This window comes from Tenrec ecaudatus, chromosome 13 (genome assembly GCF_050624435.1).
Source record: "Tenrec ecaudatus isolate mTenEca1 chromosome 13, mTenEca1.hap1, whole genome shotgun sequence".
NCBI lineage: Eukaryota > Metazoa > Chordata > Mammalia > Afrosoricida > Tenrecidae > Tenrec > Tenrec ecaudatus.
In genome coordinates, this window is record NC_134542.1 from 104,141,036 (window position 1) to 104,355,468 (window position 214,433).

Consider the following 214,433-nt stretch of genomic DNA (forward strand, 5'->3'; position numbering starts at 1 on the left):
CTAACTACAAACAGTAAATCTAGCCAACATATTGCCAATAAACTATGGTCCCTAACTTTCAAACTCCCCATTTTTTTCTTTAGGAGAGAAAGCTGGTTTCACATCACCCACATTTTCGTCGGCAGTCCAGCACTTACTAAGTTTATGGACGTTTTTTTTTAATCTTTTTATTGGGGCTCATAAGGTTCTTATCACAGTCTGTACATACATCAATTGAGCAAAGCACCCTTATACATTCGTTGCACTCGTCATTCTCATAATTCACCTTCCACTTGGGTTCCTGGAATCAGCTCGGTTTCCCTTTTTTCCCCCGTCCCCCTCCCTCCCTCCCCGATCCCACCCCTGGTCCCTTGATAGTTTATAAATAATTATTATATCATATCTTACACTCCCCGGCGTCTCCCCTCACCCGCCTCCCCATTGCCCATCTCCCAGAGAGGATGTTACACATAGATCTCCGAGATCGGTTCTCCCTTTCTACACCCCCTTCCCTCCTGGTGTCGCCACTCCCACCGCTGGTGTTGAGGGGTTCGTCTGTCCTAGATTCCCTGTGCCTCCAGATCCCCACTGCACCGCTGTTCATACTCTGGTATAACTAGGTCCGCAAGGCAAGGTAAAATTGGGGTCATGATGATTGGGAGGGGAGGAAGCGTTCAGGAACTAGAGGAAGGTTTTGAGTTTCATTGTTGCTACACTGAACCCTGAGTGGCCCATCTCCTCCACACTACCCCTCTGGAAGGGGTGTCCAGCTGTCTACAGATGGGCATTGGGTCCCCATCATGCACTCCCCCTCTTTCACGGTGATGTGATTCTCACCACCACCCCACCTCTGTTGTTGGAGACCTGGTCTCCTCTGCCCTTCACGATCACCTATGTTGGTGTGCTGCTTCCGTGTGGGCTTGGTTGCTTCTGTATGGATGTTTCTTATAAACATCACGTTGGAAACGTGTCAAATAAACACGTGAACAAAAAGGCACATTTTCTTTTTTTTAACAACGTATTTTATTTAAAAACAACATAGTTATATATTATTAACTTATAAATAAAACTATGTGAAGGAAACTAGTACTACATTTTTAGATGAAATGTATAATATTAACATTATACAACATTTTAGATATTGGGTTCAATGTATTGTCAGGGTCGCTTGGGTCAGTATGACAATTTACACTGCATTGTTTGTCTTTACATTTGATGTTTTTAATATATTTTTTACAAGTTTGTACTTATTACTGACATAATGCTTTCATGAATGAAACCAATTTTCTGTGATTAATAATTTGCATTCCTTTAAAAGTGACATGTATCCATAGAGATAGGTATACTGCACAGAGAATTTCAAGATTAGACGGTTTGGAAGAAAACGAATTTGGATATATATCTGTCTCATTAAATGGATAAAAGAATAAATGGTAGGAAATAAATGGAAACAGTTTCTGTAATTGTCACTGAGGAAATGGAAATGTGTCAGAATGACATGGTCCCACTAGAAGGACTTGATGCAGAAGCCTGACTGAATGAACTGGGCCCTTCCTGAAAAAGACCTGTACCCCTGGACATAAGACTGAAATACCCTGATGGGAGAGGAAGCAAAAGATGACCACCCCAAGATTGTGGAAATGGAGTCATTGGACTCTGGGTGAGACCCCTGGCTTAGTTGGTGTCCAATGAAAGGAGAACCACCAAATATTTAATACCTCAATGCTCTCCTTGCATTACTATGACAGGTTTTAATCAGAGGCAAGGGTCTGCCCTTGTATGAATTGAGACAGGAAATTTTCCCCTAGCACCAACCAACATGCTCAATGTAAACAGAGCTCAATCAATTAAGAAATCAGTCTGTACAAAGCAATAACTAATTGATTACAGCTCGAAGTTGGAGGATACTCAAACTCATATCAACAGTACCTTAAATTCTGTCATTGGATACATTATTGATGTTATAAATGAAATCACCTTATACCCTAGGGGAATGAGTGACAATGTTTTTCCTCTTTGTTTTACTGTTGTTGATATTCTTTGTTTTTGTCATAATATGATCACCAAAGTAAACCAGAGTTGTTCATAACCTGTGGACAAACAGATGAATTCTGGGCTTCCACTTAATTCTAGCCCCAATAGAAGAACAGTTGGTTTTTATAACATGGCCGTATTTGCTCGAAACTCACCTTCATGAAGCAATCACTGAAGATAAGGATGCTTCAGCAAAGTGAAGATAGCAGATGGTGCCTGGCTATCAATTGGAATAGTGTCTGGGGTCTTAAAGAATTATATTCAAACAAGCAGCCATCTAACTGAGGTGACAACTAAGTCCACATGGAAGAAGCACACCAACTTGTGGGATCCAAAGATGACAATAACAAATTCCAAATATGATGAAGGGAAAGTATCGGAGATTAAATTTTGTATGCCCAACTTGTAGAAAGCTATGGAGGGTGGTGGGAACCCAAAATCCATCTGCAGAGGATCTAGTCAGATTAAGGCTGTGGCAGATCCCCTCTAACTGCAGGTAGGGGACTCAAAACCTTTACAATTAACTAGGGATTATTGTACACTTGAGTATGGTGGGTGGAACAATGGTATAATATTGGCACTTGGTCAGTTGGCCTCTCTCTTGACCCAACCTGAATTTACTCTAGTCTCAAATATTTCTTTCTTGTTCCATGACAGAAATTTCTTCTCTGGCTTTTTAAATATTGCTGGTGGTCTCTTTCTTACTCTTTATTTTTATCTGTATATTATTATTACAGTTTTCTTCTTTCCATTTCATTTTATTTTTGTTTTTTATTGTTTCTGTTAGGTTTCCCAGCTTATGAAACACAGGAGTGGACACAGAGACAATAACTAAAGCATCGGTGTATTGGGAACTGGGAGAGGGAGTGGGGGGAAGGAGGGGAGAATTGAGAAGCAATCAGTGAATGTGGGAGGGGGAGGGAGCATTAGGACTGATGTGATGTACAAGGGGGTACTACCCCCCCTCCAAAAAATGGGGAAAATCTCTGGGTGGAGCTTTCATAGTACCCATTTTTCCCACTAGGCAAGCATCAAGCAACTCACTCTGAGTTAGTGCACCCATTGCAGTCGCCTGGGGTGATGCTCTCTGGTCACAGTGAATTTTTTCATAAAAACAGTTTCACTTGAACCTTGTTTTTTGTGATTGCTGATTGAAAAGAATAGCGTGTGGCTGTGAAATTTTGTTTCCTGCTCAGAGAAAACGCTGTAGGAACTGTTGTGGTATTGAACACAGCCTACAAGGACAGTGCTATGGGAAAATCTCAAGTGTACCAGTGGTTTTCTTGTATCAAGAAAAGTGAAATGACATTGATGACAAACCTCATTCTGATGTCTGTCAGCTTTCCAAATGGACGAGAATGTCAAATTGTGCTTTGGAGTTCGTTCCACCAGTCAGACTGTTCATCAAGCTTTCTATTTAGAGCAGCAGTTCTCAACCTGGGGGTCGAACAACCCTTTCACAGGGGTCGCGCAATTCATAACAGTAGCAAATTACAGTGATGAAGTAGCAATGAAAATAATTTTATGGTTGGGGGGTCACCATAACATTAAGAACTGTATTAAAGGGTCACGGCATTAGGAAGGTTGAGAACCACTGATTTAGAGGATCTGAAAAGATTGCATAACATAGTTGGCCAAAAAGGCCTGATTTGTGGCAGATGGGACTGGTTTGGCCACCACAACAATGGACCCGCTCACACAGTCATTTCGGTGTGCCAGGTATTGCCTCTCTTTCCCCACTTACCTTACTCAGCTGACCTCACTCCGTGTGACTTCTTTTTGTTTCCAAGAATGAAGAGGGACATGAAAGGACAGTGATTTGATGACATAAATGAGGTGAAGGAAAATACAAGGGAGGTGCTGTCAGCATCCAAACAGATGAGTTTGGAAAATGTTTTCAGATTTTGAGAATGATGATGGCAACATATGTACAAATGTTCTTGACACAATGGATGGATGTATGGATTGTGATAAGAATTGTATGAGCCCCCAATAAAATTATTTTAAAATGTTTTCAGAAATGGAATCACAGATTTGACAAATGTATTAGGTGTGATGGAGAGTACTTTGAAGATAATAAGGTTGTTTTGTGAAAAAGTTTAAATATATAGCTTTAAAAAAATTCTGGGAAATGTTGATGACAATATATGTACAAGTGTGCTTAATACAATTGAATGATGGATTGTTCTAAGATTTGTAAATCCATTGGAAGGGTTCCCTTATATATACAACTCTTTTAAAATTGATTTTACTATGGAGATATATGATATGTGGATATTATATCAAGAAAACTACTGGAGGGAAAAACACAAAGCACATTTGACCTATGGTTACCATAGGTGAAGTAGGAAGAGTTTTTGTTTAGGGGGCAGTGAGTTTATTTTAATGGTGATGGAACAATTTGGAGAGGGCTATAAATAATAATTGTACAACACAAAGAGTATAATTAATGGCACTGAACTATGCATGTAGAAATTGTTGAATTAGAGAATGTGTTGTATATTTCTGCTAAAATTGAAAAAGAATTACCTAAATAACAGTGAGTATAAGGAAGAAGAAAATGCTCTAAAATTGATTGTGGTGAAGATTGTACAACTCTTCTTGATAGAACTGAACTATTTAATTGTACGATATGTGGATAAAGTGCCAATAAAACTGTTTTAAAATGACGTGGGCCTTAAACCTAGTGTTAACCACTGTACCACGTGTATGCTTTCCTATTATGCAACAAAGTTCTCAGTACCATGGTAAGTGGTACATTGCTCCCTGCTACCTGTAGTTCAAAACCTAAGGTGAGATTGAAAGGTAGGAAGATTGGGATGGAGGGCGTTGTTTCCACCCAATGCTTACATTAAACAGAATTTAGATAGCCATGCCACAGCAAAGGGATTTGAAAGGAATCGGGCACACATCAGACACCTGTGGGACAATCCAAAGCTGGGCGTGTGCAGACTAAGGTCACCTAGGTGCAGGTGAAGGTCAAATGTGGGCCTGCACACTAGACACCAGCATTATGTCACACATGCGGCCATTTTTAGTCACTAACTCTCCCACGACCCAAATTCAGCCTTGCACACTTTGAGAGATAGTGTGTACTATCTGAGACTGTATTACCTGAAACTTCCCTCATAAAAGTTACTGGGATTAAAAACATGCTTCTGCCGCATGAATTCTCTCAGCTTTGAGAAGCAAGAACCAGGGAAACCCATTCCCAAAAGTGACAAGATGACACTAATTAACTGTGGTATTGGAAAGACAGTTTCTGCTAGTGTTTCCTGTTGACTCTGGTGGGTAAATGTGTAACTACTCTACAATGTAGGTAGTGCAGACCCACCAGTTGCTCTTGAGAAGACACAGGAGGCTCCCCTGCTCTCCCATAAAAAGCTACAGCCTTGAAAATAACCACTGTTCTTTTAACAGTTTTATTGGTATATGATTCACATGAATTACAATTCAATTGTTCAATTAGATCAAGAAGAGTTGTAAAATTATCACAACAATCAATTTTAGGAAATGTTCTTTTACTCATTGTTATGAGTTCCCCATTTCCCCCCAACTTCCTCTGCCATGTCTCCAAGGAACCATAAATCCAGTTCCTGTCTCTAGATTTGCCGATCCTGGATTTCATTTACAGGAAAACATGAGAAAACTAAAATAATAATAATAACCTAAAACTAAGAACAATAACAAAGTAAAGCAGCTAGAAACCTCACTCAGAAAACGAAAGCAGAAAATGTTAAAAACTAGAACAAATTGAAGATGAATAAAAGGACGATGAATGACACGGTGTTAAATGTTATCCTGACTACGTCTGGAATAATTCACTTTCCAGGGCACGCCACATGATAACAAAGTTATTCACATCCTACCCACCCCCGTCGAGGTCAGAGAAGATTCCCTAGGCTTGATCCACACGAATCCCTTCCCTCCCTTTTTAACAAAACGGAAGCAGCTCTTCAATAGCTCAAAAGGAAGATCAAATGAGAAGATGTTACACTCTAAGTGATCTATGTCTGCCATATTCAACTTTACAATGCTCTCTAAAGCAAACTACTCACATCCCTAGCCCATGATCAGAGGGGATTCATCCTAAGGTTTAATCCATGTGTGGACTCTGCAAATAGATTTTCGGTTCCCACTATCATGCATACCTTCTGAAAATCAGGTGTTCACAATTTAAGCTCTGACACCATTCCCTCCTATGGATTTGGATTTCATTATTTACAACTCTTGGACCACGAAGGCGGATGTGCTTCTTCCATGTAGACATAGTGGCTGCTTCGCTTAGATGACTGTTTGAAGACAAGCCATTAGGTCCTCAAATTCTATTCCTCTCCCCACAATAAAATGATTCTTTATAAATCCATTCCTCTGACAGTCTGGCACCATCTAGTTGCTTCACTACACTCTACTATAGCATCTATATCTTCATGATATTTTCATAGTCTTTTCATGAGGGCGAGCATCAGGCAGGACCATGTCATAAGAACTAGTTATGCCACCACACCGAGGCAAAGCACTGGGGGAGTGCAGTGGAACAGCAAGGGAATGGAGTGGCAAGGTCCCCAGGGAATGCTGAAAGTGGACTTTGGGGCCAGGGCGTGGTGCCCCAACAGACTGGACTGGAAAACGCTCCTAAGGGCCAGCAAACGATCCTTGAATGAACTACAAAAAAAAAAAAAAAGAACTAGTTATGCCTCTATGATGCTCACTCTCCCGACACAACTGCTGGAGCCTAAGTGGGTGAACAAGTAAATGTGGTGAAGAAAGCTGATGGTGCCCGGCTATCAAAAGAGATAGTGACTGGGTCTTAAAGGCTTGAAGATAAACAAGCGGCCATCTAGTTCAGAAGCAACAAAGTTCACATGGAAGAACACACCAGCCTGTGTGATCGAGTGGTCCCGAAGGGATCAGTTATCAGGCATCAAAGAACAAAAAATCATATCATTGACTGCACACCTCCATGATAGGATCGCTGAAGACAAATGGGTGCATAAGCAAATGTGGTGAAGAAAGCTGATGGTGCCAGCTATCAAAAGAGATAGTGTCTGGGGTCTTAAAGGCTTGAAGGTGAACAAGCGGCCATCTAGCTCAGAAGCAAAAAAGCCCACATGGAAGAAGCACACCAGCCAGTGCGATCACGAGGTACCAAAGGGACCAGGTATGAGGCATCATGCAACAAAAAAAAAGATATATGTGTGTATATATATGTGTGTGTGTGTGTGTGTGTGTGTGTATATATATATATGTGTGTATATATATATATATACCATATTGAATGAAGGGGGAAGTGCAGAGTGGAGACCCAAAGCCCAAGTGTCGGCCAATGAAGATCCCCTCATAGAGGGGTTTAGGAGAGGAAATGGGTTAATTAGGGTGCGAGGTAGTACCGATGAAGAACACAGCTTTCCCCCAGATCCTGGATGCTTCCTCCCCCCAACTACCATGATCCGAATTCTACCTTGCAGGGCTGGATAGGACAGAGGCTTTACACTGGTACATATGAGGGCTGGAGGTACAGGGAATCCAGGGTGGATGATACCTTCAGGACCAAGGGTGTGAGGGGCGATGCTGGGAGAGGGGAGGGTGAGTGGGTTGGAAAGGGGGAACTGATTACAAGGGTCCACATGTGACCTCCTCCCTGGGAGAGGGGCGGCAGAGAAGGGGGGGGGGAAGGGAGACTCCGGATAGGGCAAGATATGACAAAATAACGATGTATAAATTACCAAGGGAACATGAGGGAGGGGGGAGCGGGGAGGGAGGGGAAAAAAAAGTGGACCTGATGCAAAGGGCTTAAGTGGAGAGCAAATGCTTTGAGAATGATTGGATGTGCTTTATACAATTGATGTATGTATATGTATGGACTGTGATAAGAGTTGTATGAGCCCCTAATAAATTGTTTTTTAAAAAAGAACTAGTTATGCTTAGATTTCAGTCATGCATCTATGGTTTATGTGTCAATTGTTTATACGTCTGTGGTTTACCTTAGAGACATCATTATCACTTTCATGCTAGAAAATATTATCCATCACCCGTGGAGGCATCACTGCTACAGTTGTCAGTGCTGACTCTAGTGACCCTATAGAACAGGGTAGAACTCCCCCTGCGAGTTTCACAGACTGATCCTTTACAGGAGCAGAAAGCCTCATCCTTTTCCTTTGGAGCTAGCTGGTGGCTTTGAACTGCTGACCTTGTGGTTAGCAGTCCAATGCTAACTGCACTACTCTTTGATAGTGTTGTTCATTTAGCCACTGGTATAGAATTTAAAACACTGTTGATAAAAGGAAATTATATGAGTATAGGCCAATTTTGAGCCGCAGTGCAAGATTAAACTCTTGATGATAGGGCAATACTGTCAATAATATTCACTCACAATGGCTGAGCCATGCCTACCCAAATAATACATGTCATCATGAAGCAAGGCGGGTAAGTATGTGATCATTTCAGGCTACCATTCATTGGGCCCCTTCATGATAAGAGATTTGAATGAAAGGTCCCCCCCTCCACCACCCCCCAACACACACACACACACACACACACACACACACATCCCACATTTTATGAAGCCATTTAGTACCAAATAGAAAGTACAGAGACTTTCTTCCAGAAAGACCCCCCGATGAAACCCTGAGCAGGATAAACTTCTCCTGAGCCCGTGGTTCTGGTAAAAGATGTTTAGAAATATACTCTTACCTGGAAGCCTCTCCCTTAGCCTGGTTGTTGTTGTTGTTGTTGTGTGCTTTGGTGTCCCTCCGTACTCATAGACACCAGTCTACGATGGAATAAGCACTACCTGGTGCCGTGCCAGCCTCACCATCAGAGCCCACTGATGCAGCCACTGTGTCGATCCATCTTGTTGAAGGTCTGTCCTTTTCCCTGCCTTGCTATTGTATCAAGCATGATAGCCTTCTCCAGGCACTGATGGCCCCTGTGGACATGAGACAAAGTCTCACCACCTTACCTCTAAAGTGCCTTCTGGCTGTACTTCTTCCAATAAAGATTGTTTTTTTTTTTTCTTTTGGCAGTCCATGATACATTCAATATTCCTCTCCAGCACCACAATTCAAATGCATCGATTTTTCTTCGGGCTTCCTTATTCAGTGTCCAGTTTTCACATGCATATGAGGCAAGATAAAATACCATGGCTTGGGTCAGGCACACTTTAGTCCTCAAAGTAACATCCTTGCTTTTTAACACTTGAAAGAGGCCTTGTACAGCAGCTTTACCCAATGCGATGCATCTTTTGATCTCTTGACTGCTGCTTCCATGAGCATTGATTGTGGATCCAAGCAAGACAAAGTTCTTGACAACTTCAACCTTTTCTCTGTTTTTTGTGATGCTACCTATTGGTCCAGTTGTGAGGGGTTTTGTTTTCTTTATATTGAGTTGCCATCCATACTGAAGGCTGCAGTCCTTGATCTTCATCAGCAAGGGCTTCAAGTCCTCACTCGCAGCAAGCAAGGTTGTGTCATCTGCATATTGCAGGTTGTTCATAAATAAACCTTCCAATGCTGATGTCACATTCTTCTTCATATAATCCAGCTTCTCTGATTTGCTCACCATGTAGATTGGTGAGAATATACAACCCTGACTTCAGCGCTCGGCTCCTGAAAAGGGCATGGAAAAGGAAAGAAGAATGTGAATTAACTTCTCTCTGGATATTTGCATTTCTTCTAAAAGCGATAACATGTATGAGTGCTCCTTCCCCACTGAAGTGGAAACAGCTTTTTCTTTAAATCATGTTATTGGGGACTTGTACAACTCGTCACAATCCATACCTACAATGGAAACATTTTAAGGGGGCCACACATGCAAGACATTAAAACAAGACAGTATGAAAAGAGAGTGAGCAGAGCAGACATTTAACAAGCAACGTACACTTCATTCACAAAGCTGGAAGTAAAGGGCCATGGCACTGGGTTTTCTAGTGGTCAGATAGCAGTATCCTATTAGTTCCCCTCATCACCTATCCTGCTTTCCCATTGGCCCTTATTCTTGCATCCTGATTGGTCCTTATTCCAGAATAATGATTGGTCTGGAATCGATGGCTTGTGCACCTCATTATCATGTGGGGTGATGTTAGTCAGTAGGTTATCTGGACATGACTTCTGGAATGGATAATGTGGGCAATTTGGGATGAGTCATCCAGACTTCTTGTTGATATGATCCTGATTGGTGGAATGGGAGGGGGGGGGGAGTGTAGAGATGAGTCATCTGCATATGACCAGTGGAATGGGTCAGGTGAGATATTCAGAATAGCTTATTCAGATCTCATAGGTCTTACAGACATTTAGCTGATCCTGACAATTTTGAAATGTAAGTTCTGCCCTTTCACCTATAAGACTAGTATCTTCTCAGGCTGTCATGAGAATTCTAAGAATGAGGAACTGACACTGTATAGAATGGAAGATATAAAATTAAAATATGCACTTCCTTCCATTTGATAGACTCTAAAGATCTCTGCTAATGAGAGTGAATGGGATTGTAGGGCAGGTGCTCAGGAAGTTCAGTAGCGGGGAACCCATTGAAAATCGTCACAGACCTCATAGTTTCAACAGAGATAACAAGCCCAATAGCATACAAATTATTCAGAAGATAATAATTGAATTTTAGTATGAAGACTTTGACTGTTTGGAGGCAAGAAGAATGGAGAGACTGAAGCGGATTGAACAGTCAACAATGTGCTGAGCCCCAGAAATCCAAACCACACTTACTGCCATCACGTCCAAGACCAAAAGAAGCCTCAGACCTCTCTGTGTGTTTAACCTGGGGATCCAGCCACTTAATCACTGACCCAGAGACAAGCCTATTAAAGTAAGCATAGGGCTTTAGTGAAAACCGTGCTTCTCAGGTAACTATTTGCATATAACATGAGCCTGTATATAGAAAATCCCATTAAAAAAATAAAACCCTCACAGCGGCCAAGTCAACGCTGATTCCTAGTGACTCTAAAAGACAAAGTAAAACTGCCTCATTGGATCCTGCAGTGGTTCTCCACCTTCCTCAGGCTGCCACTCTTTCATACAGTTCCTCATGCGGTGGTGACCTCTCCAACCATGCTGCTTCATAACTGTAATTTTGCTACTGTTGTGAATCAGGCGATCCCTGTGAAAGGGGCATTTCACCCCCAAAGAGCTCACAACGTACAGGTTGACGACCGCTACTTTACAGGAACCGAAAGCCTCATCTTTCTCTCACAGTGGTTGGTAGTTTCTTTCCTTTCCTTTATTTTTAAGTCTATGATGTCTTTCTGACGCATGCTTTCTCTCCTCTTTAACTTTTTTTTAAAGTGTATTTGTTTTTATTTATTTGCATATTAACCTGTTCACGTGTCCCGTTTGCTTAAAGAACAGACACAAAGCAACCATAGTCTCTGTCACTGCACAGCCCATCTCCTCAAGCGCGTGACGGGGTCCCAGTCAACCCCCACATGTGGATGTTTCTCTTCTCTTCCCACCCTCCTCCCCTCCTCGCTGGCCCTTCCTCCCCCCTACACTTGGCCTCAGTGTCGTCTTCAAAACCATCTTTTGTTATGAAAACCATTTTTCTTTTTCCTTATTAAGAATGGTGTCGTAAAATACTTATCTTGATGAGACTGACTAACTTTGCTGAGTGTTCTCCAGTTGTGTCCTTGTCTTTAGGGTGCAGAGTATTCCAATGGTGCATTGTACGAATGTACCAGAGTTTAACTAGTCCTCTATAGTTGGGCTTTTGATTGTTTCCATCTTTCTGCTGTTATAGAAATTGCTGCAGTAAACATAGGTGTGCATGTGTATTTGCATTTGCTTAAAGAAACGACATAGTGATTTTCCATAGTACTTGTACAATATGTACAGCATACATTCCACTTCCTGGCTATCAAAAGATATAGTATCTGGGGTCTTAACGGCTTGAAGTTAAACAAGCAGCCATCTAACAGAGAAACAAAAAGCCCACATGGAAGAAGCACACCAGCCTCAGCGAGTATGAGGGTTTGACGGAATCAGATAACAGACACTAGAAAACCCAAAACAAACAAGCAAAAACATACTGTTGAGAATGAGTGGGGGGCAGCCAGAGCAGAGCCCCAACCCCATCTGTAGACAATAGAAGGGTCCCAAGGAAGGGATGAGTCAACCAGGGCAGAGTATAACACAGATGAAACACAAATTTCTTCTGGTATTTTGAGACTTCCTGATCCCTCCCCACAACTATCATGACCCTAGTCCAGCCTTTCAGTTCTGGCTAGACCAGAGCGTGTACACTGGTACAGATGAGAGCTCACAACACATGGAATCCAGGTCAGATAGACTCCTCAGTAACAGAAATGGGAGTAGGAGAGAAGGGGGGAGGGAGTGTGGGGGAAAAGTAGGGGAGTAAGAAGAAACCGATTGCAATGATCAACTCATAATCCACTCACCCCCCTCCCTTAGGGGGATGAACAACAGAAATGTGGGTGAAGGGAGAGAGTGCTCAGTGTAAGACATGAAAACAATAATAATTTATAAGTTATCAAGGGGTCACAAGGGTAGGAAGCGGGGAGGGAGAGAAAAAAGAGGACCCGATACCAAGGGCTCAAATAGAAAGTAAAAGTTTTGAAAATGATGATGGCATAGATACAAATATGTTTGAAACAATTGATATATAGAATGTTATCAGAGACATAAGAGCCCCCAATAAAATTATTTTTAAATGTACATATGTAAATATATTTATATATGAGGATGGGGAAATAGATCTCTGTGTATATATTTAGAGGTTTAGTATTAAGGTAGCAGATGGACATTGGGACCTCCACTCAAGTATTCCCTCAATGCATGAACACTTTGTTCTATTAAACTGGCATTCCATGATGCTCACCTTCCCGACACCACCTCTGAAGACAAATAGGTGCATAGGCAAAGGTGGTGAAGAAAGCTTATCGTGCCCGGCTATCAAAAGATATACCATCTTGGGTCTTAAAGGCTTGAAGTTAAACAAGCAGTCATCTAGCTCAGAAGCAACAAAGCCTACATGGAAGAAGCACACCAGCCTATGTGATCACAAGGTGTTAAAGTGATCAGTTATCAGGCATCAAAGAACAAAAAATCAAATCATTGTGAATGAGGGGGAGTGCAGAGTGGGGACCCAAAGCCCATTTGTAGGCCACTGAACATCCCTTACATAAGGGTCTCAGGGAGGAGATGAGCCAGTCAGGGTGCGATATAGCAATGATGAAACATACAACTTTCTTCTAGTTCCTAAATGCTTCCTCCCCACCCACAATCATTATTCCAATTCTACCTTACAAATCCAGCTAGACCTGAGGATATACACTGGTACAGATAGGAACTAGAAACACAGGGAATCCAGGACAGGTGAGCCCTTCAGGACCAGTGGTGAAAGTGGTGATACCAGGAGTGTGGTGGGAAGGTGGGATAGAAAGGGGGAACCAATTACAAGGATCTACATATAACCCCCTCACTAGGGGACAGACAACAGAAAAGTGTGTGAAGGGAGACATTGGAAAGTGTAAGACATGACATAATAATAACAATTTACAAATTATCAAGAATTCACGAGGGAGGGTGTTGGGGAGGAGGGGAACAATGCGGAGCTGATACCAAGGCTCAGGTAAAAGCAAAGGTTTTGAGAATGATGAGGGCAATAAAAGTACAAATGTGCTTGACACAATGGATGTGTGTTTGGATTGTGATAAGAGTTGTACGAGCCCCCAATAAAATGATTTAAAAAATAATAATTTAGTTGCTGGTATTTATATCACCTAAAAAACATTAAATCTGGACAATTTAAAGGTATACCTGTCACATTGTTCTACCATGAAAATTGATAATAAAAATTACTGAGAATTCTGTATGATCTAATACGTAAGAGGTCCACAGTGGGTTAGGTGAGTTGCAGGTGACATCATGAGTTATTGCATTGGATGATACCAATCCTAGTGATATACTAGAAGTATGATTATCTTCATAACTTACCTATTTTATTGAGTGTCAGTTCATCAATTTGCTTTCTGATCCCACTACCTCAACCTAAGACAATCAGATTAGTCACCAGGATATCATTGACCTTGACCACGGGACAGAGACCTTATGTTTTATAACAAAGTTCTGAGTCTAAATTCCAGGGCCCAAGACAAATTTATTCACTAGATTTCCTATTGCTCTTTAGAGTTGAGAGGGTAATGGTTTTATGATGATAAATCTCCATCAGAAATGAGTCTTTCCTTCAGACGGAGATTAAGGAGTACACCCTGACTCACCAGGACTTTGGATCCATATTCCGCCCAGCTTAAGAATGTGAACCAGAATGAACAAAGGACTCCTGCTTCCCTGATGACAAAGTCATTTATTTCCTTGGTATGTGGGAACAGAGATCATCTAGGAAGCATCATGTTCCTTCCTTGCACCCTCCCTCTGAACCGTTCAAAGAGACCAAGTATTAGGGTCACCGCTTTCAGTAGGATACTCCATTCTGACCCTTCCTGGCGTCTTTCCCCAACTTCAATTGTACCTAGGCCCATGAACTACATAAATGTTTCTCATCTGGGGTTGATTTCATCCCTCACATGATCACTTGACAATATTTGGAGATATATTTTTATTGTGACTCTTGAAGTAGTATCTCTGTAACTAGTAGGTAGAGGACAAGGATTGTGTTGGGTATCCTACTGTGCTCAAGACAGCTTCCTCTCAACACCAACAAAGACTGCCCTGCTCAAAATGCCCGTGATGCCAATGTATTGAAACCCTGAAGAACCCAGATAGTCTGCCCTCGTTGACATACAGTCTTTTACTGTGCATAACTGTGCTTATAGGGATGATGGAAGACTTGCTTCTTCCCTGATATTCTTCTGCCCTAGCACCTCTCAGAGGCCAAGGGAATCAAATAATAAAAGCCCTTCAGATCCTGAACTAGAGCAAATTACTTAGGGAAATAGTCCTTTGGAAACTTCTGAAAAAAGAAAATGTCTTAAAGATATTCAACTTCATGGATCATAAACTATGGATGCCATTATGAAGAATGGGGAATTCAGAACACTTAGATCAAGACACAGTTGTTCAAGTAGATTAAGGGGACACTGCATGGTTTAAAAATAGAAAATATGTGTGACAATGTTGTATTCTTTCACTGTGGTGTTAAGCAGGGTTCTCTAGAGAAGCTAAACTAGGATATATCTATATATGCATATAAAATTTATATAGCAAAAAAGAATGTAACAGCAAATTAGTAGTCTACACAGCAGCACAGAGAGGTCAGTCCAACTCACTGCCATGGGACAGTTAATATACTAAAGGTCCTTCCAACTCATATGACCAAGGAAGCAGACAGTAGGAAGATGAAGCGACAAAGCGAAGCAGGTTGAGATACAGTCTCACAGTGTAGCAATGTGAAGTGGGTGGTGGGAGGTGCAGCATCTGGAGTGGTGCCAAGATGAGCAGTAAAGGCACACAGGCAGCAAATACAGCAAGTTGGGGTGGCGCCACAGAGTGGAACAGTGCATCACAGTGATGGTCCACCATCTCCATGGGTTGGCTCAGCCCATGGGTAGCACAGCACGCGTGGTGAGACAGGGAAGCTAGCTCAGGCAGCGCACTGGTCTGACCACCAGGACCACCAGGAAGAGAGAGAGAGGCGGACTCCAGCGAGCCATTTATCTTGGACACACCTCCAAAGGAGGTCATCAAGCTGCCACCTGATTGCCAGGCTAAACTCCACCCATATCTTCTTACATGTGCCTTGTTGACACAAAAACCTTACTATCACAATTGTATTAAATTAATCTGTATGATGAACAAATGATCTGATCTGAGAAGCTGGTCTATATGAAGAGTAATTGGCATCAGGATTTGTAGAGGGAGGTCAGATGTTTACAGACATCCTCCCTGAAAGGCAGTTAGTCGCCAGACTACATGGTAGGCCCCGCTCCCTGCTGTTCAAGGATAATGGACAGGCCTGCAGTCATCACTTGGTTCCTGTAGGTGGTGTTCACACCCTACCGATAATGGTCTCTATCAGTTGAGCCAGGGAACAGGTCAAACTGACTCTGTGACATCCAAAGTTAGGCTGCTGTCCTGTATCTAGGATCCACCCATCTTGCCACATGTATACCCCAATCCCTCCTCTTCCTATTGCATGCATGTCTCTAGACCACCCCCTCTCATTGCTGTATAACCTATAGTGCAATCCCTTCCTGTGATGTATGTCTTTACCTGTAATCAGTGGCTTGCATGCCCCAAAAGGTATATAAGTCTGGGCTAGCAATAGAGGCCTGCCCTATCTCTCTTGGCTCCTCCTCTCTTCTCCCATCCTCACTCCCCTTTCCCCTTACGCCCTCCTTCCCTTCCCCCTCTCCATGTGGACCATCAAGTGGAACTGAGGTGAGCATGCTACCATGAAGTGTGTCTGACTCTATTATTGCAAGATATCTTTTATCTCTCATGCTTTCGATGACTTTAATATAATATTTATATGTCTCAATCGTACAATTGTGTTTACTGAGCCATGATTAGTGGTGGGGGGCTGGCATACCCCCAACTCATACCACAAGGATTGGATGAAGACTCACTAGCAATCTGTGATATGAAGATGCCATAGTCTTGCTTACTGAATGTGAAGAGGATCTGAAATACTTTCTGATGCAGATCAAAGATTATAGTCACCAGAATGGATTGCATCTGTACACAAAGAAAATGGAAAATGGTAATTTTCATAACTGGGTTCATAAACAACATTATGAAGACTACTGAGAAATTGAAATTATCAAGGCTTTCATTCTACTTGTGTCAATGATCAATACTCATGGAAGCAGCAGTCAAGAAAGCAGACAGTGCCACATACCAGAGGGACTGCAAAATCAGCGCAGGAGAATTACTAAGAGGGAAATTCCACACTGTTGGGTCACAGGAGGAGCATCATAAAGGTAAGCAGACACAGAACCACTAGGTTTTGAGGATCTGGGGTCTTTGGGCTTACCACAGTGGAAGCTGGCTAGGGTCCCACCACTGTCTCTGCCAGAGCCGGAAGCATTTGGAGCCAGGACAGGGGCTTTATCTCAATACAACCACAGCTTGCCACCACCTTGGGGGAGGGATTAAACTCCCCAAGCCCCATGGGCAGGGATCAGGGCTCAGTTGTATTGTTACTTATGTTTGCCTCTCTTCTCTTTGTCCCCCCACAGTCTCAGTGGGCTTAGATTTTCTTTTCGTTTTCTCTTCCCTTTTCACTCACACACCACTGCTAACATCCAGACCACTCCCCTTAGCCTAGGACTTTTACGCCTGCCCATCACCCAGCTGGGAGCGCTCTAGTCTAGATAAAGCTCATTCACCCTCCACCAGGGACTATCCTGCCCAACTTCTTCCAGGGGAAATCCTGCCCACCTTCTTCCTGGGAGATTCCACCCACCTGTCCTTAACATATGGTTGGGGAAATCCTGCTCACCTTCTTCTGGGGAAATCCTGCCTGTGTGGCTGGGGGTCCACATGACTGTGGTCCATGTGACTGAGTGAACTTCCTCCTACCTGCCATAGTGCCTCACAAGACCTAAGGGAGCTTGAAAAACAGTCATCAATGTTCCACGCTGCTGCAGGAACCTCTGCCCAGTCTCTGCAGCAATCTACCTGACCAGGGAAATTCCACTCACCATTCGCTGTGCTCTACACCAAAGATGGCAACTCACTGCCTTCTGTGGCACTCCTGTTGCAGTAATCCCCCTGCACGCCCTCTGCAGCTCCCTAAGCTGTCATGGACCACACCATCATGGCTTCTTGTGAGATCACCCAGGGCAGCACCATCCTCATGGGTCCACACAACCCAACCAGCATCCTCTGAGAGTACCATCCAACTTTCCCTCCAAATAACAGAATACTGGTTGAGTAGGAAATGAGTGAAGCCACAGAGGCCAAAGAGATAGGCCAATTAAATAGAGAAAATAGCTGCAGGCAGTTCGATGAAGCATTACTACGTGATTCCAGAGAGATCCAGTGTTGTTCAACTCCCTGGAAAATGGCACCTGACTCCTCTAAATCACACAACACAAACAGCAATCAACCCCAACAACCTCAAAGAAGAAAAAACCAGGAGAAACAAAAGTCAATGGCAGAAGACGTCCTGAACCTAATGACGTGCATAAAAAAAAGTAGACTTTGATCTGCCACAGAAAAATTTTCAGAATGCTGCTTGGAGTCATACAGGATATGAGGGAAACAATACAGAAAAAGGATGAAATGATAGAGGAGATAAAGACAATATACCAAAGGGAAATACAAGAGTGTAGGGACAAGATAACAAAAACCAGTAGCAGACTCACGTACTTTGCCAATCGACTGGAGGACGCAGAGAACCGCACCAATGACCTAGAGGACAACCAAGCAGACGTTAACAAATGTGAACAAAGACCTAGTAAGATCATCAGAGAAACTGAAGAAAACATCATAATAATTGGGTTACCGGAGGAAGACACAACAAAGAAGTCATCTGCAACAATAGTGAGAGAATTCTTGGAGGGAAACTTCCCTAGCTTAATGAATGAAAACCAGGCAATCATTCAGGCGGCTAAAAGAAAATCATCTATACTGAATCCCAAGAAGTCACCAAGGTACATAATAGTTAAACTATCCAATTTTGATGAAAAGGAAAAAAATCATGAGATCAGCTAGGGAAAAACATGCAATCACATATAAAATTCCTCGATTAAGAATATGCTCAGACCTATCAGCAGACATTATGACGAAAAGGAGAGAGTAGAATAACATATTCCAAAAATTGAAGGAAAATAATGAAAACCCAAGAATGCCCTTTCCAGCCAAATTATCTATTAAGATAGATGGAGAAGTAAGAGTCTTCCCAGACAAGGAAAAACTCAAAGAGTATGCTAGAAGAAACCCAGTACGACAAAAGAATCTTGCCAATCCAGTATGGGCAGAAGACCAGCACACCCCAAGCATAAATAAAAGACCGCCACATAGAACAACCCCACGCAGAGGGAAACAAAGAGAAAAAAGTCCCCAAGATAGCATTGGCTTAAGGATGGCAAGAAGTCAAGAATGAAGCACACACACACACACATGTGCACACACACACACACAATACACTGATAAGAAAGGGAAGTAGAAAAACACCCAACACAAAAGGTATACAATGGGGAGGGAGGGGAAAAAAAAAGAGGACCTGATGCAAGGGGCTTAAGTGGAGAGCAAATGCTTTGAGAATGATTGGGGCAGGGAATGTATGGATGTGCTTTATACAATTGATGTATGTATATGTATGGATTGGGATAAGAGTTGTATGAGTCCCTAATAAAATGTAAAAAAAAGAAAAGAGGAGAAAAAAATGATTAGGGCAAAGACTGTACAGATGTGCTTTATACAATTGATGTATGTATATGTAAGAACTGTGATAAGAATTGTATGAGCCCCAATAAATTGTTAAAAAAAAAAAGGTATACAATGACATCACAGAGTCCACAGATGGAGATAATAACCCTGAATGTCAATGGGTTGAACTCAGGCATTAAAGACTGATAGCTATCACACTGGCTTAGAAAACACATCCATCTGCTGCCCACAGAAGACATATCTTGACTACAGACAAACATAAGCTGAGAATTAAAGGCTGGAGAAAGGCATACCAAGCAAACAACAATTTTAAAAAAGCAGGAGTTTTGATCCTAATCTGGGATAAAATTGACCTCAAAGTGCAAACCATAAAAAGAGATAAGGAGGGACCCTATACAATGCTCAATTGAACAGTAGACAAAGAACGAACAAGCATTTTAAACATATATTCCATAAGGCGAGACCCACTGAATACATCAACCAAATGCTCCCGAAGATGAAAAAGAAATCATAGCCTCAACAATTATAGTGGTGACTTCAGCACACCACTCTCTGAGAAAGATAGATCACAGGGAAAGAAAACCAGCAAGGAGGCTAGAGATTTAAACACTACAATTAGACAATTTGACCTGATAGATATTAACAGAGCTCTTCATCCAAATACAAAATAATCCACATTCTTTTCAAGCTCACATGACATATATTCAAAGATAGACTACATGCTGGGGCATAAGGCAAATATGCATAAATTTAAGCACATTGATACGATACAGACATCTCTCTCTAATCATTGTGCCATAAGTCAGGAAATCAACAAAAGGAAGATGAAGAAAACAAGAGCAAACAATTTGGAGGATGAATAACTCTCTACTGCAAATGGAGTGCATACTGGCCCAGATCAGAGATGAAATTAGGAAATTTATAGAAACCAATGAGAATGAGAACATGACATACCAACATTATGGGACCCAGTAAAGGCAGTTATCAGAGGAAGTTTCATAGCAATACATGCACACATCAAAAAGGAAGAGAGACTTATGATTGATCTGCTGGCACAAAATTTACTGCAACTAAAGCAGAGTCAACAGGACAATCCTACTAATAGCAAAAGAAAAATCATAAAAATCAGGGCTGAGATTCCGGAGAGGGAAAATAAGAAAACTATGGAAAAAATTAATGCTGCTAAAAGTTGGTTCTTTGAAAGGATAAACAAAATCGACAGCCTGCTGACAAATGTAACGAAAGTGGGGGCGGCGGCAAATTTCAATAGCAAGGATGAGGGATGAAAGAGGGGACATCAAAACATACCCTAATGAAATCAAAAGGATAATTACACAGTACTATGAAGGGCTGTACTCCACTGAATTCAACAACTTTGAAGACATGGACAAATTCTTGGAAAACCAATCCCTCCCTAGACTATCCCCGATGGACATAAAGAATCTCAAAAGACCCATAGCAATAGAATAAAAATACAAAGTTATCAAGAGATTACCAACAAAAAAATCCTCCAGACCAGATGGCTTCATAGGAGAATTCTACCAAGCATTCAGTGAAGAACTGACACCAATCCTACACAAACTCTTCCAGAACATAGAAAAAGATGACAAACCCCTAAACTCCTTCTATGAAGTTAGTGTAACTCTGATACTGAAATCAGGCAAGGATTGTACAAGAATCGAGAACTACAGACCAAAATCCCTAATGAATATCAATGCAAAAATCCTTACCAAAATGCTTGCCAATAGAATATAAACGTATATAAAACAAATAATTCAACATGACCAAGTGAGATTCATATCAGGGATGCAAGGATGGTTCAACAAATGAAAGACCATTAGTATCATTTCGACATTGACATGAAATCTATAAGAACCACATGATGATATCAGTACATGCAGAAAAAGCATTCGACAACATCCAACACCAATTCCTGTATAAGACATTCAAGAAGGTAGGAATGAAAGGAAAATTCCTCAACATAATGCAAGCTATAAATGAAAAAGCAACAGCTGACATGGTAGTCAATGGAAAAAAAACAAACACAATCCCACTGAAAAAGGGGACCAGACAAAGATGTCCCTTGTTCCCACTATTATTTAACATTGTACTGGAGGTTTTAGCTAGCAACATAAGCCAAAGAAAAGACATCAAAGGTATTCGACTAGGGAAGGAAGAGGTGAAACTATCGTTATTCGTAGATGATATGATTTTATATATGGAAAATCCCAAAATCTCCACAAGGGGAGTACTGGAAGTAATAGAGGAATATGGCAGAGCAGCAGGATACAAGATCAACAAACAGATGTCTACCAGACTGCTACATACATCAGATGAGACCACAGAAGAGAAGATCATAAAGGTGGTACCCTTCACAATTGCCAAGCACAAATTGAAATATCTAGGGATATACCTGACTGAAAGAATAAAAGATTTATATGAAAAAAACTATAGAACACTATTATAAGAAATCAAGAGAGACCTCAACAAATGGAAAAATATCCCATGCTCGTGGATTGGAAGACTCAATATAGTAAAGATGTCAGTTCTGCCGAAGGCACTATGTATGTTCAATGCTGTCCTGATCCAAATACCATAATATTTCTTTTAAGAATTGGAAAAAGTGATTACCAACTTCATATGGAGAGGGGAGAAGGCTAGAATTAGCAGAGAACTCCTCAAGAAGAAGGACACAGTGGGAGGGCTTGCTTTATCTTACTTTAGCACCTATTATACAGCCAGCCACCATGGTTAAAACAGTGTGGTATTGGTACAATGACATATACTCAGACCAATGGAAAAGAGCTGAAACCCCAGAAATAAAATCATCAGCATACAGACAAGTGATCTTTGATAAGGGCCCCCAAAATATCACATGGGAAGCAGAAACCCTCTTCAACAAATAGTGCTGGGAAATATGGATATCTACCTGCAGAAAAATGAAGCAATACCCTTATTTCACTGCATGCACAAGAACAACTCAAGGTGGATCACAGAACTCAAGGTAAAACACCAAATTATTAGGGCCATCAATGAGGGAATTGGGATGAACCTGAGAACTTTGATGCAAGGAATACATAGGCTATCAAAAATAGGGAAGGACACAAATACAGATGAGTCACAAATTGACAAGTGGGATATACTGAAGATAAAACACCTGTGCACACCAAAAGAATTCACCAAGAGAGTAATAAGAGAGCCCATGAACTGGAAAAACATCTTTAGCAATGGCACATCAGACAAAGGCTTTATTACTAAAATCTACAATACTCTACTAGCTTCTAAAAAGAAAAAAACCCTAAGTGGGCAAAGAACCTGAACAGAAGTTTCACATGGGCAGAAATCTGAATGGCCAATAAAAATATGAGAAAATGTTCGTGATCATTAGCCATAAAAGAAATGCAAATTAAAACAACAATGAGATACACCCTAACACCCTCAAAGATAGCCCAATTAAAAAAAATCAGAAAGCAACAAGTGTTGGAGGGACGGTGGTGAGATAGGAGTTCTCATGCACTGCTGGTGGGACTGTAGGTATGTACAGCCATGACGGAAATAGATTGGGCAATATCTAAAATAGATGGAAATTGAGCTAACATATGAACCAGCAATCCCCCTCCTGGGCATATACCCAGAAGAGGCAAGAAACAAACCATGGCCAGACATCTGTGCTCCAATGTTCATTGCAGCACTGTTCACAATTGCAAGGAGTTGGAAACAACCCAAATTTCCATCAACAGACAAATGGATTAAAAAACTGTGGTACATACATATAATGGAGTGCTACGCATCCCAAATAAGCTGTGATGAATGTATGAAGCACATTGCAGCATGGGAAGAACTGGAGGAAATTATGCTAAGTGAAGTAAGCCAAGCACAAAAGGACAACATGAGTCCACTGAGATAAGCTTTAAAAAATGCAAAAGGGGCACAGGGAAAAAGCTACTGTGTACAAACATTCCTGGGGTGAGGCCAGGCAATATGGCAGAGGTCAGACCAAATCCAGGAATACATATAGTAGCCAACTAAAAAGGAGGGGAGAAAAAGAGAAACGAGTAGCAGGGGCACAGGGCACTAACCCACCCAAGGGAGGGTATTGTTTATATCTCCACAGGGAAAGAGGGACCAGACTTCAACCTGGTGCTCCAAAATGTGAAGGCAATATACCGGCATGAAGCAGGGAACCAGTAGAGAGGTCTGAGGGGCTGGGCCCAATCCCAACTATGTTGACAGGTACCCCTTGCCCCAGAAAAATTGACTTCAGAGGATAGCACTGAATTACACATCAGGGAGAGGGACATGTCTAATCAGACCACATGGGAACAAATGAGGAGGGAGGAAGAGAGAGTGGAGTACATCCTGGCCCACCAAGCCTTGAGGACGATATCCCTGCTCAGAGCAGTCAATGCCAGAGAGGACCATATGGCCGGCCCCACTATGAGACACAACATCCCTCATTAACCCATAGCCCTACGGTGGACAACACTGGAGACATACTGTGGGAATTGCACCCTATCTGACCCCACCACACCGAGGCAAAACACTAAGGGCATGCAACAAAATAGCAAGGGGAATAAAGCAAGGAAGTCCCGAGGGAATACCAAAAATAGACTTTGGGACCAGGGAGTGGCACCCCATCAGACTTGACTGGAAAACATTCTTAAAGATCAACAACAGACCTTGAACTATTTACAGGCTTTTTTTTGATCATTGGTTTTGTTGTTGTCATGTTTTTTGTTGTTTTGTTTTGCTCTGTCTTGGTTTTGTGCATATTATTATCTTTGTAGGTCTATCTAGATAAGATAGGCAGGATAAATAATCTGCAGGAGAAAACAAAAGGACGGACAATTCCAGGGGGACACGTGGAGGGTGGAGGAAAGGAAGTGGTGTTAACAAACCCAGGGACAAGACAACAACAAGAGATCCAAAATCAGTGGGGAGCAGGGTGTAAGAGGCCTGGTAGGGCTTGATCAAGGGCAATGTAACTGAGAGGAATTACTGAAACCAAATGAAGGCTGAGCATGATAGTTGGACAAGAGGAAAGTCAAAGGAAATAGAGGAAAGAACTAGGAGGCAAAGGGCATTTATAGAGGTCTAAATACAGACATGTACATATATAAATATAGTTATGTATGATAATTGGGAAATAGTAACAGGCAGCTCACCCCTCTGCCTGGTCAGGAACGAGTGCCCTGTAACAGTAACAGGCAGGTCACCCCCCCCCCACCCCCACCCCCCCACCCCCCTGTCAGAAATGGAAACATTTTAAAATTGCAGCCTGAAACAGGTGTAGCCCAGCCCAGGATGTTTACGCTCCAAGAAGCAGCCTAGCCTACCTACAGTATCGTTTGGCAGACCACTGGGGATAAACTGATCTTAAATGTAGAACTTACTTTGTTAGACTTAAAAACTGTTTTGTTTCACTTTTCTGAGAATGCTTTGCCAGTTTCACACAAGAACTTGCCTTCCCCCTCCCCTTGCTTGGCAAGATGCCCCACAAGGATGTATAATAACTTCCCCTTGAAGCTGTTCGGGGCTTTCACCTTATAGACTGAGCCTGCCTCAGTTGCTGGTGAGGGCCCAGATTCGAATGTCTGAATAAAGCTTTACTGTTTCCATCTCTGTTTCAGTGAGTGGTCTGGGTGAGGGTCTCGATTGCTAACAAATAGATCTATGTGCATATATTTATACGTTTAGTATTAAGGTAGCAGATAGACATTGGGCCTCCACTCAAGTGCTCTCTCAATGCAAGAACATTTTGTTCCATTAAACTGGCATTCCACGATGCTCACCTTCCAGACATGATCACTGAAGACAAAGCAGGTACATAAACAAAGGTGGTGAAGAAAGCTGATGGTGCCCGGCTAACAAAAGATATAGTGTCTGGGGTCTTAAAGGCTTGAAGGTAAATAAGCGGCCATCTAGCTCAGAAACAACAAAGCCCACATGGAAGAAGCACACCAGCCTATGTCATCATGAGCTATTAGGCATCAAAGAACAAAAATCATATCATTGTGAATGAGTGGGAGTATGGAGTGTGGACTCAAAGTTGATCTGTAGACAACTGAAAATCCCCTGACAGAAAGGTCATGGGGGAAAGACAAGCCAGTCAGTGTGCAGTGTAGTTCAGATGAAACATACAACTTTCCTCTAGTTCTTTAATGCTCCCTCCTGCCTATTATCATCGTACCAATTGTACTTCACAAATCTGACAAGACCAGATCATGTACACAGGTACAGATAAGAGCTGGAACCACAGGGAATCCAGGACAGATAAACCCCTCAGGACCAATAATGAGAATAGCCATACTGGGAAGGTGGGATCGAAAGGGGGAACTGATTACAGGACCTTCATACAACCCCCTTCCTGGGGACAGACATCAGAAAAGTGGGTGAAGGGAGACATTGGACGTGTACGACATGAAACAATAATTTATAAATTATCAAAGAGGCGGCGGGGAGGGAGGGGAAAAATGAGGAGCTGATACCAAGGGCTCAAGTAGAAATAAAATGTTTTGAGAATGATGATGGCAACAAATGTACAAATGTGTTTGACGTGGTTGTATGTATGGATTGTGATAAGAGTTGTATGATCCTCTAATAAAATAATTTTAAAAATAAAGAAAAGAAACCAAATGATATGCTGTGCTGCCCCAATATTAAACATTAAAAAGCAAATATGTCACTTTGATGCCAGGCCCAAGCCCTGGTATGATGCCAGGCCCAAGCCCTGGTATTTTCTATAGCTTTTTATGAATGAGGCAGCTAGACCATGGTAAAGGAAGACCAGAGAAGAATTGACACTTTTGAATGGTGGTGTTGGCAAAGAATACGGAATATCCCAAGGACGTCCATAAGAATGAATGAGTAAGGGTTAGGGTTAGGGAATTAAAAAAAAAAAGAATAAAAAAAAGAAAAAGAATGAATGAGTATGTCTTCGAGGAACTACGGCCAGAATGCTTCTTAGAAGCAAGGATAATGCGACACTGTCTAGGTGATTTTGGACACAGTAAGAAAGAAATCATGCTTGGAGCTTGGTAACAGTTAATGGAGAAGAAGGGAGACCCTCAATGAGATGGATCGCAACAATGGACTCAAACATAGCCATAATTGTGGGAATGGTGCAGGACTGGAAATGCCTCATTCTAAACATGACATCACTGTGAGTTGGAGCCAATATGACGGCATCTGACAACAGCAGCTATCTGAAGTCTGAAGGTCGCTGTGGGCCAGTGCAGTGGAATGAGTAATGTTGGAGTTAGGCAGACCTTGGATCAAAGGTCCATCATTAACAGCTGTGAATGAAACACGTTCCTTAAATTCTTGGGCTGGAGCTTTCTTACTGTCAGTGGGGACAAGCACCCGAAATGTATAGGGTCTTTATTAGGATACAAGGAAATGACACATGCAGCGTTCAGTACAAAGAAAACATTCATTTATTAACAGCTTGTTCCTTCTGAAAGCAAGAACTCTAAAATGCTCTCAGATCGGTTCAGCCTCGGGGATGGAAGCTAACAACTGTGCTAGTTAAAAGTGTTCATAGATAACTTAGCAGCTCTTGGCTAAATGGAAAGATTAGGTCCACCAGCTTCAGGTTCTTTTATGATATGCTTGAGAGCTGAAATAAAATACTCACTATGCTGTGTGATAGTTTCTGTGATGATGCTCCATCGGGCTCCCTCACTGGACAGGAGTGGTCCGATGATTGCATCATGGCTCAGTGCAATGCCTTATCTGGCATTTTGAGGGGTCCTGGAGACTGGCATCAGAGGTGGGGAGAGCCCGTGTGGCCTAAGAGCCTGCACTGCCTGCCAGTGCTCTTGCTGATTTCCAGGGTGGTAGCGTCACAACTCCCTGCGGTTCCAGGGTAACTGCCCCTGAGTGTGCTCCTTTTATTCCTTTGTACACTTCTAAAAAGCTTTATTGGCCCTTCTTCCACATAGCATACAATTCAATTGTTCAGTCATATCAAGAAGAGTTGTACAATCACCACAATGAATTCCAGGACGTTTTCTTCTTCCTTGTACTCATTGTCATTGGTGTGATTATTATTATTTATTTATATGGCAAGAATACAACAAAAAATTCTCCAATGCAACAACTTGTACCTGTCTATAGTTCAGTGCCGTGGATTACACGCTCATGTTGTGCAACCGGTACTGAGAGCCTTTCTAAGTCATTCCACCACCATTAACATAAAATCAATGCCTCCTAAGCAAAAACTCTTCCTCCTCCACCCAGGATAACCTCTGGTCCACTTTGGTTCCCTTTTCTTTCTTTCAGTAGCTTCCTTGACCTTCGTACACTTTTTGTTGGGAGGGAGAATTTGGTATGCCACAGGAAATGCTACTAACTAGCACAGACCAAGACCATATAAAATGTCTATAGTCATTGTATTCCTTTCTGGAACAATGTAGAAAAAACCCATAACACAGAATTTCCCACTTCAGTGTTGTGCATAACAGCAAAAGGTAGGGCACCTCTTGATCACCATCCACAGAGGGGGAGGTGGGGGGAGGCGCAGGTATACACATGATGGACATTTGTAGTCTAACACCTGGTGGTAAAAAAAAAACTGATTTGAAAAATGCTTATCATATAATGTTGGAGATTGTGGTAGTTACATAATTTCATGTCAACTTGATATAAAAGTGAAGGGGTGGGCTGTGTGATAGTTAGTGGGGGGTTATGTGACAGCGCGGTACCCTGTAGGAACACGTGGGAGGAGTTTAGCCTATCAAGTCACAGCTTGATGACATTTTTTAGAGGCATGACTGAGCTAAATGGCTCTCTGAGGCTGACCCCTTCCTCTTTCTTCCTGGAGGCAGGCCACACACTCTCGCTCTGCCTTCACCCTCCTGTGATGGGCCATGCGGAGACCTGTGCCAGACCTGAAGATGTTTCCATCGCTATTGGATCCACACCGCTTTGCACCCAGCAGCCTGTGATCTTCCTGCACTCTGCATCATTGCTTGTGGCTGCGTGAGTCTGAAGAGGGGTATATGGACCAGTACCAGACTTATGGACTAGTATTTGACTTATGGACCTGATCTGGACTGGCCTGGGATGTTTTCCTGATATATAACTATTTCTTGATATAAAACTCTCTCCTCCCCCTCCCACTGTCATGATTCTAACCCTACCTTGCAAGTCTGACTAGACCAGAGGATGTACACTGGTACAGATGGGAACTGGAAACACAGGGAAGCCAGGGCAGATGATCCCATCAGGACCAGCGGTGTGAGTGGCGATAATGGGAGGGCAAAGGGAGGGTGGGTTGGAAAGGGGGAACCTATTTCAAGGATCTACATGTGACCTCCTCCCTGGGGAAATACAACATAAAGTGGGGTTAGGGAGACGTGGGACAGAGCAAGATATGACAAAATAGTAATATATAAATTATCAAGGGTTCATGAGGGAGGGGGGAGTGGGGAGGGAGAGGAAAAAATGAGGACCTGATGCCAGGGGTTTGGGTGGAGAGCAAATGTTTTGAGAATGATGAGGGCAATAAATGTACAAATCTGCTTTACACAATTGATGTTTGAATGGATTGTAATAGGAGTTGTTTGAGTCCCTAATAAAATGATTATAAATAAATAAACAAAACTCTCTCTAACACATATATGAGTGTCACTGGATTTGCCTCTCTAGTCAACCCGGCCTAACATAGATATTAAAAAAATTAAAACCACAGAAGGAAGTTTTTAGATGTTGAAAATGCATTTTAATCACACAATGTTTAATAGTGACTCTGGATAAGGACCACATCTACATCGTCCTGTTGTACACATATGTTCTATCTGGCTGTTTTCTTGTATGCAGGGAAATGGAGGTGGTGCTGGAAGAGGGTCCCGGAAGGCCCCTCTGGTGTCGGATGGAGTTCTACAGGAAGGAACTTTCACTTCTAGGAACCGCTGCTAGCAGGCAAAATAGTATGTTTCTAAACTAGAGATGTGAAGGCCAAAAGGCCTTGTCGGCCTCGAAACTAGGTGATATTTTCAAGAGCAGAGACTGGTAAGAGCAGCGGGGAGAACTGGGGACATTGGGTTAAGGGAGCAAAGGGGATGAAAGCCAAGAGTGAAAGCGCAGAGGCCACAGCTTCCTCAAAATGATCCTTCCTTAAGTCAGCTTCCAACTCACTTCCCTATCCTTACATGGGCTGTTTGGTTGTGAGAAATGAACCCCACTCCAAGCCAGTTCATCAAAAGGAGTATTTAGCATAAGGAACCTGGCAAATCCATTGAGTTTAACCACTGGACATACAGGACGCTTCTATCTGAGGCCTCCTGGGCTCACCTCTTCTTTCTCCTACCAGTGCTTGACCCCTGCACCCCACAGCACACCCATGCACAGGGTTGCCAGCCCTTCAGAAGCCTATGTGTATCTCACAATTGAAATCCTTCCAAGTGACTAGTCATATGTCGAGGAACCCTGGGGATGCTGTGGTTTAGGCCTTGGGCTGCTAGTCACCAGGTCTGCAGTTCAAATCTCTCCACAGGAGAGAGAAGGCAATCTGCTCCCACATAGATTCCCAGCCTCAGGAATTCTACAAAGGGTTGCTATGAGCTAGAATCAATTCAATAGCAGTGGGTTTGGGGGGGTTCCAGCCTTAGGCCTCACAATCTCCTCTCAGGAGCACCCCTGGGAATGCCCTGGAGCTCTTTGTTATACTATCTCCTGAATTGCTCTATGCATCTCCTGCGTTTATAGCCCCAATTAGAGTGTGGGGTGCTCAGTGGGAAATCCCCTTGTCAGTCCCTATATAGGTCCCTATATACCTCGGGAAGATACTGATCTCTTTGAGAGATCAGCTCATTGCCATCCCAAGATCTGGCAAGTGTGGATTTTATGGCCTCCAGGAAAAGAGCATGCATTTCCTGCTGAAAAGGCCAGGGTTAAAGCTCAGTGGGACTTTGCATTGAGCCTTCAGAAGCATGTGGGAGTGGACAGACTGAGAGCCTGAGGACAAAGTCCTGCAATAAATTACGTGGGCAAAGCACTTGGCCATTTCCTTTTGAGGCCCTTCTCTTCCCTCATTCCCAGCAGCCATTGCACCACCTGCTTCCCCAGCTCTTTCAAGTGCCCGGGAATCAGCAAGGCCTTGCTTCTGATAAGGTAAGGAAGCCCACCGCGGCCTGTATATGAGCAGATGGCTTTGTCCAGGTAGGGTGTGACTGGACAGGGGCCGGGTAGGAAGCTGTCAATCTGGGAAGGTTTGCAGAAGTTTACCTGGAAACAAACGGGAATGTTGGGGTATAAATAGTTTGAGATTTCCTTCAAGAATCTGAAAACCAGGAGCCCCAGCTCTTAGGCCTGGGCCATCCAATTTGCAAGGCCCAATTCTAGGAACAAAGGAGGAAGGAGGAGAGGATAAACTGTCTTGAGTAGGTTGCAGGTGGACAGATGCATCCTCCCTTGTCAGAGGGAAAGGGCAGGTACCTAGGCTGGCCGCTCTTTCCCATAACCAGAGGAACTGTCTGGGGCCAGGGGGATTCAGGGTACCTAGCTCCTAGGGGCAAGGCACCTATCCGAGGCTAGTCATGTACAGCAGCTGTGCCTCTCACTATCCTCTGTGTGCTGTTATTGGACGAGGAAATTGACGGCTCTGGAAGGTGTTGTGCCCACAGGAACAAAGGCGGCCAGGGCTGCCTCCACAGCTCGTACTTGATTTGTGCACATGCTCTCTTGGACGATTGCTTGCGGTCAACTTGGAAAGTGGGACAAGGGTGAAGGCAGCGGACTGCCTGGCCTGGTCTCAAAGGTTCCCCGGGCTGGTGCTTGGTTCTTGAGGGGACGTGATGAATGAGGAGGGTTAAACCGCTAAGCGATGCACTCCAGGAATGACCTAGACAGGCTGTACAACCTTGGACCGGTGCTAAATCAGGCCAGGTGGTTCCCCTGAGCTCGCCTAACCTCAGGCATCTCTTTGTATCTTTGGTCTTGAATGGTTTCTAGTTTATAAACCTCTGAACTCCGTTCAGGATTTTACCTCTAAGAAAACAAAAGCTCTTTTCTTTGACCTGGAGGCTCTCTCATCCGGGAGCACCTTCCCTAGTGAATGTTTGTTTAGTGGCACTCAGTTCAAGGGCACTTCCTCTGGGGACCTGGCAGGCCTTCAGGTGCGCCCCTTCAAGGTGGTCCTCCACCCTCCAGGGCAGGCTCAGCGGTCTGGCTGTGCGCGTGCGCGGTTACACTGTGATATCATTAGCTCTAGCACAGGTCTGGTTACTTGCAGGTGACATAATAGGAACATGAAGCTTTCCAGCTCCATGTATGCTTCATCCAGCGTCTTGTTTGACCTGCTTCCCAACAGCTCTTGCTTTCACATTCTCAGTCCAGGCAGCAAGCTATTTAGGAAGGAGCGGGAAGTGCTGCGCCTTAAACAAAAGAAGACATTGAGCTTAAGGAGCGTAAAATGACTTGCCCACAGCCACACAGTCAGCCACAGCTCCGAGTCCCTTCAGAGTATGAGCTGGAGCTTCGCAGTCTTATTCCTCTGTCCCCTGAACCCACCCAGGGACTAGCAGAGCACAGGCATTCAGCAAATACAGGTTGAGTGGACAAATGGTAGTTAGCAGAGAAGTAAAGTCAGGCTTTCTAATTTAGCAGTCCCTGCGCGCGGGCTGTGATGGTGGAGGAGCCATCACATCTGGGTTATGGTAACAAAGGCGCAGAGGAAAGAAAGTGCACATTCAGCTTAAGCACTGCTGACCTTGCGCAGGGACTGAGGATGGGCGTGGAGGAGCAGGAGATGCTGTAGAACGTTCTGTGATGATTGAAATGTTCTCTTTTGTGCCATTCAATAAAATAGGCCTAGCCTTGGGTGGCTATTGAGCACATGAAGTGCAGCTAGTACAACTAGGGAAGCGAAGTTTTTGTTTTAATTAAAATAGCTACATGCTTTGGCTAGTGAATTTGTTACCACTTAATAAGGGTTTGTACCCTGGAGCAGCAGAGTCAATTCATTAACTCCAAGTTAGAGAGGAAAAACCAAATTTGTTTCTAGTAGGTTTAACTAGCCAGGAGACTGACAGCAACACAGGGCTGTCTTGATGATCTCCTGTTTGAAATCAGAATACATAGAGAATATGTACTTTTTATTTCACCTTCTGGGGAGTCACATACAGATGCTTTACATTAATCCAGGCTTCAGAACAACCCTGGGAAATAATTGCTGACTGAGCAAGCAACCAGAACAATGAAGTTCTCTAAGCCTTAGGCAATCTCAGCATGTCTGTTAACATCCAGATAGCAGGGACTAGCCTTTGGTCCCTAACCAGCAAATAAGAGAAGATGCTTAGAGTTATCTGGAAGGGGAGCTGATACCAAGGAGCTGAAGAAGGAAGAGAGTGTTTGAAGCTGATTGTGGAAGCAATTGTACAACACTGCTTGATGGGATTGAACTCTGGAATGTTACGATAGCTGTAAGAGTGCCCTCAAAAAGTGATTAAATAAATAAATATGAATTAAAAAAAAAAGAAAGCTTTATCTAGCCCTTCCATGTGACATCGATATACAACCTGATTGCCTCTGAGCAATGTAGCAAGTTATAAAAATTCCACAGTGACTGCATAAGTAATTTAGGTTAATTGAATTAAGTAAGTTGGACTACATATTTCCTCCTTTGAAGCTAGAAAATTGAATCAATTAATTTTCATAACCTTCAAAAATTAAGGGTTATTTGGATGATATAAACCATGAAAAGGTTTTAACATTCCTTTGTCTCTAGGCTCGACTGAATTCTTGACTACTAAAACCTGAGAGTCTTAGCTGTGAGACAGTCTAAAGTGCTGGTGTTTTGTGGGCCTGGACAGCCAGTCCAGGAATATTCACTAGAAAGAGAACAAAGGACACACAACCGATGCAGCTAAGGAGATGCAGGTCTTTATTACAATCTTCCGTAAAACCTTGTTTTCCGACAAGTCTAGCCAAAATCAAAGGGCTTCCAAGTAAAATTTATAATTAATTACTTAATAGAACGAGACCCCCCCCTCCTTTTAGAGTTAACAGGGATATAGGAGTATGGCACAAAGTAAAAACTTACCTAGGAGAAGCTTAATATGAGTACTGCTATAAGTGAACTCTGCAATAAAAACTTGAGTGCATTTGACTCTTTAAAAAAATCATTTTATTGAGGGCTCATACAATTCCTATCACACTCCGTACATAAATCCATTGAGTCAAGCACATTTGTACATTTGTTGCCATCATCATTTTCAAAACATTTTCTTTCTACTTGAGCCCTTGGTATCAGCTCCTCATTTCCCCCCTCCCTCCTTCACAAACCCTTGATCATTTGTAAATTATTATTTTTTTCATGTCTTACACTGACCAAGGTCTCCCTTCACCCACTTTTCTGCTGTCTGTCTTCCAGGGAAGGGGTTATATGTAGGTCCTTGTGATCTGTTCCCCCTTCCTCCCCCCATCTTTCCCTTACCCTCTTGGTATCACTACTCTCATTATTGGTCCTGAGGGGTTTATCTGTCCTGGCTTCCCTGTGTTTCCAGCTCTTATCTGTACCCATGTGCATGCTCTGGTCTAGCCAGATTTGTGAAGTAGGATTGGGACCATGATAGTGTGTGTGTGTGGTGGTGGGGGGTGGGGGGAGAACCATTAAAGAACTAGAGCAAAGTTGTATGTTTCATCGGTGCTTTCTATACTGCACCCTGACTGGCTCATCTCCTCCCCATGACCCTTCTGTAAGGAGATGTCCAATTGCCTGCACCCTGATTGGCTCATCTCCTCCCCATGACCCTTCTGTAAGGGGATGTCCAAATGCCTACAGATGGGCTTTGGGTCCCCCCTCTGCACTCCCCCTCATTCACAATATGACTTATTGTTCTTTGATGCTTGATACCTGATCCTATCAACACCTTGTGATCACACAGGCTGGTGTGCTTCTTCCATGTGGGCTTTGTTGCTTCTCAGCTAGATGGCCGCTTGTTTATCTTCAAGTCTTTAAGACCCCAGACACTGTATCTTTTGATAGCTGGGCACCATCAGCTTTCTTCACCACATTTGCTTATGCACCCACTTTGTCTTCAGCAATGGTGTCAGGAAGGTGAGCGTCATGGAGTGCCAGTTTAATAGAACAAAGTGCTCTTGATTGAGGGAGTACTTGAGTAGAGGCCCAATGTCCATCTGCTACCTTAATACTAAACCTATAAATGTATGCAAATAGATCTATTCCCCCATCATCATATATATAAATATATTTACATATATACATACCTGTATTTAGACCTCTATAAATGCCCTTTACCTCCTAGTTCTTTCCTCTATTTCCTTTTACTTTCCTCTTGTCCCACTGTCGTGTTCAGCCTTCATTTGGGTTTCAGTAATTCCTCTCGGTTACACTGCCTTTAATCAAGCCCTACCAGCCCTTCTACACCCTCCTCGCCATCAATTTTAGATCACTTGTTGTTCCTTTATCCCTGGGACATTTGACTCTTAACACTCATTTAAAGAATAATATTTACATTTGAGATTCTTGGGTAGTGAGAAAGTGAGAGACAACAACAAAAAAAGAATCATCTGGTATTCATTCTCATAAGCATATAATTAAGGTCCTGAAGGGTCTCTTTTGGTCTTGGGGTCTCAGCCGATATGTGTTGGCTTCATTTTGGTGTGATAAATCTAATGTTTTGTTCCTCTCAGAGTGAATCTGTTCTGGAGTCTTGGTCTCATGAGCTGATGAACAAACTCATGGACCATGAAACGGCAAACAGTAGCCAAAGTTTATTAGGAAAGAAGTGAAGGCATCCTATGTGCAGTGGATGGGAACTTTACTGAGTTTCCATTAAATAGACTCGATTTAAGGTTTTTGGGTACTGTTATGAATACCAATCTGAGTTCTGATAATGCTCTGCCCACCACTGGGTCTTGCACAGGCTTGAACAAGGAAGTAAGCAAGCAAAATTACATGCTTATTTTAAAATGGTGTTAAGTGTGGGGACCCCCTGATTCACCCTAGGCTTCCCGTCGGACTGCTTTTCCATCTCTGTCTCCTATCTCTCAATCTCCTCTCTGGAGTTGAAGTTGTTAGTTTCCATAAGTGCTGTTTGGTAAAGGGACAATGACTGGCCTGGCTTCTGTCTGGGGTGGGGATTGTGTAAGGGAATAGGAGTCAGGGCCCCTCCATAGAGGGGTTGTCTAGTGGGCCACAGTTAAAGAAACAAAAACAGTTGAAGTTTTTGTCTCAAGCAAGGACAGGGTCTCTGAATTCATTGAGATTCTCCCGAATCCCTATGCCACCAAAATTCGCCTCTAAATCTGTTGGAGTCTAGAGGACACGGTGTCTTAAGCAAATGTAAAAGATGTAGCCCAAGAGAGAAACTGCAACACAGCTGTGTAGTTGGAGTGGCTCTTACTCCCCTGTTCAAGGAAACCCAAGGGTCCATCTAACTGAGAAACAACAAAGCCCACATGGAAGAAGCACACCAGCCTGTGAGATCACAAGGCATCGAAGGGATCAGGTATAGGCAGCAAAGACACACACACACACACACACACAAATCATAGCATTGTGAATGAGGGTGAGTGCAGAGTGGGGACTGAGGGCCCGTCTGTGGGAAATTGGACCTCCCCTTGAAGAAGGGATGCGGGGAGGAGACGAGCTAGTCAGGGTGCAGTGTAGCCATGATGAAATATACAATTTCCCTCTAGTTCTTTAATGCTTCCTCCTCCCCCACTATCATGATCCCAATTCTGCCTTACATATCCGGCTGCACCAGAGGATGTACACTGGCACAGATAGGAACTGGAAATACAGGGAATCCAGGACAGATGAACCCCTCAGGACTAGTGGTGAGATTGGTGATACCGGGAGGGTGGAGGGAAGGTTGGATGGAAAGGGGGAACAGATTACAAGGATCTACATATAACCTCCTTTCTGGGGAACGAACAGCGGAGAAGTGGGTGAGGAAGATGTCGAATGGTGTAAGATATGACAAAATAATAACAATTTATAAATTATCAAGGATACAGAGGGGAGTGGGAAATGGGGAGGGAGGGGAAAAATGAGGAGCTAATACCAAGGGCTCAAGTAGAAAGCAGGTGTTTTGAGAATGATGATGGCAAAATATGTACAAATGTGCTTGACACAATTGATGTATGTATGGATTGTGGTAAGAGTTGTATGAGACCCTAATAAAATGATTTTTAAAAAGAGTTGTACAAGCCCCCAATAAAATGATTTAAAAAAACCCAAAAAACTTTCAACAGCCTGAGTTCCCAACCCCTCTGAGAAAAGCAAACCCCGGTGAACTACATCTCAGCACCTCAGAGGGAGGAATTGACACACAAAATCCTGTAAACAATCAAACAAACAAAAACCATGGATACTGGGCTGCATGGCAGGATGCTTGCAATCTGGACGGGAGTCTCTCCGGACCTTTGTGATAAGAGCAACCCCCCCACCCCCCGTCACTGCGAATTAGCACTGTTCTCCCAATACAATTGGGGAAAGGTTGAATCAAAACTTGGGAGGAAGGATTCACAGGCTTCTGAGCCTTGGGCCTGCGAGGGTCCTTACCTGCTCAGTGCAGGCTAGCTGGATAGAAGAGCTTAGGTCAACTGAGAACTGGCTCCCAGCGTCTGGCTGGAACTCTTGAGGAATGGACTGTGGCGGAACTTTCCCAGAGCACTGGGAAGGTTGACTGGCCCTGGACGGTTCAGAATTGAGCGGGAATATAATAGGGAAGACAATCAACTCAGTAACGATTCCGTGTTTATCTGCAGGCCCAGCACTCAAGGTGCTAACACCTGCCTGCCCACAGGCCCACCCCCAGCTAGTGATTGGGCACAACGCTAACAGTCCGGGTCTGCAGGAGCGGTGTTACAAATAGTTGCTTCTCTCTCCTGTCCTGCTGGTCTGGTTGATTATTTCCTGACACTCCCTGGTGATTTGGGAACCAGACTCAAAACCAGGACTTTGACAGAGGCAAATATTTAATTGTTTGCTGCCTTTGGCTCTGGTTGGGGATAGGCTGGTGCCAAACGGCCTGGCCCTCCTTGACTACCCAGGTTCCACAGCAGGTGTGTAGGGACTGAACAAACAGTAACACTATGTCTCAGAGACAGTGGTGGCTCTTTTCACACTTGTGGGAATAAGAGAAGACAACTCACTTAGCTACAACACAAACATACATGGACCCGGAGCAGCTCCTGGAGAAGGAGACGACCAGCAATTCTCCCATGAGGGGAATTATAATAGAAAGAGAGAAAGAAAAAATAGAAGCAACTATACAGGAATCCAGGAATGCTGATAAAATTTAACATCCATTCCTGATAAAAAATACTCAATAAAATAGGAACAGAAGGGAAATTCCTCAACATAATAAAGACCCTAGATGCAAAACCAAGGCCAACATCTCACTTACTGGACAGAAATGGAAACTATTCCTGCCTTTGAGAATCACACAGGGTTGCCCTTTATCACCACTTGTATCTGCTGTGTTGTTAAGTGCCATGGAGTCTTTCCAATCCATGGAGATACTGTACTTAACAAAGCAAACCATCTGCTAGTCCTGTGTGCTCCTCACAATTGTTCCTCTGTTTGAGTCAGATGTTGCAGCCGCTGCATCAATCCGTCTCCTTGAGGGCCTCCCCCTTTTCACTACCCTCTACCTTACCGAGCGTGTTATCCTTCGCCAGGGACCAGGCTCTCCTGACAACATGACAAAGTCTTGCCATCCTTGCCTTTAAGGAGCCCTCAGACCATACTTCTCCCCAGACAGACTGCTCTTTGGGCAGTGCATGGTAACCGCCCCAGCACCACCATTCAAACGCATTCATTTTCCTTCAGTCTTCCTTTTCAATGCCCAACTTTGACATGCAAGTGAGGTGATTGCAAATGCCGTGGCTTAGGTCATGTGCACCGCAGTCCTCAAAGTAACATCCTTGCTTTCAAAATTTTTTACAGTTTTATTGGCACATAATTCACATATCATGCAATTCAATCGTTCAATCATATCAAGAGGCATTGTAAATCAATTTTAGAATATTTCTTCCTCCCCACCCCATGATTAAATCACCTTTAAAATGAGCTGTGTAATCACATTCAGTTCTAGTGCTCCCTCCCGCTCCCGCTTCATTGCTTACTCCTGAAATCTCCCCTCACCCCTCCACACACATCCCCTACAAACCCTTGCACCAGTTCTTATCTCTGGCCATCTACTTCTTCTGTGCTTCACAACCTGGCAAACCCAACAGAAAAGAACAAATGAAGTGACATGGTGAGGATAAAACAATAGTAATATCAAGATAAAAGTACAAACAATTAGTAAAAAAGAAAAGACAACCATCAATATTTAAAAAACCAGAGAAGAGATTTTTGTCATGGAGCAAGCAAGAGGTACTTGTGCCCAGAACAAATTCAGGTTGGGTCTAGAGCAATGGTGTCAGGGGAAGCCAGCCCCTAACACATCATTATGGGTCCGGTAGGCACAATTGTACAGCGATAATAAGTAGAGATCATAGTAAAGTTACAGAGAGCATGAGAGATAGAAGAGAAATATTGAAATAAATGGAGTCAGACACAATTCATGGTAGCATGTTCACCTCAGCCCCGCCCGATGGTTCACGTGGAGGGAGAGATCTTTAATGCTAGCCCAGGCTTTTTATATTCTCTGGGAACATGCAAACCCCCTAATTGCAGGTGAGGACATACGTCCCAGGAAGGTGCTGTGCTATACAGTAATGAGAGGGGGTGGTCTGGGGACATACACACAATAGGAAGAGGGATTGGGGGTATACATGTGACAAGATGGGCGGACCCTAGATTCAAGATGGCGGCCTAACCTTGGATGGGTTTGACATGTCTCAGGTCTCCTGCAAGGAAACAGACAACTACTATCCTTATCAGAAGGGAGTGGACCTACTTGTTGTGGGATAAACAGTGGTGACTACTTGTTCTAGATGGTTGATAGCTCTCAGGGGGAATAACCCCTGACTTACTTCTGATGACCTCCAAGTGTAGTCATTCCCAAGCGGCTGTCTGGCATATATTTGGGGGAGACAGCCTGGGAGAAATCCTTCTGTATCCCACACAGTGGTTCTGAACCTTCCTCATGCTGCAACCCTTTCATACAGTTCCTTATGTTGGGGTGATCCCCCAACCATAAAATTATTTTTGTTGCTACTTCATAATTGTAAATTTTGCTACTGTTATGAATCATAATGTAAATATCTGCTATGCAGGATGTATTTTCATTGTTACAAATTGAACATCATTAAAGCATAGTGATTAACCACCAAAACAATATGTAATTATATATTTTGAAATATTTATTTATAATGACAAATAAAATTGTCTTAAAGCATGGTGTAGCACAGGTAACAGTCTTCACGCCTAGTACTTGTATGTGGGCATATGTGCATGTGGGCAGACCTGCCTGGAGACAGATAGAGGAGCAATGTCTTGGTTCCTAAGACCATCTGAAATACATGTGTTTTCTGATGGTCTTAGGCGACCCCTGTGAAAGGGTTTTTCAAACCCCCAAAGGGGTCGCTACCCACAGGTTGAGAACTGCTGGTCTAGAGGGAAGTCAACTGACCCAATATCAAGCTTGATCCAGCATAATCAGGATTACAATGATCTATATTTGATAGTAAAGCTGTTCCAGACCTTTGCATGTGGCTACAGGGGATCTGCTGGTGGCTTAATCTGACCAGATACTCTGACGCAGATGGGTTTTGGACTCCCACTGTCCTCCACAGCCTTCCACAAATCGGGTGCTCACAATTTATGCTCTAATACTTTCCCTTCATCATATTTGAATTTTGTTATTGTCATCTTTATATCATACAAGTTGGTGTGCTTATGTTGCTGACTCCTTGCTTAGATAGCTGCTTCTTTGAATACAAGTCTTTAAAACCCCAGACATTATTCTGATTGATAGCCAGGCACCATCTGCTCTCTTCATCACACTTTGCTGTAGCCCCCTTATCTTCAGGGATCATTTCATGAAGGCAAGTGTTGAGCAGGGCCATATTTTTAGAATGAACTGTTCTGGGATGGGGGCTAGAGTGAAGTAGGAGCCCAGAATCCATCTGCTTGTCTATGGACTATGCATGACTGGAGTTGACTTTGGTGGTCATCTTAAGACAAAATCGACCCCCCCCCCCATAGGACCAACCACACCAGCATCAGCAACAAACCAGCCAGCAAACAAACAAAGAGGAAAATAAAAAGCAGGAAACAAAAACTCAGAGAAACAAAAAAACGTACATTTTCAATCATCCCCTTGGGGTAGAAGGTGACTGCACTAGTGACATCAGTTTCCCCATGGCACTCCAGACACTGTTGACACGAGGATCCACCTTGAGCTGTGGTCCATGAGTTGTTGCACTACACAGCTCAATCTTCGGTTCTGTTGAGCTCTGATTACTATAAGTATGCGGCATGGGGCCAGGGGTAAACTTCCTGGACCATTTCTTCCAAGTGCAGATCAAAACCTGGCATGTCACAGTGAGGGAGACATCAAGGTACTAAATATATGGTGATTCTAAGCAGTCTAATGCAGCAGATTTACTGAATGTAACATGTCTTGGGATCTCTTGACTGCAGTTTCTATCAGCATTGACTGTGGATCTAAGGAAGACAAAATCCTTTCCCCATTTAGCATGATGTTACCTTTATTTCATACATTCCTGGATATTTTAGTAAGAGCTATAAGATATCAAAAAAATATCAAAGATGATTGAATTGTTGAATTGAATGATATGCTAATAAAACTGTTAAAATAAATAAAGGTATATTAGAGCACAGGGGAAATATACAAGACATCTATATAGGCAGAGAAGAAACGAAATTCTCTTTATTCTCAGATGATAATCCTATATGTAGAAAACTCTGAGATTGAATTTTAAAATTGCTCTAATGAAAATATTTGCCAGCAAAGCAGACTATAAGGTCAACATACAGAAATCAGTAGGATTGTTGCTTATTAGAGATGACACTGAAAAAGATAATAAAAGAACAATGCCATTGATCACAACTGCACACAAAAAATATCTAGGAATAAATTTTACTAGAGAAACAAAAGTTTACACAAGGAAAACTACAAAACATTCCTACAAGAAACCAAAGGAAACGTACACAAATGGAACAAGCTGCCATGTTCCTATCTAGGTAGACTAAGCATGTTAAAAATGTCAATACTACCAAAAACACCTTACATATTCAATGCAATTCCAATTCAAAACCCAGCACATTTCTTCAAAGAAGAGGAAAAACTAATCACAACTTTGTATGGAAAGAAAAGAAACTCAGGATAAATATACCACTATTAAAAATAAAAGCAAACTAGGAGGTGTTTTACTCTCAGACTTAAAAACCTACTGTATGGTCACTGGACAGTGCCCTGATTGTGTACTGGCTACTCAACCAGTGTGGTTATGGTTACTTGTTTGACTGTAATCCCAAAGGTTTGCAGTTTAAAACCCCTAGCCACCCTTCAGGAGAAAAATGAGGTTTTCTATTTTCATAAAGAATTGGGCAGTTATACCCTGTCCTATAGGGTTGCCCTGAGTCAAATTTGACTGTATGGTAGTGAGTTTATTTTTTTATTTATGTAGCCACGGTAACCCAAAATCCTTGGTACTGGTACAGCAACAGATATGAAGAACAATGGATTAAATTTAAGATCCCAGAAATATAACCAAGTACCTAGACACTGAATTTTTGATAAAGGACTAACACAAATTAAATAGGCAAGAGACAGCCTTTTCAATAAATGGTGCTTGAAAAACAGTATCCCTCCTGCAAAACTATGAAACAAGACCCATACCTCACACCAGGTACAAAAACAAATGCAAGATGGATCAGAGACCTAAATACAGACCCTAGAATCATAAAGACCATCATCAATAACAAAAATAGAGACAAACTTAAGGTCCCTAATACAAGGTATTGACACACTACTGAACATAGTGAAAAATATCCACACTGCGGAAAACAAAGACCTTCTAATTGTATTTGCATTTGTTTAAGGAAGTGCCATACTGATTTCCATAGTGGTTGAAAAAGGACCTTCCAAATAGCCCCTTCTAAAATTGTTACATCTATGAACACCAAAAGACTGCATCAAAAGCATTAAAAGAGAACCCAATGATTGGGGGGGAAATATCTAGTAATGATACATCAGATAAAGGGTTAATTTCCAAAATCTTAAAAAATACACTTAAAAAATCTTTTTATTGGGGGTGCACAACTCTTTTCACAATCCATACATCCATTCATGTGTCAAGCACATTTGTAATTTGTTGCCATCATCATTTTCAGAAGATTTCTTTCTACTTGAGCCCTTGGTATCAGCTCCTCATTTTCCCACTTCCCTCCCTCCCTCCCTTCCTCATGAAACCTTGATAATTTATAAATTATTATTATTTTTTCATGCCTTACACTGATCAATGTCTCCTTTCACCCACTTTTCTGTTGTCCATCCCCCCGGGAGGGGGTTATATGTAGATCATTGTGATCCGTTCTCCTTTCTCCCCCCACTTTCCCCTTCCCCTCCTGGTATGGCTACTCTCAATATTGGTCCTGAGGGTTCTTTCTGTCCTAGATTCCCTGTGTTTCCAACTCTTATCTGTACCCGTGTACATGCTCTTGTCTAGCCAGATTTGTAAGGTAGAATTTGAATCATGATAGTGGGTGGTGGGGGGAAGCATTAAAGAATTAGAGGAAAGTTATATGTTTCATTGGTACTATACTGCACCCTGATTGGCTCATTTCCTCCCCACAACCCTTCTGTAAGGGGATGTCCAGTTGCCTACAGACGGGCTTTGGGTCGCCACTCCAAACTCCCCCTCATTCACAATGACATGATTTTTTGTTCTCTGTCTTTGATGGCTGATACCTGAGTCTAGCGACACCTCGTGATCACACAGGCTGGTGTGCTTCTTCCAAGTGGGTTTTGTTGTTTCTCAGCTAGATTGCCGCTTGTTTATTTTCAAGCCTTTAAGACCCCAAAGGCTATATCTTTTGATAGGCAGGTACTATCAGCTTTCTTCACTACATTCACTTAAGCATCTACTTTGTCTTCAGCAATGGTGGGAAGGTGAGCATCATGGAATGTCAGTTTAATAGAACAAAGTGTTCTTGCATTGAAGGAGTACTTGGGTTGAGGCACAATGTCCATCTGCTATCCTAATACTAAACCTATAAATATATGTACATAGACCTATTCCCCCATCTTCATATATAAATATATTTACATATGTACATGTCTATATTTAGACCTCTATGAACATCAATTTTTTATAAATCATTTTATTGGGTGCTCATACAACTCTTATCACAATCCATACATTTGTTACCATCATCATTCTCAAAATATTTGCTTTCTGCTTAAGCAATTGGTATCAGCCCCTCATTTCCCCCCTCCCTCCCTGCAACCCCCTCCCTCACGAAGCCTTGATAATTTATTATTTTTTTCATGTCTTACACTGTCCAACGTCTCCCTTCACTCACTTTTCTGTTGCCCATCCCCCATGGAGGAGGTTTTACTCAGAGCCTTGTAATCTGTTCTCCCTCTCCACCTCCTCTTCCCTCCACTATAAATACCCTTTGCCTCCTAGTTTCTTTCTTTCTTTCCTTTTACTTTCCTCTTGTCCCACTATCATGCTCAGTCTTCATTTGGGTCTCAGTAATTCCTCTCAGTTACAATGCCCTTGATCAAGCCCTACCAGACCTCCTACACCCTTCTTGCCATCGATTTTTGGTCATTTGTTGTTCCCTTGTCCCTTGGTTTGTTAACACCCACTTCCTTTCCCGTGCCTCCGCCTCCCGTGTCGCCCTGGAAATATTGGTCTGATTTTTCCTCCAGATTGTTTATCCCACCTATCTTATCTAGATAGACATGCAGAGATAATAATAAACACAAAAACAAGACACAGCAAAACAAAGCAACAAAAGAAAACAAACCAATAACAACAAAAAGAAAAGCCTGTACATAGTTCCAGGTCTGTTTGTTGACCTTTAACAGTGTTTTCCAGTCAAATCTGATAAGGTGCCATGCCCTGGCCTCACAGTCTGTTTTTGGTATCCCCCGGGGACTTCATTGCTCTGTTCCCCTTGCTGTTCTGTTGCACGCCCTTAGTGTTTTGCCTCAGTGTGATGGGGTCAGATCAGGCACAATTCCCTCACTGTCTCCAGTGTTGTCACCCATAGCATTATGGGTCAGTAAGGGATGCTGTGTCTTGTAGTGGCCTTATGGTCCTCTCTGTGCATTGGTTGCTCTGAGCAGGAATATCATCCTCAAGGCCTGGTGGGTCAGGATGTGCTCCACTCTCTCTTCCTCCCCCTTCCTTTGCTCCCGTGTGCTCTGATCAGACATGTCCCTCTGCCTGAGCTGTAGCTTCAGTGCTGTCCTCTGAAGTGAATTCTTATGGGAGAGGGCCAGTTGTCCATGTAGCTGGGATTGGGGCCGGCTCCTCACTACAACATTTTAACAAGAAAAATACAAATATCCCAATCAAAGACATGAATAGACAAGATACCAGAGACACCATCTAGGCTGTCCATAATCATATGAAGAGATATTCTTATTCATTAGCAATAAAAGAAATATAAATGAAAACAACAATGAGCTACCACCTCACACCAACACTTATAGCAAGTTTAAGAAGAAGAAAAAATAACAAAAAGTAAAAATGCTGGAAAGGATGTTGAGAAATTAGAAAGAAAGCTCATAAATTGCTGGTAGGCTTGTAGGTTTGTTCAATCACTATGGAAATAAGTATGACACTTCCTTAAACAAAAGCAGCATAATCAGCTTATAAGCCTGCAATCTCTCTACTGGATATATACCCGATAAAAGCAAGAAGAAGAAGAAGAAGAAAAAGAAAGCAAGAATACTACAGGAATGGACATATGCATCACTATGTTTATTGTAGCGATTTTCAAAATGGCAACAATATGGAAACAATTAAAAACTCTGATTCTAGTGGAATGGATAAACAAACTCTGGTATGTTCATACAATGGAATATTAAGCATAAATTAAATAAAAACAGTGATGACTCTTTTGAACACCAGAAGATATGGACCAAACTAGAGAACACTGTGATTAGCAAAGTTAGCTAGTCTTATAAAGATGAATATTCAATGACACTATTATTATAAGGAAACAAATAAAAAGTAAAGTGGCCTTTGCACTGAAAGATAAAACTCCTAGGAGGTCGGGGATGCGGGTGGGGGCAATGAAAGGAAGGGACAGGAAATTAAAGAGGGCAGGAGGATGGTAGGAAAAGAAAAGAACCACATTAAGGGGGTTTCATGGGACATGATTGCTGATTTGATTTGCTGAGATGGCTGTGCAATTATATAGAATATGCTCCTTTGAAAACCAAAATAACTAAAAACACAGAAAATGAGAGTAAAGGCTCACAGTCTTAAAAGCTCTCCAGATTCCTTCCCTCTCAGATCTAAATATTAGCCAAGTGTCTGAAAAAGGAGGCAAGATCAAACCAGAGTGGATTTTTAATGACATACAAGTTCATTTCAAGCACAAGAAAAAAATTGGAAAACAACATGGCACAAATAGGCAAACAGCTAATATAGTTACCAGAGGTTCAAGAAAATGTCTGATTCTTGAGAGCCAAGACTTCAGACATTCCCACCGGGATTCCCCCTGATTTCTGACCCAGCACTTGGGATGGGTCCAGTCAGCCACTTTATCGATTGCTCTTAGACTATCCTGGACTTGGTGAGGAGCGCTCACCCGGCAACCTGTGGGAGGTGCTGGTGGCGGCACACACACCTCCGTCGCTAGCCGGGATGTAGTCTAGAGTGAGCCTGTGCCCCATGACCTGCCTGGGTCAACAGAAAGGCCGTTTGTTTGGCTCTGAATGCTTCTGGTGACATTGAACATAAGGGAACGATCTCTGCCAATTGTGATGGAATCAAAGGCAGCTGCAAACCTAGTCTATAAAAACGCAATTCTTGCCACATTGCAGCCCAACAGCTCTAGTACACTGGATTAAATCCCATATGGATTTGTTACTTCGAGGCCCAAATCAGAAATGCCTGGTTGTGTGAGTTCAATGAGAGAACTGTAAATATCGAGAAAGAATTAGTAAAGGGAAGATGAGATCCTCAAGGGCAACACTACCAGTCATTGCAAGAGGATCTAAACATTTATAGGCAAAAGTACATTGGGGTAGGAGTGGGGGAGCAAACCACACAAAAATATATCCTCAGGCGTGTGTGTATGGGTGTGCATATGACCCATAGAAGTGGAATAAAATAATTGCGGGCATTGAGCCAGTCAGTGGGCATCAGGAGGGAGAGATTGCCATAGGCTAGTCTCCAAACTTGATGGTGACAGTGGGGAGATAAGCAGTATTGCTTCATTAAGAATGGGCTTCAGTTCTTGACAGGAGCACTAGTACAGTGCTTCTCAACCTTCCTAATGCCGCAACCCTTTCATACAGTTCCTCATGTTGTGGTGACCCCCAACCATAACATTATTTTCGTTGCTACTTCCTAACTGTCATTTTGCTACTGTTATGAATTGTAATGTAATTATCTGATATCCAGGATCTATTTTCATTGTTACAAATTGAACATAATTAAAGCACAGTGATTAACCACAAAACAATATGTCATTATATATTGTGAAGTATTTATTTCTAATTACAAATAAATGAAATTTTGTGGGTACTCATATGTGGGCATATCTGCATGTGGGCGGACCCGCCTGGAGATGGATAGAAGAGCGGTGTCTCCATTCCTAAGACTATCGGAAATCTGTGTTTTCCGATGATCTCAGGTGACCCCTGTGAAAGGGTCGTTTGACCCCCCCAAAGGGGTCGCGACCCAGCGGTTGAGAACTGCTGCCCTAGTGGCTCACATTGTGATTGCAAAATCAGCAGTTTGAAACCACCTGCCCGAGAAAGATGGAGGGGCACTCCTACCCTGTCCTATGGGGCCATTATGATTGGGCATCGACTGATTTGGTCTGGGGTTAGTTCTTTCAGTTCTTTTGACAGAGGTCAAAACTGGAGCTCTTGCTTATTCCTCCCAGACTACCACTACCTGTCACACTTATGCAGTGTCTCTTCATTTCCCCCAACTATGACTCAGAAAAAAGAATTAGGAGGTAAACACAGAGAATTTCTGGGGCAGATTTTTACTTTTTAGATTTGCAATTGCCTCATCTTTTCTTTCTGGGACCACTAGGGCTTTCCCTTCTTAAGGGGGCTTGGCTGCACAAAGGGGGTTTCTAAATCAGGGGTGACAAATTCAAGGCTCGAGGCGGCCCTCGCCACCTGAAAAGCTCATGAGGTCCCCGAGAAATATCATCTGCACCTTTCTGGTGATCCTGACAGTGAACTAGTGTCAATTCCTTCAGCTTCCTCATGCCTTCCCAAGCCGATCCATCTCGTTATCCTTAATGGGCGATCCATTGGATGTACGATATTATCTTTCCTTCTAAATGGTTGCATGTACATGCAGATTGAGATATTAGTAGCTGGGATCTGTGTCTATGGTCTCTTGCCTTCATCTTTCTCTAAGGAGTCCTGGTGTCATAGTGTTTACGCACTGGACTGCTAACTGCAAGGTCGGCAACTTGAAACCGCCAGCCACTCCACTGGAGAAAGATGAGGCTTTCTACTCCCATAGAGTTAGAGTTCTGAAACCTCACAGGGGCAATTTAACCTTGTCCTATAGGGTCACTATGAGTCAGCAGTGAGCTCACTTGTCTCTATGAGTTGGAATTTACTCCATGGCAGTGAGTTGCTCCATGTACCGTCCCATGCCCCCACACCCCCCTCCCCCGCCCCGCCCCACACTGCCCTACCACCTATCTCTAAAGTTTAAGTTAAAGCTGTGACTAACTTGGCTAATTGGATGCTAATTCCAGGGAACAGAGAGGCACTCTCAGAGGTTTTTTTATTTTATTTTTAAGTTACAAGTGCATATCCAGCATTAAAAAATCATTTTATTAGGTGCTTGTACAATTCTAATCACAATCCATACATACATACATTGTGTCAAACACATATGTACATTTATTGCCATCACCATTCTCAAAACACTTGCCTTCTACTTGAGCCCTTAATATCAGCTACTCATTTCCCCCATCCCTCCCCACTCCCCCCTACTTCATGAACCCTTCATCATTCATAAATTATTATTATTTTGTCATATGTTACTCTGTCTGATGTCTCCCCCCGCCTTCTTCTCTGCTGTCCCTCCCCCAGTGAGGAGGCTATACATGGATTCTTGTAATCAGTTCCCCCTTTCTACCCCACATTCTCTCCACCCTCCAGGAATCACCACTCTCACCAGTAGTCCTGAAGGAGCCATCAGTCCTGGATTCCCTGTGTGTCCAGTTGCTATCTGTACCAATGTACATCCTCTGGTCTAGCCAGCTTTGTAAGGTAGAATTGGGATCATGATAGTGGAGGGGAGGAAGCATTTAAGAACTCGAGGAAAGTTATGTTTCATCGTTGCTACCTTGCATCCTGACTGGCTCATCTCCTCCCCACAACCCTTCAGTAAAGGAGCATCTGATTGGCTACTGATTGGCTTTGAGTCTCCACTCTGCACTCACCCACATTTACAATGATATGATTTTTTTACTCCTTGATGCTTGATACCTGATCCCTTTGACAGCTCATGGTCACACAGGCTGGTGTGTTTTTTCCATGTGGGCTTTGTTGCTTCTGAACTAGATGGCCACTTGTTTATATTTGAGTCTTTAAGACTCCAGATGCTATATCTTTTGATAGCCAGACACCATCAGTTTCTTCACCACATTTGCTTATGCACACGTTTGTCTTCATTGATTGTATCAGGGAGGTGGGCATCCATTGATAAGATTTTTAGTTCTTTGATGTCTGATAACTCGTCCCTTCTGCACCTTGTGGTCAAACAGGCTGGTGTACTTCTTCCATGTGGGCTTAGATGCTTCTCAGCTAGATGGCCTCTGTTTATCTTCAAGCCTTTAAGACCCCAGATGCTATATCTTCTGATAGCCAGGCACCGTCAGCTTTCTTCACCACATTTGCTTATGCACACATTTTTCTTCAGCAATTGTATCGGGAAGGTGTGCATCCTGGAATGCCAATTTAATAGAACAACGTGTTCTTGCATTGAGTAAGTGTTTAATGGAGGCCCAGTGTCCATCTGCTGCCTTAATACTAAACCTATAAATATATCCACATAGATCTGTTTCCCCACACTCTTATATAAATATATTTACATATGTACATTCCAGTCTTTAGACCTCTATAAATACCCTTTGTCACCTAGCTCTTTCCTCTATTTCCTTTTACTTTCCTCTTGTCCCACTATCATGCTCAGCCTTCATTTGGGTTTAGGTAATTTCTCTCGGTTACCTTGCCCTTGCTGAATCCATACCAGGCCTCTCACACCCTCCTTGTCACGGATTTTGGATCACTTGTTGTTCCCCTGGCCCTAGGTTGGTTAGCACCACCTCCTTACCCCCTCCTCCTCCTCTCCCACGTCCCTCCGGAACCATTGGTCCCGTTGTTTTCTCCTCCAGACTATTCATCCAGTCTATCTTATCTAGATAGATCTGTAGAGATAATAATATGCACCAATAATCAAGTCATAGCAAGCTAGGCGATGAGTGAGAACACAGCGATGACAACAAAAAAGGAAACCAATTACCCATAGAAGAATAAATTAATTAAAAGAAAAAAATTTTAAAAGAAAGAAAAACCTGTAAATAGATCAAGGTCTGAGTTTTGATGTCTAGGCGTGTCCTTCGGTCAGGTCCAATGGGGTACCATGCTCTGGCCCCAGAGTCTGTCCTTTGTACTCCCTCGGGGGTTCCCTGCTCTGCTCCCACGGTTGCTTTGCCGCACACTTTTAGTGGTTTGCCTCGGTTTGCCAGTCCTGACCCTGAGTCTCCAGTGTTGTCGCACTTAGGGCCCTGGGACATCAAGGGATGGCGTATCTCATAGTGGGATCAGCCATATTGTCCTCTCTGTCCATTGGCTGTTCAGAACGGGGATATCGTCCTCTGGGCCTGATGGGCCAGGATGTGCTCCACTCTCTCCTCCTCCCCCTTCATTTACTCCCATTTGCTTTGATCAGACATGCCCCTCTCCCCTAGCTGCAGCTTCAGTGCCATCCTCTCAAGTAAATTCTTCTGGGGTGAGGGGCAGTTGTCCACGTAGCTGGTTTGGGGGCTGAGCCCTCAGGCCCCTCCTCTCGCTCCTCAATCCTTGCCGGCACACTGCATTCGTCTGGCACTGGCTTTATATCTGGTCCCTCTTTCCCTGTGGAGACACAAACAATACCCTCCCCTTGGGTGGGTCAGTGCCCTATTCCCCCATCACACATCTTTTTTTTTCTTTCCCCTTTCTTCCCTCCACCCCATTTTAGTTGGCTACCACATGCATGCCTAGATTTGGTCTGGCCCCTGCCATACTACCTGGACCTCACCCCTGGAGTGTTTGTATACAGTAGCTCTTTCCCTGTGTCCCTTTTGCACTTACCTTTCTGTTCTCTCATATACATAGATATATAAACTTACCTCAGCGGACTCATGTTATACTTGTCCTTTTGTGCTTGGCTTACTTCACTTAGCATAATTTCCTCCAGTTCTTCCCATGTGGCGATATGCTTCATGTGTTCATCACTGCTGTTTAACAATATCCCCACTCTGAACAGCCAATGGACAGAGAGGACAATATACAATGTATGCATGTACCACAGTATTTTAATCCATTCGTCTGTTGATGGAAATTTGGGTTGCTTCAAACTCCTTGCAATTGTGAACTGTGCTGCAACGAACATTGGAGCACAGATGTCTGGCCATGGTTTGTTTCTTGCCTCTTCTTCTGGGTATTTGCCCAGTAGGAAGATTGCTGGGTCGTATGGTAACTCAATTTCCATCTGTTTTAGAAATTGCCTAATCGATTTCCATAGTGGCTGTACATACCTACAGGTCCACCAGCAGTGGACAAGAGTTCCTATCTTACCACAACCCCCCAACACTTGTTGCTTTCTGATTTTTTGAATTGGGTTCTCTTCGATGGTGTTAGGTGGTATCTCATAGTTGTTTTAATTTGCATTTCTCTTATGGCTAATGATTGGTAACATTTTCTCATGTGTTTATTGGCCATTCGGATTTCAGATTCTGTGAAACTTCTGTTCAGGTCCTTTACCCACCTCCTCAGTGGGCAATTAGTTTTTCTCTTATTGTAAGCTTGCAAAGTATTGTAGATTTTAGTAATAAGGCCTTTGCCTGGCATATTGAGCATTTTAAACATCATTCTCAAAGAGGAGCTGCCATCATTGAAAAGGGTTAGATCTGAATTGTTTAAGGCAGTATCTGTTAAGTCCTCCCTGGGGGCAAATGTCTGCAAATTGATACGCAGGGAGACATGTCGATGTCTGCAGACAACCATGCAGAGTCTTCTCCTTCCTCCAGGAGGAAGGAAGCAGAGTTCAAGGTTGCACAGGTCTGAATCGGCACCACTGGCCCTTCCAGTAGGGCTTGATATTTTAAAAGACGGTTATCAGAGAGTTATAGACTCCCTTTGGTATTCAAAACCCCAGTTAGGTACAGATAAACCCCTCAGTATCAATAATGAGAGTAGTGATACCAGGAGGGTAAGGGAAAGGTGGAGGTAGAAAGGGGAAACCACTCACAAGGGTTTAGCTATAACCCCCTCCCTGGGGAATGGACAACAGAAAAGTGGGTGAAGGTGAGATGTCGGTCAGTGTAAGATATGAGGAAAAAATTTATAAATTATCAAGGGTTCATGAGGGAAGAATGGTGGGGGAGGGAGGGGAAAATGAGGAGCTGATACCAAGGGCTCAAGCAGAAAGCAAATGTTTTGAAAAGGACGATGGCAACAAACGTACAAATGTGCTTGACACATGGGTGGATGTATGGATTGTGATAAGAGTTGTATGAGCCCCAATAAAATGATTTCAAAAAACCCCAAAAAAACCTTGTCAAAAAATAGAGGGGAAAGAAAGAAAGAAACATGACCTGCTTTGCAACTCTTCACCTAGATCACACACCAAAACAGCAACAACAAAACAACCCAGTTATGTCATGGGAAGTATACACAATTTAGTCTCTTGCTAAGATTCACTTGGGTACCTTAGGAACCAACAAGCTACTGTTGTAACCACCCAAGGGCAGTGAGCCATCCCTTTGCAACCACATCAGTATCTTGGCTCAAATACAAAAACGGTTGCCGTGCAGGGTTCTTAGTTTGGGTTAACACTCCCAAAGCAATCCCAGTCCTCTCAGTCACATACACAGATAAACTTTGTCCAGTAGGGAAGCTTAGGGCAGTAGAAGGATTTACTTGGACTGGCTGGTGTGGTAGTTACATAATCTGTTGTCAATTTGAGATTTAAGAATAAAAGGGTGGAGTTTAGCCTGTCAATCATAGCCGTCAAATGTTCCTATGGACAAGACACATGAAACTATGCTAGAGCCCCGAAGCTGAAGGAGCCATGTGGAGACCCTTGCCAGCACTGAAATGGTTCCTCTGCCACTGGATCCACAAGACTTTCCACTCACTGACTTGCCTGTGATCTTCCTGCATTCGGTGTCATTGCATATGTTGCATGAGTCTGAAGAGGAATTTATAGATTAATATTGGACATATGGGCTAATATTGGACTTATGGACTTAATCTGGACTGGGCTGGGATTTCTCGATAGTCAATTAGTGTTGTATATAAATCTCTTTCTTATAAACATATGAGTGTCTATGAAATTTGTTTCTCTAGTCTACCCAGACTAACACAACTGGAAAGCCTGCTCTACCTTAGGATCCCAGTTGATGTTGAGGTAGTGTTGCCTTTGACCTTCCTTAAGGAGATCATACAAAGGGTGGGCAATCTCTCTATATCCAGGAATCCATAGCCCACACCATCAAAACCCTGCTTTAATGTATGGAGCACAGGATAAGCAACTGTCGGCTCAACTATCGGCTCAGGCCCCATCAGATAGCACGAGTTCTAGGTACCTGTACTGCACTTGCTGCTGCCATAGCTGGGTCTTATTTTGTGAGATTTTGTACCTGTCAGTGGCTAATTTAGCAAAGCCTTGGTAGCGGCTATGGGATCCTTTAACTTTATCAGGACAGGCTGAGCATGTGAGGCCTTGCTATCTGTCCCTAGATGGCTCATACTATGGGACTCATTTCTACTTCTACCAGTGGTGAACAAAGGATGGGGTCTGATCTTGTGTTCATGTAAATAGTTGTCTGAAATTTGGATAAATGATCCCTTCCTAAGAAGGGAATAGTGTGTTTTTTTTTGTTTGTTTTTTTACATAATCAGGAAGGCATCAGAGAACAATGTAGCTCCCCAGTCACATCTCAAAGGCTGAGAGAGAAAAAAAAATCAAATTAAAGGCATATCAGGCTTACCAGACACTCCCCAAGCCAAGGTGCTATTTTTAGAGAAGGGACTGGGATAGAAGGTTTGGGACACACAGGGCTCCTTGAGGGTGATCGACATGCAGATGCCAAGGACGACTGTCCTGAGCCCCTTCACTCTTCAACAATACTTGACCCCCAAGGGAGTCTGTGGATACTGGGGTGTACTTTTTCATACCCTCCTTTAATTGCTCCAGAAATGCTGTGGGGGTTTCTTCCTTTCCTGGATTAATAGTGGAAAGCACAGAATAATTTAGGGGACGCTTTCCTAGATCCCTGGAGGCCTTCTAGGACACAGACTTGAAAGTCCTTTCTCTTCCAATGTCCAGGCTTGTCAGCATCCCCTTCTGGGTCAACTAAGGGGACTTCCTGGTTTCCTAGCCGTTTCCTCAGAGGTCACACCGTCACTAGCACTCAGCATGTACCATTGTTTTCCATTGGTCTGGGCTGCTCCCAGCACTGAGGACTTTCGTGAAATGGCCAGAGTCTGGTCTAGCAAAAGCATTATCTCTCTCCAGGTAAGGTCAAAAGTTTGAGTTAGCCCCTGGAAAGTAGCCAATATTTCACAAGGTCATTTAAAAACCTGCCAAGGTCTGTCTTCATGTGTTTTTAAATCAAAGAGTGGCATAAGTATTCATGACAAAGTCTCCTATTCCTATTTCCTGGAGGGAACTTTGGAGAGCTCTCAGGGACAGTAGGAATCTCTGCGGCCTTCTCAAGCTTGACAAACCAATGGAGGAGGACTTGGATAAAGTGGGCAGGATGGACTTGGGCTAGGGGGACCTGATGCTTCAGTAGTTAAGGCTGCTAGAAGGGCAGGATCTAGCCAACAGGTATTAAATAGTGTCTGCTTGTCCTGGAGGGTGAAGAAGACTTGAACATAGTGAACTTCAGGCTACTAGTGTGGGAGTTATATGATCTATTGTCAATTTGAGAGGATTAAGAGTGACTAGGTGACATTTAGCCTGTTAATCAGGTGACAGCTTGATAACCTCACTTGGAGGCGCTAAGGAGATAAATAGCTCACTTGAGGTGAGACACACACCCACTCCCTATGAGACATTTCTGACAAGAAGCCAAATGAAGCTACCCTGATGAAGCCAGAGCCCTGGGAGCTGGAGGAGCCACGTGGAGGCCCCTGCCATTGCTGAGATGCTTACAACTCCACTGGATCCACAAGGCTTCCCACCCACTGGCCTGTGATCTTCCTGCATTCAGCATTCTTGCATGTATTTCATAAGTCTGAAGAGGGCTTTATAGATTGGTATGGGACATATGGGCTAATATTGGACTTATGGACTTGATCTGGACTGAGCTGGGATGTCTTCTCAATATTCAACTACTCTTATATATGAGTGTCTATGAATTTGTTTCTCTAGTCTACCCGGATTAACACAACTTGCCTTCCGTTTTACAAAACTGGTCTAACTGCACAATAGTATTGTAGTTAATGCTTCCCTTGGGGGACCATTTTCTCTGTCTTGAAGATGGTTATATGACCAGACTTGAGTGAAGATAAAGTTCCTTTTCTTCAGTTTCTGGGGGTCAAACTCGGGCCACTTTTCAGTCTGCTGCCCAGTGGGGTGTTGCTAGATGGATGTGAAGAAGAAGCACCCATCCAAAAAATAAAGAAACAAAATACAGGGCTCCCAGTATGACTGGCATCATGGGGGCATCCCCCATTTGGTCATACTTAAGCGTCCTGTGGCGCATGACTACCGTGGCCCATCCCTACTGGATTTGTCATGCCATATTGGCGTGGAATATTTCCCACCAGGGAAAATCCATGACAGGTAGGGAGAGGACATTGCTAAGGTAGTGAGGATGCTAGCCGGCTCAGGAAGCATTTGTCCAGGTGAAATATTCCTAGAGGTGCCACTGGGCATTAAATGAAAAGGTTAGAAACAGGATCTGGAAGGAAAGACCCTGCCATGAGAGTACTAGGGAACCGAAGGGCTGTTAAGAGCAAAGGTCCCTTAGTCTTGTTCCTCACGTCCTATCAAAGGCACAATAGGGTTCTCTGAAGTCTCCTCCTAAATGTCTGTCATAGACTTGATCTGGGCCACTACATCAGGGGTACCATCCCTCATGGAGGAGATAAACTGCTTGTGTCCGCAAGGATATATTAAGAAGCCAATAAAGAAGGAGAAAAGAGGGAGTTAAAGACTACTACCAAATGCTTCATTTCTTTGTCATTATGGCAAAGACATTGAAACTTGGGGATCGGCCCAGCTCACCAGGTTTGGGGGAGACTTTCAGGACCCCAAAACTTTAGGGAACGAGGGGAAAACATTCAATAGGAGCTTGCTCAACACCTGTAAAGTAAAACTATGTGGGGTTCGACAAGGAAAGCACTCCAGGTATGGTGAAAAAAGAAAAGGGTTAAGGGATTTGGCTTAGAAAGTAGAAACTGGGACTGAGATGGAGTTTTCTCTCAGAGCCAGGAGATCCATCTAGTAAGATCAGGGATCCCTGGACTACTGGCTTCTACCACCTCCCACCCTTTGGAGTCAAATCAAGAGGAAAGATAGTTGAAACATAACGGGTTGTGGGAACTCTACCATTCTCCTGACTGCCAGGGGCAGTGGGGATTGAAGTGCCTTTTCCCTGAAAGCCTGTCACCCGTGTCCTCAGACCAGTGGCTGCGTTACTTGCTTTTAACTGTGGTTTCCTCTACTTCCATCAATACTTGGACAAATCATCACGTGTCTCCCACCTTTCCTTCAGCAAGAGAGTCATCTAAAGAAGGAAAGTTCAATAGAATTTCTCCACTGTCACCAAACGGTATGTGGCAACACCACTTAGATAAGTCTCTCTCCATTACATTAACAGGGCGTCATTGCTAAGGAGAAAAGGATGTAAAATCCCTGATAGGTCCTAAAGATACTGGCACTGACTTTGAACGAGGCAGAATTTGTTCCTTATTAGAAACACCTACGATTTTCGAAGTTGTTGCTCTGAAGAAGAGTTTTTTGTAAGCAAATGGAATGTAAAGCTGATATGGTGGCCCCTGTGTCAATCAGGAAGGTGCAAGGGTTACCATTTACCCTCACAGTGGGCTTGCTGAGAGAATACAGGTGTTGGTGAAAACCATCACAAAAAATCTAAGCCAAAATGCAAACAAAAAGGACCCACATCAACATTGTTGTTGTTGGACATCCCGATTCTGGCAAGTCAACCACTACTGGCCACCTGATTTACAAATTCTTTACAAAAGAACCATTGAGTAATTCTAGAAAGAAGTTTCTGAGATGGGGAAGGACCTTTCAAGTACGCGTGTGTCTCGGATCAGCTGAAAGCTGAGGGTGAGCATGGCATAACAACTGATATCTCCCTGTGGAAATGTGAGACCAGCAAGTACTAACTAACCACCACCGAGTCCCCCAGACATAGAGACTTCATCAGGAGCCAGAGGATATGAGCATCCCAGGCGATTGTGCCATCCTGCCTGCTGCTTCTGGTGTTGGTGAATTTGAAAGCAGCATATGCGTTCTGTTTGCTAACATTTGTTTCGACTCTTTAGCAATATCTTCTTGACCTAAGCAAGAATGCTCATTTGGTGGGGTTTTTTTTTTTTTTTTTGAGAATTTAAAATACCAATTGAACAACACTCCTCATTGATTGACTGTTTCTATGTCCTCTCTCTTCTGATTTGTGCTTCAAAAAGAATCAGCTAACTAATTCACAACTTCCCTATCTAGGCCACTGGGGAGATTTACTCTTTGATGACATTTCTCCAAATATAGTACCAAATTAGGCACCCGTTTTTTCCCAGATGAACAGCAGGTGTTCCAAGTGGCAGGTGGTTAATTTTACTTTTGTTTTGCCTATTTCCCATTTCGGAGTAGAAAAGAGTGTTTGTCTTCAGTGGTTGTGTCAGGAAGGTGGGCACCCACTGATATGGTTTTTAGCTCTTTGATGTCTGAACTGCCGACCTTGCAGGTAGCAGCTCAACACCTAACCACTAGGCCACCAGAGCTCCTGTGGAATGATGGGGTGAGGGTGAGGGGAGATGCAAAAGTAGGTTCCTATATTTTATTCTGGATTGGGCTATAGTACAATGGTTTTTAATTGCCAAGGGGGCTAGGGCTGAGTAATTTTTTGTTTTCTGCAAAGGGGGTCCATAGGCCAAATAAGTTTGGGAACCTATTGTTCATACCATCATCCTATCAACTTATACATTGATACCATCATGGAGGAGGTACATTTGAAGTAAGCCTGTAACTCATGGCTCTTTCACTCATTTACTCTAGAAGTTCTTTTCCTGAGTCAGACCCTATGCTGGACACTTGAGGGCTTGTGTATTTTGTTCTGAGGCAAGGGAACAAAATGATTCTGATGTTTTGTCTTCTTTCTGATCCAGGCTGTGTGGCGCTGCGGACTAAGGATGGCCGTTTTCAGGCTGGTAAGAGTTGCATTGATTTCATCCTGAGTTTTACTGGGAAAAATCAAACTCCCACCTCTCTGATTCCAAATGTGTTCAATCCAAATCAATTTATTACTAATTCTACACCCACCCACCCTTCTGTTCTAATTATACGTGGACACCAGCTACGCATACAGGTTAGACCTCACAGGTTATAGGGCACAACCCTCTAGACTGCCAAGTCTTCCAAACACTTCCAATGCCAATTTCAAGCATGGAGTCCCTAAGACTTCACTACATCTGAACTTACGCTGGCTGCAAGTTTGGTGTTTTCTCAGTAACCCCTGAACTGATAGCTCAGGGGTCACAGGGCTCCCTCTCCTGTCTAATCTGCTGACTCCTACTTCTCCCTTGGGTTTGATCATGCACTAGAATGACTCACAGGACTCATGGAGCATGCGGCGCTCATTACAGTAGTTATGGCAAATGGTCCCGGCTACTGATGTCTATCACCAACCAGAAAGCCAGTGGCGCATCAGTGTCCAGAGCTTTCATAGGAGGTCTCATGGTTTAATTCAAACTCCAGCCCCTGTCCCCGAGGTTAGTCAATACCAGAAGCCTGATATATTACTCACATAGTGGGCCCCCATCCAACCTGCTCCTGAACCCTGAGGTGACACTCAGCTCATCGGTGAAAGTCCAGGGTTTTACTACATTTTATGTTTGTTTATTTTTGCCATCTTTTTATTGGACACCCATAATTGTGCCCGCCCAGAAAGCAGTCCCTGTACATTTGCTTACAGTGCATTTGTTCTTAGCAAGCTGTGCAAAGCTGACTCCCGCCTCTTCCCAACAGTAGACATATGATTTGACTAGAATCTACGTCACGCCCCCAGCTTCAGTGACCATCGTAGGAATGAGCTGATGACCCAAGTGTGCATCAATCCTAGGATTTTTTTCCCCTGGAAAATAAACTCTACTTGTGATTTCCCTTGGGACCATTAAGTAGGACATAGGCCTGATACTGCCAGTGGGGAACCCTATGGGCCAATGGAGCCAAAACAAAGAATCAGAACCGCCTGTCCCTCAAATCCCTTTGGACGTTTCTGTTTGAATGGGGTTTCTGCTATTAGACTGGCAGCTATTGACCCTGAGTCGTGACGGCGACCCTTGCTTGAGAACTGGGCTCCACAGGGTTTTCAGTGGTTGATGTTTCAGGAGTAGATTGCCAGACCTTTCTTCTGAGGAAAATCCAAGGTATTATGGGTAATTCCTTAGGAACCAAGGACAAAGGCCTAGTTATTGGAATAAGGTTCATTCCACAGGGTTATTTATGCAAGTTGCCTCACTTGCCTCAAAGGAGCATCTTGACTCTACTTCTTCCAGCACAGATTTGTTTGTCCTTTTAGCAGTCCATGGTACTTTCAATATTGTCGCCTTACATGCTTTGGCTATATTGTCAGGGGAGCCCGGTCCCTGGGGAAAGGCATCATGTTTGGCAACGTGGAGGGGCAGTGAGAAAGAGGAAGGCCCTTAAGGAGATGGATGGACGCAGCGGCTGCCAACAGTGGGCTCAGGCACGGAACAATTGTGATTGTGAGGATGGCATGGGACCGGGCAGTGCTTCGTTCTGTTGTGCGTAGGGTCGCTGTGGGTTGTAACCATCTATCTGGATGGCACCTAACAACAGCCAAGAGGTCTGGGAAACCGCCCACTTCAGCAGGGGAAACTGAGACTCAAAGCAATGTACCCTCTGCGGGCCCCTTCTGTTCTTTCAACCTTTGGATAATTTGTCAAATGAATGTGCGCAGCAGTGCCCTCTCTGACCTGTCACCGTTCACGGACTCGGTCTGACCTGGGCTGCGAGAAACCAGTCACCGTTTCTGAGGAACAAAGATCCGGGGCGAGTCAGTGCCTGATGTCCCAGTCAGCTGCTGCCTGTTCTTCAAGTCTTCCTTCAACCTCCCACAGTCTACCACTCTTGCAGCCAGGCTGAACCTGAGTTCAAACCCCAGCATTACCGTTTATATCTTTGTAGTAAAAAACAAGAATAATGATAATACTTGTGAGAATTACATGGGGTCCTATAATTGAGCCAAACCAAATCCATGTCAAGTTGATTCTGACTCAGAGCGACCCTGTAGGACAGGATAGAATTGCTCCATAGAAATGCCAAGATTGTAGGGAAGCAGACTGTGCCATCTTCCTTTCATGAAATAGTTGGCGTCTACCTTTCAGTTAACAGCCAGGTGCTTAACTGCTGCACCACTATGGCTCCTTATATGTAGCAAGTATTTGCCAATTCAATATTTTTACATGTATAACTCAGTGACATTGACTGTTTTCATCAGACTGTATAATCACCTCATTATCCATTTCCAATTTTTTTCATCACCCTTAACAGAAGCTCAACACCCCTTCAGCATTTCCTCCTTTCCAACTCTGATAAATACTAATAAACTATACAGTTGCATATTTCCTATAAATAGGATCATAACGTATTTTGTGGCTAGAATTCTTTTTCAAGACTCATCCATGTTGTAGCATGTATGTGGACTTAATTTTTCTTATGACGAGCAATATTCCATTATATGGATTCTCACAATTTATTTATCCATTCATATTTAATGGACTTTTAGGCTGTTTCCACCTTTTGGCTATGATAAATAGTGCTACAATGGACATTGTGTACAAGTATCTGTTTGTGTTCCTGCTTTCAGTTATTTTGGGGGGAATTAATGGGTTGTATGTGAATATTAAGTTTAAATTTTTTAGTATATGTGCTGCCGAAGTGAGCACTTATGTTTAAATTTTTGAGGAGCTGCCAAACAGTTTTCCACAGTGGCAAAACCATTTAATTTCCCACCAGCAATGGATGAGGGTCCCAATTTCCCTACATCTTTTCCAGCATGATGTTTTCTGATTTTTGTTGGGGTTTTTGGGGGTTTATTTAATCATGGCCATTCTATTGTGAGTGAAGTGGCATTGAGTTGTGGTTTTGATTTGCATCTTTCTGATGACCCACCACTCTACCAGTTTGTCACGCAATGGTGGATCATCATCAAAGAGGACATTTCAAGATCTGTCTTGAAGTACAATGCTGCTGTGATGTGATAACTGCATGCCAGAAGGAAATCCAAGGCTATCACTCACCTGTCAGCTTGTCAGAATGTGGTGGCTTTTACAGTGCTGTCATGCTGGAAGCTATGCAATCAATAGTTCAAATACCAACAGGGCCACCCATGGTGGACAGGTTTCAATAGAGCAACAAAAATCCTACAAAGTAAAAGTAGGCTATGTCTATTCTCTAAGTCTCTATGTCTAAGAGATTAGCAGAGAAATACTGTCTCTAAATAGGCTATGTCTATACTCTCGATCTCTATGTCTAGGAGATTAGCAGTGAAACACTGTCAGATACAGCACAGAAGATGAGCCCCTCCACTTAGCAGGCACTCAAATTAAGCATTGCCTCCTTGAAGTCGGGTTGTCATAATGACATCTATGGAGGAAAGCTTTGGGGATCTTCATTTGCCGACAAAGCATGACTCAACATGATAAGAAACAGCTTCAAAGGTCTATTACTAATCAGAATGTGAAATCTATGAAGTATGAATTTGGTAAAATTGGAAATGGTAAAATATGACATGGACCACATAAAGATTTCTTTCCTAGGCATTAGTGAGCTGAAATGGCCTGCCACTGACCATTTTGAATCTGGCTATGTATGGACTACCATTCCAGAAATAACAAATTGAAGAGGAAGGGCATCACACTCATCATCAAAAGAACATTTCAAGATGTATCCTGAAGAACAAAGCTATCTGTGATAGGATAATATCTATATGCCCACAAAGAAGTTCAGTTACTTCAACTGATACTCAAATCAATGTACTGAGCACTAAAGCTAGTGATGAAGAAATTGAAAAAATTACCAACTTCTTTAGTCTGAAATTGATCAAACATGACATCAGAGGCATTGATAATTATTGGCAATTGGAATGAAAAAGTTGGAAATAAAAAAGGAGTGGTAGTTGGAAAATATGATCTTGGTGATAGAAATGATACTGGAGATGGCATGATAGAATTCTGCAAATACCATATTTTGACAACAGAAATGGTAACTACATGCATGAATTTAGCCAGATGGAATACACAGAATCAAAGCGACTATGTCTTTAAAAACAATGATGGGACTGATTGTAGAACAGACCATCAATTGTTCATATGCAAATTCAGGTTGAAGCTGAAAAAACTGACAAGTCCACGAGAGAAAAAAATACAGTGCCGATTATATCTTATCAGAATTTAAAGATTATCTGAAGAACAGATTTGACTCATTGGATACTAGAGACCAAAGTCCAGTTGAGTTGTGGGATGACATCCAGAACATGATACATGAGGAGAGCAAGTGGTCATGGAAAAGAGAGTAAAGAAGGGGAGTAGAAAGAAAATATTTTAAAAAGGATGATGGCAACAAATGTACAAATGTGCTTGACACAATGGATGTATGTATGGATTGTGATAGAGTTGTATGAGCCCTAAATAAAATTTTTTTTAAAGAAAAGAAAAAATGATGATGGCAACATATGTACACATGTGCTTGATACAAAGGATGTATGGATTGTTATGAGTTGTAAGAGCTCCCAATAAAATGATTTTTTTTAAAGAAAGAAAAGGCCAAAGTAGATATCAGAAGGAACTCTGCAACTTGCTCTTGAATGTAGAGTATGGCAAAAGCAAATGGAAGAAATAATGAAGTAAAAGAGTTGATGAGAAAATTTCAAACTGCAGCTTGAGAAGACAAAGTAGAGTGTTATGAAATGTGCAAAGACCTGGCGTTCGAAAACCAAAAATGGAAGAACAGCATAGCTCAAGATGAAAGAATTGAAGGAAAAATTCAAACCCAGATTTATAATACTGAAAGATCCCGTGGTCCAAATATTGAATGATTCAGGAAGCATCAAAGAAAATGGAAGGAATACAGAGTCACGGTCCCAGAATGAACTGGCTGACTTTCAACCGTTTCAGGAGGTAGCTGATGATCAAGAATCAAAGTATTAGAGGAGCAAGTCTAAGCTGCAGTGAAATCACTAGTGAAAAAAAGCTCCCGGAACCGATGGCGTACAGTCGACATCTTTCAGCAAATGGATACACTCCCTAGACGATGCCGAGAAATCTGTAAGATAGCTCCCTGCCCAACCATCTGGAAGAGCTACATATTTGTTCCCATTCCATAAAAAGGTGACCCAACCGAATGTGGATGCCATTGAGCAATATCATTAATATCACTTGCAAGTAAAATGTTGTGGATGATAATGAAAAATCGTAGCCATGGCACAGGGACAGAAAACTGCCAGACATTCAAACCAGATTCAGAGAGGATTCAGCTCAAGGGCACCTATCATTGTTGATGTCAGATATGTCTTGACTGAAAGCAGAGAAAGCCCAGACGCTCACTTGTGTTTAGTTGACTATAAAAAGGCCTTTGACTGTGTGGCTCATCACAAACTACGGATAACACAATGGCAGTCGGGAATTCAGCACACTTCATAATGCGCATGCGGAAACTGTATACAGACCCAGAGGCGATTGTTGGAACAGAATAACGGGATACTGCATGGTTCAAACTCAGGAAAGGTGTGTGGTAGAGGCATTGTATCCTCTCACCACACCTCTTCAAACTAAATGTAAATAATCCAGGAATCTGCGCTTTTTGGAGAATAGGTTATATTCAACTATAGGACTTTACTGGGCATAAGAATAGGATGATATACAGATGACACAACTTTGATTATTTACAGCAAGGAACACTTGAAGTGCTTGTAATGAAAATCAGACTGTATCCTTCAGTATGGATTGCCACCTAATGTAAAGAAAACACAACAACAACAAAATCCTCACAACTGGACCAATAGACAACATCACAGAGGAAAGATTGAAGTTATCGATTATTTATTTTGCATGGATTTCCAAATCAAGGCTCAGGGAAACAGCAGTCAAGTAATCAAACAGCCTATTGCAACGAGGAGGACATCTCCTGCACAAGACCTCTTTAAAGAGTTGAAGAACAAGGATGTTCTTTTGAGGGCTAGGGCGCACCTGATCCAAGCCGCAGTGTTTCCAATTACCTCGCACGCACGCATAAAGAAGACTGTAGAAGAAGTGACGCATCTGAATTGTGTCTTGGTGACGACTATTGAAAGTGCCGTGGACTGCCATAACAACAAACAAATATGTCTTGGAAGAAATACACCTGGAATGCTCCTTAGAAACGAAGCTGGCGAGGCTTCATTTCACATACTTGGAGCATGTCATCAGGAGAGGCCAGTCCCCCGCAAAGGGAACTAAGCTTGGTGACATGGAGGGTCAGTCAAGCAGTAACCGTGGACCCACACATAACCACGAGACTGCTGCTGGACCGGGCAGTGTTTGCTCCTGTTGTACGTGGGGCTGCTATGAGTCAGAACGGACTGAGCCGCACCTACCAAGGACAATGACTAAGGATGACGAGCACCTTTTCATCAGCTTGTTGGACATTTGTAATTCCGCTTTGGTGAAATATCTACTTATGGTCCCCAGTTTTGATAATAGCTTTAGGACTGGTAGATGTCCTGAATGTGTTCAAGGTGGTAAAGTGGCCCAGGCAAAGGAGACAGCATAATACAGAGGCCTAAAGGTGCTGGAGCAAAGAGATCAGATGAAACGGTGATGTGTTAAATCTGTAATAGAAATTGTAACAAAATAACATCGTATTCTTTTCAGCGAAAGTTTTCACATAAAGTTCGGGTCCCATTGACATTTTTTTTTATACAGAATCTAATTTTCTACCCAGGTTGTCCATTTTCCACAATTTGTCGGCCATCTCTTTAGCTGTGTACGGCTGTTCTGTTTCTGGTCTTCTGGTCACTCTGCAGGAGTCCTGGTGTTAAGCTCCGTGTTAAGCACTAACTGACGGGTCTGCAATCAAGCCCACAGGAGTCAGTCTGGTCCCATAAACATTTCCATTTTTGGAAACTGCTGCTCTTTCCTTTGGGTCACTATGAATCAAAAAGATCTCAATAGCAGTGGGACTTTTGTTTTAAATCTCCAAACCAAGACACTGAATCCCACGAGGTGTTTGGCTGTAATAAGCAGCAGTGATCTTGTTATGTTTTTTATGCCAACCACCACTCCCAAGGAATTCTTTATTCCCCTGCTGGCTTCCATAATTCACGGCAATGGCCACACAGAACTCCCAGACCACACCTACAACTTTGGGATATTTTAGTGAAGCAATAGTTTACAATTCAGGATCAGAAATGCTTAGGTTACAGTTTTTCTGTCAGGGCAACCCCTTCTCAGCCCTGCCCTCTCTCCAGCACTGACTCTCAGCCCTGTGGTCCCTTGACCTCTGCCCTGCTCAGACTGTGGTACGACGCTCCACCCCACAAGTAAGCCTTTGGGCCAGAAAGCTCTCTCTCTGTTAGGTTGCTGCTACTTCTCTGTCACTTCTCTGGTATCATAGCCTTTGTCTGCTGGAGTGAGGAACTTCAGCACCCACGGATCTGGGGGTCCAAAGAACATGCTCTACATCTGGGTTCTGGCTTCTCTTTCTTAATTATAGTGAAATCCACCCTTTCTGATTCCGAGATTTCTCACTTTAAATCTAGTGGGATAGCACAACTGACCAGACTCCATGTTGGGCCTCATTTGCAAGATATCACTTCACAAAGGTGTCGTGCACTTGATTTATATTATTAGCAAACTAATGCCTCACGTTTGAATATTCTTCACCGGTCTCTCCACCACTTGTTGGTTAGTTTGTGGTATTGTGGTGGCTTGTGTGTTGCTGTGATGCGGAAGCTCTGTCATTGGTATTGCAAATGCCACCCAAAGTGATTGGGGTTCGGCAGAGCTTCCAGACTGAGAACAAATTACAGAGAAGGAATCGGTGGCCCACGTTGGAGGAAGTAGACCTGTGCATAGGATGGAAACATTGTCAGACACTGAAGGCCTAATGAATGGAAGCAGGTCATTGTCAGAGACTGCTGGATGATAGGCCCCTGGGGCCGAGTGAAACCACAATGTGACCGAGGAAGAGCAAAGTAGAGTCTGTCCTGGTGACGTGAGTCGGGTAAAGCCTTGGGGAGCAGAGCCTTCGGGATCTTCATTTGCTGATGGGGCACAACTCAAGGTGAGAGGAAACGATTGCAAAAGCCTACTAATAATAGGAACTTGGAATGTACAAAGTGTGAATCTAGGAAAATTGGAAGTCCTCAAACATAAAATGGAATGCATAGAGATCAAAATCCTAGACATTGGTGAACTGAAATAGACTGTTATTGGCCATTTGGAAACAGAAGATTCGCATGGTTTACTATGCTGGGCATGACACAATCAGGAGGAATGGGATTATATTCACTGTCAAAAATAACATTTCAAGATCTATCTTGAAATGCAATGCTATCTGTGATAGGATTATCTCTATCCACCTTCCAGGAAATCCAGACAGTACAACTATTATTCAAATTTCTGCACCAGCCATGGAAGCTGCTGATGAAGACTTCTACCACCATCTTTAGCTTGAAAGTGATTCAACATACAAGCAGGATTCATTGATAATTCTTGGTGATTGGAATGTGAAACTTAGAAAGAAAGAATGGGACAGCCGTTGAAAAATCGGGTCTTGGTGATAGACAGTAAACTGGAGATCTCATGATAGACTTCTGCAAGGCCAACTAGTTGTTCATAGAAAATACCCCTCTCAGCAGTACAAATGGCAGCTATTCACAAGGAAGGCTCCTCCAGATGGAACGCACGGAGACCAAATGGACTATATCTGTGGGAAGAGACCATGGAAAATAAGTCTCAACATCAGCAGCTAAAATCAGAGCAGGGGCTGACTGTGGAGCAGACCATCAGTTTCTCAAATGTAAGTTCAGGTGAAGCTGAAGAAAATTCAAACAAGTCCATGAGAGCCAAAATACGACCATGAATATATCCCACCTGAATTCTGAGAACATCACAAGAATATATCTAATGCAGAAGACCTGATGAACTGTGGGAGGATATCAAGAACATCATACATGAAGAAAGCAAAAGGTCACTAAAAAGACAGTGTGGCAGTTACATAAGCTGTTGTCAATTTGAGACTTAAGAGTGAAAGGGTAGCGTTTAGCCTGTCGACCATGTAGCTTGATGACCTCATTTGGACGTGCTAAGGAGATAAATAGCTTGCTGGAGGCGGGACACAGAGACACTCCCTGTGAGACATTACTGACAACAAGCCTGATGGAGCTACACTGATGCAGCCTGAGCCTGGAGTGAGGAGCCACGTGGAGACCCACCCCACCACTGAGATGTTTCTACTGCCACTGGACTCACAAGATTTTCCACCCACTGGCCTGTGATCTTCCTGCATTCAGCGTCATTGCATGAGTCTAAAGAGGAATTTATAGACTGGTGTCAGATTGATGGGCTAATATCAGATTTATAGACTTAATCTAGACTGGACTACGACGTTTTCTCAATATTCAATTGCTCTTGTATAGAAAGCTCTTTCTTATACACATATGAGTTTCCCTGGATTTGTTTCTCTGGCCTACCTGGACCAACATAGACAAGAAAGAGAGAAAAAAATCAAAATGGGTGACAGAAAAGACTCTGAAACTGGCTCTTAACTATTAACTTAATCTTAGTCGTAACCATGTGCTAAGGCACATGAAAGAAATGATGAAGTCAAAGGGCTAAACAGAAAATTTCGAGGGACAGCTCAAGATGATGAAATAGAATATTACAAAGAAATGCACAAAAATCTATAGTTACAAAACCATAAAAGAGCACACTCAGCATATCTTAAACTGAAAAGAAAAAAAACTCTAGAAAAAAATTTAAGCCTCCAGTTACAATCGAATGATTGAATGATGCAGGAAGCATTCCAAGGAGATGGAAGAAATACAGAGTCATTGTACCAAAAAGAACTAGTCAACCATTTCAGGAGGTAGCATATGAGCAAGAATCGATGGTACTGAAGGGAAAAGTTCAAGCTGCATTGAAAGCATTATCCAATTACAAGGCTCCAGGAACTGATGGAATATCAATTGAAATACTTCACCAACCTGGTAAGTTCTGGAAGCACTATACTAGGAAATCTGGAGAATACGGTAGCTACTTAGCCAACTACCTGGAAGAGAATCATATATATAAACCCATTCCACAGAAAGGTGTCTCAACAGAATGCACAAATTCCAGAACAATATCGATATCACATGCAAGTAAAATTTTGACGAAGTTCATCTAACAACGATTGTAACAATATATTGACAGGAGCTCCCAGAAGTTCAGGCTGGATTCAGAAGAGGACGTGGAACAAAGAATTGCTGAGTCAGTTGGATCTTGGCTGAAAATAAAGAGTATTAGAAATATATTTATCTCTTTATTATTTATTTCTGTTTTATTGACTATGCCAAGGTATTTGACTGTGCTCATGTGGAGCCTGTACATGGATCAAGAGGCAGTTGTGAGAACCGAACAAGGCATACCGCATAGTGTAAAATTAGGAAAAGATGTGTGTCAGGGTTGTATCACCTCACCATACTTATTTAATCTGTATACTGAGCAAATAATTAGAGATGCTGTATTATATGGAGAAGAATTTGGTATCAGGATTGATTATTAACAAGCTGCAATATACAGATGGTACAACCTTGCTTGCTAAAAGTGTGAAGGATTTGAAGTATTTGCTATTGAAGATCAAGGATTTCAGCCTGCATTATGGATTGCAACTCAATGTAAAGAAAACCAAAATCATCACAACTCAAGGTGTCAAGGGTCTTGTCTTGCTTAGATCCACAGCCTTCATTCAGGAAAGCAGCAGTCAAGAGATTAACAATGCATCACACTGGGCAAATCTGCTGCACAAAGCTCACCAGAACATTGAAAAGCAGGGGGTTACTTTGAAGGCTCAAGTGTGCTTGACCCAAGCCATGATCTTTTCAGTTGCCTCATATGCATGTGAGAGTTGGACATTGAATAACGAAGACCGATGGAGAATTGATGCATTTGAATTGTGGTGCTGGTGACGAATATTGAAAATACCACGAACTGCTAAAAAGACAAACAAGTCTGTCTTGGAAGCAATATGGCCAGAGTGCTCCTAAGGGACCAGGATGGCGAGACTTCATCTTACAGACCTTGGACATGTTGTCAGGAGAGACTAGTCCCTGGAAAAGGGCGTCATGCTTGGTAAAGTGGAGGGACAGCAGAAAAAGAGGAAGGCCCTCGACGAGGTGGATGGACACAGGGCTGCCACCATGGGCTCAAGCACAGGAGCCACTGTGAGGGTGGTGCAGGCCCGAGCTGTGTTTCCGTCTGTTGTGCATCAGGTTGTCCACATGGAACCTCATAACCACACAACACCCAGTGTGGGGGAAATGCCAGCCCCCCACAACTAATCATGGGTTTGAGAGGCACAATTGTACGGTTGTGATATATAAATATTACAATAAAGTCCTAGAGAGCATGAGCGATAAAAGAGAGATTGAAATAACGGAGTCAGACACATTTCATGGTAGCATGCTCACCTCAGCCAGGCTTGGTGGTCCACGTGGAGCGAGGGGGAAGGGAAGGAGGACAAGGGGAAAGGGAACAGGGGAGAGGACGGGAGAGGTGAGGGGGAACCGATGAGAGGCCAACAGGGGAGCCCGAGAGAGCTCTTTATTGCTAACCCAGGCCTGTATACCTTGGGGGTATACATCACAGGAAGGGGTTTCCCTATTGGTTACACAGTAATGAGAGGGGAATAATCTAAGGATACACACAGAATAGGAAGAGGAAGGATTGGGGCACACATGTGCCAAGAAGGGCGGATCCTAGATTCAGGAGGGCAGCCTAACTTTGATGTTACTGAGCAGGTTCGACCTAGTCTCTGGATCTCCATAGAAAGCATTATCAGTAGGGTGTAAACTCCACCTACAGGAACCAAATGGATGACCACAAGCCTTTAGAGAGAAGTAGCCCATTGTCCTTAGAAGCAGGGAGCAGGCCCTACCTTGGTGGGACCAGACAGTTGTCTGGCAACTGACTGTCTTCAGGGAGGATGTCTCTAAGCATCTGACCTCCCACCATATGCTGGCAAAAAGCCCCTAATATGTGACATGTCTTTGGAGGAGACAAAGCTGGGGAAAAGTCTCTTTACAATCCCAGAACCCAGTCACTAAGGAGACATGTTGGCATAGTAGATTAAGCAATGGGTGTAATGTTCTATTAGAAAAATCTCACCCAGACCTCTAAGATGTAGACTGGTGGCTTCTATGTTGATAGAAACCCAGGGCCCCTTTGCAGTCCTCAGGCATTTCATCACCTCTCCCTTGCTATGAATTCCATTTTCTAACACCATGTCTTTCTTTACCTGTGTTTAAGTTCCTGCTTTTGTCTGGCACATACTACTGTAGTTTCTTACGAAAAGACGCATGGGGTCTGTTTCATTCTTTGTGTTGCTTAAAGTTGTGTTTGTCCACCAGCTGTTTCCCCCCCAAAGGCTTCTGAGCATAACACAGCATCATCTGAGCCTGGGTAGCAGCAATGGTTAGCAAGGAGCTGCTAATTGAAAGGTTGGCAGCTTTCAAACTCATCCAGCAGCTCCACGGAAGAAAAGCCCTGGCTTCTGTAAGTGTACAGCCAAGAACTATATAGAAAAGTTCTACTCTGTAGTACATGGACTCCCTAGGAATCCAGGGCCAAACTTGACAATGACAACAGCAACAAAACCATTGAGTTTATATTTGAACGACAGTTTGACCATGTAAAAAAATGATCGGGCTACTCTTTCCTTGAGATCTTTGTAGGAGTGAGTCCACTCTCATATAGTTTTGAATTTGCCCTAGAAAGTCTTGGGTCAGTCTGAGTTTTATCTTTTTTTAGTGAACTAATCTTTTTATCTACCTATGCCACCCCCCGCCCCCGGCTCCATTTTTTTCCTTTCACTTTGAAGTCCAGTAAACTTTACTAGTGTGTATCCTGGAGCTGATTTTTTGGTCACTATTTATAATGTGCCCTGATGGCGATCTCTTGGGGTAGGGGTATACCTTGGTCCATGGCTCCACATGAGAAAGAATTCACCCCAAAACCTGGTTTGTGATCCAAGTGAGTTTTATGAGAGTCAGAAGAAGTTTCAGGTTTATACAGGTACCCGCAGGGCTCCTCACCCCAAGCAGCTTTCCTAGAAGCTGCTCAGAAAGTCACGCAGTGGACTCTGGGCTCCTGCCTTTTCAATTATTCCAAGGGGAGGCATGGTGGACAACCTGATCGACCCCATTGGATGAATTTAATTCAACTGGCCTAGGTGGGCCAATCCAGGTGCAGCACCCACCCAGGTGTACCTTCCATTCCTGGCCGCAAAGCTGAGCCTCTGAGCATGCGCAGTGTACCACTCCTTCATGAGCCAGTAACTCGAACCTCTGAGCATGTGTAATGGAGGCCCCAGCCCCTGAGCTAGACTACCTAACAGTGGGTTATGCATTTGTCCGAAATACCAGTGGCCCTATGGGAGAAAGATGACTCTTTCTAGGCCTGTGGAGAGGCACCATCTTGGAAATCCACAGACAGTCCTACCCTGTCTTATAGGGTCACTCAGAATTGACTTGATGGCAGAGAATGGTTGGTGTTGTTTGGTGGTGCAGGGGGCTAAGTGTTGGGCTGTGGTTGATCCATGGGAGAAAGATGAAGCTTTCTGCTCTAGTAAAGCTTTACAACCTTAGAAGCCCACAGGGGGTAATTCTAGCTTGTCTTATCGAGTCACTGTGAGTTGGAACTGACCCGAAGGCAGTGAGCTTTTGTTTGGCGGTGTAGTGGGCTACATGTTGCGCTGTAGTTTGAAACCATGCTTTCTGCTCTAGTAAAGGTCGACAGCCTTCGAAACAAACCCACAGGAGCAGTTCTACTCTGCCCTACAGGGTCACCGTGGGTCAGAATACACTTGATTGATGTGAGTCTTTCTTGGTCCTACTATATATTTATAATCTGTGGATTCGAGCCTTTTAAAAATTTTCTAGACAGTTGTCTTAAATTATACCTTTAAATAATTTCTTTGTTCATCTTCCCCACCCCCACCACCCTAATTTCCTTCTTTGGCCACTCCAATTACTTATACTTTGTGCACCTTCCATACCCACCTGCTCTCTCAATCGTCTCCGCTTTTCTATTTTCACATCATTTTGCTCATTGTCCTCCTCCTCTCCACGATCCTTCCCATGTTTTCAGCAGTGCTTATTTCATGTGTTATTTCTAACTTTGCTTTTATTTCTGGACCACATTTGTGTTTGTTTTCTCTGGCCATCCTCCTCCTTAGAAAGCCCTGCCAATTTATGATTCATCCTTTCTGTTGTCTCACTGTCTAATTCTCGAGTTGGCGCCCTATGATCTGTAATTCCGGGTTTGTAAACCACAATAAGCCATTTGCCCAGTTTGCCATTGTGTGTTGTAGTGTTTCTCCGGTAAGTGTTACTCTCCGGCTCCTTTCCTCCTTTCCTTCCTACTGCTCCACGAAGCAGTAGGAACTTCCTGCGGGGTCAGCACCCTGTCGTAGGCTAACAAAAACCTAGCATTCGAGTTGTTAGGCTTTCTCCTCTCCAACTAATTCATCAATATGGTACCATTCCAGGACAAAGCCTCTTCTTCCACCTCATAGAGACAGTTCCCTGAAACTGTGGCTTGTGTGTTTCTCAGACCCAAAGTATGCCAGGCCAGCACACACTGCCATCCAGCCTTCCCTGTTCCTGCCGCTGCAGCAAGAGATGCTGTTCTTGCACAACAGAGTGTGCCCCACCTAGGAGAAATGTGCTTTTCTGTGTCTTCCTGGATCTGTGGCTGGGGCCACCTTCTTCTCTCCCTCCAGACACCCATCACCTTTTTCCTTCACCTTCAGGGGCTCAGCCACCTCTTAATTTCAGTGAAAATAGTGGCTTTGTTTCTATTTATCATCCCTCTGTTTGCTTGTGAAGGTTTCTAAGAGGATGCAAGAGAAAAGCTCTCCTCCAACTGTCATCCTCTTACTTTATTGAAAGCGACTTTCAATCATTTGTGAAGGCAGATGGGCTAAAGGGGAGTTCACTGCAGTGGGCCCTTGGAAGAAAGTACAACATCGTGATGAGGAAAACATGCTTTGTAGCAGTCAGACCGGGCTCTATCTCTTGGTGCTTATTAGCGGTGTGGTCCTGCATGAGTTCCCCAAATTCTCTGAGGCATTCCACCATCTGAAAAATTAAGATGATAGTGAGGTCTACTTCATAGGTTGTGCTAAGTATTGATAAAGATAATAATAAGCAATTACTCTGTAGCAGACCATCTGTTAAAGATGTACTTGGATCACTGCTTTTCCCCTTTAGGTGGTAGATGCTGATGATAGACCCATTATAGATGAGGAAGCTGACACTTACAGAGGTTAAGCAGTCTGCTCGAGTTTGGGAGTCAGTAAAGGCAAAAAGTACGATCTGAATCTGGCCTGACTGGTGTCAAGAAAATCTGGAAACATAAGTGAATAAACATCACATCACCAAGGTCAACCTTAATCTATGAACACATAAACCATCATCTATGTTTCCATGCTACCTGAGCTCCCTGTATCATTTGTGCTCTAAACCCTTGCAAATCACAGGGTAATTATTAGACTAACATTAGCATCACCTGGGAGCTTGTTGGAAATGCAGGATCTCAGGCCCCACCTCTGACTTGTTGAATCTGAATCTGCGATTTAAGGGTTTTTTTCCCTAAAATATACTACTATAATCTGCTGCTATAATGTAGGAGTAATGTATTTTCATCACCCCAAGAGGAAACCCTTCTCTACAAATCTGTAATTAAGATGGGACAGATGGTTTGCACTTGGTTACTACCCTAAATCATGGTGCTTTGAGCCCTGTTAGTGGTGTGGTAGAAAAAAGACCTGGTGCTATTTTCCTATTGAAATTCCAGCCAAGAAAACCTTACAGGGTAGTTCTACTCTGTCTTAGGCTGGGCTGTCTACAGAAGTAAAATCAAGAAGTTTGTGTGTGTGTGTGTGTGTGTGTGTGTGTGTGTGTGCATTCATGGAGTGAGAAAAAGATTTATCTCAAGGAAATGGCTTGCATGGTTGTAGAGACTGTCGAGTCCCACCTCCATGGGCCAGATGTCAGGACGGAGGCTTCTCCTGACTCACAAAGCTTCAGTGCCTGACAAGTACGAGATAGGCAGCTAAGACAGCAGGCTGCTGGCTTATAGGCTGTGGAGGGTAACCAGTTCCAAGATCTGCAGGCAACATAGCAGGCCTCTGCCTCAAGTCAAAAGAATCAGAGGTTCAATATGTGTGTGCTAGATGCAGCATCCAGACTGAGCAAAAAGACAGCGAGCTTTGCCAGAATATCTATATATGATAAATATAGGCCACACCCTGAGGAAATTCCCTTCCAACTGATTGGTCACACATAGATGATCTCATCTTGAAGGTGAATACATTATATCAGACCTCATCATGGGATGTGTGTGACTAGATCATTACAAAACTGCGAAAATGTTGTAAGAGTCCCTAATAAAATGTTTAAAAAAACAAACAAATGCCAAACTACATCATAATTGTCAACCTATTGAGAACCATAGTTCAACCAAGTTGATACACATACTTAACCATTGGATACTCTATAGGTCTCCATGAGTTTGAATCCACTCAACAGTGATTGGTTTTATAAAGTAACTACTCCCCTTTCTCTCTTCCCCTAGCCTCTGGCAGCCATTGATATTTTTCTGTCTATAAAGATGTGCCTATTCTGGATATTTCATATAAATGAAATCATAGAACATGTGCTCTTTTATAATTAACTTCTTTTCTAAAAACTTTATTTTTCACATACAATTTAGCCACATTTTTGTTTGTTTATAAATCATTTTACTGGGAGCTCTTACAGCTCTTATAACAGTCTATATATCAATTGTATCAAGCATATTTGTTCATATGTTGCCATCATCATTTTCTTTTATTTTTAAAATCATTTTATTGGGGGCTCATACACCTCTTATCACAATTCATACATACATATATTGGGTCAAGCACATTTGTGCATTTGCTGCCATCATCATTCTCAAAACATTTTCTTTCTACTTGAGCCCTTGATATCAACTCCTCAATTTACCCCTGCCTCCCACCCTCCGGGCCTCTTGACACCTTGATAAATTATAAATTATTATTATTTTCGTATCTTCCACTGCCCGCTGTCTCCCTTCACCCACATCAATCATCTCATTTGGTTCTCCCTTTCTCCCCCTTCTCCCCCCACCTTCCTCCTAGTCTTATGGTGTTGCTACTTCCGTTACTGTTCCTGAGGGGTTTATCTGTCCTGGATTCTGTGTGTTGAGAGCTCTCATCTGTGCTCAGTGTGCATGCTCCAGTCTAGCTGGATTTGTGAGGTAGAACTGGGGTCATGGTAGTGGTGGGGAGGAAGTATTAAAGGATTAGAGAGGCATCCGCCATCTTTCCATCCCTCAGTTAGACATGACCCAGAGACAGTTCTGGAAGATCCATCACGATGGCCATCCAAGGAGAACCCCAAGTCCAGTTCAAACTTGTACTGGTGGGTGATGGTGGTACTCGAAAAATGACATTTGTGAAACGTCACCTGACTGGTGAATTTGAGAAGTATGTAGCTACCTCAGGCTTGGAGGTCCATCCCCATGTGGTTCACACTAACAGCGGACCTATTCAACTCAACGTGTGGGATACGGCTGGTCAAGCAAAATTTGGAGGACTGAGAGATGGCCATTATATTCGAGGTCAGCATGTCGTTATAATGTTTGACATACCTCAAGGGTTACTTACAAGACTGTGCCTAACTGGCACAGGGATCTGGTTCGAGTATGTGAAGACATCCTCATCGTGCTGTGTGGCAACAAAGTGGGTGTTAAGGACAGGAAAGTTAAGGCAAAATCCTAGTCTTCCACCGAAAGAAGAGCCTTCAGTATCAAAATACTTCTGCCAAAAGGAACTGCCACTTGGAAAAGTCCTTCCTTTGAAAACTCCTTGGAGGCCTGAACTTGGCGTTTGTTGCCGTGCCTGCTCCTGCCCCACCAGAGGCCGTTATGCGCCCAGCTGTGGCAGCACAGTGTGAGAATGACTTAGAGGTTGCGCAGACAACCGCTCTCCCGATGAGGTTCACTGCCTGTGAGAGAACGAAGCTGGAGCCAGCCCAGCCTCAGAGTCTAGTTTTACAGGCAACTGGCCTGTGACGTCAGTCGTGCAGCGTGTTTGCCTCTCTGTTATCATAGAGCTAAGCAGATGTGCTCATCTTTGGGATGCTGAAGGCGATGAACAGGCTTCAGAGTGAGTATAGCAGTTAAAACCTCTATCTCTTTTTTGGGGACCTGCATATCTAGCTGTTTGGGAACACATTTTTCTTTCTTGAAATTAAAATACAAGACTGCTGCAGTCACATCACGATATTCAGTGGTGATGTTTTGTTTGTCAATTGTCGTTCCCATTCCTTTTCATTAGAATAAAGTTGTATTTCAAATATCTTTTAAAAAAAAGAAAATAACACACCGATGTGTGTTTCATCGGTGCTATGCTGCACCCTGGCTGACTCGTCTCTCCCTTGTGACCCTTCTGTGAGGGGATGTCCAATTACCTATAGATGGGCCTTGGGTTTCTACTCCAACCCTCCTCTTTCACATCAATATGATTGTTTTGTATCTCCTGATGCCTAATACCTGATCCCATCAACACCTCATGATCACACAGGCTGGTGTGCTTCCTACATGTGTGCTTTGTTGCTTTCCTGCTAGATGGCTACTTATTTAACTCCAAGCCTTTAAGTGTCCCGTCCCGCGGGACATCAAGAACGTGGACACCTGAAAGAGGGACTGGAAATGAAGATGGGCAAGGGCGCGAGAAATGGAGGCAAGACAGGAATCTGATCAAGCCTCATTTATTGAGTTGAGAGCAGAGGTTTAAATAGCCAGCGAGGGGCTGGCACCATTACGTCTCATGTAAAATAAAGTACAGCTGAGGTAGCCAATAGTCGTGCATCTCTAAACAAGGAAGGGATGGCGGGCAATTGATCAAACAGGTAAGTATGCTAATGAAGCATTCCTGGTGAGCCTGGGGGGAGATGCCATCAGTCATGTATTGACCAATCATAGCAGCTGCTAGTGAAAGATCACCAATCCTAGCAAGGGTCAGGGCAGCCACCTTCTGGAGGGAAAGGAACAAAGGGCAGAAAAACCTCAGGGCAGTTTGTATGGCGAGAGTAGATTCATGGCTAAAATCCAGGGTGGGGAGACACGCAGCTCCCTACATTTAAGACCCCAGATGTTATATCTTGTAATGGCTGGGCACCATCAGCTTTCTTCCCCACATTTGCTTATGCACCCATTTTGTCTTCAGCGATTGTGTACGGAAGGAGCATCACAGAATGCCAGGTTATTAGAACAAAGTGTTCTTTTATTGAGGGAGGGCTTGAGTAGAGGTCCAATGTCTGTCTGCTACTTTAATACATAAGCTATAAATATATGTACATAGGCCTATATCCCTATTGTTATATATTAGTATATTTACATGCCTATGTATTTATACCTCTATCAATGTTTTTGCCTCCTGTTCTTTCCACTGGTTCCTTTAACTTTCTTCCTGTCCCACTATCCGGTTCATTCAGCTCTCAGTAATTCCTCTTGGCTACTGAGGTAGTTAGTTTATTATGCTAACCTGGCTGATAAACCCATGTGGGGTTAATTGAAGGGCAGAGGGATAAATGGCTCCGGTGAGCCTCACCTTTCTAGTTCTCGGGTTTCTTGCTTTGTGATGGTCGGACCAGGTTGCAGCTACCTTAGCCAGTTCCCTGCTTCAACTGACAAGGCTCACTTCCTGCAAGACATCCCCAAGGAGAAGCCACAGGTACCCTGATGCAGCCCTGGGTGCTGGAGCACCTGTATAGAGACCCCTGCCAGCACTGAGATGCTTACACATTCACTTTCCTCCTGCAGTTGGCACCACTGTGTGTTTTGTGAGATGGAGGAGGACTTTGTGGATTGGTGTCAGACATATGGGTTCATGGTGGACTTGTGGGCTTGGGAAACACTGGATTGGGATGTTTTCTTTTCTTTCTTTTTTTTTTTGTGAGGAGGGAGAGGGAGAGGGAGAGGCGGGATGTTTTCTTAATGTGCACTTACCCTTTATATAAAACTCTCTCTTATGCATGAGTTTCTGTGGATTTGTTTCGCTAAAGTACCCAGACTAACACAGCTACATTGCACTTGATCAACCCCACCAGGCGTTCTACACTCTCATCACCATTGATTTTAGAAGTCTTGTTGTTCCCTTGTCCCTGGGTTTGTTTGCTCCTCCCTCCTTTTGCCCTACCGTCTCCTCTCCCTTGTCACCCCGGAATTGTCAATCCAATTGTTTTCTCCTCAGTATTGTTTATCTTGCCTATCTTATAGATATAAATAGAGAAAGGGGGGGAAGGAGCGGGGGAAAGCCTACAAATAGTTCAAAGCTTGTCTGCTGGCCGTTATGAATATTTTCTGATCAGGTCTGATGAGGTGCCAAGTCCTGCCCACCCCCACCCCACCCCCGAGTCAGAAATCTATTTTGGGGATTCTTCTGGAACTTTGTTGCTCTGCTCCCCTGGCTGCTCTATTAATCTTTTTTTTAAGGAAATAGTTTTATTAGCACTCATCCACATGTTCAAGCATTCAGTCATATCAAGAAGAGGTGTGCTGTCATCACATTGAATTCTAGAATACTCTCCTCTTCCTTGTACTCATTGTTATTCATGCACCCATTCAACGTGTGCTGGACCTTTGCGTTGCTTCCACATTTGGCTATCATGAATAGTGCTTTGATGAACATTCATACACAGGGTTCCTTTGAACTTCTGCTTTCAATTTTGGAGTATACACTTGGGAAGGAAATCACAGAACCTGGATTTTAACAAGATTCTGCAGGTGATTCATGTGCACCCTAAAACTAGAGACGCATGCGCTTTGCCAGCCCATTCTGCTTTCCTGCTTTAATCAACAGGGGGTGAGTTTTTCCTTTGTGATAGATGCTGTAGGAAATCCTGGGAGTTGTAAGGCAAGGCCTTACTCCCTGAGCTGAGGTACAGCTACGGAGACAGACCTGTGCATGGTGACACCAGGGAGCAATGCAGGTGACTTACACACAGGAGACTAGGATCACAAGAGCAAGGTGGAGCACCAGCTACCCTGGGAGCTCTTGGGAAGGCAGGCAGTCTCCAGGAGAAAGGAAACTTGGGACAAAATGGATGGGTGGACCAGGCATCAGACCCCTCTCTTGTCTCTGTTTCCCAGGGGGACCATGTGTGGCTGGACCCTGCGGCTGACAAGACCACTGTCGCTATTGGGGCAATCGTCAAAGAAACAAAGCCGGGCAAAATCTTGGTGGAGGACGATGAAGGGAAGGTCAGTGTCCCCAGGCTCTCCGGCAAGGCTCTCGGTGTCGACACCCCTTCTCGGGGCTGCTCCCAACAAGGATTCGACGCCCGGGAGTCTTCATGGGGAAATCACGCCTGTGTGGGGACTTGTTTCTACATGAAGAGGCAAATTAGCCATCAAGTGGAAACAAGTGTGAAGACGCAGCAAAGGCGAGGTCATCTAGAAGAGGGAACGGTAGAGAGAAAGGAGGGCGGAAACTGGTATCCAAAATACAAGGGAGTGAGCTGGGGGTCACGAAAGGAGGCGAGGCCCACAGAGGAGGCCGGAAGGAGTGTGCAGAGAAAGGGGCCTAAATCTTCTCAACCTGAGAAAAGCTGCACAGGTGAAATTCCAGAACCTCCGGGCTTGACAGGAGGTGCCAAGCATGCGGTTCATCCTTGAGGAGTTGTGCTCCAGAGGGCGGGGCAGTGTCAGCAGTGGGGGGGTGGTGGTGGTCAGGGATTTGGGAGCAGGCATGCAGTTGCTCTGACTGGTGACTAGTCTCCGCCTCAGCAGCCCTCCCTTGCCAAGCTCAGCACTTCAGGGTGAGGCACACAGACACCTGGTCCCCAAAGAGATGATCCAGAACTATGACCTGTGCACTCCATAGCATGGAAGCCAGTTACCCGCTGAGAAATATTTAATAGCACGATCTGTTGGAATGGTGCTGTCCAGTTATAAAACACTTTAGTTTGCACACGCTGTGTCCAACAGCCTGCAGGGCTCTAGCTACAAATTACCTCTGATCCCATCGCAGCCCAAACCCTTGAGTTCCCCTACGGGCCTCTGACCTTAGTCTGAAGGTGCTCTAACTTTGGTCTGAAGTTCAGCCCTAGCCAGGTTACTCACTGGAGACATGCCGACCTCAGACATCCAGTGACAGATTTACCTTAGGCCCAGGCCAGATGGTCTGTGACCTCACAGGTCCTCTTGCTGTCCAGAACCTTGATGGAGGTCACCTCTCGAATCTATGCACTGGCACGCTTCGTTCCAGGAACACTGGATCTCTACTGAGGACCTTGGCAACCTGAGTCCCATGCACCCCAACTCAGCCCAGGGTGTGGATGACATGATCCGTCTGGGGGACCTGAATGAGGCAGGCATGGTGCACAATCTCCTCATCCGCTACCAGCAACACAAGATCTATGTGAGTCCAGAGCTCTGCTCTACATCATACCCACCCCTGCTGCTGAAAGTACCAGTCCTCGGGTCACCACCAGGGAAAGCAGGCCCCGGAGGACCAGCCCCTGCCCTCTGCCTTCCTATGGCCACAGGAGCCCCGCCTGAAGGGGGCTGGGTCCACACATGCTGATATCCTGGCTGGACAAGAATGGTTCAGTCATGCTCTCCATCCCCCACTGTCTATCTCTGCTTCCATCTGAGTATAAAGGATGATCTGCCCCTCTGGGAGGATGAAGAAAGCTGGTATGCAGGGCCGAGCACAATGCCTGCATGTAGTAGATGCTCACTTAGCGATAATCCCATCCCCGTTCCGCTGAGTGGGAAGGTCGGCACAGACCCAGAGGCCAGCAGGGGGAGTATAATCTTCAGCCTGCCCCCTTCCTAAGTATATTGCAGAGACAAGATCACTAGACAGAAGACCCCTCCCTTCCTGTGGAATAAGTTCTGAGAGACCAGAACCTTATTGGTGGCATGGTCAACTGGACACAACTCTCCGATGGGGAGGGGATCTGAATTGTCTCTCTCCCAAAGCCCAGGTGTAGATGGGTGGTTTCCCCACCCTGAGTTCCTCAGCCCTGTTCAGTGCAGATTTCCCCGGGAACCAGCCCACCCTCAGTGTGCTGAGGTGCTTCAGGAAGTACAGCCCCAGGGTTCCCCAGGGCTGTGGCTCCCAGCCGCTCCAGGGCTCAGTGTTGAATGTGGGTGCTGTGGGGGCCTGTGCGAAAGAGAGGCAGCCTGGGAATCCCCAGAGCTTCTCTGGATCTCCCTGGCTGTTCTGGGCTGCCCGTCCTTTGGGGGCCCCTGGATAGAGGAGAATATGGGTGGGGAGAAGGGGCCCTGTAGGAGCAATAGGGCCCCAAACAATAGGTTTGCTCTGATTGGATGTGGCTGGAGTTCCTGGGACTGCAGGAAGATGAATGGATCATGGGACTTTTTAGATTTTCTCAAGTACCTGTCATGTATTCTTTCATTTGGTCCTCTTGAAACCAGGGGAATTATCTTGTCCATCTGAAATGAAAAAAACAAGACATGGAACTCATGTGATTTACTGAGATGGCTGTCCTACCCACCTCCAGAAGGGTGGGGTGCCAGGGGATTGTTGGTGGAGAGGTAGGCTGAAACAGTACTGGGGCTCTAGCAGGGCTGATTTAAACAAAGACAACCACTGGTAACTGGCCCTCGTGGAACCGTGTGATTGTCTGAGTATCAGGGATTGTGCTAAATATCGGACAAGGATGGTCTCAGCCAGTCCTCTTATGAACGTGCTCACTGGGACTCCTCTTGCAGGTGGGACCCTCCGCCTCTCTGAGGGACTGCTCGGAGATTCCAGAGTAAACATGGTGCTATCCTGCCCAGAATCACACGCCACTTCCCTGCCACAGTCCACAGCCCAAGCGAGTAGGTCACGTAAAAGCATGTGCCTAGGGCAGGGTACTGACCATTGTTCCCTCCGCAGACATACACAGGCTCCATCCTGGTGGCTGTGAACCCATTCCAGGAGCTGCCCCTCTACACCAGGGAGCAGGTTCAGCTGTATTACAACCACCACGTAGGCGAGCTGCCACCCCACGTCTTTGCCATCGCCAACAGCTGCTACTTCAACATGAAGAGAAACAAGAAGGACCAGTGCTGCATCATCAGGTGTGTGTGTGTACGTGTGTGTGTGTTCGTGTGTGTGTACGTGTGTGTGTGTGGTGGGAGGGAGGTCAGATGTCCTCAGGTGTCACCTCCATACGTCTTGTAAAGGCTTATAAAATCCTCCCTTTCCCTGATCTTACTCGCAGCATGTGTGCAACAGCAGTGTGATTTAGGACTTAGAGTTCCCACGTGGTGCAGAGGCTCGAGTCCCAGAAGAAAGTCTGGGAGACCTGAAAACTCAGCTATTGAAGACCCCATGGAACTCAGTTCTACTCTGACACACATAAGGTTACCATGGATTGGAGCTTACCAGTTGGCAACTGGTTTTATGGAATGCAAACCATTGGCTATGGGTCTGGTTAAAAGAAATACTTGGCAGTCTCGGCCATTCACAGGGACAATTCTACCATGTCCTATAAAGTCTCTGTGAGTCAGCATCAACTCCATGGCAGTGAGTTTGGATTTTTAAGTTTGATGAGTCCTGTTGATCTCCTCACTAGAAGGCCCCTCCTTCCCCTCCCCTAGGCTTCCTTCTTTCCCCACCTGTACCCTACTAAGACCTGTACTCCCCAGTGTTCAGCAAGTATTTACTGAGACCAGAAAGGAAGGGTATGGAGAAGGTGAGGGAGCTTTTTTAGAAACGGGGCCCAGGATACCTTCCAGGGATGCAGGATAAAACAGGTGAGGCCTGCTCCCACACACACACAGAAGTCCCGGGGGCTAGGTGAGGATAGGGGTAGTGGCAGTTCTAGATGGCTAGGATGCATCCTCTCCTGTCCAATTCACGACTGTTCTCCACAGACTGTTCCTGGGACCGGTGTCGGCCTGCTCCCTCCCCTGGCCAGGACTTAGAGCTAGGCTGTTGGAATGTAGGCATTCAGGATGCACATGTTAGAGGGAGAGAGATCCTTGAGACCTTGTCGAAGTGCAGGTTCTGACCCAGCAGGTCTATGTTTCCGTTCTGGAAGTGCTGCTACGCAGTAGGCCACATTTTAGGGTCTACATTGTAATGACGAAGTTTTCCATCATAAAAAATGTATTAAAAACTAATGTTTTAAGGCCTAATCATAGTAATAACTATCTATGTTGTGTGCTAAATACAGTGCATTTTAAAATTTTAATTTTTTCTGTATTTTTTTTTAAAAACTTAAACTCCCTAAGTAATTTTTAAAAGCCTTGTTTTCATTTCTCACCATTTTGGAATTAGTGCATATTCACTATAAATATGTATTTTAGAGATTTTCAGGGGAAAAATGCTGTATCTGTTTCTGAGAAAAGGCTTCTCTCCGTTTTCTTGGTGACTTGTCTATACTGGCTTCAGGAGTCTTCCTGACTGTTTGTACTGTAATTGGTTTCTCTTATTAAGGTTGCTTCCAGTTTTCTGTAATTATAATTATAAATAATGCTTTAAGGTGGAGCAAAAAGCTTGGTAAGAAAGATTTCTCTAAATTTAGATTATTTCCTTAGGTTAAAGGTCAGGAATAATTTGTAAGGTGTCACACCTATGTGAAATTGCTCCCTAGAGGACTGTTGTCATGTCCCTTGACTCGTGTAGGCAAGTTATTTGTTTAGATAAGGCGCAGTGGTCATGAGCCCTCTCTGTTCAATCTGTGCCCACTGCACTCTGTGTTGGTCCTATGCGGACAGCCATGGCATGACCAGACCGTGAGGAGCTGGAGCTTGCAGGAAAAGGGGAGGCATTAATCAATAACTAAACTACTAATCAATACATAATCAATTAAATCACTAATCAATCAGAGTACACAACTGGAACCCGTGAGCACCTTTGGGGAGCCTGCAGGGGATTCCCACACATGGAGAGGACTTCAACTGGCCAGGAGGCCCGTGGGACGGGCTGATTGGTGCTGAAGAAAGCCTGTTGATTGACTCTCCTCCCTCCATCTTTGCAGCGGCGAGTCTGGGGCTGGGAAGACGGAGACCACCAAGCTCGTCCTGCAATTTCTGGCCACTGTCAGTGGCCAGCATTCCTGGATTGAGCAGCAGGTCCTTGAGGCCAACCCCATCCTGGAAGGTAAGGCGCCTTCAAGAAACGGCTGCCCTGCGACTTTCCAATGGGAAGTGTATGTGGAGGAAGATGAGATGTGGCCCAGGGTCAAACAGAAGCCTCCAATGAACCATTAGGATCTCCAAGGATCCAAAAGATGAGGAGAGGGTGGCTAGGTGCCAGTGGGAGCTCCCAGACAGCGAAGAAGGAAAGATTGGTGGCTTTGTAAGCTTCCCTGCAGAGAGTTTCTCCCAGAGGGAGGCAAGTATGCCTTTTAAAAAGGGCTCTGAGGGCAACGGATCTGGGGAAAGGAAGGTGTGTCAATATGGTCAACAGAAGGCAGATCTGTGATGGAGTTTTAATGGCAAGAGATTTGTTGAGGGGAATCCCTGCAGGAGATGAACAGGGAAGGCGGCAGAGTTAGAAATTCAGTCTTGGCCAACCCAGCGGGAAGCCGTTAGAGGACACCTGCCTTAGGCCAAGATGACCAGATCGGCAGCCCACCCCCACCTCCCACCCCTGTGCTCGGGGAATTCGCTGGGGGACCCAGAATATTATGCCAACACAGCATTCCAGTTTGTTTCTTTTCTTTAAATCAAAACAAAAAATGCAAACTTTATTCAATGTCAGCCCTATAGATCCATCTCATTCATTTTCTTCTTAAAAATGTTATTAAGATATAATTCACATACCACACACTTCATGGTTTAAAGTATAAAATAGCTTTCAGCATATTCCCAGAGTAGGACAACAACCACCACACTATTCCTTTAGTTACTGCTTCTACTGATCCCCAGAAACGACGCATCTACTTTCTGTTTCTCTAGGTTTCCCTCTTCTGAACCTTTCATAGGAATGCAGTCATATAATACGCGGCCTTTTGTGACTGGATTCTTTCCATGAACGTAAGGTTTTCAAGGTTGCTCCATACTTTGGCATGTTTAGTAGTTTCATTCTTTTTCGTGACTCAGTAATATTTCAGTGCCCACTTGCCTGTCAGTTTGTCCTAGTGTGGTAGCTTGTGCGTTGCTGTGATGCTGGAAGTTACGCCACCAGTATCTCCAGTTCCGGAAGGGTCACTCATGGAGAACAGGTTTCAGTGGAGCGTCCAGACTCAGAGTAGATGAAGGAGGAGGGAGAGGCAGTCTTCTAATACTCTTCTGTGTAGCAGCACAACATTGATACAGGGATGGAAACTGAGCCCCCCGTTGGGAAGCACTCAAATAAAATGGGGGGGAAGCTCCCTCCTCAAAGTCCGGTTGACCTAATGACAGATTGAGCACAGCATTGAGATATTCATTTACTGAGGTGGCATGACTCGAAATAGGGATAGCTGCAACTATACATTAATCATCAGAATGTGGAATGTATAAAACGTAAATCTAATCACATGGAAAGTCATCAAGAGAAAATGGAATGCATAAAAATCAATACCCTAAGCATCCGTGAACTGAAATGGATTGGTCTTGGTCCTTTTGAGTTGGACAAGCATGTGGTTTGCTATGCTAGGAATAATAAGCTCAAGAGAAATGATGTTTTCTTCATCATCAGAAAGCTCTATCTTGAAGCACAAGGCTATTTGTGGTAAGATATCAGTACACCTACAAGAAAGATCCGTTAATACAACTATTATTCAACTTTATATACCAACTACTCAAGTCAGTGATGAAGAAATTAAAGAATTCTACCAACTTCTTCAGTCTGAAATTTTCAAACATGCTATCAAGATGCATTGATAATTGCTGGTGATTAGAATGTAAAAGTTGCGGACAAAAAGGAAGATTCAGGAATTGGAAAGTGTATGGTCTTGACAGAAACAGTGCTGGGGACTGCGTGAGAGAATTTTGCAAGAGCAACGTCTTCTTCATTGCAAATCCCTTTTGCAACTCAAACTAACAACTCAAATGGTGACTCATAGGGATCTCACCAGATGGAATCCATTGGAATTAGATTGACTACATCTATGGGAAGCAATAACCGAGATGCTCAAGTTTAGCAATGAACAGGAGGTCAGGAGCTGACTGTGGAAAAGAACCTCAGTGCTTATATGTAAGTTCAGGCTGAAATTGAAGAAAAGTAAAACAAGTCCACTAGAGTCCGAATAAAATCCTCAGTATTTTCCACCTGAATTTAGAGAACGTCTCAAACACATTTGGTGAATGCTGGGTGGCGTCAAGAATATTATGCAGAAGAAAGCAAAAGTCAATGTGCTCACTTTGGTTTTAATCATTTTATTGGGGCTCATACCACTCTTATCACAATCCACACATACATCCATTGTGTAAAGCACATTTGTACATTCGTTGCCCTCATCATTCTCAAAATATTTGCTTTCCACTTAAGCCCCTGGCATCAAGTACTCATTTCCCGCCCCCTCCCCCCTCCCCCTCCCTTATGAACCCTTGATAATTTATAAATTATTATTTTGTCATATCTCGACCTGTCCGACGTCTCCCCTCACCCACTCTTCTGTCTGTCCCCCAGGGAGGAGGTTAAGAGGAGACACCTTTCTATGTTGAGAATTAATCTGGTATTATAAATAATCTACTTGTATGATAAGACTCTGGGTTTAAGTTGCAGTAATATCAGTTCTGTTACTAGACAAGATTTGGCTTTCTTTCATGGCACAACTAGAAGCTTTGAGGTCATTTATTCATTACTTGAGCAAGGCTTCTGAAACTCTGAGTCAGTCTCTCTCTCTCTCTCTCTCTCTCTCACACACACACACACACACACACACACACACACACACACACACTCGTTCGCCAGTTTGTCTATTATAAGTAGTATCAACTAATGAGCTTCTGAATACATCTCATCCTGACAAAACTGTAGAAAGATAACAAGCACACAAGCATGCAGTTCTCACCAACACTTCATTTTTGGCGGTGCTATTTTGGGTATTGGCTTTGCCACTTCACATCGTGGGTCAACAGCGCCCTCTGTACTAGCAAGTAGTGCCTTTCTGTGATTTTGATTTGCGTGAAGTCAGTATCTTTGGCCATTGGCGTGTCTTCCGTGGAGAAGTGTTTATACAAATTCATGTGCCAGTATCCCACTTCTTCATGACACTGGCCAACACACATGTTGCTGCCTCACGCGTTAGACTTAGTTCTGGGTATATTTAGTCTGCTGACTCCAAAAATAGTACCAGTTTCCCCCTATAAGCTCTCGCTTTTGAGATACAGAGCATATGCCATATGCCGCTCTTCACTCTGCTCGCCCATAAAAATCAGGATAGTTTAATGTAGGGCTAGCCAGCCTAAGACCGAGGACGTGCACCTTGACTTTAAGTAGTTTCTGTTGCACTAAATGGTTAGGTCAAGTTATACTTCACACGGTGTCCTTTGATCCGGAGAATGTGTGAACAGTGCAAATTGCACGAACTTGGAATTTTCCCAAGTATCACTTCACCTTGATTAAGAACTGAATAAACAAACAGTTGCAATTTGTTAATTTAAAAAGAAACCATAAGGAAGAGTTACTGTACAATAAATAAGGAACCCTGACTGCAAATGTTCGACTGCTAAGCAAGCACAAGTTCAGCTGTTCAAGCCCAGCGGCAGCTCTGCAAGAGAAAGATGAGACTCTCTGCTCCACAAAGATTGACAGCCTCAAAACCCACAGAAGTTCCGCTCTGCCCTCTAGGGTCACTGTGAGTCCTGATTGATTGACTGATAGCGAATTTGGTACAATAAATAGAGACTCAAGTGTCCTTAAACCCAAAATAGGTCTATCAGAGTCCAAACCCCTTTATTAAAATGTTCCGGTCTTGTCATAAGATGCACCACTCCTCTATCGGCACACAGAAACTCTTCAGCGCTAGGGTTTCCCTTATAAAGAAGCTTGACGTCAACCCAACGTCACCTCTGAAACATTTAACATGAATTATGAGTTCTGGAATATTTACTGCACAATTTAAAGAAAAAAATTTAGATCTTAAAAATTATCTGTGAAAATTGCTATGAAGTATTACATCTTGGACTCTCCAAACTGCTCTCACACCTTCCTTGTACGCACCTTTTCGATGTTCTTGTATTTTCTGCTATCCTCAAGCAGTGCTCTGGCTTTGCAGTATCCAACTTGTAGTCTGTGTGTCTATTGCACAGGTTCCCGTTCCCCAAAGACAGACCCCCTGCTATCTAATCTATTCCAAATCATATTGGCCCTACAGAGCACAGAGCTGCCCCTTCGCGTTTCCAAACCTTTAATCTTTTAAACGCTACGAAGTAACTGGTGGTTTTGAACTACTGACCTTATGACTGGTGGCTCAATGTGTAATCAACTAGCCACCGTGGGCCACAGACAGCTTCCCTTGGAAGTCCCTTAATACTGACTTCTTCCTCAAATATTTCTGACCATTTAGGGCTTACTGTGTAATTTGTGAATTTGAATTCTCATATTTAAGATGAGGATGATAAATTAGCATAACTTAAAATCTGAAAATACATCTAAGAAACTGGAGCAGATGTGGTCTCTCTAAATGCAGTTTTCTGAGCCAGGGCCTCAGCCCTAGGAACAGGCCTAAAGACAAAGCCTCCAAGAATGTATTTTTCCTTGTTGGGCTGTGTTATTGTTGAAATAGCAACATGTGAATCCTACTTTGTTATTTCCAAATTTTTTCTTTGTTCTTCAGCATTCCTTGTAATTCCATGTAAATTTTAGAGTCAGCTTGTTGATGTTTACCTATAATTTGGATGGGAATCTGATGGCAGTCACATCAAATCTGTAGGTCAGTTTGGTGACTATTGCCATCTTAACAATATTAAAATTTCTGATTTATAAATATGGAATGTTTCCCCCTTACCTAGATCATCTTTAATTTTCCAACTACTGGTATGTTTTGTAGTGTTCAGTGTACAAATATTGCATATTTTGTTAAATTTATTCCTGTTTTATTTTTTTATGGTGGAATTAGTTTTTTAGCCTCATTTTTGAATGGTTCAATGAAAGTGTATAAAATACAAATGAATTTTGTGATTATTGATCTTCTTTAGCGCAATCTTGCTGAACACATTAATTTTAGTAATTTTAGAGGATTCTTTAGGATTTCTATATAAACTGACAAACAAAATAGTTTTACTTCTTTCTTTCCAATCTGGATGCCATTTGCTTATTTATCTCTCTAATCATTGCTTATGTGATCTAACTAGAAGGATGAATTGAAGTAATGAAAGTGGGTATCTGTGATAGATTTATTGTGCCAACTAGGCTTCCATAGAAGCATGTGGATGGGGTTTAATCAAGTCATTGCTTGATAGGAGGGCGATGAGATAAATGACTTTCCAAGACCTGTCTCCTTCCCTCTTTCTCCCTGGTGATCAGACCAGCACGACTGCTGCCTGAACTAGTCCTTTACTTCAATCACGTGCTGTGCTAGTGTGGGCGGAGCCAACCCGAGGATCCTGCAGGCTTGCCTTGCGTCGCTAGAACTTGAGAATCTACCAGGACCTCCTTTGCTACATTCCCACGTTGCTAGCCTCCTCTGCACCTCAACTTCTCATCTTCTTGCTGTTGCTGCCCCACCCTGCTTTCCCTGACTGAGGGCAGACTCTGCTGTCTGCTCCCTTGACTTTGGACCTCCAGCCTGTTTGTTGAAGGACTTCAGTATATTAACTGTTCCGCAAAAGTGAGTTGAACTGAGCCCTCTGTACTGCTGTGCAGACTGATTAGCTGTCATATTCCTTCTCGCAATATGAACCTATCCTTTTATATATTTATAATCAAAAGTATCCTGATTTTGTTTCTCTAGACAACCCTGCCTAACACAGCATCCTTGTTTTCGACCTGATTTTAGGGGGAAAGTATCGAGTCGTTCACGTTGAGTATGACATTAGATCTGGGGCTGTCATAAATTTGGCTATTTATGATTGAAGAAGTTTCCGTCTATTCCTAGTTTGTAGGGTGTTTTTATTATGAAATGATGTTGGATTTTGTTAAGTGCTTTTTCTGTATACATTGAAATGATTATGTGGGTTATAGGTTTTATTCTATTGATAACATGCTATATTAATTAACTTTCAGATATTAACTAACCGTGCATTTCTGAAATTAATTCCAGTTAATAATTCTGTAAAATTCTTTTTAGGTGTTGCTTTCCTCCCGTATCATATGCTCCAGCTAGATTTCTACATCTGCAAGCGTAGCCCACGCTTTCTCACTTCTCAACATTCATCTACCCTTTGCCTCCTCATCGCATGCCCTTAGCTGCCTGCTGAAACCCTACCCATACTTAAGTTCTACGCTCAGCTGTCTCTTCTTGTTAAAGTTGTTCACGTGGCTCTACTAAAGATAAAGGTTGTCTCTTTTGTTCATTATGAGCATCACCACTCCCTCTGCTCCCCCAGCCTTTGGAAATGCCAAGACAGTCCGAAATGACAACTCAAGTCGCTTTGGGAAGTACATTGACATCTACTTCAACTCAAGTGGGGTGATCGAGGGTGCGCAGATCGAGCAGTTTCTCCTGGAGAAGTCCCGGGTCTGTCGGCAGGTGAGGTCTCTGCCTGGGAAAAGGGCACTCCAGGTGGGCACAGGCTGCTGCCACTGGGCTGCAGCTACATGGTCTGGGAAAACCACCTGCCTCAAGGGAGATGACTATGGAACCAGAATTGAGAAAGTACCTCCTATCCCTCTCCCCACTCCTTATCTTCTTCCCAGGGACCTCCTCAAACTCCCACAGGACCTATTATGTTCCCAAAGAAGACCTACAGCCTTACTTTGATATAGGTTGGTACCTCATATTTGGATAGTAATTATCTTTCCCCAGGAGTCCAAGAAAACAAACAATAGAATTTTTTCCATTTTAAAGTTTTTATTTATATAATTTTTGTTGTTATTGTTGTTGTCATCTTTGATGCCTACTGTTCTTCATCTATACTAAAACTGTGTCTAAAGTTAGACAAATCCCCAGTCCTGGGATGGGTGTCTCCTGGGTTATGCTTGGGCCATGGCAGGAAAACGTTTATTATGTGAATAGAACATGTTAATAAGAGGCCATGGTGGTGTAGTGGTATTTTGTTGGGCTACTACCTACAAGGTCAGCAGTTTGAAACCACCAGCTGCACCTCTTGAGAAGGAGGGGCTTTCTAGTCCATAAAGAGTTACAGTCTCCAGAAATCACAGGGGCAGTTCTAGGGTCACTAGGGATCAGCATAGAATCAATGTCAGTGAGTTTGGTTTGGGGATTTATTATGTTAATAGCAGGAACCTTGGTGACATAATTGGTTCATGTTGGGCTGCTAAATACAAGGTCAGCGGTTTGAACCCACCAGCCACTTCCTGAGAGAAAGACGAGGCTCTCCGCTCCTGTAAAGATGTACAGCCTCAGAAACCTCAGGAAGCAGTTCTACTCTGTCCTATAGAGTCGCTGGGTGCCCCAATCGGCTTTATGGCAGTGGGTTTAGTTTACCATATTATTGATTTTGAGATGTTAGAACAACCTTGCATTTCTGGTGTAATACAATTTAGTCATTCTGTGGAATGGAAACTGAATGACTGTTAAGAGCCCCATGTGGCCAGGAATAAGGTACAGGGGGGAAAGACTGGCTTCCTGTGCATGTACCCTGAGCTATCATTCAGGGTTTATACTCACTTGGTTTAATCTTCTTCTGTAGCTGTCTTGAAAGTTTTAATAATTTTGAACAAGGGACTTGCATTTTCACTTTACAGTTGCCTCCAAAATCATGTAACCGGTCAAGAATGGCAGGGACCTCAAGGCGTGGCATCTACAGTATCAGAATGAACACAGCTTTGTCAGGGGAGGGTACTCTACTAGGATGACATCACCTCTAACGGATTATGTCATATGTTCACATGTACATCATACACCAAGGAAGGTCCATAATGAGGAAAGGATAACAAATAGGGGCTGAGGATGTGTGAGGATGGACAGATACTTTGGCACTATGGAAACCTGGAAAAGGATGCTCTTATTTAGTCACCTTTGCCTGATGTCATGAATTTTCCCTGTATTATCTCATTTGACTTCAATCATGAGAACGCAAAACCAAATTCACTGCCATCAAGTCAATTACAACTCACAGTAACCCCATGTTGCATAGGGTCCCTAGGGTCCCCAGTGTATTTGGCTAACCACAGCCTTTTCGGAAGACTACTCAGTCCCGCCCCCAGTGGCAATTTAAAATGTTTGTACTACAACCCATAATGCAGGAGAAAATGTGTCTGTTTTTGCAGCGCCCTGGATCTTTCCCATGTTCTCCAGGGGCGGAATTGTCCACTTTGGGAAATACTGTTATAGAGGGTTGAAATGGTCCAGAGGACATGTCCCACCCTTAGCTCTTGCTGGTATTGAGATACCTCCCCCTGCATCTCAGAGGGCTCCTTTTATACGCTGCAGGACGGCACTGCAGGGAATTGTGTTCACAATTACTCATTGGCAAATGCCATCAGTATTTGCCTCCCTCCTCCTTACCACACTCATGGAAGAGATGGTCCTTTGGTGGGCGTTAGAGACTTTGGCTAGAAGTGCTACATTAATAATTCATTGCTGCTGCAGGCTCCACCACCAAGAGAGGGAGACATTCCCCTCATAGGTAAATAAACGTGTCCAGATACATCAAGTAACTGAGGTCGCGGAAATAGTGACAAGTAAAGTCCCTCTGACTCTGAAGTCTGCCTTTTCCAGAAGCTTGTTCTTCTTCGCACAATCGTCGGTTGTGGAAAGAGAGAACACAACACAAACCAAAACGCCCATTGCCTTTGAGTCAACTGTGTCTTACGGTAACCCCACACGTTAGAGCGGAACTGAGCTCTCACGGGATTCCTTGGCTGTGATTTCTATGGAAGCAGATCACTAAACCTTTCTTCTACATCACTGCCGGGTGCATTCGAGCCCTTAACTGTGTCAGCAGCTGTGTTAGTCTGGGTATATTAGAGAAACAAAACCACGGAGACTCATGTATAAGAGAGAGTTTATATAAAGGGTAAGTGCACATCAAGAAAACATCCCAACCCAGTGCTGCCCAAGCCCACAAGTCCAACATTAACCCGTATGTCTGACACCAATCCACAAAGTCTTCCTCCATCTCACAAAACACACACTATAACACCAGTTGCAAGAGGAAAGCCAAATCAGTGAACCAGTATGCATCTCAGTGCTGGCAGGGGTCTCCACATGGCTGCTCCAGCACCCAGGGCTACCGCGGAGTAGGTCCATATGGCTTCTCCTTGGGGATGTCTAGCAGGAAGTGAGCCTTGCCAGCTGAAGCAGGGAACTGGCAAAGGCAGCTGCACCCTGGTCCAACCATCACAAAGCAAGAGACCCGAGAATTAGAAAGACGAGGCTTACCGAGCCATTTATCTTGCCGTCCTTCAACTAACTCCACATGTGTTTATTGGCCAGGTTGGCACAATAAAATTTAACTACCTCAGCAGTCAATCACAAACAATTTGTGCCACCCAGGAATCCCCTGAATGGATAGGAAATTTACAAACAGGTTAGACACAAATTCCATCCTTGATAAAAGGGAGGCAAAAAAAAAACAAACCCATTATGACACGTCTATACTATAGGAGGGACATTGGTGTTCAGTGGTAGAAGTCTTGCCTTTCATGTGTGACACCTGGGTTTGATTCCCAGCCAATGCATCCATTTGTCAGTGGAACTTTTTGTGGACCGCTCTGCTGGTGACCAGTCTCACTGGGGCCTCCAGACTAATACCATCTAGTACAAAGGGGCTATTAATCTACTTCCTCCAAAATAAGCCAATGAAAAATGGACCATAAAGGTCTGCTCCTATTGTTCGTGGGATTGCCATGACTTAGGGCCTGACTCCATGGCAGCTGAAGCCAACAGCAGCGTCCTATGGGATGCTGGGCAAAGCTACAAAGGACAAGGAGATCTCTGTGCGCTAATGTGGAGAGTGCCCACACACGTATTTAGAAAAAAGAGGGATTGCAGAGCAATGTGGCAGGGTGAACACACACACACACACACACACACACACACACACACTGGTTTGAAGACTACCACCACTCACTCTGGTGTGTATGAGCTAGGTTGCAGGACTTTCCAGGCTATCAGGAGCAGATGAGATGCAAATGAATGCATGGCAGGGGGAGGTGGTCTTTGGCTCCGAACTGTCAGGATGAGCCAGCCTTTGAGTTCCAGGATGAGGACAGCAGCCACCCTCTCCCTGGGTCAGTACTAGAGCCAGGACACTTCTGGGAAGGTCTTGTCCTGAGGCCAGGGGTTGAGGAGACGGTGCTAAATCTCCACAGCCAAAGGGAACTGCTTGCAATCATTTCTCTTAACCGCCTCCCTGTAGGCCCAGGAAGAACGGAACTTCCACATCTTCTACTGCATGCTCATGGGGATGAATGTTGAGGAGAAGAAACTGCTATGCCTGGGGATGCCCTCCGAATACCACTATCTGACCATGGTAAGGCCTGCCCTTCCTATGTGCCCTGCTTGCCTCTCTTCTCTAGAGAAAATGCAGAAAGGGGGGGGGGCAGGTGAGGAAGAAAGGCCAGGGTCTATTCAAATCTGGGCTTACTGTGGCAGAAGAGCTCAACTTCCATCTTGGTCCCTCAGTTCTCACTCAATCCCTCTGTTTTGGCATCAAATTACACAGAAATTCAGACTCCTCTATGTGCTTCCCATTCCCTGCTATTGAATTGGACCTCCACGCCCCAAACTGAAATCCACTGTTCTTCCCCACAGTCCCCCTGATCTTTTGGTCGCCCAGGGCCAAAGAAGTCATCACCCCAGTGGGTCATCAAGAAGTCATCTGCACTGCTCACATCTCCTTAGTTTCACATCCAATTGCCTACCCCCGTAGGTGCCCCTAAAGCAGATGCCTTTGAAAGGAGGGGCCTTGTTCTTAAGTGCCCATTGCCCCAGGACAATGCCACACAAATAGCCAGCGGTTCAAGCGTGTTGATGAATGATTGAATGAATGAAGTCTGCCTCTTGAGGGACTATACCATCCCTGCCCGCCTCAAAGCTCTTCATCATCTCTTGCCTGGGCATTTCAATAGTTCCCTCACCTTCTAATCGCCTTTCCATTAGGCATTGCAACCACTAGGTCCAAACATAGTCTGCCTGAAACGCCAGTCTGGCTGTATCTTGTCTCTGGTTCAAATTCTTCGGTGGCCTCACGGTGTGGTGCATACCTGGTTTCTAAGCCTCTCCATGATCTGACCCACTGTCTTCTCTTGTCACAGCTCTGATCACAGCTCCCATACAATAGCTCCCCAGAGCCTCTTCCCCAGGGCCTTTGCTCACACCGTCCTCCGCCTAGAGGTCCCATCCCCACATCAGTCCTTTCCTCCAGGATGCGTTCCTGCTTCTCAGAGGGCTGGCCTTCTGTTCTTGCAATACACGCAGCTCGCATGGATGCGGCGAGGTGTTCCCTGCCTGCCCCACTGAGTGCACACACTTGGGAACTTCCACTTCCAGCTTTCTAGCGAGGAGTACAGGGCGTGGCACACAAGGAGCCTTGGAAATGACTTGTTAATGGCTGGAATTGCTGCATTCAGCCTCAAGATCCAGGTACAGGAGGTCTCACTGATCCTGTGAGGGGGGGTGGCCAATGCAGACTCAAGGAAGTGAAGGTTGGATCCAGGACCACACAACACTGCGACACAGCTGAAAATGCCCTTCAGACCTCATGGCTTCTCACTTGGTGCTTCCAGGCCTGAATCTGACCTTGGTCTTCCTTCTCTTTGTTCAGTTTTTGGGCACGGGCGGGGGGAGGGGAGGGAAGGCGGGATGCAGTAGGGGACCCCAGGATCATGCAGGCTCTTCATCCTGAAAGAGGATGCTCTCGGACCTTCCTTTTCTGCAGCCTCTCTAGCTCCCTGGCATAACTCTGGTCATCTTTGAGTTGGGGTTACATTCAGAGGCTAGCCTGATCCCCATTCAAAGTCCTAGGGCCGAGGCCTTAGAGTGGATCTGAGAACTAAGTTCTGGGCCAGTCATTCCTTGTTAATCTCCTCTCTTGGACCCGCAGGGGTCTCTATTTTGCGTGTGTCGTGGGTTAAGTCAAAGGTGTATGATGTAAGTGGATACCTATCTGTACCGGCTTTGTGCTTTGCTCAGCGGGTTATTTACCAAGCCTATCTTTAATCTTCATAGCCGCTGTGTACAATACATATGAAGCTCTCAGCCTTTTTGTAAGGGGTTCAGAAAAGCAAAATGTCAGAGTCCCAGAGACAGCTCTGTCTCACTAACAGAAGGAGGGGGCGGGGCAGGGAAGGTCTACAGTGACACTCTCTTCGTTCTTGGCACAAGCTAAAACGAGTGTCAGACAGCAGGTGAAGGGGGTTGCTGGCTTGGCACCTGCCCCATGAAGCCTTGTGCCAACTGCTATGTGTGCTGTGTCCTGTAGGGGAACTGCAGCTCCTGTGAGGGTCTCAGCGATGCCAAGAACTACGCCCACATCCGCTCGGCCATGAAGATCCTCATGTTCTCCGACTCCGAGAACTGGGACCTCAGCAAGCTGCTGGCAGCCATTCTCCACCTGGGAAATGTGGGGTTTATGGGTAACGTTGCTTCCCCTCAGACCGAACTTGGGAGAAGGGAGAGTGGGAGGAGAAGGCCTCTGGGTATTCACACTGGAGTTCCTAGAAGAGTTCGTTAATCTAGCCTGCCCTTGAACAGATGAAGAAACTGAGGCCCAGGGAGAGGGGGGCTGGCTTGCTCAGGAGAGAAAGAGCCAATGAATGGTTTAGAGCAGTGGTTCTCAACCTTCCTAATGCCGTGACCCTTTCATACAGTCCCTCATAAAATTATTTTCATTGCTACTTCATCACTGTAATTTTGCTACTGCTATGACTCGGGCAATCCCTGTGAAAGGGTTGTTCGACCCCCAAAGAGGTCGAGACCCACAGGTTGAGAACGGCTGGTTTAGTGCCCGTGTCCCCAGCCTGAGTAACTGAGGTGGTGTGGTTAATGTGCTGAGCTGATGACAAAGTTGGAGATTTGAGTCCACTCAAATCAAAGAAAGAGCTAGTGATCTGCTTCCCAAGAGTCAGCCTCCTAACACCCTATGGAGTACAATTTTACTCTGAGATAAATAAATGGGCCACAATGACCTGGAATTCATATGATGCCAACCGGTTTGGGTCTCACACGCAGGGTCTTTTGGTGGGCTTGCTTTTCTGTACCTCTCCATCTCTGTCATTCACTCACACCCAGAGGTGGGGGAGAACTTCTGGAAGGGGAGACTTGGAAGGAGGAGGGAACAAGTTAAGTGTAGTGGAAACTGTAAAAGAAGGGTGAGAGGGAGGGGAAGTGGGAAGGGAGGGGTAAAAATGAGGAGCTGATGCCAAAGGCTTAAGTGGAGAGCAAATGTTTTGAGAATGATGAGGGCAAAGAATATACAAATGTGCTTTACACAATTGATGTGTGTATAGATTATGGTAAGAGTTGTATGAGCCCCTAATAAAATGATTTAAAGAAAAGAAGAAGGGCGAGCCCGGGCTTACAGTTCAGTTGGTAGAAAGCGGCAGGGCGCGGGAAAGGTGGGCTTTGCTGACTCGGGGTCTTTCCTTGGTCACGGGCTGCAGATTAGACTCTCAGTCCATGTTGCGGAAGCTAACGCACAGGAAACAATTCTGCGTGTCGGAGTGGGTGCAGAAAGGAGCAGGACTCACCTGCATCACATCTAAGGGACTCCAAGCGTTTATGGAAATCTTTCATTATCCTTCATTTTCCCATAAATGTTTGGCGCTCCCTCATTCATATTCGTAGTGCTTGAGGGCCTCTCCTTCCAGGCTCTCTCAGCAAACACTGACTGAACACCTGCTCCTATCCCTTGCTATGCCGGGAGCTTAGAGATGAGTAAGGCACAATGTAAAAATATAAGTATATCGAGAGTGTCGAGTGCAGGAAACAAGGAGAGATCTAGCAGGGAGGGCCACTTGGACTTGTCAGTTTATCAGCGACATAAGAATGACATGAAAGGGGTCGGGCAACAGGAGAGGGCAGGAGCCTGCAAGTACAGGGAATTGCATGTATAAAGCCCCAAAAGCAAAAGGGAATAGCATTTAGGGAAATCTAAGAGATTTCATGTAGCTGAAGTATAAATTGTCAGGGGAACTGTCAAACCGCGAGACTGGAGAAGTAGACAGAGACACCTCTAGAAGGTCTTCTATTAAGGAGTCTGACCTTCATCAATGACTTCTAAATGCCATACCATAGACTACTAAGGACAAGAAAAATGTCATTGGATCACAAAGAAATGGAAACCTCAGAGCAATGCCATAGGTTTTTTAAAAAATCATTTTATCGGGGTCTCATACAATTCTTATCACAATCCATATATACATCCATTGTGTCAAGCACATATGTACATTTGTTGCCATCATCATTCTCAAAACATTTACCTTCTACTTGAGCCCTTAATATCAGCTGCTCATTTTCCCCCTCCCTCCCCACTCCGCCCTCCCTCATGAACCCTTCATAATTCATAAATTATTATTATTTTGTCATATGTTACACTGTTCAATGTCTCCCCCGCCTTCTTCTCTGCTGTTCCTCCCCCAGGGAGGAGGCTATGCGTAGATTCTTGTAATCAGTTCCCCCTTTCTACCCCACATTCCCTCCACCCTCCAGGCATCGCCATTCTCACCACTGGTCCTGAAGAGGTCATCTGTCCTGGATTCCCTGTGTTTCCAGTTGCTATCAATGTACATCCTCTGGTCTAGCCAGATTTGTAAGGTAGAATTGGGGTCATGATAGTGGGGGGGGGAAGGGAGCATTTAAAAACTAGAGGAAAGTTATATGTTTCATCGTTGCTACCCGGAACCCTGACTGGCTCATATCCTCCCCACAACCCTTCAGTAAAGGAGTACCTGGTTGGCTACAGATGGGCTTTGAGTCTCCACTCTGCACTCACCCACACTTACAATGATATGATTTTTTGTTCCTTGATGCTTGATACCTGATCCCTTTAACAGCTCGTGGTCACACAGGCTGGTGTGTTTCTTCCATGTGGGCTTTGTTGCTTCTGAAATGGATGACCTGTCGCGTGCTCAGTCTCGCCAGCAAGAAGGACGCGCCACAACAGGATTCTTCCACAGGCGTTTAATGCGGGTTCGATTTGCAGATGCGGAAAAAGACCCCGAAGCCCCAAACTACTGCTGTTTATATGCGCTCTATGGGGACGTGCTGTGCATTGATTGGTGCGTTCGCCAGAACCCTTATTAGCATACTCCAGGGTGGAGTTATGACTACGTCATCTAAGCAGTGCGCATGCTCTAAGTGGTTGTTTACCACTTAACTGGGCCACCGCCCTGACTGCCCGGCGCCATCTTGTAATGGCGGCGAGAGCTGCGGCTTCCCACAATGGCCTCTTGTTTATCTTTGAGCCTCCAAGACCCCAGACCTATATCTTTTGATAGCCAGGCACCATCAGCTTTCTTCACCACATTTGCTTATGCACATGTTTGTCTTCATTGATTGTATCAGGAAAGTGGGCGCCCACTGATATGATTTTTAGTTCTTTGATGTCTGATAACTGGTCCCGTCTATACCTCGTGGTCAGACAGGCTGGTGTGCTTCATCCATGTGGGCTTTGATACTTCTCAGCTAGAGGGCTGCTTGTTTACCTTCAAGCCTTTAAGACCCCAGATGCTATATCTTTTGATAGCTGGGCACCATCAGCTTTCTTCACCACATTTACTTATGCACACATTTTTCTTCAGCAATAGTGTCAGGAAGGTGTGCATCCTGGAATTGCCATAGATTTTTCAAAGAACTTAATTGATTTAATTTTTGAAAGTGTGACCTTTATTTTATATCCCTTTTAATGTTTTATTTAATAACTTATTAAATTATTTAATGATAATAAATGAAAGAAATTGTTTCAATGAGCTTTCTTTACAAAATAAAGATTTGATAAGCTTATGCTGAGCCCCAAATTTTACCCTTGACATCTCCTGCTTTGTGAAAGCCAAGTTTCGTCATCCTCTACAAAGTATAGGTCCAATGCAGGGCCAAGAAAAACATGACAGAATCATCCTCTAGAAAGGTCACTCTCAACCCAAACTCTGGCAGAACAGCCCTTGCTACCTCAAAGAGTGAGCAGGTGCATTGTTGTGAAAGGAAGAAATTCCTTCACACAAATGTCCTAGTACTTTTCCCTCCCACTTTATTACAGTGGTATGAAACTGAATCTGCACTATCACTGAAGTATCCCTGCAGTGTACTGACGCCATGTCTCTGCCATTGCTTTTAAGAAGCATTTTATTAGCATATAATTCATGTACCATACAAATCAATGGTTTGAATATGTTTTAAAAGACTGTGAAATCATCACCATAATCAATTTTGGCTCAAAATCCGTTGTATATCTAAAGCTCATATATATTCAGGGTCCCCTCCTTCGGAGGCAGCATTACCAGCTTATTGAGAAATAACTAAGTAAAGTCTATGAAATATTTGGTCATTCAAATAATAGTACAAACAATCTAGTAAATGGTATAGATTTTAAAGTACTATTGAGAAAAATATATATACATATATAGAAAAGTTGTCTACCCTTACATAGGTTAAAAACTTAAGGAACGGAACCATTGTTTAAGAAAGCAATGAGGATGACTTACAAGACAAAAATCCCAATAATGCTCGTTCACTAAGGCAAAACTATGTTGCAGGATTCAGAGATGTCTCAAGGGCCAAGAAAGCATGAAAATAGCGAGTCGATGGTAGTCTTCAGTTGCCCATTATTGAGAAACCTCAAAAGCAAGAGTCTTGAAACAAGATCCACTAACTTCCAAATCCGCCGCCTTAGGATAGCAACTGTGCTGCTGCTCACAATGGGACCTTTCAACTTTAAGTCCAAGGAATGTTTCAATTCCTTTAAGTTCCCTTTTACTGAGGTTTCTAAAACATATCGTTCTGATGTAGTCTATGAAGCATATTGTACCTCAAAAAGAAAAAATCTAAAATCCACATAGCATAGAATACACAACCGAGGTCACCAAGGGTTGAAAAAACTTGGTCAAAATGCATGATTAGCAAGAGAATCCTGGACGGACTGGAGACTATACGTAGTACAAAGCGTGTTCCCCAGGGCAGGCTGTCCCTCCTTCGTTTACTCGCCAAGAGAAGGGAAACCACTTTCTCTTGTCATGAATTTCCAGGCATTCACTCACCACCATTATAGGAGTGTGTGTTCTTTGGGGTGACTGTGGGGCAGTGCTGTATGGCAGGAGCGATCTGGTCCTGTCCCTCTCCCCGCTATGTAAAAACTGACCCAGCTGAGGTGAAGCCGCCGCCTCTGTAGAAGAGGCTTTTAAGATACACAAATGATGGAGTGATAAATGGATTGTAAGTAGAGGCTTTTAAGATGCACAGACGAAGGACTGATAAATGGATTGTAAGTATTAAATAGACACACCACCGCATTGTGTGGGAGACCTGAGTAAATGATGACAGCTCCTTAGAACAGATTTTTGTCTATTTTGGTGTTTGTCCTTATAGTGATGGCCTCATACAATATGTATCCTTCTGGGATTGACTAACTTCACTCAGCATAGCAAAGTGCCCAGATTTTAACATTGGTAAAGCGGGACACCATTGATAAAACTCATATCCTGGCGAAATAGCCACATGGCAGCCAAAAACCGTACACCCGCGCTTGTTGTGCATTCTTTCCAAAAATCGGGACTTTTAAAAAATGCCGTGGGATGCTGGACATAATTGTTCAAAAGCGGGATGTCTGGTCACAAGTCCTCAGTTGCTTCGCAGTTTCTTCAATGTTGTTGTTTTTTAACAAGGCATGGCGTGTACGTACCAAAATTTCTTTAGCTGTTCTGATGGGCTTTGGGGATGTTTCCAACTTCTTGCTATTGTGAATGAACAGGCTGCATGGACATGGGAGAGCTTATGCCTGTTTGTGTTAAGTAGCTTAATTCTTTAGGATATATGCCCAGGGGTATTGCTGGGTCACATGGGATTTCTATTCCCAGTTGTTCAAGCTTACAGGTTCACCAGCAGTGTGTGCAAATTCCAATCTCTCCACATCTTCTCCAGAACTTGTTGTTTTCTGGTCTTATTTGTTTGTTTGTGTATTTTTAATGGGCTGTCCTTGTCGGTTGATACCCCATCTTTGTTTGATTTGCATCACCTAGATGACAGGGACCATGTGGATTTTTTCATGTCTGTTGAATGTCAGTTTTGGTGAACAGTCTGTTAATGTCTTTTGCCTACTTTTCAAAAAATTTTAATGAATCGTTTTATTTGGGGCTCTTACAGCTCTTCTAACACCATCCATCATGTCAAGCATGTTTGTACATCTGTTGCCATCATCCTTTTCAAAACATTTTCTTTCTACTTGAACCCTTGGTATCGGCTCCTCATTTTTACCTCCCTTTCCCACCCTCCCACCCTTATGACCCCTTGATAACTTATAAATTATTATTATTTTCATATCTTACACTGTCTGCTGTCTCCCTTCATCCGTGTTTCTGTTGTTCATCACCCTGGAGGCAGGGGGAGAGTTATAAGTAGATCATTGCTATCGGTTCCCCCTTTCTCTCCCCATCTTCCCTCTACCTTCCTGGTATCGCTACTCTCATTATTGGTCCTGAGGGGTTTATCTGTCGTGAATTCCTTGTGTTGCAAGCTCTTATCTGTACCAGTGTATGTACTCTGGTCTAGCCGGATTTGTAAGGTAGAACTGGAGTCATGATAGTTGCGGGGGTGGGGGGTAGTGGGGAAAGCATTAAAGAACTAGAGGAAAGTTGTATGTTTCGTTGGTGCTATACTGCACCCTGGCTGGCTTGTCCTTTCCTTGTGACGCTTCTGTGGGGATTTCCAATTGACTACACATGGGCTTTGGGTCTCCACTCCGCCCCCCTCCCATTCACATCAATATGATTGCTTCAGGTCTTCTGATGTCTGATAACTGATCCTGTCAATACTTCATGTAGGCTTTGTTGCTTCCCATCTAGATGGCCACTGATTTATCTTCAAGTCTTTAAGACCCCAGATGCTGTATCTTTTTTTTGGTGGGGTGGATATATTTTTTAATAAATCATTTTATTGGGGGCTCTTACAGGTCTCTTTTTAAAACAATTTTTATTTATTATTTTTTTCTTACAGCTCTTATAACAATCCATACATAAATTGTGTCAAGCACATTTGTACATAAGTTGCCATCATCATTTCCAAAACATTTTATTTTTCTTTGAGTCCTTGGTATCAGCTCCTCTTTATCCCCCTCCCTCCCCACCTTCCCACCCTCATGAATCCTTGATAATTTATAAATTATTTTTGTTTTCATATTTTACACCATCCGTTTTCTCCGTTCACCCATGTTTCTATTGTCCATCCCCTGGGATGCTATATCTTTTAATAGCCGGGCACCATCAGCTTTCTTCACCACATTTGCTCATGCAGAGACATTTATGTCTTTGATCCATTTTTAGTTTGTTTTTGTACATGTGGTGAGGTGTAAGTCCTGTTTCATTCCTCTGCCGGTGGAGAACGAATTTTGCCAGCAGCATTTATGGAAGAGACTGTGTCTTGCCCACTAAACAGGTTTTAGGCCTTTGTTGAAGATGAGTTGTCTGTAGGTAGATGCATTTACTTCTGTGTTTTCGATTCTGCTCTGTTGTTCCAGTACTAGATTGTTCTGACTACTGTGGCTGTGTAAGTTGGATAGTGTGCAACCTCCTACTTTGTTCTTCTTTTGAAGGCATTCTTTGCTTACTCTGGGTCTCTTCCCTCTCCATTTAATACTGATTTTTCCAGTTTTAAAAAGAATCAGGTAGGGATTTGGATCAGAATTGAATTATATTACATTATATTTATAGATTGTGTTGTGTTGTACTGACATTTTCACAATGTTAAGTCTTTCCGTCCATGAACATGGGATTTTCTTCCATTTGCGTAGGCCTCTTTTGATTTCTTGCCTTAGTGATCTGTAGTTTTCTTTGTGCAGGTCTTTTGTTTCCCTGGTTACATTTATTCCTAAGTACTTCATCTTTTGTGTGGCTTTCATTTCCTTGATGTCTTTTGCAGAGCTCTCTGTCTTAGTGTACAGAAATGTGATTGATTTCTGCCAGTTAATCTTTCATCCTGCCACATTGCCAAATCTTTCCATTGTCTCAACAATCTTTTTTGTTGATCTTTGGGGTTTTCTACATACGAAAATCATATCATCTTCAAATAATGAGAAATCACTTCTTCCTTGCCCATTTGGATCCTTAGATTTCTTTTTGTTGTCGAATGGTTCTGGTTAAGACTTCCAGTGAAATGCCGAATGCAAGTGGTGGTGGGGTTTTCCTTGTCTTGTAGGGAAAATGCTTTCAGTTTTTCCATTTTGAATGAGATGTTGGCCATTGTTTTTGTTTTATTTTTATTTTTGTATATGACTTTTATTATATAGACAGACGCCCCGTCTATCTGTATTTTGTTGAGTGTTTTTTATCAGGACAGAATGTTGTTGGATATTGTCAAATGCCATTTATGCATCTATATGGTCATGTCATCCTTATTTCTTGTTTTGTTAATGTGGTAGATTACACTGATGCTTTTCCTAAAGTTGAACCATCCTTGTGTGATTGGTATGAATTCCACTTGAGCACAGTGCACTAATTAATTTTTTATGTTTATTGTTGTATTTTATTGACCAGGACTTAGTTGGGAATTTTTGAGTCTATCTTCATAGGGATATTGGCAGTAGTTTTCTATGCTTGTGCTGTCTTTATCTGGTTTTTGGTATCGGGCTTATGCTCGATGAGTTTGGAAATTTGCTGTCCTTTTCTGTATTCTGGAAGAGTCTGTGTAGCACTGGTGACGGGTCTTATCTGAATACTCGGTAGAGTTCTGCTGTGAAGGCCTCTGTCTTGGACTTTGCTTGGCTGGAAGTATTTTAATGGTCTTTCCTATTTTTTCTTTCTTATGAAATTGTTGCATTTTCCTACATCAGTCTGGGTTAATCTGGGTAGATGGTGTGATTCCAGAAGTTTTTCCAGTGCATCTAGGTTTTGAAATTTGTTGAGTAGTTTTTCATAGCAGCATGTTATCATTCTTTTGTTCTCATGTGATGTCACCCTTCAAAATCTATCATTCTAGATGTTTCTATCTTTCTTTCTTTCCCCTTGTTAAGTTTGCCAGTGGTTTGTATATTTTGTTAATCCTTTCTAAGAACCAACTTCCTGCCTTGGTTTCCCCCCCCCCATTGTTTTCCAGTTCATTTATTTCTGCTTTAATTTTTATGATGTCTTCTGTTGGTTGTGAGCTTATTTTGTTGCTTACGTTCTAGTTGTTGGCAATGCTGTGTTAAGGTACTGACTTTGGTTTTCTCCTCTTTTTCACATGGGCGTAAATTGCTATAAACTGCTCTCTGGAACCTGCTTTTGCTGTGTTCCAAAGGCTTTGGTGTGTCGTGTTCTCATTCTCATTTGTCCCAAGGATGGTTTTTTTTAAGTGTCGTACCTTATTTGATGTCCTGCCCAATTATTTTTAAGTGGATGCTGTTCAGTTCCCATGCCATGGAATTTGGGGGTGGGGTGGGGGTGTGGGGTGTGGAGTGGCTTTCTCTTTCTATTGTTCATTTCTAGTTGTATAGTGCTGTTGTCTGAAAAAAATGTGTTGTAGAATCTCAAGTGCTTTTCAATTTAGTAACATGTAGTCTATTCTGTATTGTGTTCTATATACACTGGGGAAGAATGTATATTGTGCTGTTGTTGGGTGGAGCGCTATGTATGACAAGTTGGTTGACTGTGTTATTTAGTTCTTCGATGTCTTTATTGAGTTTATTTCTCGATAATCTGTTTTTCCTTAAGAGTAGTGTGTTAGCAAGATATGACAAAATAATAATTATAAATTATCAAGGGTTCATGAGGGAGGGGAGAGCGGGGAGGGGAGGGGAAAAAAAGAGGACCTGATGTCAAGGGTTTAAGTGGAGAGCAAATGCTTTGAAAATGATGAGGGCAATGAATGTACAGATGTGCTTTACACAATTGATGTATGTATGGGTTGTGATAAGAGTTGTATGAGCCCCTAATAAAACATTAAAAAAATTAAAATGCCAAACAAACAAACAAACAAAAACAGAGTAGTGTATTAAATGGAAACAGGAAATCCAGGGCAGATGATCCCTTCAGGACCAGTGTGAGAGTGGCGATACCAGGAGGTGGAGGGAAGGTGGGTGGAAAGTGGGAACTGATCACAAGGATCTACATATAACCTCCGCCCTGGGGGAAGAACAACCGAAAAGTGGGTGAAGGGAGACGATGGGCAGTATAAGATATGACAAAATAATAATAATTTATAAGTTATCAAGGGTTCATGAGGGAAGGGAAGTGGGGAGCGAGGGGAAGCAATGAGGAGCTGATACCAAGGGCTCAAGGAGAAAGAAAATGTTTTGAGAATGGTGAGGGCAACAAACGTACAAATGTGCTTGACACAATGGATGTATGTATGGATTGTGATAAGAGTCGTATGAGCCCTCAATGAAATGATTTTTTTTTAAAGAGAGTAGTGTATTGCAGTATCCTACTATTATTGCTGAGCTATCTATCTATCTATCTCTTCATCTTTGTGAGAGTTTGGTTAATGTATTTCATGGACCTTTCATTGGGGGCAACTATATTTAATATGTTTATTTCTTCTTGTTCCATTGTTGCTTTAATCATTGTATAGTGTGCATTTTCCCTTTCATAATGTTTTTTGCCTTGAAGTTTATTTTATCAGAGATTAATATTGCTGCTCCTGTGTGTGTGAGGTGGGGGGTGGGGTCCTGCAATTAGCTCGGTAGACTTTTTTCTCCTCCTTTTATTTTTAATCTATTTTTGCTTTTGTGTTTAAGGTGTGTCTCTTGTAGGTAGCATACTGATGAGTCTCATGCATGGACTTTTAAACCACTTTGTACCATCAGGGTAGTCTAGAAAGTAAGGTGTTAATACCCTCAAGCATTTAACAGAAATTACTAATAATCCCCTTTTGAAGGAACTACCATCAATCTAGATTACAAATTATTCCTTCTAATGTTTTTTCAAGTATAATATCCAGAATGCAGCCAAAAGTAAATAGAGACAAGGAAATAGAGTAAGAATCAACAGACTTTAGGTATTTGAATTATTGGACAGGCTTTAATAATCTACATTTGCTATGTGCAACCCCCCCCCCCAAAAAAAATCCAAGCTTGAAAACAGGAAACAGGAAGCTAGAATAAGTGAATATTTCATTAAAGATTCAATAGTGAATTTTCACCAAAAGAAGAATGGACTGTGGAACATAATTTTAAATTTTCACGGTCTATATTATAAGTTTTCTGGAGTCGTTGAGACTACATGCCTCCCCAAAACTACTGCCCTGAGGGAATCTTTAAATATTGAATCAAACTCTCTCTCAAGTCATCAATCAAACAGTAAAACCAACCAAGAAGCCACTGTGATGAGTCAGTTTTGATTGATATCAAATTATGGGATGGTTTAAATCGTTGAATGTTTCCCTTGAGTATTGTGCTTTAAAAAAACGCTATTGATATGCGATCAAATTGACAACAGTAACTTAAAGGGTTAGGTGAGAAATAATTTGGAAAATGATATTGAGAAACGTGATACAATTTGAAAAATCTAACCAACTTCATTGAGTTGTACATATAGAAACTGCTGAACTTGTGTTGTTTTGTTGTGTATGTTTCCACACACACATACAAAGAACAAAGAAAACTTTCCTCCAGGTGAGTTGTAGCGAAGGTGGGTGGTAATGCCACTGCTAACAGGAAGGGGGCATCCGGGCATGGGTGAGCAATATAAGCACGATGCAGTGACTATGAAGCCCGCCACAAAATAATACAGAGTTGTATCGCCTTTGCACAGCAGTGGGCAAACTAAAACAATGCTCTTCAGAGATTCCTATTCAGACCATCAAAAAGAACAACAGACCACTCCCTGCCACTGAGTCAGTGCTGGTTCAGGGTGACCGATAGCACAGTGCCACTATGGGTTTCTTTTTCTTTCTTTTTATTTTTAACATTTTATTGAGGGCTCTTACAACTTTAGTAACAATCCATACATCAAGTGTATCAAGCACAAGTATACATGTGTTGCCATCATTATTTTCTAGACATGTATTTTCTATTAAGCCCTTGGTGTAAGTTCTCCCCTCCCCCCTTCTCTCTCCCCAACCCTCGTAGCCCCTTGATAAATTATAAATTATCAGCTTTTCATATTTATACCGACCGCTGTCTCCATTTCCCTATGGTTTCTGTTGTTTGTCCCCCTTGGGGTGGTGGTTATGTGTTCTGTGTTGATCATCGCTATCAGTTCCCCCTTCTTCCCCTCCTCTCCCCACCTTCTCCCTGCCCTCCTGGTACTGCGACTCCCATTCCTGTTCCTGGATTCAGTGTGTCGTGAACACTTATGCCTTATCAGTACCTGTGCACATGCTCCTGCCAAGCCCACAGGGAAAGGCAGTAACAGAGTCATGGCCCCTGTGGGTTTCGGAGACTGCACCTCTTTCTGGGAGTAGAATGCCCCATCTTGCTCCTGAGGAGCAGCTGGTGTTTTCCAACTGTTGGCCTTGCAGATCTCAGCCCAGTGCATGGGACACAACACAAAGAAACGTTTCCCACAAACGCCTTCTAGTGACTGCTTCTATTGGAGAGAGACAAGGTCTCAGCAGATAAAGTACACGGAGGACTTCTGGCCCTGGTTTGTGTTTGGCTTTAAGTAGCAGTTACGCAAGTTCTGGCCTTACCGTTCGTTATTATGTCATACCTGTGTTTTTCATGCATTTTCTATATGTATCACTTCTTTAAACATTATTTTAAAACATTTCGTAAGGAAAACAAAGATAAAAGCCCTCACACCGTCTGGTCAGGCTGGAGGTAGAGTTGGATCCAAAGTGAGAAACTTCACAGGGGCAGTTCTACCCTGCATTGTAGGGTCGCTGAGTCAGTGTTGACTTGATGGCAATGGAAGTGGTGCCCAGTGCGATGGCGGATAATGTTTCCTAACACACATAGATGCCTGAATGGTTTGAGGGCTTGCACATAATTCTAGCCCCGACCGAAGAACACATATTCTCATGATATGACCCTGCTTGATGCTCACCCTCCTGAAGAGATCACTGAAGACATGGGTGCTATAGCAAAGTGTGGTGAAGAAACTAGATGGAGCCCAGCTACGAGAAAGAATAGCATCTGGATCCTTAAAGGTTGTTTTCAAAGAAGCAGCCATTTATGTGAGATGTCAACTAAGCCACATGGAAGAAGCACCTTTGTCTATGTGATCCAAGGCTTGGAAATAACATCGGTAATACAGATTTAAAGAGGAGTGATATCAGAGCTGAAATTGTGAACACCTGGCTTGCAGAAGGCTATGGATGATAGTGTTTGCAGGGTCCCCACATGGATTAAGGCTCCAATGAGTCCCCTTTGATCATAGTGCAACCTTGTGAAGAGCCCTGTTATCAGACAGAGAAGATTGCACAGTCAGTGTGGCAGACATAGTGACGTTAAAATGTAATAGCTTGTCCTTGATCTTCATTTTGACCTGTTTTAAAGCTGTTTAAGTTTATAATAATTTTTTTAAGGAAAGGGAAATGCACATGACTTAAGCACCTGGTGAATCCTGTGTAATCATGAACCAGGGATGCAAACTGCCTTGGCATCATGCAGAATGCCCTGGAAAATGGAATGTTGCATATGCATTTAGGTTAAAATTTAGCACCCTATTATTGGCCTCCCTTATATTCCATTTAAACGTGTCCTAGTTTTTAATGTTGTTTTTTAATTTTTAAAAGCATTTTATTGGGGCTCACACAACTCTGATCACAGTCCATACATACATCAATTGTGTAAAGCACACTTACACATTCGTTGCCCTCATCATTCTCAAAACACTCGTTTCTGCTTGGGCTCCTGGAATCAGCTCCTCATTTTCCTTTCCTTTTTTTCCCCCTCCCTCCCCGCTCCCCCCTCCCTCATGAACCCTTGACAATTTATAAATTCTTATTTTATCATATCTTACATGTTTTCTGCTTTCTTTTCAATTTAGGTTTCCATCTGTTTTACTTTGCTCTTATTCTTAGTTGTTTATGGTTTTCTGTATATGAAATCCAGGAGAGGCTAAATCTGTAGAGACAGTAACTGGACTAGTGGTTCCTTGTGGTTATGGCAGGGGAGGTTGGGGTAAAACCTCCCTCATTGTATGATATGTGCATTGTGTGTCAATAAAACTGTTGGCGGGGGCAAGAAATTTGAAGTGGGGAGATCAGACAAGGGACTATTTGCAAGATTCCAGGTAAGAGACAAAGGTCGCCTACAGTAAGGTGCCAGTGATAGGATGGGGCAAAGGGGCTGACTGGAGACGGAGCTTAGCACTGGAAACAGAACTCTTTTGTGGGGCTCAAGAAGAGGGAGAAATCTAGGGAGAGACTTTTATGCACCACGTCACTCCCAGTGTCTAGAAATGGGCTCGCCCTTCAGTGGGTCCTCCATGTATGCTTATTGAGTTTGAATGCATGAATGGCCAGGTTTCTGACAGCTGAGTGGGTTCCAGAGAGCCAATGACTCGTCTTCTGGGTGTGCCCCTCCCCACTAACCATCCCAGCACCCATGTCTGACAGGACTCCTCATTCAGGTTTCTCTCTTCCAAACCAGCTCCCATTTTCCCCACTTCCCTTTTGCCTGAGCCCTGCACTCATGGAGCAGAGAGTAGAGCTGTCCGTGGCATGATTCACAGTTAAAGTGTTAATGACTGACAGTCACTAGGGACATTCGTTCCCCCGAGGGGAGGAGCATAGGGACACTTATCCCCACAGGGTTGTGGTGAGCGCCCCCCATTGCAGTGTGCTGTGACACTCAGATGACTGTTCTCTCGGTAGCCGCAGTCTTCGAGAACCTGGATTCCTCAGATGTCATGGACACGCCCAGTTTTCCCATCGTGATGAAGTTGCTGGAGGTAACTGGGCCTGTTACATCTGCCACCTGCCTTCCTTTTGAGGGCCCTGGGGACTGGGACCAACACACTATCCTTCTCCTTAGTGGGCCCCCACTCCTGTCTTGAGTCCCTTTCCCATGTCACAAGCCCCACCTTTGCCTTCTGTTCATTGCAGGTGGGTGGATTGGGATCAGGGTAGGGGCGGTGTGAGTTAATCATAACATAGTCATGAAATGGTCGGGCTGGCCTTTGCCAGCTCTCCCTCCCTGTCGGTGTTACCTCCTGCTTCCCAGTGGCCTCACACTCTCTCTCCTAACTCTCTATCCAACTGGTCTCTCTAAGATTTCCCCATCCTGGCACCTAACACAAGGACCCGAGCTCTGGACCTTGCATGCCCATCAAAATGCCCCTGTCCTCCATCCCAACCCAGGGCTTCTCCCCAAGTTACGTTCCTTCCTCTGCAGAGCTGTGTGTCAAGGCGCCTGTGGCCTCCCCATTATTACAGAGACCAGTGGCAGGTCTGAGAGGAACATTGCGATCTCCGTACACCCCACCACAAATCACTGTTCTGGCAAGGCATTAATGGGAGAATCAAAAGATTATCACAGTAGGCATGTTTTTCTGTTAACTTTCCTCATTTGATTCAAAGATTCTTAGAATCTTTAGATTTGACTGACTTGTTCTTCCCTGTGTGGTGGGAAAAAGATGGCCCACCCAAACTCTCCTTGCCCCTGAAGGCCCTCAGCCACCAGGGGGAATGGCTCGGGGCATACGCAGATTCCAATGCTATGGCTCCAGAGTCTTTCCTGACCATTCACGGTCAGGGGTCTCTCTTCAAAGCCAGCTGTCCCAAGGACACATGTCCTGAGACCTACCCATTGGTGCTATCAGCTCCTGCGGCCCCAGGAGCCTATGCTCAGGGCCCCCACCCCTCTCCTACCAGGACCTGGATGCTGAGTTCATCTGAGTCCTGGGCCTGGCCACATGTCAATTCTCCCCCTCACCCCCCTGGTCTTGGCGCCAGAGAGGGAGCATGACAAGACAGAAGAAGATGGGGATTCTGGGTCAGGGCCTGGTCCTGCCAAATGTGATATCAGCCTGTTGCCCGTGTCACCAGGTGCAGCACCAGGCGCTTCAAGACTGCCTGACCAAACACTCCATTGTTATCCGTGGGGAGTTTGTCATTAGACCTCTGAACGTCTCCCAGGCCACAGATCGGAGGGACGCCTTTGTCAAGGTACAGCATCCTTTAATTCCTCATCAGCACCTGGGATCAGGTGTCTGTCTATGGCCTGCCCTTGTCCCCACCCCCACCCCATCCTCCTTGGTAGAATAGTGGGAAGAACGCAGACTTTGGAAGCGGCTATCCTGGGAAAGTCTCGACTCTGTACCTGACCACCCTTGAGACTGTGGCCCTCCTAGCTTGGACCCTCAAGTTCTTGCCCTTGGGATAATGTCTCTCAGTCAGCCCTACGGGGTTGGGTCTACATGCAGGCTTCTCGGGTGAGCTTAAAGGTATGGAGAGTTCCTGTCTCAAGCCCACATGGTTCTACCCACTGTCTCCAAGGGCATCTACGGGCACCTCTTCTTGTGGGTCGTTAAGAAGATCAATGCTGCCATCTTCACTGCACCTTCCCAGGACCCCAAGCTGGTGCGAAGAGCCATTGGTCTCCTAGATATATTTGGCTTTGAAAATTTTCAAAACAACAGGTAGGAATGGTTCTATTCATCAGCTTTGGGGAAATGGGAGGCCAATCCAACCCCCCTCTCACTGAGAACACTGGAGGGTAGCTGTTCTCTCCTTCCCACTCACAGATGCTAGGGGCAGACTCTGTTCCATGGCCAGAGCCTTCCTGCCAGAGGCAACCTGTGTTCATCACTTCTAGATAAGCCATGTGGTTAAAAGTCCTCCCTAAGAGTCAGGCAGAGACCCTAACATTTGCCTCAACTTCTCGAGCCATCTCCCCTTCTAATGAGAAAATAATCACATGGGGGTTAGGGTGCAAATGGAAATAATCACAATATTGTTCACCTACACCCATGGATAGGATAGGATAATGGGTAATAAAAGACATTAGAGACATTTGTGGGCCAGGACGTGTGAGTTTGAAGGTGGCACATTGATTTAACAGCAATAGGTTGTCTTCTGTCTCTTTCAGTGAAAGGGAAGCCAGCCCCTTCTGACCCAGTGCCTCAATGTCCCCTCAGACGGAAAACGAAAACTATAGCTGGGAGGCAGTTCGTAGAATTGGTGCCTGGCTGTAACTGTGATGAAGAGAGCAGAGAGAGAGGGTAGACCAGAGGGTAGAGTCAAACAAGGTCAGGCGATGCTGTGGGCCTTTATCACAGAACACGAGGTAGTTAGAGAGTGAGAAAAATAAAAGAGGACATCCTCCCAGATTCGACTGGTCAGCTTGGTCCATGCAAAGGGCTTCCTCATCGGAGCTGGGATGCTGCTTCTGAGAAATGGAGGTCTCTGGACACCGACAGAGCATGCTCGATCCAAGGCTCTGTCTCCTGGGGAAGCCTGCCCTGGGAGTGATTTCTAAGGAAGCTTCCTTCAAGGGACAGGATGGCCAATCCACAGCTGACCTAAATGCTGTCACCTAGGATAAGCTGGCCAGGCAGGCCTCCTCTCTGTCAGTCACGGAGACGGGGGCAGGGCGATCAGGGCTATGCCTGATGTGGTGGCCCTAAGGCAAAGCAACCCCAGCATAATTTAGATCCTTCACTCCTAGCTCGGGGAGAGCTTGGGAGCTGACAGGCACAGCTCTGAACATTTCGTGGTTGGTGAGTGGTGCGCTCTGGAACCCACAGATCTGTCCACAGGCGGTCACAGCTGTGACAGGGCTAGAAGCTAGCGGGCCTGATAGAAGTCGGGGTGCTTTGAGAGCCCCTGACCTCTCATTCAGTCATGACTTCTCCGGGCGCAGGTGGGTGCGGAAGGGCACGGACATCTCTCGGATGAGATGATGAGTCTTGATGAGATGACTAGTCTTCTTGTTCCTCCTGATCTACCTGCGGTGTTCCGTTCTGTTGCCCGTAGCGTGGCCGTAAGGTGGAACTGACTCCACGGTGCCTAACCACATTTGCAGGCGTGGTGACGAGGCAGAGGAAAGGGGAAGAGAAGGGACTAAGGTTGCATTGGTGCGTGCATGGAGTCCACGTGTGCACAAGGGTGGGCTTGCATGGACATCTGCGAATGGGCTGTGTGCAGCTGGCTGGGGACCCCAGGTCTCCCATCAGCTGCTGCAGGAATGCAGCTAACCCCGCCCCCGGGTGGGTGGCATCACCTCCCCAGCTTCGAGCAGTTCTGCATCAACTTGGCCAACGAGCACCTCCAGCAGTTCTTTGTGCAGCACGTGTTCACCATGGAGCAGGATGAGTACCAGACGGAGAACATTACCTGGGACTACATCCACTACACGGACAACCGCTCCACCCTGGACCTGCTCGTGCGCAAGCCCATGAGCATCATCTCCCTCTTGGATGAAGAGAGCCGCTTCCCAAAGGTGTGCCCTGGGCTGCCAGTCCTCTGGTGGAGACCCCTTCTCTTCTGTGCTGGAAAATTCTACTAGGGTGGCGCACTTGTGTCACGGGTGCTGAAACCTTTGCCAGGAATTAGCAGACTAGCCTCAACCCACCCTCCCATACCGGCTGGGGCTAGAGAGAGGGGAGATGACGTTACTGCACCGGGTGACCAGCAACACCACCCAATGCCACTGCTTGACCTCCCCTCCCCCAGCAGCATCTGTCCCACTGCCTTGACCTCCCCTCCCCCAGTGACATCTGCCCCACTGCCACCACCTCCATGGACTTCCCACCTCCCCACCCCAGGGATGCCACTGCTCCCAACTGCAGTCAGTGAGAACTACCTTGAAGAAAGATGGGGGGTGGAGGGGTGAGGGGGGTGAGCAGGATTGCTGGACCATTGCAGGGAAAGGTGGGGAAGAAAGAGTCAGTAGTGGAAGTCAGCATATCTTTTGGTCTCTACCCAAAGCTCTGGCCTACCTCCCCACAAGTCGTCTACCCTTGGGTGTAGTTTTCTGTCTATAGAGATAGCCCAGGTCATTAAAAGTCCAGGTGGTTTGGGCCCCCAAAGGGAGCTCCTGAACCCTTTGGCTACATCCCCTAACCTCCCCATGCCACACTCTGGGAGCTTCAGATCCTAGGTTTTCTGGGTTTCTCCAGGGCACAGACACCACCATGCTGCAAAAGTTGAAGAATGTCCATGCCAACAACCAGGCCTTCCTTCAACCCAAGACCATCCACGATGTCCAGTTTGGCATTGCCCATTTTGCCGGCAAGGTGTATTACAAGGCGGAGGGTGAGTAGACCTTTTGCCACACCCTCTTCGAAATCTGGACCTGTTCAGAGAAGCCAGGACAAGGGAGCTAGAGGACTAAGCTTTCTTTCAGATCTAACAATTGAAGCGAAGGGTGGTTTGAATGGCAAATACTGGAGGAAGTGAGCGGAATGGCCCCGGCAGGCCTGCTGGCTTGGTTGCTTTAGTCTGTTTAACTGGAGACCCAGCACTGGGGTCCACGTGCACTTTTCAGTTGGAGAAAAAAAGCATCAAGAAGGTCTAGCATTTTCCTACAACAGAAGTGAAGCAACCATGATGGCAGGTCAGGGCATCGTGTCTGTTGGGTAAATGATGGGGGGGTGCAGCTTCCTCATAGCCCCTATCTCTGTCAGATCACAGCTCCTGAGGGTATGGAGAGACCAGAGCCCCTGTCTACCTCTGGAATCCCCATACATAGGAAGATACAGCTCATTCCCTAACCATTCCCAATGATTAGCGGTGGTTTTTGTTGTTGTTGTTGTTTTTCTGTGAAGTGACACAAACTTAAATGTATGCTGGCTGGAATGAAGGTAGCGTCTTTCTAAATTTTTCTGATTGTAAACTTGTGGAAACGATCCTTAAGATCATTGGTACCCGGATGTATTTATTTCCTGGAACTGCTGTAACAGCATACTATACAGTAGATGGCTTATGAGGGACACGAATGCATTGTCTCGCCGTTCAGGAGGCTGGAAGTCTGAATTCCAGGTGCCAGCAGAGTTCCTCTTTCACTGAAGACTCTAGGGGAAGATCTTTTCTTACGTGGTTCCGCTTTGTAAGCCCAGGCATGTCTCGGTTTGTAGATGCATCCTTCTGTCCATCTCTCTGTGTCTCTTGTGCAAGGGTACCAGTCAGATTGGTCTTGACCCATCCTGCTCTAGAGTGAGCTCATGCTAAGTTAGCGGAGGATACAGTCAAAGACCCAATTTCTAAACAGCCTCACAAGTACCTCGGGCTGGGATTTGAATGTAGTTGAGGCAGCTTTAATTGAACCCACGACAACTGTTTTGCCGATAATCTAAGCTCCACTTGTTCTGTGAGCTCAGTGGTTCTCAGCCTTCCTAATGCCGCGACCCTTTAACGCAGGTCCTCATGTTGTGGTGACCCCCCCAACCATAAAATTATTTTCATGGCTACTTGATAACTATAATTTTGCTACTGTTATGAATCATAATGTAAATAGCTGATATGCAGGATGTGTTTTCATTGTTACAAATTGAACATAATTAAAGTATAATGATAGATCACAAAACAATATGTAATTATATATTGTGAAATCTTTATGCATTTTCTGATGGTCTTAGGCGACCCCTGTGAAAGAGTCGTTTGACCCCCAAAGGGGTCTCGACCCATAGGTTGAGAACCACGGTGGTGGGTGATTGCGCCTAGGGCTGCCTCCACCCTCCTTTCTCTCGCTGACGCATTTGAGGGGCTCCCACCATGGCTCGACAGAAGGTGGCTGCGCACAGCACACTGTGGCGCACTCTCCTCTGAATATTGCCATAGGGTCAACTCTCAGTGACGCCCATTCCCTGTCGCTCCCAGCTCCGTGACAGCTATGTGCCCCACCCTTGGGGGCCTAGATGCAGTTCCCTCACCTCGACCCTGCTCTGTCTCCTCCAGAAAGAGGAGAACCAGACACCCCTTCCCTATTCCCATCCTTGATTTGATCTCCCCAAATCTCACGCTGGGCTGTCTGTGTTGCGGTGTGTAGAACACGGCACTGAAGCACCAGTTGCCATGGAGTCTACCTTCAGGCAGGAAGGCCTGGTGTGTGTGCACAACATGTTCAACGGTTAATCGGGGGCAATCGATGTCCAGGTCTTTCATCCGAGGCAGTTCTGGCTTGACTCAACCGGTTAGTGACTGCGTATGGTCATTACATGTACTGCTCAGGGTCTCTTCAGAGAGCCAAACAGCAACAACACGAAACCCACTGCCATCCGGTTGATTTCCACTCATCTCGCTGCCACTGAGTCCATTCTGACTCACAGAGACCCTGGAGGACAGAGTAGAACTGGCCCGGTGGGTTTCGGAAACTAAGTCTCTACAGGAGTGGAAAGCCGCATCTTTCTCCCTCAGAGTGGCTGGTTGGTTCAAACGGTTGACCCTGTGCTTAGCCACCCAATCGGTAACCCACTCTGCCCCCCTGGGCTCTCCAAGGCGGTAGATCTTTATGGGAGCAGAGACCGACCCTCATTTTGGTGTTTAATTCCTACACCCTTCCATTCAGCCCTAGGGAGAGGAAAGCAGGCACCACACCTTCTTAGGTGCAGAGTGGGACTTCAACGTGTCCCTTTGTGTATGGACCCACAGTCCCCCAGAGGCCCGTCTGGACATGGGGTGATGGCAGGAGGCTCATGCCTCCCTATTCAGTCGGCTGCCCGGGGTCAGGAGTACGCCAAGTAGGGCAGGACAGCAATGTGACAGGACAGTGATGTGATAGGACAGTGATGGGGTTCTTCATTTTCTCACCTTTCTTCTTTTCGCACCAATCACACTGCCGTGAGACCTAGATTGTCCCATGAATATGCACACCACCTACTGTCTCAATAATCAACTGCTAAGTATTTGGCAATAATGAGGATGACGGAGATCATGCCAATGGTGAACTCGCTCCCTTCCCTACATCCTCTGGGCCCCAAAGACCAGAGTCCTGGCATCCAAAGAGTGTCTTATCTGATGGAGAAAGGGGACATGCAATGAGACTCTGACTGAAGCAAAGACAAGACACTACTCTTGGAAAGTCTGTGTAGTTTCCTGGGATGTGGACGCCTACATCTCATCTGGGGGAACAGGAGTTGGCCTGGTAGATGAGCAAGCAAAGGCAAGGTTGAGACCTGGAGATGTGGGGAAACAGACCTTCTGGGTGTGGTTGGAGTGCAGGTAGGTGAGAGGATGAACTTGGCTCCCTTTTTCCCCAGAAGCACAGTGGCAGGGTGATGGCTGATTCGGCTGGGGATGGGACTCTGCTTTCCTCACAGGTTTCCTGGAGAAGAATCGAGACCTTCTGAGTACAGATATCCTTTCCCTGGTTCACTCTTCCAAAAACAAGTTCCTGAAGGAGATCTTCAAGCTGGAAGCTGTAGAGACCAAGCTGGGTGGTGGGACTATCAACAAGGCCAAGGGCAGGGACCAATTCTTCAAGGTGAGCACTCTTCCAGCTGCCTTCTAGACATTGCCTCTGGACCATGAGGTCAGACAGGTATGACCAATGAAGACCTACTCCCCAGGGTCTTAACTTCTGAGTCAGGGCAAAAAGAGATTGGGCAGCTGCAAGGGAACTGGAACATGGGTGTGCTAGTTTGTGAGTGGTATGTCATATGATGGCATCTCTTCCTTTATTAATTTTTTTTAATTCCGTTTGGGGTGTGAGACTGTGTGAGTGAATGTGTGGTATGTGTGTCTGAGAGTGCTGTTTACACCTGTGTGTAAGTACATAAGCGTGTGCATGTGTGTGGGTGTGAATTTGTGTATAAGGGTAGGTGAGTGTGCCTTAGCAGTGGACTAGAAGGCTACTGTCCAGGAAGGTGGGAAGCGCCCATGGTGCTCCTTGGGATAGTGTAGGACGTCCCATCAATACCCCATCTCTCACCCTTGACTGTACCTGCAAAGCCAATGAGCCATCTAGAAACCCCGGACCCCTCGGTAAGGAGAGGCACAGGCGAATCAGCTCATGGGTTGTGATTCCAGCGAGCATGACTTTAGCACCTGATACAACTTTATTCCACCTCGGGTGGAGTATCAGGGCCAGGTGGCACCGTGTCACAGGGAGCAGGATTCTGGAAGACATGGAGGGACTGGGCGCTGGACAAGTGTAATGCAGATTTGAACCCCAGAAGAATAGGCGAGATGCTGGCTACTGGCTGAGGGTGGGAAGGTAGGAGCACAGATGGGCTCACACATGTGTGGCTTGCTGCCGTGTCCTGGGCCTTTGGGACCTCAGAGCAGGTCCCTGCAGAAATCTGTGCTCACAGCAGGACATGGAGGAGAAATCCTGGGTCAAATGAGTTGTTGAAAGGACAAAAAAAAAGTTTCATAAGTCTCCTTACCTCAGCTATCTCAGACCTTGAACGTGTGAGTTCTTTATAAATTTCCATCATTGACTATGATGCCAGTCAGTACCCAGCTTGACTCCACACAGTAGGTGCTTGGGAAGCAGGGAGATGAATGGATATCTGGATGAAGCATGGGAGATGGGTGGATATCTGGATGAAGCATGGGAGATGGGTGGATATCTGGATGAAGCATGGGACATGGGTGGATATCTGGATGAAGCATGGGAGATGGATGGATATCTGGATGAAGCATGGGAGATGGATGGATATCTGGGTAAATGAATACCCCTCCTCACCCACAGGTCTGCAAGACCTTGACATTTGCCCTCTTTGAGCTGCATGTCACCTGTGTCCCTAGGCTAAAGTCCTGCAGCTCCTCCACTGTGTTCCTCCTTCTGCCCACAGTCTGCAGAATCCACCAAGCGGCCCTCCACACTGGCAGGCCAGTTCAAGAAATCCTTGGATCAGCTCATGAGAATCCTGGCCACCTGCCAACCCTACTTCATCCGCTGCATCAAACCCAATGAGTACAAGAAACCACTGGTAATGAGAAGCGTGGAGGAGACTGGGCAGGTGGAGGGCAGTAAAGGACATCCTTTGAGTGATTCTGACCTCACTGAGGATTGAGGTGTCGTCCTTTACTTGTTGTTGTTGTTGTTGTTGTTGGTAGTGTCGTGAGTCAATTCCAACTCATAGCAACCCTGTGTTCCTCACACTTGTGCTTGTGTTTGAGTCCATGGCTGTAGCCCTTGTCTGCCCATGTCATCAATGGACGCATTGTGTAGATGAGGACACTGAGGACGAGTCTAGGTCACTCACATGCTAGCGACCTCTGGGGTGTTGGATGCACTCAGACTGCCCTGCCTCTCACTGCTGTGTGTCTTTGATAGGTGCTTTGCTTCTTGAGCCACACTCATCTCCTCTGCGAAGCATCAATAAGGCCTATAGGGGGTGGGTGTAATGTGTGTGTGTGTGGGGGGGGGGTGTTATAGGGACTCAGTAAGTGGAAACCATCAGTATTACTAATTCAGAAGCTGGATCAGTCTCTAGGCCACTCTCTCACCCAACTTGCCAGGTGGGCAGGGTGAAGATGGGCCCTTGCTATGTGCCCAGATGCTTTGACCCCTGCATCCAGAGCCTGTAAGCACGGAATATGCCAAAGCTGACAGACATCATTTGCAAGAATAGAGATTGACTCAGGAGCATTCTAAATAGCAACATTATACTAAATAAAGTGGTTATAATTATAATGTCTTATTTAATAATAGAATAATATTATTACTGCAATTATATCCAATGGAGAGTGTCTCTTAAACCCAAAATGTGTCTTCCTCTGAGGCATGCCATCTGAAGGTTAGCTATCACTCCTCGTTCCTTACGTGCCAGGAGGACTGTGCTCTAGAGTTGCTGAGAGTAGCCTTGGTGGCAGCTGGTTAACGTGCTTGACTGTGAACCCAAACCAGCTTCTCACTGCCACTGCTGTCGGGGAAGGATGTGGCAGGCAGCTTCCATACAAATTTACAATCTTAGAAATCCTGTTGGGCAATTAACAAGTTAATTGTTTATTGAAGGAATACCTGGTTCTTACATGTCATTTACAATCCATAAGATTGTAGAATTTCACAGTAACGCACAGCAGGGATTTTTGGAAGGTTATTCACTAGTTCAGTAGAATAAGCTCATGAAAGATATGAAAAATGTTAAACCAGATTGGCACTTTTATTTATTTGTAAAGATCATTTTATTGGGGATTCTTGCAGTTCTTATAACAATCCATACATCAATTATATCAAGCACTTTTGTACATATGTTGTCATCATCATTTTCAAAACATTTTCTTTCTACTTGTGCCCTTGGTATCAGCTCATTTCCCCCTCTCCCACCCTCTCTCCTACACGAACCCTTGATCATTTATAAATTATTAATTTTTCATGTCTTACACTGTCTAATGTTTACCTCCACCCACTTTTCTGTTGTCCACCCCCCTGGGAGGGGGTTATGTGTAGATCGGTACCCCTTTTCTCCACACCTTCCTCTTACCCTCCTGGTATGGCTACTCTCATTATTGGTCCTTAGGGGTTTATCTGTTCTGGATTCCCTGTGCTTCCAGTTCTTATCTGTACCCATGTGTATGCACTGGTCTAATCTGATTTGCAAGGTAGAATTGGGATCATGATAGTGGGGGGAGGGAAGCATTAAAGAACTAGAGGAAAGTTGTATGTTTCATCAGTGCTATACTGCACCCTGTCTGACTTGTCTCTTCATGTGACCTCTTCCAATGTCCAACTGTCTACAGAGCCATCATGATTTTCTTCTTTTTAAATTAATTTAAAAATTCATTTTATTGGGGGTTCATACAGCTTTTCTCATAATACATGCATGCACCCATTGTATCAAGCACATTTGTACATTTATTGCCATCACTATTTTCTAAACATTTACTTTCTATTTGAGCCCTTGGTATCAACTCCTCGTTTTTTATCCAGTCCTCCCCCACCCTCCTGACTCGTTAATAAATTATTATTTCCATATCTTACACCGACTGCTGCCTCCCTTCCCCCCACGGAATCGGGAAAGGATGCATCAAACACTAATAACAGAAGACCTGAGGAGCTGACATTAAGAATATCATATTCAGGAAGAAAGTACAAGGTCATTACAACACAAAGAGAAGATCAAAGTGGATGTAAGAAGAGACTCTGACACATGTGTGGGGTTTTTTGTTTTAAGAGATGTAAACCTTTATTTCCTTGTTTTGCAAATAGAGCTGGCTGCTTTGGTTGTTTCTTGGTGACCAGTCAAAGAAATCAAATCCTATTTCTCCCTCAACTCTTCCAACTCCTGCTTTGCTTCCTGTTTATAAGGCAGAAGCAGCTGGAGCAGCAGCCACGGAGGTGACAGCCACAGGGGCAGCGGCCACAAATGCAGACAGACTGGCAAGGAGGAAGGTGTACTCAGACTCCACAGACAAAGTCAAGCCCTGCGTGTTCTTGGTGATCATTGAATGAGGCATGGAGGACACAGCTGGCTAGCCAATCTGCAGGCATGCATGAGCAACACTGGGGACCCCCTCCAGGAAGCGGGGGTGTACAGCCTCCTCTGTGAAGCCAAGCACTTCCAGCTTACAGAGTGCTGCTGTCGAACACCTGCTGGAAGATCAGCCTGAAGGAGAAGGGGAGACCTTCGACAGGGTAGCTTCCCTGGCTCCCACTTTGTTTCCGGTCTTAAACAGCTGCACATCACTCAGGATTTTAGTGGCTCCTCTGGAGATTCTCATGGTAATGCTTAAAGCCCGAGGAAGGAACTCTTCTGACGACCCAGGCCCATGTTCACGTGGGGGGAAGCTAGCCCCTGGTTGGCCGACATGGTGTCCCTGATCTCAGTGAAGTCCTCCTTGGTGAGCAGAGCCTCACATTCCTCTGGCTATGAGGCAACAGCTCTCCAGAGCGGGTTGTTCTCCAGTGCCCTTGGATGGCTTGGCATGTCATGTTCTTGCCCGTCAGCATCATGGCCTTCCCAAGGATGGACATGCAGATGTGCTGCACCCGCTGGGAGCCCACACTGCCTGCTCCCACAATGACGCATTGTGGATCATCATACAAAGTTGAAGCATTTTAAGGAAGTGGGTGGACTTCCAAGTTTCCCTGTCTTCCCTGGGCTTCGTGTCAGTGTATCAGGGATCGCCAGGTGGAGTTTAAAGATGTTGTCACTCTCACAAGGACCACGGACAAGAGGCTGAAACTTGCTACTGATCATCGAGTAGCTGAGACACGTGGAAGAAATGATGAACTCAAAGCTAAGTAGAGAATTCCAAAGTGCAGCTCGAGAAGACAAAGTAAGATGTTATAATGAAATATGAAAAGACCTAGAACAAGAAAACCAAAAAGGAAGAACACATTCAGCATTTTAAACAGAAAGAACTGAAGAAAAAACTTAAGCCTCAAGGTGCAACGTTGAAAGAGTCTATGGGGAAAATATTAAATTATCCAGGAAGCATTCAAAGAACATGGAATGAATACACGGAGTCGCTGTACCAAAAAGAACTAGTCCGTGGAGAGCAGATGTTTTGAGAATGATGAGGTAACGAATGTACAAATGTGCTTTCTACAATTGATGTATGTAAGGATTGTGATAGAGTTGTATGAGCCCCCCCAAAATAATTAAAATAAATAAAAGCCTAACACCCCCCCCAAAAAAGAACTAGTCAACTTTCAACCTTATCAGGAAGCAGCATATGAGCAAGAACCAATGGTGCTGAAGGGAGAAGGTCAAGCCTCACTGAAAGCATTAGCCAAAAAACCAAAAAGGCTCTAGGAATTGATGAAAGACCACTTGAAATGTTTCAGCAAGCTGATGAAGCACCTACTTGTCTGTGCCAGGAAATTTGGAAAACAGCTACTTGGCCAACTGATGAAAAGAGATCCATATTTGTACCTATTCCAAAGAAAGGTGACCCAACAGAATGATAAAATTATAGAACACTGACATCATATGCAAGTGAAATGTTGCTGAAGATCCTCCAGCAGCAGATACAGCAGTGCATTGACAGGGAGGTGCCAGGGGTCCAGCCAGATTCAGAAGACAACAAGGAAGAAAGGATATAATGTTGAATGTCAGATGAATCTTGACTGAAACGATTTTGGTAGAGAATACCAGAAAGATGTTTGCTTGTATTTTATTGACTATGCTAAGGAATTCATTTGTATGGATCATGACAAACTATGAGAAGCCTTGAAAAGAACTGGAATTCCAGAACACTTCATTGTACTCATGTTGAACTTGTACATGGATTAAAAAGCAGTTGTGCAAAAAGGACAAGGACATACTACATAGTTTAAAATCAGGAAAGGTGTGCATCAAGTGTGTTAGTCTAGGTAACCCAGAGAAACAAATTTACAGACACTCATATGTGTGTGAGAGAGAACTTTATATCAAAGAGTAATTATATATTAAGAAAACATCCCAGCGCATTCCAGATCAAGTCCATAAATCCGATATTAGCCTATATGTCTGATATCATGTCTGTAAATTCTTCTTCAGACTCTCACAACACATGCAGTGATGCTGAGTACAGGAAGATCACAGGCCAGTGGGTGGGAAGTCTTGTGGATCCAGTGGCGATCGATGCATCTTAGCACTGGTGTGGGTCTCCATGTGGCTCCTCCAGCTCCACGGCTCTGGATGCCGTCAGCATAGCTCCAGGTGGCTTGTCAACAGTAATGTCAAGCAGAGAGAGTATGTCTCATCTCCAGGGAACAAGACAGGAGTTCCCGGAATCCTCAGGAGAAGGTCATGCCCACACAGAGGCCTCATTGACTGTGACCTGATTGACAGTCTACACTCCATGCCTTTGCAAGTTGACAGATTATGTAACTGCCATGTCAGATTGAGTCCTCTCACCATACTTATTCAGTCTACATACTGAACAAATCATCAGAGAATCTGGATGATAAGAAGCAGCAGCAGTATCAGGAGGAAGACTTGTTAACAAACTACAATGTGCAGATGACCCTATCTTGCTTGCTGAAAATGAGGAGGACTTGAAGCACTTGTTAATAAAAAAATGTAAGATTGCAGCCTTCGGTATGGATGACAGCTCAATGTAAAGAAGACCAAAATCCTCACAACTGGACCAATAGGTAACATCATGATAAATGGGAAAGAAATTGAAGTTATGAATTATTTCATCTTGCTTGGATCCACAATCAGTGCTCAGAGAAGCAGCAATCGAGAGATCAAATAACTCATTGCATTGGGTAAATCTGTTGCACAGGGTCTCTCTAAGGTTGAAAACCACAGATTACTTTGAGGACTAAAGTGTGCCTGGCCCAAGCCATTCTATTTTCAATTGCCTCATATTTATATGAAAGTTGAACGTTGACTAAGGAAACCGGAGAAGACTTGATGCATTTGAATGGTGGAGCTGGAGAAGACTGTTGACAGTACCGTGGACTGCTAAAAGGACAACCAACCTGCCTTGGAAGAAGTCAGGCCAGAAAGTCCCTCAGAGACAAGGATGCTGAGACTTGTCTCACATACTTGGGACATGTCAGGAGAGACCAGTCTCTGGGGAAGGACATGCTTGGTAGAGGGGCAGTGAAAGAGAGGGAAGCTCACGTGACTAGTAATTGACAGAGTGGCTGACACAATGGGCTCCAGCATAGACCAATTGGGAGGTAGGCTCGGGACTGGGCAGTGTTTCCTTCTGTTGTGCACAGGGTTGGTATGGGTCATGGCCAACTCAGTAGCACGTAACCACAGCAACAAGTGGCTCCTTGGGCAAGTCACCCTCTTTGGCTGGAAGAGGAAGTCGGGAAGTGCGGGCTTCCGGCCTCCTCAATGACCCCCTCCCCTTTCCCTCACACAGCTTTTTGACCGGAAGCTGTGCATCCAGCAGCTACGCTACTCGGGCATGATGGAGACGGTGCAGATCCGCAAATCGGGCTTTCCCATCAGATACACATTTGAAGAGTTCTCACAGAGGTTCAAAGTCCTGCTGCCCAGCCTCGTGCGGAGGCAGGTGAGTGCTCAAACCCCACCAATGCCCTCCCCTGACGCAGGGGCCCAGCAAGCCACCCACCTGGGCCCAGGCTAATCTTTCTCTTCCCTGCCCCTCCCAGCAACCGCCAAGCCCAATGGAAAGGTGTCTCTGCTACCCTGCTGATGCCCAGGGCTCCGTTTACATCCACCTTCCCAGGACCCCAGGCTTTCCAGTTACCCCAGTTCTTCCTTCCTCTTTCAACTCATCCAGCCTCGCCTCTTCACCCCTCCGGGCTAACACAGTGGGGAAGAGCTAGCCATGAGGTCTAACTACGGATTATGAGTGAAAATGTGCTTTCTAGGCTTTGGGGTTTTTTATTTTATTAATAAATCATTTTATTGTGGGCTCTTACATATCTTATAACAATCCATACATCCATTTTATCAACCGGACATCTTCAGGTGTTTGTGTCAACAATTTCTAAACATTATCTTTTTTCTTGAGCCCTTTGATATCAGCCCTTTTTCCCCCTCCTTCCCCACAGCCTGCCACCCCCTTGAACCCTTAATAGATTATGTATTATTATTATTTGTACATATCTTACACTGCCCGGTATACCCCTTCACCTACTAGGGTTTGGGGTTTTCAGAGCCAATGCACTCTTCAATGACAGGCCGTCCAGGGAGATGTGAGACAAGGAAGCTGTCGGGGGCAGGAAGTCTCATTTTCTTCCTCACTGGGCCATCTGTAAATGTGGTCGAGCCAAGTGCCACTGTCCCTCATTGAGGACCCAGGCTCTAAGATCTGCGTGCCCATCTTATCCCTTAGGCCGGACACCCATTCTAGCCCTACCCCTGATCAGATGCCCACTTGTGCTTGCACCCTGCTAAACAGTCTCTGACTGGGAAGTTCGTGGAAGGAGGAAAATGTTGGTCCATCTGAGACCCTTGAGAAAGACCCACCCTCCACTTCCCAGCCTGCCACGGGAGTCTCTACGCACATTGCGCTGACACATTGTCTCCTTGGCAGCTTCAAGACAAGTTCCGCCAGGTGGCCCAGCGTATTGCTGACATGTGGCTGGGCACAGACAAAGACTGGAAAATGGGAAAGACCAAAATTTTCCTGAAGGTGAGACCCAAGAAACATGCCTCCCCCAGCTCCTGGTGAATCCTGCCCTTGGCCCAGGCTCTAGCGGGCTGTCCTTACTCAGTGGGTCTGAACCAGAGTCCTGAGGCACAGAAAACCATGCCTGGAACAGCGCGGTTCACGGAAGAGAACCCCTGGAGGCGCAGGAGGGCCCAATCTAGCTAGAGGAAGCCTGGGAGTCCTTCTCAGAGAAGCCCAAGGCTGAGAAAGAGGAAAACGAACCCATGAGTGTCAGGGCAGGAACAAGAGCGAGCTTAGCAAGGCTTCCCAACCACCTGGAGCCCCCTCCATCCTTTAAGGGGCCCGGAGAAGCTCGGCCTCCCTGGAGTGTAGGCCAGGGGATGCGGCAGTGGAGCTCTGGATTGAATCCCAGGGGAAGTGTCTTCCAAGGCTCCCCCTTGCTTTCCCCGCCCTCGCAAACCAGGCCCGTGGGAGCAAGTCCTCTAACAGTATCATGTGCACATTACTTATCATGTGCACATAGCAACAATATAAAGTAAGGGCCACGGCTGCCACACTGTGACAGCCAAGATCCTCGGACTGGTCCCCAGTTGTCCTAGGAACACGGGATGGTCCAAGAGCCATCTCGCCTGGGACAGAGAGGCCATGGCCCCTGAGCCTCAGGGGGAGCAAGCAGAGGATAAAGAAGAGGGAGAGGAAGTCAAGGCCAGTGTGACCTCAGAACAGTCTGCCAGCTCCAACCCCGCCCCCACCACCTCAGCCCCTTTCTCCTTCCTGCAGTGTGGTCAGGCGACAGGGCCGAGAGGGCTTGCACAGTGTATCGAGAGGTGACCGTCTTTGGGAGAAGATCATCTGGGTCCCTTGGCTCCCCAGCATGGGAGTGCCCAGCCGAGGTGCTCTTTGGGACTAGCACCACTACCTGGTCCCTGCCTGCATCCCCAGGGCCATCCAGCCCTGCCCTCACACAAGGACACTCAGCATCTGCTTGGTGCAGGACCGATAGCGACAGAAGGGCCATGCTTCTCTGTGGGGAAACAAAGTCCACACCCGCCCTTCAACGCTTCCTTCTGAAGAGGAGGGCACTCGGACACCACTCATCCCAGGGCCAGGCCCCCGGAAGCACAAGGTGGGATGAGTAAGGCTCATACTCACACACCATGGAACCGACTAGTGGGTTGTTCATAGTGAAACGTGCAAGAGTCTGTTCTAGACAATGCAAAGTTCATATCAATTTGGGGGGGGGGGGTTGAGGGAAAACAACAAAAAGCTAGGAAATGTTGTACCCAACACTACTTCATGCTCCCACTTCCCCAATTCTCCAAAGCAGAAAGAGAATTTGCCAGACAGAATTCATAAGAATCAAGAGTTGAAATGGGGAGATCTTCGAAGGAGGTGAGGGTGGAGCTGGGAGACCCCTTCAGTGAGTCACCACAGAGTCAACTGGAGGGCCCTTTCCACCCACCTGCCCTCCTGGAGCCACGTGCCAGAGTGTTTCAGTGGTACCAGCTTCAGAGAAGAGCTACCTCTAGGCAGGGATGGACATGGGGGCGGGGGTTGAGGCTGGGCAATGTCTGATGGCTCTCCTTCCCATAGGACCATCAAGACACTCTTCTGGAAGTTCAGAGAAACAAGACTCTGGATACTGCAGCCATCACCATCCAGAGGGTCCTGCGCGGATACAAACACAGGTGCCCTCACCCCTTTGACACAGGATCACGATCCAGCAAACCAGGCTACGTGCTTACATGCTTTCTCGCTGGGCCCTGTCTCCCCAAGGGGACTGAGCACAGGGCCTCCCAGGATCCCTGGCCTGCAGCCTGTGGTGGTCAGAGAATTCTACTTCATTATTTGATTGAGGCAAAGGTGGGGGGCACAGGGGGAGAGGTACACAAAGCTTTACCATGTAGGAAGTGTTGGCTCTAGTCTCAACTACATTGGGATGTTTTACTTCATTAGACTTAGACAGTGTGCAGGCTTGGATTTAGAAGATGATTTGGTTTTTGAAGGAGCCCTGGTATGAGGGTGGTTAAGCACGTGTCTCCTAACTTGAAGAAAGGTGGTTCAAACTCATCAACTGCTGAGAGAGAGAAAAATAAGACCATCTGCTTCTGCAAAGATTTACAACCTTGGAAACCATATGAGTACTTCTACTCTGTCCTATAGGGTCCCTAGTACGTAGGAAAGTGATACTTGATTCCTTTTGCTGACATTGCCCTTGATCAAGCCCTATCAGGTCTCTTACACCCTACTTGCCACCGATTTTGGATTACTTGTTGTTCCCTTGTCCCTGAGTTTGTTAACACCACTTCCTTTCCTCCGCCTTTCCCTCTCCCATGTCCCCCTCCCGGAACTGTTGGTGCCCTCTAGATTCTTTATCCTGCCTATCTTATCTAGATAGACCTGCAGAGATATAAATATGCACAAAACAAAGCGACAAAAGAAAGCAACAACAACAAAACCAATGAACAACAAAAGAAAAACCTGTGAATAGTTCAAGGTCTGTTTGTTGACCTTTAGGAGCGTTTCCGGTGGAGTCTGATGGGGTGCTATCAAATACCAAAGTCTGTTTTTGCTATTCCCTCAGGACTTCCTTACTCTGCTTCTAATACATACGTTTTACGATGCATAAGACAGTGCTCACAAAATGTATCTAGTTCCAATTGTCAATAAGCTGAGGTTAAGAAAGCTTGATTTATCCCCGTCCTGTCATTTTTTTGTCTAACTAATTTTACGCGCCAGGAGAGTAAGCACATCATTAAATATTAAGGGTGCGTATTTATGGAAAATGCCGTTGATGTCATTTCCTCTATTTCTCCTTTGAAGTGCAACGACAAGCCCTGGGAAGTCTGCCCTGTCCTGTAGGGTCGCTCTGACGATGGCAGTGAGTTTGTGCTGTTGATGCTCTGAGTTGCCCATCCGGTTCTGACGCAGAGAACTGGAGAAGGCAGACAGAACGGCCCCAGCCCTGCCCCAGCCCTGCCCCACGCTCTGCTGTTGTTCTGTGAGCGGCAGCCCCTGTCTCGTCCGTCTCCTGAAGGCTCTCTCTCTCTCGTGTTCACTCCCCTCCACTTGAGCAAGCATGATGCCCTTGGTTCAGGGGCTGGCCCCTCCCGGTCGCATGTCTAAAGCATGTGAGAGGGTCCCACCATCCTCCCATCCTTCTGTGCTTTTCCAAGATAGACCTGTGCTTCCTTCTGGAAGGCCACAGCATCTTTCTTACCCTTTGTCTGCACTGTAAGTCAGATGCATGGATAGTCCTCATTTATTTTCCAGCTCTTGTAAGCTTGAGACACTGTCGAATTATTTTTGTTTTTAAATTATTGAATTTTTTTTATTTTGGAAACCAGTGGTCCTCATCTATCACTGTATACTAGAATCACCTAGGAAATTAAATTTTAAAAATTATGTGCACCCCAAACTTACACACACATATTTTCCAGACCCTCATAGGAAATATTCTGACTTAATTAGACCAGGGCCTTGGAAGCCCTAAAGGGGCATTCATCAAGACATATTAAAGTTTGCCAGATAATTTTAATATGGTTGGAACTCATTGTTCCAAACCTAAGTCGATTATTAAAAAGTTATTAAAGGTGATGTGCAGACTCAGGATTGTGTAGCCGGCTGGAAGTGCCCCTCCGCAGTGGCGGCTGTTCTTGGCCCTCTCCGACACTGTTCCCGGCTTGGACAGTGAACCAGCCGAGGCCGAGGGGGCCGAGCTGGACGCCCTCGCTGGTGTGAACAGACTGCGTCCAGACTGGTGGCGGGTGGAGCAGGTGGGGCTGGGAAAATGCTTTGTAGACGAGTGTGGTCCCACCGTCGAGGACTCACAGCGAAAGCAGGTGACAGATGGTGAGGCCTGCCTGTAGGACACACTGGACGCAGCTGGACAAGAGGGGCACTGTGCCGAGAGACCGGTCCTTGAGCCGGTGTGTCTGCCATCCACCTAGCGCATCATTGGCACACAGTAACCTCGACGGGGAGCAGATGAGACGAGCGAACGGCTCCGCCGATGGCCACACATGTGGTTTCCCGACAGAGACAGTGGACCCCAAGCGAGCGCACGCACTGGCCGAAGGCCATGGGATTCGTCCTCTGATGCCTCAGTGGGAAGAGGGGCTCATCAGGAACGAAGGAAAAAGCGCGATAGCCGTGGTGCTGGGGCTCCCGGTGGCACGAGGGTGCCCCATGGGGTGATGCAACCAGAGACTTAATAAGTTCTATCAGAAATGAGCCGCTTGCAAGCCACCCGGACACCTCGGCCAGATTTCCGTGGGGCAGCGTCCCTATTGCCATCTTCGGAGTGACCAAGAAGCGCCTGGACTTCCCACCTCTCGGTCCATCAATGAGAGGTTCTCTGTCGGAGAAGTTCTCAGAATAACCACCTCCGCACGTGGCTGTCTGACCAGAGAAATGCCTGGTGTCGGTCCTCCCTGGGTTTTTACCCTGGCACACATACAGCTCTGCCCCCCTCTTCCCCCCCGCCAGGTTTTTCATGCGAAAATCAATTCATGCTCTGAAACAGAGAACCAACCATAGAGTAGACATGCGATCCTGTGAAAACTGTCTTGAGCGCTAACGCAGTTCGTTGGTAGTGTTGTGTCTTTCCTTTTACTTTTGGAACTATGTTGGTTTGGGGAGGAGGTCATGAAGGGCTGCTTGCAGAGAATACAGTTAATGTGGCTGTTTGGTCTGCAGAGTCAAAGAAGAAAACTCAGTTAAGTCTCAAAAGAAAAGACAGTTATATGTGTCGCATTGGCCTGGCTGTCTCTGCTGCCTGGGAGCCTGGTTCTTCTGGATCCATCCTGTATTTGTCCCCGCAGGAGAAAACTACGTTTCATGGAGATTCCCAGACCCTCCTGCCTTTTCCTATTCCTCAAAAGGGCTCCCATTCCTTGGGTTTCTGACCTGAAATGACGGCTAGTTTATGCTGCCAAGAGGAGCTAGTGTCCATCAAGGGGGAACATTGGAAATGGCTTTATTCCATCATAGATCTTTGGAGACAGTGAAGAAGTACTGATCATCTTGGTAACTGGACTCTCCTCATTCACAGTTGCAATGTTAGGAGCAACTTGAGATGCTGATGGATTTCTACATCTAACTTGGCCATAAGGAGCCCTGGAAGTGCTGTGGGCCAGGCGTTGGACTGCTAACCACAAGAATGGTGGTTCAAACGCACTGGCTGGTCTGTGGGAGAAAGATGAGACCGTCTTCTCCTGTAAGACTGAGAGTCTTGGAAACCCTAAGAAGGTCACTATGCATTGCAATTGGCTCGATGGGCGTGACTTTGTATAGCTTGGCCTGACATAGGAGTCTTGGTGTGTCGCAGCCCAGCTGCAGCAAGGCCCAGGGGTCCCTCAAGGTGGGTCACCGCATCGGCAAGTGGGAGACAGAAACCACACGACTCAAAGGTTGCGGGTGACTGTTCCAATTTTATTCATGCAAAACTTCAACTTATGTATTCTTTTTCTTGGCTTAAAGCTTATGGCCTGAGATCACACATCAGGAAATTCTCAGGCCACAAGACCGTAACAAGTTACATCAATCACATCATGATTCTTGGTTAAAAATTAGTACATCTTGAAACTAAAACTTTCTCAACTACAAGGGTGATAGACTTAAACCTTCTAACAATAACTGAGCACACTTCATCCAACTAGGGCGCATTGTTCTAACTATGAAATCAATAAAGCATTAATACATTTCATCATCAATAACAAAAATTACTTGATAGGCTTTGGCTGTTCTTTCTTAGGCTGTTCCTCTAGGGCTTTCGTTTCTTGTTCTTACTTTTCCACTAAGTTCCCATAAATTAAACTCCCCAAAGACTTTCTGTACCAAGGTAGGAGTTGCCTAACAACAGGTAGCTTTGCTTCAGTGGACTTCAAACATCACGGAGGCCCTCCTCTTGCTAACCCTTCCATAAAACTTAAACTACTAAAAGGAACTTGTACACCTTCTTTGTTAACTATTCTTATGCCATTCTTATTATAAGCCCCTGTATAAGGTAAATCAGGGATAGGAACTCTATTTCTCTTTGGGTTATTTCCTGGAGGGGGATGCCATATTCTACCCCCTGTGCGGTAACCAATATAAGGAGGGGGAAAAACCGTGGGAAGAGGATGATAAACTTTTTTAGAGTCTTGCACAAAAGCTTCCAAGCGAGCCTCTGAGATTTCCGGGGGTTTCGGTTACACTAGCTCAGCCTGCTCAAGATCTAACATAAATTCCTTAAGGGGGGTTTCTAGCTTCCAGTTTCTAGTTTTATTATACAATACACTTTGCACATAATCAGGACATGGATATTTCAAAGCCATAGGAAGGGGAGTAACCTCAACTTCTGGGGAATATTCCTCAGTTGACATCAGTTGTTTCCTAAAGGGGAAGTGATCAAGATTATCAGGAACCAGAGAGCAGCTACACTTATCAATAATGGTATCAGGCCAATAATTCCAAAGGGTTCACGGAAGAGACCTTCCTTGGTGGAGCCTTCTTTGAATGGTCCTCTCCCATGTGCTGACTCTGTCAAGGCCCATGGCTGGAAGTGGTCTCGGCACTGGTGGTGCAGTGGTTACATGTTCAGCCACTAACAGGTGAGGGGTTCGAACCTTCCAGCAGCTCCATGGTAGGAAGATGTGGCAGGCTGCTTCTCTGAAGATGTGCAGCCTTGGAAGGCCTCTGGGAGCAGATGGACGCTACCTTATAGTATTGCCGTGCATTGGAACCGACTGGATGGCAAGGGGGCTGATTTCAGAACCTGGCTAAATGTCTTTTGAATTATAAAAGAGTTCTGGATAAGGAAATATTGTGTCTATCGATGTCTCTATGTCCCTAGCATTTCATTGTCTCTCTCGCCCCCTTTCCACAAAACCAAACTGAGACCAAATGCTCCCCCATCGAGTCAGTGCTGACTCACCGTGACTCTATAGCAGGGTGGACTGGCCTCTGTGAGTTTCCCCGGCTGTGCATATCTTACAGTAGCAGACAGCCTCATCTTGTCCCCACAGGGTGGCTGCTGGCTTTGAACTGCTGGATTGTGGTTAGGAGCCCAGTTTGTAACCCAGTTCACCATCAGTGCTAGCTGAAATGTCTGCATTGACTCCGTGCCTTGCATTCCGTTCCAGGAAGGAGTTCTTGAGGCAGAAGCGGGCCGCTGTGACAGTCCAGGCCAACTGGAGAGGCTTCTTAACTCGGCGAAATTTCAAGCTGGTGAGAAAACAATTTAGAAAGGCTGAGACCTGGAACAGGGGATCACACTGCCTGCCTAATAACAAGTTAATTTAAAATGTCTATTTACATGTGAGGTCATAGGTAGGTGGGATTAATCACTAACAGAGTTCAAAATAATTAGACCTCAGTGTCCCACACACTCACAAATATGCATGCTCTCTCTTGCTTCTTTCTTTGAGAAATTGCCTTTAATGCCAAAATCAGTCTAGATCGCCAATTCTCAAAGCAAGTGTGGTGTGGGGAGAGGATCAGACTCATGCATAAGGGGCTTTCCAAACATGGAAATTGAGAAATTCTAGCTTTAGGGGGCGACTCCCTTGACAAAGAATCACTGTTCTACTGGATTTTCTCACTCAGTGGTTCTCACACCTGAGCATGCAACATATTAATATAGTTTTTATTGTGGTCAAATATATTTAATAAAACATTTGTCATTTCAACTACTTTAACACGTCCAGTTGCTCAGTGATACGATGTTCACGCTGTGCACCAGCTCTGCCATCTTTCCGCGTGTTTTCATTGTCTTCGATGGGAACTCAGTGACAGTCAAGCATCGTCCCCACCACACCTTCTTGTTAACACAGTCTCAGGTTGTAAGTTCGTGGGCAGTAGACCGCTCTCCTGAAAAAATCTGGGCATCTCCAGAATGGAGTTGAGGTGCTTGACTCTGAAATTGATTCCTGGCTCTTCACAATTTGAAGCCAACAAGTACATTAGTGAATGGATCATTTTCTGCTTCAGTCCCCTCTCCCCCCCCTCCTCTCTCATTCGTTGGCTTTCTTAACCATAGGCTAATTGGTGTCTGCTACACAAATGAACCAAGGTGCCTTATATGTACACATGACAAGTTTGCCTTGTCATGAGCCAGGCTGTGGTTGTAACATGACAGAAATGCCAGCGAAACTGCTCCCGGCTGCGTGTCCAGAGGCAGCCTGTCCGTGTCTCTGTTTCCGAAGGCATTGTGGTAGCAGACATGTGTTGACAGGAATCTCAGAGCCTGTTCCTGTTCATGCACATTTTATTAAAGGAAGGCATTAAAGTTAAGGAAAACTGAGACATGGAGAGGCTGAGTAATTTCCCAAATGTGTAGTTAGTAAGCAATCCAGCTAGGACTTGAATTCCGGTCTGATGACTTCAGAGCCTGTCTGGTAAGGCATGGCACTGACTTCCAATGGATTTTGTTTAGTGGTCAGTCACCTAACCCTTATTGGGCTGGCCCTTGAGAGGTCAACGAGAGCTCAGCACAGGGTTTCAATGATGGGCCACTGGGGCCCAGGGAATGTTTGCAGCACAGAAGTGGATATTCCTCCATGTATTATTTCTTTTATTTGTAATGCGTCCCCCAAAACATCAGCTCAGTATGGCCAGCCCTAGACTTCCACACAGATGTGCTAGCTCCCAACCGGTTTCCTGAGACTGGCTTCCAGGTAGGAGAAGTGAAGCCTCTGGAATTCAGTCACCTATGCAAACATCTAAGCACCGCGAGAGAGACATCGTTCTTTCTGCTATAAACACATGCTGGCTTGGCACTTAGTTGAGGGCCAGGCGCTATTCTAAGTACTGTGTAGGTCACAACGGAGTTAGTGTACCATGCCCACATTGTGTGAAATGTTTGCATCAGTCTTCTGCAGGCACCTCTGAAGCTAGTCTATCTCCTCAGGATGACTACTTGCTCCATTTCTTCTAAGAAAGCCCAGTGCTCTGCATTCAGCTAGGACCCAGTGGTTCTCAACCTTCCTTATGCCGCGACCCTTTAATACCATTCCTCATGTGATGGTGATGCCCCCAACCATCAGAAATATGTGTTTTCCAATGGTCTTAGGCAACCCCTGTGAAAGGGTCATTCGAGCCCCAAAGGGGTCGCGACCCACAGGTTGAGAGCTGCTGAGCTAGGCCCAAGCCTCTCCTGAGTGTACCTTCTCTCTTCTTGCAGATCCTGCTAGGCTTTGAGCGCCTGCAGGCAATTGTCCGGAGCTGCCAGCTGGCAAAGCAGTACCAAGTAATGCAGGAGAGGATGGTCCGCCTGCAGGCCTTGTGCCGGGGCTACCTGGTCCGCCGTGCAGTCCAGGACAAGAAGAAGGCAGTGGTGGTCATCCAGGCGCATGCCCGGGGCATGGCTGCTCGACGGAACTTCCAGAGGAAGAAAGCAAGTGTAGGTTGTCCCTGCGTCTTGGGTGGGTTTGGGATGGTGAAACTGGAGGGGGCTGAGGAGGGGCCAGCTGGGGAGACGTAGGCTCGGACTAACATGGGGAAGGTGGAGAGAGTGAGGGGCAAGATAGAAAAGCCCCTTTGGAAGTCACCATTCTCAAGCCAACTGAAAATTCTGTTCTACACAAACCCAGCAATGATAATGGATGCAAACTACAGCACCGCCCCGGGACTAACATTTAGATGTTGCAAGGAGGGTCCCCTGTGAATGCGGCAGCCCATGCTGTCCTCCGGGGACCCTTGGTCAACCTCCCCAGCTGGTGAGACACAGCACGGGGGAGGTATCACTCCCTCAGGGACTTTTTAAAAAAAAAAACATTTTATTAAGGGCTCATACAACTCTTACACAATCCATACATACATCAATTGTGTAAAGCACATCTGTACATTCATTGCCCTCATCATTTTCAAAACACTTGCTCTCCACTTAAGCCCTTGGCATCGCGTCCTCTTTTTTTCCCCCTCCCTCCCCGCTCCCCTTCCCTCATGAGCCCTTGATAATTTATAAATTACTATCTTGTCATATCTTGCCCTTTCCGATGTCTCTCTTCACCCCCTTTTCTGTTGTCCGTCCTCGGGGACTTTTTTAAGGCAAGAGAAGTGGGGCAGGCTTTTGGGAAGTTGTGCTCCTCAGTTCTTTAGCCAATGTTTAGGGGTGGTCTCCCTGAAGGTCTGGTCCACCCTCAAGGCGACACAGGAAACCGGAGCCCGGTGAGCGTGGGGAGAGCACCGTTTGGGGGCCTGGTTACTGGTGTTTGGAACGAAGGCTTGCAGACAGAGACACCAGGAGTGGCTGTGGGGCTCCGGCAAAGAGCAGAGTAAGGGAGGCCACCTGGACATGCTCCCACATGTTTCATTTCCTGCAGGAGACCTTCCTCAACTCAAGGTCCTTCCCTCCAAGCTCGTCCACTGGGGGCGGGGTGAGGTTAGGATGAAGGTATGGAGCAGGGAAATGGAGAAGGAAGAGCATCGACTCTCCAATTCTCCGCGTGCTTTTGCACACTAGCCTCACGAGTTACTAAAGGCCCAGGGCCTTCCCCTGCTGGGGCTGCGATGGCCCGTGAATGGCCTCCAAGGGCCAGAGCAGTGATGGGACAGCTGGATACGGGGGGTCCCTGGTCTGATGGCAGGGGGCCTGCAGACCTCTGCCTGTTCTAGGCCTCCAATTCTCCGGTGGGAGTGTAAAGCCCAATCACTTCGAACTATTAAAATCCATCCTTTTAGAGCAACATCTATCTGTACCAGTGGTGGCAGGACAATATGGGCCTGGCTTCCGTGCTTAGCCTGCACCGCCCGCATGACGTCATGCTCGTTTCCCTGAGCACAGCTGGGCCTACGGTAACCGTCCTCCGTCCATCCATACAGGAGCATCTCTTCGTCCCCATTGTCCAGCAGCGGGACTCAAGTGTTCTTCCTGCCAAGAAGCGTGAGTCCATCTACGACCCCCTCACCGATACGGAGATGGTGGAGAAAGTTTTCGGCTTCCTCCCTTTGATGATTGGGGGCCAAGAAGGCCAGACCTCCCCAAGCTTTGAGGTAAGACGCTCCCTTGTCATTTTAGACTTCAGCCCCAGGGGAGGGGGGCGGCGGGAGATCTCTCCTAAAGCCCTGACCTCTCTCAGAGGCAGTTAAATCAGGTGGTTAAACTGCTGCACATCCCACGGGTTGTGCAGAGACAGGTAAGGGGCCAGAAGGGAGCTTCTATGGTCACGCCCACACACAAAAAGCAGGTCCTTTAATGGCAGCATTCCCTAGAGGTTTGACAAAGTGCACACTCTTCGGCTTCGGAGTGTTGCAGCACCCCCAAGTCTCTGACCCCTCCTCTTTCAGAACATGGGGAGGCTGGCTCTGCAGGGAAGCTGTGCAAAGGAGGATGGAGCGGGAACCCAACTGAATCCCCAGGGCCACCCTCACCACACCCTGCTCGGGGCCAGCCTTCTGGGGCTGGGCGCCCAAGGGGCTCAGGGCTCTGCATGACACAGTAGCTAGATGTAGACACAAGCTTGCCTCGGGTGTGCTCCTGCCGGGCCCTGACTGTGCAGAAAGACGGGAAGGACGATGAAGACAGCGGGCTGGCAGGAGAGAAGTCTAACCAGAGACCGACTGCAGGGCAATGTGCACTAGGGGCCACCTGCTGGCCGAGACATTCAGGAGGAGGCCCATCCCACAGAAGCCCTTGGGATCCCACTGAATGGGTGTCAGACAGAGGGGAGGGGGCAGAAGTCTGTATATCCATGTATAACCAGATGGACCCATCGCCACCTTTCTGCCACCCCAAGTGTACACCCCGGCAGTAGCTAGCTCACTGTTATCTGAAGGTCATGCTGGTCCATAACTCTGTCTCCCCCTTGGCCCCCAGGATCTGGAAACAGAGGCCGAGCAGCTACCTGGGGTGGACCTGGACACAGTCCTGATGGCTGAAGAGCTCGATACAGAGGTGGACAGTGTCGATGGACAGTACACCTTCCCCAAATTCGCTGCCATCTACTTTCAGAAATCGGCCAGCCACACCTACATCCGGCAGCTCCTGAAACACCCTCTGCTCTACCATGAGGATGACACGGAGTGCTTGGTATCTGAGCTGGTCTTGGGCTGGCCTTGGGAGGAAAGAGGGAAGGGGCCAGAGTGTACTGGGTAAGGGGGTAGTCTGCACCAGGGTTCCAGTGGGGTTCCTCTGCACATTTTCTCAGATTTCACTGACCATCTGGACCATCATCCTGAGATTCATGGGGGACCTACCGGAGCCGGTGATCCTTGCTGGGACCAACCCACCCGACAGCACAGTGGTACAGTCGATCCACAACACCCTGGACAGCAAGGGCAGCACCCGGTCTCCCCAGCCTGGCAAATCTGCACAGGCCCAGCGGTGCCAAGCAGGCAGGCAGAGGAGGGCAGTTCTCGGGCTGTTCAGGCTTGAACCACACTTGGAATTCCTGAGTCGAGGGCTGCGCCCAGGACCTTTGTCCATACAGGGAATGGAGGGCATCCCGTGGCTCTCAGATTAGGCTTGATTTGAACCAGATCAGGAGACATAGCATAACAACATAGTAGGTGCTGTTGCGAATGGAACATCTGTAGGACCGCGGCTTCTCTGTGAATTTAATTCCTAAGCAAACCACTCTAGAAGTTAGAAATGATGCTGCTTATTTGATAGCTGAATAGACAGAGGCTCAGTCAGGTGAAGTGTTTGCTCCGAAATCAGTGACAGCTCGGATTTTGATTCATCCTGCTCAATTCAAAGGCCCATCTCTTGACCTGTGTATACCCTATCCTGCTCCCAACCGTAAGGTAAATTCATACCCATTTTCAGGTTAGTCCAAAGCCCTTCCAAAGGCCCCAGTTTTCTGATGTAATCTCGGTTGGGCAAGTTGAAAGGACTTACGTGGCTGTGACTGCCCTCAGAGGCTACCTGCAGCTCATGACCATTTCATACAGCAGGTGACTTAAGAGGGCTCTTTCGGGGATGCTTTATGGGGATTTGTGGACAGACTAGCGGCATAGAAATTCACACCAGTCTGCAGACTGGTATTAGATGTTGGCCACGCGTGGCTTAGGAATTACGTGGAAGTTTCCCAGGCCCAAGCCCTGACTCTCTGTCAGCTGACAGGGTGGACACCACCAGAATATATTCATCATCTATGGCTTTGAAAGAAATCACCCCAAACTTAGATGTTTAGAACTGCAAGCACTCGTGACCTCACATACTTCCTGAGAGTCAGAGATTGAGAATGACTTGCTGTGTGGCTCTGGCTCACGGTCCCCCATGAGGTTGCCTTCCGGCTACAGTTTATCTGGGACGTGACAGACTGAAGCCTCCACCTCCACAATGGTGCTCTCACAGGACCTTTGGCAGGAGATCATGGTTCCTTGCCTGTGGAGCTCCCCACAAGACGGCCCAACTCCCTTGAAAGCAAATGACCCGAGAGACCCAAGCAAGGAGGGAGATGCAAGCCCCTCCTGGGAGTCACCGCCCATCATCCTCTCTTGTGGGCATAGACCAAACTTGATACAGAGTGGGCGGAGACTACACAGAGGTATGGGTCATGGGTTCCCCTTGAAGATTGGCTGCTACCTTGCCCCTTCTGCAGGCTGAGGCTGGGGGAACAGCCTTCGAGGTGTGCTTCCTGGAGGCGTATATGAGTACCCACTGTTGCCCCTCACTGCCACCTAGGGAGCTGACCAACTGAGCTCAGTCCCTGTGCCACCACGAGTTTGCTGAGTGCCATCGAACCAATTCTGACTTACAGTGACCCTGTCGGCCAGAGTAAAGCTGCCCCGTAGAGTTTCCTAGGCTGTAATTTCTTATAAATGGTTGTGTTGGCATATGCTTCACACATCACACAATTTGACTGTGCAGTTAAAGGATGGAGATCCGTGCGATCATCACCACAGTCAGTTTCAGAGCATTTCCTTCCTGTGCTCATTGCTGTTAGCTCCCCATTTCCCCCTCTCCTCCCCGCCCATGCCCCTAGGTCAGTGGTTCTCAACCTTCCTCATGCTGCGACCATTTCATACAGTTCTTCATGTGGTGGTGACCCCCCAACCATACAATTATTTTCGCTGCTTCTTCATAACTGTAATATTGATACTGTTATGAATCCGGCAACCCCTGTGAAAGGGTCGTTCGACCCCAAAAAGGTTTGCAACCCACAGGTGGAGAACCGCCGCCCTAGGTAATTATCAATCCAGTTACCGTCTCTGTAGACCGACCTCTCCTGGAACTCATACAGAAAACCATATACATCACAGACAGGAAGCAAACAAAACCAACAACAGGAAAGAGTCTCGATCTGAAGAAAGCAGAAAATATTACAACTTTAAAACGAGTCCAAAGCGAGGTCCAATGATAAAAGTATTATATTTTAACCAAGCGACACCTGCCATCATAGACTGTACAGTGTCTCTGGCCCTGCTGGTGGATTTGAGGCGTCCCTTGTCATTCAGAGCCTTCTGCAAACCAAGTGTTCACAATTTAAGCTCTGACATCATGTCTTCCTTTGAATTGGGATTGGACTGCTGGTGATCCTTGGATCACACAAGCTAGTGATGCCTTGCTTAGGCGGTTGCTTGTTTGAAGACAAACCTATTAAGATCCCAGACGCTATTCTTTGTGGCTAGCTGGGCACCCTCTAGCTTCCTGTGCACACTCTCCTAGAGCACCCATATCTTCAGTGATGCCTTCATGGGGGTGAGCATTGAGCTGGTGGGTGATAATCTTCACAGAAGCAGAGACCCAGGTCTTTTCTCCTGCAGAACCCAGGTGGGTTCAAACCTCAATCTTACAATTAAGTCAAACGCTTAACCACTGCTCCACCAGGGGTCTTTGCCACTTGCTTACTCATAGGAACAACACAAGCACTCACCCCCAACCACAAGTTGATGCACCCTGGACCCAAGGACTTCAACTCAAGATCCTTTGGGCCCTGGCAGCTGACTGACTCCTTGCCTCAACCAGCTTTTGTTTTGACCGCAAATCCTTTCAGGCTCTCTGGAAGAGAGTGTGATTTCTGCTTACCGAGAGCAACTGACCACAAGGGCCCGAGCCAACCCTCCCTCGCCTCCACTCCCTGCTCTGCCTGCCCATCAAGGCAACAGCCTTGCCCCGAGGGTCTTCTGAGTCCTGCTGAAAGTGGGCAGAGGGCATCCAAGTGGACTCGGCAGATCTTCACAGACATACCTTGGGGGTTCTGGTGCTGACCATGGCCATAAAGCAAGTACCGTTTGAAATGTTGTTTCCCACACATCGGGAAGTTAAGTTTACAAAATGTTGCTGCTCTTGGGTGCCTTCGAGTGGGCGCTGCTCATAGCGACAGCAGCTTGCAGCACCGTCCACTCTGCTGCCATCCTTCAATGGTTTCGGCCATTGACGATTTGAGTGCCTTCCAACCCGAGGAGCTCATCTGTTGGCACCATGTCAGACAAGGGTCCACTGCTATTGATAAGGTTGTCAGTGGCTCATCCCTCACAAATTGACTGCCCAGTCTTCATTCCCAATAGGGTCTTAGTACGGAAGCTCTGCTGAAGGCTGTTGGTATTTGAAATACCCAAAGCTTAACTTTCAAAGCAGCATTGAACATACAACCCAAGTACTACCGACTGTAGGACAAGTGGGGATACACTAGCCTGTAATGCTGTGGTTCTCAACCTGTGGGTCACAACCCCTTTGGGGATCAAATGACCCTTTCACAAGGGTTGCCCGATTCATAACAGTAGCAAACTTACAGTTATGAAATAGCAACAAAAATAAGTTTATGGTTGGGGGGTCACCACCACATAAGGAACTGTATTAAAGGGTCATGGCATTAGGAAGGTTGTAATGTATTGAATGTGCAATTGTATTATTAAAAAAAGAGTTTGCGATATTGTGAGGATTACCCAAATGTGACAGAGACCCCAAGTGAGCATATGTTGTTGGAATAGCGGCATCGACAGGGGACCACAAACATTCCATTTGCAGAAAACACGAGGTATGTGAAGCACAGTGAAATAAGATGTCTATTCGGAGATCAGCCACGAATGTGGCACTATATAGGGCTGTGCTGGGGGTGAGGGAGGCGGTATGCAGAAAGACTTCGGACCCAGCCCTAAGTCCAGGTTTACAATCTTGGGAATGAGAAGACAGGTCTCTGCCCCTAGCCTGCTTGAGCTGTGTTACCCAGCCTCCCCTGAGCCTCACGTCTGTCTTGTGAGAGCTCAAAGCATTACAAACCAGAAGGACCAGCCACTAGACTTCCCTCCTGTTCCCCATCAGAGGTCCAGCTCACCTTCCCTGAAGAACTGTCTCCTCCACAGAAGTCCAGTCACAAGGACAGAGGGACCAAGGACACCTCCGTGAAGTTGAAGAATTCCTCCCGGACAACAGGCCAGGTGACTTTGGGTTGAGGAGACTGCAGGCTGGCCCCAGCTCTGCCAATGGCCTGACATGGGTCTTTGGGCTATCACCCTTCCCTTGAGCTCCAGTGGCTTCTTGGCAAATGGGAGCCCACAAATATCCTGACTAACATCTTTGGGACTCAAGGTGGCCAGTCAGCTGAGCGCTAAGAAGGAGGCATATGAACCCAACAGCCTTACCTCAGACCGACCCATGTCCAACCTGGAGAAGGTACACTTCATTGTGACCCATGCCATCCTGCGGCCCAACCTCAGGTTTGTCACCATGCCTACCCTCTGTTCAGAATAGCAGATGCCCTCATGGGCTCTCACCCATGTCCACAGCCTCGGCTTTACCCCCCAATAGACCCCCTACCAAAGTGTTTCCTACCTACTCTGTGTTAAGACAGTCCGTGATAAGGCCCTGTTTTATGAACACAGACTCACCATGGTCTGATCATTTATTTTAGAACAGGATTTAATAGAGGACTCATATCAAGGTGCAAACTCCACTCTATTTTAAGAGATAGGCTCCTGTGTTTTAGAGTTCACTTATTTAAAACTGTATTTCTCCAGTCTGCTGTACCTGAGGATCTCATCAAACATCCACATAGGGCCCTTTGATAAGATGATTAGAGGCTTGAGTCAGGCTGAAAAGATCCAGAAGACCCCTCCCCACTTTGCACTGCCAGAGGAGAGCGGGGACAGTCTCGTGACCCTTTGAGGGTGGGAGCCGATCAGGAGGGAGGAGTTCAAGGCTCTCCCAGGAAGTCCCCTCTTTCCTCTCTGCAGCAGAGGGTGAGTGACCATATTCCAGGAAGGAGGTTGGGCCTGGAGGGAGAAAGAGGTGTGAATTAACAATGAACTAGGCTGGTGCACAGGACTGGGTTGATGTGAGCAAGGCTTCTGCCGGGGAACCCTGGGGCCTCCTTCATCAGAGAGCAGCATCCTGGTGATGAGGTTATTGTGGAGGTGACCAGAGAGAGAGAGAGAGCATGCTAAAAGGTTGAGAGGATGAGGTGATGGGAAAGGGGACTGGGATTTGGTAAGAGAGGAAATGAAGGCAAAGGAGAGTGCATTCCCAGGCCCTAGGAAAACAGCCAGGGTGGCTTGGTCCTGGGAGATGACATGGGCCGGGTTGGCTAATGCAGGGGGTGATGATGAAGAGGTGGCAAAGGCAATTGGAGGTGAGGAGTTTGGGGAGGTCCAAGTGCCAAGGACCAGCTACAGCCTTGGCCCCACCCAGGATGCGAGAAGGGTACATGCCCTGGTGCATCTGTCTCTTCTAGAGCTCTCCCCCTTCTGCCAGCCTTTGGCCAACCTTCCCAGGGTCTTTGTGTTTTAGGGACGAGGTTTACTGCCAGATCTGCAAACAGCTCTCAGAGAACGCCAAGACCAGCAGCTTGGCCCGGGGCTGGATCCTGCTTAGCCTCTGCTTAGGCTGCTTCCCACCCTCGGAGAGGCTAATGAAGGTAGGAGGCCAGGGACAGGCGTGGCATGGGGCGGGGTGGCTCCCGAAATCCATGTCTCTGGCTAGTCTTCCTATCACAGGCCAAGATATACAGCAGTGAGTGTGCTTCCTTGGGTGTCCAGTTCCCCATCACTAAAAGAGGATGCTGGTCCTAGCTCCTTCCGGCCCAGTCCAGTATCCACAGGGCCTTTTCACTGGAGCTCTTTTGAAGCTAAAATGAGGAAGGAGGTCCAGAACCTCAAGTCCAGCTTGTTTGATGAGACAGAAATCATGCACCTTCAGACAACGGGGGGGTGGGGTGGGGTGGGTAACACGCACGTGGTGCCTAATTCATGCGGGGGCACCTCCACTCAGGTGAAAGGCCTGCATGGTGGTGGGGGGTGGGGGCGAGGCCAAGACCAGCCTCTGGGTGAGTGAGATTAGGAGCTGGCCATGTCTCCAGTGACCAGGGAGGTGTGAGGAACAAGGGAAGGATTACGTCTTTCTGCTTACCTGTCCACGTTGCTGTCTGGATACAACACTACATGTCACAAGTTCAAATGACTGCATTTGACCAGGCCAGCTCACAGTTCACCTGAGCCGTCTGTCTCCTCTCTAGCTGCTTTCAGTAGGTTCTCCCAGTCCATGGTCCACCCGCTTCTCTCTCTTCCACTGTCAAGTTCCAGGCTTAGCCTCTCTCTCTGTCTCATGTGGTCTCTGGTCCCCTCCTAGTACAGGGTCTGAGGAGTGTGTCTGCCCATCTGCCATCTTGCTGGAAGTCTGTTACTTTCCAATTCTATCATCCATGAGCTTTTTGAAGCCCCCTTGCATATTTTAGGATTGTTTTTGAACTGTTGGATCGAAGACCACACATGTTCTAAAACTATGGTTTGTATTGCCAAAATGCTCCCCAGAAAGGCTGCACTTAATTCATATTCCCTTTTTCAATCTGAGTGCCCATCTCTGCATACTGCACTAAGTTTATCTTTAAACGTGAAAAAAGCTCTTCGTTTGGGTTTGTGTTTTCCTCTCCCTCTCTCCCTTTCTTATCCACCAGTATCTGCTGAACTTCATTAATCAAGGGCCAGCAGGCTATGGAAACTTCTGTGCCGAGCGCCTGAGACGGACTTATGCCAATGGGGTGCGCCTGGAGCCCCCCACCTGGCTGGAGCTGCAGGCAAGTGCCCACAGGGGAGAATTCCTGGCTATATAGGTACCTTCTCCTAGGTGATATCTTCTGTCCTGTGTCTGAAGGCTGCAGGGTGATTGTTGCTGCACCCTCTCCTGGCTTCTCACCACCCAGCCCAATCTCCCTACCCCCTTTCATTTACCTGCTCGGTTTATACGCCGTGGAATGCCAGGCAGCAGCTGTGTGGGCATGTTACATTTCATTGACCTCAAAGCGTTCCACACTACTGCCCTCCGAGATTTTAGAGAGCTCTTCTGACCAGGTGTGAGGCTAAGTCTCAACCTTGCCAATGCTCAGAGCTCTGATCTAAAAATGGGCCAGCTTGTCTGCTGGAGCTGCTGAGGAAGGGGACTGGAAGCTTCGGGAAACAAACACATTACAGGCATGGAAGAGGAGGGTTGCGCCTGACCCTGCTGTGGCTATCTGGTCAGGCAGCACATGCCAGTGAGGTCTCTCTGGTAACTCCAGCAGTGCCCTGTGGGTGACACTTGGTCTTCAGAGGGGTCCAGGCTGCAGGAAATGTGAAGACAGCAGGAGCAGTGGGTTTGGGACAAGTGTATAGGTGAGGCAGTACTGCTGTGGTTGCCCTGAAGTTCAGGAACTCAGGAGCCAAGGGAGCATGTCTGAGCAGTAGCCAAACCCAAACGGCAGAGGACGCTGAGTCTCCATCTGTCACCCAGGCTGTCAAGACCAAGAAGCACATCCCAGTCAATGTCGTCTTGGTGATGGGAGAGAACGTGACCATCACAATGGACTCAGCCTCCACAGCGAAGGAAGTCTGCCAGCACATTGCCCAGAAACAGGGCCTCCGTGACCACCTGGGATTTTCCCTGCACATGGCTGTGTACAACAAGGTACTTCCCAAGAATCCTGGCCATCCGCCACCCGCCCTCACAAACCCAGCCCCTGGGACCACCGGCCCACCACCCCCCTGTGCGTTCACAAGCACGCCAGGAGACGTCATCAGTCTGGGTCCAGATTGGGAGGTCAGAGTCCCTTTGTACCTTCCCATGAGTGTACCAAGTTGACACCCAACATCACTGTCATATCCACAGACTTACAAACCCTACTGAGTCAACTTCCACTGACAGGTTCAGACGCCCGTCTCTCTCACACTGTCGGGTGGGGAGGGTGGCAATGTGCCTAGATCCCACCTGGCGGCCCACCTGTTTTCCCATACCTGCACTGTGAACACCTCAGACAGATGCACTCCTACCAACCAACCAACCAACCAGGGTCTCCCTGCCCCTTCACCTGAACCAGAATTACCCTGTGCTACCAGTATGAAACCTGTCCGCATCCACTCACGGGCAGTGGTTGCAAACCCCACTGAACTCGGTGGTCCCTGACCTCCAGGAGCAGCCTGTTGCTCGTGAGCACCTTCCATGCCCATGTGCAGAGGGCGTTGATCCCCTGGGCTGTGGACTCCCAGCAGCCCCTAGCCCCTGTCTGGTTCTGCCCTCAGTTTTGGTCCCTGGGCAGTGGGCACGACCACGTGATGGATGCCGTCGCCCAGTGTGAGCAGCTGGCCCGGGAGCGGGGCGAGAGTGAGCGTCAGTCTCCCTGGCGCATCTACCTCCGGAAGGAGTTCTTCACCCCCTGGCACGACTCCAGCGAGGACCCTGTCAGCACTGAGCTCATTTACCGCCAAGTCCTCCACGGAGTGTGGTCCGGCGAGTACAGCTTCGAAAGAGTGAGGGGCCACAGAGAGAACGGGGTTCTGGGACAGGGAGTCTCTGGTGGGGGCTCCCATTGGACCGCAAAGGTGCAGGAGAACAGAATGCAGAGGGACTGAAGGGAGGAGGGAGGCTTGTTGACCGGGACACCACTGTCAGGAAAACATAGGGCAGAGCGTGGGGCCAAGGAAGACAGCCTCCCCTCCAGGCCTGGTCTCTGCTGTTCCTCCTTGAACCAACATCTGCCAGGTCAACGGAGTCCATTCAATCATCAGGACATGAGAAGTTCCCACAGTTGAGCCCAGGTCTAGCCTGGCAGCCCCATAGCAGCTGTTTATCAGGCAGTGAGACCCGAAGGTCTCCTGGTGAGGCCACTTCTGCTGCTTCTGGGCGGTAGGACTTCGGTCTCGCCTCTCTGAGCCTCTGGCCCAGATCTGGAAAGAGCTGAGAGGGACACACCTGCTGAGTAAGACGGTTGGGGCCATAGAAACTGCTCCTGAGTCCCTGAGAGCAGTCCCACAGTTGTAAAGCTGGTACAAAGCTCCCTGGAACCGAGTTGGGAGAAAGCCACTCTGGTGGCTGGAGGCTGGGTCAACTCCAGCGTCACCAGTCCTTGAAGCAGATGGGGGATGGTGGGGAGGGGGTCAGTGCAAGACTAGAGAGGCAGGGAGCCTGAGAAGCCAGGGGCCCACCATTCAGTCAGCTAGTGGCTCTACAAGTCTTTGGTCTCCCAGAAGCCTATCGACGTGCGATGTCACAGCAGAAGCCTCTGGCTCAGTAAAGCTGAGACCTTATTCATATTAACCCTGCTGATAGTGGCAAACCGGAGTTTTACCTAAGCCTTTGAGCACCCCCCTACTCCCTGGCTCTCCAAGAGAAGGGGGTCTCCCCTGTCATTGGTCTGCCGACCAGAGTGCCACCTGAACTGGGCCTAGTCTAGGCACCTGATGATTTTGCTCAGTGAGGGCCAGGTCCCGCCCAGCAGACCAGAGGTCACTGGAGCCACTTGTCAAGTTTGCTGGGGGTGGGGCAGGGGAGCTTGGTGCGGTGCAGGGTAGGGTGCGCATGGAGGGGGGCCCCAGCTGTCCTCACCGGCCACTCCTGCCTGCGGGGCTGTGCAGGAGGAAGAGCTGCTGGAGCTGCTGGCTCGGCACTGCTATGTGCAGCTTGGCAGCGGCACCTCGACAAGGAGTGCGGCCATCCAGGCACTGCTGCCCACCTGCGTCCCCACCAAGCTCTACAGGACCAAGCCCCCCGAGCGGTGGACTAGCCTCATTGCGGCAACCCTGGCCAAGGTCAGCCCTCACACAGCCTGGGCACTCTTGGGGGACGGGGCGGGGATGAGAATCCACCCTGCGAGTTGGGTGGGCAGAGGGTGGGTCTCTTCTGTCTCCACACCTGACCTTCCCCATGGACCCTCGGGCCCCCAGGTAACAGAACCATTGAATCCCCTATTAGAGACACCCCATCACCACCCGCCATCATTCTTCTTTTTGAGTGAATCTGGGTGTGGGCCAGGCAGCCCCTCTCTGTGCCTGCCTCGCCTGCAGCATTGGCCTATCCGTGGCCTTTTGACCTATAAGAACGAACATCCACAGCTACTGACTGCTTGGTCTCAGCATTGAAGCCTTTTGTTTTCTGACCCCTGGCCTCCCCAGCCCTTGTACAGCTAGCTCCTCCCTGTCCCTGTTCTTGCTGTACCGCTCTGAAGAGCAGTAAGGTGGCCCTGACATGTCGATCACGCTGGGCCCACTCCCACCCATGAACATACCTCTGGGGTTGGAACAGACTCAAGGGCAGGGAGTGGCCATAGGACAACGTTTCCAGGAGCTCAGCACTGCCCTGCCCCATAACAGCATTCTCAGACTCACCTTCACCAGCACAAGGGACTGCTGTGCTTCGTAAATTCTCACCCTGGGACGGGGCAAGTAACACAGGCGGATTTCACAGCAGCCTGGCCCGCATCCCTCCGCTCCTCTGTGGGAGTGGCCTTCCTCTGAGGGGCCTGCGGGACACGGCTGTGTCAGGCATCCAGGCCCGGCCGATGCAGCTGCTGCAGGACAACTGCACCCGTGCAGGCACCGAGAGTAGAAGCTTAGAGGTCATGGCCCCGGTGACACTAGAGACCAAGAACAAGACAAGGAATAAGAAGGCTTGTCAGTGTCCACAAGATAAATGCCAGGAAGACGATGCGGACAGCAGGTGTCATCCGAGCCCAGAGAAAGGCAGAGGGGACGGCCAGGAGCAACAGTCTCCACTGTCATCCTAGAGAGGGAAGTTCCTGAAATCCCCGTGGCCTGAGAAATGCTACCGGTCCATTCTGGGCTCCTAGCAAGTCATGGTGCAGTCATCACTGAAAGCCCAGAGAGGACCTGCAGCAAAGAGGTCCGATGGCTTTGTCCTGGCACCGGTCCACAGTGTGCTTGACCACACACGGGCTCAGTCGCAGTCCCTGGGAGCGGCTTGGCAACGGGTTACAGGGAAGCCAAGCCCTCTTGCTGTGCAACCTGAGCAATTGCGATTTCAGGAGAGGGACCACGGATGGCAGGCGGGGAGGGGTTGGGGGAGTGTCAGGGAACAGACGCACACATGAAAATGAGTAACTCGGGAAGGTGGTGGGGGGGGGTAAAGAATTATGAAATGTTCACTCCACCACTTTATTTCCAAAGTGAGCATCATTTCACTTTTTATTCACCATTGAAAGCATGTGCATTGCTAAATCACAAAATTCCACGCAGATCCAAGGAAAGATAGGGCCTTACTGATAATAACACACGGAAGAGATCATCACTTTGTAGTATATATCACCCTGCCAACTGCTCTCTGGTCATCGATATACAAGTAAGATAGGGGTATGAGCGTTTTCTTAGAGGGAAAGAGATAACGCTACTTCATGTCAGATACCGCCCTGACAAAGCCAATCTGCTTTCTCACTTAATCAGAACACACAGGCCACTCCCACTTAGATCACCCGCTTCCAACTCTAGCCTCCTCCTGAATGGCTGAGTGGGACACCATTGCACTAATGAATCATAATTTACTTCACTGGTTTTGATCAATAGATATTAAAATTATCCCCCATTTTTCATTACTAAAGCAGTTGAGTCGCTTTTGTGCGCGAGATGGTTATTTCATTGGGGTAAAGTCAACGAAGCGAGATTACTGGGTCGCAGGTGAATCCTCCTTTCACCAATAGTCCCAGACCACTCTTCAGAGAGTTTGGAACTTACAGTCCCCAAACCAGCATATCCATGTTTTAAAGGAGAAACAAGGCAAATACCATCTTGTTTTATAAACAAGCTGTGAAAAGAAAGTTGCGTTGTATGTCATAGCCAGTCTGGGGCAGATCAAGGAGGAGAGGAAGGACAGACCGAGGGCGGCAGAACAAGTCGACAGCAAGAGAAGGAAACTTGGAGCCAGGGACCGAGCAGGGGCAGATGGAGCTGAAGGCACGAGTCCTTGAGAAACCCTTCCGTACAGAGAAGCCGATGCCAGAGCAGACCGAGAGGAGACCGGTGCCACGGAGCCGGACAGACCCCTAAGGCATGTGTGTATAGGCAGGAGCAAAGACAAGCACACAGACGAGCATAACAGACACGCGCATGTGCAGACATGCACACTAGCGTATGCACACGGACACGCGCATTTTCAAAACACACACAACACAAACCCACACGGATTCAAACATACAACATGCACATGAATGGGTGTACACATAGATGTGGAAGGCACACACGTGTACACATTCAGGACACATGGACACACATGCATTGCACCCACATGTACAGTCGTGCACACACAGTCTGTGCTGAGACACCATGAGCAATGGCCGACCCTGTTACGATTTTGTATCCAGGCATAAAGCCTTCCTCCCTTCTCCAGACCATTTCATCAAGGGCCCTCACCTGGAGGGTGGAGCTACCCCACCAGAGCCTCTCTGGCCCCCTGTGGGAAGCAGAAAGATTTCTCCCAAGACATCTCCCCAAAATATGTTAGATTTAGGACACTGCTTGCAGCTAAACAATTGTCAAGTTACTTCCCTGTAGGCAGTCAGCTGCCAGACTACTGTCTAGTCCCACCAGGGGTGGGCCTGCTCCCTGCTGCTATGGGCAACTGGCTACTTCTCCCTAAAGGTTTGTGACCATTAGCTTGGTTCCTGTAGGTGGGGTTCACACCCTACTGATAATGGTTACTATGGAGATCCAGAGAACAGATCAAACTGGCTAAGTGACATCCGAAGTTAGGCTGCCATCCTGCCACATGTATACCCCTAATCCCTCCTCTTCCTATTGCTTGGGTTCCCCTAGATCACCCCCTCCCATTACTGTATTGCCTACAGCACAACCCTTTCCTGTGACATATGTCTTCACCTGTAATTAGGGGGCTTGCACGTCCCCAGAGAATATATAAGCCTTGGTTAGCATTAAATCAATCTCTCTCTCTCTCTCTCTCTCTCTCTCTCTCTCTCTCTCTCTCTCTCTCTCTCTCTCTCTCTCTCTCCACGTGGACCACCAAGTGAGGCTGAGGTGAGCGTTGCTGCCATGCAATGTGTCTGACTCCATTATTTCTCCCTCTCTTCTACCACTCATGCTCTTTATGACTTTACTATCATCTTTACTTATTATTGCTTTACAATTGCGCCTACCGGACCCGTGAAGATGTGCTAGGGGCTGGATTCCCCTCGCAGCCCCCAACCTTCAGCAGGCCTGTGTGATCTAAGGGAGAAGCAGGATGTTCATCAAATAAACATCGACCCTGAATGAGGGGTCAGGACAGGGTGGGAAAGCAGGTCACACCAGCAGGCACGATGGGGAATGGGCAGGGTGCTTCCGGTGGAGGTGACCCTGGCATCCCCAGCCCTGGCTCTCCCTCACTCAGGCACCATACGCCCAGAAGCAGGCAGCAGCACTAACTGTGAAGGAACAGGTGGTGGACATGGCCCGCCTGCAGTGGCCGCTGCTCTTCTCCCGGCTGTTTGAAGTCACCACGCTCTCTGGTAATGGCACCTGGGAAGCTGGGAAAGCCTGGGCCCCGGGGCCAGGCCAGGCCTGACACCACCTCTCCCCCTCCCAGGCCCTAGGCTGCCCAAGACTCAGCTGATCCTCGCTGTTAACTGGAAGGGGCTATGCTTCCTGGACCAGAAGGAGAAGGTGCTTCTGGAACTCTCCTTTCCAGAGGTCACAGGCCTGGTTACCAACAGGTAGGTGCCCTGAGGGAAGATGTTCCAGATCGCAGCCTTCATTCTTGAAGCGATGCATGCCTCTGGGGTGCTCAAGGAGACATAGGAGTGAAGCGACTCCTTGTCCCTACGAGCCTGTTAAGGGGGGCAGAGCAAAGATCAACAGGTATCGCTGGACGGTTGTTGGAATGTGGAATGGTCAGTTATACCCCATTATTGATTCTGTTGGGGACCTCTGGAAGTGAGCCCATTAAGCTTGCAGCACCCTTGTTGGTGCAGGTGTGTTGAGCAGGCCCGTTCCCTCTTCATAAATGCATGGGTGTTAAGCACCAGGTGGCTAACCACAAAGTCAAAGGTTCAAACTCACCAGCCACTCCATAGGAGAGAAATGAGGCTCTGTTCTCATCAACATTTGTGGTCTAAAGAGCACTGTGGAGCAGTTCCTGTGTCCTGCAGGGTCACTGTGAGTTGCAATCAACTCAAGAACAGTGGGTTTCCCTCTTCGTGGTCATAAACTATCCACATGGAGAGTCTGGCTCTCCTGGGGATGGAGAGACTAGACCTTGGGTGTATGTAGGCTCGAGGTGGGGCTGGCCCTCGGATACACACAACTCCTTACCCAAGAGCTTCCATGGCTCTCATTTACTGGGACCACCTCCGAGCCTTTGGGAGCACCCTGCCTACCCCTTGCCACTGCCCCCTCTTGGCTAAAGCATGTTACCATTACCATCTCATCACCTAGGCCAGCCTAAACTGAGGCTAGCTGTGTGCTGGACACATCCATGTATGCTGTGAGGACTTACAGCACCCTCATTATACAGATGAGTACACTGAGGCACGGGCTCGGCAGCTCACTCGACGTCCCAGGACAAGCACATGGCAAAGCAGGCACCCCATCTCAGCACTCATGCTCGGTTATTGCCCTGTAGTGGCCGCTACTCACCGCCACCTCCTCACTTCCCCAGTGCTGACCTTTACATGCTGGGACTGGGTGCCTCTACTACCTTTTTAAAAAAATCATTTTGTTGGAGGCTCATACAACTCTTATCAAAATCCATACATCCATCCATTGTGTCAAGCATATCTGTACATCTGTTGCCATCATTTTCAAAACATTTTCTTTCTACTTGAACCCTTGGTGTCAGCTCCTCATTTTTCCTTCTCCCTCTCCCACTCTCCCTCCCTATGAACCCTTGATAATTTATAAGTTAAATTTCATGTCTTATACTGTCCAATGTCTCTCTTTACCCCCTTGTCTGTTGTCCATCCCCCTTGGAGGGAGTTATAGGTAGATCATTGTGATCCATTTCCCCTTTCTCCCCCTACCTTTCCCTTACCCTCCTGGTATGGCTGCTCTCAATATTGGTCCTGAGGAGTTTATCTGTCCTGGATTCCCTGTTTCCAGCTCTTATCTGTACCCATGTACATGCTCTGGTCTAGCCAGATTTGTAAGGTAGAATTAGGGTCATGATAGTGGAGGGGAGGAAGCATTCAAGAACCAGAGGAAAGCTGTATGTTTTATCGGTGCTGTACTGCACCCTGACTGACCCATCTTCTCCCCATAACACTTCTGTAACAGGATGTCCAATTGCTTACAGATTGACTTTGGGCCTCCACTCCGCACTCAACCCCCCCTCATTCACATTATGTTTTTGTTCTGGGTCTTTGATATCTGATATCTGATCCCATTGACACCTCATGATCACACAGGCTGATGTGCTTCTTCCATGTGGGCTTTGTTGCTTCTTAGCTAGATGGCCACTTGTTTACCTTCAAGTCTTTAAGACCCCAATGCTATGTCTTCTGATAGCTGGGCTCCATCAGCTTTCTTCACCACATTTGCTTATGTACCCACTTTGTCTTTCAGCGATTATGTCGGGAAGGTGAGCATCTCAGAGCGCTAGATTATCAGAACAAAATGTTCTTGCATTGAGGGAGTGCTTGAGTAGAGACCCAATGTCTATCTGCTTCCTTAATTCTAAACCTATCAATATATGTACATAGATCTATTCCCCCATCATCATATATAAATATATTTACATATGCTCATGCCTATATTTAGATCTATAAAAGTGCCTTTGCCTCCTAGTTCTTTCCTCTATTTCCTTTTACTTTCCTCTTGTCCCACTATCATGTTCCGTCTTCATTTGGGTTTCAGTAATTCCTCTCAGTTACATTGCCCTTGATCAAGCCCTTCCAAACCTCCTACACTCTTCTCACCGCTGATTTTCAGTCACTTGTTGTTCCCTTGTCCCTAGGTTTAACACCCACTTCCTTTCCCCCTGCCTACCCCTCTCCCATGCCCGCCCCCCCCCCCCAACTGTCACCCATCCCATTGTTCTCTCTTCTGGCTTGTTTATCCCGCCTATCCCATCCAGATAGACATGCAGAGACAACAATATGCACAAACACAAGACCAAGCACAACAAAGCAACAATAGAAAATAAAACAATAGCTACAACAACAACAACAAAAAGAAAAGCCTATAAATAGTCCAAGGTCTATTTGCTGTCCTTTATGAGTGTGTTCCTGTCTGACTACCTTTTAATTCATGGACCCAGACCATAATCCCCTCGGAGCTGGCAGACCCAGGTACAAACACCCCTGTCAGGTTTGGGCGCTGGCTCTGGCACTGGTCCTGGCAAATGACTACCTCTCATCTGTAGGTCCAGGGAGTCCTCCCCTCTGTGGCCTGTAAGGGGCTGAAGCAGGGGAGGGTGGAGGCCTCTGGTCATGCACCTCGTGTTCCCTTAGGGCGGCACGGGGCCAGCAGAATCTGAAACTCTCCACACTGCATGAAGAAGAATACGAGTTTGCAACCCCCAGCTGCGTGGCTATCGCAGAGATGGTGGCCATGTTCCTGGAAGGCCTGAAGGAGAGGTCCATGTTCGCCATGGCCTTGCAAGACAGGAAAGCTACAGGTGCCTGGCTGGGAGTGTGGGGGGCCAGGGGAGAGGCGTGGGACACTTCATAGGAACTTGTCAGGATGGGGACACTGAACAAGGGGGGTTCCAGGCCAACGTGGTGGGCATTTTAGGAGAGATTTGTCCTCCTTTCAGCTGCTAATTTCTCTTCTGCAAAACGAGGGAATCTAAAAAGGTGCTCTGAAATCCTCCAGGGTTGACCTTGGCTCAGACTACGGAGCCGGAGCTGGGTTGGGGTTGCGTTGTAACGGCTACAGCCCAGTGAGAAGTCTGGATGAGCCCTGTGCTTTCCTGATGCCTCACTTTAGCCAGCTCTCGGTCATGCAGCTAGGAGGGCCCAGGAGGCCTGAGTCTAAGCAGGCCTATTCTCCCCAAGGCCCCCAGCATGCCAGCACTCTGGGGAGAGGGGAGCAGAGGATCATGGGCTGGGGGAGGGTGTGGAACACACCTGCCCTGCCCCAATAGCACTTAGGAAGACTGGAGGTGGTTTGGCTCCTGCATCAGCTTTAGAACAGAGAGGGACTCCTGGGACATGGAGGAGAGAGCAGGTGTTGACCGGCCACTGTCCAAGCAGGCAGGATTTGGGGGTCTCCAGTTAGCCTTGAATGTGAGATCCCTACCCTGGAGGGAGAGAGCTATTCTCTCACAGAGAAAGCACATGGCGACCCATAGCCACTACCGCACAGAATCAGACTCTGTGACCCAGCCTGTCCATTTCTCTTCCCCTGTATGCCTACCCCTGCCCTGCAGGCTGGCTCCTGTTCTAAACCATACGCAGCTCCCAGGGAGAGGTATGGAGTATAGGGGTATGGGGAGAGGCCTGAGCATTAGGCCTCAACTGGCAGCTTCCATCCCTAGCCCTCACTATGGGGGGCCTTGGGGGACGGCCTACAATGTAGAGCTGGCCCTGCAGAGTCCACTGACCAGTGGTTTCTTGTCCCCATGTGTAACCTGCATTCCCAGATGATCCAACCCTCTTGCCCTTCAAGAAGGGGGACTTGCTGGTGTTGATGGAGAAGCAGGGACAGCAGGCCTCTGACAAGTGGACTTCGGTGCAGAGCCACAGGCTAGGGCGGACAGGCCTGGTGCCCACGGCCTGTCTCTACATCATCCCGACCATTGTCCAGCCCTCGGAGCGGCTGCTGGTAAAGGAAGCCCACTCTCACCCAGCCCAGCCTGGGGCCCAACTGAGAGCCACCGTGGGGGCCTGTGCCCTACCTTGCCGAGAACAGGGGTCCCTTGAGTAGCAGACTGGGCCACTCCACAGCCGCGTGCATCCCTATGGGTTCTCAGGATCCTGGCGCAGACTGTGTTTGGGCACTGCCCCACACCATGCTCTCCATTTAATGGGTATTCCATGATGGGGGTCCCCTCCCTTCTCGTCCACTAGAGAGGCAAGTCATCTTCTCCCCAGCCTTGGCCTCATTTAAACCCTGGATCCACAGCCTGTCTCCCGGCCACCGTGACCCAGCCCAGCTCCCAAGACGGAGCCACATAGAAATGGGCCAGCATTCCAGCCAGTGCACATTGATCACCTGCTGTGTGTCTGGCGCCTGCCAAGCAGAGTTGAGCAAGACAGCATTGCAACTGTGACCAATTCTTTGTCATTCTGCAGACTCCTTCCATAAAACGACGCTGGCTGTGAGGCAAAGAGCAGGGCAGGGGCTTGTATGGAGGGAGGGCTCTTTCGGCTGAGCCCTGAAGGAAGAGCACAAAGCAACAGCATGAGATCAGAGATTCCCCTGAGAAGAGGTGCTCTGGTGTCTGAGCAACCCACAAGGACTGTGCCCCTCACAGGGTGACTGGGCTTCCAAACCGTTATCACTAAGCCCCCTAAGAGGAAGGAGATGCTGAGCCCGTGGTGGCTCAGGAGGCTCTTCCCTGCCAGAGGCTGCCAGGCCAACAGGGAAGCCGAGGAAGGGTCTCAGGGGCAGTGGATCCTCAGTGCCCAAGCTGTCCCCCTACAGAGCCTGCTGGCCATGTCCCCTGAGAAGCGGAAGCTGGCGGGCCGAGAGGGACAACCTGCAGAAGTCTTGCCTGAAGAGCAGCCCAAGGAGAAGCCACATACTCTGGAGGAATTTTCCCAGGAGTTCTTCAGGTGCCCCTGCAGGCTGAGGGCGCCCAGGGACTCAGGAGGCCATAGCAAACGGTGCTGCGGGAGCCGGGAGGGGTTTGGAGAGGGGGAACCACTGAGCCCAGGGCAACTCTCTCCAGAGCAGCCCCAAGAGGTCTGGGGTAGTGACACACCTTACAAAGGAGTCCCGTGAGCATGAGAGCAGGGGCCACAGTCTCGGGGAGCACTGCTTGGCCAGGGTCTCTCTCCACACTGTGCGTTTTAGCAATGGGGAGAAGCAGAGCAGAAGAGGAGTCGTGGGAGAGGCGCTACAAGGGGTCCTCATGCTTGGCCTCCATCCTGACAGGGCTCCAGAAAGGGAGACCATCAGCAAAGCCATGTTGTCCTTTACCTCGGCCAGAAGCCACCTGTGGGCCCATTCTACTGAGCCCTTGCGGCAGCCGCTGCTCAAGTCTGTCCACACCAATGCCGACTTTCGGGACGTCGCCTGCCAGACCTTTGTGGATATCCTTCCTAGCGAAAACTGCCACCGGGCCGGACCTTGCACCTCCCCCGTGTCCCCAGAGCTGCCCCACCAGGGGGCTGGCCTCGCAGAAGAGTTCGCCCACAGCTCACTGTGGGACTGGGGCATGCATCCGTGTGGGGCCAGGGTCAAATACTAGTGTGAGGTCAAAGGGGGTTAGTGTGGGGTCAGGGTCAGGGTCAGGGTCAAGGGTGGTGTGAGGCTGGGGCATAGGTCAATGCGGGTCTGGTGTCAGAGGTCAGTGCAGCTGAGTTGGAGGGGCCAGATGATGGGTTAGTGAGAAGCCAGTGTGGAGCCAAGGTCATGGGTCAAGGTCTGGCTGAGAGTCAGCGGATCAGTTTGGAGTCAGAGTCAGGTCAGTGTGGGACCATGTCATTCGGCTGGAGTATAAGGTTTCAAACCCTTTTTCGGGGTCCACCCCACAGCCCAGTGCTCCTTGACCGTGCGTGTCACCCATCCTCAAGTACATGGGCGACTACCCCTCTCGACAGTCCTGGTCCTCTGTGGAGCTCACGGACCAGATCTTCTCCGCGGCCCTCCAGGAGGTGGTCCTGCAGGACGAGATCTACTGCCAGATCCTGAAGCAGCTGACGAACAACTCCAACAGGTTGCTGGGCACTGGGGCACATGGGGGCTGTCTGACATGGCCCAGCCTGGAAGGGGAATGACAATTCCTGGAGGCTAAACCGCTTGAGTGGGGTCTGCACAGTAGCAGCAGGAAGGCCTGGAACCTGGTCTTCCCTGAAGACTACCCCCGCCAGGAAAAAAAACCCTAAAGTCGGCTCCCTCCCCGCCTCTGAGCACAGTGTGCTCCCAAAGGGGCCAGGATGTTCTAGACCAGGTTCCCACTGTGCCCCATCTCTTGTGGGACTCAAAGGGTATGGCTCTGGGAAACTCAGTGTTCTGCACAAAATGGTCCCCTACCTCCTCCACAGCCCAGATGAGATTGTGGGCATGGAAGCCCTCTGGGCTGTGGAGCAGTGGCCAGCACAGGGCGGCTTTCCCTGGGCCCCGTGCCTCTTCACCCTGGCCACCTTCCCCTACCTGAGACTCCCCACAGCTTCAGGACAGGTCTCACGACTCAGTCCCCAACGTGCTGGGCTGGCCTCAGCCCCATGAGGGAGCTCTTCAGGCTGACAGGTGCCCCCCCACCTGACTCCCCAGGCATAGTGAGGAGCGGGGCTGGCAGCTCCTATGGCTCTGCACGGGCCTCTTCCCACCCAGCAAGGTGCTGCTACCCCATGCCCAGAAGTTCGTGGACACTCGGAGGAAGAAGCTGCTGGCCCCTGACTGTAGTCGTCGCATCCAGAGGATTCTAAGGTGAGCCTGTCCCTCACCAGACGACAGGGCTGGGGTCAGCGGTGCCGCCTCTCCCCCAACCCCCAGGGCAAGCGACTCTTGTCTGGGTGAGGGGTGGGGTAGTGGGCATGCCTTCTCCAGAACCTGCCATTGGTGTGGGGAGACAGGCAGAAAGTGAGGTCCAGGGGGTTATAGGCCGTGGTCAAGCAGGCTGCCAGCAGACCCGGTCACAGTCTCACCACTGCTTGTTCATATCCAGAAGAAACTATCTGTACACCCCATGCCATCCGTCTTCCCACCCCAGCCCCAGACAAGGGCAGCCACGACCAGGAGCCCTGTCCATGTGTCCCATATCCCTCCCAGAGCTGGAATGGTCTTTCATGGACCATTCTTAGTCCTCTTCCGGGCCTCTCACCTCTGCTGGTGCAGCCTCCCACAGCCCTACAGAGAACACCAACCATTTCACCCAGTCAATGACTTCATGGCAGCCTTGACCATGCAGAGGGAAAGGGGGCCCAGCTGGAGTCCCCATCCCTTCCTGATGCCCCTGGTATGTGGTACCAAGAACACAAATCAACCCAAGGACATCCATCCTCCTCCTATGTGCCGAGACACCGCCCACCCCCGCCCCGGAGCCAGCCTGTGTCCCTTCACCTTGTCTGAGATTCACGTGTGCTGAGCACCCTGGGCATGGGTCCCCAGGTTATTCCATGATTGATTTCTCATGCAGAGCTGGAAAGACCCCTTCCGTATCAAGCAGATGAAGAGTGAAAGCCGCCCGCCCCACACAGCACACACACACCCCTGAAGACCGGGACTCAGCAGGTGGGGCGGGCGGGGTGGGGTTCAGCTCGTCCTGTCCTGTTCCAGGTCGGGGCCCCGGAAGCAACCCCCACATCAGGTGGAGGTGGAGGCCGCCGAGCAGAACGTCACCCGAATTCGCCACAAAGTCTGCTTCCCCAATGACACCAGCGAGGTACGACCACACGCCCTCCACGTGGACATCCACCCTCTAGGCTGAGCCACGCCAGGGTCTCCGCAGGTGCTACCACTCCCAACCCCCCCTGACTGATGTCCCAAAGAAAGCAGAGGAACATGGGATCAGCATGGGACACTTCCCAGCCGGGGCTCCCTTTTGTCCTTCTCCTGTCCCCTCCATTTCCCCTGAGAAGCAGTTCCCACAGACCTGACCTCAAGCCCCTGGCTGGGCTGGGCAGGTGCAGGCTCTGAGGCTGGCCCACAGCCCTGCTGTCCTGCCCCCAGACATGTAGGAACCACTTGGGGCTAGGGGTCTCCAGAGGCAGAGGCAAAAACTCCCAGAGGCATGCGTTGGGCTTTCCAGCCTCGGGGCAAGCACATCCAGGAGAGAGGGGGCCCAGAAGTGTGGGTAGGAAGGGTGAGGCCCCTGGGCCCGAGAGACCTCAGAACCTGTCGACCGCACAGGGAACAGGAGTGACAGCGCAGGGTGTCACCTGTAGGCAGAGCCCCAGGGACCAGGGCTGGGAGGGCGGAGGAGCTGACTGGGAGGTAGAAGACTCTTGTGCACCTAGTGGGGTGCAGTGGACCCCCCCCCCAAGTCAAGGAGGAGGTGTAAGGAAACAGCGAGGGGCTGACATGGCAACACTGCCCTCAGCCCACCCGAACATGTGACCCTTTGTTACCTCAGCGACCTTCAAGCCCTGCACTATAAGCATCCCCGCAGTCTGCCAGCAGGACTCTCAGAGCAAGTGAGGGGACGGGCCATTCTCTACAAGGGGGCGGGGTCTTGGCATCCTTGGCAGAGCATAGGCTAACCTCGGTCTTAGCAAGGAGCACCCCTGCCAGGCTGTGCCTTACTCTGGAGAGAGAGAGCCGCTTGGGGGCACCCTGGGTGGCGCCGACTCTTGAGGCCTGTCTGCGCAGATGATGGAGGTGGGCACCAACACGCGGGTGCGGGACGTCTGCGAGAGCATCGCCACCAGGCTGCAGTTAGCCTCCTGGGAGGGTTGCAGCCTCTTCGTCAAGATCGCAGATAAGGTACCCCTGGTCCGCGGGCGGGGAGGCGGGCTCTTCGAGGTGGGCCCTGGCTGCCCAACTCAGCCAGAGGCAGGGGGTGTGGGGGCCCCAGAGCCCAGTTTCCCATTTCCTGATCAAGGTCTGCCCAAAGTGGCATTTGATCCATGCGGCGGTAGATGGGACTGGCCAGGCCCAGCCCCTGCCAAGCCCTTCCTGGAGGCAGCTCTACTCACCCCCTGGCCTGGCCCCACCCCCTCCCCCAGGTCTTCAGCCAGAAGGAAGAAGACTTCTTCTTTGATTCCCTGAGACATGTGTCTGACTGGGTGAAGAAGAACAAGCCCCAGAAAGAAGGTGAAGAGGGGTCACTGTGGGGGAGGGTTGGGGGGGAGGACAAGAGGGGATGCCTGCCTCTCGGGGGAGAGCCCACCCTCTTCTTCCTCCCCACATTACCTTGCAATCAGGCTCAACCTCTGTCTTCAGTCAGGCCTGTTCCTGGGACAAGTCAGCCCCAGAGACCTCGTGTGGGGCTCTCATGCCCATTCAGCAATTAATTCATTCATGCTTCTGTAGTTGCCCCGGGTGACGGAGTGTAGTCAGGCCCTGGTGCCAGGCAGGGAAAGCACAGGTGTGATACCCAGGAGCCCTCTCAGCTTGGGCAGGGGGCAGAGGATGGGGATAGACCCAGGACAGAGGCCGTCATTCAGGGTGATCAGGGTACACAGCTGGAACCCTGGTGGTATGAGTTCTACCCTGGTCGGCAGTTCGAAACCACCAGCCACAGCAAGGGACTTTCTACTCCCACAGAGTTACAGCCTCAGAAACCCACAGGGCCAGCTCCACCCTGTCCTACAGGGTCGCCACGAGGCATCACTGACCCGATAGCAGAGAGTTTGGTTTGGGTCTTAAGGGAACACAGGGACGGCAGGCTGGGTAACTGGAAGGCCCAGGAATATTCCAGGGAAGGTGGTCCACACTAGTGCTGAGGGTAAAGGAGAACCAAGGCCAAGGAGAGAGGAGGGATGGGAGTTCTCCAGGCAGGAATGCAGGCGGAGTAGAGGCTGAATGTAAGGGGCAACTGGGGCTGGGCACTAGATGAGGTGTCCCACGGCCAGGCCAGACCTTCTTGACAATGGCTGGGGGGTGCCAGGGTCAGGCTGGAGCAGGGCACAGGATAGGCTTGTTGCTCACTGCTGCTCCTCGCCTAGGGGCCTCCGTGACCCTCCCCTACCAGGTGTTCTTCATGCGGAAACTATGGCTCAACGTAACCCCGGGGAAGGATGTGAAGGCAGACACCATACTCCATTACCACCAGGTACCTGCAGCCGAGCTGCCCTACCATGGGCTAGGCCTACCCCTGGCAGCTCTGGATGGAGGGGCTGGTCCCATCCCTCCTTCCTGAGAGGGCAGGCTCAGCGGCCGAGTCCAGAAGCAGTGGTCTTTGAGGACAGTGAATGTACCAGCAGTCGCTGCACCACTGCCTAAGGGGAGGGGTGGACATGGTGATCCTGCCAGAGGAACACGAGCCTATGAGTCGAGATGCCAAACCCGGGAATCCAGTGAGATGCGGTTGTCCCCTTGCCAGAAATTCACCCCAGGGTTTTTGAGCATTGCCTGTGAGATGCGGCAAGCTACCACACCGGTCCCTGTGACCGAGTGCCACGCCCAGGTAGCTTTCCGCAGGGGCCTGCCACCAGTGCTCACCTGCACGCGTGCCCACTGTCCCAGGAGCTGCCAAAGTACCTGCGTGGGTTCCACAAGTGCTCGCGGGAGGACGCCCTCCACCTGGCAGGCCTCATCTACAAGGTTCAGTTTGACAATGACCGGTCCCAGCTGACTAATGTCCCCAAGATCCTGCGGCAGCTTGTACCTGAGAACCTTACCCGCCTGATGACCTCTGAGGAGTGGAAAAAGGTACCTGATGGAGACTGGGCGGAGCCTCGGGGCACAGCTGGCCCTGCCTTGTGATCCTGAGCCCGGGCTCAGAAGGCAGGTCTGTGGACCATGCCTACCACACATCCTGAGGGGCTCTGGGGTGCCCCGCAGGGTACAGTCTGGGCCTCCAAACCAGCTGTGCTGCCCATGAGCATGGCCCCAGCCCCCCTGCCCTCATCTCCCCCAGAGCATCCCTCTGGCCTACGACAAGCACACGGACAAGACGGTGGAGGAGGCCAAGGTGGCCTTTCTGAAGCGCATCTGCCGGTGGCCTACCTTTGGGTCCGCCTTCTTTGAGGTGAAGGTAGGCTTGCCTCAGGCCCAGATCCCCCCACCCGAATGCCCTCAGGTCTGACCCAGCGGGCGCGTCTGGGGATGGAGGCCGGGGGCCATGTTTGATGGGAGACTGTAAGCAAGAGTATAGCGTATTTGTGTATGTGTGAGTGAATGTATAACTGTCCATGGGTGTGGGGGTGGGGTGGGGTGGGCCACAGGTATGTGAGCCCCTGGGAACCGGCCACCTGGCTTCCTGGATGTTCTGTGATCACGATGCCCCCCCCCCTTCCCAGCAAACCTCAGAGCCTTCTTATCCTGACATCGTCCTCATCGCCATCAACCGATTCGGAGTTTTACTTATCCACCCCAAAACCAAGGTAGCAGCAGAAGCTGGGGCTGGGCTGGGGCCAGGGGCAGGGGGGTTGCTGCCAAGGTCCCCAGGACCCATGTGCAAATGAAGCTGCAGCCACGCCTCCTCTCCTGTGTCCAAGCGAGTGGACACACACACACACACACACACTCACCTGTGCTGGGCGGAGGCTCAGGCTCAGCCTCCAGGGTCACTTGAGCATCAGTCAAACCCTGTGCCCCCACTTTCCCCTCGCAGGAGCTGCTCACCACGTACCCCTTCACCAAGATCGCCAGCTGGAGCAGCGGCAGCACCTACTTCCACATGGTGCTGGGGAGCCTGGGCCATGGCAACCGCTTGCTGTGTGAGACCTCGCTGGTAAGTTCCACTCCTGACCTCAGGGACAGGGGCCACCGCCAGCCCTGCTACCCTCACCAGCTCCCCTACAGCCGAGAGCTGCTCACTACGAGGCCCGGAAGGCCAGCAAGGCCTAGGATGGCCAAGCAGAAGCCTGATTGGGGTGAAGTGGCTGAATGAGCAGTCACTCAGGGCCCACAGCGGGAAGGTCTCACAGTGGTCTCCCCATGATGTAGGGTAGCCCAGTTGACAGGACCTTAGTGTGCTGTGGGGGCAGGGAACCTGGGGTGGGGCATGGGGACCACCATGGGTGCTGACACAACCGTGTCCCCTTCCAGGGCTACAAGATGGACGACCTACTGACCTCGTATGTCCAGCGCTTCCTGGTCACTGTAAACAAACAGCGGAGCTCCCAGGCCTCTGCCCTGGCCAGCTTCTAAGCACCTTTCCTTGGAGGTCCCCACTGTGCTCTCCGCCCTCCCTCTGGGCCCCTGACCACAGGCTCCCTCTCCCACTGCCTCCCTGCTGGGGCCCAAAGGAGAGAGTGGGTTGAGAGACTCTAGTCCCCAAATAAATGATCATGAAGCTCTGGGAAGAGTGTGTGGTGTGTGTGTGTGTGTGTGTGTGTGTGTGTGTGTGTGTGTGTGTATGTGCAGGACGGACAGACAGCCTGGGAGCACTAGCAGTGAAGGATCTCTTCCAGAAGAAGCCCGGTGGCTGCTCCGGGGAGAGTGCATGGCCGCTCTCCTGGGGATTGGCTTCCTCCACCATTATCCTCCCTCTCCCATGCCATCTTCCATACCCCCTCCTTCTTGCTTCATAGCGAGGGCACCCCAAATCTCCAAGTCCCACTGCACCTTTACCCTTCTTCAATGGCAGTGGCCCAGGGTGGAGGTAGCACTTGTGAAGCCTCTGTGGTGAGATCCCACACAGACCCCAGAGTCTGGGGTGCAGCCAGCCTGCCAGCCTCTGCTGACTGATGGGCAGAGTAGCTCAGGGCTGGGGAGGCCCAGGTTCACCTCACGTGGGCTGACAGGCTGTGTCAGAGCCACCATCCGACTGTGTCTCAGGCGGGGCTTGGTGGGCTCAGCCACCAGCACTGCAGGCTGTGGCTCAACCTGCCTCCAGGCCCCACCTCCCCTCCTGCTCATCTGGTCTCCGCTTTGAGTGGCATATCCACGGGGATCACAACCCCCCCACCCCCCGCCACAAAGCACACAGGACACTTGCAGTGGGGTAAATACGCCTTCATCATACACCATGTGCACATCACATCCAAGGACACGTCCAGGGTTCAGCTTGCAAGTGGGGGCCCTCCCACCAATGCCCCCACAGCTCAGAGCATGGGGGCCACCGGTGGGATTTCAGAAAGGAACCTGCTGGGTGATGGAGGAGGGGAGTGGATGGTTGTCCAGCCCTAACCCGGACCCTGGCCTAGAACACGCTGGCCTGGGGAGGGCAGCGATCCAACTTGACTGAGCAAGTGCAGGACTGAGGGACTGCAGGTTCCCCAGAGACTCCCCATCTGATTGGTTGGTGGCTCAACTTCAGGCTGAACTTCAGCTGACCCCTGCCCAGCTCCCCCGTACCCCCTACCCCCGCTGCAGGTAGCCACAGTGGGGGGTGCTCCGAGGCTAGAAGGGAATGGGCAGAGTGAAGCCCTCCGGTGTGGAGGTCGCACAAGCCCACTCAGAAGGTGTGCGGCTCAGTCAGTGCAGGCTGGGCCGCCGGTGAGGGAAGAAGCTATGCTCGACAGCAGGGCCGGGACCCCAGGCTGTGAATTTGGGTAAAATGTGTCAGACAAAGAGGGAAGGGGCTGGGGCAGTAGCAAATGTGACCTTGGGCACAGGTTCACCACCTCTGGGCCTCTCTGCCTCTGGCCGGCTGTCTGTCCTCTGTTTGTAGGTGGGGAGACGGGGGGGGGGACTCCTTAAAAGGAAAGGGGGGTATATATAATAGCAAGGGACCAAGGGGGAAAGGTGAGCGAGGAAGGAAGGAGCAGGGAGAGGGAAGAGATGAGCTGTGAACGCAGGAAAGAGAGGAAGGAGGGAAGACCAGGAGAACAGAAGCAGAGGAGGCCGACCACTTGAATCTGTTGCCCCAACCCCGAGGCCTGAAGAAGTTGGTGGTGCCCAGCTGCCACCACCAGCATGTCTGAAAGGAGTCGCCACAGAGGGTCCTGGTGCATGCAGTGGGGACAACTATGGAACAGAATCATGATAACAGCAGGTTTCCTTGTCGGGTGGACTGATGGAACGTCTGACACTCTGACCCTTGACCACTTTTCAAGCCGGAACTGAACTCACCCTTTGAGGCTTAGCTTTGTGCCAAGCAACAGCCAGGTCTACAAGGGGAACAAAAGGAGCCGGGGGGCGGGGGAGGTCAGCAGTTTGAACCCACCAGCTGCCCTACAGAAAGAGGATGGGACTACCCACTCCCATAAAGCCCGAGGTCTCGGGAAGCCCAGAGGGGCAGCTCTATGCTGTCCTACAGGATCGCAGAATGGACCCCACAGCGAGAGACTGAGCTAAGGAGAGCGGTGACATCAGGGAGACCAACCGCTGCAATCAAGAGCGCAGCCTCTGACCAGAGGGTACAAGTCAGATGGAGGGACACAGTGGCGGCAACAGTGGGCGCAAACAGAAGAACAATTGTGAGGATGGGGGTGTTCTGTTGCACGTAGGGTCGCTGTGGGTCGGAGCCAGCGCCACGGTACCTGACGACGACCACAACAGTCGGGGCAGGAAGGGTCTGGAAAGAAAGATAAATGGAGAAAGGAAAGGCAGGAGCAAGTGGGGTGAAGGTTGGAACGATCCAAGGATTGCAATCAACAGCAAGAAATAAAAGCATTGTTGAATGGAAAGTTGATGTGATCTGTAAGCCCCCATCGAAACACAAGGAGAGAGAACAAAGACAAGGGGGTGTGGGGCGTGGAGGAAGACAGCAAAAGAGTGGGAGCCACCTGGGCAGGGAGGGCAGCATGGCAGGGAGACAGAGGCAGGCTGGAGGACTTCAGGCAGAGTTGAAGTCCACGGCCTTGGGGTGGGCCCTGCGGGTGGCCAGCGTGGACAGCTTCTTCAGCCTTCTCTTCAGCTCCAGGGGAAACTTCTCATAACACTTCCTACAGACAGGCTTCATGTCGAACTCCACAAACTTGTTCCTGGGGAGTCAACAGTCAGCGTGTGTTTGGGAGAGCCCGCTCTCCGCTGCCCCCAAGACTCTAGCCCAAGGTTGTCTCTGGCCTTGGACAGGTGAGGTCAGGGAGGGCTCCTCCTAGCCTCCAGCCCCGAGACATCCCTCCCACACCAGCAGGCCCGGCACAGGTAAACTTCTTGGCCGGAGGTAGGGACAGCCTCCCGGAGAGCAGTGATCTGATTCCCTGGCCTTGCATGGACGGCTCCCTCTGTTGAAATAGGCTTCCCTCCCCATCTGTGTGCTGGAAGCCCGGCAGGAAGCGGCTCTTCCCTGGCTTCCCACGCCCCCAACCCCAACCCCTGTCACAAAGGCCAACCAGCAGAGTGAGGTGCGAACGCACACATTCTACTTCCCAGGCTTGGCAAAACGAACAGGGGCAGCCTGCTTGGTGACGCAGAGGGTCAGAGGAGAACCATCCAGGAGGCAGGCTCCGACAGAACCAGGCATGTGAGGAGGGTGCCGGCCCAGAACCATGCTGAAGAACCGGCCCCACCAACAGACTTGCGAGGGTGGCGAAGTTACTCTGTACTTCCACTGGGTGCCTGAGGTCTGGCCACGCGGGGTACTCAGGGAAGATGTGACGGCAAGAAGGAAGGGCCCACAGAAAGCCCATTCATCCCCGAGGTCCCCCCGCTTCCCACCAGAGAGACTGGACTACTCCTGAGGAAGAAGCCAAACAATCCGACTCACTTTAAGGTGAGCTTGCTGCTGCAGGTGGAGCAGGAAAAGCAGTTCACACACCAGGCCTTGTTGAGGGCCGACACCACTGTGAGGGGTAAGGGGCGAGTGTCCACAGACGCTTCTCACAGGCTCAGCTGGGCACGCCGAGGGCCAGCTGGGCCTGCAGCTGCAGGACCCGTAGCCCAGGAGGAACGAGGAGGAGGAGTGGAGAAGGGAGGGGGCTGAGGGACAGAAGGAGCCTTACCATCACCCTCGATCACGTGGCTGCAGTTGTAGCAGACATCCCCAAAGAGCTGTGGATCGAGGAGGGCAGCAGTGTCCCCTTAGTCCAGGGCTGGGGACATCCTAGTCCTTTCCACCTCTGCCCCTTCACCTCGGGCCCTCCCACTCCAGGATGGCTGCTCTCGGGCACTGCCCAGGCACCCTGCAGGCTGAGGTGAGGCCCCCATCCTAGACGATCACAAGCCTGAGGTACTACTTCCCCTCAGTAGCCCCCTTGCTCCTGCCAGGCGTCTGAAAGGGTATGGGCAGGGCAGTGACCCCACCCCATAGCCCGTACCACAGCACCTTGACAGAAAGAGCGTGGTGAGATGTCTTTCCAACCAACCAAGCAGGAAAGTGAGGCTCAGAGAGGGGCCCATTCTTGAGACTGAAAGCTAGGCGCTGGGATCTGAGCACCTAGATTGGGTCTCACACAGCGGACCCCAGGGTTGCTCCAGTGCACCCCCTCCCTGCAGTGGGGATCCCTCTCTTCGCCTCACTTTCCTCAGTGGCCTGTTGTGAAGACAGGTCACCATTCTTTTCCCTCCAGCCAGGAGGGCAGGGGCTGTCACGGAGCAGATTCAGCGTCCCCAGCCCACTCCCTTCTCGGTTGCTGGGGGTTGGAAGCCTGGCAGGCCGGCGAGGGGCCCCACCCGCACGCCCATACCTGGTTGTAGTGTGTCTCACAGTAGGCCAGGCCTTTCTTCTCATAGTGCCGGTGTCCCAGGAACGGCTTCTCACACTTGGCACAGACAAAGTGCTGGGGACGAGAAGGGACGCAGCAGGCTGGCACGGGGACCTCAGGGGCCTGAGTGGCAGAGTGCCCACCCACCCCACACAGCTCGGCAGGAGGCTGCCAACTCTCAGCTGTCAAGTTGGAAACCACTTGGGCTCTGGAGCCAGCAGGGTCCCCTCCTCCACCACCTACGGTTGTGACTCTCTGGGCCTGTGTGGCCCCCTGGGCAGCCTCAGTTCAAGGAGTTGGGCAGTCACGAGACGCCTAGTGTAGACAGATCCCCTGGTCGGAGGCCCCCTTTCCTGCAAGCCTGCAGGGGTCTGCTCCTGTGGGCATCGCCCGTGAGCTCAGACCCATGGGGCAGCTCCTGCCTGTGTAGCAGGGGGTTGGTCGTGCAGCTCGGTGGACCGGGTGTCAAGCCCTGCGTCAGGGTGTCACAGACCTGCTCAAACAGGCCAGTCGAAGTGTCTCAGGGAAGAGCAGGCTGTATCAGAAGGGGGGTGGGTGGAGGCAAACAGGCTTCCTGGGTGCTTCCATGAGGAAAGCTGAGCCCACAGCCCTGGGCCCAGTGTGGCAAGTGGCCCTGACGGACACAGGGGAGCAGCTCGCAGCGAGGGGCCAAGCTCTGCTCCAATAGGACTGTACACGGCTGCTTCTCCCTTAATCACAGCCCCACAGGGCAGTGGCCCTGGGACCAGCAGAGCAGCCCCCGATTTTCTCACAGCTTTGGGATCCCCTAGAATTAATGCCAGGGGAATGTGGCTGCCTAACCCTGATCTGTGCTCACACGTCTCCTGCCCCCGTCGACAGGGCAAGGCCTCTGGCCTAAGCACAGGGTCAGCAGCACCCGTGAGTAAGGTCCTAGGCTGAGGGGCTGGGAGGAGATGGCATGTGGTTTGCTTGGCCAGGCTCTGACCATGACGGCTACCAGGATGCAGGGCATCGTCTCCATTCTGGCCCATGGCTAGTGGTCACTCACCTCCACGTGCCACTGCTTGCCCAGCGCGTTGACCACACGGCCCTCGATGGGCCGGCGGCAGGCCCCACAGATGGGCACCCCCATCTTGTCGTGGCATGGCAAGCAGTAGAGCTCGCCCTTCAGCTCGCGGGCCTCTGCCGTCAGCTCCTTCCTGAAAGACAACAGGGAGGCCCAGAGATGGCCCTGCTTCGTCTGGCAGGAATCGCCTGGGCCAATCCCACTGGGGCACAGCCTACTGAGAGGACCTGGGCTGGCCGCACAGAGGCTGGCTATGATTTCTGGTCTCTTTGGGGACTGATCTCTACAGGAAGGCTCTGGAGACAGAGTTCCCGTGAAGCCATTGTAGGAGGGCGGCCTGCATTTTGTGCCATCTTCCCAGCCCTCCCGCGCCTCCCCTCCACCTGGGTGTCGGGCAGGAGGAGAGGCCTTCAGTGTCTCTCGGCAGCATTCCTTTCATCCTGTAAATGCCCCCCCTCACTTGACCCTGTCTTCCTTCTCTGCTTCCTCTAAGCAATATGAAGGCTTAGCCTCCATGGGTCTCAAGCCAGGCTGTGTGCATGTCCCCTGGAACAGAGCCCTCGAAAGAGACATGCCTTGGGTCTTCCCACCTCCACCTTGACCCTGTAGCGCTGCACCCCGTCCAGCAAGACCCACTGCCCACTAGATTCATGATCAGATGGAGGTTCCACCGCCCCTGGGCCGCGGGGACGAGCGTGCGCACATACCCACAGTGGGTGCAGTTGAAGTGGTCTGCGTGGTATGCATCATTCCGGAACATGAGAGGCTGCTCGTCAATGACCAGGTAGCACCGCTGACAGACGTACTTGCCCAGGCGCTTGGCCTTTTCCTGGTTGTGGCAGGGCCGGCAGAGGTGCCTGTGGGAAGTGGTGGGCCAAGAGGTCTGGGTGTTGGGGGCAGATTGCTCCCTCTTCCTCTCAGAATACCCAGGCCATCTTCCGGGAGAAGCGATAGCGCTAAGCCCCCACTGGAAATGTTATATAATGCCCGAGTTGTCCGGGCGGGCTCACCCAGGGGCATGTAATCAGGGAATGGCAGTGAGACACATGGACAGATGGCTTAAAACTATCCTCTGGCCCAGGGAAGTGGCCAGAGGAAATAGTAGTGGTTGCTGTCTTTGGCTCTTAGGTGGAAACTCCAAGTCCCACTGCCATTCTGGCTCATAGCAGCCCTGGGATGGAGTAGAATTGCTTCTCTGGGCTTCTAAGGCTGTAAATCTTTTATGGTGGCAGACAGCCTCCTCTCTCTCCCACAGAGTGGCTGGTGGAGAGAGCAGTCCAACAACGCTTGCCCCGCTGGACCACTAGGGGTCCTTTGCTAGGCAAAGGTGTGCTTTTGCCCTTTCCATGTTTGTACAGAATGGACGTTTAATTGACATGTGCTGGACATCAGTCTTACTTTTCAGATGTCAGCCTAAATTCCACTGTATGGCAGAGTGCCCGTCAAGCGGCTGCTTTCGTTCGGGGTCTGCCCAGCCAAGGGGGCTGAGACAACCACAGATTCTTCCTGTCTCCAGAGACAGGCCCGGCTTTGTCCAAGCAGAGCCCCAGACCCAGCAACTGACATTACAGAGCTTTTTGTGTGAAGATGACCAAGTCATTTCTGAGGCTCCTGCCAGCATTAGACAACAGCTGGGGACTGACGGAAAGAAACCAGCGGTTTCCCTGCTCAGACCTCGAAGGTGGTGGGGCTGTAGAGTCAGCTCTGCAGAACCCCCAATTCTGACACCACTTGCTCCTGCTCCCCACCCTAGAACACCACACTCCTGGTGCATCCAGACCCTCCCTCTCAGGCCTCCCAATCATCCCCGCTCCTCACTGTCTTCCGCAGCCTTTGGCCTCCAGTGCTAGCCCTTTGCAATGACGTCAAGGAGTCTAGGCCGGAGTCAAGACAGACTCAAGATCTCCCAGTCAGGTATGGGGGGGAAGGGGGCACAGGGGACAGATGATAGAAACAGGGAAGCCAGTTCAACATCTACATCCTGGACCTCAGGACCTGCTCCCTCGAGCTGGACTCTACTATGTACAACATCGCCCTCTATTTGCCGTAGGTGTGTCTGATCGTCCCAATTCATCCACACACGGATAGGCTCAAGGCGAGGGGCCCAAGTGAGATAGGCTGTAAGTACTCCCTAAAATCCTGGTGGGTTCACAGTGGTGCCTCTACCAGCCTCCATGTCACTCGCTGTGAGAACAGGGCCTGGCCCAGACACCTGGGCTGTCCCTGCTGCATTCATAAGCACCACGTGCTGGTGGCTGCAGCTTGGTGGCAATGACAGAGGTTTTGTCTTTTCTTATCGGCACACACGGAGTAATTGTCGCATAGCTACAGAATTTAACCCCTCCCCCAAATGCCGTTGTAATGCTCTGTGCCGCAGAAGCTGACATCTGAGATCCTCTGGGAGCAGAAGATCCGTAAGCCCAGAAATGCTCTGCTCTGGCAGCTGGGATGAGCCAAGCCAGACAGAAAGGGTAACCATGCCCTGGAGCCTCCCCCGACCCCCACCACCACCTAGCAGGAGCCAGAATCAAGAGGCTCACCCCACTTGAACTCCACAAGGGATCTGTTTGTTTTCTCAACAGACCTGATCATCACAAGATCAAAAGGCAACATTCCAGTCTCTTTACCTGGGAGAATGATGAGGGCCCCTACAAACGGTCACTGATCGGTAGTGAGCGTGAAAGAGCCACGGAAACAAAGCCCAGCGGCCAAGAGCTGTACGGCTTCTAGTGAGGCTTTCTTGAGTCCAAATCTTGGCTTTGCCATTTCCTAGATGTTTGTCACTGGGCAAGTGACCTGAGTCCTTTTGGCCTCAGTTGCCTCATCTACAAAGTGGGGCAAAAACCCCAAATGTGTTGTAAAAAATTAAAAATAATGAAAGATTATCTATCTGGCAAGTACTTCCCAAATGGTAGCCCCATTTATTTTTAAATGTTTCCATTCAAAACAAAAAATGTGTACTTCAAAGTCTTAAAATTAAAAGTGGTGATTTGACTCCCTGAATAGAACTACCTGGTGGCACAAATGGTTAAGCACCCGCTACCACCCCAAAGGCGGGTCATTCAAATAGGCCCAGAGGAGCCTCAGGAGAGAGGCCTGGCCAGCTGTGCTTTGAAAAGCCATCGTTGCAAGCCATGTGGAGCAGTTAGATCTGGGGAACCCAGGGCCCCTGGAGGGCATCAACGGCAGCTGGTTCCAGTGGCCAAGTAAACCCACTGTGTGACCATTTTTAACCAAACCTGTCACTGAGTCAATTCCAACTCATAGTGAGGCTAGAGGACAGAGTAGAGCTGCTCCTGGGGGCATTCAGAGGCTGAAAATCTTTATAGGAACAGACAGCCTCCCCTTTCTCTCACTGAGAGGCTAGAGGGTTTGAACCATCAACCTGGCAGTGGACAGCCAACACATGGCCTTCTGTGCTGCCAGGACTCCTAGGGAACAGCAGGGAGGGAAAGTGCTCACAGTTTCAGTCATTGCCGCCACCAACACAGAAGCACCGCCTGGCCATGCGCTGCCTCTGGCAGAGCCTCGGGGGCCAGTGGTCAGAGGGCAGAAGTGGCCCGTTGCTTCAGAGGAGGGACCAGAATAGCCGAGGGCCAGCCTGCAGACGGAGCCTGTCGCACAGGCATAGACAGTGCCCCATTATGAAGCTGCAGCTGTGCCCGCTGCTAGAGATAAAGGCCGTGATTTATCACTCCCACCCGAATGGGCCTAATTATACAGGACAGGACACAGGGCCCCACAGCAAGTGCCCTGAAAAGAGTCCTCTCTCATTCAGCCAGCGAGCCTCGCCGGCTCCCACCACCGATTCACAAGGCCCGCTGCTGCACACAGGGCAGGCTTGGGAACGCCAGTCCATTCGCACAGCGGCTCACAGGAAATCGCCACGTTCTGAAATGTCCTCTTGTGTCTGTCAATGCCACTAAGTCCCTGACTGCCGTGCCCACTCCCCAGTCCAAGGACAGTCGCAGCCTCTGTGATGCATGCTGGGGGCTGGGGACACCCCGGACACAGTGGGATATTCATGGGCCCGAGGCGCTACGGCCTCACTTCAGCGCCTTAAATAGCCAGGCTTCTGCCTCAGACTCACTGCAAAGGCCTCTACTCCATCACCCACCGGCTCCAGCTCCCAGTCCTCCTGTCCCTCCTACCTGGACCATCTGAGAGAGGTAAGGGGTGGCGGGCAGGCAGGGAGCCCCATGGTCAAAGATAGCCAAGCAAGGGCCACCTTCTCTCTGACTTATTGTCGGAGGCTCACCATGGCACGAACTCAGCCCCACTGCGGAGGGGCTGGGAGCACCCAAGTCTTGACAGCATCAGAAGGTGTCAAAGACACCTGTGGGGAGAAGTGGTCAGGCCAGGGAGGGCAACCCCGACTGGTGTGACACAGAAGGCACCAGTCTCTGACAGGACACGGTGCTGTCACCACAGCCCTGTCACCAATCCCTTGGCCATAGCCTGCCCAGAGGGAGGCCAGAAACATGGCCGCTTGCCTGTCCCTCTGACCTCTGCCTGGGGCACGCACACTGCCTGGACCTTCTGGCAGGCGCCACTGGCAAGTCTTGTCCTCCACCACCAACGGAACAGAGTCTTGAGGCTGAGGTTCACACTTTTTAGGGGAGACGTAGTGAACGACCACATTTTAAACATCAGTGCCAACACTCATGAATTTGGGGTGGGGTGGGAGGAGTCGCAAAATGGAAGGATAGGAGAAAACTCAGAACACCAGAAACAAGCCAGACAGGAAGGGCTGGGATGCCAGGAGGAATGTTGCTGCTACATGAAGGTTTGAGAGGCCAGGGGCAAGGCCATGTTCACCCAGACTGAAGGCAAAAGGCAGTTCCAACCAGCTAGGCGGGCGCATTTCCAGTGGCTCCAGTCCAAACTCTGTGGAGGAAGGGCAAGGCAGAGCCAGTGTCGCAGAAACAGACCTGTAGATTCTCCCAACGCCTTACTTTTAGAACAAGGGCTCTGTTTTTTTCATTTACAATGGAGTCCAAAATTTACCCAACTGGCCCTAGTGCCAAGCCCTGAAGAGGGCGCACTGCGACTGGGGGCTGCCACAGGGCAGGAGGGTAACTCAGGCTACGCTAGGAAGAGGCAGCCTCTGTCAGCTCAGAGGCTCCGGACTCCCTGATCTGACTTTCAAACCCACAGCCATGGCCCAGCCCAAATGACCATGGCAGTTCGTGGACCCTCTATGATGTATGGTCCTCTGTCTCCCAGGAGACGGGTGTGCGAAATTGTTCAGTATCAGCTGGAAAGTCCCTGCTTTACCTTGAACACTAGAAACTCCATCCCAGATAGGAATGTAAATTTGAAACCGACCTTTTAATGCTCTAGGAAGGGGCAGTGAGTTTGGCAAGGAGACAGATGCCAGGCAAATCTAGATGCAGAAGTTAGGAGGTGGTGAAAAAAATAGAAAGTTGTTCACTACAGATTAGCCAATCCAGAGAAGCCTGACTGCTCTAACACAGAACACTCTCCGACGATGCGGCCAAGCTGTGCACGAAGGAGAGGGGCAGCAAATAAAGAAGGCCCTCAGGGAACAGATCCACCCCGGGGCAGCAACCATGGACTCAGAGACACAATTGTGAGGATGGAACAGGACCAAGCAGTTTCCTTCTGTTGTGCAGAGGGTCACTATGGGATGGAACTGAGCGGATAGCCCCTTACAACAGTAATGCTGAACAGTATCTCCCTCTCCTCCCCTCCCCACCCTCTGGCTTTAGAGACCTCTCTCCTGCTTGCTCCTTGGTATGTAACCCCCAGCACATGGTCTGAATCACGGTCTTAGGCTGTAGACTGCCTTCCCTTTCACATCAGAGCCTCTGTGGACCCGCCACTGTACTCCCCGTGAGGCTGTCTCTCGGCACACCTGCCTGAGCTCCAAAGAACTCTGTGTCCTTCAGCTTGGAGCATTCCGTCTCCTTGCAGCTCTTCCCTGGACTAAGACCACAGCCTGAGCAGGTGGCTCCACCCTGCCCAGGCCTGGGATTTACCAGGAGGCCTGGCTTTTTCAGCAAGGCCAATAGAGCTTGGCCCCACAGAGTGGGTTAAGGGGGTGATTGCCACCAGCAGCAGGGGGCAGCACCCCTAGTTCTTGAACCACTCTAGGACTGAGCTAGGGTGCCAACCTGAGGTCCAAGCTCGGGGTTTCTTAAAATATAAGTCTCAACCCACTGGAATGCCCCTGATGGAGCTGGGGAGCTGAGAGTCCTAAGAGTCTGGGAGACAGAGGAGGGACTGACTTCCGCCCTGTCCCCTGTGTGTCAGGGGAGGGAGCCATGCACAGGGACATAGGGAGGAGCGGGTCATGTAAATGCTGGAAGGCCCTGTAGGCTCTGGGAGTGAGGGTGGGACTCTGGGTGAGAATTCCTGGGGCCAGGCGCCGGCTGTATGGGAGCAGACCAGGTCTCTCAGAGGACATAGATCCATCCATACTCAGGCTTAGGACTCAAAGGCCACCCATGCCGCCATGAGTGCTGTTCTAGCAGCACCCTGGGGCAGAGCCAAAGATGAGCCCTTGACCATGCATTTTTAAGGGCATCCCTTTTCAGCCCTTGGTAATCCAGGCTCCATACTCTAAGATGCCCGGATTTCAGATTTTGTCTTCTCAAGGCGAACAGCATGCTACTGATGCCACATTAGGATTGAGTCAGGAAAGCCACTAAATCAGTGGTTCTCAACCTGTGGGTCCCCGCGACCCTTTGGGGGGTCAAATGACCCTTTCACAGAGGTCACCTAAGACCATATTTCTGATGGCTTTAGGAACCCAGACACCGCTCCTCTATCCATCTCCAGGCGGATCTGCCCACATGCAGCTACGCCCACATATGGGGTCACCACAACATGAGGAACTGTATTAAAGAGCTGCAGCATTAGGAAGCTTGAGAACCACTGCTCTACGTGAACAGGCTTTACCTTAAATGCATCTGTTGCAGATTAAAGGAAATGATCTATTCCTTTCGACTGTAACGCCCTCGTGAGAGAAGGGGACTGCTACCCCAAGGTCGTGTACTTGGAAGTCACTGGACTTCATTCGACCCTGTATAAGTCAACATCTCATGCATTTAGCCTAAAAAAATTTCCTATATTTGAATAACCCCCTTATCTCAATAGTAGTTTTAAATCCTAAACTATTGACTCATTTAATGATATTATATTAGAATTGAAGAGCCCTCAATTCTGGTGTAGTGGTTATGTATTTGGCTGCAATCCACATGGTCAGCAGTTCGAAACCACCAGCAGCGCTGAAGAAGAAAGACTGGGCTTTCTATTCCCATAAACAGTTACAGTCTTAGAAACCCACAAGGAAGTTGCTGAATCGGCATCGACTCCATGGCAGTGAATTTGGTTTGGGTTTATTAGTAGAATTACTTAAGGCCCCGTGGATGTTACTTATATTATCTTTCCAAGAGCTGATCATGGTGCCACTACAGTGGAACAGGGATGGTTGCAGACCTTAGCTATGTGAGTGGTTTTGAGCTCACACGTAACCGTAAACCCTAATCTAAGAACAATCAGTTCTTAGTATGCAGCCCCAAAATGTGGCAAAGAAAGCAGATGGTGCCTGGCTATCAGGAATAACAGCATCTGGGGGTCTTAAAAGCTTGTCTTAAAGCAAGCAGCCATCTAAGTGAAGTGTCAGCTAAGTCCATACAGAAGGAGCACACTACTATGTGTGATCCAAGGATTGTAAATAATAAAATCCAGGGCTGGAGGAGGGAATTCTATTAGAGCTTAAATTCTGAGCACCTGGTTTGCAGGAGGCTATGTAGAGATGATGGTGAAAGCCAAAAACCCATGTGCAGAATTCCCGTGTGGAGCCTTTTGTGAATCCTCTCCCGCCACCGTCCAGGGAAACGACCAGTCTTTCCCTCCGACGAAGTGCATTGCAAAGTGGATGGATGCAGACACTGTTAGGTTAAAACAGCACCTTTTCAGTTGCTTTCCCTTTTGACCTACTTTAAATTTGTTCCAGCCTTTGTTATGTTCTGCTTTCTTTTGGATTGAGGTTTTACAGTGTTTGTTGCTGTTGCTGTTGTTGTTGTTAGCATTTGGCAGGGGAGGTTGGGGGCGAAATGGGGAGCTAATAATAATGAACACAGAATGAGGGAAATGTTCTAAAACTGATTTCTGGTGATGGCTGCACAATTCTTTCTAATAGCCCTAAACCAGTGAATTCTATGTCAATAAGACTGTGTACACTTCCTTTCAAAGGAAGGAGATGGGCCTTACCCCTTCTGCACCCCAGTCTGCCCGCCCCTGTGGTGGTGCCCTCACCTGCCATCATCGGGGCACAGCCCTCAATGCAGTGTGGCAACTAGAAGCCACAGAGTTGGGGCAGCCACCCGGCAGCATCCACACCCTGGCTGTTTGCTGGCTGCCCGTCTGCAGGGCTGACCAGGCTCGGGGTGGCGGGAGGAGGGGGAGGTTACATGGAGCCTTTGCAGGCCAAGTCTTCTGTGATTCACCTCCTTGTCCTTCGTCCTCCCAGGCCTGTGCCCTGGCTCTGCCTCCAGCCAAAGCATGAATGACCTGGAGCATGCCCCAAGTCTAACGGAAAATGCCTCCCTGGCCGCTGGGGACCAGTGTGGCCAGGAGACCCCACTGGAGAACGCCCTGTTTGCCACCTTCTACCTGCTCGATTTCATCCTGGCCTTTGTTGGCAACGCCCTGGCCCTGTGGCTCTTTGTGCGGGACCACAAGTCAGGCACCCCTGCCAATGTGTTCCTCATGCACCTGGCCGTGGCCGATCTCTCCTGCGTGCTGGTGCTGCCCACCCGCCTCATCTACCACTTCTCTGGGAGTCACTGGCCATTCGGGGAGATCCCGTGCCGCCTCACCGGTTTCTTCTTCTACCTCAACATGTATGCCAGCATCTACTTCCTCACCTGCATCAGCGCAGACCGCTTCCTGGCCATCGTGTACCCTGTCCGGTCCCTCAAGTTGCGAAGGCCCCTCTACGCCCACCTGGCCTGTGCCTTCCTCTGGGTGGTAGTAGCTGTGGCCATGGCGCCGCTGCTGGTGAGCCCACAGACTGTGCAGACCAACCACACGGTTGTCTGCCTCCAGCTCTACCGGGAGAAGGCCTCCCACTACGCCCTCGTGTCCCTGGCCGTGGCCTTCACCTTCCCATTCATCACCACGGTCAGCTGCTACCTGATGATCATCCGGAGCCTGCGGCAGGGCCCGCGGGTGGAGCAGCGCCTCAAGAGCAAAGCCATCCGCATGATCGCCATGGTGCTGGCCATCTTCCTGGTCTGCTTCGTGCCCTACCACGTCCACCGCTCCGTCTACGTGCTGCACCTGCGCAGTCACCAGCCCTCCTGCGCGGCCCGGCGCGTCCTGGCCCTGGGGAACCGCATCACCTCCTGCCTCACCAGTCTCAACAGCGCCCTGGACCCTGTCATGTACTTCTTTGTGGCCGAGAAGTTTCGAGACACCTTGTGCAACTTGCTCTGCAGTAAAAGGCTCCTGGGCCTGCCCCCCAGCTTTGAAGGGAAAACCAACGAGAGCTCGCTGAGTGCCAAGTCAGAGCTGTGAGGGCTGGCCCTCGGGACGCGCCCTCTGGCTCGGGTCAAAGCCGTCCCAGGGGGACAACACCCCCACAGCGGTGCCGCCCAGGCTGGAGACGAGTATGTCTTTCTTCCCGGGCCCCCTGTAGAAACAAACCTGTATCCCATCGGGTCTCTCTCCAGATTCCAAGGCCTGAGCTCACTCACACCACCGGGGCAAAGTCCTGGGCAGGCTTGAAGAAATACCTGAATCTCTACCAAGAAGGAATCGTCGTGCCAGCCAGTCAGCTCCTCTGCAGGAAGGCGTGCCACTGACCTCTCGGAGGGGAAGCCAGAGGTCCAGCTGCTGACAATGAGCACAAACGAGTCTTCCTTCCTCAAGCTGCCTGCCTGGTCCCCAGCCTCTTCCCAAGACAGAAACGCCCCTTAGCAAAGCTCTGTGGAGGAAACGCCAAAAGTTGGCTGGAAAACAACCTTTGAGAGGTGAATGGGTGGGAAGGGTGTCCAAATATTTTCCTCTGGAGGACAGGCTGGTGTGAGTTCCCTCTGTGGGCCACTTGCTATAGGTGACGCCTACCTTAGTTTAGGGGCATGGACCCTATATAACCCAACGCTAGCTAGTAATACCTTTCAGCTGGTCATCAGGCCATCAGCCGACATAGACCAGGTCCTTCTCTAAGGCCTTAATCAGATCTGAAGAGGCCTGACAATCACCAGTACTTCCTGGTAGGTGCCACTCCCTCGCTAACCCTGGCCAATCACACAAGTCAGTAGGCAGTGCCAGGAGCACACTTGGTTGGTCCTTGCTTGGAAAATCCCCGGGCAGCAGAGAAGGACCTGGTAGGGCCCAGTCTCCCACGAATCAGACAAGCCAGGGAATTCTTGTTCCTGCCCTCTCCTGAGAGACTTCTCCTAGCCTCGATACCCCACTGCACCAGCAGGGCCTTCTATAGCTGTTGCATGGTCATAAGACAACACAGCTACACATTGAGGACTATGAAGGGGCACTGTGTTTGCTTAACATCACATTCCCTCTCAGAACGTTCTCCCCTTCAGCCCGGAATGGCCAAGTGGGGGCCAAGGAAGCAGAGGTGGAGGTGCACACCACTCTTGAAGTCTCTCTTCTGCGTCAGCAGCGCCAACCGTATAGGACCACGCCTGCGCAGTAAGAATCCCAGCTGGGTGGACGTGCCAACCTAGGCCTGGGAGGGCATGGGTTTGAGAAAGAACTCTTGTTCATCACACATGCCAGCTGGCAGCATGCCCCCTCTTCCTTACAGCAATTCTTTACGTCGCATCCTACTTCCCATAACACTGCAGCCTCCCCAAGACATACGCCAGTGGGGAGGGTGGTGTTGGGTGCACAGTGGCCCAGGAAAGGACTGGGCTCACCCTGGACAGCATACCAAGCTGGTGAGCCAACTTCCGGGGATGGTCTGCAGCCTTTCACCCAGCCGGCGGACCCGTGGGCATGGTGGAGGACCAGCAGTGCACCAGGCGCTGTTAGTCCATGCCAGTCCAAGAGCCCATTTCTCAGGCAGCGGACCATCACAGACAGCACAACAGAGAACATGAGTGTTAGAAGATCCCAGCTTGAAGGGCTACCCGATGCAGCAGACCTGGGTGGGGCCCAAAGACCCCACGAGAGCTGGCACTGTAAGGTTAGGCTGCTCTCCCACTGCTTCGGGGATTGCTGGAGAAGCAGGGTCAACTGGCAGTGCATGACTCAGGAGCTCCCTGGGGGCCCTGCCACATGGGACATGCATGAGCCTGCAACAGGGAAGTCTCACCCCCAAATGGAAGTGAAGCACCTGACGTTGTCCAGGACTCTGAAGATTCAAGGGCTCTGTCCTCGAAGGCAGAGATAAGAACAAAGTCCCAAATAACTCTAGGACTTAAAGCTGGGGGGAAGCCACGGAAGCTGAAACAGGAACCCAGGCAGGAGTTACCCTAAGGCCAGAGAAGCATTCACAGAAGGGACGACAGGGAGGTGAGCTGTGGCAGACTCAGCGGGCCAGGGAGCACGCCGCTGGCACTGCCACAGACGGGCAGGAAGGGCCCAGGGGAGGATGTGCTGTGGGTACTGCAAGCAGCCGGCGGAGCTCGGAGGAAAGCAGGCTCAGCACTAAGCCATGGAAGTCCCAGGCCTGACCCTCGGGGAAGGGAGAGAAACATGAGCAGCAGAGGCTCCCAGAAGAGGCATGAGAGGTGAACGGGCCTTAAGAGGGAGTCCCAGCAGGAGGGGATGTTTGTTGGGGGGGGGGGGTTGTGCAGCCACATCTCTGTCCTAAGGAAGTGGGAGAAGAGGCCATCCACTCGAGGCAAGGACTGGGAGGGTAGAGGGCAGTGGTGGGCAAGGGGTCTTCTCAGAAGGAGGAAATGGACCCTGCTAAAGATCTTTAAGGAGGAGGCCCCGGAGGTGTAGTGGCTATGTGTGGGGCTGCCATCCGCATGGCTGGCAGTTCGAAACCATCAGCAGCTCCTCCAGAGAAAACCTGGGCTTTCTGCTCCCCGGAACGGTTAGTCTCGGAAACCCACCGGGGGTCACCGTGAGTCAGTGCTGAATGGGTGGCAGTGAGTTTGACTTTGGGGTTTAGGGCTCTCTAAACCCACCAAGCTGCTCCGCCCGAGAAAGATGTGGCGTCTGCTTCCAGGCAGGCTCACGGCCTTGCAAACCTCCCAGACAGCTGCTCTGCCCCACGGGGTCACTGTGAGGCAGAATGGCCTCCCTGGCAGCAGGTTTCCTCGGCTGCTGTGGAAGGAGCCGGCGCACTGAATGGAGTGCGCAGGTCTGAGTGGAGAGGGAATTCGGGCAGCCTTCTGGGTGGGTTTCTCTGCGGCAGTGTTGGGGCGTGGGGGCATAGGGCCAGCACTGTGGACGACACGGTCAGCAGGGGACGCGGCCAGCAAGGATTGATTCAGCTCCAGTCCTTCATCCGTCCACTGCCTCTAACCACTTCCTGCTCCTGCCACTTTCACGTGCCTGCCTCTGTCACCTGTCAGCCTGCTGCCCCGGCAGAACCATGACCCTGGGCAGACCTGGACTCTTGGCTCCCAGTCTCCCCAGTCTCAGGCTACACCCAAGATGGGGACTGCCTCATCCCCCTGGCACTAAAGTACTTAGTGAGCACCAAGAGGCAGCTGTTACGGGCCTCTCACCCGTCTCACCTGTCCGCATTCTTCACAAAGCCCAGGTCCGCCAGCTCCGTGTCACACAGCTCACAGCGGAAGCAGCCGGGGTGCCAGCTGTTGTTCATGGCCTTGATGACCCGGCCGATGATGAACTCGCCTGAGGGAAGAGCGGCCCCTCCTTAGCCGTCCACACCAGCCCGCCCTGGCTCCTCAGCTCCCAGCCCAGAACGTCAAGAGCTCCTGCCCAAGGGTTCAGCCAGGCCCTCGGACTGATGCTCAGAAAGATGCAGGAGGTGGTCTGCCCAACATCCCCATTGCCACCCCACGCCCCCAGCCCCACCCCCCATGTCCCCGAGAAGGTTGATTACCACAGGATCCGCAGCACGGGGCAAACAGCATCTGGAAGTCATGTTCACAGTACTTCCGGCCTTCAAACTGCAAATGGAGCCAGAAGAGACGCATCAAGCAAACCACCCATCCCCCCACGAGCTGCGCTGGCTGATCCTTGCTTGGTCAGCCAGTGTGGTCACCATAGGAAAAGGGTGCGAGAGTGTCCAGGGGAGGGCAGCAAGGAGAGAGACGGCAGTGAGGGCTGGGGAGCACAGATTAGAGGCTCAGTGGACTGGCGGGATCACAGAGGAAAGTGGGCAACCAAAGGCCCTGCTTTAGACTCAGGTGTGTGTCCCTGTTGGTCCTGCGTGCAGACTGGGATGGCGTCTTTGGCTGGGGTGGGATGAGGTCACCTTTGAGTCCTCTGAGCTGCTATGCTCCATTTCCTAAGTGCCTTCCCTTAGGAGCCCAGCTCCCCAGAGACCACCAAACACCACCGGTTTAGAGCCTGGAGGAAGGAGATGCAGGAAGGGGACTCGCGGGAAACCCCTTGTGATAGGTAGGTTTACTGTGCCAACATGGTCAATAAGAACATGCGGGATTAATAAGGTCGCAGCTTGATGGGAGGGCAAAGAGATAAATGATTCGGTATGTCCGGCCTCTCTCTCTCTTACTCTCTGGTGATCAGACCAGCATGCGGCTGCCTGGCCTGGTTCGCAGCCTCAGCTTGTGAGCTACACTACCTGTGGGACACCCAACCCATGGACTGGGTCACTAGAGTTTGAGGTTCCTTCGAGACCTGCTTCACCACACTGCTAGTGTATACATTGCTTGAGCTGGGAACTGTCAGATCCAGTCATCAGGCTGACTGTTGGTGACCTGCCCAGCTGTTTGCTGCCTGTGGTCGGACTGCATGCATTGCACTGTGGAAGACTCAGCTGTCTGCTTCCTTGACCTTGGACCCAGCAGCCCTGTGAGTTGAAGAACTTCCAGTATATTAATTGTTTTACAGAAGTGCTGTAGAACTCTACTGCTGTGTGGACTAATTAGCTGTTACATTCCTTCTTGCTATATAGAACTATCCATGTAGATATTCATATTCATAAGTGTCCTTGTTTTGTTCTTCTAGAGAACCCTAACACACCCCTTCAGCCAGAGGGAGCTGTGTGAATACCAGCCAGGCACTACTGTCCCCACCAAGACCAGGAAGGTCCTTTCCCTGATCCCAAATATGACCACTCCTGGGTTTTCCCTATTCTCTAGAATGTTGTGTCAGGCTCCAAATAGACACAACCCTTCCCATTGGCCTACAGAGTCATCAGAGTAATGAGGATTTCTTAAGCACCTGCTGTGTTGCTGGGCTTATTCTAGATACATGCCCACCCTCCCACTGACCTGACCATTGGACAGAATTTCCCAGAAGGCAAGAAAGGGAAATGGCCATTCAGCTCTGCCAACCCATAGCCACCTATCAGCCATCCCCATCAGCTTCCTTTTTAAAGATATCCGGCCTCTGGCCACTCCCAGTCGCCTCCACTCCAACTACCAGTGGCATCAATAAACATGGAAGATCTCTGGGGAAGAAAAGCCCTGGTCTGCAGTGTTTGCCCATCTCTGTGGTATAACTAGCCCGCCATGCCAGTTTCAAACTACCAGCATGCTGGTCACCCCGCGTGGCACAGGGAAGGGCGTGCTGTAAGCAGCAGGCCTTCCTCACCCAAGTCCAGTAGGCATACCTAGAAAGAGGCAAGTCGTGAGTATATCTTACCTCTGTGAGTGGATTTCTTTCAATGACATTCCACTTTCCAGTTACCTCTCCCCAGCCCACTCATAACCACAAATCTTTTGCCCTTGTACATTTCCTGTTTGCCATGTTTCATAGCTACGGAATCATCTGCGGGTTTAACCTTTTGTGTCTGTCATATTTCACTTAACAATGTTCTCTTGAAGGCTCAAGAATATTCCATTGCATGTTGTTATGGATTCAATTGTATCCCCTCAGCAACATGTGTGCTGAGGTCCTAACCTTTGGACCTGTAAGCATGACCCTGGAAATCGGGGGTGGGGTGGAAGGTGTCTTTTGTTATGACCCGGCACCAAATCATTGCTGAGTTATAAGCAATCAACCAGGGGAGAGACACATGAAGATGGACGACAGCACCAAGAAATGGATGCCAAGGAAGAAGAAGGAGCTCCTCCAACTCCCGGGAAAGAAGGTCCCCCTGGATTTGGACTTTGAGACCCCTGAAGTGTCAAGAGAATAAATTGCTGTTCTTTTAAACCCCCCGTTGGAGGTCTCTTGTGTTAGGTACGTGAGAAATAGGCACGCACCACATTTAATTTCTCTCATCAGCTGTGAGGCTACTCAGGTTGTTTCCACTCATCACTGTTAGAATTGCCCATCATGCTGCAGTGCGCATGAACACACACTTGTTCTTAAAGAGCCGCCAGATTGTTTCCCACGGCGGCGACACCATTTTACATTCCCTCTCGCGCTTCACGAGGGCTCCGATTCCTCTGTCATCTGGGGACGCTTTTCCTTTTTTTTAGAAATAATAGCCATGATAGTGGGTGGGAAGTGGCATCTTAATGCAGTGTTGATGTGCATCTCCCAAATGGCTGGTTTGTTCTTAATATAATTTATGTAAGTTTATGTCATTTTATATTTCCCCCTTTTATTTATTTGGCTGCTGTTGAGAATATGCACAGCAAAACAGACACTACTTTAATAGCTTCTACCGGATGATGTGCTAGCACGGACGGATGACACTCTTAGAGCAGCTAGCCCTTCCTGAGTTTCCTCCTCCATGAACAAACAATGTGTCACCACTACTCCACCATGGTTGACACTTCACTGCCAACTGGGTCAGTTCCTACAGGGCAGAGCAGAGCTGCCCCTGTGAGTTCCTGACACTGCGACTCTTTACAGGAGTAGAAAGCCTCATCTTTCTTCCACAGACCAACTGGTGGTTGCAAACAGCTGACCTGGTGGTTCGCAGCCCAACGTGTAACTGGTACACTACCAGTGCTCCTGCTCAAGCAGAGCTTTCCTGTGGGGCCCTCCCTCGGGGCCCCAACAGCCCCACCCTGACATTCCTTATTGCAAAAGCCCTCAGCACCATCTGATACATATTGATTGCATTTACTATCAGATGCCCAGGAGGGGTAAGCGCCCTGAGAGCCGGGTCTCCCCACCCCTGGGTGTCCTGGAGAAGGCTAGATGAGTGGATGGTGCGCCTTCGGTACCATGGCAACCACTAGAGTAGGTTCAGCACTGGCCAGAGGTAAAGCTGGGTTTATGGCCTGCTATGGCAGCCCCGCGCCAAGATGGCAAGGTCCAGCTCTTCCTGCAGCAGGCTCTGCAGTTGAGTCTGCTGCTCAGAAGCTCCACGGTGTGTCCCCAGCCCCCACCTGTCCCAGGCATGCTCACCTCGTAGAAGAGCCCGTCGGGGAACTGCCGGAAGCACTGGGCGCACACGAAGCAGTTCTCGTGGAATAGCTCCCCGTTGCTGTTGACGATCCTCTCGGCAGGGCCAAAGCGGGCCCGGCAGCGCTGGCACACGGCATTGGCCAAGGCAGTGGACATATTGCTGGGATGGGATGGGGGATGAGAGGGGTGAGGCAGGTCAGGACCGAGGGGTGGAAAGGCTGCTACAGCAGGGCAGGGCAGGGCGCAGGTACTCCCCGCCTTAAAAAGCTGAAGTCCTTCCAGGATAGGAAAGTCACTTTTACCACCCAAGGGTAGCCTTGGCATTGGATCGGGCCGGGGCGGGGCGGAGGTGGTGGTGTTTGCTCAACACACAGCTTGGGTCGTTGGCATGGCTGCAGCACTCTCCCATAGGTATCCATGCACAGGACATGCTAACTGACAGTGACGCAGCCACGATCCAAGGGCCAGAACGCAGGTGAGCAACCAGGTATGTACAAAGCAGAGCCTCCCATCTTCGGGTGAACAGCAGCCCTGTCTGAGGATGTCATTAATGGAAAGAGGGGCTCCGTCAGCAGGAGGAACCCAGGGAGGGGTGGGTTGGGGGAGAACAGGTCTGACACTAAGATGCATCAGAAGCTGCGCAGAAACACCCAGGCGGGATGTGGTTTCTTCACGGCCTTGGGGCCAACCAACCTCACTCGGCCTGCTCTCGGTGTGCTCTGGACACCCAAGCCACATCCCGTGTCCGTCCACACTGAGGTCAGGATGGCGGTGTGGCCGTAGGAGTTGGGGAGACCCCAGGATGACAGGGAAGTTCATCCCCATCTCCTGGCCCTGCGTGGTCAGCTGGTGTCAGGAGGCAAGCGAGGACCTGCCAGGCTGCTGCCATAGGAGGCCGGCCTGGACCACCCATGGACCAGCACGCTCCCTCTCCTGAGAGTGCTGCAGACTTCGCTCTCCAGCAGCAGGGAGGAGATCCCATTGTCTAACGGGGACTCAGACCCTGGGCTAGGGCTCTGAGTGTCAGAAATAACAGGAAAGCCTAACTCAGCCTGAACTTCCTCACTCAAAAAATCCAGGAAATGAAGTTTAAAAAACAAAAACAAAAAATTAAACATTCGGGTTCAGCCCCAGACTTTTGGACCGTTCCTTGAACTCAGATCTCTATCCCTGAACCAAGTAAGCACATGGCTGACCGGTACTGTGTGTGCTCCCTGTCCCCGCCTGAGGTGCCCTCCCCGGGCCAGCCCAGCCTCTGCTCCTAGACCCAGGGATGATTTCTGTACACTGCAACCAAGCCTCTGGCCTCCCTCTGGGGCTGCCCTAGCTCCCACCCACCAGCGGTTGCTGCTGGCACCTCCCTCTCCAAGGCCGCAGCCCCCAGACAGGCCACTGCCCGTCTGCCTGCATTGCTGGCTCAGGTGCCATGCTATCCTCCACCTTTGTAGACACACTCCTGATTAAGCTCTCCCATGCACTCTCTGATTGTACACAGCCTGCCTGCCAGGGCCCCAGGAGACACGCCATCTCTGTGCTGCGAGTCACCTTGAAGTGGGCATCGTGGGACCGCTCCAATAAGACGCCTGGCCCAGGAATTTCTCTGTGTCTAGTTCCCCAAACTGGATGCCCTGGTGTCTCAGGTAGAGGCTTTTCTCCCCCGCCCCTACATCTCTGCACGAGCCCTGGCACGGGCAGAAGTGTGGGGCTGACAGCGCCCCTTTCCACGTGTTGTCCTAGTCCGCGTATTCAGGCAGCGGTACCGCCACTGGAAGCACTGGGAGGAAAACTCAGAGGACACCTAAGCGACCACCTCTATCTGCTGGCCTAAAACTCCGAGGACTGGGTGGACAGGTGTTGGGATAACCTGGACAGCGTTCCACTGCACTACCCAGAATGCTTCCTGGAGTGGCGGGGGACAGTGTAGCATGGTAGGGCCAAGCGCTGCTCCGGAGTCCCTAGCCATGGGGCTGGAAGAAAGAGGGAGCTCCTCCGGGCCTCTTTCCTCCCCTGTGAAGAGGTGCATCCTGGGTAAGTGCCTCCTGGTGACATAAAGTATGTCCAGTGCAGGGCGCGTGCTGGATAAATGGGGCTGTGTGTACATCGGGACTGTGGGTGTGTAGTTCGGGAAGTGTGCTGAGTCCCGTCACCATGGCTGGTCCGGAAGAAGGCCTGCAGATCGCCTGCCCTCCTTCGAGGGCCAAGAGCGAGACATGGTTGCTTCAGGTCCTCCTTCACACATTTCAGACAAGGAGAGGGAGCACCGAGTCTGCCCAGTTATCCCCGAGGAGCAAATGCCACCGCTGCGCCCGCCGCATCACATCCCACACCCTGCCAACGGCACACCAAGAAGCCAAAGCCCAGAGCTGTCTACCTGCCGCCGGGGACCCCGGCCGGGCGCTGGGTTTGGGGAAGGGATGGGCTTTCTCTATCCCTGGTTCCAGTAAGGAAGGGTGGGTCACCTAGGGGGAGAGCATGTCCTCTCCTCGCCCCTCAGCTCCCAGCAGAATTTCAGAAACAAGGCCTCCTTCCCAGCTCTCCCCCTCACTGGAGTCTAGAAAGACAGTTGTGAGGGCCCACAGGCAGGCAGGGGCTGGCCACAGGGGGTCTGTCCCCGCACTGCGTGAGCCCAGGCACCAAGGACGCGTCTGTGGGGGAAGAGTAGGTCTAACAGCGTGTGCTCACTGCTGGGCACACCGAACTTCAGCCTTGGCTCAGACACCCACTGATGGTATGATAGGAACCAAAGATTCCAGATCTGCTTCCTCGTCTGTAAAATGAGCCGGCAACACTCACCTCTAGGGTTCGTTAGGACCTACAAACACAACCAACATTCCCAGCCTCCTGGAGCATTCTTTGCTCCTTCTGCAAGTGAATGAGCATTGCAGAGCCGGGCACTGCTCTGGACGCAGCAGGGCCCATCGTGACTGCAGGGGATGGTGCTCTGAGCATCTCCTCCATCCCTCCCCCTGGGGCTGTGGTCCAGGCTGATCCTAAGTCAGCAGAGAGGGTCAGTCACACACCGAGCCAGAAGTCACAAGGCCCAGACCCGTCCCAGAAGATGCTAGCCCATTAAAGAATGGTCGCTGTGTATGTGATGCGATGCCATCCAGGATGGCAGAAGCCTCCTGGATCCATTGGAAACGGGTCTGAAGGGGCAGAGCTCATTCTCAAGTCCTAGCTGGACCCTTTGCTCCAGAAACGCTGCTGCCTTTCCACAGGCTACGCTGTCAATTAAACAGAAAGCAGCGGGAAGGACAGGACCTGACGTGTCTACATGCATGGAATGTTCCTGAAACCTAGTTCCCGTGAGCACGCTCACTTATGCTCCGTGGCATTTTTTGTTTGCCACGTTCTCCTGTTGCAGAGACGGGTTATCTTTCTCTGGCTCGTTCTTCACTGGGCATTCAGCCTGCCCCGCTGGTCAGCCTCATCCGGGCACTGTGCCTCCTGCCCATGCTACAGACCCTAGAGACAAATGGCAGAGCCGGAGAGCTGACATTCAGCTCAGCCTTGCCCAGGTGAGTCAGTTGCTCTGGGCCAGCTTTGGGCCCCAGCGGGTGATGCTCTGATGCCCATGACAGCTCCACCAGTGGCAGGTCCTCCCAGATGGCAGCCTCCCAAGCACCCTTTCTTTCCCTTGTTCTTAACCCTAGGCATGTTGCCCGTGACTGCCAACACACAGGGAGTTCCAGCAGGCCCTCGGGATGGCGTGGTGGCTTGTTTCCACAGTGGGACATTAGCCTCCTGGACGCTTTCCTCTCGAGGGTACCCAAAGCCCCCGTGGCCCCTAATACCCCGGAGACTGCTGCTCTCGGCTCCCTCTTTGCTCCCCCCTCACTGCAGCCGCACCGTCCAAGCTTCCGCAGTCCCCTCCCCCTGTCACATTTCTACACCAATGTCCCCAAGGCCACGCCCGTGTTGCTCTCTTGCCAACAACTGCTTGGATATTTCCACCTGGATTTCCCCAGGGCCCTGCATGCTCAGCACGTCCAGGAACCATTCCCAAATCCTGCTCCCCCCGCCCCGCCCCCAGCTTCCTTCACGCCTCAGGTTAGTCCATCCTCTGAAATGCCCTGGGTCAGTCAGGAACCCCCAGCCTCACACACCAGGCTTGAAGGAGGCTTTAACCCCCAGCTCTACATGGCAGTGTCCCGGTGATGAGCAGGTGGGGCTGTGTTCAACTCCCCCTTCGCCATTGTCTGATGGGAACGGCTCTTTGCCCACTTGGCGCCCCATCTGTAAAGTGAGGACAATAACAACAGCCCCATGTGAAGTGTCGCTCCCTGATCACTAGCACGTCGCCTTCCGTGGGCCCTGTGCACGAGCCCGTCGGACAGATAGCGCGCCCGCCAGCTAGATGCAGTCACACGGCCCCCACCTGGCCGGCCTGCCTCTGACCACGGCCAGTGACTGGTGGGCCCTCCATCAGAGGCCACCTTCGGAACGGTAGAGAGTGACTTCCCCTGGAAAGCCCCGAGGCCACTCCTTTCTGGGCATTGTCTTTGCCACGACTGGCTCCTGGCGACCTACCCTGGGGCGGCTCCGGGTGGCAGGGTGCTGTGCCGGTTCTGGCGTCGGCGGTACAGCCTGGAGGAGCCGAGCGTGAGCAGCCGGGCAGACATGAGGTCTCTCTCTTTGGCTCCAGCTTCTTCCCTCAGGGCAGCCACGGGGGACTTCCTGGCGCCTTTGGGCCACCGGTGGCGGCAGGGCAAAAGTGGACTGGCATGCCAGGGTAGGGCAGTGCCGTGACTGTCGCCAGCACTGTGCCAGCCCCTGCGTGGCAGGTCCTGCGGGCGACCCACAGCTTACCCTCTTGGCTGGAGCTCATGTTACACACGTGGGTGGGCAAAGGGCAATGAATAGAAAGGATATTGTTCTGGGAGGCGTGGGGGCAGCACAGCAAACGCAGAGACACAGGATTGGCTTCAGGCTGGGTATGGACTGGGACAGGGCCTGGGACACAGACTGAATCTCAGCCATGACAGGCAAGGTCCTGCTGCCACGTGCAGGGACCTTCATGAAGCACCCGGCCATCCCTACAGCCAGCTGAAGAAAGCAGTATGCAGCCAGTGCAGGAAGGCTGAAAGCAAGAGGCTGAAGAGGGCGCTCTAGATGTGTCCACAGGCCACCTGAGAACCTGTCCCTGCGTTTGCTTTCCTACAAGACCCAGACTTAGGCAGCCCTCTCCCTAGCCAACAACTAGCCAACCACCCTAAAAGAGACCCACTTGCCAAAACTTAGAGCAGAGTAAGTCCCCCAGGGTTTCATGACGAGCAGGCGCAACAAGGCCCCAGGAAGACCACCATGAAGGGACCATGAGTTCACCTAAAGATCGGCAGGGCGCCTGTGATCCAAGCGCAAACACCCAGAGTCAGCACATGAACTGGGGCCAAGCTGGTCAAGCCATCCCAGTAGCTGGCCATAAAACCAGAACACGAACACTCACAGAGTCTCTAACACTGGCCTCTGGCAGCTTTGTCACCCCTGCTCATACGAATGGAAAACTGCAGCAGCAGCACCCCTTCCCTTCCAAAGCCCGGCGATGGTAGCCGTCCGGTGTACATACTCCAGACAGCAGGGCGCTCACTGGTCCTCTGAATCCACTGGGCACTCACATTGCTGGGCCCACACATACGAGAGCACACATCACCCAGCCAATCCACACCGTAACCACCCTGGGGTCAGCCTTGAAACCCGGTCAGGCCACAACAAAAGCATTTGTAAATGCAGCTCAATGTCAAGGTTACCAAGAACTAATCAATTCAACAAGTCTGTTTTCAAGGCAGACCCAGGGGCTAGTGTGATCCACACGCAGAACGAAGAAAGTCCCCGGAATATCTCCAGTCTCTGACATGGCCACTGAATGCTAAAGAGAGGCACCTGCGCCCCTCTCCCATGCCCATCAGCCCCTTCCTTATGGAAATCCTGAACTCCAGAACCCAGGACTCTCATCCCTCATCCGCTTCACATAAAGGAGGGAATGTTTGGGGTTTCTGGGGCTGCACACGGGCCTGGGAAAGATAGTGAGGCAGCAGTCCTTTGGACAAAAGTATCTGGAAATGAGGTTTAATTTCAAGCTCCGCAATCACTAACTAACTCAGTAAATGTTGACTATAAAGAGGGGCTGCCGAGGGTAGAAGCTTTTAAACTTGAGTCAGATTGAGCCCAAATCCCTGCACAGTAGCGCTCCCTTCAGGAGAGTCCCCGTATTGCTCCAAAAAACACAGAGAGACAAAAACACACAGAAAGGGCACACGTGGTACAGAAGGACCTCTGACCATTCACTCCTCCATGATGCCAAAAGAATTCAAAACTCTAGAAATTAACCAAAGGTTTGAAGCAACTTAGGAGATGTTTATTCCAGAAAAAGAGTTGATGCTTGATAAGAACAAGGAACTGTATGACATTTCAACTCATCGCCCACCACAACTCTATCGAAGCCTTTAAAGACAGCAGCCTGTGATCTGAGGGCCAGCACCACAGCCTCATTCTCCTCACTGGACATTGCTGCGAGTTCTCCGAGGAGCCCTGCTGGTGTACTGGGTAGACTGTAGGACAGCAGTGAGTTTGGGAACACCCAGCCCTTCTTTAAGAAGATGCCCCGGGTTGGACTTCCAGACACGCTACCCAGACTTGCTGTCACCAAGCCAGGAGAGATGAAGGGCAGCAGACGGAGAAGACCATCCTGGAACCTTCAGCTTCAGAAGAAAGGAGAAGAGGGTTAAATACCGACCAGGAGAAGCAGCTGAACACAGGGAGAGAAGAGACCGAGGAGTGAATGGTCGGCTGCTGTGCATGGTTAGGCTTCCAAACAGCATGCAGCTGAGACAACAGCCGTCAACACAAACACAACCCCAGTGGCTGGGGACGAGAAAGGCGAAATCCCCCCTTATTTCCCACACCCTCCTGGAGACGAGAAACGTGTCCAGCCCCCACCCTCACCCACCCAGCAACCAATGACACCCACCTTCCCAGCACAGCTCTGCTCTGCCTGAGGATGGGGTGGCACGTGGTGCACCACCCCCAAGTTTGGAGGTGCATGAACTACATCTGGTCATATCAGCAGAGGGTGCAGTACCAGATCCTGGCCCCTCTATCCATGTCTAGCCAGCTGCCGCCTGGCCCAAGAGAGTTTCCTTTGGGAGCAGCACCCTGACTTCAGTCACCTTCTGAACTTAACGCAAACTACTTCCCCATCGGGGCCTAGGCCAGCAGAAACTGCATCTAGGTTGGAAGGAGGGTCCCCTCCCTCCTTTCTCCCCAACCCTATAAGCTTGGAAGGCAGAGGGTGTGAAGCCAGACTGGCTACCCTCCCTCTCACAGTTTCCTCTTCACTTGGTCCTCCTTGTGCCCTGAGCTCCACCCCCACCCCCATGCCTCACCCCCACACTCTTTTTTCCTCATTTTCCTTTTCGGTTCTCTTTTCATTTCCCCTCTCCCTAACTCTGTTTATTATATTCTTCTCTCTTTTCTTATTTCTTCCCATTTTCTTCTCTTTTCCTTTTTTTTGGATATTAAATTTATGTTTCCTTGTTGTTTGCCTGCTTTCTGATCATGTATTTTTGTACTGTGTGTTTTGGTCTCTGTCTCTTGTCCCATCCAATGAGAAACCGCCACCATGTTCACATCTACTGGACGCTGGCAAGCCCCTGCTCCAGTACTGCGTGCTCATCGAAAGACAGCTCCCACGCCGGCTAAACCCACCCTCAACTGTGAACAGAGAACCGCACATGCACTCCCATGCTCTGTCACACCCACTAGGAGACCAGCATACAATCATTGATACAGTGATTGATGACACAATATATCATTATTGAAATACAAATACAGCAGCATCCCCAGTCAAGAGGGTTGACTGATCTCAGAGAGAGTGAATCCCTCTCCAAGAACCAGGAGGAAGCCATCAGAAAAGAGGGAATGGGGTACAAGCAGTCTGAAGACCAATCCAATAGATAAATGACTTGCGCTTACCCCCCACGCAGAGGTCGGGGCAGTGGGAGCAGCAGAGGGTAAGAAGAAAGGGGAGAGGCCAAGCCCTTCCTCCCACAGAGCCAAGCCACTCAACTCTGCAGCCGGGGCACACTCCACACGCCTGGCCTCCAGACTGCCATGCACCCCACTCGTCTAGGCTGGGGAACACGCCTGGGCTGAAGAGCACCGTCTGACAGCGTGAGAGTCATGTGCCCTGAGCACAGAAGGTTCTTACTCTCTTTCATCTTCCAAAATAAGGCATTTTTCTCCTTTTTCCTTTTTGCAACCCATTCATTGGCACTACCTGATCCTTTCCCCTCATCCCTCTACTACTTTCCCGGCCATTCTTTTAAGTCTCCCTAGCCCCTCCTCCACCATTACTTGTTCTGAAATGTCTATTATTTCTCTACTATACTCTCAAAACAGTTAACTCCCCTACCCAACCCCGCCTCCCTGCCACCCCTAACACCTACACCAAGATGTCAAGGAAACACAGAAATACCAGTCTACATACATGGAGGAGGGGCGGGGGTTGGGGAGGTGGGGAAGACAGAGTGGGAGCGGGGAAGAGAGAAACAGACACAGATAAAGTGAATAAAAACCTAGACTTAAAAGAAAGGGCTGGAATTCAAAAGGCTATGGAATTGCCTAGAAAAATAATCCTGAAGAATGATGGTTGTACACATATAACAGATGAGATAAAGAGTCTGAGAGAAAGAAAAAAAAAGAATGGGAGGGCAACAAATGTATAAGTGTGCATTACACAACTGACATATGTATGGATTGTGAAAAGAGTTGTATGAGCCCCAATAAAATGATTTTTTAAAATGGACCTTATGAGAAAACTAAGCAGAAACACAGAAGTCAGACCGAATTACACAAGACTATAACTGAACAGAGAAACAGAAGTGAAGAGATGAAAACACGAATTAGTGAGCTTGAAAACAAATCTTTGGACTCTGATCTAAGAGAAGAACAAGCAACCAAAAATGCAAAGGAGACCAAAGAAAGACAAAGAACAATGTGGGACACAGTCAAGAGGAATCGCTTCCATCTCACATGGATTCCAGAGAGGAGGGAGTCAAAAAAAACTCCAGAGAGATAAGTCCAGCAACTCCTGGAAGAACATTTCCCCGGTGCATAAAGGATGAAAATAAAACGAGGAAGCTGAAAGCACCCCAATAATAAACGTTTTCAAAACCATTTTACTGGAGTTTGTACAGATATGACACTTCCATAGTTCAAGCACACCAAGTAGTGTTGTACAATTGCTGCCACCGTCAGTTTCAGAACGTTTTCTTTCTTCTTGAACTCCTTGATTTCTGCTCCCCTTTGCCCCCTTTCCTCCATCATACACCCTAGGAAGACTTACTCTACTTGTTACCTCTATAGTTTCATCAATATTGAGTTTCATATACTGAAATACAGAACGAAAATTCAAGAGGGCTATCCACAATGACAAAATACATCAGAGATAAACCTCAATGTGGTACAGATAGGAACTGGAAACACAGGAAATCCAGGACGGATGATCCCTTCATGGCCAGTGGTGAGAGTGGCAATACCAGGAGGGTGGAGCGAAGCTGGGGTGGAAAGGGGAAACCGATTACAATGATCTACATATAACCTCCTCCCTGGGGGATGGACAACAGAAAAGTGGGTGAGGAGACATGTTGGACGGTGCAAGATATGACAAAATAATACTTTATAAATATTCAAGGGTTCATGAGGGAGGGAGAGCGGGGAGGGAGGGGGAAAAATGAGAAGCTGATGCCAGGGGCTTAAGTGGAGAGCAAATGTTTTGAGAATGATGAGGACAATGAATGTACATGTGTGCTTCACACAATTGGAGTATGTATGGATTGTGATAAGACTTGTATGAGCCCCTAATAAAATGATTTTTTTAAAGATGTAGGTGTTACTTAATTGCAATTTTGAGGCTAAAGAATGATGTACAGATGCCAAGTTGGCAAGGGATGGATTGAGTTAGTTAGTTTATTGTGCTAAGCTAGCCGATAAACACATGTGGGATTAATTGAAGGGCAGAGGGATAAATGGCTCAGTGAGTCTTGCCTTTCCAGTTCTCCGGTCTCTTGCTTTCTGACAGTCAGACCAGGGTGCAGCTGCCTTAGCCAGTTCCCTGCTTTAGCTTGCAAGGCTCACTTCCTGCAAGACATCCCTGAGGAGAAGCCACATGGATCTGATGCAGCCCTAGGTACTGGAGCACCTGCGGTGGAGATTCCGGCCAGCGCTGAGATGATTACCCATTCACTGACTCAGCTTTCCTCCTGCAGTCAGAATCATTGTGTCTGTTTTGTGAGATGGAGGAGGACTTTGTGGATTGGTGTTGGACATATGGGTTAATGGGTTAATGTTGGACTTGTGGGCTTGGGCAGCACTGGATTGGGATGTTTTCTTGATGTGCACTTGACCTTTGTATAAAAATTTCTCATACACATGAGTTTCTGTGGATTTGTTTCTGTAAAGTACTCAGACTAACACATTGGGTTACAGATATTGATGTGTTTCTTCCATGAGGACTTAGTTGACATTTCATTTAAATGGCTGTTTGTCTGGAAACAAGCCTTTAAGACTCCAGATGCTATCCTATCTGATTCCTGGGCACCATCTAATTTCTTCACTACACTTTGCTATAGCACCCATATCTTCTGTGTTTCCTTCATGTGGGTGCATGTTGAACAGGGCCATGTTATAAGAACTAATTGTTCTTAACTGGAGCTAGGATTTCGTGCAAACCCATCTGCCTTTTGGCACCCCTTAGAGAGCTCCTTGTTGACATATGGTAGAGAATCTTGTCGACCATCTCCCTGAAGCATAAGGATCTTCTGTTAATAATGTCATTGACTGGCCACTGGTACTAACTTTTAAAACACTGTTGAGAAAGAGATGTAGGATGAGTGTAGGACAACTACATATTTTAATACCTGAATTACTCACTTATACGGAATAAATCTGGGTGCTATGTTATTTACACAAACAATGGAGTTGGTTGTCAGGCAAATTTTACAATAATATGTCTTGGTTTTTTTAGCATATTATTATCTCTGCAGGCCTATCTAGATAAGATTGGCAGGATAAACAAGCTGGAGGAGAAAACAACAGGACGGATGGTTCTGGAGGATGGGGTGGGGGTACATGGGAGAGGGAGAGGTGGGGGGAAAGGAAGTGGGTTAAAAGACATAGCATCTGGGGTCTTAAAGGCTTGAAGATAAACAAGTGGCCATCTAGCTCAGAAGCAAAAAAGCCCACATGGAAGAAGCACACCAGCCAGTGCGATCACAAGGTGTCAAGGGATTGGGTATTAGGCATCAAAAAACAAAAAAAATTGTATCATTGTGAATGAGGGAGGTGCAGAGTGGAGACCTAAAGCCCATCTGCAGGCAACTGGACATCTAACAGAAGGGTCACAGGGAGGAGACAAGCTAGTCCGGTGCAGTCTAGCACCGGTGAAACATACAACTTTCTTCATTGTTCTTTAATGTTTGCTCTCCCCCACGCTCATGATCCCAATTCTACCTTACAAATCCAGCTAGATCAGAGCATGTACACGGGTACAGAGAACAACTAGAAACACAGGGAATCCAGGACAGATAAATCCTCAGGACCAATAATGAGAGTAGCGATACCAGGAGGGTAAGGAGAAGAGGGGGTAGGGGGAGGAACCGATCACAATGATCTACATATACCACAGCTCATCAGGTCTTCCGATCTACAAGCCTCTGGTAAATCCAATGAAGGAAAGAAAAAGAAGAGGCAGGTAACAAAAGTAAGAAATGAAATTGGCGATGTCACAACTGAACCAATAGAACAGAGGATGTCAAAGACTACTATGAAGGACGGTAGCCCAACAAATTTGAAAACCTAGAAGGAAGGGCCATATTCTAGAGGCACATGGCTAACGTGGACTGGAATAGAGCATCTGAGCAGCTCCCTAACGGAGGACGTGGCCTGGCAGTCACGCCTGACCTCGCCCAATCCACATCCGTCCAAGGGTGATTTCTAGGAGGCAGAGGTCAGACACCTGCCTCCACGCTCCAAGTTTCTTGTTCTAATACAATCTGTCTCTCCCATGGTAGTCTACCTCTGTCGGTTTGGATATCAATAATCCATTGCAATGGCCACACAAAACTCACAGGCACTCCTCACGATTAGTGAGAAACTAACAGGTCATAAAAAGTTAGGGATACGGTTCTGATTGCAGCGCATCTTCTCCTCGGCCAAATTATCAAACATTTCTCTGTAGTGCTCAGCCTCTCCACCATGGGGTCTCTTGGCCTCTGCCCTGTTCGGCCACGTATTGCAAAACTCCCTAGAGGGCACGACACTCTGAAAGCCAGCCTCCTTCCCAAAGGCATCGGTTTTACTCCTTCCACGGGTCAGGAAGGGCAGCCCCTACTCCGCGCTCATACTCTGCGCCCCTCCACGCTCGCCCCTCCTGGCTCCTCTTTCTTTCTGATCGCGATCTTTCTCTGCTCCTGTTTCTGAACTGGTGCACTTATACCCAGAGAAGTGGCAAAGCTGGCCAAATCCTGAGTTAGAGTCCGCTCCACCTTTCTTCAATGCTCCCGTTCAACCGCTGGGTGGGAGTTATGAAGGCTATGAGCAGAAGAGCCATACTAATGTCATTCCACTGCAATAACAAAAGAAAGACTTGGCCAGTTCATTAAAAAAAAACTCCTAACAAACAAACAAAAAAAAACCAAAAACGCCTGAACCCAGACTGCTTCACAGGTGAGTTACACCAACTATTCAGACAAGAGCGAACACCCCAGGCTCCATTTAAAGATGGGATTGTTAGGTAGGCTAGCGTAGGGCTGAGGAATGTCCGTTAATGCATGCCCAGAGAGTCAAGCTACGGAAACTATGAAGTGGCTCAGTGCACATGCTCAGAGGTTCAGGTTTCCTGCAGGTAGGCATGGGTGGGCGCTAAACCTGAATTGGCCCACCTAGGCCAGGTGAATTCAATTCAGCCAATGGGGTTGATCAGGGGTCGTCCACCACAGCTCCCTGTGGAATCCTTGAAAAGGCAGGAGCCCAGAGTCTAGACGCCTTTTCTGCGTGACTCCGAGCAGCTTGCGCCAGGCTGCATGTTCGGGAGGAGTCCTATGGGTGCCGTGTAAACCTGAAACAACTTCTAATGCTCATAAAACTCACTTGGATCACGAACTAGGCTTCGGTGTGAATTCTTTCTCGTGCAGAGCCAAGGACCGAGGTATAGATCTAGCTCCAGAGAGATCTAACAGGATGCTGATAGGTTTAATCCCTGGGTGAGTGCTGTCACCTACCTGAGCCCAAATGTCCTTCCTGAAGAAGGAAGGGGATGCTAAAACTCCCTGCAGCTGTGACATTGCTGAGACTGAAAATTCCAAGTCACTGGTTTGCAGGCCAGGGCTGCGCCCTTCTCTTCCCAGAACAAAGCTTGCTCAAAACAACCGCACCCAGCGCTGAGGCCTCAGACACCCCTCGAGCCTAGCACAGCCCTCTGAGGGCTTCAAACTCTCTTCTCCAATTGTTTTTCCCCGAGCCCCGCCACCCCACAAATGGCTCAGTTTCTTCTTGGTCTTGCCACAAAACCTTAAACAGTTCAGGGTCCTAACTGAGCCCACTAGGCACACCCTTGCATACCATGACATATTGGGCATCGCCCTACAGTATGCCCTTGGCTGCTTACCCCAAGTGCTGCCAAGTCCACCTGCCAGGCCCACAACCTGTCTGCTCTTCACGGTCTCACCGCCCACCACAGAGGAGTGGTCCATGGTACAGCTTCCTGCCCACCCCTTCCTCCACAGCCCTTTCTCCACAAAGCAGCCAGAAGTGTTTCCAGAAAATATGACAACCCTGTGTCTGCTCTGCTTCCAGCTCCTCAGTGACTCACACTGACCTGGGACAAAGTCCACCATCCACTGTCATCCCAGGTTCTCCTGTTCTGACCACCTCTGCCTCAACAGAGGGACTTAGCCTCCTGCAGGGCCCAGCTTCCTCACCACAGCGTACCTCATGGCCTCAGGGTGGAGCAAGGACCTTGACACCACAAGGGTCTGCTGCTGTTCAGAGCCACGGAGTGCTTCTGACTCATAGCGACCTGATGGATGTCCCACGACGGCAGCCCTGCCCGTCCTGCCCCATCCATACAATTGCTCCCATGTTTGAGCCCTGTGGCACACAGAAGGATTTCTCTTCCCCTTTTCTTTTAACAATGGAGGCCTTAAAACATAGCTTTAAGGGGGAAATCTGTGGAAAAGATAGTTAACGCAGGAAAATGTACTTCAGCTATATCTCTAACTTTCCAAAGTGGTGGCTTTCCTACCATGGAAAACCAGCTTTCCAGATTCCCTCTGTACTAGTCAGGGAATAAGTCCCAGTCATATTTCCCTTGGTGTTAGTTTTCCACCTCTCCCCTTTCAGTATTATAATAGTGTCATAGAGGCAATAGTGTCTCTTGTCATATCTCTTAGCTTCCTGTGGAAGCAGCACGGGACTGCAGGCAACATCATGATGATGAACAGCATAGTCAGACTAGAACTTAAGCCATGGGAACTACTTTTAACCCAAATGCGCGGGTCCAATCCTTCCATACTATTCCCCATTGTTTAATCTTATCACAGATAGGGGACGCCTTGAGTCGATCTTTGAATGTATAGAAAATATCCTTTTTTAGCTGATCAACATCTGATGAAATGTTTCCCTTAAACCCTTACAATTGTTTTCTTATCAAATCCCAATCATGCAATGCCTTATTATATGGGTTAGGGGTTACACAAAATCAGTGACATTCCAATCACATTTTAGCATTGATTGATGTTGCAAGTCCATAATTTGATCGTTTAGCAGAAGAGCAGTCTGTTGCAATGGTCCAGTCACTATTGTATAAAATGCACAGTTATGAGAGAGTCCCAGAGCGCCCCCTAGGCAGCAGCCGCCATGGAAGGAATACCTCTGCAGGCCGCGCTCGCCATTCCCAGGAATCTTGACATTTTGGATCGTTTCAGTAACAGGACAGAGTCAGGTTACTGCAGTCACTGTGTCAATCCAGCTCATCTAGGTCGTCCCACCCAACGTGCTGGTCCCACGGCTTCTCCTGACTCAGTTGCTCTCCTTTCTTTCCCTTGAAAACTCAGTGAATGGATGGGGCCTCAAACCAGGCAGCTGATTGAGAAGACTTTGGGAGAATGAGAAGGCAGGGGCAATGTGCCCCTACAGGCTCAGGGCCTGTTCTGCGCATGAAGTCAGATTTGGGACCAGCCCCAGATCCAGGACAGCCACACAGGGCTTGAGGCTCCTATACCTGGGCTTCCTTCTTGGGCCCCTAAATCCTGAACCACGGGGGTTATGGAGAGAAACATCTCTCTGCAGGGGCCTGCCTGTGTCTCAGAGTCAGCCACTTCCACGCAGCCCAGTGTCGTGTTCCAGAAAGGTCTGCAGAAGCCAACTGTGGCTGGACACTGTCAGTCTCTCACGTGCAGCAATCAGCCCCATATGTAACAAAAGGTTACCTCATATACAACAAAGCGCCCCAGAGGGGAGGTGGACGAAGATGGGAAGGATTTCCCCAACTCCTACCTCCTGCACAGCTCCATGGAATCTTCACGAGTCCCTAGGAAGTCCTTGCCCATTCCCTTGGCAGACAGAAGACTGGGACTGGACGCGGGACTGGCCCACGTTCACACAGCAGGGCCTGGGCAGAGGGTCCAGGGAGCATGTGGGGAGCCAGTGTTCAACCTCTGCCCACTAGTCAGTTGCTCTGTAACTTTGAGCGAGACCTCTACCTCTTCTGGGCCCTAGCTTCTACTACTCACCGGATAGCATCCCCAGTCTCTAAGATTCAGGAGGGAGGTAGTAGCTTCACCTGCTGCGGCCCAAGGCCTGTCCCAAACGAAACATTAGGGAGGGGGGCCCGCTTCTGAAACAGGTCTTGCTGCGGGGCCATGAGGTGGGGTGGGCTTGGCAGAGCTGTGAGGCTCGCCAGCCATGGCACCACCACCACCCCTCAGCCCGCCCATCCGAGGGCCACTCATCCCTCGGGGGCATCCCCCTCGCCCCTGGCCGCCTGGCCCTGGGGCTGCAAGGCTGGAAAAGGTCTGAGGTCAGCGGGGGTCTGGCGCTCGGGGCGGCCGGGGGAAGATTGGCGGTGGTTACCTGCCAGTCATTGTGACCGCGCTCGTGCTGCACCCGGGGTCTCGGGTCTCGGGGTCTCGGGACGCCTCTGCTGCAGCGCCTGCGGCTGCAGATCCAGGGCAGGGCGTGGAGCAGGGTGACTCCCAAAAAAGGCCACGAACCACTCCTGCCACCCGCCGACCGCCTGGGCGGGAGCGTTGGAGGAGCGGGCGGGGCGGGGAGGGAGCCACGGGGGGGGGGGCGCCCTTGCTCACAGCAGGTCTCCCCCGCCCCCCAGGGCGCTCTGTGGGCGCCTGGTCACGTCTTTCAGTCCTTCCTGCCCAGGCTCTCCTCGACACCTCCCAGATTCCCGGCATAGTTTTCCTTTTAAAGGGAGTGAAGTTATAATAAACACGGATGACAACACCCACCGCACCCCCTTCCTGGGGGGTGGGGATGCTCAGACGCCTCATCAAGGTCTCTGGCCAAGTTCAAGAACAGAGCAAAAAGGTCTTTAAAAGGACAAAAGCCAGTGTTGACGATGCTGAGGGGAAGCCCAGGGCGCCTTTGTCTCCTGAAACGCTGCTTCGCTTAGCAATCTATGGGTGTTACCATCTAGGGAATACAGGCTAAGGAAATTATTTCACTTGAAAAGTTTAACACAAAAGTAGCTCACCTTATTTAAAGACATATTGCTAGTGTGGCAACGGAGCGTGGCTCGTACTCGGAAGCCAGTTCCGCTAGTCTTCCCAACAAAGACTAACTAGAAATTATGTGCAAAGGGGTTGTTGTTGTTGTTGTTGTTGTGTGCCCTTGGGTCAGCTGCACGCACGCACTGTCCACGCTGGGCACAAACAGAACACAGCACCGCCGGGCCCCGCGCCAGCCTCTCAGCTGTTCTTAGGTGTGAGCGCGTGTCTGCAGCCACCAGGCAATCCATCTTAGAGAGGCCCGCCCTCCTTTTCACTGCCCGCTCTTCCCCAAGCAAGATGTCCCTTTCCCGGGACTGTCTCTCCTGGCAGGTTATCCAGGTCAAAGTCTTGCTCTCCTTGCCTCTAAGGACTTACTTCTTCCAAGACAGATCTGTTTGTCCTTCTGTCAGTCACCCTAGTTCGAATACACCCGTTCTTCCTCAGTCTCCCTTATTCAATGTCCAGCATGTGAGGCAACTGAAAACACCATGGCTTGGGTCAGGTGCATCTTAGTCCTCCAAATAACATCCTTGATTTTCAACACTTTGAAGAGGTCTTGGGCTTAATGCAATGTGGCCTCTGATCTCTTGTCTGCTGCTTCCATGAGGACGACTGTGGATCCAAGCAAGATGAAAGCCTTGATAACGTGGATATGTTATCGGATTATCATGATCTTGGCTGTCCAGCTGTGAGGACGGACGTTGGCCTTCTCTACATGGAGCTGTAAACCACACTGAAGACTGCAACCCTTGACCTTCATCAGCAAGTGCGTCAAGTCCTCCTCACTTTCAGCAAGCAAGGTTGGGTCATCTGCATATTACAGGTTACTAATAAGCCTTTCTCCAAGCCTGAAATACATTCTTCATATAATCCGGTTTCTTTGATTATTTGCTCTGCATATAGAGTGAATAAGGATGGCGAGAAGATGCACACCTTTCCTGGCTTTAAACCAGGCAGTATTCCCTTGTTCTGTTCACACAATTGCCATTTGATCCGTGTGCAGGTTCCACAGGCGCACAATGAAGTGTTGTGGGGGATTCCCACTCTCCTCCAGCTGTCCAGAGTTTGTTATAGCCCACACAGTCGGATGCCTGCACTTAGTCGATGAGACATAAGTAAACGGCTTGCTGGTATTCTCTGATTTGAGCCAAGATCTATCTGACATCAGCAAAGCTCTCCTTTGCTCTACATCCGCGTCTGAAGCCAGCCTGAACCTCTTGCAGCTCCCTGTCAATGTACTGCGGCAACCATTGTTGGATGATCTGCAGCAAAATTTTACTTGCATGTGATATGAGTGATATTGCTCTATACTTTGAGCCTTCTGATGGGCCACCTTTCTTTGGAATATGAGCAAATACGAATCCCATCCGCTGGCCAAGTAGCTGTCTTCCACATTTCCCAGCATAGACGAGTGTGTGCTTCCAGTACTCCACCAGATTCTTGAAATATATCTATTTTTATTCCATCAGTTCATAGAACTTTGTTTTGGGCTAATTTTATTCAGAGCAGCCAGAACTTCTTCCTTCAGTTCGATCAGTTCTGGCTTATAGAATCTTGCCTTTAGAATTATTCAATATTGCAATTCAAGAGTTGATTTTTTTTCCTCCAATTCTTTCAACTTAAGAAATGCTGAGCATATCCTTTCCCTTTTGGCTTTCTACCTCTAGGTCTTTTCACATTTCACTGTAATATTTCACTTAGTCTTCTTGAGCTGCCCTTTGAAATTTTCTGTTCAGCTATTTTGCTCTATCATTTCCTCCATTTGCCTTAGCTACTCTATGATTAAGAGCAAGTTCAGAGTCTCTTTCTGACATCCATGGTAAGCTTTTCTTCCTTTCCTGTCTTTGTAATGACCTTGTGCTTTCTTAGGGTCTCGATACCATACCACAGCTCATCAGGTCTTCTGTCGTAAGTATTCAGTGCAGCAAATCTTATGGTGCCCGGCTATCAAAAGATATAATATATTGGGTCTTAAAAGCTTGAAGTTAAACAAGCGACCATCTAGCTGAGAAGCAACAAAGCCCACATGGAAGAAGCACACCAGCCTATGTGATCACAAGACGTCAAAGTGATCAGGTATCAGGCATCAAAGAACAAAAAATCAAATCATTGTGAATGAGGAGGAGAGCAGTTTGGGGACCAAAGACCCATCTGTAGGCAACTGGACATCCCCTTACAGAAGGGACACCAGGAAGAGATAATCCAGTCAGGGTGCAGTGTAGCAACGATGAAACATACAACTTTCCTCTAGTTTCTAAATGTTTCCCCCTGCCCCCATTATCATGATCCCAATTCTACCTTACAAATCTGGCTAAACCAGAGGATGTACACTGGTACAGATAAGAGCTGGAAACACAGGGACTCCAGGACAGATGAGCCCTTCAGGACCAGTGGTGAGAGTGGTGATACCAGGAGTGTGGGGTAGAAAGGGGGAAATGATTACAAGGATCTACATATAACCTCCTCCCTGGGGGATGGACAACAGAAAAATGGATGAAGGGAGACATCGGCGGGCAGTGTAAAATTTGACAAAATAATAATAATTTGTAAATTATGAAGGGTTCATGAGGGAGGGGGAAGCAAGGAGGGAGGGGAAAAATGAGGAGCTGATACCAAGGGCTCAAGCAGAAGGCACATGTTCTGAGGATGATGATGGCAACAAATGTACAAATGTGCTTGACACAATGGCTGTATGTATGGATTGTGATAAGAGCTGTATGAGCCCCAATAAGATGATTTTAAAAACAGAAAAAGATTAAGCCTCCAGTGACTCCCCACTGAGCACAGTTCGGGTATGACGGGCCTGGCCCAACACAGAGGGCACTGTCAAGTCATACTGTAGATGGAGTTAGGTTAACATGTAACACCTATCATCTGATCGCCCTTGTGATCCATTTTAAAGTTGTTATATATATTTTTGTTTGTCTTTTAAGTCATTTTACTGGGGGTTCATACCACTCTTACCACAAGCCATACATCCATCCATTGTGTCGAGCACATTTATACATTTGTTGCCCTCATCATTCTCAAAACATTTTCTCTCTACTTGAGCCCTTGGTATCAGCTCCTCCATTTTCCCTTCCCTCCCCACCCCTCCTTGGTTGTTACAGTTTTTAATACAATTGTATATGGTTTAGGGGGAAGCAGGCAGTGAGTGTGGTCTGTTTAAGTTTTGCAAAAATATATATAAGCCCACTAGAATAAAGTTGAACTTTGTGTTTAACTTTAAAAACACTTTACAGATGAAAGGCACGGACGCACTCCTTTGCACTTGAAGCTGAAATGTCTTCAGAGGGCAGAAGTAGAGAGAGGACAGCTCCCCCAAGATCATGATCCTTGAGACCATTGGAATTTGTTCAAATCTTTTTGTTTTTGAGGTTGCCAGACATCGGTAACGTCTTTGTTTGTTTAACATATTTGCTTTCTTTTTTCATATTTTCTGCTTTTGTATTACACGCCTTAAATTCTACAGTTTTGCCTTAGTGAATTGGTATTGACATGACTAGTTTGTGCCCAACCCTCATTTTTTTTAGTTTTGTTCTATTAATTTGTATAAGTGAACTTTCCAATACACTTTAGCCAGAAAGTTTTCCATTATGTTTTTCTCATTGGTATTTCAAATCTGTACTAATGGCTAGATCAATGATGCTATTATCAGAATTATCAAAATTTGCATGGAAGTTACTTCTATTATTAATTCTCAGGCAGCTTACATGCTGCCTATGAAGTGCATCATAAATGCATAAACAAGGTATGTCTTTTTTTAATTAAGTTTACCAAATTTAAAAACTGTTAATTCGCATAAGAGATTTAATTTGTTCAATGCTATGGAGCCCTGGTGGTGTAGTGGTTACACATTGGGCTGTGATTCGCATGGTTGGCAGTTCGAAACCACCAGCAGCTCCACTCCTACTCCTGTTACCAGGTAGTCTGGGAAACCCACAGGAGGTCGCTTTGACTGGATTTAGTGAGTGTGTTGTTCAATACCTACCTTCATGAGAGGACCATTGCGAATTATGAGCATAACTTGAAGCAAGACTGTAGTCGTTTTGACTTCAGTCAGCCATGGTTAATTATAATCAACCTTGTTGAAGTTGTTCACGTATTTATCGTATGGTTTAATTGCTTCCCAATTAAAAGTGTTGGACATTAATTACTATTTGAATCCTGCTGCAGTCTAGTTGAAGCAGATTGTTAAAATCAAAATAATGAATTATGGAATTACTTTTCTATGCTGTGTTTTATGTCTTCACTATATTTTATGGACTGTCATTCACCCCTGCAATATAATTTGTGATTAATAATGTTTGCATAAGTTGGTATAAACATGAGCTGGAAACGGGGATAATTTGAGTGCCCATTAAACAGCCAGTTGCTGTCATGCTCCATTAGACTAAATTCTGTTTTTCTTTTTCTCCATTCCACTTGGAGTGATGATTGAGTAGACTGGACCAATCCAGTGCATGGATTGGCTTAGCATCATTGAAGATATGGGTGCAATAGCGAAGCACAGTGAAGGAATCAGAAGGTGCACAGCTACCAAAGAGCCAGTGTCTGGGCTCTTAAAAATCTTGTCTTAAAAGAAGCAACCATCTAAGGAGAGTGGCCACTAGTCTGTGCAGAAGAGCATACATCAACCTAAATGTACCAAAAGATGGTTAGTAAAACTGACATTAGAGGAAGGCATGAAGCAGAGATTAAATTCTGAGCACTAGGTTTGCAGAAACCTACAGTTTAGAGTGAGATCCCCCAAACCTCTTTTGAGTCTCTGTATAGACTCAATCTCCCTCAAGCTTTTGCCACTGTGTATATTTAAAAGTAGATTATTACCTCTCCCCTTGATGGCATTGCGAGGGCCTGTTTTGCCATCAGGAACCTGCCTGGGTAGGTCCTTGGTGGAAATGAGGGTACTAGGATCACTGTCATGAGTCATAGCCAGACTGCTTTGGTTAGAGGTCCCTGAGCCAGTCTTGTAAATCCTTATCCTCTGCAATAATGTGCATGTCTTAATCGTGGTCCTTTTACGGCTTTTATAGTCCCACCTGCAACTTTGATGAGTTGATCGGATCTCTCGGCAGCTGCTTCCATGAGCACTGAAGGTGGACCCAAGCAGATGAAATCCTCGACAACTTCAAACATTTTTTATCACTATGCTTTAATTATGTTTAATTATGTTTGATTTGTGACAATGAAAATACATCCTACGTATCAGATATTTGCATTACGATTCATAACAGTAGCCAAATTACAGTTATGAAGTAGCAATGAAAATAATTTTATGTTTTGGGGGTCATCACCACATGAGGAACTGTATTAAAGAGTCGTGGCACTAGGAAGGTTGAGAACCACTGCTATAAACTGTATTTCTATCTTGGAATCATTTCCTGCCAGGAATGATTATTTTCATTATAACTCGTGTGGAAAGGAAATGCCTTCCATCCTTTCCTAAAAGAGTACATTAAGGCTGAGGATGGTCAATGTCTACTAACAGAAATGAAGCACCAGCAAGTACGAAGTGTATGAAGGTGTTTAGAAGTAAAACCCTCTAGGACAGGATAGAAGTACCCCTGTGAGTTTCCACTGTCACTGCTTACGCAATGGAAAGCCCCGTTTTTCTCCCGCCTGGTGGTTTCTAACTGCTGACCTCCCATAATGCAGCCAATGCAGTCCCTATGCCACCGCCAGGGCTATGTAGAAAAGTGCCTTTAAACACCTTACTGAGATCACTACAAGTAGAAGATAGAACAAAAGGACAAATTACGTGTGCTTCTAAACCTGGTAACAATCGCGTAGATTGCCTCATCTTTTTAACGTGGCATCTTGCAAGCATGTTGATGCACAACGATCTCTCCACCAGAAGCCTCACGTTTAAAAAGAATGTACAGATGTGCTTTATACAATTGATGTATGTATGTGTATGGATTGTGATAAGAGTTGTATGAGTTCCTAATAAAATGTTTAAAATATGGAGATCCCCTCATAGAGGGGTTTAGGAGAGGAGATGGGTCAGTCAGGGTGCGATGTAGTACCAATGAAGAACACAGCTTTCCTCCAGATCCTGGATGCTTCCTCCCCCCAACTACCATGATCCAGATTCTACCTTGCAGGACTGGATAGGGCAGAGGTACACTGGTGCATATGGGAGCTGGAGGCACAGGGAATCCAGGGTGGATGATACCTTCAGGACCAAGGGTGTGAGGGGCGATGCTGGGAGAGTGGAGGGTGAGTGGGTTGGAAAGGGGGAACTGATTACAAGGATCCACATGTGATGTCCTCCCTGGGAGATGGACGGCAGAGAAGTGGGGGAAGGGAGACTCCGGATAGGGCAAGATATGACAAAATAACAATGTATAAATTACCAAGAGCACATGACAGAGGGGGGAGTGGGGAGGGAGGGGGGAAAAAAAGAGGACCTGATGCAAAGGGCTTAAGTGGAGAGCAAATGCTATGAGAATGATTGGGGCAGGGAATGTGCAGATGTGCTTTATACAATTGATGTATGTATAGGTATAGATTGTGGTAAGAGTTGTATGAGCCTCTAATAAAATGCAAAAAAAGAAAAGAGAAAAGAAAATAAAATGATTAGGGCAAAGAATGTACAGATGTGCTTTATACAATTGATGTATGTATATGTATGGATTGTGATAAGAGTTGTATGAGCCCCTAATAAAATGTTTTTTAAAAATGTTTAAAATAAATAAATAAAACGGTTTCTCAAAATGTTTCACTTTCCGCCCCTATCCCTAAGATGATCAAGGTAGACCTAAATGACAGAACCAAGTACTTACAGTACGAGCGATGACTGCATATAAAATTACATGAGCATTCACACCTTGCGGCACTGGGTTGAAGTCTGGTCCCTCTTTCCCTGTGGAGATATAAACAATACCCTCCCCTTGGGTGGGTTAGTGCCCCATGCCCTCGCTCCCCTTTTCTTCCTTATATTCATCCTTTTGTTTTCCATTCCCCCCCTCCTCCACCATTGTCTACCATGTGCACCCCTGGTTTTGATCTGGTCCCTGCCATACTACACAGTCCTCACTCCAAAAGTGTTTGTATACAGTAGTTTTTCCCTATGCCCCTTTTGCATTTTTTTTAATACCTCAGCGGGCTCATGTTGTACTTGTCCTTTTGTGCCTGACTTACTTCGCTTAGCATGATTTCCTCCAGTTCTTCCCATGCTGTTATGTGCTTCATACGTTCATCACTGCTTTTTTAGTGATGCGTAGTACTCCATTGTATGTATATACCACAGTTTTTTAATCCAATTGTCAGTTGATGGAAATTTGGGTTGCTTCCAGCTCCTTGCAATTGTGAACTGTGCCGCAATGAACATTGGAGCACAGATGTCTGGCCTTGGTTTGTTTCTTGCCTCCTCTGGGTATATGCCGAGTAGGGGGATTGCTGGGTCATATGATATCTCTATGAATGCAACATCCCGGCGTGGAGCAGGGAACCAGTGGAGAGGTCTGGGAGGCTGGCCCCAGTACCAAAAATTAAGTGGATTCCTGCCCCTCCCCCAGAAGAATTTGTTTCAGACGACATTGATTCTGCAGCTCCGGGAGAGGGACATGTCTGATCAGAGCACACGGGAGCAGATGAAGGGGGAGGAGGAGAGAGTGGAGCACAGCCTGGCCCACCAGACCATGAGGATGATGTTCCTGATTAGAGCAGCCAGTCCACAGAGAGGCCAACATGGCTGGCCCCACCATGAGACATGATGCCCCTCAGTGACCAAAGGCGCTACAGGGGACAGCACCGGAGACACAGTGTGCGAATTGCACCTGACCTGATCCCACCACACTGAGGCAAAGCACTGGGGGAGTGCAGCGGAACAGCAAGGGAATGGAGCGGCAAGGTCCCCAGGGAATGCTGAAAGTGGACTTTGGGGCCAGGGCATGGTGCCCCAATAGGCTGGACTGGAAAACACTCCTAAAGGCCAACAAATGATCCTTGAACTAACTATAAGCTTTTCTTTCTTGATGTATTTTGTTTTGTTCTTTGTCAGTGGTTTGTTGTTGTTGTTTTGTTGTCTGGTTGTATACTGTTGCTTTGTTTTCCTCTGTCTTGTTTTCGTGCATGTTATTATCTCCACAGGTCTGTCTGAATAGGACAGGCTGGATGAACTATCTGGAGGAAAAACAACGGGACCGACAGTTCTGGGAGGACTTGGGATAGGGGGAATGTGGGGGGTAAGGAAGTGGTGTTAACTAACCCAGGGACAAGGGAACAACATGGGACCCAAATTGGTGGTGAGGGGGAAGTGGCAGGCCTGGTAGGGAATGATCAAGGGTAAGGTAACATAAAGAAGAGGTATAGCTGTAACCCAGGTGGGGATGGAGCATGATAGTGGGGCAGGAGGAAAGTCAAGGGAAATAGAGGAAAGAGCTAGGAGGCAAAGGGCATTTATAGAGGTCTAGACAAAGAAATGTACATGCAAATGTATATATGAGGATGGGAAAATAGATCTATGTGCCTATATTTATAGGTTTAGTATTAAGGTGGCAGAAGGACCTTGGGCCTCTACTCAAGCACTCCCTCAATGCATGAATACTTTCTGCTATTAAATTGTCATTCTATGATGCTCACCCTCCCAACACAACTGCTGAAGCCAAAGCGGGTGAACAAGTAAATGTGGTGAAGAAAGCTGATGGTGCCCGGCTATCAAAAGAGACAGCATCTGGGGTCCTAAAGGCTTGAAGATAAACAAGCGGTCATCTAGCTCAGAAGCAACAAAGCCCACATGGAAGAACACATCAGCCTGTGTGATCACGTGGTTCCGAAGGGATCAGTTATCAGGCATCAAAGAACAAATAATCATATCATTGGAAGCACACCTCCACGATACGATTGCTGAGGACAAATGGGTGCATAAGCAAATGTGGCGAAGAAAGCTGATGGTGCCCGGCTATCAAAAGAGATAGTGTCTGGGGTCTTAAAGGCTTGAAGGTGAGCAAGCAGCCATCTAGCTGAGAAGCAACAAAGCCCACATGGAAGAAGCACACCAGGCTGTGCGATCACGAGGTGCCAAAGGGATCAGGGATAAGGCATCATCAAAAAAAAATCTTACCATAGTGAATGAAGGGTGAAGTGCAGAGTGGAGACCCAAAGCCCATTTGTCAGCCACTGGAGATCTCCTCACAGAGGGGTCTAGAGGAGGAGATGAGTCAGACAGGGTGCAATGTAGCACTGATGAAGAATACAGCTTTCCTCCAGTTCCTAAATGCTCCCTCCGCCCCCACCCCCCCAACTACCATGATCCGAATTCTACCTTTCAAGTCTGGATAGAGCAGAGGTTGTACACTGGTGCAGATAGGAGCTGGAGGCACACGGAATCCAGGGTGGATACCTTCAGGACCAGGGGTGTGAGGGGCGATACTGGGAGGGTAGAGGGTGAGTGGGTTAGAAAGAGGGAACCGATTACAAGGATCTACATGTGATCTCCTCCTTGGGGTACGGACAACAGAAAAGGGGGTGAAGGGAGACGCTGGGTAGGGCAAGATGTGACAAAATAATAATTTATAAATTATCAAGGGCTCATGAGGGAGGGGGGAGCAGGGAGGGAGGGAGGGGTAAAAAGAGGACTTCATGCAAAGGGCTTAAGTGGAGAGCAAATGCTTTGAAAATTATGAGGGCAATGAATGTACGGATGTGCTTTATATAATCAATGTATGTATATGTATGGCTTGTGATAAGAGTTGTATGAGTCCCTAATAAAATATTAAAAAAAAATTTTTTTAATTACATGAGCGAGGCTGCAGCCGGAAAACCAGGTTCAGACTCCACGCGGCCCATCGCGGCCCACGCATGCGCGTGCCCTCCTCTAAGCGAGGGGCTGCGGAGACGAGGGGCTTACAGGAGGTGGGGGCCCCCAGGAAGCTGGGCTCCGGGAAACACAAGCAGGTCTATGGGGCAAAGACCCCTCTGCGAGTCAGCACCGAAGGGGCCGCAGCCACGGCCAGAAGCAGAAGTGAGCAGGAGTCCGCACCTGGCAACCGACAACTTCAAACTTTTATCCATTTATGTGATAAAGTTTATTGTGGCAGCCTGGCTGATAAACACGTGGGGTTAATTGAAGGGCGGAGGGATAAATGGCTTGGTGAGCCTCGCCTTTCGAGTTCTCTGGTCTCTTGCTTTGTGATGGTCAGATCACAGTGCAGCTGCCTTAGCCAGCTCCCTGCTTCAAGGCTCATTTCCTGCAAGACATCCCTGAGGAGAAGCCACATGGACCTACCCGATGCAACCCTGGGTGCTGGAGCAGCTGTGTGCAGACCCCTGCCAGCGCTGAGATGCTTACACACTCACTGATGCGGCTTTCCTCCTGCAGTCGGCATCGTTGTTTGTTTTGTGAGATGAGGATTGGTGTCGGACATATGGGTTAATATTGGACTTGTGGGCTTGGGCAGCACTAGGTTGGGATGTTTTCTTTTATTTTGGTGTGGGGGGATGTTTTCTTGATGCACACTTACCCTTTATATAAAACTCTCTCTGGTACCTATGAGTTTCTTTGGATTTGTACCCAGACTAACCCAATTTATCATGATGTTATCTATTGGACCAGTTGCGAGGATTCTGGTCTTCTTTACATGGAGCCGTCATCCACACTGAAGGCTGCAGTCCTTGATCTTCATCAGCAAA

The 214,433-nt window shown here is 47.8% G+C and overlaps 3 protein-coding genes and 1 pseudogene across 4 annotated transcripts; 2 read left to right on the plus strand and 2 right to left on the minus strand.

Annotated features, from left to right (window-relative positions):
- The first annotated feature begins 79,230 nt into the window (after positions 1-79,230).
- On the plus strand, positions 79,231-165,174 carry MYO7B (myosin VIIB). The gene is made up of 47 exons (XM_075529145.1): positions 79,231-79,236; positions 79,397-79,507; positions 80,514-80,666; positions 82,158-82,342; positions 84,250-84,371; positions 90,692-90,834; positions 94,631-94,744; positions 96,695-96,848; positions 111,157-111,233; positions 112,330-112,449; positions 112,780-112,922; positions 114,514-114,724; positions 115,404-115,539; positions 118,542-118,705; positions 120,021-120,158; positions 125,983-126,135; positions 127,126-127,224; positions 128,797-128,891; positions 134,328-134,412; positions 136,367-136,585; positions 138,007-138,177; positions 139,001-139,213; positions 139,332-139,499; positions 143,434-143,508; positions 143,660-143,787; positions 144,857-144,983; positions 146,019-146,138; positions 146,831-147,004; positions 147,616-147,843; positions 148,948-149,121; positions 152,705-152,822; positions 152,900-153,026; positions 155,760-155,926; positions 156,893-157,074; positions 157,897-158,027; positions 158,350-158,507; positions 158,980-159,133; positions 159,691-159,846; positions 160,696-160,801; positions 161,728-161,841; positions 162,084-162,171; positions 163,026-163,132; positions 163,546-163,731; positions 163,940-164,056; positions 164,322-164,405; positions 164,636-164,755; positions 165,073-165,174. The coding sequence occupies exons 1-47, from the start codon at positions 79,231-79,233 to the stop codon at positions 165,172-165,174; spliced, it is 6,423 nt and encodes a 2,140-aa protein (XP_075385260.1).
- Positions 122,473-123,371, minus strand: LOC142424747 (large ribosomal subunit protein uL10-like; annotated as a pseudogene).
- Positions 165,175-165,966: 792 nt separating the features above from the next.
- LIMS2 (LIM zinc finger domain containing 2) lies at positions 165,967-203,369 on the minus strand. 2 transcript variants are annotated; one of them, XM_075529930.1, is made up of 11 exons: positions 203,146-203,369; positions 187,018-187,177; positions 183,626-183,692; positions 183,294-183,414; positions 180,283-180,468; positions 171,312-171,461; positions 170,587-170,737; positions 169,539-169,631; positions 168,855-168,903; positions 168,620-168,695; positions 165,967-167,894 (listed from the first exon to the last, which is right to left on the minus strand). In XM_075529930.1, exons 1-11 carry the CDS (start codon positions 203,154-203,156, stop codon positions 167,747-167,749), a joined length of 1,212 nt encoding a protein of 403 aa, XP_075386045.1. In that variant the 5' UTR covers positions 203,157-203,369; the 3' UTR covers positions 165,967-167,746. The 2 variants fall into 2 exon arrangements, with proteins under 2 accessions (XP_075386045.1, XP_075386046.1); XM_075529931.1 differs by lacking the exons at positions 180,283-180,468; positions 203,146-203,369.
- On the plus strand, positions 179,122-180,346 carry GPR17 (G protein-coupled receptor 17). The gene has a single exon (XM_075529932.1). The coding sequence runs from the start codon at positions 179,137-179,139 to the stop codon at positions 180,151-180,153; it is 1,017 nt and encodes a 338-aa protein (XP_075386047.1). The 5' UTR covers positions 179,122-179,136; the 3' UTR covers positions 180,154-180,346.
- Positions 203,370-214,433: the final 11,064 nt, after the last annotated feature.

Excerpts from the sequence above, each read along its gene's own strand:
- LIMS2 (XM_075529930.1), bottom strand. Across the intron at positions 183,693-187,017 it reads CCGACGGGCTCTTCTACGAG|TTTGAAGGCCGGAAGTACTG; the intron begins GTGAGCATGCCT and ends CTCCATTTGCAG. Across the intron at positions 168,904-169,538 it reads GTGAGACACACTACAACCAG|CTCTTTGGGGATGTCTGCTA; the intron begins GTATGGGCGTGC and ends CTCGATCCACAG.
- GPR17 (XM_075529932.1), top strand. The coding sequence starts at position 179,137 with ATGAATGACCTGGAGCATGCCCCAAGTCTAACGGAAAATGCCTCCCTG.
- MYO7B (XM_075529145.1), top strand. Across the intron at positions 139,214-139,331 it reads AGGATGACACGGAGTGCTTG|ATTTCACTGACCATCTGGAC; the intron begins GTATCTGAGCTG and ends ACATTTTCTCAG. Across the intron at positions 159,847-160,695 it reads CGCATCCAGAGGATTCTAAG|GTCGGGGCCCCGGAAGCAAC; the intron begins GTGAGCCTGTCC and ends GTCCTGTTCCAG.